The sequence below is a fragment of the Ascidiella aspersa genome, chromosome 3 (genome assembly GCF_963924565.1).
Source record: "Ascidiella aspersa chromosome 3, kaAscAspe10.2, whole genome shotgun sequence".
NCBI lineage: Eukaryota > Metazoa > Chordata > Ascidiacea > Phlebobranchia > Ascidiidae > Ascidiella > Ascidiella aspersa.
Genome location: NC_139449.1, coordinates 4,422,439 through 4,659,986, shown reverse-complemented (window position 1 = coordinate 4,659,986; position 237,548 = coordinate 4,422,439). Strand labels below are relative to the sequence as shown.

The 237,548-nt window shown below is 35.0% G+C and overlaps 7 protein-coding genes across 7 annotated transcripts; 1 reads left to right on the top strand and 6 right to left on the bottom strand.

The window, feature by feature from the left end:
* The first annotated feature begins 26,647 nt into the window (after positions 1-26,647).
* On the top strand, positions 26,648-44,019 carry LOC146158176 (periodic tryptophan protein 2 homolog). Its single transcript, XM_083385846.1, has 21 exons — positions 26,648-26,704; positions 26,957-27,069; positions 27,723-27,817; positions 28,284-28,365; positions 28,908-29,069; positions 30,582-30,688; positions 31,828-31,942; positions 33,053-33,178; positions 34,057-34,200; positions 35,231-35,438; positions 36,035-36,183; positions 36,630-36,787; positions 37,412-37,552; positions 38,420-38,534; positions 38,859-38,974; positions 39,412-39,509; positions 39,787-39,961; positions 40,741-40,865; positions 41,340-41,433; positions 42,438-42,663; positions 43,769-44,019. Exons 1-21 carry the CDS (start codon positions 26,687-26,689, stop codon positions 43,938-43,940), a joined length of 2,739 nt encoding a protein of 912 aa, XP_083241972.1. The 5' UTR covers positions 26,648-26,686; the 3' UTR covers positions 43,941-44,019.
* Positions 44,020-47,054: 3,035 nt separating this feature from the next.
* LOC146158175 (fibroleukin-like) lies at positions 47,055-50,726 on the bottom strand. The gene is made up of 8 exons (XM_083383852.1): positions 50,603-50,726; positions 50,028-50,117; positions 49,912-49,950; positions 49,137-49,231; positions 48,716-48,812; positions 48,260-48,356; positions 47,779-47,913; positions 47,055-47,232 (listed from the first exon to the last, which is right to left on the bottom strand). The coding sequence occupies exons 1-8, from the start codon at positions 50,721-50,723 to the stop codon at positions 47,055-47,057; spliced, it is 852 nt and encodes a 283-aa protein (XP_083239978.1). The 5' UTR covers positions 50,724-50,726.
* Positions 50,727-51,736: 1,010 nt separating this feature from the next.
* Positions 51,737-58,547, bottom strand: LOC146158174 (uncharacterized). The gene is made up of 9 exons (XM_083383851.1): positions 58,423-58,547; positions 57,776-57,916; positions 56,629-56,743; positions 56,042-56,146; positions 55,802-55,835; positions 54,789-54,885; positions 53,401-53,525; positions 52,630-52,727; positions 51,737-52,185 (listed from the first exon to the last, which is right to left on the bottom strand). Exons 1-9 carry the CDS (start codon positions 58,545-58,547, stop codon positions 52,078-52,080), a joined length of 948 nt encoding a protein of 315 aa, XP_083239977.1. The 3' UTR covers positions 51,737-52,077.
* A 25,155-nt stretch (positions 58,548-83,702) lies between these two features.
* On the bottom strand, positions 83,703-162,203 carry LOC146158173 (protocadherin Fat 4-like). Its single transcript, XM_083383846.1, has 62 exons — positions 162,005-162,203; positions 155,867-156,107; positions 153,911-154,078; positions 153,009-153,115; positions 152,724-152,814; positions 151,455-151,696; positions 149,743-149,941; positions 148,841-149,100; positions 144,030-147,490; positions 139,338-139,501; positions 138,365-138,571; positions 128,700-128,967; positions 127,819-128,037; positions 126,719-126,850; positions 125,970-126,131; positions 123,836-124,079; positions 122,749-122,819; positions 121,934-122,101; positions 120,946-121,176; positions 118,550-118,764; positions 117,452-117,656; positions 116,743-116,923; positions 115,836-115,975; positions 115,239-115,355; positions 114,477-114,643; positions 113,466-113,667; positions 111,409-111,569; positions 110,667-110,781; positions 109,725-109,851; positions 109,149-109,314; positions 107,730-107,872; positions 107,292-107,384; positions 106,457-106,562; positions 105,657-105,756; positions 104,958-105,145; positions 104,135-104,376; positions 103,715-103,829; positions 103,146-103,266; positions 102,348-102,495; positions 101,452-101,602; positions 100,792-100,924; positions 100,491-100,607; positions 99,598-99,813; positions 98,776-98,967; positions 98,108-98,257; positions 97,412-97,526; positions 96,447-96,687; positions 95,554-95,820; positions 94,874-95,009; positions 94,507-94,601; positions 93,798-94,010; positions 93,020-93,264; positions 92,121-92,293; positions 90,967-91,266; positions 90,325-90,533; positions 89,462-89,693; positions 88,790-89,006; positions 88,111-88,252; positions 87,015-87,288; positions 86,107-86,337; positions 85,262-85,403; positions 83,703-83,964 (listed from the first exon to the last, which is right to left on the bottom strand). Exons 1-62 carry the CDS (start codon positions 162,148-162,150, stop codon positions 83,703-83,705), a joined length of 14,286 nt encoding a protein of 4,761 aa, XP_083239972.1. The 5' UTR covers positions 162,151-162,203.
* Positions 162,204-191,544: 29,341 nt separating this feature from the next.
* On the bottom strand, positions 191,545-206,344 carry LOC146158172 (uncharacterized). Its single transcript, XM_083383845.1, has 17 exons — positions 206,227-206,344; positions 205,056-205,146; positions 204,739-204,804; positions 204,311-204,471; positions 203,510-203,651; positions 202,840-202,911; positions 202,270-202,444; positions 201,376-201,470; positions 200,350-200,650; positions 199,219-199,347; positions 198,321-198,512; positions 197,840-197,927; positions 197,147-197,338; positions 196,350-196,530; positions 194,235-194,459; positions 193,603-193,734; positions 191,545-193,144 (listed from the first exon to the last, which is right to left on the bottom strand). Exons 1-17 carry the CDS (start codon positions 206,265-206,267, stop codon positions 192,722-192,724), a joined length of 2,706 nt encoding a protein of 901 aa, XP_083239971.1. The 5' UTR covers positions 206,268-206,344; the 3' UTR covers positions 191,545-192,721.
* Positions 206,345-208,200: 1,856 nt separating this feature from the next.
* On the bottom strand, positions 208,201-208,897 carry LOC146158171 (uncharacterized). The gene has a single exon (XM_083384763.1). The coding sequence runs from the start codon at positions 208,790-208,792 to the stop codon at positions 208,337-208,339; it is 456 nt and encodes a 151-aa protein (XP_083240889.1). The 5' UTR covers positions 208,793-208,897; the 3' UTR covers positions 208,201-208,336.
* A 2,844-nt stretch (positions 208,898-211,741) lies between these two features.
* Positions 211,742-225,817, bottom strand: LOC146158170 (uncharacterized). Its single transcript, XM_083383844.1, has 11 exons — positions 225,080-225,817; positions 223,905-223,971; positions 223,129-223,314; positions 221,357-221,410; positions 221,229-221,282; positions 219,619-219,672; positions 215,498-215,551; positions 215,370-215,423; positions 212,611-212,664; positions 211,893-211,946; positions 211,742-211,818 (listed from the first exon to the last, which is right to left on the bottom strand). The coding sequence occupies exons 1-11, from the start codon at positions 225,815-225,817 to the stop codon at positions 211,742-211,744; spliced, it is 1,446 nt and encodes a 481-aa protein (XP_083239970.1).
* Positions 225,818-237,548: the final 11,731 nt, after the last annotated feature.

Genomic DNA, 237,548 nt, shown 5'->3' with positions numbered 1-237,548 from the left:
TCCTGCCGGCCCGCCAAATATATTACAATTTTATTTCTCAATTGCAAAATTCAAGATGTAGAAGGCTTATTTATAAAATTGAGAACTTCGCCAGCTCCGTAATTTGCAGCATTGTCACGTTGTGGGGCACGAGTTTAATAGTTGAACTCCTGACTCAATTTTAAGTTGACTTGAAGGTTGCGTGCGTATAACTCTATAGCCAACCACAATGCTTCTGGTGATTATTAATTGTATTATTTGGTAAGCGAACACACAGTTCAAACTATAGTCAGCGGACAAGTTAGCATATAGGAGATGCTACTTGCAAATGTCAAAGTTGCGAACAGCACAAGGCGTTAACAAAGAAGAAGTTAGTTTACAAGCGGAAAGCGGTCTTAAATACACAAAACCCTGTGCGGCTCGCGTGAGAAAATGCATGCCAGTAAGCACTTTACACTTTGGTGTGAGTAGACAATAAATCTGGGGCATAGGTCGATACAGGGTAAATTGCACCTTAAACACAAAAGCTCTTAGTCGGTAATTAGTCGTGCGCTCTTCAACGTACCATAGAGAGATAATGGTCTACTTTCGACTTAATTGTACGTCACAATGCTAAGTGTTTTGGTTAACTGTTTAAATGTAGGCTACATCTCGTTTAAGTGTTAAACTTTAAGACCAGTTGCATACTGTTGCGTTATTAAATTTTGGGTTTATTTTGATTTTTGAAGGTCCGCCGGTCCGCAAAACTTATTTTAAAATTTCGGTAAGCTAAAAAGGTTAAGAACCACTGCTATAAGGTAATGTTGTAAAAAAACCTCAAATCGTGTTCTAATTCGACGAATAAACAAAGAGTATACAACATTAGTAGAAGGGACAGCATTTGTTGCGAAATGTTTTGGATACTTACAACGTATGAGATTTGTACGTTCCATAGAATGTGGCCGTTTCGAGGTTGTGATTACCGCGTTTTTTAATTTGAAAACTAAAATAAATTTACATTTTGTTAATGTTTGTTTTGAAGTTTTAATTTAAAAAAACTAAAGTTTTAATTTAGTTTGTTTAATAAAAGGATCAAACTTATACATTTTATAAGTTTACTCATAATCTGACAGCAATGACGTAAAATAACAAAAGCAATGATGTAAAATAATCAAATCGTGTTTTAAATATTTGTATTCGACGATTAAATATAGCGTATGCAACATTAGTAGAACTTTCAAACGTTTTGTTAAATGTAGAGTGCAGTTGTACAAAGTAAGACGGCTAAATTGTGAAATTACTTTCCTAAATTACATGGTCATCAGTTCGCTTCGCTGATTAAATACGGTGTATATAGCGAAAGCGTGAGATAAATAGTTTACACGTTTTCTTTGGATTGTGTTGAATGTTTTTTCTTTGGACTGTGTTGAATTATTTTTTTTAGAAATTGTTATCAAAAGAAGTCATAGAGAGGTTTTATTATAGACGTTTTGCAAATTTAGGTTTTTACCTTCCCTGTTGGTTCAATTGCAATCTATGCGGAAAAGAATGTAAAGCGCTTTTTATTGAAAAAAGTCAGATGTAATTTACGTTTAAACGTATTCAAAAAGTATCGTAAAAGAAGATAAAAAACTTTTAAACTATTTTGAAGCGAAACAAATGAATTGTTTTACTATAATAACATTGGACAAACATATTTCGTATTTTAATCTTTTAAATCTAGGGTTGAAGTATGTTTTAAGTAACTATGCAAACAAACTACATTATATTAAAAAAATGCGGATCGTTTGGAAATTTTCGATTTGTTTGGCGCTAATTCTTTGCTATGAAACCTTCCTTATTGATGCTGGTAAGTTTAATTAATTTAGTGGTTCGTTCTTAACAACATAAACGTATACGTTTGTTCTTTATAGAGCATTGTTGTAAAGTCAATGACTTGACTTAAGCCTTTTTTACAAATGACTTGGGTTAAAATGAAGTGATTTCATAAGGAAAAAAATGGATTACTTATCTAAATTTTTGCACTTAAAACAATTTGCTTGCTGTAAGCATCGTCTTTGTTGTTTTTAAGTTAAGTTATTGCTCGTAATCCAACAAGTTTGCCAATTTTACTAGTTTAACCTTGATTTTTTATGAAAAAGACTCAGTTATTTTCCAAAAACCTTGACTGGGACTTAAGTCATTTCAAAACGACTTGTTTACAATACTGTATCATAGTGGCATGTGGTGGAGGGTTGTGCGATCATTACATCAATTGCTCAGCATCTTTGTACAATGAGACTAAAAGGGTGGAGTTTACGTCGATTGTGAATGAATTCCGCAACAACAGGACATGTCAATACAATCGTGAGTATATTCTTCAGACTTTCCTGTCTTATTTTAAACTAGAAAAGAGAAAATATCTATAAGGAAAAATATCTATATTTTTAAGAGAAATATATATAAGGCAACATTGATTGGAACGAAAAGTTGTGCGATGTTCACATATCATGAGGTGGCCAGCACACAATGTCAGCAATTAATATACCGTCAAAATAAAAATATTTACTGTGTTATAAATTTTACTAGGCCTATATTAAAATAAAAATAAAAAATTATGACAATCAATTACGTATACTTTCCACGGACCTGTAATGTAGCTTGGAAATGAATGTTGAAGCAAATAGATCTAGGAAACATAGCTGGTGATTTTCTAGTACATATCGCAAAACGTCTTACTTAGATCATGTCGATTTACTCGGTCGTTGGCCTTTACTTTCAAGCCCTGAAAATAATAATATTCACTATTAATATTTGCCATAAAAAGTGTGAAAAAATCCTTTATTCAACATATTAACTAACAAATGCGGATTGCGCAAGGATAGGAACCACCTCTCCAAATAATAAGTCAATAAAGTTCAAAAATAAAGTTATATTCAGCCGCCTTTGTCACTCCAAGTTATCCAGCCCTTCACAAGAACGTATGGCGACCCCTAAACTATTCGATCGAATGATATATCAATGTTGTGTTGCGCTGTACTTTTCATTAACTTTATTTACATTTCAATAGATTCTGAGTTAGAAAGCCAGATCGGGTTCGTTGGGGATTGTGTTGACCTTTTCTCTAATGATGAGCTTCGCAACAAATTATCAGAAAGTGGTGAACCATCGTTTTGTATTGTTAATATTCTAGTTAAACTTACCACAGAAGGATTAAATTAGTAAACAAACGTGTTAGGGAAAGTTTGCATTCCAATACTATTTTCAAACAGTGATTAGATGTATATACATTCGTATATCTAGATCACAGTTGTTGTATGTGTATAAATTTATTGACTTGAAAGTATACTGTAGATCTACGTCGATCTAAGTCATACGTAAGAACATAATACATCGGCCAAAAGGCAACGATGTTATAGTTTGTTTTAACTTTCAACCCCACAACCGGGTCACACAATGCGTTAAATTGTTCTTAACCTATGGGTTATGAACCAAAATTGGGTGTCCTATTAATTTTGTTAAAGAAATGGGTCGCCAAAGCTTTACTGTTAGTCTTATCTGCTTAATAGTTGAGTAGCCGCCAAAACGTTTGAGAAACACTGGGTTAAGTCTTCCGGAGGCTTTCGGTTATTCCAACTATCATAAGCTTGTTACCTGTTTTATGCAGCAATTAAGCGATTTTTTTTTGTTTTGACTTGTTCAAATTGAGTAAGCCTAACCTCAAAATCCATGTTTGGAAAGTTTAATTTGCGTTCTCACAAACAAATGGTCACAACGAGGGCGTTCAGAAGGTGTAATCGAAATTAATAGATCAATTAGGGATTTCGCGCAACAAAAGCCAGGTTGGAAAAACAACTAGTCTGTGGTAAGATTCGAACTCACGACCACCGGAAACTTCGCCCATACCTGGACATTCGCTTCGACGTGCAGGGAGCTTCGCTCTACCAACTGAGCTACACTGTCTCGGAGGGGAGGGAGGCAAGAAACAACCATGACACAATTGCCTGGTTAATTCTGTTCATGTGCACAACTCCATGTGTTAGGGGACCTACGGTACCATATCAAGTTACTGAAATATTCATATACAAAATTGAACAACTACCATCCAGCGCTCCAGAAGTTGATATGGCTTCTTATCATTTTATTTAAATCAAGCAAGTTTGCTTTGATTAGACAAAATTAAAATATTTATTCGTTGTTTAATTATTATGTTTCTCTTACTTTGCATTTAATCAAGTTTTAGCAAATGCTTGTCTAATTCCAGGTGTTCCGGTTCTTACAAGGAAACTTTACTGGATGGGAGTTAATAGCACGAAAAAGCAAACTGAGTCTGTAACTTACTGCAAGGGCTTCGGTCCAGAGTCGGAACCTTTAAAGATAGAAACAGAAGAAGAATTGAACTTGGTGGAGTGCTTAAAGGATGATCTGCTTTTATTGCTTGGTAAAAAACGTTTGATTGTTTAATAATTTATTCCAAAACAAAATGTTATATGACAAACCAGAGCAAGATTGAAATATCCATCGGCGCTTAAAGTAATTATTTAACTACAGGGATGTCTTATAATATCGGATTAGAGCCGATACCGATATCAAGTGGTAGTTTCGGTACTCATCCGATACTAGGACGGTATATTTGCGGATCTGACATCTAACACCAAATTAATATAGGAATTTTAGGGTGATTCTATCTTAATAGGCAAATATACCAAAAGTAGCGGATTAACAACTGGAGGTAAATGCACTTATTTACGCTAAAAAGAATTTGTGCCTGAAATTTTGGGAAAAACTACTTTAGAACTTTAAATTTATCGGGAAATCCAATCCAAGGATTATGAAAAAATTTAAATCTGAGACGTTACAACTTTCGCGATCATTTAAAATTGGGGAATCTCTGACACAGACCCTTTGTGTTTCTTTTCAGGCAAGATTTGCAAACCAATTCTTCTAAAAGAAGGTCGTAGTTATTTAAATATCAATTCTGAATATAAGGCAGTTAGTATGCTTATTTTCGAGCAAAAGAGGACCAATCTTGGAAAAAATTAGAAACAAGTGTTTCTCAATGGATTTGTATTAGTTCGGGTCTACATATCAACCAAAAAAAAGTTCCAGCTCATCCGGCCTGGGGAAAGTTCCCATTTTGGATTTTCAAAATGGCCGCCATAAAATACAGGTTTTTGCTCATATCTCAGTTTCTACATCATTTATAAAAGAGATTATGGTGTTAAAGTAAATGGTTTGAGGGTTAAGGAACCAAATAGAGCATTTTAAACCTTAGTTAGCCGTGAAGACTATAGACGGGGTGTGGGGGTGCGGGCAGTGTTTGTAATATTTGTATTTAAAACTAGCTATTTAGGCCAAATTTGTTTTCAATTTACTATTATCAGTACAAGTATGTATTTTTATGCACGTGTTGTTTCGCTTGACCTTTTTTATGCTTTAAATATGGCTGCGAAACATGACCTGCTTTCAGTTAGGAGGTATATTCCAATCAAACAACTTATAAATATGAAAACGGAGATTTCATTCAAAACAACAGATATTATATGGCTGAATGTGTATGATTACCTAATGCACTTGAGACCAACATAAGTCATCCTAACTGGTCTGGATTTATCAATGTGCCGGTTTGGTGGAGAAGTCGACGATCGAGTTTCTGCCGATCATTCTTAATGATCCAAATGATCCCCAAATGATGTCAACAGTTTTTATACTACACCCCAAAAATGTATATCTAGCTGTTCACATGATATTCCCGTAATAATAAACTTCGATCAGCCATTGTGGATTAAACCAATACAGATATTTAAAGAAAGGCAACTGCCAGTTGTCGTCAGACTCGGAGGATTTCATCTCCTGAAGAGCTTTTTGGGTTGTATTGGACATATAATGACTTGTTAGGCAATACCTAGCCGCAGGACGATTGACACCACCTTCAGGCAGTAGCATCTATGCTTTACATATTTGCAGCAGCCAGTGATGGCCATTATGTCAAAAGTGGAAGGCTATATCTACTAGAAATGTTTGACTAAAAGACAAATTTCCACATACATACGAGATGTTTCGGACGAATGGATTTCACACAACTCGTAACAGTGATGAACAGTTTTCCGACATGACAACAGAGAAGACTCTTATGCGGAAAACCAAATAAAAAGGTAGTCTCACAAGCGGCAGGCTTCGCCATACGAACTCAGCAAAAGTTTGCGTCTCTAGCTTATCACATTTAAAGCATCTTGAGAGGCTGATGGATGAAAGGGTCGATTTTAAAAGATACAATCAAAGTTACAAAGATTTGGCAAAAATACGTCTACAGAAAGACCATGAATGTTTCACTACCATGGTTGAATGGTTTACGTATCACAATTCTTTTATACCAGTAAGAGTAAGCGATCCTCTTGTGATAGCTTCACTCTCAACAGGACTGACTATAACCGACACAAATTCTGTTAATTGTGAACAAGCATGGCATATTGGTCAAATTATCCAAGAAATTGTGGACCATGCTACTCACCTCGAACCTATTAAAACTTCTATGAAAGTAAACCACCAAGTTCTCTTGAAAAACATATAAAAGTTGGACCTAAAAAGGTTTACGTTGAAAAAAAAAACAGTTCTCTTTAACCGACTTGTTGTTCTTGCTGAAAGAGATAGAGACATCGAAAGAGCATTTAAATATGAGATGACACCTGTTCCATTAGCTTTGTTTAGGATGGACAAGTTAATGAGAAAACCCGAAAAATCTAAATTTGGTCAAATGTTGACGTTATAGACCAGGGGTCGGCAACCTTTTCTAGTCGCGGGCCAGAACCAACCCCAGAAAGGTCTCTGCGGGCCGCACAAAAAATGGCGCAACGGTAAAGAAGCACTGATCTAGTTCAAAACTTCAAAAGACAGTATCAAAACGTAAACAAACCCGATGTAGAAGGTCTACTAGCGCGAAGCGCGAAAGTTTTTCGCACTTACGTAGTTAAAATAGTCAAAAAGTATTTTAAATGGACTCGTGCTTAGTTTGTCAAAGAGGCGACGGGCCGGATGAATTACATTGGCGGGCCGGCCCGCGGGCCGTAGGTTGCCGACCTCTGTTATAGACTTCACGTATCGTGGAACAACTAGAGGAATTCCTTCTCAATCGCAGTAACAAATCGTCGCATATAGATGCTACTGTCTGAAAGTGGTCTTAACCGTCCTGCGGCTAGGTATTGCCTAACAAATGATAACGTATCATGATATATAAATCCCAGAGCTTTGATGTTCTTGATACTTGCTTGATTTTCTCGATTGTCCTATTTACTGTATCGATACACTAAGACTAGCATTTTCGTCTCGTGTCATCATTGTACGATTAACAGCTGCATTTGCTAAACAAAATCGACTCGGAGAGATTTTGAATATGCAGCTCCCTTTAACATATGAGTGACAGTATGCGGGCCATATAAAAGGCCAAGTAGGCCACATCTTCCAAACCTTAACCCGCCATTATAAGTCCAATACAACCCAAAAAGCTCTTTAGGAGATGAAATCCTCCGAGTCTGACGACAACTGGCAGTTGCCTTTCTTTAAATATCTGGATTTGTCCTTTTTTCTCAAGAAAAGTAAATGGTCCTCCGAGGACGCTCAAAAATGCCAAACATGTTTCAAGTTAGTTGCTTATACTTTCAACAAGACTTTTAGGGGAGACTTGGTATTTATTTCCAAAAAAATACTGTAGCCACGAAACATGCTGAAATTGCCTCATAAGTTCTACCTTCTTCATTGTTGTTGCAAACATTGCGCCAGAAAAATTGCAACCGAACCTCACATGTAAAAAGGCCAATTATTAAAGCGTGTGTGACTATTCACTTTCAAACTTAGGATTTTAAATCGTCACTTATAACTCTCTTCGTAGCAAAATGTCCTCTTTTTGGGTGCTGAAAATATGGTAGCCCTATAAAAACCAATATGCTGTAAATGCAAAGCAGGATACCAATGCAGCCATAACAAATTTAATTGCAGAAACTTCTTTATACCATGCGTTACTGTATGTGGCTATTGCAGTGGTAACTGTTCCAACAGTAAAGAGACCTACGAGAGTGATGAGGATTGTTCAGTTGATCGGACTTAATATAATTGTAAAATTAACTGGCTTTAAGGCTTTGTTTATTAGTGAGTGTATTACCCTTTGGTGTTAGTTGACCGAAATTTAGAAATTACTCTAAATTGTCGATGCTGTACAATATTAATCCAGTGACTGCATGGCCGTTTGTGATAATATCTTTTTAGAAATGATGTATTTGTAATTCTTACACCCCTCAAAATAAATAGCAGAAATGTTCAAAAACGTGAAAAACACAATGGCGACCACTGAGTGTACTTCTTAATACTCTATTTCGGTTCCTTAACCCTTAAAACATAAACTTTAATACCATAATCTCTTTCATAGATGATGTAGAAGCTGATATATGAGCAAAAACCTGTATTTTATGGCGGCCATTTTGGAAATCCAAAATGGGGACTTTCCCCAGGCTGGATGAGCTGGAACTTTTTTTGGTTGATATGTAGACCCGAACTAATACAAATCCATTGAGAAACACTTGATTCTAATTTTTTCCAAGAGAAAATGAAAAATAGGGATACTAAGTGCCATAATTCCTAATGTAAGAGTTTTAACACGAAACGTGTAAAATAGCTTTGTGCCCACTGCGATTTATAAAAATATTTGTGTGCTTTATTAAAATGCAAAAATGACCATCTCCCACGGGCTATACTGTTTGTAAATTACCACGAGAGGAGTGAAAACTGATTTATTTTAATTAAGATGCTGATGTCGCTTTAAGGAGCTAAAAATATGTTGATCATATTACATCCAAAACAATGATTTTCATTTTACTAAGTTTTGTACTATAGTTTTATCTTTAAGTTCACATGTGTTGCTTTTTTAACAGGCCTTACTTACCGAGGAGACGTCAATCAGACGTACAACAGAAGCTTCTGGAAGTGGAATGACGACAGCGTGACGTCATACCGACCATGGAAGACGGGTGGAGAAATACCAACTAGCAATCCTGTGCCAACGACCTGCGCGCTTGTTGCTAATTCCAGATTCCGAAGTCGAACCTGTAATAGCTCGGCTGACCGGGGAATAGCGTGTTACATTGATTCCACTCTTTTGCGAAAAACCAACAATATTTCAGGTCTGTAACGGTAAACGTTAAGCATTGATACAATAACATGCATCTAGCCGGTGTTCTTTTGATGTAGTCAATGGGCCGCGTGCCACCCTAGATCCATATCTGTATGACCGTAACTAAAGTCATCGAAAAACTTAATCAACACTATTTTTTATATTTTTTATTTATTTTTTTATGATTTTTTCTCGTTTTAATTATATTTTTTATTAGTTTTTTTCTTCGTATGAATCTTCCCTTAGTGATGTTGGTAAGACACATATTCTTAGTAATCTTTGTATATGGCCGTATTTGTCCTAATTCTAAGTAGAGAAATCAGTGTCAACTGATTTCTCTATATTCTTAGTAGTTATACTGAATAGCAAAACCGTATACGTTTATTCTTTATAGTGGCATGTGTGATGCGATTGTTACATCAATTGCTCTGAGTCATTCTATAAAAATTGGATTACTTATCCTGATTTTTTTAGCTAATTATTTTTTACATTCATCAAATCCAGAACAGGTCATGACGTTTAAATTCTTTTAATTAGTTTCTTGGGTCTAACAACACTTTATTACAACGCTTTGTTTTATTCCTTTTATTTTTTCGTTTATTGTAAAATATCTAATTATGAATTATGGCTTCACAGATAACGTGTCATCTCTTCTTAGGAGTGATAGGTTTACGGTTTGACACTATTCCGCCGCACTTTCTACACGAATAAATGCGATTTTTAGAATCGTTATGATGTTTTTCTGTTTTGGATGTCACTGTTATTTTGTTCACTTTGATTTCAGATCAGATCATTGATTCTATTCAAGAAAGTATTCTGGAGGTTGTTGAACGTTTCACTAACTTCTCGGCCAACTTGAGCGACTTAGTGTCGTTAGAGAGAGATCTCGGTAAGGTAGCGGCCGAGGGTGGCAACAATTCCATTCACAAAACCATCGACAAAGTTGTGGTCTACATCAACTACTTGAATACAACTGAACGTCAAGCCAGCACTGGTTTAATCCAGCTCACCAACGCAACTTCCTTTAATTCAACATTTTGGGCTGAAAACGACACTAATGTTGTCGTGTTGGCGTTTGAGGTGAGTTTTCACAACACTTCAAGGTTTCAGCAAAATGCTTCCAGTCATATCATGGGCTCGACAACCTACTTGCTTCATCTTTTCCCGATGGTTTTCACCGGTGTCTCGGTCTACGACGTCACAACAAACTCCACACTGAATGGTTCCATCTCTCTGTCGAGGAGCGTCGCGCAAGACGAAGAGAGCGACAAGAGGGTGTGTGAAAAGTTTGCCAAAGAAACTTCCAACACTTCTTCGACAGGTCTCACGCTGGAAAAGGTTCAACTCACGTGTGTTTTCATCGACAAGTCATCTGGAGCCTACTCCACTGCTGGTTGTCACACTAGAGTGGACGAAAACGAGGTGTTGTGTGAATGTGACCACCACACCGTGTTTGGTGTACTTCTTTCAGTACAAATGGTACCAGTGACTCAGGATATTAAGGTATTTTAGTTATTTGTTACAAAGCTATTTCATTGTTGCATTGAATGTGTGATATATAAAATGACTTAACCCTTGCAAGAATGTCGACCTTAATTCCAGGTCAGTAATAACAGAATAGTCCAACAAGGCTAGTAATTCAGGTCAGACATTTTTTAGATGTTAAAAGATTAATATATATATTTCGCCAATGAAGGCATCGTCCGTATATCTGCAAAAACAGTGTAACAGTATAAGCATTAGGCAGAATATTTTACTTTTTATGTTTGATTTATTTCATTTTACTTTATTTTATGCTGGAGTTCGTCTGCCTAATGCTTATAGTGTTATACTGTATATCATTTCTGGTAAGTATACTGTTAAGAAGTATAGAAACTATTAAGAATTATACTGTTGAAAAGTGTCTGACCTGAAGTACTACCTTTGCTAGTCTATTCTGCCGAGAGTTATTTTAAGCTATACGAATATTTATATTGTGAATGCCGTGTAATAAAAAGTTTCATGTTGTAAGTTCATAAATATTTTTCCAGCTCTTTTCCTACGTTTGCGAATCCATTTCGATTGTGTTCCTCATCGCCACCGTCGTACTCCTGAGCATTCACAAACACGAGATCAAAAGCGACCGCACTCTCATCCAGCTTAACGTCGCCATCGCTCTAACTCTGTTGCATGTGGTCAATCTTGTTCATGATGCCGCTGTAAACGACGACACCATGTGCCTCATGCTAACGGCCGCCATTCAATACTTCCTTCTTTCCACAGGTAATGCTTAAAATAATAGCAATGTTTATATTGTTGGACCAAACAATATACGAAAACCAATGTATATATTAACACGAATGTAATTTGAAAAATAGAAATAGACCTGACTTACATGCCTTATAATTAGCTGTACGTAGAGACGTAGGTAGTATAGCATCAATGTTGAAAATGAACGAAGAATTATTCGAAACGTCAAAATGCTACCTACTTCTGTATGGACTTTGATATTCTTACTACGTCTTACTACAACCTCTGACCATTATGCATTATAATTGTTGTATTTAAAAAAACTTTTTGTTTGTGAACTATTTTTGTTTATAATAACAGAAAAATGTTTAAAAGCAAAACTTACCGAAAAAAAGTAAATATAATTTTTTAGGCTTCTGGTTCATGTTCGATGGTATACGGATGGCGATGGCCTTGGCGTTTCCAATTCGCTTTCACACCGAAGACCCCGAGAAGAGAAACAGAGCGTTCTTGGTGCTGGGATGGTTCGTTCCAGCCCTGATAGTTGGCTCGGCGCTCGCCGTCGGTCTGCTGTATTCGGGAAACTACATGAAGCCCAGTACTCACTACGAAAAATGTCACCAATTTCAACAGGTAAAGAACAAAATGTGTTTGTATTCTAAATCCTAATGTCAAAGAAGCAAAACAGCTACCAGGTTGGTTGTTATATGTGTTCAAGTTTGTTATATTTTTGCTTTAGCTGTTAGTATGTATAGTTGACAGCAGTGAAACAAGTGTGAATTCTTGTTGTTTAACTGTTGAAAGCAATAGATCAACTTGTTGTTTAACTGTTGAAATCAATTGATTAACTTGTTGTTTAACAGTTGAAAGCAATTGATCAACTTGTTGTTTAACTGTTGAAAGCAATAGATCAACTTGTTGTTTAACAGTTGAAAGCAATTGATTAACTTTTTATTTAACTGTTGAAAGCAATATATCAACATGTTGTTTAACAGTTGAAATCAATTGATCAACTTGATGTTTAACAGTTGAAATCAATTGATTAACTTGTTGTTTAACAGTTGAAAGCAATTCATCAACTTGTTGTTTAACTGTTGAAAGCAATAGATCAACTTGTTGTTTAACAGTTGAAAGCAATTGATTAACTTGCTGTTCAACTGTTGAAAGCAATAGATTAACTTGTTGTTTAACTGTTGAAAGCAATAGATCAACTTGCTGTGCGTGATTACCGGTACATTACGGCCGAATTTATTCCATGTTTTATGTTCAACAGGGCATTCGCAAATATGACAGATGCTGGTTGACTCCCGGTACATTGCTGTACATTCTCTCGGTGACTGCCCCGCTCGGGGTTGTTCTGCTGTTCAACTTCTTTGCATCTCTCATCGCCGCTTATGCAGCACTCCCATTCAGAGGAAGGGAGAAGCGGAGAGAAGGAGAAGAGATGGAAAATGCAAAGAAGTTTATTTCTTCTTTTTTCTTCGTCATGCTTGTTCTCGGAGCGAGCTGGGTTCTTGGATTCTTCACTGGTATGAAGTGAATTTGTACGCTTATATAGTGATATTAAGTAATAATGTTGATTTGGTTGAAGTTCAATAATGTTGATTTGGTTGAAGTTCATTTTGTTTTTACGGTATCACAACGTTTTTTGTACAAAATATTACAACGTTTTTTGAACAAAAGCACGTTTGTACAAAATAAAGTCGTAGGTTTGTATAAAACGACTTTGCTACTTATTTAAGAAATAAAAAAATCGGCCCAGTTTAGGAATGTAATTTCGTACGTTTGTTGAAAGTAAAATTGCACATTTATAGGAATTTGATAAAAACCCTATTAACTAATTTTGGTTTGCGCATTTTCACAAATTAATGTTATAAGTTTGTGTAATTTTGTAAACTCATGGAGTGTATTTGCCTAAAATTAATTGTTCGTATTAAATGGCCAATCATGACGATTCAATGCAGCGTTTAAAGAAAACGACATTATTTTTGCTGTGACAGGTCTCGGAAACGAAGTGACGTCACTTGTGATGACGTACATTCACACGTCGGTCAACGGTCTGCAAGGAGTGGTGGTGTTCATCTTCTATTGCCTCCAGAACGGGACCATCGCTACGAGTCTGGGATGCCCTCGAAAGCGACCAAAGCGAAATTCTTCCACCTCCAACCCTCGAAACTGGAATTCTACCGTGAGAACAAACACTTCTCACCAATAAAGAATTCCGTGTGATTTTTATAAATTAACTTACCTCAGATTTGCCGGCTAACTCCGCTTAAGAACATCAGGAACTAACGCATGTTCGTAAAAGCAGGCCATGTTCTGAAAAAAAGAGAACGGTTGTTTTAATCCTCTTTGCAATTACACATGAAAAGAAAACTCTAAAACCTTATTTATAGTGCACTTCACTCAGTGTCCTTTATTATGCCTTTATGTATTCTTATCTTATCGTTTCTTACTGTTCTGCTTTATCCTTGTTTGCAATACCTCAATAGTGTACAATACCCCAGACCAAGTCCAATCTCATCAAACAACCAATTTTACAAATATTTGTCGTTTTCAAGCGAACTCGTGCGCAAATTGCAAAAATAGCGAAAAAAACCTTTAATTGACTTAAATCGGCAATACTTTTAAATTAAAAGGTTGCGTGACGCATTACATTAAAAGGTTGCGTGACGTATTAAATTAAAAGGTTGCGTGACGTATTAAATAAAAAGGTTGCGTGACGTATTAAATTAAAAGGTTGCGTGAAGCACGTCACATAAAAGAGATTCGAAATAACAGCATTTATAATTTAATTTAACAAAATTTGGGCGTAACATGGTATATATTGGTTCTTTGTGCTGAAAAAATTGCCTTAAAATGCACAACAAAAAAAATGGATAGAAATTTCAAAACATTTTAGTATTTCTATTGTGGAACTTTGCAGTACAGTTTTGGTGGGCATTGCCTGATGGCCCCATCGTTGAATTCGCTCCTGACAGCCTCCAATATTACATGAAGCCAATGCAGGCGCAAACTAATGTAATCTTTCTGTCTTGTTTTCAATATACCTCATTTGAAAGTTTCCGCAGGCCAGCACTTTCTCTCACAAATGTAATAACACATGTGGTTGTAATAAACATGCAACCACTTCACGCACGAGCAAACTAAATGTAACCCTTACCTATGTGCGTTTGCTTTCTTATCAATATACCTCATTTGTTAGTTTCCGTGGGCCAACACTTCCTCTCACACATGTAAAAACTAGGGCGAATATTTTTTGACCTAAAAAAATAGGAAATTTTGATCTGAAAAATTAAAATTTTGACCGGAAGATAATTTATTTTGACCTGTTAGAAATACATTGATTTAAATTACCTAGGCGTCGTTAATCTTTTATACTGTATATTGCTCTAATGAAGATGTAATACGGTTAAAATGACTTTGAACATATATGAAAACTATTCTTTTTTTTAAATGAACGATAAATTTCAAAATAACTGAACGACCAATTTCAAAAAGCTGACTTTAGTTTTTTTTTTAATTTTGTAAGCGATTTATTTGCAATTTTATTGGATTTTAACTTACAAAAATATTGACAAATTTTGATCTAACGTGTAAATTTTGACAAAATTTTGACTTTTTTTGACAAGTCAAAAGATATTCGCCCTAGTGATAACACATGCAACCACTTTTTACCTATGTGCTTTTGCTTTCTTATCAATATGCCTCATTTGTTAGTTTCCTTAGGCCAACACTTCCTCTACAATGTTAAATTGATACTTTTTGTTCAAAGATATTTTATTTTCCGATTGAACTAACAATTTACCTTGAAAAATATTTAATTTTTGTGATTAAACTAAAAATTACTTTTTAGTCAATAAATGTTGTTGGTGTTGTAACTTACGCCTGATACATTATTGTTGAGATCGGTGAATCACATAAGTATACTTGTTTAAACATAATTAACAAATTAGAAAATTGTAGCTGCATTAAAAGGTTCCGTTCGCCGAATGAAGTGCAGGCTTATACAAAAAGGAAAAAATAAATAACAACAATTAGACTAAACCGGTTTACCGATATTATTTTGTGGTAGAGGTCACTGAGTCCGTCTATATATATATCCAAAATTATAGTTCACCTCACTAGTTAATAATAAAGAAACAATAAAGCATCAGAGATCATATGTTTAAATATTGGCAAACTAAACATTTGTGGCAATTTGACTTTGATAAAAAGATTCAAGAAAAAATACAAGATATATATTCAATGAATGTGTATTAACAACTGAGATCTAGCCCTTCTGAAGCTGCTTTTTTGCGGCTTACGCATCATTAGTAGATCGAAAGCCATTGCAGACTCACCGAATCTGTCGATCAATGATGCAAGCAGGGCAGACTTGAAAATGAACTAGCCTGCAGTGAGGTTCGAACTAACGACCTCCAGTCAAGCCAGGACCGTCGCTCTGCATGCAGGCTCACAGAGGAACGAGTCGGGAAACAACCATACCCCGATGCTTGCTCAATCTGTTAGTACAAGCAACTTCATAATGAAGGGGATCTACAGTGATATATCATTATTCAATGAAACATTCACACACGTAAGTGTGTTAACAACTGAAAGCGTTCCAAAGTAGTTTCCAAAGTAAGGTTTGACATGCTAGAAAAAAAAGTCTGACTCGCGCTAAGCGCTAAAATGTTTTGCATTTACGTAGTTACTAGTCAACATATCCAGTTTGGGGGAAGGGCATGACCACGTGCCCCCGTAGATTCGCCCCTGTCAGACGTATTGATTCAGTAATGAACAAGGAAATAGTAAACCCCACGCTTTACAGCAACCAGCATTTCTGCCTAAATCCGTCGACGGCTCGACTGTGACGTACCAAAAGCGGGCGCCAAAGGTGACACCGGTATGTTGGGCCCATTGCGACGCTTCGTTTAAGCTTTAATGTTACAAAAAAACTTTTCTGCCAACTCACTGTCCGCGATTGTCACCTGGCCCGAAAATAACCTATCAAACCATGTTTTAAATGTTTTGATTCAACGAATAAATATAGTGTACTATAAAACATTAGTGGAAGTGACAGCAATGTTGCGAAACAAACTCCACTTGTGTTTGCAATATTTGGATTCGCGCATTAAATATAGTGTTCAACTTTATTAGAACGTTTGGACATTTTTATAGAGTTTGGTCATTTAGGGTCTTTTATATTTTGGCAACGTTTCTTTTAAACTTAAACTTTAAAATACGTACGTTTTTTGTTTAGAATGATCAGATGTTTTATAAGGTAAAACATATTTCGACTGCAATGTTGTGAAAGAACTTTAATCGCGTTTGCAATATTGGGATTCGCACTGTGTCTAATTTTATTTTTATAGAAATTGTTATCAAATGAAGTCATAGAGCGGTTTTAATACGTTTGGCAAATTTTGTTTTTTACCTTTTTCTGTTTGTTCAAATGCGCAAAAAAATGCAAAGCGCTTTTCATTGATAAAAAGCCCTATACTTTACGTTTAAACGGATTCAAAAAGCAGTATCGTAAAAGACGAGAAAACACCTTTTTTAATTATTTTGAAGCTAACAGATTGATTGTTTACTTTAACAACATTGGATAAACGTATTTTGTATTGTAAATCTTTTATATCTACGGTTGAATTATTTCTTAATTACCTTGGCATACGAACAAAACTTTTATTAAAAAGATGCGGATGGTTTGGAAATTTTCGATTTGTTTGGCGCTAATTCTTTGCTGTAAAACCTTCCTTATTGATGCTGGTAAGTTTAATTAATTTAGTGGTTCATTCTGAACAACATAAACGTATACGTTTGTTCTGTATAGTGCATCGTTGTAATGACTGTCAGTGACTTGACTTAAGTGCACTTAAGTTACTCTTTTCAAATAACTCGACTTCACTTAGGTCTTTCGGACAAAATGCCTTGACTTAAGTCTTTTTTAGAAATGACTTTGGTTAAAATGAAGTTATGTCATTAAGAAAGCAAAACTGGGATAATAATCTAAGTTTCTGCACTTAGACAATTTGCTTGCTATATGCATCATCTTTGTTGCTTTAAGTTAAGATATTTCTCTTAATCGAACGAGTTTACCAATTGTAGTAGTTTTGTAGTTTATTTGTTGGGAAAAAGACTTGACTAGGACTTAAGTTATTTTAGAAATGACTTTAACAGGACTTGTCACTTCAAAATGACTTGTTCACTACACTGTATTATAGTGGCATGTGGAGGGGAGTTGTGCGATCGTTACATCAATTGTTCGGCTTCGTTGTATAAAGATGCGACCAAAAGGATTAAGTTTTCATCAATCTTCAACGAATTCCGCAACAACAGGACATGTCAATACAATCGTGAGTATATTATTTAGACTTTCCTGTCTTAATTAAAAATTTAAACATTTTAAAGAGAAATATATATAAAGCAACATTAGTGGCATGAGTAAATTTAGGGTAAACAGTGTTTTAAACAACATGTCATTTTGAAATGACAGTCCAAGTCAAGTCATTCGCAATTTAACTTAAGTCCAACTCAAGTATTTTTGCCCAGTCAAAGTCATAACAAGAACGAAGTAATTTCAAATCAAGTCTTTGTCATACAAAATCAAATGTTAAACTATTAAAATTGATCGTCCGACCATGAGTCATAACCGACCATGGGTAATAGCTTAACTAAAAACAACTACAACGCAATATTTAAATAAAAACATAAACAGGTATAATCTAAATTCTGATAGGATCGAAAGGTTAGGCGATATCCACATACCAAGATACCAACAGGTGGCCAGCACACAATGTCAGCAATTATTATACCGTCAAAATAAACATATTTAAGTTAAATATTTACTGTAAAATAAATCTTACTATAAATAAAATAATAAAATTAGGACAAATAAATGAAATTAGCTGACGATGATACAAGTGTGTGTAGAAACGAGTTTATTCAAGATGGCGATTTATTCCTATTGGCTTCGGCATTTATTTTAAAGCTTTAAAAATAATAATATCCACTTTATTTTCATTTTTATAGATTCTGAGTCAGAAAGCCAGAGCGGATTTGTTGAGGATTGTCTTGAGCTTTTCTCTAATCATGAGCTTCATAACAAATTGTTAGAGAGAGGTTAGTAGGCTTACTTAGGTCCGATTTTTAACGCTTTATTTGTTTTGTGCTAACATTATTATCTCATGAAGGTGAAGGCTTTTTTAAACTAAAGGCGTTGTTTTAAGCCAGGTGTGGGCAACCTTTTTTTAGTCGCTGACCAAAACTGAACTTAGAAAGGTCTCTTAGGGCAGTTAAATTTTAACTGTGTAGAATTTACGGCTATACCTATCTACAATTCTACAGGTTACACTCGATGCAGAAATAAAGTATGCTCGAAGCACAAATAAAATTTGCCTTTGAATGTCCTTGTGCCCTGTTTGTAAAATAGGCCGCGGGCCGGATAATTTGGGTTTACTGGCGGTAGGTAATGGCCAGACCCTGTTTTAAACCGTTGTTTGGGATTTTAAATTGTCATTTTAATTGTACTAAACTTCATGCTTCTTGAAAAAAAGTTTATTTTTAAGCTTGTCTAAAAGTAGGATTTAGCTAATTTGTTTCAATATTGCAGGTGTCCCAGCTCAAACCAGAAAGCTTTACTGGAAAGAATTAAACACGACGGAATTGCAATCTAAGGCTGCAATGTACTGCAAGGGCTTCGGACCACAATCTGAACCTTTAAAGATAGAAACAGCGGAAGAAATGAATTTAGTAGAGTGTTTGAGAGACAGCCATTTTCTATGGCTTGGTGAGTTAATTTAGTGGTAAGTATAAATTTAAAAGGGTGGAATCAGATGGCATCGGTGCCGATCCGATACCAAACTGTTATGAGCATTTTTGCCATTTTTTGTCCAGCGTATAGCGTTTTCTTTAATAGGTAAATTTCTCAGAAAATAACAACAACTCAACGCATCTGAATTTTTGCCAAGTTTTTCTCGCTTTTAATTGTAAAATTTATGTATATTCGACCACAGTAAAGACGTCGTTTGTTTTTCAATGACTGAACTTTATCTTAAGTTATTTACACACTGATTCTAAGCCTTACTTGAATACATTGCAGAAAATGTTAAACTCTCGACTTGCTATTTGTTTTTTGTGTTGTTTGCTATGCGAATATTTCCTGGAATAAAGTGTTTTTACCGATTTTATTAATTCAATAGTTACTTTTGGTGTCAATTACGTGACTTAGAAATTCGCTTGCTATTTACTTAAATTGGCTTGAGTTAGACTTAAGTAGTTTTCTAAATGATAGGCTTGTACTTTTATAATTTTCCCAACTAATGCTTAAATCGTTTTATGTCACATTTTGTGTTTACTTAAACAGGCATAACTTACCGAGGCGGCAACCAGACGTACAACAGAAGCTTCTGGAAGTGGAATGACGACACCGTGACGTCATACCAGCCGTGGGAACAGGGAAACGAGGAACCGACTGGTTCTTACCTAGAAAATTGCGCGTTGGTCGGCAATCTTAAGTTCCGTAAACGGCCCTGTATGAGTTTCAATAGATCCGCAGCTTGCTACGTTGATTCTGCACCAACAGGTAAACCATTAGCCGTCAAAAATTTTCATATCAAGGTCCTGTAATAAAGTAAAAGGGCGTAGTAAGCGTATTAAATTTTAAAAACAAAATAGCAAGCGTGGCAAGCCTGCTTTAATAGTTTTACGTTTTATTGTTATGATAAGATCTTGACTTAAAGTTGACATGCTCACATAATGACTTGACTGGGACTTGACTTGTGCAACTGATGCCTTTGAATGGCACATACACACTTGTATTATCATCTGTTATTGTGACTGAAATATATCTAAACCTCACTTGTAAAAGGTAGAACATATTTTTTTTACTTTCTTTATCAAGCTACATTACAGATCCGTGCATATTGTACCTAATGATTATTAGGACATTTATCAAATCCAGAACTGGCCGTGCAGTTTAACACCTTTTGATTGGTTCAACAACGCTGTATCACAACATACTATTATTTTCCTTTTATTTTTATATGTTGTAAAATTGCTAATTTTGAACTTCACGGTTTCACATATAACGTATCATTCCTTCTAAAGGAGTGATAGCTATACGGTTCCAGACGATTTCTCCACACCAATGCAAAGTAAATGCGATTTTTAGAATCGTTATGATGTTTTTCTGTTTTGGATGTCACTCTTATTTTGTTCACTTTGATTTCAGATCAGGTCGTTGATTCGATTCAAAAGAGTATTCTGGAGGCTGTTGAAAGTTTCACTAACTTCTCGGCCAACTTGAGCGACTTAGTGTCGTTAGAAAGTGATCTCGTAATGGTAGCGGCCGAGGGTGGCAACAATTCCATTCACAAAACCATCGACAAAGTTGTGATCTACATCAACAAACTAAATACAACTGAACGTCGAGCCAGCACTGGTTTAATCCAGCTCACCAACGCCACTTCCTTCAATTCAACATTTAGGGCTGGAAACGACTCTAATGTTTTCGTGTTGGCATTTGAGGTGAGTTTTCACAACACTTCAAGGTTTCAGCAATGTGCTTCCAGCCATATCATGGGCTCGGCAACCTACTTGCTTCATCTTTCCCCGATGATTTTCACCGGTGTCTCGGGCTACGACGTCACCACAAACTCCACACTAAACGGTTCCATCTCTTTGTCGAAGAGCGTCGCGCAAGACGAAGAGAGCAACAAGAGGGTTTGTGAGAAGCTTGCCAAAGAAACTTCCAACACTTCCTCGAAAGGTCTCACGCTAGAAGAGGTCCAACTCACATGTGTTTTCATCGTCCAGTCTTCTGGAGCCTACTCCACCGCCGGCTGTCGCACCAGAGTAGACGGGAGCCGGATCTTCTGCCAATGCGATCACCACACCGTGTTTTCTGTGCTTCTGTCCGTAAAGATGGTCGGTTTAACGCAGGAGGTTAAGGTAAACACCTGACAGTTATTTGTCGAAAAAATGAAGACGTTTTTTGTTAATTTTGATTTGTTTCTTAGATCTTATCTTACGTGTGCGAATCGATTTCGGTCGCGTTCCTCATGGCCACCATCGCACTCCTTGTTAAGCACAAACGCGAGATCAGCAGCGACCGTACTCTCATCCAGCTGAACATCGCCATCGCTCTAACTCTGTTGCATGTGGTCAATCTTGTTCATGATGCCGCTGTAAACGACGACACCATGTGCCTCATTCTAACGGCCGCCATTCAATACTTCCTTCTTGCCACAGGTAATGCTTAAAATAAAAGCAATCAATATACGAAAACCAATGTATATAGTAACACAATGTAATTTGGAAAATAGAAATAGACCTGACTTAAATGCATTTTAATTAGTTGTAGGTAGAGAAGTATACGTGGTATACCATCAATGTTGAAAATACAACATCAAAGGTATAACATCCATGTTACAAATAAAATAAAAAGTTATTCGAAACGTTTAAAATGCTACCTACTACCGTATGGACTTTGATATTCTTACTACGTCTTACTACAGCCTCCGAACATTATGCTCTATAGTTAGTTGTATTTAAAAATACCTTTTACTTATGAACTATTTTTGTTTGTATTCATCGCGAAAAGTTAACAACTAAAACTTACCGAAAAAAAAGGCATCTGGTTTATGTTCGATGGTATACGTATGGCGATGGCCTTGGCGTTTCCAATTCGCTTTCACACCGAAGACCCCGAGAAGAGAAACAGAGCGTTTTTGGTGATGGGATGGTTCGTTCCAGCCCTGATAGTTGGCTCAGCGCTCGCCGTCGGTCTGCTGTATTCGGGAAACTACATGAAGCCCAGTACTCACTACGAAAAATGTCACCAATTTCAACAGGTAGCCACTCATTGAAACAAGTGTTAATTTTTGAACAGCTTCAAATATCAAAACAGCATTCTATATGGTTGATATATCTTTAAATCAATGTTGCTGCATCCATTGGTTTATATAACTTAGTTGCTTTTTTGCTTAATAGAATATCCGCAAGTACGACATATGCTGGTTGGCTCCCGGTACATTGGTGTACATTCTCTCGGTGACTGTCCCGCTCGGGATTGTTCTGGTGTTCAACTTCTTTGCATCTCTCATCGCCGCTTATGCAGCACTCCCATTCAGGGGAAGGGAGAAGCGGAGACAAGGAGAAGAGATGGAAAACGCAAAGAAGTTTATTTCTTCTTTTGTCTTCGTTTTGCTTGTTCTCGGAGCGAGCTGGGTTCTTGGATTTTTAACAGGTATAAGATGAATCTGCAGATTTTAATAGTGATATAAAGGAATAATTTCCATTTTGGCAATTTTTTTTTTCACGGTAGTGTTAAGGTTATTTTGCACGTTTGAATAAAGTGATGTCGTAGGTTTTGCATAAAAAGACTTTTTTTGCTACTTTGTATAAAGAAGTGAATATTAAATGCTTGTTTTTAATTGAATTTGTATGTTTTTAACGTAATATAAGATGATATTGTTCATTTTTATAAAGCATTAAGCCTCTCTACATGAGCGTGTTAGCTGACCCGTGTCAGAAAGCGCGCGAATGTCTACAAAAGCGCGGGAAAACGAATTGATCTACATGAACACATTATGCGCGTCAACTTCAAAATGGCGGAAACCCAACGAAGTTTAATCCATGTTAATCTTCAACTTCCAGGCTCCAATTATCAGATTTTGTTGATATTCATCATTAATTAGTAGCGATATGTCTATTTTTGTAATTACGTAATTACATCTCTAAGGATACTCAGTATGCAGTACTATTTTCAATAAACCTAATTCAAATGGTTAAATTGTGTGGAAACGATAACTGTTAATTCTTTCTGCAAATAATATTTACAATACCCATTACCTAATGTGTTCAATGTCCATATACCTATTATAGCCCAATATGTACATATATATATATTAAAATATTGGTGAAAATATATTTAATAGATAACTGTATATAAGTAGGATGAAATGAATTATAATTTTAACAACAAATCGCAAAGTAAACGCCAACCCAAGAGATAGAAATTTGCTTAACACCCTTATTAAGCGACTAACCTACCTCTTACGAGCGTGCTAGACCAGCGCGACAAAAAACCAGTCAAGCGAGGCGACGTCGCCGTGCGTCATTTTAAGTGTGTCAGACAAGCGCGCTAGCTCACTTATTTTGCTCATTTAGAGAGCCTATTGTTAAAGTTATATGAAGTGTTAACAAGATTTGTATAAATAAAAACTATACTTCTATATGTATTATGTGAATTTGCTCGTTTCAACAAACTATGGTTGAATGTTTATGTATTTTTTTACAAGGTTAATGTAAAGTCACTCTGTGTAAAGCATAAAACTGATTACTCATATTAAATCACTGATCATTAAAATTCAAAACAACGTTTACTAAACAGACATTATTTTTGCTGTGACAGGTCTCGGAAACGAAGTGACGTCACTTGTGATGACGTACATCCACACGACAGTCAACGGTCTGCAAGGAGTGGTGGTGTTTATCTTCTATTGCCTCCAGAACGGGACAATCGCAAAGAAATTGGGATGCCCTCGAAAGCTTTCAAAACCAACTTCGTCCAACTTCAATCTTCAAAACAGGGATTCCACCGTGAGAACAAATACTTCTCACTTTTAAAGCTTTCGGCTTGAACCAACAGGAAGTGAAGCATGTTCCTTTTGTGTAAACAAATAATGTTTGGGTTAAAAGAGAAGAGTTTTGCTAACCTCTTTGGTAACCTCTTACGCGTAATGTTTGGAAATGTAACCAAAAAAACGCTAAAAACTTTCTATAGTAAACTTCACTAAGTGTACTTCATTATATGCATTCTCTTAAAAATCCTATTATTTTATAATTAAAATCCTTGTTTTGTAAAGAGCTAAATTATACCATTCTTTAAAAAAGTCTTCAAAATATGACTCAACTTGAAAAAATTATATTTGAGCTTTAAACAAATCTAGGGTATGTTATATTTTTCACCTGAAACTAACAAAAAAACGGTGTTTATAATTTTTGTTATAGGAGAAGAAATTAAACTATCCGGTAATGCCACTGCCACAAATGTTTTTTGGGTAATTTAATCAAATCCACGCTCGTAAATATTTCGAGTTGAAACGTCTAATTGAATCATACTGGGGATGTCCGTCATCTTTAATTGCGATACCGATGCCCTATATTTTCTACAAACAGTATACCGCATATTTGTTTGTAATAATTTTCAATTATGGCTTCACAAAGTTACGCCATGGCGTCATAAAATAATTGATTTTAAAAACACTTGCTGTTCTCGAGCAAACTCGTGCGCAAATTGCAGTTGCGAATCCAGTTTAATCACACAAAAGCAAAGAATTGATTTAATTCGTTTAATCGGCAAGACTTTCAAATAAAAAGTGTACGTAAGGCACTACTCACACAGAAGAGATTCTCATAAGCCTAATGCTCGAAATAGCACCAGTTGTATTTTAAATTGACACAAATTGCACTTTATAAATGATTTGATAGTATACATGGTATCTTTGGGCAGAAAACATTGCCTTTAAACCAGGGGTTCTTGAACTTTATTACTGCGGCCTCTAAAATTTTTTTTGCCTTGCTTGGACCACGGTTGGCACAAAAATTCAAAAATGACGTTACAAATGTACGTCACAATACGAATAGACTTTATGAGTCTGTTGATTTCGGTCAAAAATGTGAAACTGAAATGGAGTCTTAATGCATTCAGTGCCAAACAGTTTTATTTTTCATTAAACTGTTTTCGTTGAAAAATTGATTACTTCTTAAATATACACTAATATTTAAATTACTCCTTCATGGACCTCCTAAAACTAGGTCATGGACCCATACATAGTAGACAAAAAATATATTTTTTGCCAAGGCCTGATGGCCCCATCCCTGGGTCGTACCCTGATAGGCTGCAATAAGACATGCAACCAATTCACACAAACTAAATGCAATCTTTACCTGTGTGTTTTCGCCTTGTTTTCAATATACCTAATTTGTTATTTTGCGCAGGCACACACATCAACACCCATGTTGAATTGAAATTTTTTGTTCAAAGATATCACGTTTTTTTGGTTAACTAACAATTAACCTTTTACATTATTATGTTTTTCGGTAAACTATTACTTTGTACAATCTTCACATTCTATGTACTACTTAAAATTTCTTTAAACTGCAAGTTACAAAACATTTTGACAATCAACATAACTGAGATTATACAGCTGCAGTGAAAAAGCACTTTATCATTTTATTCGCATTCTTACCGACTTCAAGCAGCGGACCAATTGAGTACTATAATATCCTTTTTGCGTTCTTCTTTACTGTTGAAAGCTATGTTGGAATATTGTAAAGAATTCTTGAATGTACAAGAAACTTATTTACTTTTTTATAGTTTATTGTTAAGGCTAGTGCAGAGCAGGGGTGAAAGTAAAATAATTTCTTACAGGAACGATGAAAATGTTCTTACCGGAACGCATTGAATTTTCAGATATGACATAACAAAGTTAAGTATTGATAGAAGGCCATATTGATAGGGGCCATAATTTGTCTAAAATCCTGTTATTACGAGGAACACACAATAAGACCTACAAAGCATCAATGCCGTAAGCAGTAAATCAATATTATCATAGTATTAAGACCAACGACATAATAAAGACATAAACGCAGTAATATCCACGACAGAATAAGATCTAAATCAATTTATTCAGTACACAAGTTTATTTGTAGCTTGTTAATTGTTGCATAAACTGATTAACTATAAAGTAAAGTATAACATCAATGAAGGTGTAAAAGGAGCAAGTGGCACATCGACTCAAGGAAAAGTAATGATTTAAAACTTCACGAGACGCTTGTCTTATAAACATTTCTGACACCTAATATTTACTACAGAAATGTTAACTAACAGCACTCAGTGTGGCCGATTACGGCACCACAAGTAATGTAAAATATGAAATTATGAAGAAAAAAACCTAATCATATCGTTAAACCAATGATACTAATAAACATATAACATAGCTACAAAAAAAAATAAACAGCTGTAGTTAATGTGCTTACATGGGGGTTTCCCAATTTCTAAAAAAAGTTGTTGCTCCTGACCACTACAATATTTAAAGTAACACGTTTTGGCACTTTTTAAGCATAAATTAACAATATCAAAATTCTATCAAGTAACTAGCGTTTAAGTTTTGCCTAATATGTAATTACATTTAAATTAACGCCAATTTAAATTTTTTTTAGAAAAAGGATTTGCAAGTCCGTTCAGGATATTTTGCTTTGCACGTCGCACGTGTGTAAAAGCATACAAACTTGTTTATTGTTTACTGTTAGCAATAAAAGTGATTATGGGCCTTATTGAATGAATGACTTTTTAGAACTAAGTGAAAAATGAAGTACTCCTACCAGGTTAGTACATGTTTAGACTAATATTACTTTCGTCCGACTGTTTCATACTTAAACCCTTTTAATGGTTTTTGAACCTTGTCTTAAAAATGTTATTTTTGAAATAGCAGTAAGACATGGAAATACAACTTTTTGTGCAAGTCGATTTTTAAGAGAAGCACTATAGTTTTAAATAGTTTAGTAAATGAAGTATGTTTATACAATGCAACATTAAAATGCAAAAGTAATATAATTGTTTATAATTCTGTGTTACAGTTCTCCAATCTTCTTGGTACAGTTTATCGGAAAGGAAATGTAACGTTTCTGAGTGATGGAAACACGCTTTTGAGTCCAGTAGGAAACCGCATTTCAAAGTTTGATTTAAAAAGGTAAACAAATAGTTAAAAATGTAAACATACATGTAAAAATTTGTAAAGTTTATAATATTAGTTTAAGTTAATTTCACAAATCTTTGCCAGTCTGCATTTTTGGTGATGTAAGATTTGAAATAACATGCGTTGATATATTAATTGTTTGATTGTTTGGTAGGATTGTAGACCATCGCCAATCTTTTCTGCTCTGTTATTATAAAACACGTCTGGACCACCCTATAGAACACCCAATGCCTAAAGACATAAAATGAAATACAGATTGGATTCTTTCTTTGGTTCATTCTACTCTACTACCAGATTTGGATTTTGAAAATTGTTTCTGGCAGGATTTGCACAGCTGTAAACGTTATTTGTAAAATTTGCAAAGCTGGACAAGAAACACTATCCTGAAAACTGTTAGCCCTTTTGCACGTTTATGCGATTTTCATAACTGACCACATTAATGTTGCTTTTACGCAAGATGCACAGATATAATCGTGACGGAGGGGGCAATTTTATTCCCCAGAGCAGGCCTTACTTTCCAACCTGGCCCTACTAATCTAACTTAACCACCTTATTTTTTTCTCAGTATGACATATCACTTGTAAATTGGTTTATGTCGTTAAAAGTAGCTTTCTGCAAATGTTTACATAAACTGTTTTATTTTTCAGCAACAAATCAGAAACTTTAAGAGTGACAACAAAATACAACATCATAAATATTGCCGTCGCTCCAAATAACTGCACAGCTATACTAGTTGACGAAGGTAAAAATTAGAAATGGACAGAGTGTATATCGGTTTACCGATAAAATCGACCGATATTAATAGTATTATGCTATCAATATTTATGTATCTGTAAATCTGTTTTATTTTATTATGAAAATACGATTAAAGCTTTTTCTCAAAACAACCAGTTTTCTATTTTTTGCCAAAATATTGTTTCTTTAAGCATCATACAAAGTTACTATGCAATATAAAAGGTAAATAAGTAAACTGAACTGTTATGTGGATTTTATTTTCTGTCAATTTGAATTACTTCATTATTCCGGGTATATAAAACACTGGATGTTGGGTATTGGTTGGCAAAATCATAAAAAATCCAGTATCAATTTGAAAAAGTAATATAAGTCGATCGTTAGCACAAATTGTTGATTTTAACTGGCTTGTGTATGTTTAACTAGCATGTGGATAAAAGTAATATTTTTAATAAATGTTTCTTTTGTTTTCTAAGATGGTGAAGCAACCCTGATAAGTCTTGTAGGAAACTCAGTCTTACATCGACATCATTTCAGGAAACCGATCAGCTGCATCAAGTTTGTTACAAAAATAATTAAAGGACTTTGACAACAATTTACACGACTGGTTGCACTGTATGGCCTGTCAAATTTAACCTAATTCACAAATATTACAATAGCTTCGTAAATTGAAAATTTTGTAATTTCAAAGTCTTAAAATCAATATCAACTTTATTTATAATGAGAATATATTTTGGGAAGGGGCCAAACTGGGACTTAGGGGTCGCAGCTTTAACCAGTTTTTGTGTCTCTTATTTTTACTTGTCAAAAACAAAAGTCGGCGTCTATGTGTGCATATTGTAGAATTGAAAATATATTATATATACATTTGTACTTGCATACACAAGATAGCACTAGTTAAATTCGTAACTTTAATTACAGCTGGCTAACTATTTGACTTGCAATGCTACTACACAGCAAAACCTGTCCTGAAGTATATATGCAAATTTTCATAACAAACTTTTAAGACCTTTTTTTGTATAAATTAGCTTTATATGCAAGTTACAAATATTGAAATAATTGTTGTTCATTAACCTGTTAATTTACCTACACTTTTTCAGGTTCAGTCCAGATGGCTCGAAATTTGCTGTAGCAAAGGACAACATTGTTCTTGTTTATTACGCCCCTGCTAAAGATATCTCGCTAAACCCTTTCACACTACACCGCACATACTACGGAGCCTACAATGAAATTACTTGCATAGACTGGACGGATGACAGCAGGTGTGGTTAATTTTTTTTTACCTAAGTTAACTATCTTTAAAAGTTCTTGAATTTCTTTGGATTTATTTACATACTGAATTTATTTTATGTCCAGCTTGTTCCAATAAAAATGTTTAATTGTATTGAGCATGACATTATACTGTTCTGTTTTTGACCTATTTTCTAAAAATCGGCTTTAAATAATTTTTTTTATAAAACTGGGGTATTCCATGTCAAATCATCAAGCCCTTGTAACCACCCGTCTTAGATTTTCATGATATTTACTTTCCATTTTTGGGGTGTCCGAAAACCCCCTCTAGTAGCCAAATTTCAAAATGTCATAACTTCCTAACGGATTGGAATGTTTTCGAAATATTTTTGGCAAACTTTTTTTTTTAGCTATATTTTGCACAACGAAAATATCAAAAAAATCTGAGACGGGTGGTTACAAAATTTAAATTTTTGTGATGATTTGATATGGAATACCCCAACTGTGAGGCAACTAGAAACCCCATAACAAGCAAGTTACAGTGTATATATTTTTTTAACCGCCATTACATTTACTCAAGTTTAGAGAAAATGTTTGCGCTTGTTAAATTTACTGTTTATGCTGAGTCAAATTATGCTTTTGCAACAACAAATCAAGCTTTTGCAACAGGTTTCACCTGGTCAATGTAGAAAATCTGTGAGTTGGCCCAGGGGTTCTTAAACATTTTTTACCGCTGGCCCGTAAAATTTTTTTTGCTTTGCATGGACCCCCGGTAGAAGAAATGCTCCAAAATGATGTCATAAATTGACGTCACAATACAAATAGACTTCATGACTCTGTTAATTCAGTCCGAAAAATGTGAAAGTTAAATGGAGTCTAACTATACATTCATTCCAAAACCGTTTAGTTTTAAATTAAAGTGTTTTCTTTTAAAAATTAATTGCTTTAAGTATACACTAGTTTTTTAACTAGGCCTTCATGGACCCCCTAAAACTATTTCACGGACCCCCAGGGGGTCCATGGACCCCAGTTTAAGAACCCCTGGCCTAACCGGATGAAGCACGGTTGTGTGTAAGCTTGTCAAGATTTTGATGTGATTTGTCGTTAAATACACCTGATTTTCAGATTTAGAAATATAACAATATGGCTACCAACAAATGTATTTGTTATAATTAACATAGTATTTCTGTTTTTTACATTGTCCTTAAAATTGCCAACTAACTTTAGCCAGTGTATTCAGTTAAGAAATCCTTGGTTTTACGCACACAAATGAATTCCTTTTTACTATACTATACAATGGTTAAGTGGCCTACTAATTTTTTTTTAATTTTAGGCACCTTTGTGAAAAAACTGACTTTTTGTTATTATATTTTGTATATATATTGCAATATTTTGCTTTTTGGCAAAAAATATCTTTTGAAATTCCACTGCAAGCTTTATTCGCAACTCAACTTTATTTTATCATTCATTTTCATCATCAACAGTATCCCAATATAAGTTGCGATTAATTTATCAATGATCTAAATGGCATAATCTTATCTCAGGGCTTTTGCTATTGGAGGCAAGGACATGAACACTCGGGTGTACGCCGCAGTGAAACTGGAAAACCTTGTCATATATTCACTTGGAGGACACAAAGATGAAATTATGGGTGAGCTTAGATTCGGAGTGAAAACTAATGGCTCCGATCCGGTACTGGAGTCTTTAGCGGTGTACAGGAGTCAATCAATAACACTAAGACCAAAACAATTGGATTCATGTCTTAATTCGATAGAAAACAAAACACTGTTAAGAAAACAGAAACTGCACTAGTGTGGGTTAAACATCATCGCCAAACACTTAAAGGAACAAGGCGAGCTTCTACCGCGACAAGGTAGTAACCCTAACTGCTGTAAGGACAACTACAATGTCAAGGCACCATGTGCTCAGTGACCTTTGACTTTTTGACCACAAATAATAGAATGCTTACACAGTTATAAAGCACTTACATAAAAATGCGCAAAGTTAACAGTGTAGTCCAGTGTTTGTTGAACTTTTTCAGTTTCGTTTTTTACTGACATGGAATTCTACACTCCATTCATCCTTTATTAAAACAGACTACATATGAGAAGGGCATATGAGAATTTTTGCATTAATGTAGGTAAAATGGAAAAAATATATAGTATTTATATATAGTATTTATTTTACTTGAAAATGATCCTGATGTGTTATGATTTTTGTGTATTTTACAAAATATACTTAAGCTATATATTGTTATAAGCACTTTCTCCATACCCACAAACGTAATCACCCATTTTATTTCAATAACAACAAGATTCCATCAGAAATGTAGAATCAAAATCACAAGCTTGGCAGAGAAACAAGCAACATATCACAAAATATCACTTTAGATCTTTGTATACCGTATTTTACGGACCATAAGCGCTATTTAAATCTTTTTTTTTCTCATAAATTGATCATGTGCCTTATAAGCCGGTGCGCCTAATGTATGGATCAAGTACAATAGTGCTTGATTGCCTACACTTAAAACCAGTACCGATAGACGAAAAAGAGGAGCACGGAGAAAAAGTGGGAAGAGTAGGAGAAAGAGCGGAGCGGTTTACCACGCGGCTGAAGTCTCGGCTGTTTTGTGGAGGCCTCAGCGTGTTGCGGACGCCTGGGCGATTTAGATAAATTGATCGTGCGCCTTATGTATGAACAAAAATCTAATCACAGCAATTTATTGACAGTTCGCCTTATAATCGGGTGCGCCTTATGGTCCGTAAAATACGGCAATGCTTTATATTTCAGGTTGCTTTTTTGAGCAGAATTCGCTCGATCTATATTCAGTAAGCAGAGACGGGGCGCTTAATGTGTGGGATTGCGACACAGATCTGGAAGACCTTGTTCCAACACCAGAGCTAGAGTAAGTATGTTGGTGATTCGTGACGGTTTTGGCTGACCTCTATTAGACTGACATTAATGCACTGTTGCCACAAAGTCTCTAAATCTTTAAAAATCTCTGAATGTCTTATAAGTGATTTACATATTGAAAAAAGTCTTAAAATGTCTGCTAATTTATTTTATGTCCAGCTTAGGTAATGTGTTTAGAAAATGCACTTTTTTCAAGTGTGTTAACCATGACATTTAAACTGATTTTGTGTTCAAATTATAATAAAAAAAGTCTAGCGATCTAAATTTCAATCATCTAAAGGCTGTAAATTTTCCTCAAAGGTCTTGAAAAATGAAAATTGTGTGGCTTACATGTCCTATGTTTTATTGTTTTTCGTGACTGTTGGAAGTGTTCATATTTTTACCAAATTATTAGCATTTTATGCCTGTGAACCAAATTTTACCCTTATTGGTCGTTTAGCATTTTAACATGTTTATGAAATCATAAAATGAAACAAATTTGAAACTTGCAAAAACAGATAGCAAATTCTAAATCACTGTTAAAACAGCCTATCAAAAATTGCGAACATTTAAACAATTACTTTTACCACCAACAATCGCTGGCGGATATTAAATTGTGTACTAGACCAGTGTTTCTTAAACTGGTGAATGGTTCACCCCAGGGTGAATAAAATTTTTGCAGGGGTGAACCAACCAAAAGGGGTGAACAGTCAGAATTGGATTGTAGCTTACGAGCAGGGCGGATATTCCGGGTGTGCTGTTATATATAGACGAGATAGTTTTATCAAGTCATGAGACAAGGGTGAATGAAATCTGAAGTTAGATGCTAGGGGTGAACAAAACTAAAAAAATTTTAAGAAGCACTGTACTAGGCTATAATAAATTGATTATCTCACAAAAATAGAATTAAAATATGAAACCGAAAAATTATAAAAAGAATATATAATATTCTACCCACAGACCTTAATTTGGGGACCCCTGTTTTAACTTATTGTCGTCCCAAAAAGTTTTGTTTAAAAATAACAGGCATAGAGAAAATCTAAAATTGCCTAGTAATATAGCTTTCCCCCAATGGCCTTCAACAAACTTATTTCTAATCTTTAAACTGTTACCTTTGTTTCAGGGTAATACCCTACTCGGAGGAACAAGACCCTAATGTTGAGGTCGAAGGTGAAAGGTCAGACAACAAAACTTTGTCGGAAGATGCCGGAAATACAAATGCAAAAATTTTCTACAAGAGATCTGCGAAGTGAGTGAAAAAGGATTATCGATTAATTAGCATTGTAAATTAGAAAAATTAAAGCAAGATAGGAAAACATTAAGGCAAGTAGTTTTGCTTTGGTATAAACAGATAAAAATACCAAAGAACTCAAAATTGTGCCCTTTGACCAAATTACAAAGAACTTTTCAATTTTTTTTAATTATATTGCACTATCCCTGAAAGTTTGTAAACAAGAAATATGATATGCATAATAGCACACAACAATTCCCCAAAAGTCAAAGTACACACTGACATCTGTAAAAGTACATTTTGAGTTAGGAAAAATTAAATAAACAAGCACAGTTCATGAAATAATAATGTATTTTTATATATTTTTTTTTTCATTTTGCCATTTAGTTTGCAATTTTTTAACAACAGTAAATTCGCATGATTTAGTTTTGGAACTCTTAAAATGACTAACTTACTCTACAAAACCCTGTGTTGCTGAATTGTTATTATCACGTCGTTTATCTTATTATGTATTCACATTTTTATGTGCTCTATTTATTTATTTGTTAAAAAGTTTTGCCTTATTTCAAGGTAATTTAATTTTACCTTTACCGTGGAGCTGACTGGAAGGTCCATCGGACCCATCGCTGCTCCGACCGTATCGCGCATCAATTTGTTTCTTGTCATAGTTTACTTTGTGTTTTTTAATTTCAGCGCCAATAGAAAAATAAACATTACTTACTTACTTACAAGTGTGCCAAAGGCAAACAAAATAAGTCATCTTTACCACTATTTATACGTTTCCTTTGCATTTAAACAGCAAACTTTATAAAAAGGGTTCTTCCATACGCTTCTTAAATTTCTGTAAGAAGCAAACAAGTTCTTACGTTTTCACCGGAAGTTAATTTTTGCTTCAGGTACTTTTTCAACAAGGAGGGCGACTTCAACAATGTTACTTGCGTAAACTTCCATCCCCCAACTCACGTTATGGTAACAGGATTTGCTTCAGGATCTTTCCATATCCACGAACTCCCAGACTTTAACCACATTCAATCGCTCAGGTGAGTTTAAATAATAAAAAAGAAAAAAAAATCAACCACTTTTACTGAAGAAAATTATTTAAAAAATTAACACCAGATTAAAATTTTAGACCTGTGCGGATTTTTTGACATGCAATTCTGAAATATTTGGTGTGATCAACTTTGACTTTTTCTTTCGTAAAAATCATTTTAACATACCAAGATAATAAATCAACTAAAAAAATTTCAACACGATCAAAATTTAGGCGCTGATTTTTTTTTATATGAAATTAACTTCTTTGCTGTGAATAATACCATTTTAGGACTTTTTTCTTTCGAAAAAGGCATGTTGTGAACATTTAAAAACAATAAGCGGTACGACACTTTTTGTATTTAGGCATCTGTTAAAACCTAAGTCAAAGCAAATTGACTTTCAGATGGACTTGAATTAAGTAAAGTGATTTTGCCAAAAGACTTAAGTCAAGTCAGGTCAAGTCATTTTGAAACAGTGACTTAAATATTCATTGAAGTCATAAAAACACCACAAAAAGTTAACAAAAGCCAAGTATAACTAATTTCAACTTGACTGACGCTTGCCTCTGCCAACATTTCGAACAACCTTTAAAATTATGGCTTGAAGTTGAACGATACGTAGGATGAATATCAAAGATTCCAGCTACTTAAACTTATATTTTTTTTAAAGATTCTATCTACTTGAATTTTCTTGTCCAGGCAATAAGTGTAGGTTGCTAAACAAAAATAAAATAGGAGGATTACTTCATAAATGACTTTACCTCGAGTCCTGTCTTTTATCCAATTGACTTAAGTCAATTTATTTTGCCAAATAGACATAAGTTTAGAGTGCACCTAAGTCAAGTAATTGATTTCCAAATAGTCATGAGTTAAGTAAAGTTATTCAGCCGCAAAGACTTAAGTCAAGTCAAACATTTATCTAATTGACTTTAGTCAAGTAATTTGAAAACTGAGATCTTATTGCACTTAAATCAAGTAACAAGTCAGAAAACACCACAAAAAACTTCAAAAATGCCCTCAACTGAATGTTTTTCCGCAGTATATCCGAGCACCAGATAACAGCGGCTAATTTCAACTCGACTGGCGATTGGATAGCGCTCGCCTCGGCCAACCTCGGTCAGTTGCTTGTGTGGGAATGGAGGAGCGAGTCGTACATCATGAAGCAGCAGGGACACTTCAACGACATGACCTGCCTCGATTATTCGCCGGATGGAAGGTTTATTGTGACCGGAGCTCAAGACGGAAAGGTGCCACCTGAAATTTTGACAAAAAAAAAACACTTTCTGTCATAAAAATACCTTTTTTCCATTATATCGAAATATGTTTTTTTTTATACCTGGATTTTTAACCGAAAAAACAACACTTTTCTTCGATTAAAAATAGTTTTTCTTCTATGTAGAAATTTTTTCTTTTGCCACTTAAAATTTTAATTAAAAAATTACCTTTTTTTATATTTTTTCGAATAACAAATACAAGCTTTTTAATATTGAAACATTATTTCCTATTTTTGATGAATTCATCGCCATTGAACAGAAAATGATATTTTTGTTTAACACCCAATGTTTGTGTTTTTTCTGGTAATTTTGTTGCCATCAGCTCAGTACGTATAGCCTATTTTTTTTATTTTAAAAAGGTTTCACTACAGGAAAATTTGGTCGTGAGTATTTGGGCCCACAACCTAAATATTTTAGCTTTTTATTGGCCCAAACTTATTTTTTTACAGACTTGTAAAAAATTAAAATAACCAGCTTTTCTCAAACTTCACTATTGCGTCAAAATAAAGCCATTAAACATTTTTTTTTTTTACCGTATTACATTGCAACAACACTCTAATATATTCCAGGTAAAAGTCTGGAACACAACCAGTGGTTTTTGCTTCGTCACATTCTCCGAACACGCGGCCGGCATCACAGGGGTCCAGTTCACCTCCAACGGACAGGTTGTGACGTCATCGTCACTGGATGGCACCGTGAGGGCCTTCGACATGAACAGGTGACGTCATAATGGAGTACAAACCAGCTTTGGAATGAAGATGTTTGTTGTGATGTTAAAACTTGAAGAAGTGGTTTTTGAATTTTCCCGGCACAAAAATCTTTGTTTTAAAGAACAACGATACAGTAACTTTACAATTGCCCTTAACACACGACAAAGAATAGGTAAATGTTTTAATAATATAAATTCTGTTAGGTTTTGGTTGGACGTAGAATGAATATCAAGCCTATAGAGAAATGGGCAGCATTTTGTAAACGTTTTAAAGAAAAAGAAAAACAAAAAAACAACAACAATGGCTGGAGGCTGTGTTTTGAACTTTAGTCTAACAATGAATGCCAAATCTCATACAGGCGTAAAGGAAGCATTTTGTAAACGGTTAAAAATATATTCTAATATAATGGCTGGAGTCCTTTCCATCATTATAACACATTTCATTAACCTGTTAGATACCGCAACTTCCGTACCTTCACCTCACCCCGTCCCACCCAGTTCTCGTGCCTTGCAAGTGACGTCAGCGGTGAGCTGGTGGCGGCAGGATCAAAGGACAACTTCGAGGTGTACGTTTGGTCGATGCGGACCGGGAGGCTACTCGACACTCTGGCAGGTGAGAGCAAAACAATATATATAGAGAGATAAAGCCTATGGGAAAGGATAAATATTATCCAACCTACACCGGTTAGTTGCTCTGGGAGAAAAAATATGTTTTAAAATAACATAATTTTGTCGTTTTTGACTAACTTTTGTTTAGCGCCTGGGCTTATGAAAAAGTTTTGATCGTTTCGTTCTTGACTGACTTTTGACATTGAACAGGTCATGGGGACCCACTGGGTCCGCCCCAGTTTTAGGTCTTTGGCGAAAAACATTTGTACAATACTAAAATTTGACCTTGATCGTTCTTGGGCAACTTTTGACCTAGTATTTGACCTTAAACTAGTCACAAGGTCCCAGTGTGTGTCGCCGGGAGTAAATATGTTAACTAAATTCGTCGTTTTTGGCCTAATTCAGACCGTTGTTCCTCGGCCAAGTTGTAACCTTGGTCGTCCTTGATTTATTTTTGACCTTGTGCTTGACCTTGAACAGGCTCAAGGCACCGGTGTGTATCACTGGGAGAAAAATATGTTAACAAAATCCCGTTGTTCTTGGCGGAATTAAGATCTTTAGTCCTTGGCCAAGTTTTAACCTTGTTCGTTCATGACTAACTTTTGACCTTTTGCTTGACCTTGAACAGGCCACGAGGCACCGGTGTGTAGCATTTGCTTTTCTCCGTGCGAGAGTTTGTTGGCGAGCGGATCGTGGGACCATACCGCCATCTTGTGGAAAATCGGAGACGAAAAAGGAGCGAGGGAAACACTTCAGCTGGGACACGACGGTAAGTGGACTTCCATTGTGCTTGAGGAACATGACCACAGTTGAAGTTGATTGGGAATGTGTAAAGTTAATTGAAATAAGAGCTTTGCAAATTTTTACAATTTACATTTACTTGAATTTAGCATTTTTTTAGTTTTGATACTGATTACGGAGAACATTTATTGTTTTTATTCTGCACGTTTTTAAAATAATAATTGTCAGTAACCTTGTGTTCTGTTTGTTTAATATATTCTTGTTTAATATTCGCTTTGTCGGTTGGTTTTTAGTTTTATTATACTTTTTGGCAGAACAATTTTTTTTGCTGTAGTCAGAAATATATAATTTGGACCAGATTTTTACTTGAATGAAAGGAACCAGCCATTATGCTGTTCGAATACAAAGTAAACCTTGTTCAAAATAACGTATTGTATAATCGACAAAATAAAAATAATTTCTTGCTCGTATTCAACTGGATTCTAAAACTGATGTGTTTAAATTTTTTGAAAAAAATACACGTATTTCGTAAACCGTTACGTTCCCCTTATATTAACCATTGTAAAAACGATAACATTAAGTTTGCAGCTATTTTATAAACTAGTGACTAAAATAAAAGATTTTCTTTTAAGACCAAAAATAAAAGAATAAAGTTAAATTCCATATCTACCGGTTGAATCTGTCTGTGGTGAGGTACGAACTCACTACCTTAGTCATACCTGGACCGTCGCTAACCGACTGAACAACACAGTGACAAACATCGTAAAACAACCATAGCACCTTTGCCTGCTGCATCCTATACGTACACATGAAGAAAAATCTCATTCGGACAATTATTACCAACATCTGCCACTATACGGATTACTTTGTCCTACTTTATCCGTTATTTTTACAGTAACTGCTGTTACGTTTCGTCCTGACGGCAAAGAACTCGCAGTTTCGACTCTCAACGCTGAGATCAGCTTCTGGGACGTTCAGACCGCTTCGCAGAACGCTAGTGTCGAGTGCAGGTGAGTAGCGACAAGTTCGACTCATTCGAGTAACGAGTTTTGCAAAATTACGCGAGTAGTTTCAAAACTTTCATGCAGACATCTAGTGGGTTGGTTTATCTCCGTCAAACAACGAAGATTTGGTAAAATTGTTCTTACGGTCGAGTAACGTTAAATTACATGAGTTTTCGGTTATATTGTTATAAATGGGATTTTTATATTTTAAAAGCTGTCACAAGTCTATTTATAATTGATTGGTTTTCAAAGATTTACCAAAATGAAAGGTATCAAATGTTAAGCATTTGTCTAGATTTTTTGAAATAATTCTAATATTTGTGTTTTCAGATACGACATTGGTAGCGGGAGGGGCGAAACTGATCGTGTTTCTGCCAAAACCTCTTCATACGGGAAAGCGTTCGACACTCTTTGCTACACAGCTGACGGAGAAGCCATTATTGCAGGTGATGACCATAATGTCCTGCAGTGTGGTTTTAAGTCTGGAATTGTTACTGAGGGATTTTAAAGGCGTAACATTTAAAACAACGGGGTAGAGGATTTTTAAGCTTAATAGGGCGGTGTATGTGCTTAAAATAGTCACTTAACGAATAAATTTAATTAAAAACACGAATTTGTACTAATTTAAAAGCATATTGTGAACGGCCGGTGGCCATACTTTAGGTCTTTGAAACCTATAGTTTTGTTTAAATATCTTTTTTGTAAACGGAAGTGTGTTTTGGGAAATACTCTCATTGTAATTTCGATAAACTAAAACCATTTTTATTTCATTTGTATGTGAGTTAGGAAATTCAAATTTGCCTGAACATATTCTGAGTTAAATTATTTATCTATTTTTTGCAGTATGGCAATTTTAAGTTTTCTTACTTTTTCTTAATTTAAGGCGGACAGACAAAGAACGTTTGTATTTACCACACCAAAGAAACTCTGCTCGTCAAAAAATTCGAAATCACTGAAAATCTTTCCTTCGATGCAGTTGAGGTAAAAAGGCTGATAAATAAATCATTGGTTCTGTATAACTGCAAAATGCCACAACCAAACTACGGAATACGAATAATAATCATTTATTAATTTCACGTTTGCCTGTTTTGATATTTAGCATAACTCCACCTTTTGAATTAATTAATCAACCAATACTATCTTTACCGTAGAAAAAAGAAAAAAAATTAGACAACTTTTCCTGCCATTTGTGTGTTTTAGCACTGTACATATTTTTAACTCAGTTCAAAACCAAGCTCACTAACGATATTTTACGCAGGAATTCCTCGACAAGCGAAAGATGACCGAGTTCGGCCCGGGTGCATTGATCGACATGGGTCAGGGTCAGGGTGAAGGGGGTAAACTCCCCCTACCTGGTGTCAGAACCGGGGACCTCAGTTCTCGATCCTTCAAACCAGAAGTCAGAGTCGCCGCCGTTCGCTTTTCACCCACAGGTCAGTAAGCTTTATGACGTCAACAAAGAGTTTACGTGTCATCTTGTTGGCCAGTAATTTTTATGACGTCAAAAAAATAGTTTATCCGTCTTCATCTTCTTTGAACTGGCCAGTAGCTTAGCTTTTATCACGTCATGAAAAGTTTAACTGATGTCATCTTTTTTTACATGGTTAGTAAATTTTATGACGTCAAAAAATGTGATGTGTGATGTCATGTTGTTTTAACTAGCCAGTAGCTTTTATGACGGCAAAAAATAGTTTACCTGATGTCATCTTGTCTTAACTTGCCAGTAGTTTTTTTCACGCCATGAAAAATTATGTTTCGAGTTACGTCATGCTGTTTTTCTATCCGGATTTTGTATGACGTTAGGATGTGTTTAGTTTTGTCTTTGCCGTTTGTTTGGAATTGTTTGTGACGTCATAAGGTTTGTTGGACTTTTTTATGTTACGTCATCGTGATTCAGAACTATATGTGACGTCGTTATGGTTCGTGTTTGACTTCATGAAGTTCCAAGTCACTTGATTCGTTATTGTTTTGGCATTGGATTGTGTGTGACGTAATTTTTGTTATGTGACCTCATTATGCGTGACGTCATCGTTATTGAATTATGTGTGCGACGTCCTTATTAACAGATACGTTGCCAGATTATTATGTCGTGAATGAATTCTACACTTTGGGAAGAAAAATTACTTGTCCAAAGACGGTCTTTTTATTGTTTGGTGAAACACGCTATTTGGTCTCTTTATCCACCTTGTGGTTGACATTTGTTTTTCTGTAGGCCGCGAGTGGGCGTGCGTGAGTACCGAGGGTCTGATGATCTACAGCTTGGATGCCAACCTGATATTTGACCCCTTTGACCTTGACATGGACGTCACGCCTGCAAATGTTCGCAAGCTGCTTCAAGTGGGTGAAATTTATTGTTGCTATTTTGTTGTTTTAAAGCATATTCTAACGAATTTGATGTTACCAACCGCTTAATAGTCAGATACTTGTGTTTTATTCCGATTACGATTTGAAACAAAAGTTAATTGCGATAAAATATTGTTTTAGACAATTTGCTCAAAATTCTATTGGAAATTTGACTTAAATTCCATTCTATCTTGTGCTGTTGATTTATTAAGTTGTTATACGTGGACATTGAACAATGAACCACTAATCCAAATGACAGTTTACAAAACTGTACGTTTAAAAAAGCAGCGTAACGCTGTGAAAAAGTAATAATTATGTTTCATACATATCAAACTTTTTTAGGCAATATGGTTTGTAGCATTAAAACACTCATTCCAAATCTGTTTTCTTTCGCAAATTAGTTGCTACACCATTTATGAAGCATTTTTTTACTGAACAACAAAAAAAACATTTATCTTTTTTTGACAGGCGGAAGACTTCAGCAAAGCCCTCATAATGAGCTTTCGCTTAAACGACAAACGTTTAATCGAAGAAGTTGTGGAAAGGATTCCGCACAAAAACAGTAAGTTTGAAACGCACTTTGGAATTATTTTTTGGAAATAGTTAATGGAATGAAACATGTAAATTTATTCGGCTGCGAGGTCGGAATCGATTTGGGGTTCGACGGAGTCGTTCAATTTTGCTGGAGTCGGGGCTCGATTAAGGCTATGTAATACTACCCTAGTCCAACGTGCTCAAACTGCTCATGCAAGGCTGGAAACTGTAAATTGTAAAGGTGGAATTTTTTTTTAATTGTAATGTGAGGGGATGAGTTATATGACAACCCTATAAGTGAATTGCTGTATATCCAACTCATTTTAATATTAATGGGTAAAATACAGCCTGTTGAGCGGAGCCGGTCTCGGGACTCGATATTTTTGGGAGGATTTGGGTATTTTAAACCGACTCCATAGCCCTGGTTTAAACGACTACCTATTGAAAAGCGGGCATTAAACTTTAAAAGGATTGTGGATGTTTCTTATGTGTAGTATTTAGACCAGGGGTGTCCAACTCGAACATGCCGGCGTGACAATTTGTACATGCCGGCGTGACAATTTTGTAACTTCTTCCCGTGCCAAAGTTTAGTAATAAAATTCTTTCTAATAATAAAAGTGTCCTTTTACAAATAATAAAAACGTGTAGTTAGCACCGCGGATTACTGCATCTAAATGTCCGCCGATGAGCTGACTTTTGCTTTTTGTTTCTTTACATCAAACTTTATAGTTATGTGAATGCTGGCCTCCACTACAATATAATGTTATAGTATTATAAGTAATTGTTAGTTGTGTGATTGCAGCGATTGTTTTATATTGTGAATAAACAATGGCAATTTACTGTATAAAAAATTAAGATTTTTTTGACAATTGGCTGAAAAACAAATTAAGTATTTTAGGGGGGTCTGCGTGCCGCTTGTTGGACACCCCTGATTTTGACTGACGAGTATTATAACTTTAGATCATCAGAAAGTGCAGATGTATACATTTTTAGAATAAAGACGGGTAAAACAAATCGTTTTTATTTTTTCAGTTGACGTTATTTGCAAGAATCTGCCTCAAATATACGTCGAAAAATGTCTCGAGTTTGTGGCGCGTCAGCTTGAGTCCTCTCGCTGCCTTGAGTTGTACTTACTCTGGAGCAATCATCTGCTTCTCAACCACGGTCCAATGCTAAAGAAGCGATCCAACATCGTCATGTCTTCCATGAGACAACTGCAGAAATCAATCACCGAAAAAATGGAAAGCGTCGGGAAAATGTGAGTTGAACTGTACTTATGAATTCAATTATTTTTTTTCGATACCTGAAAGCTGAAAAGTATCGCTATCCGATACCAAATGACGTCATTACCATAACCTAATAAATAAACTGATCGGATTGCAATGGCAATGTTTTTAGGTTAGACGACAAAATTTACTTTCAAGTAAGAAAACATGTCTATCTTTAATTTTAATATAATATTATCTCATAAATTTACCAAGGTTGATTTTGCTGCGTTAATCGCATGTCATGGCTAAAATACCTAAATACGATACCAACGTTTTTCTCGACAACCGATACTACCACTTGACATCGTGTATCGGCCACGATTCGATATTATCGGACATCCCTATACCCTTACCCAGTGTTGTTAAGGATTAAGTCAATCTTATTAGTCAGCTTGACCGGAGTAATTAGACAAATACTTAGGTTATGCCATTTTAACAACTATGAATTCCAAAAATGTCTGGTAAACGTTCGCTATTAAACTGCACTTAAGTTATTTTATTGAACGAATTAATTTGACTTAGGGCTTAGCGGCAAAATGGCTTAACTTAAGTTATGCATTTTGTGTGCAGATATGCGTCCAACTCCTAATATGAAACTCTACTTTGCCTAGTCAGTGTTGAATGGCTAAAGTTAAGCTCATCCAACATAATAACCACATAATTAATGCAATGGCAATGGTTTTTAGAGTATACACCCTTTTGCTTTTGCGTTAGAAAATAAACTTATATTACTTATTTCCAAATTTTATGTACTATTTTCTCATAAATTTATTAATGACAAAATGAGTTAATTTAAGTTATGCAATTTTAACAGCTAAGATTGCTAACACGAGTTACAGTCTTAATGTAAAAAAGTACTTTGCTTACCCAGTGTTGTATGACTAAACTCAAGCTTAATAAACGTCTTGACATGACTTAATTTTTTGTGGAAATATTACTCTAACTTGAGTTTAACCATTTGTATAACTGCATTGACTTGGACCTAAGCGTCCGAACGATTGCTTTTCAAAAATAAACGATTTCGTTTCAATTTTCAAAGTTTTTTCTTTTTCAAACGATATTTTTTTTTGATTTAAAAAAATATTTTTTCTTTAGCTGTGATTCAAACGTCTACCGAATGCGTTACATAACTTCAATTTCGAAACAACAAAAGCCAAAAATTCAACCCAAACCGGATGACCGCGCCTTAGTTTCACTGAATGAGGCCAACAGCGACAGCAGCGATGACGACCTAATGCAAATGATGACGTCACTCGACTCCACGTGACGTCGGATTTCAATCTTTTTATGATGTCATCACGAGAGACTTCTTGGCTTTTGTTTGATTCCAAGCGCGAATAACATTTCAAGGGCCGAAATAAAAAGTGTAACGAAAATGCGAATAGTGTAACCTTGTGGTCCTGAAAACTACAGATAGAAATCGAATTCAGTCCAGTTACACTTGTTTAGGGTGAGCAGATACAACAACTATAGAGCAGTGTTTCGTAATCGTGTTTACCTTATGGCGCACCTATAGACCTCATTAAAGCGTGCTTTCGCACTTGGCGAGCAAGCGAGCTCCGAATTTTGGGGGTTACAGTGACTTCTTGAGTTTCTTAAAGTTACAGGTCTCAGTTGCATGCTCTTATAGGATGCTGTATGCTCAATGCTCAAGTCCAGTGATTCTCAACCGCGGCTCTCAGAGCCGCATGCGGCTCTCAGCTGTACATTTTGCGGCTCTCTAACCGAGTGAAAAATTAGTTAGAAGTAGCAGAATTGCAACAAAGTAAGTAAGAGAAATCAAGAGTTAATGAATTGTATCAGCAAGGATTCCTAGTACGAAGTACTGATGTTATCGGGTACTTCCATCCGGCTCTTAATTTGTGGGTTTGTTACGTCACAATATATTTAGTCCTGATCGACAAGCTATGGCAAACAGTGTTAATTAGTTAGCCTAGGCTAGCGTAATGTATATTTGTTGTTTTCTTGTTGCTTTCTTAATGTTTTTTGATTATATGCCTACTGTTGTTTTTTATGCGGCTCCTTGCAAACATTAGGTTTGAAATGCGGCTCTTGCTCTAAAAAAGGTTGAGAATCACTGCTCTAGTCCAAGGGTTTCAAACACGCGGCCCGCGAGAACGTTTTGTGCAGCCCGTGTCGGAATTTTGGATTTTCAAGTATTTGACAATATTTAAGTGCCACATATCTTTTTTTATCAGATTTAAAAAACTATACTCATCAAACTTCACTGTCATATCACTTTCAAACGCTACCACATATAAAAGATCTACTATTACGTCACATTGCCTATTCAAATCTGTACAGTTGTCACAATAACGCTGGAAAGTGCGTCAGTCAGGTGTTAGTGTAATTGGGTCATCTCATAATGTATAAATTGATTATCGAGTTGTAGGCTAGCCTAGTATTGAATAAATTTCTATAGCTTAAAAATCTAAATTACACTTGTCTTTTGCTTCAAAAATAAGAAAAATCACAGACGAAAAAAAAAGTTTTTCAAGATAAGTGGGAGGAGTTATATTGTGTCACCGCGGTCAGAGGTACTAGTTATTGCCTTATTTGCCGGCAGAAGATCGCTGTTATGAAGAAGTATAGCAAGGAGTTACCCTTCGAAACAATGCACCGCGATAAATAAGATGCTTACCAGGGCAAAGTAAAAAAATAAAAAGTTAAACAACTGAAACCAGCATTTTGCAAAAAAATAAGTTTCTTTGCCAATATTAGGCAGTCCACATCTGCAAGCAACTCTAAGATTTGTTTCTGCTGACAATTTAAAGCCCAATATCGAGATCCTTGTCCTTGAAAAACGCTGCCAGTAAAGTAGCCAGAAAAAATAACTATAGCCTAAAATCAGCCTACATGTGTTTATATTTTATTGTGTTCTTATTATGGGTTCTTAATGGTTGAAATTTTATTGTGAATTGCGGCCCTTGGGCATTTTTCGCGTACTCATTTGGCCCTCAGAGCAATTTGAGTTTGAGACCCTTGCTCTAGTCTAAACGGAATGAAAAAGAACAAAATTATATAAAAAAGGATTTCAATAGTTCTGCTACTTGCCCGCGGCGCACGCGCACCTGTAACTTTGCGTTGGGAACCGGTTTAGAAGCGCTGCTGTAAGGTAAGATCGCTTTGTATAGAAGCGGTCTACTTATAAACAACAATCGCGTTCGCGAGGGCAATGTAACTTGAACCAACTAAAAACGAGTCTGCGATAACTCTACTCTGACACAAATTCAAAATGTTGGTGATTAAGTAACTTTTGGTAAAGTCGCCGAGGAAAGAATCGTCAGTTGTAATAATATTTTCTTAAAATCTTTTGTATTGAAAGTTCTAAACAGTTAAATAGGACACTATCGCCGGCAGGGCTCCGGATATCCAGCTTTGACGTTTTTTCTACTAATCAGAACGGAATTCCCACACAACATAAATACTGACGTAGGCCTAATGGTCGGTAACGGAACTTGCATTGGTTTCATATAGGGAGACGGGGATGCGAACATGTTTAAAATGCCTTCAAAATGTGCGCACATTTTAAGTTAGAGTTTGAGTAAGAGTTTTTAGAGTTAGGGTTAGAGTTGAGTTAGGGTTTTAAGTTAGAGTTTAGATTTGAGTTAGAGTTGTGCCTACATTACCTATCTCACTTCTGAAAAACTTGTTCCGATACCACGTATTATGTTGCGATTTCGCTCCCCGATATTTGGGCAGCGGGTATCACGATACGATACCGAATGACCTTCATTCTGTGGCCAAACAAGAAATAAAATGAAGTATGTTTTCACAGAAATTAGGCTAAAAATTGCTTTGGTTTTAAGCACAGTCACCTTCTATTGTCACTTAAATTAGAACTGAAATTCCAACTTTAATTTGCGATATTAAGTCTTTATGGCCTTTTACAGCAGAACGACAGTTTAAAGCAGTGATTCATGACTAGGGTCATTTTTATTTTAACCTAAAAAAAAAAGAATTAACTTTATTTTTATCAATTTTTTTTTTTTTTTGTAAAATAATCAAATTGCTTTGCAGTGCCCGACTGCCAGGTTCATTGCTGAACCAGCAAATTATTGCCACACTTCCTGGTGGAAATGTTTTTTTTTTTCTGTGTTGAAGTTAGTCGATGGGTTTTGCATTATTCGTCGCAAACAAAGTTGCTTTGCCTGCTGATAGTAAAACATTGGTCTAGAGCAGGAAATTCTTTAAACTTTTTTAACGCGTAGGCCTACCCCTAAAAAAAATTGTTTTGCGTGGATCATAGGCATGACATTACTAGGATAGACGTAATTAATTGACATCATAAAAGTTAGCCTAAGAAACCTGCTTGTTTCATGTCGAAAAATGTAAAGCTAAATGAAGTCTAAATATAAATAAGGAAAAGGCTTTTTTTTATCTAGCACTTTATTAACATCTGTGTGGTTTTGATTCCTCCCACTCTATTCTTCCACGACCACCATGACGCAGCTTTTCCGTCCGTTGTGTCAGTTGTTGTGTTTCCATTCAAACGCCCAGTAGCACAATCCCCGTACCACCATCCGCTTTCTAGTTGATTTGCGCAGTTTGTCCATGAACTGCAATCAATATTCACATCCAAACAACCTATGACTGGTAAAGCTTTGATTTTATTCAAGGCGCATAATAGTTCGTTGTATGTACTGAAAGTTTAATTCTTTCCATCTAAAAAAAAACTCAGTTGTTGAACCCATTAACAAAAATGTAGACTGAAATTATTCATTTTATATGATTCGTTCCGTTCTATACAACATTCAACTAAATTATAGATATTTAGGTTCCTATTTTAAACTAACACTAAGTTATATGAAGTTTACGCAGTCGGAAGATCAAGGCCTACAAATTGTTTTTGGAAATAGAGCAGCTTAAACAAGAACAAATAAAATGGTTCTTAAACTTACACGTACCCCTATAAAGTATCAATTTTATTCGCAGATCCATTTTTTAATATTACACTTAAAGACTTTAACTTGGCCCATAAGAGGTCAACAGTCCCAGTTTAAGAACCCTGATGAAGGGTGTATTATTAGTTTAAGTGGACCTTTCTCTCACGAGAAACTTTTAAAATAATTACGTTTCAAGACGTCCAGAAACAGAACACATACTCATCGTAGTTGTATTTGTTGTGTGCAGAAAAGACCCGGTTATTTGAGTTGTGTGTTAAGCTATCTCCAGCAGTTCCATGGTATCCACTAACGTGAAGTCGATAGCTGTCCGACTCCGACCCGATCCACAAATGACTGAAAAATAGGCGGGAACTTATTTGGGAAGCATGGAACACCGCAACAACTAAATAGCAATTTTAATATCTACTTGTTATTCTTGATGCCCGGCAAAAAAAATAAAATAAAAATTAAAAAGCGGACAGGAATAATTAAAATTACGAATCAAAGCAAGAAAAAAACTTGAAATATAAAATGGATACTATAGTTAAAAAAATTCGTTTTTCTTGATTTACATGCCTGCACACACCAAGCAGCTTTTCGTTTTTGTTTGTTTGTTTTTCACACTCCATGACAAATTATAGGTACAAGGTAAAATTTTGCTTTAAGAAAAGTAAGAACATTCTAACAAAACTATTGTGACCTGTATTCGGCATATGCGGAGTCACCATTAAAGTCCCACAAGTCGATTCGCATTTGGCATCTTTTGCTTTTGGTAAGTACGTGAGCCGCTTCCAAGCCTTCACAAAAACGATTACGGCTTACGTATAATTAGTACACCGAAAGCCATCGCAGACTCACCGAATCTGTTGATCCATGATGCAAGCAGGGCAGGCTAAAAAAAACAACTAGCTTGCAGTGAGGTTCGAACTCACGACCTCCGGCCATACCAACTGAGCTACAAAGGCTCATGGAGGAGCGAGTCGAGAAACAACCATAAACCTTACTACATTCATGAATTCGAACCTCACTGCAGCCTAGTTGTTTTTCTAGCCTGTCCTGCTTGCATCAATGATCGACAGATTCGGTGAGTCTGCGATGGTTTTCAGTGTACTAAACAGAATAGACGAATATACTTTCAGATAATCAAGATACAAACCGAGCCAAAATCCTTTTCGTAAAGCATTGATGCCGTTCTTGTACTCTTTCCAGGATCCTTTTGCTAAGTAGTCCGAATTATTATTTATTTGTAAAATCTACAACAAATTACAAAAATTACAGGTGAACGTTATTTATAAGGCATATATATATATAGTATCAATAAACTATGCAGCAAAACGTAAGGAAAAACCTACTTGAGCGGCATTTCAATTCAGGCCCTTTATAATAAGTTATTACCATAATTATATTTTCGTAAACTGTTGTTACCAACAATAAACTAAGTTGCTGTCTAAACTTGTTTATTGGTTATTCTAGTCCGATTTATTTTTTATCTTTTTTCAAAAACGGCTTTTCCCCCATTTCAATTTGAATTTAATGCGAATAATTAATAAGAGTTAAAGTTATCACATTCAACTTACCGTCCATCCATCTTTGCAGTAAGCAATCTTTCCAGATTTTAGGACAAATTTGTTGTATTCAACAGGTTCGGTGCAAGACGAAACAGCATTTAGGGCTGAACAACGAGTTACCGGTTTTTAGGGAAACGCAAAAATTTAGTATTGTCAATATCCCAAGGGTGATGCATGCTTTTATTATTTAAGGCAATTGGGTTATTGACGGACTCCACCCAAACGACCAGTGCGGTTCGTTTCGACTAAATGATATTATTATTGAGATGGTTTGTTTTGACTACGATATTAAAATTAACGTTGAAAACAGTGTCGTTTTTTGGTTAAATTTGAATATGATTAGATAAGAAATAGCGCACACATTTTTTTAAAACGATAACTTTGTTAAGAAGTAGTAGTTCTTTTGCAAAAGGGAAGAGACGACGCGTTTTAAAAGTAAATAAGGCCTACGTTAATGAATTAAGACTTCTAGCATTTCAACTATCAATACGAGTCCATAGCTTGTAACGTGTGACTAATCCATTATGTTTAGTGCTTATAGTTAGTTCAAAGAGACCGTCCCAGCAATAATTCTGCAAACGACAGCTAAATGTTATTGTTTAAAATAATTCTATTTTAATGGTTTGAAAGGATTACACCTATGGGATTTGATTAAAGAGTCGCACTAAACATAAACTACCACGAAATCAAGGAAAAACGTGTGTAAAGTAGGCTGTTGCAAAAACAACTTCCATATGTCCAACGCTGTTTTATCGAAGAATGAAAAACAAACGTATTTTGTTACCTTCTATGAAAAGCTGTTTATATTCAGACTGCTCGCGATCTATAATAATAAAAAGGTTACTAATTTTAGCATAAAATATCTTATTATTTTACAATGTTGGTGTTAAGTTATCTCACCCACGCTTTCCACAACCAGTTTAACACCGCATCCAACTAAGACAGCCCCAACCACAACAGTGACTGAAAGCAGCAGAATATTCTTGCGACCTAAATAAAATCAAATCAATCTCATCAATTTAAAGAGCAACTTGTACAAGCATTTAACTCTCTAATAAATGTTTTATTACAGAAATTATACCAATAGACGTAACAAATCAACATTTGGGTTAATTGTGAGCTACAGAGAAACTATTAAATATCTCCAAAAAAATATTGGCAATTTTTAATCTGATGTATGATATTTCCTAATGTGATACACAATTAAAAGTATTTTAGTTTTAATTGAAATTGGCTTATAACATTAAATTTTTTCGGGCATTAGAAGTTTAATTTTGGACATTATTATTATTCCACAACTTTGGGTCAAATTTACTTGGAGATTGAAACCGTGTTAAATATACTAAAATACATTAAATCATGTACTTGTATAATTGGGTAATTTTGTGCTATTCTTTCGATTCACCTATTTCAAAATGTTTACAATTGGACGAAGATGATTTATACAATACAGGAGGATTGCAAAGGATACTTACTCCAGCCAACTCCATCAATGGGACGCATTGGGGGCCCAAAGTTGTCATCCTCTCTCACGGGCCCGCGGCGTCGCACGTTCGCTATTCTATTGTTTGCCCCTTCGTCTCTATCGTGTTCCATTAGTTCTTCCTGACCGTGACAAAATCAACATTTATCAAACGGTGAAATATACGTCATCGCGCCGCACGGATTCTCATTGGTAAGAAAGCGGATGTGCCTTAAGTCCTAGTCATTCTTAGCTTTCCGTTGATTGTAACTGTCATGAGGTTCGACCATTGTAGTAATTCGTACCCTGTGTTTGGTTGTCGCACTCTATGAGTATATTGCCCAGCAGCATGCACGCCTTTTACACGCGTTGGTATTTCGCTAGCGTTCCTAAGGCGCGGTAATTATTAGTTTATATTAGAATGGTGATTGTATTCTGCGCGCTACATAACCGTGCGTGTCTTTCCTACTTATGTCCAACTTTACTTCGACGCTCATGAGTAGTAAGCCTTCTTAGAATACAAAAGTGACCTCTTCTAGGGATTGCGGCGACATGAGCCCAAACCAAAGGGGAGTAGCAAATTGCTGACCCCACTACCCCTGAGGTAGCTGAGCCCTCACGGAGAAAAAAAGTTAGAAAAAAGGTAAAGTCTAAATATAACATAGAAGCCAAAAACAAAACATAAGAAATTAGCATTAACCCGTAAGAATCGAATTAACATTGGCCATGTGTTTGTATCCACAATATTCTCAAATTAGGAAAAATCATTCTCAGAACCCGTCTTAATTAATCTAGACATATAAAACCACTGCAGTAGGTAACTCAATCAAATCAAACGGTGCGACCGAAGGGGGTTAAGAAACACTGCTATGAGGGGTATCGCTGCCGATCCGATGCCAAATTAATACAGGAATTTCAGCTAATAACTATGGTCAAATGCAGTGTTCTTTATCTTAAAAAAATAATTTCACAAAAATATATATCAATTCAAACTAAACCATGAGTTATTGCTAAATCAAATTTTCGACCTAAAACCTGGATAACATATATTAGGCTTACAGTACCACATTACAATATCAACAATTTTTGTTTATCCTACCCAGTACCTAACCGCTGAACATTTTGCTTAAAATGTTGGGTCGGAATAAACTACGAAAAAGGAACATACCTCCACCCCTTTCGTACACTCTCGAAAAACAAACCTTAACTTTGTTGCGGGCAGCTTAACTGTGTCAAAAAGACCACTTACAGACTGGTTGTAGGGCCATACGTTATTTTTTAAGTTTTGTCCCTATGAATATTGCGCTTTTGCATAAGAATTTCTCTTTTATGAAAAATGTTAACTAACCATTAACCGCATATGAAGCTATTATAGTAAAGTCAAATAAAAAAATGGACATTGTAAATCACTATTAATGCAGCGTTGGTGCTGTAACTTCCACTATATCTTATGCAGGAACAAATAATTCAATGTGCAAGAGTATGAAATCATTCAGTGTTAAGGTAAAACGTCCAACAGCTTACTTGAGGAATAGGTTGGGCTTTAGTTGAAACTTCTGGGAATTCCTCTACTGATCCTGCAACCTCTCTTACTTCCTGTTAGAAACAATTTGTGAACATTGTATAATAAACATCTTGGAAAAGTCAATATTTTGAGTAGGGATGTCCGAAAATATCGAAACGGTCGACGACATCAAGATACCTAGTCAAAGTATCGATAAACCTGTTATCGATGGTATCTGGGACGATACGGTATTTAGTTGGTATTACCACTTTAGCTGTGGTTGGCGATACAATGCAAGTAATTGAGATAAAGTCAGAAAATAGTTAATTAGCAACTTGGGTATAGGAAGCTAATTCTTTTAACTCTAAACCAAATGTGACTTAATTATGGAAGTTTTTTTGTACCTTTCAAATTAAAAAACAAAGGCGGACTTTTGCCTTAACATATCAGGATTCGGAATCCAAGTATTGCATATTCCTAATATTAAAATGATTGCAATAGAATCCAACCATATGTTTTAAAATAAAAGTTTTTACTTGTGATGCTGCAACTTTGCACATCGCCAGAACAGACGTTCGGTCGCTGTCAAGCGTCGTCATTTCCAAGCGATGCTGAGAAAGTTGAATTTTGAGTTCTGTGCAATAAAAAATATAAATCCAATGCGCAGAGTGAAAACCACTTGATTTGATTTTGGTTTTATACTATTATTCATCTAAAAATCTTCTATGGCTGGAGTCGTAAAAATTGACAAATTTAAAATATAACTCAAAATTACCAATTTTTTTTAAGTTGTTTATAAGTTTTATGTTGACCGTTGGAGTTACTATTGCAATTCGCGGAAACGCTATGATAAAAACTTGTCTTTTCGAAGCAGAAAGTAGATGCTGAATAAAACTAAAAATACTTTTTATGCATTTCTTGGCCACCTGAATAGATCGCCTAAATACAGCAAGAAGATGTTGAAATAAACATTAAATTAAGAAAAAAATAGTTTCAATATTCATATATTTGTATTTGATGTATCAAATGGATTATTAGTGTTTTGTTGAAATAAACATTGAACAAAATACAAAATAAATCTTTTTCATGAATTGGTATTTGATATTACAAATGAATTATTAGTGTTTTGCTGAACTAACAATTGAAAACAAATAAGAAATTAATAATAATTATAAATTGGTCTTTGATCTATTAAATAGGATTATTAGTGTTTTGTGGATAAAGAAATGCGCAGCCCATTTCCAATCGGGTACAAATTACTGCCCAACGCATATCTAGACGACTATAGCGAAATTAGACGTTAGGACCGTCGAAAGTAGGGCGTTCCTGCGGATCGAGGGACAGAACATCGGTCATAACTCGTCTCGTATCAGAGTCCATCTTTTCTTTGTTGCCATTGGTTACGAACATCCATTCCAAGAATTTTCCAAAGCTTTAAATTGGGAAAAAACAGAAAATATGAAGTATGCTTTGTAAAAGCTGGATTATTACCACCAGTGTTGTAATGACTTAAGTCAATGACTTGACTTAAGTGCACTTAAGTCACTGTTTTCAAATGACTTGGCTTGACTTAAGTCTTTCGGGCAAATGACTTGACTTGCCTTAAGTCTTTTGGGCAAATTACTTAGGTTGAATTGAAGTGCTTTCTGTAAGTCTTTTTTTAATAAAATTGAGCTATTTATCCAAATGTTTGCACATAAAACAATTTGCTTGCTATAAGTTGCGTTTTTTCTCATTTTTTAGTTCAGTTATTGCTCATAATCGTACGAGTTTAAAAATTCCAATAGTTCAACGTTTTATTTTTACCACAAGAACGTGACTTGAAGTTGACTTGCTCTAATTATGACTTGACTGGGACTTGACTTGCGCAACTGATGACTTGGACTGGGACTTGACTTGTTATTTATTCAAATAGACTTGACTTGGACTTAAGTTATTTTACAAATTACTTGACTGGGACTTAAGTCATTTCAAAATGACTTGTTTACAACACTGATTACCACAGTATAACTTCTGTAAGTCTAACTTTAACGAGTTTCGAGACTAATGAAATATATGTATTTGTAGACAAAATTGGCAGAAAAGTTGTTATAGTTTAGGTGCTGTGTTGTAAACAAGTCATTTTAAAATTATTAGGTCCCAGCCAAAACATTTCTAAAATAACTTAAGTTGAAGTCAAGACTTTTTGAATAAATAACAAGTCAAGTCATAATTAAAGCAAGTCAATTTCAAGTTCTTGTCATAAAAACTGAACGTTAAACTACTAAAATTGGTAAACTAGTTCGATTATGATTAATAACATAACTAAGTAATAACAAAAAAACGCAACATATTGCAAGCAATTTGTTTTATGTGCAACACATAAATAACCAAATTTCTTAATGAAAACACTTTATTTCAACCCAATTAATTTTTCCGAAACACTTAAGTCAAGACAAGTTATTTTGTCCAAAAGATGTAGGTCAAGTCAATTTAGAATCAGTGACTTAAGTGCACATTACAACACTGTTTAGGTATACATGACTATGTATACTTCATAGTAATAAGTCATTGAATTAAAAATAATATATTTTATAATTCAGCAAAGCACAATATTTCTTAGTTTCGTCATTTATTATTAACGAGTTTATAAACTCAGTTCTTTGCTATATGTTAAACGAAATTTTGGGGGGTTAGGTGTATGAACCATTCACACCTGTATTCGTCCCACTTTTTCCCCACAACTTTTGGTTTTTCTTCTGATTTGGCTTCAGGTGGAAGGTGATCGGTGTTTGGTGGAATGTTTGGAACACCTTTGAATAGTAGATACAAAATTCAATCACACACTGATGATGGTCATAACTTTTTGCGGAAACATTGAAAAATAAAACCATTCAGTAATTTTATGGCTGTTCCAGTGTTCTATTCTTGGTTTTGTATTTTTAGCCACCGCGTTTTATGGTTTTGTATTACATTCCTTAAACCAGTGGTTCTCAACCTTTTTTATCTTACGGACCGGTAAAAATTTTAAAACAAATTTTGCGGACCGGTGGACCTTCAAAAATCAAAATCAACCCAAAATGCAAATATGAAAAAAGTATAACTTAAAAGCAAACAATGGAAACTTAAATTCAATGAGCAATTTGCTGCTGTCTCTTTTATATCATCCGTGTTATACGTGGTTCTATTAGAGTTTTTCACATACAACTGGTCCTAAAATTTAAGACTTAAACGATCTGTAGCCTACTTTTAAACAGTTGGGCACAACACTTGTATTGTGTAGTACGATAAAATCCAAAGTAGACCATTAAATCTTTGTTACGTCACGATGTCACTGTTGCAAATTACGAAGCTGGCGAAGTTCTAAATTTGTTGGACAAGCCTTCAACATCTTGCATTTTGTAGTTGAGATTTAAGATTGTAATATATTTGGCGGACCGGCAGGAAAGTTGACGCGAACCCGCACCGGTCCGCGGACCTGCGGTTGAGAACCACTGCCTTAAACAGAACACAAAAACACTGGATTTAGGCCGTTTCTTGTAAACGCAAGCTTTTCTGTAGACTGAACTCACAGTCTAAATTGTTTTTATTAAACTGTTGCGCTTTCGTATTAGGTGACGAACACATCGTTATTTATTTACAAAGGCTTTGTGTTTTTTGATAAATTTATAGTTTTTCAGTGTTCATATAAGAAGATAATAGGAGTAAAACAAAATGCAACTTTCTTACCGTTATCCAAGACGGCGTACTCAAACGACGCCACCTATAAAATATTATAGTTATTCGTGTAGCATAACTTATTTAAATACGCATTCAACAAGGCCAAAAATGTATTACAATGAATTGCTTTCGTTGACCAAAGGTCGTAGGGAATGCAAGTTAAATTTTTTTAACATTTTTTATAGTTTTGAAATAATATAAAAATCCCACACTGAAGTGTATAAATGAGATATATTTGAGCAGTGTCACCTTTGCCACAAGATCCAGAGCAGTGATGGAGATAGTTTTGCTGGTCAGGTTGAGGTTACAAACTCCCGGTTGGAGACTATGAAGAAATTGCATTGCGTCCAGGATCTATAATGGAGCAATTGTGTTGTAAAACCATAAGTTATAAAGTTGGTTTATTAAATTTATTACTTTTATTTTGTTCGAACGAATAAGGATTTGATTTCAAACCTTTTCATTCACTAATTCCGGATTACTGTAAGCATGTGTCGTCATACAGTATATTATATCGTATTTTATATTTATAGCCAATTAATCATGTCTAAAGAACCGTAAAGCGTATAAGATTATAAAATATTTTCCATTGAACGAGAGTAAAAAGATTTGATGTCGTAATTTGGTATGAAGAATATATTCTTATATTCATTCCACACCAACAATATGGTAAATTAAGTGAAAAGAAAAATTTAAGTAGAGTTGTAACGCTTGATTTTGTTTTTGGTGTTGATTACATATTTTGATTTCAAGCAGCCTACATGAACCCAGTTTTTGTTTCGCTGCTTTCAAGGTTTAATACATTTTAGAAAGGCTACTTGCAACTTTATACTTACACCATGCACTACACTGCTCTTAAACTGGTCAAGTATCTGTACGGGGAGATTACTATGGGACAGTTGCACAATGTGTTCTTCGCAGTTGTACATAGTTCCACCCTCTAGGTACACCCTATGAAAAAGGAACAAAATAATGCTTTTGATTTGCATTCATGATACTAGGGCAATTATTTTTTGACGTTTTTTTTTTTAAATTTTGTCGAAATTTATACGTTAGGTCAAAATGTGTCAAAATTATTTAAGCCCAAATCGTTTACAAAATGCACGAAATCTGTAATGAGTTTCTAGAAATAGTAGTTCAGTTTGAAATTTTATTAAATTTAGTTTTGATATACAGATAAAAACATTGCAACTCGATATATGTTGGTCAGAGCAATATACCATTACGTAAACAGAATTAAGCACACAGGCCTGGTTTAAAGCATTTGGTTAAGCTTGAACTTGCTCAGAGAATTGTGCATCTCTGATTTGGACAAATGTATCAAAAAGTAATTAGTGTTTTTTTTGCAGTGGTAGTTTACAATTATCCCATTTATTATTTCTATAATATGCTAGGTCGTTGTATTTCAATATGGCGGCCATTTGACTTGTTGTTGGGATATGCTCAAAATATCAAATAAGAATTTTAAAAAATTTGCATAAACCCGAAAAAATAGCTGATTTTGGTTGTCAGTAAAACATTAAAAACAAGTAACGGGTGACGCCAAGACGCTACAGAGATACTGTATACAACAATGCGTCGTTTAAATCAATGTATTACAAATAGGTCAAAATTTGTTAAAATAAATTTAGTTAGGTCAACATTTGTCAAAATTTCTCATTTTTCAGGTGTTGTAATAAGTAGAAAATGACTATCTCAAATTTTTCACGTTAAACGGTTCGGCACATAGGAGTGGTTTGGCTCATACGCCGACTAGGTTACCAATTTTAATCGTTTAACGTTTTATTTTTGTGCCAATTAACTTGACTTGTTACTTGAAGTTGACTTGCTCTAATAATAACTTGAATGGGACTTGACTAGGGCAATTTTTCAAATGACTTGACTAGTACAAAGTAGAAAATGACTCTATTAATCCAAATTCAAACGCTATTAAAATTTTGCCGGACAACTTATACGCAACTTACCTGTTGTTTATTTTCTTACCTGAAAAGTTTAGCTCGACTGGCATAACCGTAAAACTTTATAATGTTGTAGAAAAATTCCGACCGCTCACCCTCAATGTAGGAAAGTATCTTTGCTTCATTTTTAATCAGCTTCAACCGTTGTGATCTGTATAAAAATACGCTTTGAAGCAATTAAGAGCGACGACAATCTTTATTTTCTTATCTATGTTTTTTAAAACTTTTTCTTTTTTGTGACTTACAAGACCTTATACGCACACCTACATTTCAGTTGTTTTCAAAAAATACTCTATTAATCGCAGTGTTGTAATGACTTTTTTGTTTTTAATTGACTTGACTTGACTTAAGTCTTTTGGGCAAAATTACTTGACTTGACTTAGGTAAAAAAGATATAAGTCACCCTGAAATAAAGTGTTTTCTTTAAGCTTTTTTATAAAATTGACTTATTTGTTTTAATTTTTGCACATTCAACAATTTGCTTGGTAACATATGTGTTGCGGTTATGTTATATTTTAAAGTTTGACTTGCTCGAAAAGACATGACGTGGACTCAAGTCATTTCAAAATGACTTGTTTGCAACACTGTTAAATCGCATTTTGTAAATTTAATAAATTTGTAAAAGTTAATAAATCTATCTCTGTCACGTAGGCATGACTCTATGGCACCTACTTTTTTGAAAAGTCTCCCTTGATACACTTCATAACCGCTTTTCTCACGCTGAGGTCTTCTAAGGTAATTTCGCATTGTAGCTGGTATTCTTCAGTCATCACCGAAGGGTTTTTCCAAGGGCCCATCCTATTTCGTTTTTATTCATATAAACAGTTAAATCAGTGCTTGTCAACCTTTTTGGAACAGTACACACTTTTATGTTTACTGAAGCACCTGTACACCCCGGTCCACACAATTCACTAAACTAATAGCATACACTCTGTTTTGCTGCAAAGAGAACTATTAACCGTTACAAAGAGCTAGTAGGTACCCCACACTAACGATTATCAAGATAAATATTTGGTTATGATGTCGCAAATATAATATAGTATCTTACAAGCCAATTACGCTTAAATACTTGTTGTGCGAACTGCCATAAATTGTACACCCAGGCCAGTCTGCTAATAATTAAACCTGTTTATTTATTATGATATCTAATCATATGCTTATTGTCATGCGGTATCTTATACACCCTAGTACACCCCATCAATGCGGTACACCATTTAACAATTCTGGTACACCCTGGGGCATACACCCGGTGAAAAAGCACTGATTTAAATAACAAGTCTTATTTATGTGCTTCCTCGTGCATACATTTTAGTTTCAAAATTTCTAGTTTGACTTTGGCGACATTGACGCGTTTAATATTTCGGAGTATAATATCTCAGGAAGTATTCCGCTAATGTGCTGATTTTTTACACAAACCTTGTTTTTGCTTCAACTATCTAACACGCAACATTTTAGCGAACATAAATTTCAATATTCAGCCATATTAACCTCTAACTAACTAGCCAACAAGTAAATATTTTTGATTTAAAGCTACATAAAACAATCTTCAAAATAGTTTCTTTGTTTCCTAGTTACAATATGCAAAAAACAGAGCCAAAACTTAAGCAACCGATCCGTCCACACGATAAATGTCTCCTTGTTCATAAAATAAATGTTTCGTCTCGCCAGAATTTTCTCGATACAGAAAAGGCAACATAAAGCTAGAGTTGTTACTGACACACAGCTTCGGACTTTTTGTAGACTCACTTTTTTCTGGGGCGCACAGCACAGTATAGGCGCTGGCTTTCAAAGTAACACCTTTATCACTAAACCGTACACATGAGGCGTAGTAGTATCTCTGACTGTCAATTGTGTTTAAAAAAAGTGGTGAAAAACGTTCGATGCACAAACGCAACACACAGAATTTATACTGAAAATCCTGCTTGTGGCCCAAAACTCGCAGGCTGTCCAGAAATCCAGCTGTGACTCCGCTGGTCTATGCAAAATACGAGTGGCGAGTCCGAGTAACTGGCTTACTTTTATTCATATTGTAATTGTGACAAATATTTGTTCAATTTAAAGTGATTTTATGTCAGGCCTAGGGGACATGTGTTCCATTGTTTTTAAACTATTTATTCACAAGTCTAACGACGTTTCAGTGATAAAAACGCGTAAACTGTGGAGTTAAACAATGGTAGTACTGAACATTCAACGTTGTGTAAAAAAACACTAATTTACTCTATTATTGTACATTTTAAAACGCTTTTTTTAAGAAAATTAGACCGATTACCACAGTAAAACAAGAAGGTATTCTAGGATTGAAACTAAGTTTTATTCTCTAACGACATTAATAATTATTGTGACGTAATGATAACTATACAGCGCCCACGCATAAACTGTCAGTTCAATCAAGTCCTTTTCAGCTTTTAAAATGTTTTAACTCATATTTTTTTCGTAACAATAACCCGTGTAAGTATGAAATGCGCGAATCGCAAACGCTGCGCTGGTGAAGCTCCAATGAGAAGCTAAACAAACGCTATACCAAGTCGACGGTTGACTGACCTTCCTCGTGAACTAGTACTTTCTTAACCTTTCGTGCTTCGCTGGCCAACTTTGATTTATTGAAGTTCCCTGGTAAAGCAAAATAAACAACAAGATATGTTCCTAAAATAAATTTTACCCCATATGATAAAGCCCATGCAATTCAATCCGAACTTAAACTAGCGGACTGTTAACACTAACAATGCCGAGTAAGTAAAGAAAAAACTGATTCAGTCCGATCTATATAAACAATTTAAATAGTATGTTCGGACAAAATGCTTCTAATTAACCAAATGATAAACATGGCTCAGTAAACAAAAAAACTACACGGTCGACCAGCAAGAACTTTACGACAAACCCTGTTCAGTAGTGCACAACTCGCGCCCACCGTATCAAGTTACTGTGAATTCGCTAAACAATTCAACAAAGCGAACGCCCACGTACCCGCTGTTTTTTTTTGTGTCTTTGTACTGTAATTCAGCCCCTTGCAGTGCGACCCTGATATGGCTTTTGGAAAAACATCTATAGGCTTGGATTTAAATCGTGTGACCATTGTCATAAAACAGAACGACAATTTAACATAAATTTAGAAATTTAAACGTACGACATTCTTGCAATGGAGGTTAGATAATTTCGTTTTTCTCAGTTATTATATCTTCTCATGTTAGATAATTTCGTTGTTTCTCAGTTAGCATTTGCAAGTAAAAAAAGCAAATTGTGTAACGTCTTGCAAAGTACTGTAGTAAGCTTACTCAAACATCAAAAGAATTTTTCCTTTTTATGCATCCCATGTAAAACTAAATCATAACACGAACAACACACGCCAATATTTAAAATGATAAATTGCTAATGACAAATATGCCTTCAACCTGCACGATCGTTGGCCACAATATTACTGTAAAAGAAGTGGACCTAGTCTTTCCCACAATATCTTATCTCTTGGTTACATACAACTTAATCTAACCTTTCTCTTAATTTGTGTATACCATTTTCACTTTAATATCCTGGTAAAAGGTATTCGGTAAACCCTTTATTTGGCAAAATTATTAATTATTTTATTCACTCATCACGGTAAAAAGCATTGTTACACGTTAAAGGAAAAAAAACTAAAGGTAAAAGAGGATTTAAAATACTACAAAACCATCCTTTTTGACGTGCGACTTCTTACTTTTATGCTAAATGTCAGACTTTGTTAATAGTTCTTACTTTTATGCTAAATATCAGACCTTTGTTAATACTATTAAAACGTGTGACTGTTTCACAGTTATAAACGGCTTGATTTAATTGTGCAGTATCTTTTAAACTTCTTTTTCATCCTCACCAGAACGACCATCACTTCTGTTAGTTGTTTGGCTAAAAAAACGTGGAACAGTTCACCCAACCGGAGTAAACTTTCAGAACCAAATCCGAATAAAAGTATCAACTTCGGCTTTGTCGCTGGCCAAGCTACATTTCTAAAGAAAGCACCATCTAGTAAACAACCACGCTATCTTATGTGTAACCTTTAGTTGTAAGCGCTGCGCAATAAACTGTACAATAAAAGGGCTTCGTGAACTGTATCTCGACATATTACAGTTGCACCATTTATAAGTCAAGCTCATGATTTAAGGTCTAATAATTTTAAATATTCTATTTAACCTTGTTGTTATTAAAAAGAATGGATGGTTAAAAAAATATATTAAATAAATAAATTTCTCTAAACAATAGTCGTTATAAAAAATTTTAATTAAACCCAAAACTCCTACAACAAAACATCGGTTAATCCATTTCATTTTAATGAAAAAGCTATAAGTAATTAGGTTTTATTCCAACCCACATATAGCTAGTTTATGACTAGCTAGCTATATGTGGGTTGGAATAAAACCTAATTACTTATGAAAGTTTACTCCGGTTGGGTGAACTGTTCCACGTTTTTTTAGCCAAACAACTAACAGAAGTGATGGTCGTTCTGGTGAGGATGAAAAAGAAGTTTAAAAGATACTGCACAATTAAATCAAGCCGCTTATAACTGTGAAACAGTCACACGTTTTAATAGTATTAACAAAGGTCTGATATTTAGCATAAAAGTAAGAACTATTAACAAAGTCTGACATTTAGCAAAACGCGTCCCCTTGAAACGCGTACCCTGTTTGATAAAAAAGTACCCAATGATTTTGGGTGTTGAATACCCAATTTTGCTAACAGGGTAAATGTTACCAACATTTTAAACATATTTACACTGAGGCGTTACTGTTTCTTTAATATTAACTATAGTTTGGATAAAGGTTACACATAAGGTAGCGTACGTGGTTGGCTTTCCTAGAAATGTTGCTTAGCTAGTAACAAAGCCGAAGTTGAGACTGTTTGGACTTTCTTTTGAAAGTTACTCGTCGTGTCTGAACTGTTCCACGTTTTAAGCTTTATCAAGCAACTAATCCGACACAGGTTTTTTGTTTTAGAAGTACACAAATCTGAATAGGAATAGCACGCCGTATTGTGACGTCATAATCGCGTCTGTCGAGTGCATTCAAGAAATTGTTTAGGCACTGTTCTTTTTGTCAGAAGTCAAACTGTAGGTCAGTGGTTCTCAACCTTTTCATGCTTCGTGTCCCTCATGGTCCCCCTGCTTATAAAATGCTTAGGATTGTATTTTAGTGTTAATTCACGTAAATAACAAATACAGCCTTCAATCAACGATTAAAAACACTTCATTTCTAAAAAAACTAATAAATAAGTAATTTTAATTGAAATTAACATAGTTAGTTATTACAAAGCTTATTCTTGGACTCCGCCAAGGTATTTATAACATTCGGCTCTGTTTTCTAGTGAGCCAAGCGATGTCACTACATTTGTCGAGATGATTACTCAATTGTCGTTTTTGTTGCGTTACTATTAGCATACTTGACAAATAAGCGGTGTATAAACTCGCTAAATATTGGCCTCAAATTGACCATGAGCAACCCTGCAGTGCAATTCATGCGTTTTACGAGGGAATGTTTCATTTGCATCTAAACGCCCTTTTGCAAAATCGTTGCACACGCCAGTTGCTCGCCCAACAGCATTTACCAGACACTTAATGATTCGGCGAAGGGTATTGGAAAGTATTAGGTCGCCCGGAAAAACGCCGACGCCGCATTTCATGGCTACGTATGAAGCAGCACAATTGTTCCCCACAGCGCCAGGCCTTTAACCAAACTTGCCCCTAGCGTACGTTCAATTAGGCGGCGTAACTTTTCGCGATAAAACGAATAAAAAAGATCCCATAATCTACTTTTAACATACAAACTGATGAGTTAAAGCAGGTGTCAGAAAAATGTGTACAAAACTTTACAAGAAAGGTTTATAGTCATAATAAAAAACACAAATTTAATTTAACTGGAAAGTTTCAAAAATGGTTACACTTTGGTTGTGCAATAGTTAGCTCAGTGGTTCTTAAGCTTTTTTCAAAAGATTACGAAACGGGCCCCTAGCATTTTTTTCAGTTTAAGAACCACTGATCTAGCTAGAGAGTTATGTCGATGGCCCACGGTGGATACTGTAGATTATATGCTTGAAGGTTGATACTGTGGATTATATTCTGCTGTAGGTTATATGCTTGAAGTTATGAACAAGAAAATTAAATTGTTGAAAGACTTGCCAAAATCTGTCGGGTAGCGGTATCGTAACAAAATATCCGCTTTTCTGCGGAGTCAAATTACAATCAAACATGCGCCGTCGCGATTTAGAACTACTACGTTTTGTGTAGTCCAAAACTTGGTTCATTGAAGTTGCGCTGAAAACCACGCAACTAATAGGTTGTTTAAAAGTCTGTTATTGCAGTGAAACAGTCAGACGTTTTCATAAAGTTAATCAAACGTATGGAAAAACGTCACATGTTAAACAGGCTGTTAGTGTAGTAATTTAACTTTAGAAACAACAAAAATTGGTGTTAAATTGAGGGAAAGCTGTTTACAGGTTATTTACTTCCATGCAATTATTTGAAGCATTGAAAGTATTTAGACATGTGGTTTAAACATTTGTATTTTAAAAATCCATAATCTTGTTTTTATTAATAAACGTTTACAAAAAAAAATAAAATTCACGATTTCATTCATTTACCCTCGTTGGGCCATCACAGAAGTATATAACATTGATAAATGTTTAAATTTTTTGGTTTTTTTTTTGTGTACAACAATTCACTAAAGTTATGGTTGTATATTCAGTGTGAGGTGGTTCTCGCAGATTGCAGATAAGTAATAATATCCCAACAAAATATGGAGAAACATCTTAATATTTGAATAAAGTAAGCCTTGCCAAATTTTAAATTTCATTCAAAAACTTTAGTGCTCCAAATTGAAACGAATTTTCGCGTGAAGCAGTTTGGTGTGGTTTTTATTGGTTACAGAAGAACAATATGTTATATTATTATTTATCGAAAAGATAGAAATACTGTTTTTTTTTAATTGTCGAATTTTTAAATTTTGTGCTTCTCATTACTAAATATATTTTTCAAATGTTTTGCTGAGAAACCGTAAAACAAAACTTTAAGAGTTAAGCAGCAAAAACACAAGCAGCTCTTTCACATGATTTTGGGGTATGCGAGAAAGATTTCGCACCACTTTCTAAATCCAAGCAAATGAATAATTTTTTTCTAAAACTAAAAGCTTAGACTGGCCAGGGAACTCACTTGACCTGATCTCAATCGATTAATCTTTGTTTAATTGTTAAATCCAGTATGGAAAAATGCGATTTGTCTTCAAAATTCAAACTTAACAAAGCCATGAAGTTTGATATAAAGCCCCTGTAGTTCAAGAAACCCAAAACATATTTCTTTGATCAAAACAAAAAAGTTTGAAACAGGTGTTTCACCTCTTGTTTTAAAACTGGTTTTAAAACATTTTGTGGAAAAAATTTCAACAAAAAATAAAATTTTGTGTTTTTGATACTTAAGTGGAGTCTTTGGGACTTGACTGTAGGTTTTGTATTTGATTGGGGTGTCGCGAAACCGTTTCTCAGCTGTTTACCATTCGCTTTGTTCTTCTTAGGATAAAAGCAACTCAATACTCGCTGGCATGAATGAACGTTTAGTTCGGTTGTTAGAAAAACAACGCACCTCTAATAAAACGCTTGATCAGCGTTGTTGGGCATGCCTAAGGTGGATAAAGGTGGAAACTAGGATCTGAAATGGAATAGAAAAAATATATTATAACGACACAATTCAGAGTAAATGCCACAAGCCATAACGCTATGAGACCTTTCCTAATTTTAAATTTCGGGCGTCACTACAAGGAACATTAGTGTAGTTGGATTGATAAAAACATGAAACACCATTGAACCTATGTCCTTGGTCAGAATAAACTGATTACATTTTTTCAGAATAAAAAATAAGATAGAATGAGAAGTCTTATGAAAGACATTCCTATTATAACACAAGATCAACTGTCTGTTGATGATTATCAAGTACACTGTGATATTACATTACAGAACCTCGGTGTGAGAAAAGCTGTCTTAAAGGGCATTGAAGGAAACTTTGCTCAAAAGTAAGTGAAATAAACTCTTTGTTGAACTATTGATTTATGCTGTCCATCAGATGTGTCATCTCTTTATAAAAATAAATGAAGTAATTTGTTTCGCGACTATTTACTTTGAATCAATCATAATATGTTATTATTTCATCATCTTAAATTGTTTAAAAAATGCCCTAATGACTGACAAACTTTACATATCTATATAGTGTAGAAAAAATAGAAAATAAGTCAATGTTTTTTTTAACCTTTTATCGGTTGTAGCCCCCTTGAAATAAGTTTTATGACATGGCCTGGTGCCCACTTGTTTGGCCCTTTTAGAAAACCTTATATTATGGCGAGAAGCATGCATCGCAAAACACACCAGACCTCATAAGTTTGGATTGTAATGTGATGCATTTTGTTGTTTAACGCAACCAAATACCATGTCTCTTTATTACCACTATACACAGGCATGAAAGATGGAGGCAACTTGAAAACGAAGCCAACATTCTTTCTTACATTCAAAGTGGAAGATATGAATTTCAACATAATATCGTGAAGTTTTATGGCATATTTCAGTCAAGGGAGATATTCAGGTAACACAGTTGGACCACAACAGTTTTTAACACGTAGGAGTAAATGTGGGTCTAATCGCATTAGACAACCTATAGCCACGCCATGCAATTAATTAACAGCAGCAGTTAAAATATATATCAGACAGTAGCAAATAATAGGGGAGGTTGCTATGGGGGACATGGCCAACCCCCCACCCCATACTGTAAAGTGCAAATGTATATGTATATATATAATAAAAGTGATGCTTTTTTATTATGCTTGTTTACGTCACGTTAAGATGGACATTTGTCACGTCATAATTTGACATAACTTTGTGACGCATTCCTAAAAAGATATTTCGTGTTAACTAAAATGCTGGATCAGCGTCTAAAGAGGCTAAGGCAACTGGAGTGCTGATTATATCACGTAAAAATATTAAAAAAGGAGTATTAGTAAAAATATATCATGCACACAGAACACCGTACTATTTTTAAAATGACCAAACGCATTGTTAAAAAGTTGCAACTTCAAATTTTAAAGGGTGTTTCTTGAGCGTGAAGACATGTACAACTGTGAAGAACTTATGACTCGTCTATCAAAATGTGTTATTTCGCCGCAGACGATTGACATTTTTAAGAGCAGTGTGGTGCACGGTGTAAGTAAATGTTGTTCTTCTTTGTGCATGCAACCCCATACATATCAATTGATGTGGGTATTTATTATAAATAAGCTAAGCTTAACGTCTAAAGCAGGGGTTCTTCAACTTTTTTTAATAAGGATCCTAAAAATATTTTGGTTAGCGTACACACCCTGAAATTTTGCAGAGATGGCGTCATCAATTAGCGTCATGAAATAAGCTAGCCTAAAAAACCTGCGAATTTAGGTCGTGCAAATATAAAACTTTTTTCAAACCGTATACTAAGATTTTCATGAGTCCATGGACCTTAATGCTGAGCCGCCTACTTCTAAGGCACCCATGGAGCAGTAATAATTCAGGCAAAAGGAGGAAATGTTTCGCACTCAACTGAAGTCATTTCTCAAAACTGCCGGTATAGGCATTCAACAAGTATTTGACAGTTCGTTTATTCTTGTTTAGGTGCTAGACGCAATGCAGTTTCTACATACTCGCACTCCGAAAGTTTACCATCTTAACCTGACCCGAAAAACAGTTTCTATCACTGCTATGGACCTTGTGACAAAGGTAATATGCTTACGGGACAACTAGACTGTAAAGTATGCTAAACTGATTTATACGTTATCGGCAAAATGCAAATGTCTTTTAGGAAAATAGCATCTCCAACAGCGATGGATTAAGGGTGTGTAAGGGTGGACAATAGCGCCACAAAGTTACGTCAAACAACAATTATCCCTTTTATTCTCGATCCCGTGTGCAATTATACAACTAAGACTTAATCTAACTGCGCGAACGGCTAACAAATTGAGTTTATATGGTTTAAATTCGAAAAACTAGATTTAGATTAATACAATACGTGACACATTAAGCACATAAAAGAAATTCGCATATTCCTCGAAGGAATGGCATTTACAGTCTAATTTAACTTAAATTGCACTTTATAGAGTTTATGTGTCACACAGCGCAACACGCCATAGTTGCAAACGCTTTTTGACTAAATAGCTTTTCTTAAAACTGCAAAAACTATAAAAATAACGGTTATAACAATGAACATAATTGCCGTTAGGTCTATTGCTATATAGTAAAAGTCAACAAAATTATCCTTCTTTGACGCGTCTTTGTTTGCCAGACTTCGTCTAATTTTTGGAATTATCTAATTAATTAATACTTAAATTTACTCGTATGTATATGGATTATTTTTACAGGTCACTTCATTTGAGTATGCAATCTTTTCTAAAGGTAAAATCTATTTGTTTAATATATGAACATACAAATGTTTTGTAGCGAACCTACCGATGTGCATCCACGTTCATCGAAGCGTGCAGATCGCCTTTTTCCTATTTCGCAATTGTACATTTATAAACGCGTGTATGTGCTGTACTACCCTCTTTACCTTAACTTACCCATGTCGCAGCTACGCAACAAAGCAACCAACCGCTTAGGTATCAACATTTAAATAGCACCTTTATTTGAACAATCATTTCACTTAGCTTTTAGTTTCACGTATTAAAATCCAGCTTGATTTGCAAACGTCAAACAGTAATAAATGATTTGCGACTTGTGCTCAATCTCAAATTATTTTTTATTATCTGTTTAACAAACTTTAACCGCACCACGACCGATAGTCCTCAAACGGTTCTTTGCCATAAAATATTAACCTAATAAAGTTGCAAACGCGTTCGATTTCGAAAAATGTTCTTAAAAAGCAAAACCTTAAAACGAAACATTAGCAAGCAAACTGTTTAGCCTGCACAGCGTTGAGAAATAGGCAACTATTTTAACCAAAATGTAATAAAATCAGAAAGACGTCCGACTTAACAGTTTGCTTCACCTAAAAGAAATTGACCTAAGTGTTATTGGATGCAACATTGGTTTTCTTCGCAGAAGCAAAAGGGAAACCACTTCTTCCGCCAGATACCGAGCACCTTCCAATTGAAGCAAGCACTTGGAAGAAGCGAAAGACCTTCGGCAATGGTTGGGACGAGTACAGGTTGGAAAATGTTTTGAAGCTACACGTTTAGCACCATTGTATCTGTTAAAGCAGTGGTTCTCAACCTGTGGTACGCGTACCACTACGCGTGGTACGTGAAGTCATTTTGGGTGGTACGCAGTCAGTATGTTTTTAAATGAAATAATAGTTTTACAAAACATTTTTTTTTTCTATTGTAATAAACTATACATTTTGATAGGAATTATTATCTTTCCGGAACACCTATGCAAATTTATTTTACGACATCATAGAAAAACAACAAAGAATCATAAAACTTGACTACCGGTGTCTCTTGTAAAGTTAGAAAAAGGGACACTTTTTCGAGAGTTGGCCGAATTTGTTTCGCAATTTTCGAGCTTGTTGGTACGCAATAAGATTATAGAACCTCAAGGTGGTACGCGGTGACAAAAAGGTTGAGAATCACTGTGTTAAAGTGAAGCTACACGTTTTTTTTTTTTTTTTTTTAAACAAAAAGTGCGCTACAAAAAGCACATACTGCCAAAATATGTTTCAAATCCTTCGCTTAACAAATTATAACGTTTTTTTCTGACGCAGATTCCAAAACTAAATTTCCTGACATGTCTCAACCTATAGCAACCCTAAGCTGATGTCCCATATAGCTCACTTTATGATCACATGATATGCATTCGGCTGACCATACAGTGTTGTGCCGCAATACTATCCAAATTAGCCCTGATTTGTGGACGCCTAAATTGCATAATACGGTTTAAAATTTGGTCTTTGTATTAGCGGTATTAAATTTTAAACATGCTTAAAATAACTTGTTCGTTGGTTACTTATCTAGTATACGCTTTTTAAATATTTTAATACAGTTATCGACCGTAACGTGATCTGAAGTTATTCAGACGTCATTTGTGGTTTGAAATTATATATCAAGCTTAGACTATTTACTATTACTTTTGTTCTTTAAAGCTTTGGAAAATTATTGGAATGGATGTTTGTAACCAGTGGTAACAAGGAAGAGATGGATTCCGACTTAAGTCAAGCTATAAAAGATCTAATGTCTTCAGATCAACAAAAACGTCCTACCTTCGACGGTTTGTAGCTATTGCTTACTAATAGAAATCACTATGTTAAAAATAAGATCAAGCTTTGGCATCGCTTGAAATTGGAAACGCCCTAGTACCACAGTACAAAGGACCTGGGCGTGTGTATCATGTTACGATGTTTTTGCACATAACAAAATTCCACTAGGGGTAACCTTTAAAAGAGGAAAGATTTCTATTTTTTCTGAAACTTTCAAACCTAATACGCAGTTTCATACAAGAATTTCAATAAAAACCTAAACACCGCAACATATAATTATTACTCCTGACAGCAGGAGCTACACGTTTGAAATAAGGGAAAATAATATAACGACCTCCGGTCAAACCGGGCCCGTCGTTCTACCAAATGAGCTACAAAGGTTAAAGAAAGGCTAGGTTACAGTTGTTCAACACATATGTGTGCGTATCTTTCATTAAATGAATACTGTACTTCAGATCCACTTCAATGTCCGGTTGCTTGTACTAACAGACTGTAGCAAGCATTGGCCTTTGATTGATTCTTAACTCGCTCCTCTGAGCCTGTGTGGTTCATTAGGTAGAACGAAGGTCCCAGTATGGCCGGAGGTCGTGAGTTCGAACCTCACCGTAGGCTAGTTGTTTTTCTAGCTTGCCCTGCTTTCATCAATGATCGACAGATTCGATAAGTCTGTGATGCCAGTGTGCTAGTAATACGTAAGCCATATTCGTTGCTCGAGAAGCAGCTCCAGAAGAGCTAGACCACAGTTGTTGAACACATATGTCAGTGTATTTTTCAATAACACATATATCTTGATGTTTAATTCTTGAAAAGTATTGATTTTGTTTACCTTTAAATTATGTGCTACAAACATGTTTATAGTTGGCAAATAAAATTTATTTTTTAATATGAAGAACTGCAAATTCGACTTTCTCAGCAACGTGTGTCCATGGCGATGTTGGATGTAGACAAAGAATCTATTTTGGAGGCTTGCAAGTCAAGTTCTATACAGGCAAGAGTTTTAATGTCTGCACAACGCGTCGATGTTTTTTGATGTGTCTGAGCAGTGGTTTTAACCCCATTTAACAATAGTCCGTGTCATCATTACTTGATTGTAAATCACCACTGAATAATGTCTAAATGGAGTAATAGGAAGAAATATTTTGTGTCCTTCACGAGGGTCAACACACTAAAAGGTTAAGGACATCCGGCATATATACGGTGCTGTATTTCATACGCAGTCTAAAACGCAAACCTAAATAAGTTATCAAAGGTATACAAAACTGAAACGGGTTTGGCTAACTAAACACGTTATTCGCCCTTTCTTTCAGCCAATATTTTAGGCTAATTTTTGTTTGTAAAAAGGTTCAGTAATGAAAAGTCAGTTTGTTGATGGAATTTCTTAAAATCTTTAAATACGCCGCTGGTTAGCAGAAAAAGTACTTTCAGCTTGTGGCTGACTATAGTCTAAAAAATTAACAGAGCGAATTTTTTGCTGGTTGTTTTGTTAGCCTGCCCTGCTTGCATCATTGATCGACAGATTCAGTTAGTCTGTGATGGCTTCCGGTGTAGTAATCAGTTAATAACAACCTACGACCACCAACACTTTAATGCCTCAAGCGCTACCTCAATTGTCAGAGAAATGACCACTATTGACTTGATCAGAAATTGCCGACTATTTTTATGGATAATAGAAGAACTTTTGGTCCATAGAAGAACTAGTCACACCCTTCGTCTGTACTTTAAACATAGCAAAAAAAGATATATTAAAATAGGAAAAATGATGGGTTTTATGTAAAGCAATACTTAAATAAAAAACTTTTTAGTTATTTTAATAATAGGGTTTAATTTTGTTTGAGAATCCAATGCCTTGGTGTAGACTTGAACTTTTCCTTTTTATAAGTGAAAAAAAAACATAAAATGTCAAAGTATTAAATCTGCTGAAAGAGTAGATGCAATTATAAAGAAAATCTAATTGCAATTGTTTCACATAGGAAGTAAAGGAAGATGTTGGTGTGGTAGAAGAATTACCAGCAGATTCGAGCCATGCGGTACCATATCCTGCGGTAAGAATTCTAAATTTGGTTTACGTATGTTTACTTTTAGGCAATATCGAATTGAGTAGTTTGCTTTTATGCTGTCTGTTTAAAACGAAATACGGCAATTCATCATCGATGTAACGCGGCCTGTTTTGGAAGTGGCTAGGTTCCTAGCTACGTCACACGCTGCCTCTGCTTTCAAGGTTTAATACCAATCGTGATCGAAGTTTCCACGGAAAACGTAAAACCTCAAACGAATTACTTTATTTTCAGTGAAGTAACCACCAACAGTTTAAAAACCGTGACGTATAGCCCACAGTGGCAGCGCAGCAAGCTGTGAAAACATAATTATCATTAGCACAACGCAACGCTATGACGTCACAATATACAAAGCAACTCGCCAAAAACGTGGAAGGAAAACAACGAAAAGTACCAAGAGTTTGGTCAACAATACATTAAAGTTCAAACTGGAAATAAATAACGTATTCAGTTAAACTAAGTCACTTATGGGTAACCAAGAGTTAGCAAAAATGCAAAGTATCTCACCGAGTTATCGACAGTTTTTTGGCATAACAGACAACAGTTGCATTTACAGCCACAATTTGCTTATTGTACATCTGCAGTATACAGATACAGTTACTTTAAAAAACTTATCTTGATGGTTTACTTTTACTTAAACACCTTTAAGTATACATTTACCAGTCAAGCAAAATAACTTACGGTACAACAAATTCAACTGAAACAGCTTACAAAAATGGCGAACAAAATGATAAAGTATCACAATGCGCAACCATGCATCACATGTAATATTTTAACAGTAGCGGAGCGCGGAGGAATTATTACAATCGTTTTAGCTCATCTTAAAAATGTTGTAGCAGTTGGCGGCATTTAAATCTCCAACTTTTATAAATTATTATTAATGAATTCCAACGTTTTTATTCGTACCTCTTAAAAAATTTTTGCAGACTACCACGGATCCCATTGTACAGTTTGTAAACCACTGTAATAAGTTGTAGCTAGAACCTGACTTTTGAAATACCCGTACAACAGGTTTAGACTGGTTTAAATTAGTAAAAAAGGTATTTAAACTTTAGTTAATTTTTATATTTTTTCTTATTACGTATATTTTTTTCTTATACGTAGCCAGGGGGGCCTGAGAGGTCATGCTCCCCCCCCCCCCAAAAAAAAAAATTATAAATATTTTACTCTTAATCATTTGTTTTGTAGCATTTATGAGCAGTACAACAACAGTCGATCACAGGCATGTAACACCTTCAATTGCCATGCACTGTTACGTCACAAACGTTGCAGTTAATATTAGGTTTGCCAAACATTGACGTAGTTTTACTACTTTTAGTCAGTTTTTTGCTCTTTGAATGTTTTTTGAGTTTTGCGTTAACACTCAGTCAGTTGCTGCTAGAAGCGTTTTACTAGCATTGCTCTTTGTGTTCGTTACAGAAGTTAATACAGTGACAAAAGCTAAACAAAAAAGTTTTTTGTCCCCCCCCCCAAACATTTTCGCCTGGCTACGCCACTGCTATGAAGCGCTAGGGACTTTCTTAGTTGCCTAGTGGCTAATCAATCTCTAGTTAGACCAGTACTTGTCAACCGTTTTTGGAACAGTACACACTTTTACGTTTACTGAAGACCTTGTACACCCCAGTCCATGCAATGCATTAAACTTATAAAAGCATACACCCGGTTGAGATACAAAAAAAATTATTAACCCTTATGAAGAATCAAGAGAAATATTTAGTTATGATGTAACAAACGGAATATAGTATCTTGCAAGCTACGTATACGCGTAAATACATGTTGTGCCATGTGTTGTACACTTCATTCAGTCCGGTAATGACACCTGGTCAAAGTTTATTGTAATAAGGTATCTTGTACACCCTATCAATGTGATACACTCTTTAACACTTCTGGTACACCCTGAGGTGTACAATACATCCGGCTGAAAAGCACTGACTTATACTACAGGTGTGGGCCACACCTGGCCGCAAATGTTTGTAAGTTTTGTAAACTTTAGTAGAAAATACACAATATTTACCTCGCTTTTCGTGAATGCTTCACATGTGTTTCGTTCAGCCGTAGAACGGTATCAGCAATATATTTCCAAAAATCACAAGTAAATCTAATCTACGTAAATTTTTGAACTGGTTACGTGAAGCGTTTTTATTCACATTTTCAAATCATTCAAACGCATAAAGCTGTTTTAAATTATTTATTTTTGATGTAGTTCTATTAATTATATAAATCAATCCATAAGCCCCTTCTGCGCAGACTCTTTGTTTTTTATCGCGAAAGCGAACAAGCGTATTTTTACTGTACATAGACTGGACCAAGCAATAGGAGGAACAATGGAAATGTTGGAGTACCACCAGTAGCTTTGACTGGTAACTACTTTATATCGTAATTGACATGTATCACAACATTTTTTTAACAGGATTTGGCTGCGTTTTTTTAGGACGAAGATTCGTGCCGTCGGTTAACTACCAGTATTATATTGACTCAAGTTATTGACTTGACTTATGTGCGCAAAAACTTGACTCAGGTCACTGTTATCAAATGACTTGACTAGAATTCGGGCAATATACCTTGGGCTGTAAGACTTTGCTTGCCTCGCGGCCTTTCGATGAACGACTTGCTTGCACTTAAGTCATTGAGTCAAATAACTTACTATACTCTTAACGGTTTAAATCAGAGGTTCCCAACGTTGTGGGCGTTGGCGAGTTACAAGGGGGCGTTTTGGGTCTGTTTCTAAATTGGAGGGCGCTGAATGCACATAAGTGGGCGTTACATAAAAGTACTTATAGGCTAAATTTTATAAAAAGTTCACATAAAAATAGTAACAAACAGGACTGTAGGTAACTTTTAACCTTAAATAGCAACTTTTGTACTGCGAACTTGTAGTAGTTTTCCGACCATTGTTAAGTAATAATTGACTTATGTTAAGTTGTTGGTTGTTGATGCGTTTCACAGTTTTATACGCGGCAAAATGTTTGTATATTTAAAGCAGGGGTCGCCAACTTACGGCCCGCCACCTCTTTGACAACTTGACACGAGTCCATTTTAAATACTTTTTGACGATTTTAACTTAGTACGGGCAAAACATTTTCGCGCTTCGCGCCAATGATCTTTCTACGTTCAGTTTGTTTACGTTTTAATGCTGTCTTTGGAATAAATTAGCGCTTTTTTACGGTTGCGAACAAAGGGAAAACGTATTCAAAAGTATTAGACATATATCTATAAACGCTAAGGTTATCGCGTTTCCTCAAACTAGCGTTATTACACTTTTCATTAGTAGTATGGATGAAAAAAATCCGAGGTCCGCCTGATTCACAGTTGTTCTAACATTCCAATAACACAATTCTTAGTTAACATTTTGTGCGGCCCACAGAGACCTTTCTGAGTTTGATTGGTGCCCGTGACAAGAAAAGGTTGCCGACCCCTGATAGTATTGGTGCAGAAAGTTGAATATTTCCTCGTAATGACATAACCTGGTGAATTAATGTATCCATAAATTCCTATAGTTAATGTATGTTAGACAACCTAAAATATTACGGACAGCTTATCGAAACAAAAGTGCAGACAATATGATGTTAGACAACGATTAATATGATACTTTACTGTAAAGCAAGATGAGGGGGGCGATATGAAATAATATTTAGCCCAAGGGGGCACTAGTGTCAAAAAGGTTGGGAAACACTGGTTTAAATTAAAATAATTTACGAAAAAAATTGTTTACCTTAGTTTTGCACGTAAAACATTTGCCCTTTATTTATTTAACAAAATGTTGCTTGAAATTGAATAAACTTACTAATTTTATCAAGTTAACACTTACATTTTTATTACCATTTAGTTGATTTGGCTTGCTGTTGATTAAAACTGGCATGACTTGGTCCAAATTTCCTTCACTATAACTTAACAGCGATTTAAGTATTATTAAAGTAGTATTGTAGCCTAAAAGTAGTAAACAGATTTTTAAACAAATTCTAAATTACAAAGGCTCATGTTTGTGTTTGAACAGCACACAAAAGTCCATGGTACTTTGGCGATGATCGATTGAACCTCATACGTCCTTTATTAATAAATTCAAAAAAGTACAACGAACAACATATTAAAACTATGTTTGCCTTGCAAAAATGTGTGTTTACAGATATATTTTTGGGAAAAGCATTCCGATACCTTGTTAAGCCTAAACTGCATAAAATGCGTTAGATATGAAACGTGCTTTTTTACTTTCACTTCACTAGGATCTAATCAATACCGAGTATGTTTCATCTGGGGAAGCATACTTTTGATCCTGTCGGTTCATCTTGCACTTGTAGCAGTGGGTAAGATTTTGCGTATACTAATAGGTTTTAAAACATTATGTTATATATTGATCTAAGTTGCATGTTAATTATACATATAGGCTACAAAAATTAAAAAAGATAAAATATTGTCACAGGTGATCAATTGCAAAAGTTACAAATGAATCATAATCATTATTTTTTTATTAAAAAAAGAAAATTTAAAGAACCGTAAACTACATGTTTTAACTTGCACAATATAAAGTTCAAATCGATGCAACAAACCATTGCTGTTAATTTATTTTAAAACAATTAAATATGTTATTTCTATTGGATGCATCACAACGTTTGTTTCATTTTGTCAACGTTACTAAATTTAAGACATTAATGTAAACAAGCAGAATCACTATTCATGGAAAGACGATATTTATAAAGAGTCTGATAATATTTGATGTTTTAGGTTATACAAGCATCGAAAACGAAATCACAGTTTTAAGAAAGGATATGATAGCAGGTAAGTAGGGGAAGCTTTAATAAATACAAAGCATAAATTTAATTTGTTTTTTAGTTATTTTGTTCAAGTATTGACTTCTATTAACTTTTGGAAACGATAACACGTATTTCAGTATTTTGTCTGTAGACAGGGTCATTAGTTAGTACAATTTTGTGAATGTCATCACCATACTTTTTCCATCACTGTCACTACAGGAGAACCCGCACTGCAAAATTGTTTTACTACCGGTATATGTTTTTTTTTGTTTTTTTTTCAATTTTTTTCTGTGTGCTGTCTAAACGCCTAGCCATTGATCCATAATGAAAGCACTTATTGGTTTAAACTCTAGTCTAAATTCCAAGCAGTTAAAATCCGAATTAATGCAATATATGTCGAGCCGTTCGTCACAACAACGACATAGCCAGTCTGAAGCCAATCGGCCAGTCTATAGACAAACGTAGCCAGTCTGACACCAAAAATGGTCAGTCTGAAATCAACAGTAGTTACTCTGTACTAAGTCTTGAAGAACACTTAAGTTTAATAGCACATTTTAACAATGCAGCTGCAATACAATTTTCTTAATCACTAATTTAATTTTGAAACTCAACTGTAATCCCCTCCACTAATGCCCAAAAACAACTACTTAGGTGGACCCAGAGTGCCTTCAAAAAATTTCCTTCGTAATCATGTAAAAGACTTAAGTCTATGAATTTACCTAACTGCTTAAGTCGCTTTTTAAGTCACTTTTTCATATAACTTAAATAATGTTTTTCATACAACTTGACTTAACTTACGTATTTTGGGTTATACGTTGACTATACAATACATTGACTTAAGTCAGTCAAATTAAAACATGTAGGAAAACGTCATCTGGTATAATGGTCTCTTATCGTACACAAATAGTTGTATTAAGTAGCTTAAAAAAAATCTCAAATAGCTATCGGCACTCTTTAGCATTAGAAATGGCACACCAGGGCACCGCGACACCCCGGTTGAGAACCACAGACCTAAGTCATTACATCACTGTTTAAAATGACGTAACTGGAACTTGACTTGTTCAAAAGATGTTACTGTTATAGAGTTAAAGCCGAGTTATCCAGAGCGAAGGACTAGCAAGTTTAAAATGCCTAAACCGTTCTAGAAAACAATTTTCTTGAAAAGCAATTGAAAAAGCAATTGTTGTACCAATATCGTCACAACGCAAAAATATCGCGAACAACAGTTTGAATTCTCTGACTACGGTAATGCATATATTTACTTTTGGTTGTTGAAGGTGATAACGAGTTGAAGGAAATGATCGCCGTTTTGAGAGAGAATATGACGAAAGGTAAAAAGGGTTTTGTTTTGAGTAGAACCTTATATCGAAACATAATTTTGTATTTTTTTTGGTTAGTTTTGTTTTTTTTTAGTTTAATTAAAAAATGCATAGCTTTCCATATGCGAATATCAATTAAAGTAGAAAATATATATGTACAGTATTTCCATAATTTACCTATGTCCTATACTTTACTTGTTAGTAGCCTATGTTCTACTATTTTTTCTAATTTACACAACAAACACAAAAAGCTCTGTATTTTAAATATATATAAATCTGTATGTATATATATATATATAAGTATCTCGACTGTTCAAGGTGCTGCTGAGTTGCAACAAACAACCTCCATAAGACAGCATATGACAAAAGGTAAGTTGGTGGTGTTCATTTTAACTTTATTGGTTTAAGAAGATAAAAAGTGCATAGCTTTTGAACGTGTGAAACTTATTTACGTTGTTATAAGTATTTATTTTACATGATTGCAACTCACTTTTGAAATATTACGACAATAGGGATGTTGAAAGTGTAATACCAGGGCATTTCCCCCAAACTGCCTTTTTCGTCAATTTTTACTATGTAATTTAGTTTTTATTTGCTCTTTGCAAAACATTTATCTATCGTTATTATGTTTTAGTTGGTTTTAAATAAATCCGTTCATATCAAATTCGCTGTGCACAGAACTTTGCAACAGCATGTTGCGCCGCGTGACTAAGAAATTCTACAAAGTGTATTTTTTTGTAAATATGAATATAAATGACAGAATTTTAACAATATTCGATTATTTATATATGTCCAATGTGCAATTGGTTTAAATTCAACGTTTTGTCAATTCAAACCAACTAAACGCTATTTTGTCGTTTCGCGCGATTAAAATGGATTTTCATTGCATATTTGCGCACGAGTTTATTATAGAACAACGTGTAATTAAAATAGCCCCTGGTAATTATATTCCTGTTTTTTTTTTAGAAAAATTGTTTCATGGCGTCACGGTATGACGTAACTTTTTGACGTCATCTTTTAAAAAAATTAAATGTGCACCCCTGCTCTATATAGTGACAAAGCAATCAATCGCATAGCGCTTTGCTGACATACGTATATTGTAAAATATTAAACTATCAAAATTAAATAGCTGCAAGTTGAAGCATTTGTGTGAAATGTGATGCATAACTATATGAAAATTTAAGACAAAACATAAAACACAATACAGGCTCTGCCGCTGGCACAACATGTTAGTCGCTTGACCAACAACACTTCATTGACACACAATGATTGACGGGTTATGCAAAGTAACTGATTGCCCGACAAAAGCTGACGCCGACCTACACTGCTACATTTAAAGCAAGCACTATACATCTGTCGCCACAGCTACAGGACTTTATCCAAACTTGCCACACACGTTTGTAGAATTAAGGGCAACCTCCCGGTTTCAACCACTCGATATGATCGGCAGAAATTCAATGAGTTTCAGAAAAAATATTTACCAGAGTCAAAACCAAGTCAACATCCAAAAAAAAATATATATAGTTATTCCGAAGATTAGTTTTCATTTTTTTATTGAAATAACCCAAGGCTAATGATTGAGCGAATGTAGTTTTAGTTTAAAAATTCTAAAATGTTTTTTCTAATTTTTGTTTGCCAGAAAAAAGTTTGATACTGGACAAAAAGAAGGGTAATCATGAGCAAAACAGACTTTAAACTTCCTACTTATTGCAATATTGCGTACGATATAAACAAACAAATTATACGGCGTCAATACGTTTAAACAATAAGTTTCTTAATGAATATTTCAGCCCTGATCGCCAACATTTAACTGGGCAACAAATAATCGCTTATCTCTCTATTACGAAAAGTATGGTGTTTGCAAATATGCTGTTGCTTTTTAGGTGACACGGTTAGATCATGTCATCCTCTGTTTGAAGCTGAAGGTAAGATTTACTATACTTATTTGTGCTGTTATCATTGGCCATATTATAGTAAATTAATACCATACTTGAAATCCTTGTTTAAAATAAAGTTGAGCGTTGGATCAATACCTCCAGAAACTATGCAGTTAAATAAACACGATACTTTTTTTAGAAAGTCTTATTTTACCCTTTTTGTTACCGATTTTAGGAACCCTAATCAATGGGTTATATTACCTGGTGAATTGACACGAAACGACCCTAGCCACTATTTAAAAATCCATAATAGCGTGCTCTCTTAAGGCCCGTTTACACTACAGGCTGCGCTGAGCTGAGCAAAGCGTAATTTGCATTTAAATTCTATTGTGGCGAGCGTTTCACGCTTTGCTAAACTCAAGCCCCGTGCTGCAGCTGCAGCTAGCTTAAAGTTACGCTTTGCTAAACTCACGCTCCGTGCAGCTGAAAAAAAATACGCTTTGGAGAGATTTTCACGCTTTGCTAAACTCAAGCCCAGTGCATCTATAGAAAAACGTTACGTTTTGTCGCGATTTTTACGCCCAGCGCAGCTCACTGCAGCTGTAGTGAAAATAATTTCACGCCCAGTGCAGCTCAGCTCCGCTCAGTGCAGCTGTAGTGTAAACGGGCCTTTAATCTAACCAGCAATTCTAGATATAAACACCCTTTTAAAACTATTACGAAATTTGAACACCAGTAAACATTTTTAAACAAATACAGCACCAATTGTAAAATATTATAGGCACCATAAACATATGTTCCAAACAAGTAATTTGCAGCAATTTCGAAATATAGGTTATCACTGCCATACCCTGATTTCTAACAGTTATACATTGGTTAACAGTATATTGACTATCCTGGGCGCAAACTATTTTGTAAATACGATGTTGTTGTCCTAGATATTTTCTTGAAAACAACAAGAATTTCCTATCCTTCGAAAAGAGGTAAAATATTGTTAACTATACGTTGTCGTGCTAAAAGCCAAACCAGATTTTTATAACGCTCTTAAACGATACTCTAGTGATAGTCTAAAGTTTTTAATAAATTACTGAAGACTCTCGGTTTCTCTACATGTTTGTGCTGCTATCATTAGTCATGTTTCAGTGATTTAACATAGTGCTAAAAATCCTCTTTAACATAAAGTTGTACGGAAGACCAAATGCAGCACGCAACATTGCAAGAGAAACATAAAATCAAGATCTGCTGCAGTCAACCCTTATGCTGAAAATGTTAGTGGACTTGTCGTAACATATGTTGTTTTTTTCGGATTGCTTATTGCTATATTACTTTGTCTCTGTCGTCGTAAATCATAGAATTTTGGACATAGTTTCTTTACGTTTTTAACATGCAATGATTTTCGGCTTTTATAGTGTTGTAAATTTCAGAACCAAAATGGAAATTCATTTTTGCGTCATGTTAATGTGGAATGTTATACGTGTTTTACCTTTTACACATGCGGAAAATAATTTGGGTTAATTTAAAAAAATGGTTGTTTAGTGCTAAATGAACCTACATATTTATCAATCACATTTTATCTTGTATGGCAAACAATACATATGTTCTGCTAATGTAAACTAAGTGAGAATCAAGTAAATCTAGTTTCCCACCATAATCAGCATAGGGCAATCGTAATTAAATTGTGTTAAATACCGTCCTATTCGTATTTGCAGCTCCTTTTATTGATTCTTAATTTCACGCACAAAGTTGTTACTTTGACATGTATAGTGAATGATACCAATAAAGTATTTACGAAAACACATGTTTGACTTCTGTAAACTAAACGTATTGTTAAAGTTGTTAAAACTATTTTCACCAGTTTGGTATACGGAATGTGGTTAAAAAATTGTGGTATTAAATCTAACTAATGGCACAATTTTGGAACTACTAATACAGAACATATGTCAAATTTGCGTTCGTTATATATAAACTATATTCTTGCCAATGCTTTAATTTGTGGTTGATTCCCGTCAGGATAATCTTATTTATATTTAAATAAGTGACCAGTACAACAAACAATTTACTGGATTAAACTTTATTTTTAATGCCCAAATTGTTATTAAAATTTAGTAAAGACCTTTCTCTGGCATTTTTCAGACAACAATCTTTAACTTTTTGCAACTGCAGTAACACCCTTTCTGCATTTTCTAGTTTCTTGATGTTTTTGGACGGTCACAGATTTAGTACGGCAATAAACAAATTTTGCCATCGTTTTAGATGTAGTGCTTTTTATTTTCGTTTGGAACAAATTGCAAACACTTTTTATTATATAACCAAACCTTGAATTCTCAGTGTTGTATTAAAACCAATGTATGGTATGGCATCACACGGGCTGAAATTAAATAATAATGTTAACCAGTATTATGTTTATATATATTTTATGTTTTACGACAACAGGCCATGGTTTAGCCCAGAAAACGAAGTTAGGACGATTTTAACTTACTGCAATGAGTTTTCGCGCTTCGTGCAAAACTTATTTATTTTTTTGCTATGTTTTAGGTTTTTGAAGGATCTGTTCAGCCTAATACCTTTGGCATAACGTGCTACATTTTATTGCGCTTCGCACCAGTTTATATATTGATTGTTTTATTTCTTTTTAACATGAACAACCGCGTGGCAACTTCGAAGTGTTTGTGGAGCCCCTAAATGTGGTGAGATTTATCAAAAAATTATGAAACTGATTTTTAGGGGACACATAGTGTAAAATCGAGCAGAAACCATATATTTTCAACCGAAAATAATTTTGAAATCCCCAGTGTATAGGTATCCGAGTAGCCTGGCAAACATTTCCAGCCTTAACTTATGGCTTAGATGCGAAAGGGATAGTTGCCAAGGGATTCATTTATTTTAATAAACTAAACATGTACATGCTAAATTGTCACCTAGACTTGGAAAAAGTTAGTAGGTTATAATACTAAACGAGATATTTAAGCCGAGATAAAAACGATAAAAAAATCAAAATTGGTCAAAATCACCGCACCGGTAATTCTAGTATTACGAACCCTAGTCTTGCTTTTATTTTCGTTTCAGGCAAACATTAAAACAACAACACCAAAAATGAGTATAAAATATTTATTGGCAATCGACCGGGGAAGAAAAATCGAGAAAAAAACACGGGTGGTGTGAAATTCAACGAAAGTAAAAAAAACAATTAAAAACGCAAAATAAAACAAGAGACGGAACAGGTAAAACGCGAAAAATAACAAAGAAATTCGATTGCACAAAACATAAATGATCAAAACACAATTCCTAACACGCCGCTGAAATTTGAACGAAAACGACTTTTTAGGAGTTAAGTTTCAAGTAAAAGACAGGGAATTCAGAACAGGGAAATTTAGGCAACTGTATAACTTTGGAGAAATATCAAGTAATAAAATTCGAGTAAAACACTGGCAATTTAAACAATTCTTTAACTTGAGGAGGAAAAAACGTAAACATAGTTAAAACGAAATTTAATGCGACTCTTAATTTAACCTTTTTTAAGCGAAAGAAATTCAAAAAACAAACAATTTTTAGTGATTTCAATTAAAACAAAAAAAAAAACAGTTTTCAACGAAATTTCAAACGTAACACGATTCAAAAAAACAATTTTCAAGTATTGGAATTTCAACGAAATAAAAATTTTAGTGATTAAAATTAAAACGAAAGTAAAAACATTTTTTCGTGGTTAAAATTAAAACACACAAAAAACGTTTTTTAATCAAGTTTCAAACGTAATGTTCCTGCCGAGTTCGCTTGCTGTTCACCGACCGCGGTCTCTTGGTGATGACGTCAACCGGTGACGTCATGCGAGGCAGTGCTGACGTCGAATGACCCCGGGTGCGTGGGGCGACCTTGTAGCCCCTCGAGTTGGAGCGCTTACGCTCGCTGTGTGATGTCATAGAGGCGGGATTGTTTGAGTTGCGACTGCTGGTTCGTGCGGTCACGTGACTCGATCCCGATGACGATTGCGTCGAGTCGGTGTTGTACCTGTTGTGACGTAATAAAGAACAATTCGTTAAACTATGACGTGGTTTTCATTCGTGTTGCGAAATTAATTGTGTTTAATTTGGCAATGCCTGTTTCGAATAACATTTATTTTTTATAGTAAAACACCTAAGAATTTTTATGAATTAAATGGATACAATAAAGCAAACAAAAGTAGGTGCTATTTCACAAAAAAAAAAAAAAAAATTTCACAAAAAATGTAATGCCCTGGTTGAATTGAAACTAAATTTTAGTAGATTACTACAAGTTTATCATTACGTTGCTCAGTTAAACCTCTTGAAACCGACTTGACACGTAATAGATGAGCTCATGCGATTTTATACGTCATAAATCAGGGGCGTTTAAACAAGGGAAGAAGAAGCAATACAAAAACCTCTTTTTATTTTAAAGCGCCTCTTAAAATATATTTGCGCTGTTTATATTAATTTGAAAGTCTGTTTTTTATGAAAAGCCTTCTACAATAAAATTAACAGTGAAAGGACACTATGTTACATATTATTCTGAAAAGCTGAGAAACTTTCGGAATTAGGGAATTTCCAGCAGACAATAAAATGTTAAAGAAAGATTCTTGTTTTCGTATCAGATGACGTTAGGATTCTTTATAAAAAATACTTTAAAAATGATTTGAAAATATTTTTACGCTTTATACCTTTTCATAAACAGTCTTAACATCATTATTCCGGGGACAAAAAAAAAGTTTCGTTAAATGTTGTCAAAGGGGGCGCGGTTCAGATGTTGAAAACAAAACTGCCCTAATTTATGAACTGTTAAATTCGCGGACATCATTTTTTGGTAGTGACTACATTCCTAACTGAACCTTTTTATGGAAAGTATTATAAGACGGTCGGACAAAATTATGTTCCGTTTGCGCGCCTTCAGCTATTTTAAAATACTGAAACTAAAACCAGCACTTCAGTCTATCGAAGAAAAGATAATACTGCACTTTTTCTTGGTTTCCCTATTTGTGTAATTGTCTTCATAAAAATATTGTCAATTTGTTTGGAATCTGTATTTAAACATAAAACGTGGCAATATACACAATCGTGTTACGCATTTCTTGAACGCCAAATCCAAAATATTTTCCACCAAAGTTAGAATCCTTAATAACATACAAATTCATGAAGAAATCATTCTTACAGTAGACGAAAGTGGCTAATCGACATATTCCCACATTAAGAATATTCGATATATCCCCGCAATTTTTTTTTTACATTTATTAAAAATTATCCTCCTTTACAGTTTTTCGTCACTACTGTATATAAATAAAAAATTTACTTACTCAGAAACGTTTTCGTCTTCGATTGACGGCAGAGCGGCAAGATCTTGGAAAACTCCGGCCAGGGCTTCGTAATTTCGTCCAAAAGTGTTGAGGAATTCGAGATTGAGGCCATGCACTGAGCTGCCCGGTTCTGGCATTTCCTCTGCAAATTTAGAAAAGTAAAAATATTTAAACACAAAAAAACAAGCCTTAGTGATTTTGCACTTTAAAAAATACAGATTTAGTTCCAAAGTTAACAAAAAAAAAATTTCCAGTTTTTGTTAAATAAATAGAAAATTTACGTTAAAATTCGGCTCCGAAAGAACATGATGCTCAGGGTATTTTTTTTTTTTAGATTAAATGGATTCTTTTATAGAATGTCTTATTATGAATTTAGATCCATAATGACATCATTATGAATTACACATATTGGCTTAAATATGATTTTTTGAACACAACTCTCAATAATGGTATAAATACTACATCGAAATAAGTTTTTTTTTAAATACACTAAACATAATAATCCACAAACTTATAATAAATAAATTAGCGGTTTCTTACACTGTAAATTCAGAAGATCGTTAAGGTAACAAAACCTACGTTTTGCCTTAGGAAAAATGAACCTTAAAAAACTAGAAAAGCCTAAAACCAAGATTTCGGCATTTTTAATTTTTCCATTTGTTCCTAAGTTGAGAAAGCGTTCTAGTAACTTTTTAAAAATTAAACCATCAACCAGACTTGGACCACTAGATTTATTTTAGCTTTTCAAAATTAATTTTGAACTAAAATTAGAGCATTTCATTTTTTCTAAATTAGATTAGAATTAGAATTGCCGAATTCTTGAAGACCAAAAATTTTACTCTTACCCATGATAGGAGGTTCCACAGGATCCGGAATAAACATGGAAGATCTTCTCCTCTGCCTCGAAGAAGAAGAAGAGGATCGATCCGGGTTGAAGATGTCGCTCTCTTCATCCGAGCTCGTGTCAGGAGGAGGCTGGAGGTGCTCTGATGGACGCAGGTCGGCGGGGATCTCCCTTAAATCACCACCACGCGGTGCGACACCTGGTGGAACATGAAATATTTGTCTTAGCGTTTCTGACGTCACGAATACTTCAGACAACCTTCTTTTTTTGCGCAAAAAAATGCAAAATTCTATATATTTTATCTATTAAATGGACGATCATTAGGACTTTCCGATACTTTGTATTTTATTTTTTTTTTTTTTTCGGACAAAATTTAAGTCGGTCCCCTGCGGTGCGACACTTGGTGACATGAAACATCTGATTTATTTTGTATGTTTATGACGTAAGAATGTAGCTGTTTTCCCTGCTAGTTCGCAAAATGTTGCCAGCGAAAGCACATGGCGAAAGTTAACTTTCAGTTTCTAACTGTAAATTGCGTGTTTCTGTGCTAGATATTTGTGTTGATTAGCCGGATTAAGTTTAGAATTTGGGAGATTATTAATATTACGGTTGTTATTTTCTGAGTCATTTATCAGAAACACTTTAAGCTAAAACTGAAATTTAGCTGTGCATGAATATTTCCAAGTTAATCCTAGATCCCTAGCAAGTTGGTAGGTACATTTCTTTGGCTATATTCCCTTATCGCTAAACGGCAAAATGTCATTTAATTAGGATTATTTATTATTATTTGTTTGTGCTAAATTGTAAATGTCTGTATTTTTGCATGTAAGTGTAATATTATACATTCTCGTCTGCCATTGCCGCGTATGACGTCATAAGTGGATTGTAGAAAACACAAAATCTAATCACCTGGTGAGAGCTTGTAACCTCCAAAGTTCATCATCATCGGGGTTTTGCTCCTTGACGCCAGCGCCACCCGGTGGATCTTCCGGCCGGGGAGCGAAGAAGGGCGCTCGGCCGGGATGTAAGGGTTCCGGGCTATCGGGAGAATCCCCTGATCATCAGGGGGGTGACTGGGGGCCGAGGTGCTTTCCCCTGAGCTGGAGTAGCTCCTTGATGATCGACTGCTTCCGTTGAGGAGCTCAATTTCTTCGCTCGTGAGTCCGACAAGACCGTTCAGTTGCTGGAAAAGGAATAATGGGATCATATTGGTGTTTCAAGAGGAATAAGTCTTATCAGAAGCACTAATCCTGTAAGCTTGTTAAGCCTTGTAATTTTGTTGTTACTGTGAGTCCGACAAGACCGTTCAGTTTCTGGAGAAAGATAGGATAAATTGGGTTTAAAACAATAAAGTATTATTTTAGGCCTAAAGCGCATTTGTAACTAGGTAGTAGAACTGGTGTGTTAGAATTTTTTTTTGTTCCAACTCTAATAAATGCACTTGTGTAGATTTGCTTTTTTTCTCACGATTACAAATTAAAAACTTTTTTTAGTAATTAATTCATTTGAGGTGAGCTCGATTTATTGGCTCGTGAGACAAGGCCGTTCAGTTGCTGGAAGAAGAACAATAAAATCAATTGGTTTTCAGGAGAAATAAGTTATTAGTTTAGTGCACTTAAGTCAAGTCAAATGACTCAAGTGATTACAACACTTGCAGAAACGTCTGGAAAATTTAAAATCCACAAACCACCGTTCAAATATATTAACATAGTTAAAACAAGTAAATTAGTTAAAAATTCCACAATTAACGTGGCATAAGTTAACGTATTTAAATCTAAACTACAAAGTGCCTATTAAATTAAGATTTTACCCCTTGTGTGAAGTCCGTATTATGCTTAAGCATTGTTTTACCATTATTTGAGTTGTTTCGCAAAACCACTTTTAAAACAGAAACATAGAAAACAAACAAACAAATACATTCCTAATATAATTACGCATTTCAGCATTACTAAATAAGTAAATTATGCCAAAAAGGCCAGAATTGGCTTTTCATTAATGCACTTACCTGGACCATGTCCTCTATGGTTGGCAACTTGGTCGGCGATGACGTGGCCTGACTCAGCTCGTTTGAGAGCGATGACGTAGTGGAAGATGACGCAGCAGATCCGGAGACCCTACGAGGGTGGAGGGGGATTTCCCGATTGGAACTGCGAGATAAACAAATAAGGAATTATGATTCGTTTGTTTTTAACTAAAAAAAAGTTTTTGAAAGTAACGCAACTTTGTTTTAAAGGATCGTTTTTAAAAAAAGTACTATTACGTCAGACTCTAGGTTTCATCTTGAATAAAGTTAAGTTCATAAATAAAATCCGTCAGCGGTTTTAAATAAATTAACCTGGAGGCTTTCAGGATTGCTGTAAATTAAAAAGTGCTTTCTCAAATAAATTTTGGAAAAAATAATTGTATCAACATATTCAAAATATTTTCCTTATTTTAAAATGTCATCACTTAAGTGAAAACATAAGAAAATAACCTATAAAAAGATATATAAAAACTAAAAAACATATAAAAACTTAAAGACAAAAGATTCAATAATGCGGTCAACAAAAAACAAGATTAAAATCAAAACGAACGAAAAGCATAAAAATTGGAAAAATTAAAAACATAAAAAAGTAAAAATAATTAGTTAAAAAATTAAAAGTTTGTAAATAACACGACAATAAAAAAATTAAAATAACAGTCACCTTAAGTTCGGATAGTGTGACGTCATTCTAGCCATAGGTAGCAACGTCATCGCTTTCATGGGGGAGGTTCGACCACCGTAGGGAGACTTGTTGGCCGTCCTGGCCGCCAGGGGGAATTCCCGGGCTTTTAGGGACGCCCTGGAACCGGGACGGCCCCGTTCGCAGCTCTCATAGGATTTGGTGTCCGACGAGTGGCCGGAAGAGGGCGCCGGTGAGTCTGGAAAGTTGATTTTGAAAAATTTTAGCTTTGTAGAAGATTTAAACTAAAATTAAGTATTATAATTATTTTGAATTATTATATTTTTATTCTTATTAATTTTTTTGTATACTTTAGTTAACAGCTTTTATTAAAATTGATTTATTTTTATTTATTTGTTTTTTTGAACAATTTTTTCCAAACACTTATTATTTTTATACTTCACTCAAAAACTTTTAATAATGTTAATTTTTATTGATTTATTTTTAAATTGAAAGATTTACCAAACAACCTATTAGTTGTATGCCTAAGAAAATTATTTTAATATTTTTATTAGTTTTGTACACTCGAAAACTATTATAATTTTTTAACCAAGTTTCTATTGCCAAACCACTTCTTATTTTTATACCTCATTAAAAAAATTTACTAACAATATTTTTCTGCCAAATAAATTATTATTTTTATACTTCACTCACTTTGCAAGCTTGTGTTCGCAATAAACCTTCCAACATCCAGGGGATTCCCTTCCGAGGCAACCTCCCTATCGCCTCCATAATTCGGGGGAGTCCCCCGACCCTTGTCGATCGAAGCGTAACGCTGCCGCATAATGACGTCATAATCGGGTAGGGGTGAGTTAGACTTAGGGGTGGGGGCCATGTTTGCGTCGTTCAAAAGTGGGGTCAGGGATCGGTTGCTCATCACATTTTGCTAGAAGAAAAAATTAAGGAATTAAAAATGAGTAACATTTATATTAAATTTATTACTATTTGCTATTTCAAATTTGTCGACACAAAAAAAAAACAATCTTTTCTCATCGATTAAGTTTTTTTTTTTTAATATAAACAATTAAAAAAATTAGTTTTAAACATTGTTAAATTTGTTTAGTAATTGTTTATATATCAAGATATTGAAACAATAAAGTTTTACTGTTTTTAATAATTTTTTATATTATGAGGAGAAAACTTACTAGTTTATTTCAATAATCTCATTAATGAGCATTTTTACTTAAAAAAAATAAAGTAGTTACACTTTTTTGAATATTTTTTAAAATTCTAGTTTTATTGGAGAAAAAAGAACTATATAACTTTATGCTTTGGTAACATCCTTTATCATTTTTTTTTAATTTTAAGAAATAAAAATACACTCTTGTAACAATGTAAGTTAATTATGCTTACCCGGTATTATTATTCTTATTGCATTTTTGATAAGAAAACAAAAATAAGCAAACACATTACTTAAACAAAAGTTAATTGCAAAATTTATTTTACTAAAAAAATATTATTTTTATTTTTATTCTTTTTTAATAATAAAAAATATCAATATATTTTTCTTTTCTTACGTTTGCTAATGATGAAGTAGGCGACGATATAGGGGATTCCCCGTCGCGCACAGACTGCACCCCCGGGCTCATGGTCCCCTCATCCGTTATATCTACGTCATCAGGCAAAAGGTCAGGCCTCGCTAGCGACAGCGAGCGGATAACGCCGTTGGTTTTCGTTTTCGAATCAGTCTGAAAACCGTTGTTGTTTCGTCCTGCAATTCCGTTTCCTGTAGGTTTGAATTAAAATAATATTTGAATTAGGGAAATAAAATACAATTAGGTTTGTAAACAATATGTTTGAAATGATTCTGACTTGAGCACAATTTAGGCAACAAGTCAAGTCATTATTAGAGCAATGCAACCTAAAGTGACGTCATCAGTTCGAAATAAAACGTCAAACTATTAAAATTGGCAAACTAGACGTTTTCGCACAAACTAAACGATCGTTAACAAACTTTAAAGACTTTACCTTTAAATTGTTCCTTTTACCAAAAAATAAATTATAAAAATAAAAATTATTTTGAAATAAAATTTTCGTTTTGGTTGCAAAGCAGAATTTTTAAGGTTTTGTTGTAATCTCCATAGTCGAAGTTACACTTTGGACTGGTCTTTTAATTCCATAAAACACAAATAACACTTTATTGAGAAGAGACAACTCACCGTTGCTGGCCGGATGTTGTTCCTTGTCTTCTTCATGGCAACAAGAGGACATCTGTGAGCAAGGATAAGGAGTGGCGGTGTCCTTCTTCGTCCTCCAGATCCTCACAACACAGATGAAGACAATAAAGAGAGCGACTCCTATTATTCCGACGATGAGGAAAATCCACCACTCCACCTCCGCGCCTCCTCCGGTTGCTATGGCGACGCATCTCCCGTCCGAGTCCTCCACGTACTCCGGGATGCAGACGCAAGAGGTGGAGCCCTGGGTAGAGGTGTTGGCGACGCAGCGAAGGTTTTCTCCTGAGAATGTTTGAAACAATTTTTTTCTTCTGAAAATGTTTGAGAAATATTTTTCTACCAAAAATTTGAAAAAACAATTCCGCCTGAGAATGTTTGAAAAAAAAATTCTCTTCTAAAAATGTTTAAAAAATAAGTTTTTCTCCTTAATATGTTTGAAAATTTTTTTTTTTCCTAAAAATCTTTGAAAAAAAAATTTTTTAGATGTTGGCGACGCAGCGGTTTTCTCCTGAGAATGTTTGAAAAGCTTGATGTGAATGTTTTTGTTGTATTTAAAGGCATAATTGAACCGTGATGTTAACAAGTCATTTTGAAATTACTAAAGTCCCAGTCAAGCCTTTTTAAACAAATAACTCAGGTCCAAGGTATCAGTTGCCCAAGTCAAACCATAATTAAAGCAACTCAACTTTAACTCAAGTCCTTGTCATAATAATAAAACGTTAAACTAGTTATTACAATTGGTAAACTCGTCCGATTTATGAGCAATAAATCAACGGAAAATAACGAAAACGCAATATAAATTGTTTTATGTGCAAAAATGAACACAAATATAACCTAATTTTGTTCGAAAAATTGATCAAGGAAAACGCCTTATTTTGTCATTTGTCCGAAAGACAAATGAGTCAAGATAAAAATGGAAACGTTAATTGAGCAAGAAATCAATGCAAAATACAATGAAGCGGTGAGGCACAATCTCTCGTAACCAAATTGACTTTAATGAGGATTCAGTTTTACTTCAATGAAGAATTCACTTCAGCGATAAGGACAATCTCTCGTGGCTATTTCTTAATAAGAGCATAACCCTACCAATATAAAATGATTCTGTGGTAACAGACCCTCTTTAAGCATGGTCTTACCTTGTAAATCGCAGTTAACGCCGGCACAAGGGATGTACACTTCACAGTCGGTTCCGTTATAGTTTGAAGGACAGGAGCAAGTGTAACCAGCAGTAGATGACGGCTCACAAGTTCCACCAGAGTGGCAAGGTGAAGAAACGCAATCGCCCAATGGAACGCACTGGTACGCCTCCCTGAATTACACGTTGTTTGTTGAAAAAAAACGCGTTAAAACAACCCTTAAAGAAATCAACGCGCAAACGTGTTTTGGTAAATTTTCTGAAAGTTTAAACCATGACAGCGGTTTCGGTTAAAAAGAACCCTTAGTCCGACTCCATCCAAAAAAAATTTAGAGTCCGGCTACGCAGCTCTGGTTTAATAACTATTTTTTTTTAATTATTAATAACCTAGAAAGAGTTTTTTAAAACAGTTCACAACGTTTTGAAAAATTATATTTGTGTTGGGTTCTATAATGAGGTTTTAAGATGGTTGAATGAGGTATACTGATAGAAATTTCTGCATCGCTAGAAGGGACAGAAATGAAGCCAAAAGTCACAACCATGTTAAAAAACAGCGTGTTTATAGATGTTTAAAGTCTTGACGCAATAATTTTCGAAGAAGGCATAAACATGAAACAAACCAAATAAAAAGTAAATAAAAAAAAATACAATAGGTGTCGCAAAAGAAAAACACAAATTACCCCCAATAATAATATAACCACGTTAACACTGACCTTTGACCTTGCGTCATGGTATATTAATGTAGTTAGAGAAGCAAAAAAAAAAAATACAAAAAGGGTTTAGCAGGAGAAAATAATACCCCCAATGGTAATAAAATAGTCACGTCCTCATTGACCTTTGACCTTGCGTCATGGATTGTCAAATGTATTTCTTTTGAATAAAAAAATCAACTTCACTTACCACACATCTTTGCAGAAAGCGTCACTCGGACAGGGTCGGGGGGCACATACGTCACTTCCCGCGCACCCCATTGTGACGTCAGAACCGGAAGCGGGACCGGCCTGTTGCACCCGCAGGAAGGGACTTCCCCCGCCGTCGGCCAGGGGCTGGGAATCCCCGTTTACGAGAAAGCTGAAGACGCATCCGTCCAGGGTTGTCGGCAAGCTTGAGTGAGGGTTGGTTGGAGCACCTCCGAGATAAATTGACTGAAAAAATATAAAAAAAAAATATATAAAGTCCATACAGTATAATAAATATTTTTTAGTAATATTTTTATATATCGTTTTTTTTTTCTTTTTTGTTTATAATCACCTCCTTACCTTTTATTTTTGAACTTCGAGGTAAATTGACGGAAAAATAAAACAAAATAATCGTTAGGAGTCGATAAAGCAATTTTTCCAGGAATTTAAAGTAATAAAATTTGTTAATTTTTTATCCTATTTTCTTTCTTTTCTGTTTAAATTTATTTTTTAACTTTATTATTACTATTTTTTTAATTTAAAAAAATAATAATTTAACATTAAAAAAAAAAAGAGTCCATACAGTATAATAAATAATTTTTGAAAATTTTTTTATATATATTTTTTTTATTTTTTTGATTAGAATGGCCTTCTAAACTTTTATTTTTATCTCCGAGCTAAATGGTCTAAAAAAACATCATTTCAAAAAAACAATTATTATTTAAAAAATAATGTCGTCATTTTAAACTAGTTTCTCGCAAGTTTAAAATCCCACTTACAGAAATCTGGGTCGGATCGCTGAAATTTCTCACACCGCCCCAAGCCCCGTCCGTGTACACCTCCTCCCCGTCCACAGCAAGCGTGATGACGTCACTACTGGTCGATGACGTCACTAGCAGCCTGACGGTGTGCCACTGTCCGTCATTGAGAGTTCGATCAGTAGCTTCGGAGCCGGAGCTGGCTTGGAAGAAGGTTAGTTTTCCCGTTTGTAACTACAAAAAGTAAAGATTGTGTTAAAATTTTGCTTTAGTGTTTTAAAAAGAACGTTTTTGGTTGTTGAACATTTGAGGCCGTCTTTAAATTGCCTTGATGTATATTTATAAGAAAAACTTTTTTTTAATAGAAAATCATTTATAGAAAATAGAAAATCTAGAAATCGTTGCTTCACTCAATTCCCTTTATAAAAAAAAACCGTTAGCAAGGCTATTTCGCTATATATAACCAAACGAAAACGTGGACATTTTTAGGACAGGGCTCTTTTGATGAAAAAAATCTTGCTAGCAGATCATTCTAAGCTTTTATAAAACTGCACGCGGCCATGAACCGTTCCAAACTAAAAAGGTTTCCGACCCCTGTTTTAGGGAATAACTTTGAAAATGACACAAAACTTTGAAAATGATAAAAGTATAAAAAACAATAATTCGTGTATAGCGTGACGAAGTTATTTTTATCTCAAAGCAACCAAATGAATCTTGTGAAGCAACTTACATATAAAGCAAGGTTGTTGCTTGCATCTTGGGCAACCGCCATTACGATCATACTGTCACTTTGGCGAGTGCGAAAGCGAACTTCGATCGAAGAATCTAAAAACAATCAAATAGAAACATAATTAGCTTGTAGAGGTTCATCTTTAGATGATCTCAGTAACAACGTTATCCATTTTCTTAAAGTTTTGACAAAAGTTTTGCATGAGAAGGCACTTTAGGGTTGTGAAAAGTGAGAATATGCTAAAAACATTTTTCTTATAAAAAATTCAGCAGAAATTGGAGCAATACCTACGGAATTTAAGGCATTGTTTAAAATTAAAAAAGGGGTAATGCGCAATTTTATGTTTCAGCTGTACCAATCATCATACCAGTCAGTGAGGCCTGTCGCCTTTTCCTCGAAGGTGCTTTAAACAAGGAACCGGAGCGTTGGATCTCGTCAGTTTGAAGATAATCCGGTAAAAACGAGTAAGTCAAAAAATTGGATTTCGGAAACCTTGAGCCGACCTAGAAAATAGGGTTTATTACAAAAAATTTGTGTTAAGTTTAACGCAAGGAATGGGTATAGGTTTAATTGAATATTTTACCTCGGTTTTATATATTTCAATAGCTATAATGATACAAGACATTCATCAAAAATTTACCGCATTTTAAGGTTATACTTCAAACAAAAAACGAATTCTCGTAAAATATATAAGGAAATCAGGAGTTGATCAAAAATAAATTATTATGTTGCAGTTTGAAAGTCCTGGAAAAAAATAAACTTAATCCTGGTGTTATACGTTTTAACCAGTCATAGGCCAAATGTTAATATATAGAGACAACTATTTAAAAAATCCTTATTTTAGATGTATATTTCCTTAGTTTGGATATAGAAATCACAACCCTTTTGCCAAAATAGCCGAATTTTGAATCTGTGTTATGCAAAATCTCCTTAGCTTGGATTTTTATTAAATCATAACGTTTATGCAAAAATAACCAATTTTTATGCAAAAATAACCAAAAGCAAAAATAACCAATTTTAACAAAAGTAAAACACCACGACACTTACCCTTGTATTCTGACAGGTCTTTCCCGATTTATCACTGGGACAACTGCAAAGAACTTCCGACCATTTATCATTACAACTGGAACCGGTTCCACAGACCATTTGGCCATCCTGGCCCACACAGGCGTCGCCCGTGGCCGCCTGGCCGCTGCGGACACACCCATCGACCACGCCCCCGTTCCGCACCACACCCGATGACGTCACGCTCGTGATTGTGACGTCATTTACGGTCAGGTGACGCAGGCAGCCGACGAAGTCGAAAGAGGAAACCTGATGGAAAAATGGATTTCGATTTGAAAGTTAGTATTTGGATTGGATTTAGAAAAAGTTCTTTTAAATAGAAATTGTAAAACGACAAAATTTTAAACTAAATCAAAATTTAGCATTAGCTTTGAGATCTTGATTAAGAATTGTGTTACGTTAAGCACGGGTTCATTTGTTATTCAATTTAATACCTAACTTTAAGGCTAAATTTAGTTAAAGATTTTTGAAATGATGTTAGACCATGTTAAATTAATACTTTTGTTTTTATAATGTGGATTTTGCGCGGTACATAAGTATTTAGAGAAGTAATAAAGTTGTTTTCAACGTTGGCCTAAAGTCCTAACGCAAGACTAAGGAAAAGGTAACGCAAAACACATCAAATCGAAATAAATAAATAAAAAGGATTTAAAAGTTAATCTGATTTACTAACGGTGGTATTTTAGCAAAATATAAATATTTCTAACAAATCCCAATTGGACTATAAACGAATCACGCTTAGCTAAAAAGACTTCAACCAGTTTAAGCCAATGTTTTAAAAGTTGTTTAAATATATAATTTACAAAGCACATAGTTCCAGTTACACGTTCCTGTTCAGCCAAAACTTTATGACGTAAACCTGCGTCACAATTCACCTGCAGCGGGTGGTTTATGACGTCGCTCAGGTTGGCCACTCCTCCGACCAAAAGTTCCTCTGATCCGAGAAGAGCCAAAGGAGCCTCCGGGAGTCCGGAGTGGGATTTGGATGCAGAGCAAGATGAAGAAGAGGTTTGGCATCCGTCCAACGCGACGCCCATTGATGACGCGTCGGTTGTCATGACGACTGTATGCCATTGGCCGTCGGCCAAGTTGCTACCGGCGCTGATGCGGTGAGTGCTGGGGATTAAAATATGTTAGATTTTTATGTTTTTACTTTGCTGATATTTTTTTGTATAAATTTTTCTATTCCTTTTCTTTTTTGCATAACAATTTCTTTGTTTCTGGTCTGGTTAACTATTCTTAGTATAAACAAGCCATATGTGGAAATTGAAAGTGTTAGGCACAGAATAACGTCCGGCATTTACTGCACAACTATCTATAACTATTGCAAATACAGTTGTAATCAACAAAATGCTAACCAAAAATTTGGTTTGGCCTGGTCGTGTCTGGTATGTTTCAAACCGTTTTTTGTCCAGAGATATATAGAAAAAAGTATAAATCATTGAAACTTCAAATTTTTAGACATAACGTGGGGTGGTATATAAATGGTGTTTAGTTTTTAGTAGAATTGCGTTATTTATCTTAATTTATGCACGTAAAACAATTTGCTCGCTAACATGTTTGGTTTTTGTTGTTTTTTAGTTGAGTTATTGCCCATACTCGGACGAGTTTACCAATTTTAATAGCTTGACGTGTAATTTTGTTGCCAATTACTTGATTTGAAGTTGACTTGCTCTAATAATGACTTGACGGAACCTTGACTTGGGTAATTAATAACTTAAAAAGAAACATGTTTTTTTAAAAGACTTAACCTTGACTTAGGTCATTTAAAAATTACATATTTGCAACACTGGAAGTTAGGAAATATTCGTTTACAGACACAAGTTATTAACAAACTGACCTCCCACTGCCGAAATTGTACGAGAGCCTCATCCTTCCCTCGACCAACTCAAGCGCGACGAAAGCTGATGACGTCATTGGTCCGTGGTTGTATAAGAGCAAGCTGTTGGCCGACACTGGAAGAAAAAAAGAAAATATTAACATTGAAGTTTTGCTTCCTATTTGCGCAAAATGCCGACCAGAAATGAAATATGGAATTGTTTTTCTGTATTTGACCAAGCATAAAGATTAAAAAGTAAAACAAGTCTGAAAACTAAATAAGCTGTTGTTTTTAAATAGAAAGCAGTAATATATAAACAAAACGAAAAATGTATAGGTAATAGTAAAAACAAAAACAGAAAAATAACCAAGAAAAACGATTAAACACAAACCATTGCGCTTGCACAACTGAATACGAAATAAAATTAAAGAACATTTTTTAGCTTCTCAGAGCTCACAAAGAAGCGAAGCCATATAGCAGGGAACCTGGCATTTCAGTTTTTATTTAAAGAAAAGGTAAAATTCTCCAAAAAAATACCCAGATTACTAACTACTATACGTGGTAGGAACTGACGACGCTAGTATGGCGAAAATATGTATTCCTTTAAAAAATGTCTGATCTTATTTTTACTCGGGTTTTTAAACTTGGTTTTATTGTTTCTATAGAAGCTAACATGTTTCAACGCAAATATCTAACCAATATTTAACAAATCCTCACCTGTTGCAAAATTGAAGGAAACGCGGTTTTCCGTGTGATCCAGATGGGGAAGTCCCAGGTAGGAAAGTGGGGAAAACCCTAGACTGGTCAACTCACAATTGAGTCCAAACGTGCCGAATGGACACTGACAGATGTAGGTGGTCAAACCGTCTGCAAAATGAATGCCAAATTAAACTCATGAACAAGTTCGGTTTTAGGTTCTAAATGGAACGTTTGAAAAAGTACAATGTCTATGTCGTTTTAAATTGCGAATGTAAGTATGCCGTTATAAACTAGTTTTTCAACAGAACATATTACAAAGTATATCTAAAGGTTCTCAAGCGATGAACTTAAATATATAACCAATGCATAGAACTATATGTAATGTTATTCTTTCATAAACTTTTGGTTTTTAAAATAGAAAGATTAATACAATAGAGAGCGCGCGCACCTTAATTTACTCACACAAGCACGTTCATGCACACGCACAAACTCGCACAAAAACAAACACGCATGCAGGCAATCACGTACCACAAAAAACACACACATAAATAAAAACACGCGTACGTACACATACACAAACAGAAACTTAAACACACACACGCACAAACACGCACGCACACGCACACACATACTTAGACAAAGTAATGTGCATAGAAAAAGACACATACACACAGATGTAGACTCACCAACACATGTCCCTCCATTCTTGCAAGGTTGTGTTTCACAATGGTCGATATCCCGATCGCAAGTCTTTCCACTGTAACCAGTCGCACATCGGCAAGTGAAGTCAGCCACGAGATCCACACAAGTTCCTCCGTTTAAGCAAGGCTGGGGAAAGCAGTCGTCTATCTCACGCTCACACAAGGAGCCTGTGTAACCTGGAAGAAAAAAATTGTATAGGTTTAGTGCCATTGCTTTTACACCTGGTGCTGTTAACCGGTTATCTTAAAACGACATTAAACGAATCTAAGCCGATTTAAAATCAAATCGAAGATGCAAAAATACTAAGTATAACAAATCGCTTTTGAAATATCCCGGTTCAACTAAAGATATTTGCAAAATACATTAATTCAAGACAAGGTAATTTGGAATTATCTAAAATATTGGTCGACTTCAATAAACAACAGATTCCGTTTTAAGTAAAGTCTGTTGCGAAATCGCTTAAGGCCAGGTCATTTAAGTTCACTATGGTTCTTTCAAAATAGCATAAGTATTTTTTGTAACAAATTGCAAGTTCTACAATAAATGTAGTAATTTAATAAAGGATCGCTACAAAAGAAAATTATAAACTTTTCAAATCTTTGTGTGGTGGCGGTATTTTGTCTAATCTTAATGACAAATTGCATTAAAATCTTAACAAGTTTTCCTACAACTGTGCTTTACCAGGCCAAGTGGAAAATGAACTGTTCAAGATTTTAATACAATTTGTCGTTAAAGGTATTCAAGCAGTCCCTACGTTCTCCTAATGCAAGTTATATTAAAAAACTGAAAGTCTAACGTAGTTATACCTGCAGCACATGCACATGTGAAGCTATCAGCTCTATCCTGGCATGTTCCGCCATGTTGGCACGGCTTTCGCGAGCATTCGTCAGTGACAACTGTCACCACGATGTGGACCTGAGTGACAAGTGACGGTGTCACCTTGCCAGGGTTCTTGACCAACGCTGTCAGGTTGAACTTGTCACCGACTGCTAAGCTGGCACCTTCGGCAACTGTCAGGTCGCCTGGTCAAAAAAGAGTGACAACAGGTAAGACTAGTGGTTCTCAACGTTTTTTTACGAATTCCTACCTTACCAGCCCAAATACTATTAACTTCTCCCTAGAAAAAAAACACAGGGTATTCTGCCTTTTTTATTTATTACTCTGATGTAATTTGGACGCGCTAATTGTCTAAAGTTCAGTTTGTTTGAACCTATAAGGTAGGTATTAATTTTATACTTATGTAAATTGCCTACATTGGTGTTTATTTCTTTAATAGCTGTAACTGTGAACAAATAATAGACTTAGATTATGGGCTTACCTAATAAACTTTTTACAACACCAACAATTACAGTTAAATAAGCTTTTCATTACGTTTAACCGATTAAATAACTTCTTTTTTATCCATTTTTCCTCCACAATTCCTAGTTGGAACAAACTTCCTCCCCCAATTTAAAAATTATCCCCTAGGGTAGCCAAGTGGCTCACTTTGACAACCACTTAGACTTTAAACTATTGTAAGGTTTGAGGACGCCCGATAGTTTTCATGGCTACGCCCCTTGGATTCGGCGGCAATGTATAGAATCGTAACACAATATCACTGTAGCCATTAAATCGGTTTGTCTGAAATAGTGGTTTTGCTATTATCAACCCTATATTGCATAGCGCAGAGTGAGGACCAGTTAATCATTTCATCCCTTACCGTTCGTAGAGTTGAGGTTGAACCCTTCACCTTCGCTCCAACCGCACAAAGCGTAAGTCACTAGTCCATCTGAACCGGCGTCTTGGTCGCTCGCGTTGAGCGACATAAGGATTTTGCCTGGTTGAAAATAAACCAAGGTAAAACACACTCTCAAAGATACATGAAAAAAAAGGAGAAAAAGAAAACATAAGAGAAAAAATAAGAGAGAGAAAGAAAATAAGAAAAAGTGGAGAAGAAGAAAAAATAAGAGAGAGAGAGAGAGAACAGAGGGAAATAAAGATACCTAGTCGGATTTAGTTACCTGGTCGTGAGTTGACGGATGTTACGACGTCATAGTTAAGTGACGTCAGTTGAGGGGGGTACTCGTTGACCCCCAGCACCTGGACAGTTAGTTGGGCGGTCGACATCACAACCCCGCCGTTTGAAGCCCCAACCTTAAAACGAATAAGTTGAAAAGTTAGTATCGTGATGCAAATAGTACTAATGTTGATACAAGGCCGTTAAATTTAGTATTCTTAATTACAGGCGTGAATAAAAGTACATTTAGTAAAAAAATTAAAAGAAAAACACAGTCAAACGTATTTAGTGATCAATAATTATTTAAACCAAAAAAGTAGTCTTCTGAAATCGTAAATCAGGGTAAATTAGTTTTTGACCGAATTTGAATAAGTATTCTTAAACTTAGTATTCTGAATCACATGCGTGAACATAAATACTTTTAGAAAGTAAAAGATAGCAAATAATACTTAATAATAAATAATTATTATTAAAAAACAAAAAATAATATTCTGAAATCGTAAATGGGGTAAAATAGTTTTTTCACTCAATTTCAACAAAAAACTTAATAAGTACTAACAATATATAGAACCTGTTTTACAAACCAGTAATAAAGAAATCAGTCGTAAAACTTTAACGAATGTTTTACAAAAAAACGGTTTTACGTCATTTCCCAGTGATGTACCTGAGTTGAGTACGAGGTGACCTTCTCGTAATCCAAGGTCATGCCCGAAGCGAGGTACACGTCACCAGTTAACGCCCTTACCACCAGCTGGCGCTGTGGATTGGCGCTGTATTGAATTATGGAGTTGGAATCCAAATCTGTGGCAACCATTCTAAAAAAAAAACAGTTTTAAAAATAAAAAAATGCAATGGCTTCGTGAACTTTTTAAATTGGTGTCGCTTTTTTACTTATATATATATTTTTTTTTTACTTATATAATATATTTGTTAGAATACGTAAAGTCAGAAAATACATGTTTTTTTAGCTGTGATGTAGGCCTACTCTTGACCATAAAAACTACATGTATTTTAAACACGTTATTATTTGAAAATAGAATGCATTTTAAACTTAACATTTTTCGCACAATTAATGTATTTTAAACATTATAGTTTTTGGAAAAGGAATATATTTTAAACATAATATTTTTCGCAAAGGAGTGTTTTTCAAAGATTATGTTATTCGTAAAATAAACGTAATTTCGCGATATTCCGAAATGCCAATCTTGATCTTAAATCGGCGTGTTAAAGAAATAAAAACAAATAGTTTTTATGGTAAATTCTGTCAATAACAAAATATTACACAAATGGCTAAAGTCAGGTAAAGTAACTTTGCCCTAAAGACTCAAAATACCAAGCAAAATTTCCTTTAAAAAAACAATAGTTATTGGACAGTAAGAGCAATTTGAAGGGGGTAAGGTGAAAATTACAGTAGGGACTAAAAATTCAACTTAAAAATATTTAAACTTTCTTCCGTCCCGAAAATTTACTTTCGTTTTCGTAGATACTTTAAAATCACATAAAAAAAACAAATAAAACATCGATTTTTGGAAATTTCAAAACGATCGCCTTAACAACAACCTTGTGATGACTTTAGACGGGGAAGCCCCCTCCGATACGTAGGCGGTGAACGAGCTCGCGTTAAAACGAGGGGGGTTGTCGTTGACGTCACTAATTTGGACCAAGACGGAAGCGTATGCACTCCGAGGCGACACCGCGCGGTCAGTGGCTGAAATACAAATATAAATCACCTTTAGTAAATATTCTATGGCATAGTAGCAAAACGCCGTACACGTTATTGTATTACAGTGTATGCCTTTAGTTGGTTACTGTATTTATTGTCATAGGTCAATTGGTATCTTAGAAAAGGCAAATTCAAAACTGTCGGTTTATCCATAAATATAGCATTTTCGCCGTTCTTCAGGGCAAGTTAGGAATAGTGGTTTAACAAGCAACTGGCGTATTCCTAATAATTACAACAAAAGCATGTATAACACGACGTATATGTGACTGTTGCGCTATAGTAATATTATATAGTAAATATATACTTATATAGGAAAATATATATTTTTTATAAACCTAAAATTGGACCACTCTTTTATGTTATGGCCACCACAATGACAAATCATTAAATAAATGTTGTACTTCGGCAATTTCCAAATTTAAATAAAGGCTGCTTATAAAGTACATTCATAGACTATTCAAAGATTAATTTTTTTTTAAGACTTTTAGTTACATAAATTACCTACTAGTAAATACGGTAAAGACTTAAAAACAACTTACGGAATTTTATGGTAAAATGATTATTACTTTTACACATAAATAGTACGCAATGAAATTTAAGCTAATTAGATTCGTATGGATGGTTAACGGGACTACCTATGACGTTTATGGTGTATGACGTCACACTTTCGTAATCGATGACGTCAGAAGTTCGGATTTCACCAGATTCTTGGTCGATGGTGAAAGGCAAGTGAGGATCGGCAAGCTTATAAGTTACCTGGAGCAACAATGCAGTTAAGTTTTTGTATAAACAAAATATAAAATAAAACTAACTTAAAAAAATTGAAAGGTTAAAGTCACATACATGGTTCCGTTAAATATTCATGTTATAGGTAAGTTAGCAGCCAGCACACCATAAATTTACGGAATTAATTTTAAGAAACCAGGAAAAAAAGTAAATATAATTAACCAGTAACCAAAATATTTGGAACCAGAATAATCATTTATTTTAAGTACATGGAACCACTTTAACCAGTTAGTTATTAGAACCAGTTAAACAACTTTGTTAAAGCAATCAGTATAACAATTTATCTACAACTGCCTAATTTCAACCGGCATCAAAATAATTCACCCACACGCTCGCATAAACCTAACCTATATTAACCAGCAACCACAAAAACTGGGTTACAGTACGAGCCTAACCATTCAAATAACCAGCAACTCACCATTCCATTAATACCATCATCTGGGTCGTTTGCAGTGAGAGAGAACACACGGGCGCCCACTAGTGAGTCTTCTGGCAATGCTGGGGCCGTGTAAGATTTCGGATTGAACGAAGGTCTTCGTAAAAAATGGTTGCATTATGTTTTGTTAAAAAAACTGTAACCAAACAACGTAAGGAATTTTTTTTGATGATGTACACTGCAATATGTAATTTCCTTGGGTAAAAATCGAAATAAAATTTAATCAAAACAGGAAGTTACAATTTTTTAGGAAATAACCCTAATGCTATGACAATTTCATTCATTAAATAAAGATAATTCAAGCTCGTATTAAAACGTCTTAATCAAGATGATGTCGATTTACTCGACCCTTTAGGCATTGCAATTCAGTAAAGGCAAAAAACGGTTTCTTTTCCAACTTACGCATTAGCATTAGGGCCTGAAACTTCAAACACCAGTTGTTTGTCGGTGAAATCACTCGGGGCACCATTATCCGTGGCCCTGACCTCTACCGTGACCTTGGCACCACGTGCGGGCAGAGGACGTGTCAAGGTCAAAACCCCGGTGGCGGAGTTAATTGCGAAATAACTGGAGTTTCTCGGATCAAGTAAACTGAATGTGATTGTTGAGTTTATGTCGTCATCTGTTGCCGTGATGGTGAAAACCTGAGAAGTACAAATAAATCAGACAAAATAGTTTAAAATCAACTTTTAAAAATCATAAAATTCTTAGTGACAAAACATAATCGCTAACATCTATAAAGAAATACATAAGTATTTTTCTCTTTTATAAGATGCCATTCCAACATCCAACCCTAAGAAGGGCGGGTATATTATTTTTTTGTTTCTAAGAAATTTGAGATCAATAAATTAAATAAATACAAAAACATGAAATGATTTTTTTAACTGTTGTGACTCTTTGAAGTAACATTATTTTAGCGATTTTCATAAAAAAATCGATTACGTGCCGTTTAATAGAAAGGCTATAGAACACTTCAATTACTTTAAAACAACATTCGGATCTTTAAAACTGTGTCATTTTAAACAAGCAAACTAAAATTGAAAGCGTAATTTGCATTTAAATTCTATTGTTTCGAGCTTTTCACGCTTTGCTAAACTCAAGCCTAGTGCAGCTATAGAAAAACGTTACGTTATGGAGCGATTTTTACACCCAGCTCAGCTCAGCTGTAATTTAAACGGGCCTTAATACACTTTAGCAAAACGGGTTTACCCAACTGGGGAATTACCTCATCGCCAGGAATTGATGAATGGAGCACAGCGATTGGTAGAAGCAGCTTTCCGAACTTTGGCGGGTGCTGATTGGCCCGCTTCACTGTAACGTAGGCGAGTGACGTGGACGTAAGCTGGCGGGGATTCCCACAATCGGTGGCGGTCAAAGTCAGAATGAAGGTCAGAGGACAAGAGTTGAGAAAACCTAGATTGAAAATTAACAATTTCAAAACATAAAAATCTTGTGATAAATATTAAAAAACAAAAAGTAAAATAAAATTAAATATATATCCGAACAAAAAAAAGTTAAAAAAAAACATTTTGAACAACATTTATTAAAAAATCGAAAATGTTCAGACTGCTACCGACTTCCATGGACCTCGATATTCTTACTACGTCTAAAAATTAGAAAAAAATACAAACCAAACATTAATCTAACTAATCAACTCAAAAAAATAAAAGTTTTCAAAAACAGTTTGGACCATTTAAAAACAAAAACTACACATTTTTAAGCTTGTTAACAGGAAAAAATTCTTAAAACTTTTTAAACAAAAGCGTTAGAATATAATAAGCTAAAATCAAAATTGAAGAAAACAAGAGATTTCAAGGGAGTATTTTTTTAAAAATGGCACATTTTTAAAGACATTCAGAGCCAGATGTGGCCTACCACATGCCGCTTGGAAATGACTAATGTTTCAAAACGCAGCAAAACTTACCGGGTATGGTGTTGCAGGTTAGGGTCCTTGTGGAAAATATTTCACCGCTGGTGTGGTTGATCGCAAACATGTCGCTGGTATTACGTATCGTGTAGATCACCTGCAACAAAACATAAAGGGTTGGCATAAAAACGAAACTCTAGCACTCTGACTTATAAGTCAAAATCAAATAGGTAAGAAATAAGCATGTTTTTGGATCATTATCTGTATCTCAAATTATCAATTTGAAATTCTTTCCTCGTTTCAAGACATGCAATTAAATGTCGATTACAAACTGCAAAGGGCGAAAGGTTAAGTCGTTCCATTTAGAAGCGTCACGTTTTCCAGATCGAAAAACTTACCCAAATAGCGCAAACGAAACAAATGTCGGCGTCGACGCAACACAACAATTACAAACTACAAAGCGGAACGTTTTGGTAAAACGGTTCCAGTCATATTCAGACACGACAAATGTTCTTCGCAAAACATCGCGCCACCAGAATTATCAGGAATAGCCCTCATTGGACATTAGAAGAGGCTGGGATTAGTTTTTTGAAGTGTATTATCAGTTGTGTAGTTTAAATTTTACTTGTTTTAAATGTTAAACTTTAGTTTCTCTAAACTATTGTCTGAAAAACAAATGTTGGTTCGTCGACTGAGCTTCTTATTGCAGCGTATGTAACCTTCCTTATGGCTATAGGGCGATTGTTGTTTGGTCCAAAATAGAATTATATTGTTTGGAGTATTGAAAACACCAGAATTCGGTTTCAACTTGCATTTACGTGCAAACTAAAACTGCAATAACAACTAATCCGTGTCACCTGGGCGTATTCTCCTTCGTCCGCGTCCGTAGCGCTAGCGTTGAGGATTAAGCTGCCCTCTCTCGTCCCGCTTGGAACAGAGGCTTTGTAGATTTTCTCGAGGAACCTAAGCAAAGGTGAAAGTTGAAAGGTCGAAGGTTGAAGGTAGCGATAGTTTTGGTCGACCTCTTGAATTGAAACTCGGTAGTGGACTTTACATTCTGGCAACCTTAAGCGCTAATTTTCTATGAAGCTAATTCCATTGTGGGACATTAACTCTCAGCAAAAACTTCATTAGGTAATTTGGACAAGTGAAAATTAAATTGAGATATTGTGAGGAGATTTAAACGATTTTTTTTTTCACTAAGTATTAAGTTCGTTTTGAGGGGATTAAAAGCCTTGTGGACAAAGTTGAAAATTCATTTAGGAATAAAATTAGTTAAAATTTTGGTTTATGGGCTATACCTGCCTAAATACAATGTAAGTTATGGAAAAACCAGGTGGTAATGTCAACGTTTTCGATTTACAACACTGATGTTAATGGACAAAACGTAAGTTATGAGAAAAAAACTAAAAAAAAACAGTTAATAGAAAAACCTAAATTCTTATTAAATAGGATGATTTCAGTTATACACAATATACTTGTTATTGCCAAACGCGCTTGTTTCATTTAAAAAATGTATCAATAATAATAAATTAAACGTCTATTTTGCTGTTTTATAGCAGAGTATATTCCCAACGTTTGGAGCTAATTCAAATCTTGTGGTACATAGATAAAAAAATTAAAAGTTAGAACGGCTCTTACATAAATCATTGAATATTCAGCAAACAGAACGTAAGCCCAATCAACACTTACCGCGGCGCTTGGTCGTTTGCGTCTGTGACCCGAACCGTGACGGAGAGGTCAATCGACCATGATGAATCCGTGACGTCAACACGAAGGTTGTGACTGAAAAGAATCGAATCCATGCAAAACATCACGAGAAAAACACTTTTTTTTTAAAGCAAGACAAACGAACTGGCCCTTATTTATATTTCTTTTGTCTAGGGCAAAATTTAATAATTATGGCCTACACAAAAATAAATGCACAAAACAAAACAGCAAAGCACGTCAAAAACAATTCATGACAAAAATGAAATTACTCGAAATTAGAAAGATTATGGGATTTATTTGCCCACTGTTACACAGCTTCAAAATTAAGTCTAATGATTTAAACGATTTTATACTAGGTTATCTAAAAGTTCTTAAAATTGAAAAATACACCATTTTTCAATCTAGATTAATAAAACTTACACAGTTTTGTTTTCGCGATCCAATGGTTTGTTAAGCGTAATAAGACCAGTAATGGCGTCGATTTTGAAAGTGTCGTCTGAACTGTCGCTGAGACTGTAGCGGGCTTGCGAGTTCACTTCACTGTCGTCATCAGTTGACATTGGCTGAAACAGAACAAGAGAAACGGTGAATTATTGCTTATAATAAAATAAAAATAGTTCAAAATTGACTTGACGGTTCATTAAACACATGTCTGTGCACATTTGTCTTAATGCTAAAAAAGTTCTAAATTTAGGGCCGTTAACCCCCTTTAACTCATCTGTGTGGTTAATTCAATGACTTGACTCAAGTGCACTTACGCCTTAAAAGGAATGTTTTTGCTTTTAATAAAATTAAACATGGTTCAAAATAGACTTGACTGTTTATTATACACATGTACATTTGTTCGAATGATGAAACTTTTGAACTCCGGCGACGTTAATCCCCTTAAATTTAGTTGTCACTGTTTTGACTTGACTCAACTTCAGTCGTTTCGGTAAAATGTCTTGACTTAAGTCAAGTCTTTTGGACAAAATGACTGGACCCAAATCTTTGAGTAAAATGGCTTTGGGTAAAAGTGTTTTCATTTCACACTTTATAATAAAATTGAGTATTTATATCAATCTTTGCACGTCAAACGATTAGTTTGCCACATGTTGTTTTTCGTCGTTATTTTTTCGTTGAATTACTACTCATCCTATAATCGGACGAGTTTACCAATATTAAAGGTTTATCTTTATTTTTTATATCTATATATTTTTTTATATGATTTGACTTGTTGTTGACTTGCTAAGGTATTTACCAAATGACTTCACTGGTCATTTCAAAATGACTTGTTACAATCCTGCAGAATGGTAAGCCACGAATAACGGGACTTGAGCAATTGATGACGTGAAATGGGGCTTGGCTTGTTGTTTTTTAAAAAGATTTTTCAACGGCATACTGCAGTGTTGTAATGACTTAAGTCATAACTTGACTTAAGTGAACTTAGGTCACTGTTTCCAAATGACTTGAAATGAAGTTGACTTAAGTGTTTTTGGCAAAATCACCTGACTTGACAAGTTTTTAGAACAATGACTTGAAATGAAGCGTTTTCATTAGACGTTTTTTATATAATTGGTTTGTTTATCTCAAGTTTTTCCAAAAAAATATTTTGCGTTTTTGTTGTTTTGTAGTTGAGTTATTGCACAGAATTAAACGAGTTTACCATTTTAACTAGTTTTCTTTTCGTTTGCCTTGACTTGAAATTGATTTGTTCTAATAATGACTGGGTCTTGACTTGTTATTTATTTCAAAAGACTTGATTTGGACTTCAGTCATTCCAAAATGACCTATTTACTTGTTTACAACACTGCCTGATACCAAGCTAATTGGCATAACATAATGACGTCACCACGTTACCTGTATGACGTAATCACCGACCGACGCGTCTTCACTGACGTCAGTGCTGTAAAGTCGGTCAAAGATCGGCGGGCTGTCGTTGACGTCGCCAACGTAGACTTGAATCGTTGTGCGCGTCGTGAGGTGTCGTGCAAGCTGGTCGGACGCTTCGACCACCAATACGTACCTTGGACATAAAAGAAGGATAAGATTGTTTCTTCAAGTGTTTAAACAACTGTGTAATGTCTTTTTTATATAAAAGTATATTTTCTGTAGGTTAATTAAAAACAACAACTCATGTAAAAAGTAAAAAGGGATAAGAAAACGTATTATTTTAAAAGCTGTTTAAAATCAGTTTAACTTATAGTCTTGAAGTGTAATAAACTGTGAAATAAGAGTATATTATTACACAGCTTCACAAGTTGTGATAAGATTTGCAAAAAAAAAAAAATAACAAAAAAAATACAAAAATTGAATTTTCACAATGTATAGACGAGAAGACCTCAATTTCCATTCAAAACCATTTACAGATCTTGAACTGCAAAAATTTAAAGATTGCATCATAAAACAACTTCTGTCATAGGCTAATATTCTTACGTCTCTTGGATTTCCCGATCCAGCTTGATTCTATTCCTCAGGTTTCCACTGGTTGGATCCAACCTGAACTTTTCAGGACTTTCGCTTAAATCTTCCACCAGACTGTAAACCACGTTATCACTGTTACCTGAAGAAAAATATGCAAAATGTTAAAGATACAGAAGCTAGGCAACTCCCGCCTCACAACAGTTGTACTGTTGGTATTTAACAGATTTATTCACAAATCAGGTGTTTTCAGGAAGGTGTAACATGACAAATTGGCAAGGTAAAACTTTAAAGGAAAATTAAACAAGCTGTGGTGTTTTATTTTATTAAAATTTAAACAAACAAGGTATCACTAATTTTCAAATATTTACAAAATTTAAAACAGTGTTACTCAACCCATGGGACGCGATCCAAAATTGGGTCGCCATTTTACCTAGTTGGGTTGAAGTAGTTTCATATGGTTAAATATATTGAGATTTGTTCTCAGCGAGATTTTTCTAAAATTTTCGAAAATTGCCGAAGCCTTGCGAAGACAAGACCAATATTTAATAAATTTTATTTTATTGATGCTATTATCTTATTTCTTCTTGTTCACTTTAAGCTTGAAAAAATTCAAAGTTTAGTGAAGATAATTGGGTCGCTAAAAACTTTGCTATTTATTTTCGCTCTAGCGCTCAGTAATTGGTTTGTCGCGAATAAAGGAAGAAACACTGATTGAAACTATATTGAAGTAAATAGGATTAAAATAAATTGCCACAACCCTATACCAAAGGATTACAAACACTTGAAAATTAAAACAAATTTGACCAAATCACATTAAAGTAACGTATTTATGAACGACCAATATCTAATTAAAGAAAGTTTTGTTTAACATATTTTTGAACAGGAAATAAACAGAAAACTTTGAATAGGAAATATTAATGCGTAACCAGTACTTTAAGCACTATAAACGCTCACCTGTGTCAGGATCAACGGCTGATACGGTTACAATGTTGGTGATCCTATCTTCATCAACCTCGGCAACGTAAAAGTCTTCGGTGAACACCGGGGCTTCATCATTAACGCCAGATACCTTTGGAAAGGGAAATGATCAACAAATAAATCAAAGATAAGTTTGTTGACGAAACACTATAAAGAAGTATGCTGAGATGTTTTCAAGGTAAGATATTCGGTGTTTTTTTTTATTGCCCATGGCTTATTTTCAGTTCATTTGATCACAAGAGATTACTGACTTAAGTTTTTTAATTTTTTTAGCGGTTTGATTTTTAGTAACATTATTCTTTTTTTTTTTTGATTAATGACGTTTCAATTTAGAAAAAAATTCCAAACAAAAAATATATTTTCCGAGAAAGGCAATTTCTAAGGCCTTTGGCTGACCGCAGTTTAACGGTAACAAGCCTGTTTGTATGGCGTTTTCTAGTAAACATTAAAACAAATTTAATATGCTATTACGTTTTCAGTAATCTTCATATATTCATTGTTAACGGTATAACTTTTGAGTTTCATTAAATAAATACGGGAAGTAAATGAAGCACCCATAAACCCAGTACAGTAAAAACCCTACTTAATGAACAAAATGTCGCTCATTTAATTCTACCAAATACGTACCACATATCCTATTGACAAAGCCAACAAAGTCTTTAACACAAGAACGAAGCGAAAGCTACCCGAACATAAAGCTTTTACATAAACAACTTACAGAGATTTGTAACTTTGTGAATGAGGACAAATTTGGTGACCCAGAGTCCCTTGCTTCAACGAACAAGTTAAAAGTATCGAATTCTTCGCGATCTAAGGCTGATGCTTGTCGAACTTCGCCGCTACTTGAGTTAATGGTGAATCTGTTGTTAATGTTTCCACCTGGAAAATAGAAAAACTCCAGGTAAATTTAAAGTATTATATTTTTTGCTGGAAACAGACGATGTTGAAGAATTGGAGTGAAGAATTTGGAGTTAAAATAATAGCTTACTACGATCGAGTCGTGCGAAAACCCAACTAATAAAAAAAACACAGAGTGGAGTTTTTCTTGGATACCGCGATCCCTTAATAGCAATCACTCAATATAATCGATAATAAGTTTTTTAAGCGGTGGGTATATTTAAAGCGTAAACACAATTATGTCCAACGTTGTCTACTAGACTTTAAAATCGCTTAAAGACCTTTTGATTGGAAGCATAATGATTTAACATTGGAGTAAGACGAACGATGAACAACATTAGTCTATACACGTGCAAAATGCTACCTAGCCTACTTCTGTATAGGCTTTGACATTCTTACTGCCTTATTGTTGTTTCTGCCAAATAATACAGGCCAATAGTTAAAAACTAAAAAAACTTAGTTCAGCTCTAGAAAAGATAAACGCTTCATGTAAACCTTTATCTTAATGTTCTCCCGCTAGAAAGTGAAACCACGTAATAAAGTTGGAATCTTTTAATTAACAATTTTACAAATCGCCCTTAGATTCTTTTGTGTGCGAATACGGGTGTCACAAACTCGTGAAAATTGTTTCTAAATCAAATAGGCTCACAGTTGTTTCAAGAGAAGTAACCTTATCGTATTTAATTGGTCTCTTACCACCTTGAAACTACAAAAACTTAAGGTAAATTTAGAGTATACTAATGTTTGGAAAAAAACGTTGAAGTCGCTATAAAGAGGTTATATCTGGCAACATTTCTAGGACAATACGGTGATTTCCACAACAGGAAACCGCAAACCCTAATAGAATAAAAACAATCTTATGACTTTTATTAACCTTGATATGTTGCACTTTGCTGCGTCCTAAAAATTTCATAATAATTTTTTACATAATTTTTGTTTTTTTTAGGTAAAATTAGAAAAACAGTGTGAAGACACTTCTTAAAATTCTTTCCGTCCAATAACACAAACTATTCTTTCAAGAAGAGTAACCTTACATGTCATTACGCACAATTGGAACGTATTTAATTGGTCTCGAAAAATTCGTTAAGTATTTTGTCCACGCCGGTAATTAAAATCGAAATTTGCGGTGGTTCTTGACGAATATACAACAAGTTTTTCCAAGAAGTGCTTCACAAAAACGCACAATCATTCTGAGCATCAATCTCTTGATGTAATAGCTTAATTGACTTACTCTACGGAAGTGTTCATTAAGTACTTGAGTGCCACACACGATGAACAGCAAATATGGAGACGATGTTTTTTCAATAAGCTTTCAAAACCGCGGCTTAGGCTTTGATGAAAACGGTTTTCGGAACGTTTGTAATTACCGGATTGCATTGGACAGGTTTAAAGAGGGAATTTTACAGCACAACATGTTGTTTTTTGAGGTTTAGTCATATGTTGACAGTTTTCAGGTTGTGAGATTTCTTTTTTATTCAAACACAATAAAGTTTCTTTAATACTTAATGTACTGCATAAGTTAAGGTGGCAAAATATAACAACACTCTAGGAAAGTTTGCTTAATTTGTCCTTAATTTTGGGGGCTTTTTGATATTTTTCTTCAATCATGTTCTTTTAAAATGATGGAGTTTTGTTAAAATAAGGAATAACCCCATGATTCTTATGTCAAAATAAATAATTTATCTGTTGAACAACACCAAAAAAATATATTAAAAACCACTTTGAAGTGCAATTAGCAAGTAGCAGAAATTGCAATTTCTATAACAAAACGAATTAAAAAACAGGAAAAAAACAAATTTAATTTAAAAAAAAATATTTCATATCCACAATGAAGTACCGCATATTAATTACAAACAAAATAATGTAAATGTCTCTTACCGACAATGTAGTATCTCATCTGCCCAGCGTTGATTCGGCTTGTTTTAGCGCTGAACAGAACAGCCGTGTTGGGAAGGAGGTTTTCTTGAAACTGGACGGTTCTTGGGTTGCTCACGAACGAGGGGTAAGGACCCACGTTCACCTCAACGTTCACCCTTGCTTCTCGGGACTTTGGGGGATTACCTTGGTCTTGGGCGACCACCTGGGATTAATTGATTAAATCGAGATTGAGTTTTGATTTTTAATTCAACTAGAGTCAATCGGCCCCTTAGGGTAGCTGGACTAGTTTTAGTATTTCATGAATTAAGACTTAATAATTATATAATTTAAAAAATGAAATTAATTAAAAAAGGGGTTTTATTAAAATAACGATATGGCGTCTTCTTCTTAAATGTATTTAGACACTAGAGTTTCACATTTGTTGGGCTGAAAATTGTCTGAATTTATTTTATATTACCTGAAATCAATTGTTTTTAAAATTTATTTTAGATTTTTAGTGTCCAGGGTTTTTCGCTATGGCCATGAAAATTTTTAATTTTTTGAATCAAATAAAGGTTGATGCCGGTTAAAGTTTCGCATTCTGAGTAAAACATATATTAACAATATGTTCTATATTTTATTCTACATTATTTAATATTTCAAGTACTCAGGTCAGCTTGTATAGAGGCTAAAACACAACTGGTACGTTTTTTTTTTAATTATGCCTAATTTTTAACATATTTTATTTCAATAATACCTAACATTTTTTCTAAACAGAGGGTTGAGGATTTTAAAATGTATATTTTTATATCATATTAATTTTTTCGATTTTCAAGTCTTGAAACTAAATTTTTAAATGTAATACAAAAAGTTAAAAATTATAAAAGTATATAGCCTGGATCGCAAATATGAATCATATTAAATCTGTTTTAACAAATATGATATAATTTCTAAAAAATGGCCAATTTTTCTTCCGCAAATCAACAAGTGTTTGTCCTGAAAATGACTGGTCATTTATCACGCTAAGCCTACCGTAAAATTGTAAAAGCTTTTGGTGAGTGTTCCAGTAGCTGTGATGGATCCAAGATTGACATCCACGTTAAATGGAAGGTCCTGGAAACTTGGGTGCATTGGATACGTCACCAAACCGTTGTCTCCTTGATCAGCATCCGAAGCGTACACAACACCAACCAGGTTGGCTAAAAACGAATGAAACAAGCGTTTTAAACGAGTAAAGGTTGTTTCATTAAGTATCGTCTAAACACGACTGGCGTTTATGTATTTTACTATGGAGTTTTACTGCTAAACAACGAAAAATACAGAATATTAATGTGGTAAATGTTTCGTTAAGCACCTATTAAAACGGTTGACTGTCGACTGGCATTGGTGTTCATAACTATTTAATTTCATTGCCAAATACAAAGCGAATTACCGGTTTTGAGCACTATTCCACAAATGCGTCACTCGGATGTTAAGCGAATTTTGTTTGCAAAATCACAAAATGCAAGTATTACCAACATCTAAAATGTTGACAAGGAACAACGAAAATGGCAGTATTAAACAAGTAATAATGGTGGGATATTGTTTGTGTACATAGTTGCGGAATATCATCGCAAAAAAACAACGCATATCACAGGTTTAAACGTGTAAGTGTGTTTTACTAAGAACTTTTTAATCATATTACCACAAATTTATAAATTGATTTGGAACGAGACAAATGCAGCTACGACTTGATTTATATGGTAATAAGTAACAAGGATAAAGATAAAATGTCAAGTTTGGTTAGAAGCTTACTTGTATCAGATCGAGTGAACATCGAGTAAACGTTGGAACTAAACTCGGGAAAGTTGTCGTTTGCGTCCTTAATCCGGACCTCCACAGTTGTGGTAGTGAAAAGAGAATTCTCTTTGCCTGATTAAAAATAAACCGAGTCTTAAAAGAGACCTGTACCTGTAGTTGGCCGGATCATTTAATTTGTTGCAAAGTGTTTTGGGATTTGTAGTAAAACTAAAAATACGCATGATTAGTTTTCAAGTTAGTTCCTCGAATATATAAAAGCAAAACAATTATTCGTCACAATCAGCAGTAAAATGATGAAAAATTGAAGCCGAATGCCCGATTTTGTTCTTTCATGGGGATATGCAAATTATTTTAACAATTATAAAGATTTTTTTCTAAGAAATATGGAATAGCAAAACGACAGTTTGGCACATTTAATCAAAATCATTGGTTAACCGATTAAAACAAAATGGAATTTTTTTAATTTTGAAAAAAATATATTATCAACAACAGTTGTGTCAGAAAGCTAAAAGAAATAGCTTTAATATTTTTTATACACTTTCTTGTGATGAAAAAACCTATTCAACAAGTTAAAAAATCCCCACAACTCACCAAATCCGTCCTGGGCCCGAACTGTGAAGTTGTATGACGTCACTTTTTCACGGTCGAGTGGCTGTGACGTAGTTATGACGCCGGTTGTCATGTCAACCGTGAAAGGAAGCAAAACGTCATCGGCATAATGGATGGAATATCTGAAAAAATAGAGTAGTTTAAATAGTTAGGCCATTAAAATGTTTATCGCAGTGGTCAGCAAACTGTTGGCCGCAGCCAAGATTCTGGCGTTTGTAGCAATTTTTAGTGGGCTGCAAGCTATTTGCTGTAATTTCAATTTTATTATGCAGTTCTTGGCAGCGTGAAAGCAGTACACTCATTGTGCTGTGTTTAAAAACTTAAAAACTTGGTGTGTCTAGGAGTTTTAATTTGGCTCATTGTTCCATCGAAGGGCAACCGACCAAAAATTTTACGAATAACGGTTTCCATAGGTTATTCATATGTTTTGTTAAAACTAACTGATAATAGTGTCTAATAATGACTGACTTATGTTTAACAAAAAATATTTTACAATTAAGTAGTCAACTCATGCCAGGTATCGCCTAATTATGTTTTCAAATGAAGTAGTTTGCGGTAAAAACACGCCTTACTGAAGTTTCAAAAATGCTGTTCTACGAGTACAAAAATAAATCTCGGCCAAACCTGAAGAAATGAGACTAAAGGTGTTAATTTACTATAATTACGACAACCAAGAGCGAAATTATTATAATTAAAGAGAAATATTGTAATATTTACAGGAACCTGACAGAAAATTTAAAATAATCTCAGTAAAAAGCTAAAAATAGTGTCAGCGTATTTGATAATCGAGGAATGCAGAAATAACGGCGCTTACCACAAAATTCCTCGCCAAGCCTTAACCACGAAATCTCCACAAGTAACAATCGCCAAACCACAACGTCACAATTACCTGACAATGCCAAACTCGCCGGCGTCATCGTCTTGTGACGTCACAGTGACAACGGGAGTTCCAACGGGGGCGTCTTCTGCCACTGAGGCGCGGTAGAGAGCAGGTCGAAAAACGGGAACGAATTCGTTGGTGTCTTCCACTATTACAAGGACCGTGGTGGAACCGGTAAGTGCTGGAGAGCCTGGGAAAAAATTACCAATTAAAAAAAAATAAAACTTAAAAAAAATGATTTTTAGGGTAAAAATGGATTGAGTTGTAGTTTTACGTAGTTTAAATAGGCAAAAAATTCAAGTTAAATAAACCTTAACCAAATACTTTAATTTTTACTTTCTTTTGGTTAGTAAAACAATAAAAAATAAAAAATAAACTTCACCCCTTAAGTTGAGTTTTTACTTTCTGTAAGTTAGTAAAAAAATCTAAAAATCCTAAAAAAACCTTGACCCCTTACTACACTTTTTATTTTTATTAATTAGGGAAAAATAGAAATATAAAAAATTAAAACACCCTAACCCCTTAATTTCCTTTTTTCCCTTTTAGTTAGTAAAATAGAAATATAAAAATAAAAAAAAAACTTTACCCCTTAAAAATTTATTAAAGAATAAATATAAAAATTAAAAAAAAACTTAACTCCTTAGTTAAATTTTTACTTTCTTTTATTTAGTAAAAAAAACAAAATAAAAAATTTAGTATTATTGGGTAAAATCCTCACCTCTATCCACAGCTGTGATAAGTACGTCATACTGTCTCGTCTCCTCCCGATCGACACTAGGGGCGATCGTGAGCCACCCGTCGGCCGACATCGTTATGACGTCATACACCTGTTCCCGCTGACCCGTGACCTTGACCTCGGTGACCCCGGGCGTACGGAAGTCGACCACGCCACCACTTCCGGTATCAAGGTCACTGACCTTTAACTGCAAGGAATGTTTTTGCTGTTTGTTTAAAGGCATAAACTAAAATTGGGGTTTTTACGTTGAATAGTTTTTTTTTTTTTTATTTAAAGAGAATATTTTTTAATTTCAATGGATGCGAAAATATAAGATTACTGAAAAATAGAGGATATTTTACAGGCTTAATATAAATAAAAATTGCTTGTTTGGCATTGTACTTCTGAACAAATGTTTGAACATTCTATTAATGTTACCTTCGCCAGAATTAAAGAAAGTTGAAACATGTATTGTAGTACAATGAAACTATGAAAAAAAAAAATTTTAAGTTGAACTTCGTTAGTTGTGAAACAATTACTTGATTTTGTAATTTCTTATTCTTAATCAAATATATTTTTACACAAACTTCAAAATTTTAAGTGTGTAAGACTAGAGCTTTTGTATTACTTTTGCAAACCTTTAAATTTTAACCAAAGGAATATTTTAATTTTATTGACATTCTTGGTTATAGCTAAATTCATTTCTACGTTATCTTCGATATTTTACGATAATTTTTTTTCATTAAATATAATTAAAATATTTTTTTTTGGTTTTAAACATTTGGACGATGGCCCAAAAAATTTCCACTTAACTTCTATTATTTAATGACATTGACGTGAACCAGAATCTAGGAAAATAATTGGGATCCGTTAAATTTAAACACTTTGTGGATAGTTACATCATATAAAAGCCTAATTTCGTCATATTAGTTAGACTCAAACCTTGATAAGCCGCCATAACAAAACATGATAATTAATTAAAAGTACAAAAAAAAAACATTTGCAATTTTATATGTTACTTGGCGGAATATTCATGACACTCATACTTAACGATTTCAAACTAGTTCGGTTAATCTTATCCATATCAGTTAGAAACCCAACCTTAGCCAACTTCTGCGGGGTTGTAATGCTCTCGTTCACAGTAAGCACAAGGCCACGTGGCTCGATCACCGGACTACAATCGTTGACGTCATCAATCGTGACGTGTATAGTGACGTTGCTGCTGTGTCGTGGCACTCCCATGTCGCTCGCTTCCACCAGGAGTGTTAGCTCCGAGAGCTTTTCGCGATCGAGTTTTCGGGCAAGGTAGATGACGCCTAAAAAGGAATTCGTCAAGTTTTGTAATGACTTAAGTGAATGACTGGACTTAAGTGCACTTAAGTCGCTGTTTTTAAATGACTTGACTTGAAAACGCTTCATTTTACGAAAACACTTCATTAGCCCAATTTATTTGTCTCCTGTACAGTAGATGCCTGCTCTCGGCACACAGCAGTGTTGCAGTGACTTACTTAAGTCACTGTTTTTTTAATTTTGTTTTCAAGTGACTTGACTTAAAAACATTTTATTTTTACGAAAACACGTTTCAACCCAAGTCATTGGTCCCTGTACAGTACATGCCTACTCTTAGCACAGAGCAGTGTTGTGATGACTTAAGTCAGTGACTTGACACACTTAAGCCAATGTTTTTAAATGACTTGACTTAAGTGCACTTAAGTCACTGTTTTCAAATGACTTGACTTGACTTAAGTCCTTTGACCAAAATGACTTGACTTGACTTAAGTCTTTTGGACAAATGACTTGACTTGGACTTCAGTCATTTTGTCAAATAACTTGGGAGTAAATTAAGGATTTTTCATTTAAATTTATCTCAAGTTTTGCACATTAAACACTCTTATTGCTGTATATTGCGTTTGTGTTAGTGTTTTAGTTAAATTGTTGCATCGGACAATTTTACCAATTTCAATAGTTTAACAATTTACTTTAAGTCAATGACATGACTTGAAATTGACTTGCTCTCATAATGACTTGACTGGGACTTGACTTGGGCAACCGATGATTCGGACTGGGACTTGACTTGTTATTTTCGCAAAAGACTTGACTTGGACTTAAGTTATTTTTCAAATGACTTGACTGGGACTTAAGTTATTTTAAAATGACTTGTTTACAACACTGCTTGAAAGCATTTCATTATACGAAAACACTACGTTTTAACCCAAGTCATTTGTCCACTGCACAGCACATGCCTATATTCTCAGCACACAGCAAGGTTGTAATGACTTAAGTCAGTGACTTGACGCACTTAAGTCATTGTTATCAAATGACATTACTTTACTTATGTCTCTAGGACAAATGACATGACTTTGCTTAAGTCTCTAGGACAAATGACATTACTTTACTCAAGTCTCTAGGACAAATGACATTACTTTACTTAAGTCTCTAGGACAAATGACATTACTTTACTTAAGTCTCTAGGACAAATGACATTACTTTACTTAAGTCTCTAGGACAAATGGCATGACTTTACTTATGTCTCTAGGACAAATGACATTACTTTACTTAAGTCTCTAGGACAAATGACATTACTTTACTTAAGTCTCTTGGACAAATGACATTACTTTACTTAAGTCTCTAGGACAAATGACATTACTTTACTTAAGTCTCTAGGACAAATGGCATGACTTTACTCAAGTCTCTAGGACAAATGACATTACTTTACTTAAGTCTCTAGGACAAATGACATTACTTTACTTAAGTCTCTAGGACAAATGGCATGACTTTACTTATGTCTCTAGGACAAATGACATTACTTTACTTAAGTCTCTAGGACAAATGACATTACTTTACTTAAGTCTCTAGGACAAATGACATTACTTTACTCAAGTCTCTAGGACAAATGACATTACTTTACTTAAGTCTCTACGACAAATGGCATGACTTTACTTATGTCTCTAGGACAAATGACATTACTTTACTTAAGTCTCTAGGACAAATGACATTACTTTACTTAAGTCTCTAGGACAAATGACATTACTTTACTTATGTCTCTAGGACAAATGACATGACTTTGCTTAAGTCTCTAGGACAAATGACATGACTTTACTTAAGTCTCTAGGACAAATGACATTACTTTACTCAAGTCTCTAGGACAAATGGCATGACTTTAATAAAGTGTTTTCGACAATTGACTTGGGTCGAAATAAAGTGTTTTCGTTAAGCAAGTAGTTTAAAAATTGGGTTATTTGTCTTAATTTTTGCACGTAAAACAACTCTTTTTCTAAATGTTGCGTTTATGTTATTTTTTGTTGAGGTATTGCTCATAGTTTACAAGTTTTAATAGTTGTATACACAGTAACACACAGAAACTGGATTTAACATAAAATAAAATACTTAAATTTACAAAATATTTCAATCTTAATTCAATCAAAACAACTCAACTGCTTTTTAGGAACAAAAATCTAATTTAAATTTTACAAAAATATAGCACCAATCAAACTAACCAGTTCCAGCGTCCATCTTGAAAAACTTGGGAACGGGCGGCAGCAACTTAAATGACATCATGCCGTTCCAACCTGTGTCGTCATCGGTTGCCTTGACGACCAACAGCAGGTCTCCGATCTTGGCGTCTTCCCGTATGCTTACCGCAGTCTCATTGGATAAGCGGATGACCGGTGCGTGGTCGTTCTGGTCGCTCACCAGAATGGTGATGGTTCGTTGGCTGGTTTCACCATCTTTATGGCAATTTGGGGGATTGTTTTACTTTTGAAGTATTTAAATTTTTACTTTTAAAGAATTTATTCTTTTACTTTTGAAGTATTTATTTTGTGCTTTTGGAGTATTTATGAAAAAAACTTATAAACTCAATAGGGAGTTCTGGTCGTTCACCAGAATGGTGATGTTTCTTTGTGGTAATTTTAGGCTTTTTTACTTTTGATGAGTTTATAAGAAAAAAACAAAGCATATAAACGCTATAGGGAGGTCTATTCGTTCACCAGAATGGATGGTCCGTTGGCGGGTTTTACCATCTTTATGGCAATTTTCATTGATTTTATTTATTCCTCACGGTATTTTCTAAAGTATTTTAACTAAACAAACGAAGCATATAAACGCAACAAAAAATTCTGGTCGATCACCAGAATGGTCATGTTTCGTTGACTGGTTTCACTCTCTGTATGGCAATTTGAAGATTTTTTTTTACTTTTGATGTGATTATCATAAACAAACAAAGCATATAAACCCAATAGGAATTTTTGGTCGCTTACCAAAATTGTGATGGTTCGTTGGCTGGTTTCACCATCTTTTGGGCAATATTAGGAATTAATAATATTTTTTTTCAACATCGCGATAACCGTCATTTCATGGCTACATAAGGTATATTCAAATTTAACGCTAAACTAACTGTAGCCAATAGCAATGTATTTGTGCCACCTCATTCATCAGTAATAACATCAACAACAACAACTATAATATTTACTACTTTTAACTCACTTGAACATTTAACGGCGACCGAGGCGTTAAACCTCGGCACCAGATCACGTGACGCCAACTGCCGGGCAACATACATCAGTCCGGTGGTGGCGTTAATGGCCAAGTACGCGTCGCCGGGAACTTGATATGGCATCGAATAGCTGGAGTTGCAGCTGGTAGGTTGAGAACCTGGTGGAATATAATTGTTGTTGTTTTCTTGTCAGAAAGTTGCAGTTAAGGTGATAATTGGTTAATTAGGTGGGGATTGAAATTCTCTGCAAATTTATGAATAAATTAGGAACCTTGTCTAAAATTAAAGCTCATTTTGGTTCTTCATTTAAAAAAGCAATAAAATCGTTCTACTTGTCTAAATTGTAGTCGATATTTTGGAATAATTAGTCTTTGGAATTAAATTATCACGTTTTTGTTCTATCATTAAAGCATAGCAATTCGTTAAAATTGAATCTGTTCAACAAACAAAACATAAAAGGACTGAAAAGTAAAAAAAAAAAATTATAAAAAAAAGATATACAAATATTAAAAAAAAAATCAAGTAAAACCTTTTTATTTCAAAAGCAACTACATAAAGGCAAAAACATGACTTTAACTTAATTCATTATTTGAGTGAATGGGTTCTAGTTGTCTCAATGTTTTTCGACAATTTGAAATAGTTGACACTTGGAATTAAATTATTATTATATTTTTGCAGCATCATTAAACCATCCCAATTTGTTAACGTTAAAATCTGTTAAACCGAAAAAAACGAAATAAGTAGCAAAACTGTCTAGGTCAAAAGAAGTATTGAAAGGCAAAAACATAACTTTAACTCAATTTACCATTAGTGTCACCCTCAAAGGAACCGACTCGAAGCAACGGCGTCCCTTTTTCTGCGTATTCTGATACGTACCTGCGAAATAAACGTCGTTGTTACACACTTGTAGACATTACAGTTTACTTGTTTGTTGCACAACAGTGACAACATGTGTGACGTCACAATGCGCTTACTGTGCTCGACAAGATCGTCTGGTTCTGTTTCCGGCTTAAAACGCCAGCGGTAAGTTGTAAACCAGGGTCTTGCAGAGTAATCTTGCAGTTGTATTGCATTTGAATACATATAAAGTAATTGCAGTATTGTTTAATGCAGGGGTTCTTAAATTGGGGTGAATGGGTCCTTTAGGGGTTCGTGAACTATTTTTATGGGATCCAATAATGCCAATTTTGATTCTTGAGTGCAATTTAAAATTAGAATAATTTTTCCTCAGAAAAAAGTTTACTTAAAAAAACAAGTGGCGCATTTTCCTTAAATGTATTTAGACTCAGTTTCACAATTGTGTGACCGGAAACAGCATGTTTTTTTAGTTTTATGACGTCATTATGAAAAAATCTTGCCGACCATGGTCCACAAGAACCATTTAAAAAAAAAGTGTAAGAACCACTGTTTTGAGACCTCTCCAAAAATTGTAGACGTTGGGAAAAGGTATATATGTAAATAAATTTTTAAATGAGGGTAAAACAAAACAAAGTTACGAACAAAAAATTCTCAATTTTAGAATAAAAAAAAATTTTATCTTAAAAACATATTTGATGTAAAACTATGATGATTTTCTATGCTTTATACCCAGCAAAGTCATAACAGTCAGTGCTTAAGTCTTTTATTACCGTTTAAATGCAAGCTGTAACATTTCTCAATCACATTTTAGTGCCATTATTTTTGACGTACTGTACTGTTAAAAGAACGATGCTTTAAAAGATAAAAACGACAAAAACAGAGGATCTTATGAATTTAAAGCATATTCTTAAAGCTTTTCTGTAAAATGCAGTGTTTTATTTTTAAACAAAAAGTAAAAGTAAAGGTTTTAACAAACTAATAAATCAGATCAACCTTTTTTAACTGAAAAATTCAAAATAAACTTATTCTCTCACCATTGAACTGGCAAAACTAGCTGAGGTCGTTCCGCAGCCTTTCCAAGGACAAATATCGTGACCTTGATCAGCACGTGTTTCCTGGAGGTCACCGGGCCAAGGTCACGGGCGGCGATGACCACGTGGTAGACGGAGTCACGCTCCAGTGGTTTTGCGACGGTCAGTCGCCCGGTTGTCATAGAAACGACAAACAGACGCTTGGGGTCGCCAGAAATTATTGTGTATTCGATGATTCCATTGAAACCTAGAAAAAACGTTAGTAATTTAATATCTTAAATAAATTAACACCATTCTTCATTTTTATATTAAAAAAAAGAATTTACTGTTAATATTTCATAAAAATTAAAATTATTATGGAAATTTCTAGCTTGATACGAGTATACCTTCCTGGTCAAAAATTGATTTTCTCTGAGGAATCTAATTTAATGCGAAATCCAAATTATTTTATTTTATGCTGTTAAACTTGTTTCTGGAAAACTATAACCCTGCCCAAATTAGGCAATTTTGGGGGGGCAGATGAAAAAAAAAATTAAATCTATTAATTTTTCATTATTATCACACGTAAATTGGACACGTATTTCAGTTTTTATATCTCTTGTTTAGGGGTTCTTAAACTGGGTCCATGTACCCCTTGGGGGTCTGTGAATTAGTTTTAGGGGGTCCATGAAGGCCTAATTGAAATATTAGTGTATATTTGAAAACGAATCATTTTTTCAAAGAAAGCAGTTTCAATTAAAACAGAGCGGTTTTGCACTGACGTATTTAGACTCCCTTTCACTTTCACATTTTTAGACCGAAGTTAACAGATTTATAAATTCTATTTGTATTGTGACGTCAATTTATGACGTCATTTTTTTGCCTTTCGTGGTCCACACGAAGCCAAAAAAAATTTTAGGGGTCCGCGGTAAAAAAAGTTTAAGAACCCCTGGTTTAGGACAACTAGAACGTAAGATGGTAAAATCAGATATCCAAACAAATTTAGACTATAAGTAATGTTGGAAAACATAATATATGAATGATCAACCACATTTTTCAAATTAAGAGAGGTTTTCCAAAGGCAGAACAAAAGAACGCATCATTGATTTTTTAACAAAAGGATAATTTTCTTCAATAGAATCCAATGACGGGTTCTTAAAAAGTGGCGTGTTATCGTCTTTTAAAATGCTAATCATAATAACACCCACAATTAATTAACTATGGATTAATAACCGTTCCAACACGATTGCAGTTATATCCGACAAGGTCACACAAGGTCGGGAGATCTCGTGTCATAATATCGGATGATGGCAACGAAATAATCCTCAAAATCGGATGAGCACGGCTTACAAGTGCACGAAGCGAAATGCGGAAGAGGCCAGATTGCGGATAAACATCGAATAAATGCGGATTTAACACGGAGCTTAATGCACCAGGGGTAACGTGTTAATATCGCTTTGAAAGAATTGATTATGTCGATATAGCAATACTGCACTTGATATGCCCCTGTGCATTTTAAAAGAGATTTAGGCCCACTTAAGAATAAAATGGCGTGGTTTTAATTGCGATAAAGCTACAGTTCTTTATCTTGTTCGAGTTTTAGTACCTAGGTTCCCCAATTTGCAAGCTTTTAAAATTTATTATTACGAATACTTGTTTAAACATAAGCATATTTATATCATGCAAACTGTCTAAATATTTCGTAATACCAATTCATCCAATCGTACATTTGTCGGACAAATTAAGACTGGTCAGTATTAATAATGGAATCAAAGCTGTAGTCAAATTTATATCATCCAAAACTGTCTTAATATTTGGTCAAACCAATTTATCATTCATAACAATAGTTCTCGAATGAAATAAGACCGTTTAATTTTATTAGTTAGAGCAAAGTTAGACGAAATGTATGTTATATTGTAAAAACACTCCATTTAATATGAATTTTAAAAACAAGGCACTCTGTCTAAAACAAGCAAAGTTTAATTTGCACGTTCAAGAATATAGTCTCACTTAAATGGCTAACCTATACTTCTGTATTGGATTTTGTTTTAAATAGGGATTTACCGCAAGATTTTTGACATCTTGCAAGATTTTCTAACACAGGAAATATTTTGTAAAATCAGGCGCATTTTTAACCACTAGAAGTTAGTCGACTTACCTATGTCACGGTCTGTTGCCTCCACTTCGGCCACCAGATGTCCCACTTCCGCGTTGGCGGGAACCTCCACAGCGAGGGGAACTCCCCCGTTCGATATTTGTACCGGCGCGTTGTCGTTTAAATCAATGACGTTGATAAGAACACGAACCTCAGACCAACGACCTTAAAAGGTAAAAGCATAAAGTTAGCACTTTATTTTTAATACCGCCTACATTGGGGGTTAAGGACAGTGTTTCTTAATCTATGGATCAGTCAATGACTTCACTTAAGTGCACTTAAGTCACTGTTTTTAAATTACTTAACTTGGCTTAAATTTTTAGGACAAATGACTTGGGTTGAAATAAAGTGTTTCACTACAATTTTTTTTATAAAATTGGGCTTTTATCTTAATATTTGCACATAAAACAATTTCCTTGTCATATGTTGCGTTTATGTTAGTTTTAAAATGAGTTATTTCTCATAATCGGACTAGTTTACAAGTTTTAATAGCTCAACGTTTTATTTTTATGACAAGGACGTGACTTGAAATTGACTTGCTTTAATTTTGACTTGACTGGGACTTGACTTGGGCAACCGATGACTTGGACTGAGACATGAGTTGTTATTTCCTCAAAAAGACTTGATTTGGATTATTTTACGAATGACTTGGCTGGGACTCAAATCATTTTAAAATGACTTGTTGACAACACTGCCACAATCCCTTTGTTTCGTTCACAACTCTCCCTCTGTTACGTCACACAGGGCCTCACCTCCGGCGTCAGTGGCGCGAACTTTCACGACGAAGAGGTCACGTGACTCCCGATCGAAGTTGTCGGAGCGTGACGGATTTAAATTGATTTCGCCGCTCTTTGGGTCGATCAGGAAGTGACCCTGGTCGGAATCTAGGAACAAAAGGTGTTTTTTGGATTAAATTAGAAAAAATAAACGTTATATCGTAGTCAAAAAACAAACATAACCTATTTGTTAAAAAAAAATTGAAAAAATTCTTTGAAGGTTTGAACAATTTCTTTGTTTGGTTATTATCAAATATGATGACGGGTTAATTTCGATTTTTTTTCCCAAGTATTAATTACACGATACTTAAAAAAAGAACCCCGACTGTAATGTTATAGGACAACATCACAAAATATTTCGAAGAAAGTTAAGTCTCAGAGAGTTGCTGATCAAATAAAATTAAACATGTGTTTTTTTAGAAAAATATTTTTTGCACAAGAAACATTGGCGAAAATGGTCGTATGAAGTACAACCGTTTTAAATAATTGCATCAAGAGCATAGGCCATGACAAAACACCAACAAAAAGTGACCGATTTTTAAAAACAATTAGAACTTTTTACTTTAAACGAAAATGTTTTATTATTTTTAACAATTTCCCTTTTTCCATATTCCTTTAGTTAATTGATTGAAAATGGAACGCCCGACTTGTGTTCATCACGTTTCTTTTCAAAATCGGCAAACTTTTACCCCGATTTTCACGTAAGAAGAAGCATTATGTGCGTTCGCAGCCCTTTCAGCGAAGAAAAACCTTGACCCAGCATACCATTGGATCAATATATTGCGGGCGTCAATTTATTGACTCTTCAGTCAAAGCAGCTGAAAGTTTCTCCAAATCACCGTCAACAAAGCTGTAAGTTATCTCCACAGTCAAACCAAGCACTAAACCTTGAAACTCTTTTGCCCAATTTTTACAAATTGCTCATCAAAATATCACCAATTAAAAAAATATACCTTTCATTTCATGAATTAAAAAAAATAAATTCATTTTTATGAATTGAAAAAAAAAATTCATTTTATGAGATTCATTTTATGAAAACTTTTATATTATGTTTTTACAATTTTATTCCAACTCACTGTCGACGAAGCTGTAAGTAATCTCGGCGTTCTCTCCAACGTCACGGTCTGTTGCGCTCACGTGACCTACGTATACTCCGCTGGAGGGCGGTGTGGAGGTTCCTTCGACGAACTCGAAAATGTACTCGCTACTCGTAAAGGTCGGGTCGTTGTCGTTCGAGTCAAGTAATCGTACGGCGAGTTGTGAGCTGGATTGGTGGACTCCGTCGCTGGCGATAACTAAAAAATCAACAATTGTTTCAAGAAGTTCAGTTTTCCAGGATTTAAAATGTGTGAACATGATTTTTTAAGTTTTTACAAATGTATTTTTTGTGTTACATTTTTCGGCACTCTGGTTAAATGTCTCAAAAAAGTGATATTTGCCAAAAATGAGATTGCTGAAGGTTTTTAAATTGAGAGTAGTTGGTTTGTTAAACTTTTTTGGTTCCCTTTATTGTTCTGCGTTTCTGTTGTGTACAAAAACGAAAAAGTGTTTTTCGTCACCTACGAATTAACCCAAAAGGTTGTTTGTCACTTTAAAAGTTTTTGTTTAGCTTGTTGCAAAACAACCTTCTGTAAACACTGCCATTTTTTTTTTTTAGAAATATACCAAAACCATTTTACAATGCTATCACTTTTTTGAATTTAAGCAAAAAATAACATGGGGTTGAGAGATGGTAGCGTTTTTAATGGATTTTTTTCAATTTGCATAAATGTTAAGAAAAAACGCCTTAAACACTACTATTTCTGGATTCCATGCAAATTGAAAAAATCCATTAAAAACGCTACCATCTCTCAAATACATGTAAATTTACGAAAAATCCACCTTAAACGCTACCATTTCTAAACTTCATATATATTAAAAAACGCCTAGAACACTGTCATTTCACGACTCCGCGTACCTGTCAGCAAATATTCTTCCGTTCTTTCTCGATCAAGTCCGCGAGCTCCAATAGTAATCCTCCCACTCCCGGGATCGATCTCAAAGTCCTCGGAACTCGCGCCCGGCCTCAGCGAATAAACGATCGCGCCTCCTGATTGGTCGTCGTCGTCAGCCGTCAGGGATGACACCAAGTAACCCGGTGACTCCGATTCCGACACTATGACGTCACTGACGACGGAACGAAACAGCGGAGCGTTGTCATTTTCGTCCAGGATGCTGATTTCGACCTGGAGATGAAAGTTGGGGGTAAATCATTTTTAATCTGGAGCGCTTTTAAAAATAAATGTTACGTGAAACATGTTGGAAAAAGTTAAAAAAAGCATAAGCATAATTTTATCTTGTTGGTGTTTTCAAGTTTTATTTAGATTTTTCTATATTTAATTTTATGGAAGTTGCTAATGTTATTTTGGAAAAGATAGATTTGTTTCTTTATGTATTTTAAAATTGCGAAAAATGTCTGATTTAAAAGCGCTTTTCAAGTGTTTAGTCCTGAGCGAAATAATTTAAAATAGCAAGTTTTAAAGTGAGAAAAATCTAGGGGTTAAATTCATAGTATAACACCTTTGACGTGGTTTGGCTAAGAGAGTAAAAAAATTGTTTTCAACCCAACGTCAAGCTGATTTTCGTATGTAAGGCTCTGCGCTTGCATATAAGTATGTCTGTGTGAATGTGTGTGCTTGCGTACGTACGTGCGTGTGCTTGCGTACGTACGTGCGTGTGCGTGCGTAAGACACTCAGCCAATATAGCTATAGCGTGAGAACAATGTACAGTAGGTTTATGGATAAACAAGCATCAGCGCACAAACGCACACAAACTACTTTCGCTTCTAAATTAAGAGAAAAAGTTAATTGCTCTGAAATGAAGCAACCACTTAAATATCGGCAAGTTGTGGAGCATCAAATGCAGACTGTTTTTGGAATTTCCCGGTTTAGTAAAAGTGCTTGATTTATTTTCTATATATATTCACCCATAACACACTTGGCTAATTACAAATTTGGGCCTTGATCAGTATACGATATTTTTTAGTTAATATCTTGAATTTTCAGATTATAAAGCAATTTCAAAATTAAGTTAAACAAAAGCTTATGCGTTTATATGTTAACAGAGTCGTTTACAATTCTTAGATTTGTGGCTATTTTAAAGATGAATGAAAAAATCAAACAGATTCTAATTTTAAACACATTTTTAATATATGCCTATTTTTAGAAAGAGTCGTTAAATAAGAAAAAATAGTATTGTTCTTATTCCACAGCTGTGATTTTACTAATATAGTGTTTTAGATATATTATGTAACGGTCTGCCTTCAACATAATAAAGCCACGGACTGTAAATAGAACTACAAAGAGTTCAAAGTGTGACCAAAACCACTATAATCAATCATATAAAGCTTACTTTTCGTGTTTAGCGAGTCATAGAAAGTTCAAAAGGAGCACGCGTCTGTCAATAATGATGTCACAATGGAAATGTCAAGGCTGTTGTGCGCTCACAATACAGAGAAACGAAAAAGGTCAAAATAAGGTTGATTCGAGTTCGTATCTAAGTTATTATTGGGATTAACAGTTAAATTAATACAGTCAATCTGATGGACGGACTTTAAAAGTCAAGCCTAACAAAACGTAATGTCCTCTGGGCCTATGTACCTGCGTGGTCATTTTATAAAATCAGTAAATCTTGTTTTATTTAAAACCACGAAGAATAATGCTTAAGAATCTCGAAATACAACATTTTTGTTTGTTGTTGTGATTTTTCAAAATATAACAATCACGCTGTTCCTTAATATGATAAGCATTTAACACGACACCATATTCCATTGTTAAAGATTTATTTGTTATTTTAAAAAAATGTTTGTTGCCTAAGAGTGTGTTTTTGAGATTAAAAACTAAATTTGTTAAGGTTGTAGAATAGTTCACAAAATTTGAATACTTGAATTATGTACAGTTTTGGTGAATCTGTTTTTTATTTTGCAAGCCGACAGTGTAAGTCTTAAACACTTAACAAAAAAATCTTGTTACTTAGTTGTTAAATGAGTCGTATATAGAGGGTTTAATTGAACCTTGTGCATTTTAACAGACAGCAAATATGGCAAAAATATGTTTTTTTTTCAAATATGAAAAGAAAAATTGTAAGTAACATATCTCATTAAAAAGTAAAAAAATTAAAAAAAGTGAAAGTCATTTTTTTTTAAATTGAAAAATGGGGAAGCAATAAAGTCTAAAAAATTTTACACAGGCCCTTTTGATTTCCAAGAAAAAAGTCACAACAACAGAAAAAAATAAAGTTAAAGTTTTTTTAGAAGGCCCAAGGCTGCTTCGGACGGCGACGGACACTAGCCTGGCCAAACCCGGCTTAGTTTGACTCAGGTTAAACAAAACAACAAACACCTGGAGAACAGGCCTACTGCTTATGATAATGCTTAGTCCTGTGACTGAGTAAGGTAAAGGTGCGGTGGTCAAATCGTAGCTTGTTTTTGAACGACTTGAAATGCCTTCAGCGTATTTTCGGGGAACTATTGGGATACGCTTAAGGCGCCTTTTTACATGCGCGCTTAACGCGCTGTGCCTGTTTTTGCTGTTGGTATGTGTGCGAATGTGAATTTAAAGACGATAGTGTTACGCCATTTTTTGTTTTCTGCCTAACAATCGTCGATTACCAGATGCCGCATTCAAGTTTAATATTAATCTTTAATAACATAACAGGGTAGCCGCGTGGCACGAACGCCAACGCTAAGCTCAATCTTTAGTAAAGCGGCTAGTGCGTAAAACCAACTGTATCACACCACGCCAAACACAAGACTTACAGGCTTCTTTTGATTTAAAAGATGTGAAAACAGATTAATTTCCTTTTGGCAGTAAAACAAAAGCGTAAAACATTAGTGATCAAGTGGGAAATGTGGTAAGGTAACAGAAAGAATACAGTTAGGGGTGAGGTGAATGTAAACAAACCAAAATATAGGCCCAATCTCGAATTAGATGAAAAAAATTACAAAATAGTATTTACTTAGGTAATTCTTTCACTGGAAAAAACGCTCAGTGGCATTACAAGACACGTTTTGAAATCTTTTAAAATCTTTTACAATATATCGGCACCGATACCACCCTAGCATCGGACTAATTTTCGATACTATCACTTGGAAACCGGTATCGATTCGGATCCGATATTATCGGACATCCTGTATGGAACTTAGGCGGCTCTTTTTCCATCGTATCGCGACAATTAAAAGCGAAATCGCAATTGTTTTGATCCAAACTGGTCACCACGCCGGGGGCTATCACGACTTGACTCGCCCATGACCTTGAAAGTCTCGCGTAGAGGTCATTAAAGAGAGAAAAAAGGAGGAAAAAGGCGAGCCGCTAATTTAAGTCACGAGGCGCCAAAACTTCAGGAGAATTAAAGCGATTTAAAAGCTAAAACTTGGATTTCGGTCAAATTTGGTAAACAAACCGACAAGTTTCTGTAGAGGCCGCTGCATTGACTTTTAACCGTTATTTTTTCCTCGCGGCCCACTTTTGTTGAATTGGTTTACGACGCCTTGTTAACAACCGTTTTACAAATCTGCTGCCAACTATTATAATCTTTTTGGGCTTGGAGCCTACTTATACCGAGCATCTTTGACCCAGCTATATTATGGTTTACAAAAAATAGATAAGTTAAATTCAATTGCCGAAACAAAAGCCTGACAAACCAAATTTACAAAAGCTAACCAAACACAACTTAAAACTAACCCTACATTTACAATGCTTCTGGTATACAGGATTGGCCAAACAAAATCAGACTGAAAATCAAATAAACAAGTTAAGTAGTTGTTTACAGCTGTAGTTTTTAAGCAAATTAATAATTACCTTAGTCAAAGTTTCTATTCATTTATATATTTACCTGTCCGATACTTTCATTACTATGCTCAAACAAGCAAAATAGATTAAATTAAATATTCGAACCACTTTTTTCCAAGGTTATAAGGTAAAAAATGCTTTAGTCTTCAGTTTAGTTACCTCCAGTTGTTATCCGAATCTTTTTCTATAAAATTAATTTTTGAGATAAAAATCAACATCATTGCCGAAATTCGTATTACAGTTTTATATCGTATCGGCACCGATACCACCCTAGTATCGGTCGAGTACCGATACCATCATTGGCATCAGTTATCGGCTCCGATCCGATATTATCGGACATCCATATTACCTATAGAACCGTGCGTAGGGTGTTTTCACAAAATGCAAAAAACGAATGCAGTTTACTGCTAAACGTAAACATATAGTCAAAACAGCAAATTATAGGGAAAATATTCAGGCGAGACACAGTCGCCAAATAACCTCAGGTCACAGACATTGGCCAAGGCTGATAACCGTCGAAAATTGCGGCGAATTGGCTGAAAAGAGGAGCCATTAAAAGGTGCGATAAGTCAAATTGTCGCTTGTAGCAAACGCACATCGTGGGACGATCGCCCTCCCTAATAAGGCAAGCGGTAAGCTGATATCGGTGTGACGCAAATAGCACAGCTGATTGCGATTTAAAGCGAATTTGGGGCCGAGGCTGCGAATGTTAAAGCGGCCGAACCACTTGTTTTGTTATCGTTAGCGGGTGATTGCTTTATGTTGCTCCGGGCCTGTCTTTTAGGTTTTTATCTTAAAATCGTTGCACTTACGGAAAAACTTTAAATTTGTGGAAATGTTTTTTCACAAAAACTCTCTAAACAGAAAAAAAAACTTTTCATAATACTTAGAAATATATATACAGCAAGGAACTATCAAGCCTATATGAAAATTAGGTGTATTGTAGGCTTAATAAAGTTATGATGGTAGTGATGCTAAAACTGTATTTAAAAAAATACCATTTTTTATACTTTTAAGAGTATATATATATTTTTAAGTGAATTCCCAACACGGAAAGAACTTCTGTATTTTGAGAACGTTGTGCTAGTGCCTAAACACGATCAAATCGGGAACCAGTCAAAGCCATTAAGACGACATTTGGATAATTTCCGCCTTGGGTGCATTTAAGATTGTATTAAAGCAAGCGGTTTCTTAAATACAACAAGCAAAGACCAATTTAAAGCCAATTAAGCAGTTAGATCTCTGAATGGTTTCGGTGACCTTACAGAATCACAAGTGTGTTCAAATAATCAAATTTCATTAAACCAATGAGTTTCGATAATCACGAAAACAAGTCAATTTTAGCAACCCGTTTTACAGACGATTCAAATTAAAGCCCTAAACGTTTTAGTATGTATCAGTCAGCAATCTTCCTGGACCACAGCTTAGTAAAACAAATAACCAATTATTTAAAAATTGGCCAAATTCAAGTTGCGTTCAATCATATATATCTACTTGTACCAACCACAAAAATTGTTGGCATAATTTGGCAGCGTTAACTTATCGTATCGTATCGTATTGACACGGTTTGCCAATTAGGAACAAGGCAAAGTAGAAGATTGGTTAATTTACCAAGCTTTCGTAATTGATCATTGTAATCAAAAATGACGTAATATACATCACGAAATGTAATCATCATGTCTATAGCAAATTATTAGATTAAATAGCAATTTAAAAGCGTTTCGACGTGATTATTCAATTTGGTTTCAAGACGACTTTAATCACCAAACTAAAACAATAAATAAATAAAAACGCAATACGTAATCTTATTTCAGCCGTTTACCCGCAGGCCAACCATATTCTTAGGTTTTTCTCATTATCTTTTTTTCGTTCCTTTAGCGAATTTGCCTTTTTGTTTTGGAGGTAGATTCAGTCAAATAACGAATCTGTTTTTTTTTTGTGCAAATTACAATCGTTTTTTCAATTCATAACATTCAAGCATAATGGTTGGAGTATTTAGTTAGACGAAATAGGGATATTTCAGCGCATGTAGAACTATATAGTTAACCCATATTTTATAATGTTATCACAAAGAAAAATAGACAACAATTTTGTGGAAGTTAATTTCAAATTTGACAAGAATTTTGTGAAACTCTCCAAATACAACACCGCGATTCCACAACAATTGCCGAATAAAATTATAGTTAAAAAAACTCGAAACTATAAAAGTTGGATATAATAGTTTAACCAACACAGCGCCAGAGGCCCGCAAGAAACCGGTTTAATGTCGTTCTTGTGTCGAAGGAAACGGATTTTGAGATCTTATCGACATCTCGGCTCCAATTGTGCTTCAATATGCAACTTAGTGTTAAGAGTTCTAACAACGGCGCGTCGCAAAAACTGAAATTGGGCAATTATTCTTGGCGAAAATTACAGTAAAACGCAGATAGTTCGCTCGGTTGGCGACGCTTTCAATTGTAAAAACCGTGGCAATTTAAAATGTGAATATTCCACGACATCAGGGGTTAGCAAAACAAGCTTAAACATTTTGACTCTCTAGGCAGTATTGCGCTTTTCTTTAAAGCGGAATTTATTATAAAAATCTATTTTCAGACAAATGATTCCATAGCTTGAAAATCTCAGGTCTAGCGCAAAGTTCTTGTCATCTTGTTACAAAATATAATAAATAACCGCGCATGTAAATTTAGCAAACTTATATAGGGATTTTTTTTCAAGTATACATTAAATGGTTTTAAGAATAATTAAACTTATGAACAGATCCGTATATAGTATTCCAAGGTTTTAAAAATGTTTAAAAAAGAAAAAAGTTAAATAAAAAAAATAATTATCAACGCGGCCTTGAATATTTCTACATTTATTATTATGTTGATTTTTATTATTTTAAAACCACGTAAAACACACAACAAAAAATGTTAGCGAAAGGTAGAATTATGGACTCGAATTATAGCTACTTTTAAAATAAAGCAGACTGACAGTTTTGTTTGTGAACATTCGTGTTTGATTTTAATCGTTTGTTTAAAATATGTTTGTGTTGTATGACGAAATCAGACTGATGACATAATTAAAGCTTGGATACGCTAATTGACGTGTTATTTTGTTGTGATTATAGTGGGTTAAACCCTTAAAAATAATTAGGCCTCATGAAAACCCATATGACTTAACTTGGGTGCTAAAAATATAAGCGAGAGCACGCGTTATGCTAAAAACGGGGGACATTTAGGTTTTTCAGTGTCCTCAGAAGACTATTGATTTTTATTAGTAAAAGGGAAAAAAATATACGTTTAATATATTTGTATAGTAAAAACCAAATATAAAAGTGTTTACTAACAATTTACTTAAAGTGCTATCATCAGAGACAACCCACCAAACTGTTGGTGTTGGGCAATCCATTACAGCGTAAGCAACGTTTAACCTCCCACAAATTACACATAATTTTAACGTCCAATTTGCCAGCTCAGAACGGCAATTTAGCCTTCGAGAAATTTAAGTTCCTCGATAGCAAAATAACTGATTTCAGCTTGACCAAGTGCTCGTTAGTAAGAGAGCCGTGACTTATCCACTTAACAGAACTGCCTGGTCAGAAAATGACGAGCTTATTGCAAAATCAACCAATTTTTTTTCTCAAATATTATATGTGATTTTGTTGCCCTTGGTCCGTTATAGCAATCGCCTTAAAAATACACTCATAAATCTTATTTGACATTTAGTAGCAGTTTGCGACTTTAGTTCGAACTTTTTTGTTATCACAAAATCATACTTAAAAACGTATCTAAATTATTAAAAACAGTTTACTCCTAATTTAACAAGGCTAGAGTGTAGGTGCGTAAACCAATAAATAAATTAGCCTAAAAATCCAGCTATTTCTTATGAATCCATTATGTAACCAAGAAACAGGCCTCGAATAGTGTTCCGGCTAATTTCTAAGTGGCCTTAAAAAAAACCAGCCAAACACGACGATATATCAACAATTAGAAAGCGTTTTTTTAACTTAAGAAGGGTTAGAGTGTGGGTGTGTAACGCAATAACAAAAAATTAGCCTTATAATCCAGCCAGTTCCTTACAAATCCACAATGTAACTTAAACAAATGGTAAGTCAAAAAAAGGGCCCCAAATAGATTTCCGGCTAATTTCTAAGTGGCCTTAAAAACGTCCAAACACTACGATCTATTAACAATTAGAAAGCTCTTATTTTTACTTAAGAAGGGTTACAGTGTGGGTGTGTAAAGCAATAAAAAAAAATTAGCCCTAAAATCCAGCCAGTTCCTTACAAATCCACCATGTAACTTAAACAAAGGGTGAGTCAAGAAAGGGGCCCCAAATAGGGTTCCGGCTAATTTCCAAGTGGCCTTAAAAAACGGCCATACGTTGTGGTCCATTACCGAGCTACTTTCAGCAAAGCTTAACGACTGACTACTACTTCAGTTGTTCTGCGGGAACATTAGCGAAGTGTCGTGGAGTGGAATTAATCGATTCTTTGGACAAGAATGGCGACTTGTGGATTCCCACCTAATTTACTCGGCACCGTCCAATGCTTAGGAGTGATAAATGTCACTCGATATAGGGCAAAAACCGCATTGCATTAGCAATGAATGTTTTGGAAATTACCATTCTAAAAATTGTAGGTTTTTTTTTCAAGTATTTTTTCGAAATTTTTATTCAAGTGCGACAAATGCAGGTTTTTGGTAAAATTTGGAGTGTCGAAAGAAACTACTCAAAAAACGATAAACCTCCCAATTGAGACAATAATTTTTTTTTATGTTAAATCCTTGTTATTGAAAGATTTACGTTTTCATATGTCCAAAAGAGTACATATTGAAACATATTTCTTCTTATAAGAAACCAACCGTCCTTAAATAATGTAAAAATACCAAACGGGGCTTTCAATTTGTCGTTCAGCCTCTAAAATAACTAATTGGATAAATAATGAGCAGGGCGCACAACACAGGTTACGGTGGCTACACCTATAAAAGCATTAGGAGACGCTTCGTTGACCCGAAGGTCGCGGGTTCGATTCCCACCGCACACCGCATTCTGTAAAACCTTTCAGCAAGCCGAGATAGGTATGGTTGAGATCGAAAAACTGTGGGGATTTCGGCTTTTACGCAACCCCTCCCCTGTTTTAAGGGGCGTGTTTGGGGGTTGGGGTTAGACTAATGCACCAGTTCGATTGACAGATAACTCTTATCGCTTTAACGGAAAACGAACAAAAAAAATGTGAAAATCTTTCGTCAATGTTGACGAAAAACAGCTTTGATCGAAGCAAAGGTCAGAAAATGATGTCAACAAAAATCTACTTTTATACGAACAACAAATTTGCCAGAGGAAAAAAAGGAAAACTATTTTCAGACCAGATATGTCAGAGATTGTTATTTAACAAATTGAAGGGGAAAATTTTGTAAACAACAGGTTCAGTCATTTAAAGCTTTAATATTAGCGACATTGTCCGAAGATAGTTATATCTTTAGTCCCATTGCCGCTACATCAATAAACAACAAAATCCAATTTCGTTTTTCATTAAATAATTAAACAGTTTTTGTCAAACTCAATCAGTTTTCAAAAAAACACATATTCCAACATAGGCAATTTTTCAGTCCTCATTGCTGTTAAATCGATAAACCAAAAAAATCCCACTATACGTCTTAGACGCTCTTTTCAATATAATTAAACAGCTTTAAGTAGAATAAAAATAAAAGTTTGTCAAAAAAACAAAAAACATAATGATATGAACCTACAAAATAAACCTAAGAAACGTCCTATATTTAAAAGCGTTCATTTTTATAACAATTTCCTTACCTCGGTGGAGCTAACTCTAGGCTCCGATCTCGATGACGTCATATCCACGGCAGCCACGCGCAATTTGTATGACGTCACGCCCTGCTCCCGGTCGAAGCGGCGCAGTGACGTAATCTCGCCCGACGAGGGGTGAATGGCGAAGGGCCGGGGTTGTGGGGAATTCCCGAGGTCGGGAATCGGGGTTATCTCATAAATGTAGAAGGAAATCTGTTTTTGGGAATAAAAATGTCAACTTTTAATGTTTTGCTTTTATCACTTTTTTAAAATTGGTTTTGCCAAGTATGCGACATTTTAGTAACAGCTTAATTATAAAAACAATATATATATATAAGTAGATAATTTAAGTATTTTGTACATTTTTTGTACAAAACAGGATATTCGCTGTCCTTTAATATCGGGATTTAGGTGACACTTTATTAACAGCGCTTATTGTTAAATATTTAAATATAAATAAGCTTCCATAATTTTGTTTATTGTTTAGTATTAGTTTTGTCATGTATCTGGAGTTTGGAAACAGCATTGAGCAAAAACAACAAATGATTTTTAATTTTTTGCTTTTAATTTTTAAACAAAAAAAAAATAGGATGATTGTTTGGTATTAGTTTTACAATTTTCATTGGTAAAAAATGGTAAAATATTTAAAGTATTACAATCGTGCTGATTGGTTTCGGTATACTTAATATTTAAAAAATACCCTTCCATACAATGTTGTTAAATTTTAAATTGACTAAAAGTGCAAAATATGCATCATTTTGGCAAAAAATTAGGTGTTGTAAGATACTACTTTAAAAAACAACATACTGGGTCGTTAAGACGGCAAAAGATTTACTTTTTGTGTGCTTTTATTGTTTTATAAAAAAAATCAGGATGATTGTTTTCTCTCAGTTTTTCAAGTTTACTTATTAAAACAACGTTAAACATTTTCAATAAAACGCAGCAATGTGATTAACGAGTAGTTCTCCACATAACAAACCTGCTGATTGGCTTCAGTAGCCACACTTAGCACAAATATCCCCGGTTCCAGGTTCTCTCTGATGCTCCCGGAGTAAGAAGAACTCTCGAACCTGGGTCCACTCTGCCGCTCCGGATCACCAGGAATCACGTTCAAGGTCATCGTGCTGAATAGCGGGGGAGTACCTAAGGTAGGAACACAATTTTGAAAGTGACCTACCAAACTTGTTTTTTTATCGCAAAGAAAAGTGAATTACAAAAGGAACAATTGTATGGGTAAAATAAATAAATATTTCGTATAGATTTTAACGAAAAGTGCTATCAAACCCAAATGATATTTTTCACAAAACCTAACTTCCTTTTTTTCATACTGTTTTTTTCACGTACTTTGTTGTTATCGCAAATGAAAGTGAATTACCAGAAGAACAATATTTCTTGCCCGGTAGTGTTTTTTTAACTGAACAATTATATTGAAGTTGAATTCGCGGAACTACATACGTTTAGCTTATTGTACTAATTTGTATCTATTTCTGTGTTTGGGGGTTGAGAGTAACACAAATAAAAACAATCTTGGATAGGCGAGAATAGGCTACAGTTTTACCGTTCAAAAAAAAGAGCGTTTTTGTTGTGGTAGATTTGGTTGGAAATTGTTGTGGTAGATATTGGTTCCCAATATTTGGCTAACTGGACACTTCATTTCAATATTGACGTGTTAACAACGATCGCTTTTCACACGATTTTAGTCAGTATTCTGCGTTTAAACATTAAAAGTTTCAAGGGAAAAACTGGCACAAACTAAAAAATAAATCTCGGTTCAGGTCATATAATAAAAATAAAAAATAGAAAAAAAATAAAAAATAATAAAACATGTTTGGTTCCCGAAGTGGTATCACAATCAGACAGGAAAAATACTTTACAAAAAACTTTAAAAACTAGTTGTAACGTAAAATCGCCTTATTACAGCTAAAAAACTTGGTTGATGGACCGTACTAAAGCCACATGACTGCCTGAACACCGCACCTTGTCTAAGCATGTAATAAGTCAGCGAAGCCGATTTAAGTTAATCCGGTACACTGAAAGTTGGACAAGTGTCGAGCGGTTTGCCGTCGTTTTGGTATATGTAATGCTTGACTGAGCGCGGTTGCTGCTAATAACCAGTGAAATTTAGATCAAAAATCGTGATAACTTGGTGCAACAGCTTAATGCTGCATCTGCATGTTTTAAGGTTATCAAAAAACAGACAAAAAGAAACCAGATAATTATATTTATTCCTAATAATATTTTTTTTTAGTTTTTTTAATCATTTGATTTAAAAATTCTAATTTTGTTTTGGAATTTTTTTAACATTTATGTCAATTTTTTTAATTTTTTTATTCATTTAAAAAAAGTTACAATATTTTACTTTTTTATAGTTTTGTGAACATTTATTTAAGAAATATATACATATATTGTAAATTTTGTAAAACAAATGACTTTGTTGTAGATATTAAACATGTGCTAGAGGAGAAATGAAGCTTCCTATAAAAAGCTGCAGTGAGCAGAAATTAGATTATTTTTATTAAATCTAAAACAACTAATTGTGCACGCTTATGTTTTGTTGCTACAATTATTGCGTATACAATACATGAACAAGACATTTATTTTTGTTCATTCTTGGTGATTCGCAAACACTATAACAGTATCGAATTGGCGTTGCGTAAATTGATATTGTGGCGACGGTTCTACCATCTACGTACACTCCTATGCAGTTAAACGGGCAATAAAACTTAATCCCATAATGGCAAATCATTATTCCACCGATGCGTACCAACCCCTGGAGCAATTGGTTCTGCTAAGTTAAAGCAATTTGCATTCCGTAGCATTTGCTATGATTCCCGTACGCCCATTCAATTACTATTAAGGTGTATTACAAATTTTGTCGGAATTTATAAATAAACATATTTTTGCCAAACCGGTTTTCAAATTGCAAGCCCATTGCTATACGATTTCCGTGAGTCTATTCAATTATTTCTAAGGCGTATTACAAATTTGGTTGGAATTTATAAATAAATTTGCCTCTGAATATTTTTCCAAACCGGTTTTGGAATTGTCGGCCGAACCCTACATTTATGGAAGCGTTTTATTACCAGCTATTTCGTAAATAAATTGAAGCCACTTAATATAAGTTTTCAGCCATATTCGGTAGCAAAAGTGAAGACTCTTTTCAAAATAACGCCCTCATCAAGTGTTTGCGTCGTGCTAAATTTCGATCGCCGAAATGGTTTCGTAAGCGTGTGCTTAAAACAATTTTGTCGATTTTAAAAATTTTACAATTTTGCCGATTTTTAAATGATTTAGCTCCTAAAAGATTGGTCATGAGCGCTAAACTGTAAGGTGCAAAAAAGGTTGAAAGACCGTACAAAAAAACGACCGTTGGGGAAAGGTAAAGAAGTAAAAAATCACGTCGTAAAACGCAACTGGATTAAAAACCTTTATATACCAGCACCTGGCAATAAAATTATTAACATTTTATAAGGGTTTGTCAATTTCATTTAACTGGCAAACATCGTAAAATACTAATATTGTTTTAAACTATGGTCTGACGAAACCAGTTACTTCGGTAATAGATTTAGGAAGCTAAAAAGTATTTCTAATAGGGGAAGAAATGTGGCAAAGCGGCAATAAACTGGCAAATTACTACACGCGAACAGAACTCAGCGCGTTTTAAAATATTTACAAATAAATAGCGGTCGGGGGTACGCCCTAATCTGCCACCGTAGAGGGGAGCACTTAATTCGCGGGTCGGTGTCAATTTAGAAACCAGGGGGGGGGGGTGACCCGGAAATACTTGCAAGTGCCTCGCTTGACCTACAACCTTCGATCGGAGGGATTAGCTTGGAACCAAACTAGGAAGACTTGGTTTATTTTAGCTTTTTCAAATTAGATTAAAATTGTGTTCTTTGGACATTCCTGTCTTGGTCAAAGTCAGTCATTTTTTTATTTTGTAAATTATTGACTTCACCCAAGACTGGAAAGTCTGTTTGCTGTCATTTTAAGTCATTGTCGTCATTTACGTGTAAGGGCGAGGAGATACTTTCAAATTTTACGCATTCAGTATGCCATAGATTCAAACTAGAAGTAGATAATTTTAGTTTTTTTTTCAATCTAGATTAAAATTAGAATCAGAGCGTTTTAGTTTCGAAATACATTCGATTTGAAATTGCCAATTTTTTTAAAAACTAACACATTAACCAAAATTTGAACTAAAATTAGTTTTAATTAATACACTGTAAATCGTACGACCATAGAATATTCGTTCAAATTCTGTTTCGACTGAGAGACTAAAATATACCGTCGGGCAAACTGGCATTTTTAGTAAAAGCTAAATTAGATTAGAACTAGAAATAAAGCTTTTTTACTTGAGAAAACTTTACAGAAGTGACTTCAGTCGTTAATTTTTTCGCAAATATTATATTATTATAATGACTAACACCATTGTGGTTTTGTTGGGATTGACGAACTTTTGTTTATTCTTTTCCCACGTTTTTAGTCTTTGTACCGAAATTACTTTTTATTTAAGTTGGTAAGTCTGGCAATCTATGCTAAAGTGGAAAAATAGTTCATATTAAAATAAAATAAAAAACATGCTACAAAGGGCACCAGCTGTCAAAAGCGAATTGCCTACATTCTTTACAGAGCAACGTTTTCCAAAGACCACGCTTGTAAAAAAGCGAGACAAGAAATTAGGCGTATAGCTAAAAATAGGCTCCCTAACCCGATTGCAAGTAATTAAAGCGTTCAGCCTTGATGTTTGTTGCATCACAACAAACACAGTAATCTGTGATCAAAAATGGCCGCCAATATTTGACGGTTTATTGGTAGCACGCCCTGATATGAAAGGACCGGAAAAGATTAGACCACCCAAATGACCTGAATACAGCATTTCCTGTTACACGGTACGTTCACTAAAATCGTGCTTCGTTTATTTAAACTATTTTTTTTTTACTGAAAGACGTTTTCTTCTTTATTTATGATTGGCTTCGAATTTTGATCAAATCAGCGATTTTTTCATTATAACTTGAAAAGTTGGGCTAAGGACCACCCAGAGCATAAAACTTTGCCTTTTCGTTCGTAGCGATTTTAGTTTTTTGGCAAGCTTTTCTAGGTGATTAAAATAATGTTTCAACCAACGCCACCCAGACAGGTATGATTCAACACAGGCCAAAATAGCTCGTTATTTCTGTTCGTCAGATGTCAAAATCAATAGTTTTAATTCCACTAAATGCCCTTAAATCATGATTAAATCTGTTTCGTTTTCAAAACGTTAACCAAAGTTTAGCGTTTTTAAATTGAAAAGAACGTCGTAAATGCGTAAAACAAACAGAAAAAAAAAGAAATTAAAAAAAAAAAAGAGCCTTAAAAAGTAAAATCGTGGCTAAAAAAAGTCTTCAGAAAAAGGCGAAAAATCATTTATTGTTTTCATTTATTTTCCAAAAAAAGTTTTTTTTATAAAAAGTAAGTTTAAAAAAACTATAGTGCCAAATATCGAGAAACAACTTTAAATACACAAGAGACCCCCCCCCCCCCTCCTCCCCAACCCCAAACAAGTTGTGGCGAAAGTCTTAGGCTACTTTAATGCTTTCCAGAAACCTCTCAGCTTCACAATTTTTCAAAGGAAATCAATCTTTAACAAAACAAGACCAAGTAAAACAAAAAATTGATACAAAAGCCTCACCTTCGTCTCTCGCCGTCACCTCTACAGAGGTAACGAGCGGCGCCGATGCTTCCCTGGCCTCAAACACCTCAAGGACCCCGGAACCGGCCTGGAGGAAAAACGGGGCTGCCCCGGCGCCCTGGAACCCCCCGAGTGCGAAGCTGACCGATCCGTTGGCCCCCGAATCGCGGTCGATAGCCGATATCGTCGCGATATCGTACCCAACAGTGGACGCTTTATCGGCGGGCACGAAAACTGTGTCCGGTGACGTAAAAGCCGGTACACTGTCGTTGACGTCATCAACTATGACGTAGACGGTTGAGGTGCTCGAGCGACGGTTTTGGCCGTCAGGGTTGTCGGTTAATCGAACCAGAACTCGCAGCATTCCGCCTGGAAGGATTGCTTCACGATCTACAGAACCGCTCACGAATAGTTCGCCACTTTGGCGGGAAACTAAGACCCGAATCCCCGCGGGCGAAACTTCCAGCACTTTAAACTCCACCCGGGCGTTCTCCCCTTGGTCCGAGTCACTTGCCTTCAGGAAGCCTATCGACCTGGGAAGCGACGCAAACTCGCCCTCGGTCACGTGATACTGCGAAGGCGGGAGAAGTTCCGGCGCGTTGTCGTTCATGTCCTCTAGCGTGACCTTGACCGTCACGTGGCTCGACCTCTGCGGGCTGCCATGGTCTTTCGCTATAACTTCTATATTAAACGAACTTTGGGCCTCGCGGTCGAGTTGTGACGTCACTATGACGCGGCCCGACGCCGGCTCGACGCGGAACGACGCTCGCGTGACGTCATCGTTGGAAGACGTCATCTCGAAGCTCACAAGGCTGTTTTGGGTGTCGGGTTGGTCTGCGTCGAACGCCTCAAGGCGACCGATTTCCGTATTGAGGGGAAGGTTTTCTGGAACTTTCCAAATTAGGGGGGTGTTTTTAAACAGGGGAGACTTGTTGTTGACGTCAGTAATTGTGATTTCCACGCTCGCACTGTCGGTTTTTCCGCCTCTGTCGGACGCCTCAACTTTTAAAACGTAAAATTCCTCCAATTCTCGATCTAAGGTCATATTTTCACCAACTGTAAGTTCCCCACTCAACGAATCCAGCAAAAACGGCGTCCCGCTGGTCAGGAGCGTGTATGTGACGTCATAAACGGCGTCGGCGTCGTTCGCTGCCACCGTGACGACTGGATCGCCGGCCGAGGCGTCTTCGCGCACTTTCGCGAGGTAGGTTCGCGATCCGAACCCGGGCGCGAACTCGTTTGCGTCGCGAAGCGCTATTTCTACGGCGCCGGACGATTTGAGACCGGCTGATGCGCCCTGGCAATCTTGGGCAGTGATTTGGAATCGGAAACTGCTGGAATTGGGTGAAACGTACTCTGGCCATATCATGTGGATTCTTTCGGCGTCCAAAACGGCCGTTGTTGATATTTCTCCGCTGTATGGGTCGATTGCGAAAGGCAGGGGTACTTTTGAGCTGTTGTTGTAGTCGATTTGGTAAAGTAAACTTGAAAAAATGCCGGAATCCAAGTCGTTTGCCTGAACAAATCCGACCCAAGTTCCGACCGCCTCGTTTTCTGAGACTTCAAACTTTTGAAGCTGTTCCGGAAATTCTGGAGCGTTGTCGTTCGCGTCAGTCAAGGTCACCACCAAGGGCACGACCTTGGAAAACGTCACGTCCCGTCTGCGCAAGGTCACGTTCACCTCAAGGTCACCTTCGCGCTCGAAACGGCGCCCAAGGTCGTTTTCGGCGCGCAGGAACACCAGACCGTCCGGACAGACGCCAAAGAGTCGACGATCGCCAGAAATGACGTCATAGTTGACGGCGGTCGCGACGCCGTCGCTCTGTGACGCAACAATGGGCCGCGCGAACTCGGGCGCCAAGAGTTGCGATGCAATGTCGGAGATCGGGAAATTGGCCGGCGCGTCTGCGGGGATTGAAGCTGCCAAAGCCGGCGGAGCTATAAAGCTGCCAAGCCAAGCAAAAACCTCGATTTTAAGGCTCATTTCGGAGCATAGAGTAGGGGCTCCGTTGTCGCAGCAAATTATTACGACTATATCGCTGAATCGGCGAGATTCGAATGGTTTTTTGACAGTTACAACGCCGCTTTCGTCGATTCCAAAGTTTCCGAGGGCGTCGTATAATTTATAAGACAGCCTCGAGTTTAAACCTGTGTCTGAGTCTTTTGCTGCTGCGTTGTACACGAAAGCGCCGTGCTTGCTTCTAGGGTTGGACATTTGGAATTCAACGCTGTCCGAAAAACGCAGCAAGCCTTCTTCGCCGGATAAAACGTCCTGAATCGCGTTTCCTGAAAATCTGGGAAAATTGTCGTTTTCATCTTCGACAAAAACCCTCACAGTTACTTTCGCGAACCTCAAAACCACACCGGCTTGTGACCGAGTGAAGGCGGTCACAGTCAGGTTGTACTTGGCTGCTATTTCACGATCCAAATTTGCTCCGGAGTTTATAAACAGTTCCCCGCTTGTCGAGTCGACTCGGAAAATGCTACTCGGGTCTCCTGAGGTCAGCGAGTAGCTCAACTCGTTTTCTCCGAGTTGCGAATCGTTTGCTGCGACTCGTCCCAACGCTACTCGCGAGTTTCGGCTTTCTGAGGCTGCAAACTCGTACGAAACTCGGTCAAACGACACAGTGGAGGGATCAGATGCAATGACCAAGTGAATGAACGCGGTAGAATCGGCCACGTGGCCTTGAGAATCGATGGCAGTGACCGTGAATGACCTTGAATCGGCGCTGGAATAAGTCCCAGAAGCGGACACGACCCCCGAAAGGGTGTTAATGCTTAGAACCCCGGAACTGGGGCTGATTCTGTAGGCAACTCTGTCGTCATAAAGACCGCCTACTTTGGCGGCGACTGTGACCAAGTTAAGGCTGCCCGCTGAACCGTGTGCGAGCGAGAGAAAGTAAATTTCCGGGTAAAACTCGGGCTTTGGAGTGGTCAAGTTTTTCCACTGGACTCTGACCACACAAGTGCTGGACAGCGGGTGGTCAGCGCCGTCGCTCGCTCTGATTATGACGTCATAGGGAGCTTTGTAGGATTCGATCAGCAGGCTTGTGACGTCGATAATGCCATTGTCAGCGTCCACCATTGCAAGACCGCGCGCGTTTAAAAACCCGGGTCCATCGGCGGTGGTCAAGTGGTCAATCGAGTAAGTGACCGTTCCGTTAACACCAGAATCCAGGTCAGTTGCCTTGACCACTTCGATCTTAGTGAGTGGCGAACTTTCGTTGAGGGTCACTTCGTACACTGACCGCTCGAATTTCGGCCATTGGTCATTCTCGTCCGCTATGGTCACTCGAAGCTGGACAGTGGCCGATTTTGGAGTGGCGGTCTCATCTTCTGCTGCGATGAGGAGCGATATTAATCCGTTGTTTGTTTGTAGGTAGTTGAGGCGTTTTTGTGTTGTAACCAGGCCAGTTTGTTGGTCGATTGCGAACCAGTTGAGTTCGTTTCCGCTTCTGATGCTGTAAATAGAAAGGTTAGCGTTAAAATTGTGCTTAAATGCGAGCAAGCCTTTCCCATAAGAACACTACACTTTTATCAGGTCTTATATTATATCAGCTTATACACCGAAACACCGAATCCGAAAGGTAACATTTCCTATTGCCAAGTTAAATTATAACTTTAGAGTGTTATAATTCTTTTTTTTTTTTTTAGTTTCAAATTTTAGTTTTTTCGCGTTGGTTAATAATTAAGATAACACGTTAGCAGTTCGTTAATAGCCGCTTTGTGAGAATAAAATAATGGATAATTTTTCACTCCATAAGTCGTTTTTATAAACAATGACGTCGAATAGTTAACATGAATCTGCAATTGTTAGTAAGAATTTTCAAATGATCACGATAGGGGTGCGTACAGAAGTTCTCACATAATGTGTAAATGCTTAACCACTTTGACTTTGCTGTCCATAATTTATTACTTAATAAGTTATTAGGACTGGGAATTTTTCTTTAAGTACATTTATGTTTAAGTTGATGTACGTAACCACAGCACACGATATAAACAAGTGTATTATCTCGGTTGCTACGTACAGCGGTTAACGCTACATTCCAACTACCGAGAAACGTGAACCATCTTGTAAAAAACCTAACCATACAAGTTGTGTGGATTGAGTTCACATAAAGAACTTTAAAGTAACTATAGGCAGTTTATGTTGTCCGTGTGTTGGTGACCCATACTACATTGCATAGAACAACTTGTGCTGTTGTAAAACTTCGAACATATTCTTGTAACATTCTAAAACAGTTATAGGTCGATATAAATATTGTTTCGTGGAACTGATAACTCGTGTTTCATGGTAAAGTCGGCCTGAGTACATTACCAAACACATTGTACACATTTAGATCCACAAGTGAGCCATTCCTCCCAAAACAATTTTTTGTTGACTTACAACTACAGATACAAAAATCAAGGTCATATTTGTAACAAAACCATGAAGTAGAATTCTAAATCACCTAGCATTCACTTTACATTTTCCTAAACTATAGTTTAGCAAATACATTATTTATATTAAAAATGTTTTTCAAGCTGGAATTTTTGTACCATACTTTAAACGTTAATATATATTATTTTTAGATAGCTAACTACAGTCGTTACCAGAAAGTTAGGTCATTTTTCGAACTTCGAAGCATAAAGTATTTAAAAATTTATAAATGTTTAAATCTGCTTTTTGGATTGAAATATACATTGAGCATGAATCTTAATTTCTCAATAAAATTTTCACTTTTTTAAACATTGTTTTATAACCAACGTTTTGACTTTTTTACACAAACTCTTCCACGAGAGGTCAGTGTCATAAAAAAAAGAGGACCGACCTGTAACGGAGTCTCGCGGGGAGTCCGACGTCCAGATCGCTCGCCGCAACATCCAGGACACAAGTTCCAGGAGGAGCAAGCTCCGAGACTACGACCGAGTAAAGTTTCCGCTCGAAACTCGGAAAATGGTCGTTGGGCGAGTTGACTACGATTTCTATGTCGCGCTCTGTGGAGCGCACTTCTTCGGGGAATTCCCCGTCCTGTACGCGAACCGTGAGGCGGTAAGAAGGGATTTCCCGACGGTCGATTTTTCCGGCCACCTGACGTCATAAAAACGAAATAATTAAAAGGGTGTGAGGCTAAGCTGAAACAGGTTGGAAATTTAAAAAATGGTTAAAAAGATTTTTTCAAAATAAATTCTAAAAACAACTTTTTGTGAAATTCAAAAAGAATTACCGAAAAGTAGGAAATAGTAGGTGGTTCGTGTCTTTCTTTATATTTTTTTACAAAAGACGTTATTTTGGGGGTTGAAGAAATATTACTAGTTTGTCTTTAAATACTTCATACTGACGTTGACTAAAATATTTCCCAAATTTAAACAATAAACAGTAAGGGATGAGGGCAGCAAGAACGCTTTGAAACACTTCACACCTACCACAGCTTTACTTCGGTTTACAATTTTAGCATAGTTATTTTTAAATCTCTAAATCCACGACATATACGAAACAGGCAGCTTTACTGGTCAGCTATTTTACTAGATTTTTGCAATAACAGAACTGACCAAGTTCCTATAACATTAACACGCTGCTTGCATTTTTAAAATTAAACATGCTCCTAAGGCCCTAACAAACCCATTTTAACGTAAAATCTAATAAAAGAAAATATTTTAAGTCTGGTAATTATTCTTGTGATTGAACTATTTCCTACTTTGATTATCACAATAAAATAAAACTTGAAAAAACCTGAAGTAATCCAGTTTTCGAGTTGGGGATAGTCGAAAGCCGGAAATCCCCCGCTTCGTTGCCGCTCACGATGTGAAGAGAGATCTTTCCGTCACTTGGTCGTAAGTGGTCCTTGTCTGACACAGTGATGAGCGCCACTGTACTTCCGATAGCGGCGTCGTCGCCAACTGATGCTATCGTGGCGCTGGCTGGGAAAAATCTGAAAGAGCAAAGTGGAATAATTTAGGGATACCGGTTTAATGAATCTCAAAATCTTGGCGAGACTGGTTGACTAAATTTGTTGATTCTGATTTATGATTGTCATAAAAAAATTGTCATGGTAAAATATATTTTTATCATAGTAAAAATGACTCTATTTTTTTCATCTTGGGTAAATACATAAAGGTGTGGTTAATTTTTATGTAGTTCCATTTAAGTGAATAAATTTACTCATTTTTTTCCTATTTTAATATAAAAAATTGACACAACATTTTATCTTTATTAGCAAGTTGTTTCATTATCGGATTTATTGGTTAAAATACGAAATGAAAAAGCAAAATCTTTTTCATATATTAAAACACAAAATCAAGTTTTTTTGCTTTAAATCAGGTAAACAAGTTGCCTAAAAACGTGACCGGCTTAGCCTTTGATAAAATAAACAATATAAAAATTAACCTATAATTCAAATTTGAAATTAATGGTTTGTTGATAGAGCAAGGTTCATTAGATGATTTATTCTTTTCCAAGAGCAGACGATAGTTATCTACATTACACAAGAACCAATCTCCTATTGTTATGATGGTAGCGATAAATGGAAAAAACCCTTACGAACGTTTCCTTAATCGTTTTTTCCTGTTTTCTCGACTATTTTTATGCGATTTGGGGGTTTCCATACAGACGAAATCACAGTCTTGGAGTCTGAACGCGAAAGGATGCTTATTTTCTTTCCAAAATTTCGGCCCAATTAAGTCTGACGGAATGAATTATGTTTGACAGAATATGCCGATATTTTTCCGTGTTTTGACACAGATCAGACTTTTTCTTGTTTACTTAAGTTTGGGAATTTTCCTATTTACCACTGGTAAGTTCGTTTCGAAAAAAAATGTAATTATTTTAAAACGTTTAGGTAGTGTTTCAAAAAGTGAGACATAAAGTAATTTATCGCAAATAAAAGTTAACACTATATACGTATCTGTTCATAAGTTTAATGGTGAAAATAACGGCCAAAATAGTCGTTAAAAGCGACATGACATAACTGATGATGGCATTAGAATTTGCCGAAACGTTTGAAAATAAAGCATGTCGCTTTTAACGTCTATTTGGGCCGTTATTTTCACCATTAAAAGTTAACATTTTTCGAAATATTAACCCAAATTTAGGCATGTTATCCGCCAAAAAGGTGTTAACATCCTTAGTTTTAAGTTATAGTTTGTTATACTACTGCTAATTACTCGTTATTCCCCGAAATTTGTCATTCGAAATTTCGACGCAGGTTTCACAGCTAGGGATAAATTTCAACTTGATCTAATTTTTAAAAAGTTATAAAAAAAAGAATATTTAAAAAAAAATCACAAATCTAGAAAAATAAATTAAAAAAATCAATTTTTTTATCAATCAACACAAAACAATTAAAAACACACAAAAAATAAAAAAACACAAAGAATCCAAAAAAAATTCAAAAACACAAAAAACACAAAAATGAAAAACACTAAAAATAAAACACAAAAATTTACCTCAAGTTTGTGATTTCGGGGTCATTGTCGTTCACATTCAGCACAGAAACAGTGAGCAGTGCTTGTGCGAACTGACCAGACTGCCCAGCGTCGAAGGCCTCCATGGTCAGATGGTGGATCGACTGGTCCTCAAAGTCCAGCGCCCTGGTCAGACTGACCACCCCACTGACCGGGTCCACTCGGAAATGGTCAGTTGAGCCGGAGCTGGAATCAATGCGGTAACGAACAAGGCCGTTTTTGCCCTGCGATTAAATTTGAGTTGTAAAGATTAGGGATGTCCGTTTGTCCGATAATTTCGTATCGGGTGCCGATACCTGATGTAAAGTTGTAGTATCGGTAGTCGTCCGATACTAGGGTAGTATCGGTGCCGATACGATACCAAATTGATTTAGGAATTTTAGCCATGGTTTACGATCTAATGATACGTAACAACTAGATAGGGCTGTTTGATACTTGACTCTATTCCAATACCGATAACCGATATTTTAGACTAAAGTATCGCGATCTGATCCGATATCAAGTGACGTCATTGCTATGCCAAGATTAAGTTAAATTGTATAGAGATTCGTAACAACTATAGTGATGTACGATATACTTGACATTCTTTTTCGATACGGAGACCCGATATTTTGAGAAAAAAAATATTACGATCCACTCCGATATAAAATAATGCCACGTCATGCGATGGTTGAGTTGGAACTTTTATCTCCTATAATATCGGTTGGGAACCGATACCCGATGCAAAATAGAAGTATCGGTACTCGTCCGATACAACGGAGGTATCGATGCCGATCCGATAGCAAATGTATAGGAATTTTTAGCTATGCTTTGCGATTCAATGCAGTCATTTCTACTTAAAAATTTATCCCAAAACAGTAGGTTAACAACTTAAGGCAATTGAAGCAAATTTTGACCTATGAACCCCTAAAAAAATGTTGAACATTTCAATTTCATGTATTCCGCTTGTTTGAGAATTGTATATTTTAGACAAACAAGTGTCGCGTTCCTATAAGATACCAAATGACGTTATTGCTGTGGTACAAGCAAAACAGGTGAAGGTCACATGTTCAAACGTATCTTTTTCCAGGTTATTAAGCCAACGTCTTGCTCTAGCGTTAAAATTTTGGGCTACTTCGGGTTGTTTTATATCAACGTAGAATCACTGCGCAAAAATAAATCACGGCTGAAATTTCGTCAGTTATTTTCTATCGGATCAGCACAGATATACCTTATACGTTTTATAATTAATGTATCGACAACCAAAGCTACCTGATCCGGGTCTGTAGCGTGCACGACCGCCACTTCGTCCCCAGCGGTAGCGTTCTCGTACAAACTGGCGGTGTACGCGCTGAAATCGAACCTGAAATAAAGGTAAAATTCAATTCACTGATCGAGCATAATGGTTGTAGGTTGGAATAAGAGGTAGAATAAATATCAAAAGCCGGTACAGAATACATGTATACATATCATTTTGAATTCGAAAAACGTTCAAAATGATAGTACGTTATTCTGTATGCGTTCGACCAACAAAATACCTATAATGACGTAACAAACCTCGGTGTGTTGTCATTGTTGTCCAGTATTGTGACGTTTACAGTGAGATAACCGACCCTGGGCTGAGAACTGTCATCAGTGGCAGAAATATTAACGAGGTAGTTGTCCTGAAAAGTAGGTAAGTTTTAAAATCCAAAGGTCGTGTGTTCGAAACTCAACCGAAACCAATTTGAAACCATTATATATTGTAGCAAAAATGACAACACAGTAGTTATTGCTGAAAGTTATAGCTGAATCAACAAAATAATAAGTTTTTTATCTAAAAAATGTCTTTGAAACAAGCTGATTCGAACAATTAAATTAAAAGCAAACTGAAATCGATTTGAAACCATCGAATAGGGTTGTAAACATATCAACGCAGTATAGTTAAGTCTGACTTTGTAAATTACCGTAATTGTCAAATTTTAAATAAAGTAATCAGGTGACACTATAAGGCAAATACGATTTGTCTTGATATAGTGCAACCTGACTACCCTAGAAATGCCTGGTGAGTTTATAAACATTTTTTTCAACTTATGAAAACGTTTTTTTTGTCGTTGTTGTTGCTTTTTCATTTTTCTATGGTCTTTGGAAAGAGTTCATTTTTTTTCAATTTCAGACAAATCAAAGCAAAATCAAAATACTGTTTAACTGTTTTAAATTATTTTTAGTGATATCGCTTAGTTATTTTTAATATCGAAACAAAAAAGAAATAAAAACGAGATGCCAAAACTTTTTTTCAGTTTAAATTATTTTAGTTTACTTTAATACTGATTTGGCATTTTCAACCATAAATTAAATTAAGTTTTACCTAAAGATCTTTTAACTCAAATTAAAATTATATTTTAAACTCCAGGACGCTATACCCAAAAAAACGCTAAAAAAAACGCTATAAACAATACACAGAAGACAACAATTCTTACTCTCTCCTCCCTGTTAAACTTGGTCATAGTGCGGAGGTAGAGAAGGGTCTCTTGACCAAGTGACGAGTCAATGAAGAGTTCGAAGTATTCCGAGTCACCGACAATGGCGTACTTGTCACTGACAGAGTTGCCAGGCCCGTCTCTGTCAGTGGCAGTTGACAGGAAGTACTGAAGAAAAACAAAGCATTTTTAATTTTATTGGTTTGAAGTAAATTGACAGATATTAATTTTTCGTACCTTTACACGATTTTTTATGTTTTTGACAGCTGATACCCCATACCTATGTTTTTTTAAATACCTGAAAATATAGTCAAAATTTAAATACATTGAAAATAAAATCCAATTAACATCTTTATAAATTCAACTCTTAATTTGCATGTTAAATTGACATAATGAAAAAAAAAATTTTGGCCAAAAAAATAGAAGATTTGTTTGTTTTTCAGGAATAGCTATATTACATTTTTTCCCATATAGAAGTATAGGTAATGATATTCCAACCGATTAAAATGTTACCCTAGATCTTTATGGGCTTTAATATTTTTACTGAGTTGTAAATCTCAAATTATTATGCTCCAAATTCGATTTATAAGTATTGTTTTTTTTTTTTATAAATTTATTGATTACAACTCAGGCCAACATGTCTTAACATGGACAAAAGTGGAATTTTAAGTTTAAAAGACGATAAGATACAATTTGGTAAATGAAACTCTTAACGTTCTTTTTCTCATTTTTTCGCCTCTGGATACAAACCAAAAAAGGTTATTGGTGTTTATAGTTTTAAAGTTCTCGACTAAAGATACGGCGATAATATCAAGCAACGAAACGTGTGAAAGGCTGTTAGGCATTTATGCATGAATTATATATAGAAAGTCGGTGGCACAAGTATGAGCGTGAATTGGATCGAATTTTGTATGGCACGTTTAACACCGAAGATCAATGTGGATAAGTTCTAATACCTCTCATAAATATTTGAGAAGATATTTTAGCAGTTTTTATTACGTACTTGTTATTAGATGACAACAAATATAAATTACACATCGGTTTCGGGTGTAAGGACCAAAATAAACCAGGAAATTTTAAGTTCCATATAAAAAAACGCCTGATAAAATTTTCCAATTTGATATAAGATCCGTTTAATCCTGAGGCCACATTAAAAAAGTAACTGCATAATAAAAAAACATTCACTTGCTATACGTATACCCCCACATTCTTACAAACTAAAATTTTAAACAGTATTATGATCTAGCTTTTTCTTTCTTTTCAAGCTGTTTCTACTTAATACGACGTTGCTAAATGTTACGCTAAATATGATTGCTTTTGTTCGGCGTAAGTCGAGATTCGAACACGCAACCTTAGGATTGTGCTCAATTTAAACATTTGTCAGGAAGAATTGCGACATTTTAGCTCACGCTTTGTTTTTATGGTAAATTCAATCACAAATGCTACGTTATTTCTGTTTGTTTTTTGTCGGAATTCAAACCGCAAATTAAAAGGCTGCACATCAACAAAACATATTTTTTCTTCTGCGTGTTTTTCCTAATTTTTTTCCTCAACCTTTCGCTGTAAACTTACAGTCACGGTTCAGTTTGATTCGAGCCAGAAAATGTTGCTGTACACTGTATACGACTGTTAGGGTATAATCAAAATTTAAACTCGCAACTTTTCGACTGTGTTTCAGTTAAACACCATCAGTAAGTAGCCAATTTTTTTAATAATAACTAAACTGGACTATATAAACTGTTGCTGCCAGGCATGGTAATATAAATCAAAAACAGCTCCTCTGGTAATTGTAATTGTTACAAAATTACAATTACCAGAGGAGCTGTTTTTGACTTATAAACTGGACTATGTTTTACTTTTTAAACACTTACAAACTCGACTGTGTTGGCGCCAGTCGAGGTTCGAACTCGCGACCTTCGGAATCTGCGACCGTTAAAACGAACACATTCCCCTCACCTGTTTTCCTTTATCAGTGCTCTCCGGAATTTCCAGACGAACGATACCGGGCGAAAATATCGGATCGTTATCGTTCACGTCCAGCACCGTGACCTCGATGTTGATCGGCGCCACTGAGCCCGATGACGTAGCAAACAACCGGATGACGTCATTTTCCATGACGTCACGGTCAACCGAGCGGTTGGCCCACAGCTCGCCCGTGACGTCATTGAGCCAGAAAATATCGCTGGGAGGGGTTAATCTGAAAATAAGAAAAAAAGTTGCTTTATGAAATGTGTTAATCTGAATTATCGGGTAAATTTTTTATATGAGTAATAACACAGCAAAGGGGTTATTTTGACACTTTTAGGGGTAGCTTGATGTCCCAGCGCAAATTTGACTTGGGAAATAACTATCTTTGTTAGTTGAATACTTAAAAAGTGCAGTGGTTAATTAAATAAAAAAAACTTATCTAAAATTCTCTAAAGTGGTTGTTAAAATATAAGTTATAAAACAAAAATAGGATTTTGAGACATTTTTAGGGAAAAATTTTAACAATCATGTAATGTTGACATCTTTAAGTCAATGGCAATAACTTGGAAATAAGCTATTTAATTGCTTTAATTTAATTTAATTTTAAATGTAAAGGGAGTAATGTTGTTACTTTTGAACCGATAGTGATTTAAATTGGTTTTACTAGCTTTCTGTTATCAACTGTTTTTGCGGGGTTGCTAACCAAAATTTTAAATAGGAAAATTTTTAGCAATGTTAATATTGGCCAGCTAGTAAACCCATACACCATCATTGGTCATAGTCAAGTTTATTTAGTTTGTAATAGGAAAAAATGCATTGTGCGATAACTCGTGGCAAACCAAATATTTTCAGTCCTTAAAACGAAAACCATGACTCATTTTAAGTAGAACAGTAAGTAACTCGTTTCTTGGACATTTAAACACAAACAGCAATGACAATGCGTTTGTCAACAAGCATTGCGACGTCACAAAGGCTTGGTGTTTTTTGTTTTGATTTAAAAATGCGCAACGTGGGCCTAATTGAGGATAGTAATTATCGCTAAAGGCCTTTCGTTAACCAAAATACTCTTCGTTTAGGAAGAAAATTGAACGAGATAATCGTTCTTCTAAAAGTCACTTTTTCAGCTGAATGTTTCTTGGAAGTAATTCGCAAATTGTCACGTTCTTCTAGATTTGTCCGTGTAATTGTTACGTCACAAGGTGTAACAATGACCAGTCAGAAATCGTGAGTGGGAAAATTTCAGAGTTCAGGGTTCTTAATCTTACATAAATTTAGAACAATACAAAAAATCATCGCATTAAACAATGTTAAAATCTATTCGATTAAACTGAACATTTTTTATTTGAAATTTTGTAAAAAACTTTAATAAATTTAAAAAAATATCATACAGAGAAAAACTACAGAATATTTATATTATCCCAACTAAAGTAGCCTATATGTTCTTTACCTTACGGAACTTTACAGTACACCAAACAATTACACAAAATTACTTTCTAGATTCTGCTGTTCGCCAATGTAGGAAATTATTTAGAAAACCAGGCTTTTTGTTTAGTTTTAATTAAATTAAGAAACGCATTCAGCAACATTTAGCAAATAATATAACAATTATTGGAATAATACCTAAAAACACCTTAAATACAATACATAATTTGGTCATATTTACAGCAAATTTTTTCTTTTTTATTAAATAAATTACCAAAAAAAATTTAACTGTTACTAAAATAAGTATTTTTTTGCCCGGATAGATCGAGATACGACAGTTACATACACACCCATTAGTGATTGTACATTGGTTTGGGAATTTTCGCTCAGCGTCCATCTTAAAACACTAAATTATTTTTAAGTAAGGATTTGGAGTTAACGTTTGTGTTCAGGCTTATTATTAAATTTAATTATCGTCAGATTATTTGATTTTTTATCCCTTAATCTATTTAAATTAGTTAGTTAGCCCGGCACGCATTCAGCCAATAGTGATTGTGCATTGATTTAAATTACTTAGCTACACGGGTGAATTCCTTATTAAAACATCAAAAGATATAATCTGACAACAGAAATTTAATTTTCCAAAATATTCAGCCATCGGTGATTGTGCATTGATTTAAATTACTCAGCTACACCGGGTAAATTCCTTATTAAAACATCAAAAGATACAATCTGACAACAGAAATTTAATTTTCAAAAATATTCAGCGCCAAAATCGCTAGCAAATCCGACGGTTTTAATTTCAGAAATACCAAACGGCACAAAAAGCAATTACATAATTGCGTGGATTAATCAAGGCTCGTTGGGATGTGAGTTATCTCCCACTTTGATTTTACGAGGCACCTTGCTTCGATTTAATCCCAAACAACATGGCGTCCTTTCAATTATCGAACCACTCAAAACTGGCCGCATTGTGTGGCCAGTTCGAAATGAACCAGGCTCTCTTTTTATTGGCCGAGATTTTTAGGCCGTTTTCTTTATCAGTTTAAAATGCAAATTTTACAAAAGTATTTCGCGGCCAATATTTTCGTTTTATTACCAATTCTTTGTTAGAAATGACAACTTTGAAAATAAGAATTCTATAGAGTTTATAGAATAACTTAGGGGCTATTTTAATGCTCACCTCTGTTCATTGTTTTGCCGTTTGAGGTTTTGATAAACAACTTTTTGTGACTTTAAATGGATATTGGTCGTTTTTTGTGAATCTTTTTACACAGATGAGGTATATAACCACATTTTCTCAATTTCTGTAAATGTTTGCTCCCCCGTAAGCTAACATAAAAAAGGGTACCGCTTTTCAAAAAATTGTGCAAAATGCAAAAAAAAATAACGAGACAAAAGAGGCACGGTTTTTAATTCACCCGTACTAGCAATTCAGGAGGCAAAAAAATAGTAAATAAAATGGCTAAAGGCTTCTCAAACAACCTTAACAAGGAACAGTTTTTAGGAGTAAAAAAATCAGATTGGTTTTAATTCAATTATGCAAGCCAACCAAGTTCACAAAGTAATCTTGATTAAACATTCTGAAAGCGGCTACATAAGTCGACATAATGTATTATATAAAAGCTGTGAAAATAACAATAAAACAATATACAAACTGCAAAGTATCCTTAAAAACGGCCGTAAAAAGGGCAGATGTTAATTACGAATCGATCTTATTCGAGGTGAAAGTTTAAGGCAAACGCGGCGGCATATGGCTCCAAGCAAAGTCAGATACGGCAGCTACAGCGCTAGTGCGCTACAGTAGGTCACTGTGTTGTTGTGCTATCAATTTTCCACACGTCAAACTGATAACGCCCAACATATGCCCGGGCCATTCGGTCAGACGGGTTTGATTTAAGAGTTTGACTTTACTGGGAGTTCAAAGGCAGACTTGCAACGTGCGGCCGTGTAACAAGTAAAAATTGTTATAAAAATGGGCAAGTTTTCAATGACATTATTGAAAGAGGGAACGCAACGGTAAATTGATCAGATCCACACATAAAAACATGTCCATCATAAAAAAAAATATGTCAAAACAACATAAAGGTGCAAAAAGTAGGCTACTTTTATTATCAGGCAACTTTCATTATAATGCGTATTTCCTACTACGCAATGCCAAAGTTTAAAGGTTTTTCACATTTAACTTTTCAGATCTCAAGTTATCAGATTTTTCCGATAGTCATAGCACATTATCTTGTCTGAATTTTGACCCGCAACCTATACACATAAAAATCTTGACCGAAAAAAACGCACAAAACCTAGTAGCGTCAAAGATGTTGTTGTTTCTGTGCATTTGCTGCTTTCAGCAGGCCAAAGCCACGATAGAGTTCTCGGAAAGCAAATTTTGCCAGTTCGGTCGATTGTAGCCTACGCCGCACAAAGGCGAATTTAAACAACACAAAAAATCACAAAATTAAGACTGTATCGACTTTACAACCAGAGTTGGTATGGTTGAATTTTACTAGTGACATTAATTGTTAGTTGAGGGGGCGCGTTGAGATTGAACAGCAAAAAGTATAGTATACGCCATTAAAAAAATCGCAAAAAACGATAAAATCACCTAATTTTAACGTTCTCAAATTTTAAGGCTAGAGCGAAAACTACAGAAAAATGTAAAAGCTATAGTTCCTGCGCGTAAAACCTACACAAGAAATATGAACTAGTGGAAAATGTAGCAAAAATATAGAAAACGATAAATCGACTAATTACAATGTTCTGAAGTATAATGGTTGGAGGTTGTAGTAAGACGTAATAAAACATCGTTGAAAATGTTGAAAAATGAATAAAAAGTTATTCGAAACGTCCAAAATGATACCTACTTCTGTATGGGCTTTGATATTCTTATTACGTACAACGTTCTGAAATTTAGAACGTTAAGGCCAAAATTACAGAAAAAAATATAAAAGGTAATTCTTAACGAGTAAAACCTGTATAACAAATATATACTATTCGAAAAAAAAAAACGATAAAATAACCTAATGGCAAGGTTCTTACATTGAGAACCCCAGAACACAAAGGGATAAAATGCATGCGGACAATAGTTAAGCGAAAGAGTTTCGTTCAGTGCAACAGAGTCGATCGATGTTTCACGCCTTCGCCTTGTCAATATGATAAGAGCGCGCAAGTCGCAACAGCGGAAAACTACTCGCTACGCTGGCCAATATCACTTCTCCGCAGAGAGATGCTAACCATGGTGGTATTAGAGCGTCCCCGCAGGGGGTTTAAACAATTGAATTTATGTGAATTTCACTTTTGGTAAAGCTTGCTGAAAATGCTGACCCTGAAACCTATGACCAACCAATTTTACCACGATAAGTTTTTTAAAAGCTACGACTGTTCAAATTGTGACGTCACAAGGTCACGTGTGACTTTTTAGATTTTTGTGTTTACTGTTTAATGTAGCAATATTATTATTATTATTGAAAAAAAAAAAGAGTAATTTCTTGATTGAATCAGCCCACTAAATGGATGCGTAACCATTAGAGCTCAGAACTCATTCGTTTTGGAGATACTTTCAGCAAATCGTAAATTATATGTGCAAATATATGACTGTATATTGCTGGTTTTATGCCGTATTTACGGTGGTGAACAAAGCTGCACTGTTTAGTTTAGGTATGTTTTTTAAAGTTTAGTTCACGAATAACAGGGGTTATTAAAATTTGTTTTAACGCGTACCCCTTAAAAATTTATCCAAAGACTAAATACATATAAGAAGGCAGCAAACCGTTATTCGACATAAACCCTTTTTTTTTAATTTTAAAATTTATATTAATATTCTCCTAAAACTATTCCACGTGCCCCCAAGGGGTTCACGGACCCCAGTTTAAGAACCCCTAAGGCCTAAGGTATAGGAAAGAAAAGAAAACATAATAAGCCAGCTTGCAGTTTCAATTGACTTGTTACTTTTGGCGATTTGTCAGAGTCGATTGTCGTCATTGCTGCCAGCGCCGCATTAAACATTAATGAAGCAACTTGTTGTTATGAGCGTGCGGCGAATTTACGGCCGGCCACGCAAAACTTAAAGTTGTGCGTAGTTTGCACTTATAGCGAATACACAATGGACATTTAGGTTCGTAAAAAGAGTGGATAGCTATAACAAAAGAAACGGATTTGAAAGACACAAAAAATAGAGCTAATAATGTGAATAATTTCCAACTAGCATATAGTGTTTATAAGTTATAGTGTTTTCACGTTGCAAAGGTTTTGTAAACCAGCCAAATTTATTTTGATTGTGAACAAAAAGTGGCACCATTGACAAATTGCATAACACACTTGACGAGCTTTTGCACAACCGTGATGCTTCAACAGGTAAGAGTTAAAAACACCTTGAACTCGTCAGAAGTGCCACTTCTTTTTCGTTTGTTTAAACGACAAATATGGCCGAGAATAATTATGATAAACGTTTAGCCTAACGAGTAAACGACGTTTTTTTTTTTTTTTTTTTTTCAAAATTCATTTTATTGAAAAAATGAAAGCTAGAATCTGAAATAAATCGACATATTCCCCTATCAATAAATGTTATATTCTGGCTCGTATATTTTTAGCAAAATTCTACGAAAGCATGTGTATTGAGTTTTAAAAAACAACTTTCCTATCGCGACTATTAAAGCTACCTTATTTGGGAAATAGGTCACTTTATTATAATTATAATCCACAACCCACCTGTAAGAATTTGTTAATTGCGTCGAAATCCTTCCTAATAATTGCGGAGTTTTCCGTTCTTCCGTCAAAGTGAAACTTACTCCGTAGCATCCGCAAAGTAGCCGCAGCCCAATTGTCAGCAGCGCCACGAAATGTAATTTTGCCATTCTTTTTACAGGTTAAGGGATAAATCCTTAGTGTTTGTGCTTTAAATCTTGCTGTTTTATCTTCTGCTTTGTGTCCAGCATTTCCAAAGCAACGATTTGCGCTACAAAATAGCTCCAAGGCAAGCGCTGAACATGTTTTACGCAAATTAAGGCTAAAAACTGTAGTTTACAGTCTTGACTATTTTTCTGAGGGAATATAAATTTCAGTGTTATACATCAGGTCAAAAAATACCAACATTTGTAGATGCTAACCATTATGTAAACGTTACAACAGCGAATCCTTAAACTGCACAAGCATACATTTTACAAAAAGGGTAAATATATTACAAAATGTGTTTGTCCCATTTCGGTTTGACAGTAAAATTCATTTCGACATCCAACTTATTACGTAAACATTTAACGTAGCCTACATCTAGTAATACAGTTACAGCAAAAACAACATACTAAATATAAAGGTACTTATAAATGTGTGAATTTGGTAAATTGTACACAATAAATTTTCTGTTAAGCCCAATGCTCACACAGAAGAAAAATAGCTTTTCAATCGAAATACGATTCACTCCTTAACTTTGACGTACCAGATACGATCACTTGTTTCAAAAAAGTTATCGGCTGACAAGGCGTAAAATCAAGGTCAAACTGTCTTTGTTGTGCATCACCCAATAAAGTTGCGTTATTTAGCGAGTATTAAATTACAACCACTTTGGTATGAAATCCAACAACATGCTTATCGAAACAAAAACAAAGCAGTTTTATTTCAGATAATGGACGGGTTAGTTCATCCAGTATTATATTTTTTTTTTATTGTTTAGCTATTAGGGTAAGCCAATTATGTATATTCCCGTTTTTTCAACTGTATTTTTGTTAAACTAAGCAGTAGATCTTCCTTTGAGTAATTATTAAAAGTATGCAATCCAGAAAGCTTTCTCAATATGCCATAGTAATATTGATACTCAAAATTACAACTAATATTTTCTTTTATCCGAGTTAGTTAAAAAAACACATTTTAAATTTGTAAAGGAAATGTATTTAGTATAATGCACACAGTACTCTACGGACAAAATCAATATTCGGTCCTTGTATAATTTTTTTGGTTTAACCTGAACATTATATTTTATAAATAAGCATTTCCTCGAGTATCAGAAAACACATTTTGAGGAGAAATGCCCTAACTTCGTGCATTAAGAACTATATTCGATCTAGCCATTGGCACTCGCTGCAAATTAAATGCATCGATTTCTGCTCTAAAATTTCAAAAAAAAATAAGGGGTAACAAAATACAGCATGTAAACTTCTTTATTTTAAAGCAAATTTTGGCCCAATAATCTGTAAAAATACATTTGAAGTGTTGAATTTTATCTATTTGCCTGTTTGCGCATAGTTATGACGTCATTTGGTATAGGATCGCGGTACTTTATGTCCAAAATATCGGAATAAAATGGTCAAGTGTCGGACATCCTTACTCAAAACGCTTGGCGCACCGGAAAAACTCCGAAATCGTGATTTTTTTTCGTTGTAACAATGTCGTAACTCATTCAGCGCACTCGAAAACCAAGCCCAATGAGAGGCGCTAATTACGTCGAGCGACGTGCTGGCGTGCTAAGCACCAAGCAGTACCAAGAGACCCACACCGCTCATTAAAACTGGCCGACGCCGAATCGGTCAAGTTCCGTATAAGGACAACGCGATTAAATTATTATCTAGCTGGTGTCTCTGCCTTGGCGCGTTATTTATTGCTTGAAGAGGCTGACAATTAACTGGGAAGAAAATTTGGCGTTTTTTTTGGCTAATTTTGAGGGTTTGTAAAAGCGGTTAAAAGCCGATAGCTGCAGGTCAGGGGTTCTTAAACTTTTTTGGCTAATTCAGTTAAAGTCACGTTGTGTGTTTCTCCCGATTTATATCGTCTTTGCAATATGGCCGTTGTACCGCAAGTAACACTTTGGTAAGTTAAGCTTTAAAAAGAAGAAAAAAAATTGTGCACTATTCGAAATTTGCTATAACGTTAAGAATTGAATTGTCATTAGCTGTGCTGTGCCTATACTATAACCTATACTATTTTTGTCATGAATTCACCGAATAAGGTAAAAAAAGCTTTAATGCATGACAAACAATCGCACAAAATTTTGCTATCGGATTTGCACCGATCCTATAGTATCGGACGAGTGCCGATACTAGCACTCGGCATCGGGTATCGGCTCCGATAAGATAGAAAGTTGATCGGATATCAATAATTCTAAATTAATCTGTCATAATCAAACGTTACAAACCACAAAAACGTTATAAATCCCATAGAACCGTTCTAAAACTTTTCAAAACGCTACGAAAGTTACAAAACTTACAAAAGCATTTAAAAACCTACAAAAAAGTTACAAAACTTACAAAAACGTTTCAAAACTTGCAAAAACTTTTAAAAACTTGCAAAACGTTTTCGCTCTGCTAGCGGGACGGTTGTGTTTATTTTGTTACACCCCACTAACATGCGTGAAAATGAACTCGTGTCAACCTCAGTAGGACAACGCACTAGAACAAAGCTCAGCTAAGCCGGGGTTAAGCTGTACTGCTATAAGCGATGACATAAAGACATAAAATTCGCGAAATTCACTTGTTGGTTTAAAACTTTAAATAAAGCAAACTTGACAAACATAGGCCACTTCAATTGTGAGAAAAATCAATTATTAAAGGTGTCAGTAATATCCTACACACATAGATAGCTTTGTCTCTAAAAGTAGTGCTTTACACCTAAAACGATTATTATCAAATGAAATCTAAATCAGCTGAACATGTTTTTCTAGCGCATAAGACAAGACAATTAATGTTATTTATTAAAGGATCGCGCACCCAAAAAACTCACTGGCGAAACACTGTGAAAGTATAGAAGTAAAATTTTCTGTCACATGTAAGGCAAAATACCTTGGCGTAATTTCAGATTCTCACACGCAATTAGCTAAACGTTGAAAACATTGGCGCAAAAAGGCTTAAACTTCTTCGTCGCATTTCAACCTTCTCACAGGCAATTAGTCCAAAAAAGAAAAGAAAATATTTGCACAAATTTCGAAAATCCTCGGGCGAATTTCGAAAGTCTCACGCTCACGAAAGAGGCGTCGAAATTTACCCGCAAGCTTTCAGAAAAACGGAGCACTTCAAACAGACTGGAATTCGCAATTAGCCTAATTGCTTTTTCGCCAGAAGGCCGGGAAACTGTACGAGGCCATTTTCTTGTGTCTTTTTTGTCGCCAGAAAACATGTGATGACCGCTTTGCCTTAATCGAGTCGATAAATGTCTGGGAAGCAATCGACCTAACAACAATGCAAAGATGAAACGGCCAATTCTGCCAGATGACATGAGATTTTTAAAATATTTGGACTGTATTGTCTTTAGCCACTAACAACGTAACACACGGTTACGATCGTATTATACAGGGACACCACCAGTGTTTTTTTAAGGTGTTTTGGGGGACAGAAACGGTCCCCCAAATTTCTCCAGCGGTTTCCCAAATTTTGGACTTGCAACTTTTTGGTATTTAAATGAAACACTTGCGGTATCTTAAAACTACTTAGCGGTCACCCAAACCAAATCTTAAAAAAAAACCTGCATATACTGTGTCAGCACATGGGCAGAACTACGATTATTAACATACAAATAGTTATGTCCGATAATACGGGATCAGAACCGATACCAGGACGCAGTATCGGACAAGTAAACCACAGTATTTGCAATTAGGAAGGTCCGAAAGTGTCGGATCGCAGTCGACACTCGATACAAAGTGGTCAAATCGGTACGCATTCGATATAGCAGTGGTTCTCAAAGTATGGGTCGCCACCCAAACATGGGTCGCACAGGGTCAAAAAATGGGTCGCCTTATGGAGATTCAATCCTGCGCAAACGAACTTTTTTCATTTCATTTTTACAATATTTTCAATTCAATTATGAATTTATGACTGAATTATTGCATGATAAGCTTTTCACGTGGCTTCAAATCTGTAACCTGGATTATTGCGTCATAAGTGGTTTTATGAACGTTTTGATGGCAGCCAGCTCCAGTAGCTACTAAGACTGGTGTAAGCTCAAACAAGCCACACTGATATTATAAATGAAAAAATTCAGTTTCACCAATCACACTAAAATCAATCAATCATCTGTTTGTAATCAATCATTGTTTCACGGTTGTCTGTGTCTTTTTTCTACTTCATGCATATCAGAAAAAAGCTTGGGTCGTGAGATGCTCATAAAACTCAGATTTGGGTCGCGATCACAAAAGTTTGAGAACCACTGCGATATAGGGTAATATCTGTACCGACCGAGTTGTATGGGAATTTAGCCATTCTAAGTGATTGACCGCAACATTTTCACCTTAAAAGGTTAATTTCCAAGAATAAAAATAAATTTGAAAAAAACCTTTCTTTTCCCTAAAAATTATGAGCTAAATTTGGTCTTTATTCTGGCTTAATCATAATTAAAAAATGTTTTTTACCGTTTTTGTTTGTATTTGGTCTCATTTGACCATAGTAATGACGTAACTTGTTATCGGGCAGAATCGGCCAGACTTTTGCTAAAAATGTTGGTTATAACCAACACAATAAAATGCCAAGTAACGGACATACCTAAATATGATACTCAATCTGTAAATTTCGGCGATGCTTTGTGTTATACAAGCAGCATTTTTCACTCTTGACTGTGACTTAAAAAAAAATAATTATTAAAAATGCGGTTGTAACCTAAATAACCTATAGTTTTATATGTCGTTACCTTAATAACATTTCCCGTTCGTTATTGATTTTGGTAAAGACGTATAATAAATTACACAAATCATTGCCAACATTCGTCTTTTGTGCAGATTGACAGGTTCATTGGTAATCATACTAAGTATATCCGGTATTCAGGCTTACAATCATACACTTAGTCTGTATGGCGGACATTAATTTAATAACCTTTCGTTGAAATAATTTACAACAGCAAATAGCCACAATTACAAGAAAATCATTACAAAGATAAACGAAACACAAAACATCTAAACGAGTAGTTTTTAAAATTTATTCTTTTATAAAGTAACAATCTTACTTGAAAAGTAATTTCCTTTGACAGATTTATTAATATTTGCTTCCTAAGACGTTTTTCGTATTTGCGGGATAACATCTACTCGAGTTTTGACAGAAATCAAATATAACGTAATAACAAACGACTGGTTTGAATTGAGTTGAGCCAGAGAGTTGACACAATAATCTAATATCAATCGACGAAAGTTCCTTTTTGACAGAAATGGATCAAAACACTAATTCAGCTGCCTTAAAAAGTACATAAAACTTTCCACAGCCTAACTAAGGACGCATGCATTTTGTTTAGTCTGCAATAAGGTTTATTCTAACCGAATCTTAAACTCTATTAACAGAAGGTTTTTTTCAACTGGCAATGCTATGCGAACTAATAAACAAGTCAATAAATCGAAAATTTAGAAAAAATAACTCTGGTTCTATTACAGAAATTGACAAGAAAAACTTAATACAAACATATGCACTAATTGACAACAGAAACCCGCTGGTAATAGTTTTATACTCCACTAAGATATACACTATTGTAGCGTTAACTCGGTGGTCCCCAACCTTTTATGATTTTCCGGCACCCCCAGAAATAATAAATAGATTGTTAATCACAAAGTTTAACGTATCGAAAATTACAAATAAAGTAATGGCGTTTCGTTGACGAAATATCCTATGGCAGTGGTTCTCAACCGCCGGTCCGCGTCAACTTTCCTGCCGGTCCGCCAAATGTATTAAAATTTGATATCTCAAGTGCAAAATTCAAGATGTTGAAGGCCTATCCATCAAATTTAGAACTTCGCCAGCTCCGTAATTTGCAGCATTGTGACGTAAATAGAGTTAATGATATTCTTTGGACTTATTTGTACGTCACAATGTTGCAACTGTTGAAAAATAGGCTTCAACTCGTTTAAGTCTTAAACTTTAAAACCAGTTGCATGTGAAAGCTAAAAAGTATTTTAGTTGTATACTATTGCGTAATTAAATTTTGGGTTGATTTTGATTCTTGAAAGTCCACCGGTCCGCAAAATTTGTTTTGAAATTTGACCGGTCCGTTTGCTGAAAAGGTTGAGAAGCACTGTCCTATGGAAAGTTTTTTTGTTTTAAACTGTTTTCGATCATTGCATACATCAAGCTTGGTTCGTTGTGTTGACGGCAAAAAGGAACCCTGAAACGCCGCAGAACAATCTTGCATATCGCCAAAGGCGATTTTAACCTAACCGTTCAGTAGAAAAGTGGCACAGAACGCAAAGCTATCTTACGGTATAATTGAATCCGGTTGAAAATCCAGCACAGGGATGGCAAATAATTAAAAGATTGGGATGAAATTTTACGAAAATTTGACTTCGGCCCGCAACTATATAAACCTGCCCTAAAGAGTTCAACTATATCTTGCAACAAAAATTTACAAAATCCATTCTGTTTATTGCGTACAATTTTTGACCAGCGCATTTTTAGTTTTCAAGCGCCTAATTTAATTTTTTGCCAACATTGATGTGTTAACGTCGCCAAAACTCTCATATAAAACGTTACGTCTCAACAATTCGGAATGTTTATAAAAGCAGACTTTTTTTCCGATTCAAAAACATCTCGTCATATACAATTGGCAAATGACTAAACACATCCCAAATCTCTAATCTACGACTATGACAGAAACATTTCCATCAAGACGGACGATTGCTTTGTTATCAGGGCTTCTTTATGCCGGGAAGTTTTAGAGATAAGCCGTTACTTATAATGACGTAGAAATCTGCGGCAGATAATAAAGCCTAGGCTTTTCACTGGCGCAGTGTTATCATTGCTATACTGTTCAACGGAGACTGCTGTAGCTTTAATACGATCTACAGTGCTAAACTTACAAAAGTCGCCTGGCAAATGTAAACTTAAAATTCGCTTTTCTGTTTATCGAAGGGTTATATTCCGCGCTTGAAAACTTGAAAACACTTTAACAGTTTTTAATAGCTTGCCTATTATAAACTTTTAGAAGTTTGATCGTCGACATAATTTGTTCTGTTAGTGGGCAAAATTCTGTTATTGAAACGTTTAGCCTGCTAAGCACTAACAGTTTTTCTTTTATTTCATTCCAGTTAATCTCTGTGACTAACACGAACAAAAAAAACATGCGAACATTAAAAAAAGACCGAATGCTTTTCGAAACTTACTAAAACCGCCAGGCAAATTTAAACTTCTAAATATTTTATTAATTTACATTTTCTGTTTATCATAGGAGTATACGATATTGTGTATTTTGTTTACGATATCTTGGTGAAATCTGTTACTTCTACAGGTTTTAATTTCAACTAGTTTCTTAAATAAAAGGCATAGTTAAATTTAACATCAGTTGTAAGGCCGTAATTTTCGTCCAATGTCAGATATCGAAAGTGGTAAAATACTTCTCAAACCACTTAAATACACTTTACAATTTTTGAAACCACTTATAGTTTGACAACACCTTAAATTTTGTTCTGTTGTATCCTTTTGAAAGTTATGTGCTGCCCAGAAGCACGTTTATTTATTTAGCGGAACCATTGCTATAAACAAACCGCGCTTTGAAATAACGTTCTAAATGTCCAATGGGCGCGTGCTTCGCAATGCTTGTATTTACCTGCAGCGAAAACTTGGCTACTAAAAATCTGATACAAACCAAAGGTAAAATACAAGAACACATAACGCAGTAGAATGCCAAAGCCCATATAGAAGTAGGTAACATTTTAAAGGTTTGATTTTCAACATCAAAAATGAATAAAGAGTTATTCAAAAGTTCAAAACGTATAACAATATTACTAATACTTGTATATAGGCTTTGATATTCATTCTATGTCTTAATACAGCCTCCGATCATTATGTTGCAAACTTAAACGCCTTTAAATCAAACCTACAGCAGCCTTTTACTTTGGCTTTGTGACGTAACTAACACAACTCCTTTATATTATATAACAATGAGCTCCCGGTTTAATGAATAGGTAAGATTACCTACGTTTGTTGGGCTATTTACAGTCCGACTCAGAGCAGATATACAACCCCATCTCGTTTGAAAACGATACTATCTAACACAACAGAACAAGTGCAGGCAACAACTACAACCTTAACTCTCCATACTCCATATAAGCTGCAAAGCTACGGCAAAACGTAGTACAGAGAGCTCACCAACTATATAATTAACATTGATTAATAAAGGCGTGAGACGTAATGGTTAATTAGACTTATTATTTCCACACATTCTATTGCTATTTTATTTCTTTTATTCCTACTACGATCTAATTAAAGAACGATTGTGCGAAATCATGTCGATGTTGAAGTACAATTTGTCTATAAACTGTGCCACGCGATTTAAACCTTAGATAAAAACTGTCGTTTTTGAAGCACGGTTATGCGAAAGCATGTCAATATTAATTACGATTTGCCTGCCAAGAGTGTCAACTAATTAGGAGCTTTAAAATAAGACAAAATAGGGCAACAACTTAGATTCATATTGTAAGTTACAGTAAGTAGCTTTGTAGGCTACATGAAATTCAATAATTTCAAAACTATTTCTCGCCGTAAACTTACCTTTGAAACAAAATTGAAAACAAAACAAGTGCTACAACAAATTCACTTGAAGTCATTTCGAACTCTCTATTTAACACTGCGAATAATAGCGACTTAACATTACACTTATTACTGAAGGTCATCGCATATAAGACTAGCACCTGCAAATGTAATTCGTGCCTTAGCTCAAAATCAAGCTTTCTTTCGAATAAAACCCTGCCAATTTAAACATTGAAAAATAATCTTTGGATACGAATCAAACGATAAAGACAAAATCTACAAAACTTAGAAACCAGAAATTTGTTCATATACACAACATAAAGATATTTTAATCCCTGGAAAACATCATTTTCTGCAGACAGAACAAAATATAAAGCAAGAAGGAAATAAAACCTTAAACTACTGCTCTAAAAAAGCACTGCCTAAAGGACACACTTGCTACAAGTGGTCATCTCTAATTGGTTTATCTAATTAACGTTCTTTATTCCAAAGTTTATACTGAGTTTACACTTGCCTTTTCCACACACGTACATTGTGTATGAACACTGTACACATAAACACAGCAAACTTTCGGAAAAGCAATCGGCAATGTATCCACCCTAGAGCTACCTCGCGACAATATGTCCCGCCTGAAAACGTGTAGGATTTCGCGGCGCCGCTAAAGGCACCATTCTGTCGTAACAATGCCCCGCGACAGACTCAAACCGTTCGCAGAGAAGCCGTACTGTACAACTACTGACTACTTGATACGGAGAAACGCGAGCGGTCGCCCTTTTTTCTCGCGTTTCGCGTTCGACGTCAGTAAGATTCGTTAGCGACTTGGTAAGGCCAGTTTTGAGGCCGTTTTCAAATTGGCCGGATCTCTTTTTTCTTTCCGTTTTTCTCTGTGGCTAATATGCAGTGTTGTGATTGACTAAAGTCTCTGTTTTTAAAAGACTTGACTTTGTCTTTCGGGCAAAATGACTTGACTTGAGTCTTTCAGGTAAAATTACATGACTTGACTCAAGTTTTTTGGGCAAAATGACTTGACTTAAGTCTATTGTGTGAGATTACTTGATTGACTTAAGGCGTTTGGGTAAAATTCCATGTCTTGACTTTAGTCTATCAAGTAAATCATTTGGGTTGAAAAAATGTGTTTCATTGAGCATTTTTGTTACAAAATTGGGCTATTTATTTTAAGTTTTCCACATAAACGAATTTACCTGCTATGTTGTGTTATTGTTATTTTTTAGTTGAGCTATTGCTCATAATCGGACGAGTTTACTAATTTAAATAAATTATGTTATTTTTTTATTACAAGGACTCAACTTTGAGTTGACTTTCTCTAATTATGACTTGACTTAGACTTGACCTGACATACGTTGTGTTTCGAACTTCAACTTCCAAAAATCTCAGCAACCAGTTGCTATAGGCCAGTGATTCTCAGCCTTTTATTGCTAGGATCACCCCTCAGAAATATTAAATCGATTGCGGCACCCCTACAAGATTTTACCGCGGGTAATTCACTAGAATGTCACAATATCGGAACTGGAACAACACACATCAACTCTACACAACAACGTAGGGAGTTATAATTGGATTTTTCCACTCTAATCGTACACAAAAAGTTGCAATAGTTGAGCAAAAATCAGATTCTTAAAGATTCCCAAATATCTCCCGGCACCCTTGAGCATTAGAAATAGAACCCATGGGTGCCGCGGCACCCCGGTTGAGAACCACTGCTATAGGCAGTCACGAGCAAAATACCACCGTTTTAAAGAGCTGCTGGACATCGGCATGTCCACTCAGTTGTCCACTCGGCCTTGTACGGTGTGAAAAGACCTTAATCCTGCCCTTTGGTCACCGACAATCGCCACTCACTCGCATTTACACGATGCTGAGTCGAGCCGGGACCTAATCTCGATCGCAAATCTCTTGCCGTGCTATAATCAACTGAACGGTCGCCTTTCGTGTTACAACCGTCGGTGGTTGGGCGATATTTGTAAGGCAAACGAAACATTTGTTTCAATCACTAATTAAAAAATGGGGATTTTTTTTTGGATCAAGAGAAAAACCTATCTAGCAATACTGGAAACAATGCATCTCAAAATTGGGCCAATTTTGAGGCCTAAAACAAAACATTTTTTATAATTTCTGAAAGTGAAAAGATAAGTTTTTTGTCCAATTCAGGGTCAAGATTGGATCAATTTTTAAGGTAAACAAAACATTTGTTTCAATCATTGATTGAAAAGTGCGGAAATGAGCTTTTTGTTCAAATCGAAATAAAAAACTACTCTGTTGATTGTTATTAAAAAAAAAGTTCTGAATATATTGGGCATTTAAACAAAAAATGTAACCAATACAAAAAAAACGATTGGGTAAGTTTAGAGGCCAAAAACAAAACATTAATTTTAACTACTGTTGAAAGTGAGAAAATAAGGATTTTTGTTTCCGATCAGACCTACTTTTGTCATTAATATTTAATTTTAAAAAATGATTTTCTGAGTATATTGGGCATTTGAACACTAAATTCAATGCAAAAAACGGTGACATAACCAACAAATTTGGAGGTCAAAACAAAAACTTAGATTCAAAATGTAGGAGAGAACGTTTTAGTTTTACAGCCAAGAAAACAAGGCTGTTGACATTTTCGTTTAAAAATATGATTTTAAAACAGTTTTTAACATGTTTGAAGGCCGTATTTGTATACCGTGCCAATCTTAGGAAAATAACACATTTCATTTTTTTGTTGAAAAAAATAATAAAGCCGAGCTTCTGGTACAAACATTGTAAGAAAATCACTTTGTAAAACTGACACTATCAGACTAAATCTTGAAACAGTTAGCAGTGTTTAACGACAAATTGTATTAACAACTTATCTCACAACCGTGCTTCATCAGGTCAACTTCGATTTTAATACAATTTGTTTAGAATCAGACAAAAACGGCTACTAGCGAAGATTGTTATCAGAATAATTGAATCGTATTAACCACAAAATGACGAAGTAACAGTTTTACATTTAAAAACACATCCTTCAATTTAAATTTACACTACTGGCAAAAGATTGCTTTTAAAAACCGTTTTAATTTTCAAACATGAAATTGAAAAAAAATTTTCAAATCGGAGATTGAAACATATTGGTTGGAGGTTGCAGTAAGACATAATGAGAATATCAAAGCCCATACAGGAGTAGATATCATTTTGAACGTTTCGAATAACTCGTTATTCATTTTCAACATAGAGAGAAGGCACTGATTGAAAATGAATAAAGGATTATTCGAAACGTTCAAAATGATACCTACTTCTGCTAAGCCTTCGATATTCTTATTAAATCGAACATTCATCCTTTTAATTACCCTAACCCAATTAGAATCGCCTTTCAGTCGCAGGATAGCGCTATAGTCAAAAAAGGCGGGGCACTCAAAAGAGATTAATAGCGGCCGAAAATTAATCCATCATCTCCCAGAGTGAAAATATTTACGCCAGCCAAAATGAACCTAGCAGTCGCCTGCTGAGCTAAAAGGTCAGTGAAGTTGGAAAAGATCTCTCATGGCTGTTTCTGGTTAAGAAAAAAATATGTTAGACAAAAAGTATCGCGTTCATTATATTTTTATCAACAATTTTAAAACAAGTTAACAATTTTAAAACAAGTTAGGCAAAAAATATGCCCAAATAATATGGATATATCACATTAGGAATTAAGAAATGTGCATTTTTTTATTCAATGCATTGCGTCTCCTTCTAAATTAACATTTTGCCTTTTTAACGAAAAGGCACTCTTTACGCTCTTTCTGCGATCGCTTTGTGAAATGGAGGGATAGGCCATTAATTTCGTTCCATGCGTGTAAGGTGTGGGTCTTTGCGGTTAACCAAGTAATAAATGAACACAGCGTAAATAAATAAATAAATAAATTAAAAAATGAAAAATATGCTTTAAGAATTATTTAAATGATTGGGAAATTATTTATTGTTTTAAAGATTCAATAAACAATATTCAGTGGCTTCTCACTTTCCACTTCTGATTGGCCACCTAATAATTAAACAACAAATTTTTCACTGTAACCATGACTGTCGCAGAAAACCAAACAAATTTCCTTATAATCGCAAATATTGATTTTCTTTATTTTGCAAAGCTGCCGAACCGGGCAAGGCACGATGTCATTTCACGAAGCTTCTAAATTTAAGCCAGTGGTCCCTATAGTAGATCAATTAGAAATGTTCTTGTCTTTATTATGTCTAGTTTAATTGCCCTTGTTTTGATCTGAGAGTTCCCAATTCACAAACATGCAAAATAGATGAAATCAAAACGCTCAAAGGTTTTTTTTTTCAGGTCATAAGACCAAAATTTACTATAGGATTAAAAACTTTAAACTTCACTTGTTAACCCATACCGTACTTTTAGATAAATTTATCTTTCAAGTTACAGAAATAATCGAAAATTTGTAGAGTAATTTTGTATCGAATCGGTACCGATATCGCCCTAGTATCGGAAACTATCGATACACAAACTTGGTATCGGGTGTCCCCGATCCGATATTATCGGACATCCCTCAAACTTTTACCACAACTCTCAACTGCCAAGGTTTCACAAGATAAAGGCGCCCTGCGTACAGGTAGCCGAAATTAAAAAAAAAATAATAAACAATTGCCGGAAGAGATTCGCTTTAGTATACTATGCCTGGTAGCAAACATATCATCACAAAACAGGTAAAAAACTCATTAAAAAGACGGCAAAGCTTGTCCACTTTCAAGTGGCGATCGGCCTATCCCTCATTCCAACGGCCTGCCCTCGCCCGGGGCCTTTTAAGCTTTTCGGCGCGCGAGGTACAACTGCTGTCCGAGCTGCAGAGTCGACAACAAACCTTCGGCTTTCAACATTGGCGATTTGTCGACGAGTTTATGCATACAAATATATAGGCTAGGTCGGTTGTGGCGTTTCACAGGCATTTTCCAAGGCGTTTTCGGGAAAATCCGATTTGACATTTTGTTGTTGAGAAAAGTATGTGACCGAACGTTCGGACAAACAACGAACTTAGAAGCAAGCAACTTTACTTGGTAGTTGCACGTTTTACAAGTTGTGTATTCACTCCTACTCTTGTTGTTTTTATTGAACTCCAAGGACGCATTAAAAAAGCAAAATGAATAACTATGGGTCCCGAAATTGGGCATTATTCTGAAAAGTAGGTTTTTCACACTATTTTAACCAAGCAAGTAATTAAAGACTTGAAAACAACAGTTTTTGATTCTAAATAAAACCACTCCAATGCCCAGATCACATTATAACTCTTACGTACTCCGCGGTTCAGTGTTGAAACGCTTGCTAATTAGGACACAACTAGAGAGCCGAAAACAAACCTTATGCTTTCAACATTGGCGATTTGTCGTCGAGTTTATGCAAACAAATATAGGCTGGGTCGGCTCTGGCGTTTCCCGGCATTTTTTTCGGCGTTTTCGCGAAAATCCGATTTGGCATTTTGTTGTTGAGAAAGTTATGCTTCATCGTACGTTCTCACTATACGATTTACAAAACAACATGATGCATTTTGTTCCTATACATAGATATATCTTTGTTTTTCATTGTTTCAAATGCTTTTGGACAAAATCATCACAACAACCAATTTGGTAAAAAGTTCTTCAAATATAGTTCGTTAAATTTAGTTGTGAAATGCAGGAACGAGTTATTGTTTTTGTACAGTTATGCGGCATTAACATACACGCAACAACCATAATAGTGTAATAACTAATACACTCCTTAAGACATGGGTTACATAAATTTTGCTGTATAATTCTAATTCGTTTTGGTAACGTGCAAGTTATAAGGTTATATTTATATAGTTTCAAAATATTTTTGTTAGCCCTTTTCCAAACAAAATAGAGTAAAACTGCAAATATTGAACCTGAAAATATCTGTTCAATGGCGTATTCACGCTAATTTGGTGCAAAATAGCCCTAAAATTTGTTTTTAAAAAATATGTTTTGTCAAGCATTCTTAGTTACGATTTCGGAAATCAATTTTGGTACATCAGGGCCCCATGCAGTTTAAAATTCTCAAAAGACAATCACTCCAAAGCGGTTATTTACTAATTAAATTTACTAACTCTTCAAATGCGTTTTTACACTAGTTTTGCACAAACTGATTCGAAAATGTTTTTTCGTAATTAAAATTAAAAAAATACTCAAAATGCATCTTTTACCAAAAGCAAGTCCGAAATTAAAATTCGCAGATCGAAAAGTTTAGTCTAAACGCGAAAACGGCACAAAACACGTATTCTGTCGTAAAATTGCTACGATCGAGCGTTACTATGGGCGGGTATACCGCAACATCAGATGCAGGCCGCTATCTCTGACTTGCATCTGCTATGCTGACGCACGAAATCGAGGTTTTGTGGCGTGTATCATCAAACTGCCGCCTTAACAGGTTTGTTTACACCGGATACAAAATACGTTGCCCGCGAAAACGAACTCAGGCGATCTTGCATTTTATCTGCTATATTTTTGCGATTTTTTCGTTCTTTACGAAAAATAATATTTTTCTTAAATTAGTTGCTGCAAATTACATAATTTCATCTTTTATATATTTATTTAAGCACCACGCGTTGCAAATTACAGACGGTTGTTTTAAATTTAAAAAGTAGGTTTTTGAAAATATTTACTACGCAAGAGCTTGAAGACTTAAAAACGATAGTTTTTTGTAAATATAAAAAAACTCAAAATGCCAAGATTACTGTATAAACTCATATCTATTCCACGATTCAGATATATGTTGAAACGCTTGCTAATTAGGACATTTTTTGCTTGTCATCAGTTCAATTTAGATATTGATCAGCATTTCACTTATTTTAGTATTTCGAATGACTCTAGCAAATACTATTTGACCTTATACCAGTGAATTCCCACCATTCTACATTTTCCCGCCAATACAAAGGGTTATTGTTACGTCATATACCTCAAGCGAAGCGCGACGGAATGCGAGGTGTAATTTACCGCAGATATTCCAAAGGTTAAAGGTTTAAATCCCGACGAGAATCGGGTTTCACTCTGCTTTGAAAAGTGCAACAAAAAGGTCAAAGTTGAATCAGAATCGTAAAAATGAGAGTATCACCTGCAACATTATATACTCGAGACTTTATCTATTTTTAACAATAGAGAATTGTAATATATTATGATGCAAAATGTTAAATTTTTAACAGCAATAAAAATGTGATAAATTTGTCTTAATTTAGTTAATTAATAGAAATTTAATAGAAGGTTAACCTTAATTGTGTTCTTATATCCAAATACTAAGTCAAAGTTGTAAAAAAGTCAGAAAAGCAAATTAGAGTATCGCAAGAACTATAAGTCTTTTACGCTAAAACGAACAGTTTGGGTTGAAAAAAAGGAATTAATGCAAGTTTCAAAAAAATATACCCCGCATTTTTTACACTAGAGCAGGATTTCTTTTATTAAACAAAAATGTTCGCTCTACATTGATAGCAATTATAATGGCGATGGGTTACGACTTTCAAAGATGAGCATGCAAGCATCGGCAATATCTTATGTCGCTTTAAAGCAGTGTTTTTAAACTCTTTTTATTGGCGGGCCAAATACTAAGCGTAAGTTTAACAGCCAAGCTTTGGCAACCCAATTTTTGTTACTGAACTAATTTTATGCTACAAGCAAACAAAGCCCAAATAAGAGGGAGTAGCAATTAAATTATTATTTTGGTGAAATCCTGCTCAGAAGTATAATCTCAATAAATTCAACCATGTAAAACTACTGCGGAGTGCAGTCGACGACCAAACCGCATCAATGGGCGAAACAATTTTGAGTCGCGACCCATAGGTTGAGAAGCACTGATTTTAGCGCAGGGGTTCTTAAACCGGGGTCCATGGACCCCTTGGGGTGCGTGAACTAATTTTAGGGGGTCCGTGAACTAGTTTTAGGGGGACCGTTAAGGCCTAATTAAAATATTAGTGTATATTTGAGAAATATCAATTTTTTAAAGAAAACAGTTTAATTAATAATAAAACGGTTTTGCACCCACTGTATTTAGACTCTATTTCACTTTCACATTTTTTGAACCGGAATCAACAGATTTATGAAGTCTATTTGTATTGTGACGTCAATTTTTGACGTCATCTCTGAAATACTTGCCTACCGTGGTCCACGCCAAGCAAACAAAAGTTTAGAGGTGCGCGGTAAAAAAAGTTCACCCCTGTTTTAGCGGTATAAGATACAGCAAATCTTTATACCAACAGCCAAGTATAACAACGACATCGGCCAGCCCTTCTACTGCAGCCCATGGTCACGAATAATGTTTATACTCGGCTCTTTGTTTCCACTCTCTCGTGTTTGCCTTGCCACAAAAGCGGCCGACCGCGCTCCAAAAACCCGATTAGAAGCACAAAAGCGCCAGAATAAGCGAGGCCCGACTACTGGGCCTTTTTAAATGGCCGGCACCCTTTTTCAGCAGTGATTTTAGGCCGATTTTAAACTGAAAAACACCACTTTTAAATAAAATTATTTGCATGTATGCCTGCCTTTTTAAGAAGTCATTGTAAACTGGACAAAAGTGCTGCAACAAATCAAAACAACGCGACTAGAAAGGGAGTCTGGCCCACTTTTAATGGCCCCGATAACGAGCGCATTGTGAATTTAGGTCTTCCGCTTTCATGAGCACATTATGCGCTTGTATACTTAAACCCACTTTTAATCTCTAGTTGTCCAATCGGTTCGATTATAACAGTGCGGTTCTAAGACTTAGTTCAGCGATTTCTATGGCTGCGTGAAGCATTTTTGTGGGGTCCGTGCAAAAACTTAACAATATTGAATATTAATTAATTTTTACTATTCTTCTCATTGAGTTAAAACGAATGGGACCGTATTATTTTTTGTCTTATCGGGTATCGGTGTAGGAAAAAATGTAAACAATCGGACATCCCCTACAGGCAAATAAATTAATAACTGTGCAATCTCTATTGTTCTAATAGCGCTATCAGAAAATAATATTCCAACTCAAAATCAACATCGATATGGTGTCGGCTGAATAAACTACCCTAATGTACAAAAAGCTAGATTCGGCAGAATGCCTTTCTGAGTAAAATCACTTATAACTTTGAAAAGCTTTAGATGTGCTGCACTAACAAATCAACAGTGTTAACAGCCACAGTTTCTGAAGTATAAACAGGGGGGAAAATTGCTTTAAAACTGAACATAAATCCTCATCTAAAAGTTCATCTAAATTCTAAAAGTTTTTTAAGCCGTTTCGGGTGAGCGTCAAATTGCCTCTTAAATGGCATAAAACACAGATTTTTTTAAAGACACGGCTATAGGCACGTGTTTCAACACCTCAATAGGGACTCCTGCTGACAGAAGTTTTAGCTGATCATGTCGCATTTGCACAAAGCAATCCACAGTCAACAAAAAGACAATAACCTGCCACTTGGCCCGTGTTTGCTTACGACTATAGGTAGGCAACGCAAACAGCTATCTCGACAAAGGCACTTCAACATTGAATTCTGTTGTCGAGAAGACATCTATTAAACACAAAAACAAAAGATGAAAAGAGCGTTGTGCATTTGAAATGAACTTTTTGGAAAGTGCTTTAAAAAATATAAAGGCGTTTTTTATCGCTTTGCGCGAATCGATAACAAAAACATCGCAAGTCAATAACGTTCGTCACGTTTAGATCAAACTATGTGACGTCACGTTATGACGTAAATTCGTGACGTCATCCTTGTTCTTTCATAACCTCCCCAAACAAAAATCCTTGATCCGCGCATGTTAACAAGTGCCATTCACAACAAATAACATCTCAGAAAAAGATACAGCTAATATATTTTTCCCTTTTTAAGCAGTCTCGAAACTGTATATCTCATCTATACGCTTCAAATGCACCAAATCCACAAGAGAAGGTTTAAAATACATACAAATTAAACACTGTTTTCATTGTCTTGGCAATTAGCCTTAAACAGTGTTCATGTTTTTCTTATTAAACTAACGTTGCGAAACACGAAATTATGGTTTACAAAAATGTAATACATCAAAAACAAACAGCACAGTTACAATTAATTCGCTTTCAGCTTCTTCTCAGTCGATTTTCGGGCCTGTTTGGAGAATCACAAAAATTGATATATTTGGACTGTATTGTCTTTAGCCACTAACAACGTAACACACAGTTACAATCATAATATACACGGACACCACTATATTGTTCTGCGAAACACCGGGTAAAAATCACAGGCTTAAACACATTTTAGTATTCCTATCATCTCTTTACTATTCACCCACGAGCTGACTGCCACAGCAATACGCCGCATTGCTTTCATTTGAGTATAACTTGACAAATAACTCAACCTGAAAGACTTATAGTTTCCTTGATTCCAGATTAACAACAACATAAAAACAGGAAAGCAAAGAGCCAACTTTTTTTCCATTTTTAATCGACTCGAACCAGTTTAAATGATATCTACTTCGTAAACACGAGCAAGTAACTTTACAATTAAGTTATTTACTTTCTTTAATTCCCGATTAACAAAAACAGAAAAACACGAAAGCCATCAACTTTCCGGCCATTTCTACCAGTTTATGTGACACCTGCCTTACACCAGCGTTCAATAACTAAGCGACTGCTGGCCCACAACTTCATTAGCACAAGCTAAAAGCTGTCGCGAAAATACGAACCGCCAAATGTGCCAAGTAAGGCGACACAACTTGAGATTAACTCTGCATTTCTTCTATTTAATAACTTAGTGAATACCCTCAAAACAAAATCTTCTTCAGGAATTGCGACCGACATTTAAACATATTCGTCAACGGGCTAACTATATAACAAAGGAATATACCGAATTTGCTTGAATTTAGTATCCTTGCGAGTAATTTAAAACAAAGTATTTACTTTTATTAATTTCCGATCAACATAACACAGAAAAAACGGTCATTTTTAAAAACCGCTAAACGTGCTAAAAGTAAGACAACACATCTAAAGACCAACTCGTGATTTCTGCCTTTTGTAGCTTAGCTAATAACCCCAGCAAAACGTTGTTTACAATTGCCGAGCCACATTTAGAAGTAAACTAACACAACTAACTTTAAACACACGAAAGCACAGCGTTCAATAACCAAGCGACTGACGCACAACCTTTAAAGCACAAACCAAAAGCCATAAAAGTACGAACATTTAGTAGCTTTGTAAAAATCACAGCAAAACGTTCTGTAAAATTGCTAAGCCACATTTACAACAAATCTAACAATGCAATACACAGAAATTTCCTCAAGGTAATCGCTTGACAAGTAACTTTAGAACTAAGGGATTTTTTTTCTTTAAAATGAGCAAAACATGAAAGCAACCAACTTTTCGACCATTTCTACCAGCCTATATGACATTTGCTTTACGCCAGCGTTCAATAACGAAGCGACTGACCTACAAGAAAAAAGCTGTCGCGAAAATACGAGCCCACAAATGTGCCAAGTAAGGAGACACAACTTGAATCGAAGTCGCCTCACGCCTATAATTGGCCTTCTGGGAACCTTGCAGGGGGGGTGGCAATTAACTCCGGGGCGGTTGGGAACCCTGGCCGGAATTCGGGCCGATCGACATGTGGCCGCTTGAATCGCGATTCCACGCGATTACGGCGATTGTGACGTAATGAGAGGAGGTTTAAACGATGCAGATGCGATTGTTTTAAAAAGGTAGGTTGGTAAAGGTTGATAAAGCAGTTCTAAATCCTTCTTAATAAAAAATATATGTTTTTAACTTTGTTATAATGTATTTATAAAACATTATTTAATTATTTTTTCCATTTATTTTAGCGATATATTTCTTATTTTATTTAAAAAAAATAATTTCACTTTTTATTAACTTTCTTTGTTTAACTTTAAAAACACGGCCTTTTATTTATGTTAAAGATATAATTTTGATTTTACTTTAAAAATACGATTTTTATTTTTAATTAAGTTTTTTTTTACAAATAACTTTTTGTAATTTTATTTAATAGAATTTTCGTTTTGTTATTTCACTACGAACGTATTGGTCTTAAATTCACACAAAATTTTACCCGATTTTTTTTTTTTTTAGGGGGGGTGGCTCTTCAAGCACGTTTTGACAGATTTTACGACAGATTAAAACAAACGGTATTGAACCACTAACTCCAACCACCACCACATTTCGTTGGCAGTCTGATCACAATAAGCTTCAAGTGCTGATTGGGGCATGTTTAATACGCACTTGACATGCGGCAAATATGGAGGCCTTAAAACTGCCCTTTAAAAAAGAATTCAGTCAATTGCGCGAAAATAATCTTAAAAGCTGCTCCTAGGTTAATTTGCTAAGTACTTGGATCGTCAAAAAAGTAATTGCCAGAAATAAAATCAAATTAAACAATCCACCATTTTTTTATTGGCGTTTGAACAGTTTGAAAATGCCCAAAAGAAAGATAAAAAATATCTTCAATTGGTACATAAAACATTTCTAGATTTTTTAGCGGTTAATTAGAAACTATAATTCAGTCTGTTATAAGTTCCGAAGGAAATATATTTCGCCACAAAATAAGGCATCATCAGCCTGTAAAAAAACAGCAATACAATACAAACACAAAAAATGGTGTTATTAGGGACTTATGGTGCCTTATTTCGTGGCAAATATATTTCTTTTAAGAACTTTTAAATGACTGACTTTCATTAGGACAGGGAAGTCAAAATATTTGTTCCCCATTTGAAGTCATTGTGTTTTGTCAAATATAGTACTTGGATTGCATGCGCATAGGAAAAAATAATGCCTCAAGAAAAATCGACTGTAGGTAACGATACATGTAATTTAATAGAGAGGCATATTTTTCTAACTCTTTTAATAAGATAAACTCGTGTATTTCACAGGAAGATGGGAGCAACGAATTCAACACAGCAGTGTTGCAATGACCTAAGTCAATGACTGGCTTAGGTCATTTAAGCCATATTTTCAAATGACTTCACGTAAGTTTGTTGGTCAAAATGACTTGACTTGACTTAAGTATTTTTACACTTGGGTTAATCTTTTAATGCGTAAGTAAGTTTTTAATGTGTAACTTAATATTTTCACATAAAACAATTTGATTGCAATATGCTGCCGTTAAGATATATTTTACCAGAGTTATTGTTTATCGGACAAGTTTATCAGATAACGTTTTAAGTTGCTCTTATTATTACTTGGCTTGGGCGACCGGTGACTAGGACTTGACTTGTTATTTATGCGAAAAGCCCTGACTTTGATTTAAGTTATTTTACGAATGACATGACTGCGAATTAAGTCATTTCAAAACGACTTATTTACAACACTGCAACACAGTATTATAGAGTGAAATTTTGTTTTTCAGTCACGATTAACTCCCTAAACGCCGCACCTCACTATTGTCAAAAATAACTCGAATAGGCCATCAGTGTCTAAGCAATCAATAGCATACTTTCAATGGTTAAAAAAGCACCGCAAAACCGTGTACCCAAACTTAACTAAACACCTATTCATAGTGTCAAAAATGGGGCGCATTTTACAGCGCTAAATCACCTTTACAACTGCAGATACGCCGGACACCTTTGAAAGGCATCTGAAACAACAAGTTTTCCAAACTCTGTCCATTACGAGTATTGACAATGGCCGAAACGATAGCTTACCGAATTCCAGGATTATAGGCGATCTTTTGTGAGTCGATCGGCGCGAATTTAAATAAGTCGTTTAACAGGCCGTTTTACATGGCCATTTGAAACGTAGCCGCTCTTTGTTAGTAAGTTGATGTGTTCGTTTTAACTTTTTGTTTTATCAGGAGGCATGTTTAACAAACTTTTGTGCATGATTATTGGTGTTTTACAATTATTCGGATATTCTTTTTAAACATTTTTGTGTGTTTTCTATTTAGGAACACTATTTTGATGGCTGTCAACTCAACAGCTGTTGTTTTATCTCGCTCTATCAAAGCGCTTCAAAATATATCCTAAGTTTTTTAAACGTTTAAGGCAGTTGATTCCTTATTTAACACTGGTTTAAGCTTGTTTAATTAGTTTTATTGATACTCAACGCTTTAGAAAACGTTTTCATACCTTTTCTTCGCAAAAATCTAAATTTCTGTGTATTTACGTTTTTACGTTTTCTAATGCTTAAAACTTTCTCTTGAAACGGAACAAAAATAGACCAAATAAGGGAGCCGGCCCATTTTATAACCGGCCTTGAATTTTTAGTTAGGTGCGAATCGGTTTTGATAATTTGCCATTCACGTGAAACGTTGCGACGTGATTTCGCGTCGCGCCTTTTGCGTCACAATGCCCGTATCGCGGCGGAAACGACGAAACAAAGAAGCCGGGGCGCAGAAACAACTGAAAGGATTAAAACGCGAGCGTTCTTTGTCGACGTCATATAGGACTTTCTTTTCGGTTAGATTGCTGCGAATGGAACCAAAACGGCTAAAACCTTAGGTTAGGCTACCAAGTATAAAAAATCCTAATAACAGATATATACTAGATTTTTGTTGACAACCTTATACAAAACTTTAGTCTACGAAAAGGATGTAAATAACATCCAGATCCAACACAATTTCGAATGAATAAAACAGTTTATTGACTAGACTGAATTAGACAAAATGGTTGTTAAGGTTTTAATATAATTTGTCGTTGAAGAGTACCAACCAATTTCCAAATTTAAAATTGGACAAATACGGCTAGGAATCTAGGATACCAACAAATATAAAACTATTTCACAAACTGTGAGTCGGAAATATCTTGAGCCTTACTCGGTCTTTAATTTCAAAGTTTTTCCTTTTACATATCGCATAAGTTAAAAAACACAAGAAAAAATCACATTTATTTAACACAGAAACAAAAACACAACGCAGGGCGTTATACACAAGTGTATTATATGTTTCGTGATACGACATAAATTTATTAGCACAACACTAGACCCGTATGGCCACGCATATTAACGAAATCAAAACAATCCGGTGCATGACCCGGGCATTTCTTTATAAAGTTTCTCTTTTTTTACACTTACCATAAGTTAAACAAAAACAAGAAAATACACATGGTCGAATGTTTTAAGCTTACAAAATAACATAGAGTCACGAATTAAAAACAGATCGCTTTCAACAAAACAAGCCATTCAGTCCAAGCAGGGCGGCGTATTATTTAGTGTTGTAATGACTTAATTCAATAACCCGTTTTGACTTTGGGTAAAATTCAATGTTTTATATATTTTTTTCAATAAAAATGGGTTATTTTATTTTCAATTCATTTTTGCACTTAAAACAATTTGCTTTCTATAGCGTTTATGTTGCGATTTGGGTAATTTTGAGTTACGATAATGCTCATAATAGGGCGAGCTTAGCAATTTCACTTTGAATAGTTCAACGTTTCATTTTTAGATCAACGACTTAAAATTGACTTGCTTTAATAATTGCTTGGGCCTTAAATTGCAACGAATAACTTCGACTGGAATTTGATTTTGATTTATCAGCAAAAACTTAGTTATTTCGCAAAATATTTGACTAGCACTTCATATCAAAAAGGTTCAAAACACTGGTATTATCAGCGAAAAAAGGCAGCAGCAGCACAAAAGTCGCGACCCCCCGATTGTCACCCGCGTTTTAAACCGCAATTACCGACGCTGAAAACAAATTGCTACACGCAGCTTGACAATTGAGACAGCGCCGTTTCGCGCAAGAGCTATCATCAAAATCATAATCCAAGATTTACAGCAAGGCCTGATTTCCAAAGCTGCCGACAAAGAACGCTTTCCGCTCGGCTTGAGAATAATTTCGGACTTCGTTGTTGTGCCCAATCCCCGGGTTATTTTAACGAGGCGAAAATTAGCGACTGGGGTGCGTTTTTTCGGAGTTTTATTTTGACGTGCTTTTGTAGGGAAATGATAGAGTCGATGGCAATAGGTGTACAACTGTACATTTTTTTTATTCAAACTGGGATGTGAATGTAAAAGGGGAAATATGTGCTTTTAATATTTGTCAAATTTGAAATCACGTTGTGTTGTTATGGCTGATTGCATTTAATAATCCTTACAATTTTCTTTCGTTTGCAATAAAATACCTAAAATTGAATTTAACTGTTGTTTAGGGATAACAAAAAAGTTACGCGTCTCAACATTCTATTCTTTTAGGCATGTAACTTAGTAACAAACTGATTAGGCTATCAAATTCGGCGCTGGTCTGAAACCCTACCACATTTTTCGACAGTAACGAAACGAGTTGTCAAAATTTAAATTGCCAGTAAGAAATAAATTTGGGATAATGAATCTACAAACCCTAACCCAGAAACTAACTCGCAACCTAACCCAAAAAATTTGCGTTAGACAAATAGTTGTGTGGTAGGATTCTAGACTAGCGACCAAAATTCAAATAACTTTCGTAATTATACTGCAACTCATTTCTGTAAAACAGTTGTGATTCTATAATCAAATTGACCGCTGTGTGGCTATGAGGTTTGTTATACAAAACAACTTCAGTGACAAATAACTCGCTAAGCCTGTCTCTAACTGAAATTTCACAGTAATTTTCCTGGTGTCAACATTAAAAAAAACATTTTTTACAATAACATCTAACGTCTAAATTAAAAAAACATAATTCTTGTAAAAAAACCTGCGCGCAATTAACGATTGTTTACCAATTGTTATGCCAAAAGACAGAAAATGGCGCATCCAACATTAACTAGAAACAAAAGCGAAGTCTTTAAAATAGAGCAGTAATTAACGGAGTTGGCACGCGGCTTACAAGACACTCTAACCTTACAACCAGCACTCTCGACCTGCCAATTTAGAAGACATTTTTGTTTCTTCCCTGCTTTAGCTCAAGCCAGCAAAGAGCTACCAGTCGCTAACTACTGTAATGGCCTTGATAAAGTAAAATTTAAAAATCAACAAAGGCACTCGTTTTGGCAAAAAAGCAGGGTACTTGGCTAAGTATTTCGAGAACCCTTATGCCAAGAGCCTTTTATTTTGCCTTTGAGGCAGCCTAACTAGCTGACTGAGTGAGAGGTGGCACTTCAATGGCAAAAAAACTTCGCCACGCCAGGAGTAAATATATTGAAAGGGCGCGCAGGGCGATTTAATCAATCGCTACTATTGTGACGTAACAGTAACGCGCGTGAAAGCGCAACGAGCCTTTTTACAAAGAGTAACATTCCCGCCTCTTTTGTTTTTAGCTATTTGTAAGGCGAATACCAGCTTCTGAGTCACACGAATTCCCAGCTACCAACAAAAGCGAAAATGAAAGATAAGATTAACTGTTTTGGTCAGCAGTTAGTGCGATTTCTTTGCACTGCATAACGCAGGAAGACGGTTATAAATATTTTACAAGATCAAACCGAATTAAAATCGAATTTCGGCGCCTTTGAAATGCTGATTCCGGAAAGACCCTTTGGCCCTGGGGATTCAAATTGGTTGAGTCAGAAAGATCCGAAATAAATCCTTGATTGTAAAAAGGGATTTTAGCTCACACAGCAGTTAAGGGATTTACCGCTATAAAACTTAATGCATACGATTAGGAAGGCTTTTTCACTATTACAGCTTACTTGTTAATGCATACGTTAAATCGTAAACGAAAAAACATTCTAGGCCTAGTTATAATATAATTTATCAAAGTTTCGTTCACCTATACAAAACATAGATTTCGGATAAATTAACCTCTATAGACAATTCCAAATCTACTTGTCCAAAATTAGGGTAATTAATCGTTACATATGTGATATCAAACCAGTTTGTGTATTTGACCATAGTTTGCAATCTAAAGCAGTGGTCATCTATCGGGTACGTTGTACAACCTAAGCGAACTAAGAGCGCCGAAATTTTTATGAACAATATCTCCGAAAGTTGTGGCGCTGATAAGCTGAATTTTTTATACAAACCTTGTTTTGGCTCCAGCAATCCATCAAACACCTTTTTCATATTTGGTAGCCATTTTGAACGCTTAATGGTGCCGAGGGATATTTTTTAAATTTTACGACTCTATAATTTTTGCGTTATTGGCAAGTTTATTGTTGCGTACAATTGTTTATATAAGATAATAGCGCAATAAATAAAAACTATTTTTCTATACATATATACTGTATTGCTTTTAATTTTTTTTACTGTATTGATTTTCATCATTTATTAAGACAATACATTAAACCACTTCGTGAAAATGCTAGCAGGGGTGTTGAAAATCTAGTTTATCTTTTGTGTAGTGTGCCGTTAGCCGAAAAAGTTGGGAACCACGAATATTAGTGACATTATTGTGGAATGATAACAACTGAAGGGAACTAAACATATTTACACTAAAGCAAATGATTGGTTAAATAAATGGTTGACTTGACACTTGCCAGTTTCAACTTCAACAATTTAATTTTTTTCAACTAAACAATAACGTGATAGTTATCGAATCTGACAGTAATCATCTTTTTACCAAAAAAATATCGGGTTTTCAAATCGGAATAAAAAAACGGCAGTTTCGTTCATACAAAACACATCACACAAACCGACAGACGCAATTAGGCTGATATAAACCCAACTATATAATATGACTTACAAAAAAAATCCAGCAGACAAAAAGTTTACTTGTTATACTCACAGGAAATTACAAAGCCTAACGTAACAGATTCCACATTTCACTCAACACTCTCAATATTTCCACCCACATCTAGCGAGACAATCGCGAATAAAACCCGATCCGGGTTTATTTCGTAACAATTGGAAACGCGAGACGCGCTTAGACGACAAACAATTGGCCGGGAATCGCTGGCACTAAGCCAACAAACCGAAGAAAATGGCTCGCTTGAAGTGGCTACAAGTCGAGAAGGTAATCGTTATTATCAAACACTATTTCCTGTTTATTTGCGAACAGAGGTACTTAAACCGGTGCCCGTGTACTTTTTAGGGGTACGTGGACTGGTTTTAGGGGTGGTATGAAGGCCGAATTGAAACCTAAGTGTATATTAGAAATGGAACTAATTTTCTACAAGAAATAGTTTAATTTGAAAACAAACAGTTTGGCGACTGTTTTAATGTAAAAGACTTTATCACAGTTTCATGTTTGTTGGACAACAAACATCAGATTTCCAAACCATTTTTATTCAATGACGTCAGCTCTAAAAAGTAACTCCCACCCTTGTCCATGGGAACGAAAATTTAAATTAAGGGGTCCGCGTTGAAAAAAAAAATAGATTACCCTGTTTTGAAATAATCTTGTTACCGTTTTGATAAAAATCGTTTTTATAGGTAGATTTGATCAAACAATTTCCTTTGCTAGGTAAACCAACTTTTTTGTGGTATAATTACTAAGGTATGACTTTTTCGGATGCCGTTATTTTTCAATAATTTAACATCTTTCCAGATCCGATTTTTATTACCTGTTTCTCGCTGGTGTATATGTTCTTTTTATACTTGATTTAGAGCTGGAATATTTTGTAGTTTTAAAAGGGGAAGTTCACGAAACATCTTTTAAACGTATATTTCAGACGGAAGCACATCTTTCTTAATTAAGTGTTGTGTGAACAAATCATTTTAAGCAAAAGTCCTAGCCAGGTCAATTGAACTTACAAATCATTATTTATTTTAGAGCAATTGAACTTCAATTTGAGCTGGACACGTGTCATGCATGATAAGTTTTATTCATTGAAATACATTTGACAGATCGTGCATAAGTTCATATAACAACTGATATGGAGGTAATGTGCTCTAAATTATTTTGAGTGTCTTTTTTTAATTTTTTTCGTTCTAAAATTCGTATATGCTTAAATATTCCATTCAGTCAAAATTGGTCCGTCAGGTAACAACGTTTGAAAACCACCGGTTTCAAAAGTCTGCGGTTTAATAAAATAAACAAAAAATCAGTAAATGAATCGGAACATTGTATTGGTAATGAGTATAAACGGTCGTCGAAACAAGTACAGAAGTTATTGTAGCGTGATTCGCGAAAGCAACACAATATAAATGCGAGTCTACAAAATATCAGCACCACTTGACAAAAATAACTGACTATTTCGATAAAAGTCGAAATTGCAACGGTAATTTAGAAAAGGAATGTTGTGTAATATTTTCAGCTCGCAAAAGCAAAAATATTAAGGTCTAAAGACAAAGGGTTTATATACAAACTAGTTTTGTTTGGAAAGTTTTTGTACGACAAAAAGTAGCCCAATTTTAATTGTTTTTTATCACTTTGCAAAAGCAGCAATATTTATGTCCTAATCAAAATCAAAAGTGTCTCTATTGATAAACTAGTTTATTTAGGAAAGTTTTTGCACGACAAAAGAACGCAATTTGAAATTGTGTTTTGTCAGCTCGCAGGAGCAGAAATATTAGGTCCTAATGAACAGCGTTTTGAACAAAAAGACAGTTTCTTTTGGAAAATTTTTGTACGGCAAAATAAACGCAAATTGTCAGTTTTCTATAATATTATAAACATTGTGTGAAGAGATCTAAATAAAAACGTTTAATTTTAAATTAGAAACGTTTTTTTTTATTTGCGTACTAATCACGATCAAAGCGTTAATAAACTTCCTCCATAGTTTAAATACATTTTATCAATAATGCCCAATCACAGTTAAAAAGCGACGAATCAAGAAAAAGTACAGTGAATTAAATGAAACTTTTCGAATCAAACGGAGCAGAGAACAACAAAATACGAGCAGCAACAGCAAGAGGCCAACAAGGAAAGATAGGAAAACGAAATTAACCCACAGAACAACTCGCACAGTTCTGTTTAAACTTATATATTTTGTCTAGATACGTCTCGCACTTCAGCGCTTAAAAAGAGTTTGATTCAATCGCACTGTAATAAGTGTATTCGAGCTATGTTTTATTAATAACATCTGGTCGATATATATTTTATGTTTAATGTAAACAAACTAAAAAAAAAAAAAAAAAATTCTTTATTTAAGTTTTTAAAAGATTCAAAAAAATATTTTTTTTAAGTTAAACATTTTAAAATTATATATTACAGAACTTTACGAAAATCTATTATAGTAAATTTTTCCAATTTAATAATGGTTTGAAGAAAAAAACTTTGACCGTATATATACCATTGTATTTTTTTAAAGCCTGACATTATAACAACCAAACGGGTAGGGTACTCTGCGTAATTGAGTAATACCCGGTACTCGTTCGAGTATTTGTGAAAAGCAACAATCAAAACTGCTATTATCACCCATCGGGTAAAATACAAAGTTGTTTTTTGATGTTTATCTATCGCATCTATTTATTGCGTTGCAATATAATTGGTGTTATATTGGTAAAAACGTTTTTTTTTTTATTCAATGTATTTTTTTACCAAACGAAACGCTCTTATCAGAGATATCAGTGTAACTTTGTTGGACTTTCTAGATATTTTGGGGTTAATTTGAAGTTCAACACGGAGTTTGATTCAAAAGAAAGATACAGAAATGGTGGAACGTGAAGCTAAACAACTAAAAAAATGGTTATTCAACAAAGAACACCTAAGGTTATCCGTGATCACCGACAACTACCCTTTAGCTCCCACCGGCGGACAAATTTAATAATTTTAAAATCCACTGAAAGGAGGATTTACGAATATTGTCATAAACCACAAGTGTAAAAAAAGTATCCACGAATGTAACAGGATTAACGAATTGAAATTAGCGGCACCTGAGTTCAAACACTACAATTATTACAACAGGGGTGGGAAATTTTTTCACACGAAAGCAGAATTTTAAATTGGGTAATTCAATCGCTATGTAGGTTCGCTAGCCGCAGTTTGCTCACATGTACTAACCCTGGTATACGTAATGACATTACAGTTTAAACCTAATAACTTTAGGAGACCATGTGTTGTCTTCTCTTGCAATAAACAAAACAAGTATTCTCTCTATCCTATACCATACTTTTAAGTATATTCGAAACCAATGGCGAAAGTAAGCCGGACTGGCATTTGGGTGAGAACGGAGTCGCAAAAAATATCCGAACTTGTCCCAGTGTATTGTTCTAAGTTTCCGGGTGTCTTATATTCCTTTTTCTTATTACGCTGACATCACGAATCGAAAAATCGCAATCCGATAAGTTTTTCTTTTATGTCCAATGGCAAAAGGCAATTTCTCACGATTCTTTCCTTCGAACTGGCGGCTGGTAAAGCGCTAAGGATGGCCTCGGTGGTGCGCGTCTGGGGTTTTGCTGGTTGTTTTGATTGTAATGTTGGTTAGTTTGATGGTTGCTGGTTCGCTGGTCGACCTGGTAACCCTGATGGATGTTTTGGCTGCTATAATGGTTCCTCTGGTAATTCTGAGGATTGGTTGGGTTGCTCTGATGGTTGAAAGAATGGTTCATCTGGTTGTTAGGATGGTTGCTTTGGTTGTTAGGATGGTTGCTTTGGTTGTTTTGCTGGTTCCTCTGGTTGTTTTGCTGGTTGCTCTGGTTGTTTTGCTGGTTCCTCTGGTTGTTTTGATGGTTGTTGGTTCGCTTGCCCCGGAATTCCTGGCTTCTTATGCGGTCTGTAGGGTTGTAGTCGGCGTCAGAAGAAACCTGCATTTTCGGGGTAATAATATGGTCGTTTTTTGTACTTTTAAAAAAATTGATACGATTAGCTCTATTTCGAAACTGAACCCTTGTCGCTACTAGGAAATTATTAGAAACAAGACAAGTTAGTCAAGTGGTTTCACATCTAATTTGGTTGTTCCAAGACTCGCTCCCCTCTGAGCCTGTGTAGCTCAGTTAGTACAGCGACGGCCTCGGTATGACAGAGGTCGTAAGTTCGAACCTCACGTCAGGCTAGTTGTTTTTCTAGCTTGCCTTGCCTGCATCATTGATCGACAGATTCGGCGAGTCTGCGACGGCTTTCAGTTTTCTAATTCAAATTATGACGAACTCAAAAAATAAAATATTCCTATGAACATAATCAATCTAAAGAAAAGTTTTTTTCAGTATTATTCAGATTTTTATTAAAATTTAAGTCTTAAACAACGATAAAAGCGAACACTTACAATTTTAACGTCTGGTGTTGGGTTTGGCCTGATATCAGCGAAGGCCACTTCTTCGCAATTTCCAAAGTCTAGAAACTGAACGACGGCGAAAGGCAAGTGAAGATGGACGTCCACAACCACAGAGTTGTAGAACTGAGAAAAATACAAACTTTAAGACTAAACTAGAACGCCACTCTTCTTAGACATAAGCAGAAAAAGCTTAACTAGCTTTTAATAATATTGTTTCAAATATTAGCTTAACCGAGCAGGTAAGAAAACTGACACATATAGCTACTTTTGAATATATACATCTTCTGAAATAAATTACGGCATCCTTTGGTTTCGACTTGGATATTTTCAAAATCCTAACCAACACCAATCTAACCATTCGCAACTAAAAAACACAACATCTTTGAAATGTATTGACTGATAATTTCTTTAACCAGGGCAAAACTTTCTCATATAGTTTGTTCGCTTTTGTCCTATAATTATAGTTTCTGTAAAAACTTATATATATTTTTACGCGGACCCCTACAAAAAAACTTCCCTGCACTAGAAAAATTGAGAACCACCGGTCCAGATTTTTTGCAGAAATGTCAACCCAAGAAATCAGCTCAACATCAACAACAAAAATAGCAAAAAAAGCAACACACCTGCCCGTCCTCCCAGTATTTCGCCTGACACGCGGCTCCCTTTTGCCACGTCACAATGCCCCCATTGTGGGGGGTTTGGGCGTCTGGGGGTGCCTTGGTTTCGGGCTTGAGGTTCTTTGCAGTGTCGGCCAACGTCAACTTTCGGCCAGTGCTGGGGTTGGCGTTCTGATGACGTGGCGCGTTCTGATTGGTCGTCGGCCGGGAATCGTTCCGGCTGTCTTGATGCTGTTTGACGTTTTGGTTGTTAATAAGCTTGTGAATAAAGACTAGAGAGCGACCGATATCACTTTTTTAGACCGATTCCGATGCCCGATTTTTTTTATAAAACTCGGAAATGTTCAAAACTTGAATTAATTGAACCTAAAATCTAAATAACAATTAAGTACGTACCTTTATTAATTAATTCCAAACTATTATTTTGCATATAACTTGGCGTGATGCAAAAACTCAAATTTTTTACATCAAAAAATGGGTAAGTTGTTTGTTGTACAGGAAAAATTATATCATATTTTCGTACCAAAATATCGGCCAAACCATTGGTCTACATTTAACGATACCGATATATCGGTAGAAGCCAAATATCGGCCGATATTATCGGAAAACCGATATATCGGTCTATCTCTAATAAAGGCTGTACTTTTTTGAAGTAAAATGATTTTTAAGTTGGTTGCAAGTTTACCGTGTGCTTAAAAGTTTCCAGTTTATCAACATCTAATTTACCAGCGCAGTTGTCTACGGTATGTAAAAGTATTTTTTTCACTAAATCGGGAAAAAACATCGTTCAGTTTTTTAAATATTGATTTTTAAACAATTCGAAGCAAAACTTCTTTAAGGTAAAGCAAAGGTGACTAGAAAAGTTTAAAACAAACTTCTTGTTTATTCAGTTTAATTTTTTTAACCTAGATGGAAAACATTTTTTTAACCTGGATTTTAAAAACACAAGCCAATTTATAACTTTGGCCTATTAGCTATTGCACTGCTTCTCAGACCTATTTAGGGCACTATGTAATTAGGGGTTTCCCAAACTTTTTACACCTTGGCCCCCCAAATTTTGAGAAATCAAATGGCCCCCTTATTTTTTTTTATTTGAAAAATTTAAGAAATCTTATTTTGATTAAAAAAAAATGGTTTATATAGTAACCGGTAGTTAGAATCATAAAAACTTGATAAATAAAAAAATTGTTATTTTCTATTTTTTTTCGTGGCCCCCTTGAGAAGGGGTCATTGCCACCAGGTTGGGAACCCCTGCTGTAAATTATCGTTGTTTTTTTTATTAAAAATGAATTGTGTTTGTTCTTTGGTTGCTGTCACACCTTATTAGGGTCCTGGCATATACATTCTCAGTAGAAGTGAGTCACAAGGTCAAAAACGTTGGAAGAAGTAATCGAAGCAGAAAAAAGGAAATTATAACAGAAATATACCGATCGCCGTATAAAGAAACGTAAGCTAATCCGACGTACATATATATTGTGTTTTAATAATAGAAAAAAATACAAAATTCGTCTAACATATTTTAAGAAATTATTATTTTTCCTTTTATTTGTTTTTGTTAAACAGTCATTCTATTGCTATTTTTTTTAAACCGAATAAAACACTAATTTGAATTCAAACTGTTGTAGATCTACATTCAGGTATAAGTATTGAAATATAGTCGACTCAATGGTAATAACTATACCAGAAAGTACAATACATACAATTCATTACAAACAGTGCTTTTCAATCTTGAAAAGAACCATTCGCACTTTTTTATTTCGGATAATGTTCATCCGTACCAAACAAGCACAGTAAGTTTGTAACCTTAAGTTTTTCCTATTTGTGAAATAACAATTAAAGGATTTGAGTATCAAAACCCTGAGCCATAACCGATATGAAATAGATAGTTTAAGCTGCAATAAAACACTGAGAGACTATATTACTGTTCCTGTAACACATAAGTCGGTGCACTAGCTTATTTGATTGTTATATTACCTACAATGAAAAATAACAATGTGCCATTTTCATCCGCACAACGTTTGTCATCCGCACTGCAATTTTTTCATCCGTACAAGTGCGTACCATCCCACGGGTTGAAAGCACCGCATTACAAACATGCTAAGTCAACTTTCACCAACTCACTTTATTGGGTTGATTTTTGCGAAAGCGCGGCGGCACGTCATTTTGATGACGTTCCTGCTGCCTCGGACCTGTTGTGACGTCACCAGTATGACGCGACGGGTTGTCGTGTCGTAATCGTTCGTCACCGCTACCCCTGTTCGGGTCTTGTGGGTTAAAATGGTCACCCCTGAACTGAGGTTGACTGTGAAAAATTTAGATTTTTTTAATTTTTAAGTAGCATATCAATTCGTGTCTGGAACTGGAAGGTATTTTTTTAAACAAATATTAATTGTTTTAAACAGGCTATTTATCTTATAGATACTAGAAATTCAAAGTAAGCAAAATAGCTTAACTTTTTTAATGTCTTTCAAAAAGAAGTTTTGCTAAAATATATAAAAAACACCATGAAAGTAAAATGGGTTGTAGTAGGTTTCCTCGAGTTGGAACTTGACTTGTTATTTTACATTAAAAAAGACTTGACTTGGACTTGTGTTATTTTACGAGTGACTTGACCGGGACTTTAGTCATTGTTTACAACACTACCTTGAATTGCTATAATAAAGGATTTTTGTGGGATTAAGCCTAAAAAGCCACAATTATTCTAAAAACTATACATTATTTAGGTGTTTTTCATTACAAACGGACGTATAAAAAATGAACAAAGACCCGACAATGTATTTGGATGGTAAAAAAGGTATGTTAAGCCTTTTACAATTTTACTAAAATATGTTTGATCAATTAAAATACCCATATTTGTATTAACGGGAAAATAAACATTTAAATATAAGCCTAATATCTTCTCTTTTATTTCCACCCACCCATATCCGCGAGTATCTTTGTAAGATTTTCCTCGTTTTTCCGAGTTGAAGGAGTCGCGTAGATCCGGGTCGCCACGGTCTCGTCTCTCTCCCGTCTGCCTCTGTTGTCCGTTGACCCTGCGGTCGCGGTTTTCTTCCGAACGGTTGGTGGAATTAAAGTTTGGTCTCGAACTTTGAGACGAGTTTTGAGCTCTGCGATGGAAAGAGGTTTACAAAGAAAACTATTTTACGAAAAAACTTTAAAGACTTGAAAGTTTGAAAGGCCTAAAAATGGTTTCTTTGGGAAATTTAACATTTTTGCCACGTTTTTAAAAACAAACTGCCGGTAAAATATTTACCCCAACGACCATGGTAAAACAGCTCTTACAGGGTTGACACACAATTAGAAAAAATTAAAGAAAATTTGTAGTATTTTGAGGACCTAAAACTGGTTCGCTCGACGTTTTTTTACATTAACGCAATTTTATTCCATATTTTTTTCCCGGTTAAAGAGCTCTTTTGAATAATTGTTTTATGACTTTATGTAATGACGCAACTGTGTGACATCATCTCGGAAAATTTTCATGCCGTCATCGTTTAGATTTTGTTCAAAGGGTCATTATAACTTTGATTTATTCGCACATTTAAAAGATAAAATTGGGGATATACATTCCAAAATTGCGATACGCGTAATTTTATTCCACTAAGGTATACCTTCTGTCGTTGGGCGTTTTGTTATAATCTTGGTTAGCACTTCGGGAGTTTCGGGGATTTCCCTCCTTTCGACTGGTAGATGACTCGGCTACAAAGTAAGAAAAATGAAAACTACATAAAACAAAAACTTACTCAATCAAATCCAACTTTTGTAGATATTTTTTTAGTCATTTCCGGTAAAAAAATACTGATTTGTAGGGATAAATAGATAATTCAGTAGTTTTAATATGGAAAATAAAATTCTAAATTTTGAAAAAAAAATTAAAACAAAAAAATGTTAAAAAAGTTTTGTACAATCGTTCACGTAAAACAGAGAAGGTTTTATAAGCAACTAAAAAAATTTATAAAAAATCGTTACTAAAAATATCAAATGCAATTAAGAAAAAAAATGGCAACCAAAAAAAGAGAAAAAATAAAATTAAAAGTAATTTAAGAAATAATTACGAAAAAAGTTATTATAGTCAACTAAGAAAAACTTTACACTGGAAGCGATGATCTCCCTCGGTTGTGTCCTCGAATCCTCCTCCTTTAGTTTCGACCAGACTCAGTTCCCTCACATATTGCATCAAGGACTCATCTTCATCATACGCATCCTGGTAGTTGCTGTGAGAAGGACCTGCTTGTGAGGATGCGTGAGGAGCAGAAGATGGAGTGGGAGCAGTGGAGGACTTTCCTCCTCCTAAAGAAGAGATGCAAAATGGTTGAAGTCTGGAGCAAAAGTATAAACTAGAGATGAGCAGATATTATATTGGTTTACTGATGATATCGACCAACATTATCGGGAAGATATAATATACTTTTTGTTGGAAAAATTAACTTGACATTATTCTATAGTGTTTTTTAAAAACAATGTAATTTCCTAATTTTAGAACTTTCACACTTGTCATTTCCTTCGAAATTTTAATTTTTCTGTATTGGTCTAAAAAGTGTTTTGTCTTTAGTTTGCGGATAATTAAATTTTGCTCTTTCAGCCATAGTTCTAGGCACAGTGAAAAACAGTTTAATATTTAAACTCGCAGCTTTAAAATAATTTTATATTAAATTGTAATAATGAGTTTGTACCAACACTTAGAAGTATGACATACCAATTGTAATTGTGTAGAAATTTTAGCTTGATAGAACAATAAACCAAATGTGGCAATTTATAACCTGTAATAACCAAGCTAAATGGAGAATTACAAACAAAAAACTTATATCTAAAATAGGTTGGTTTTGTTTATCTGCATATTTACGATACTCGCCACATTTATCTATTATTATCAACTCAATAAAATAAGCATTACACCAATACCATAAGTCCGTAAGTATAGTGTCAAGATTATTACAGCAATAAAATAAAAACATCCAGGTTTAGAAAAATAAAATGAAGGTTTACAAACTTTTTGATGGTTTTGAGATCTTGCTTTCGAGGAAGTCGAACAGGGTCGAGCTGGACGCGCTTCGCTGGTCATCCTCGTCCTCTTCGTGGTTCCGTCGACCTCCCCTACCCCGACCACCCCCTCGCCCCCCTGGATAGTAGACAAAAGTTGACGGCATTTGTAATCAGATAATGTATTGTATCCATAACATACAGATAATTTGAAATGTATAGTTCAGTGACATTTTTGACCGATTAAAAACAAGAAATTCACTTTTTTTCCTTTTTTTCTGTCAGAAATTTCAAAGCCACTTGTTGGCTAAACTGTTAACAACCACTGAAAACACCATACTAAAAGAACAATAATCGCACAACAAATTACCCGTTCTAAAAGAAAACATTCAGCATAACAAAAAATCAACAAGATAAAATCAAAATAGGAAAAAAAATAGCAATAATTTATATGTTTTACTGTTAAAATTGAAATAGGAACCCACAGCCTGGGCTGTGGAGTTGGTTAAAAAAAACGAGTCTGATTCTAGTCAAAAAATAAATCCTAAACCGACTGAAGATTGCCAAGTCTGGCCCTCAAACTCTAAAGCCTTTATTTCATCCATTTACGTAACTGAAATAGGGTAAATATACAGCAATCCACTTATTGGGGTGTCGTACAACTTATCCAGTATCATTATTGTAAAATACTCTATCTAATGCTATTCCGCCTTTACAATTAACAGTTGGCGGCAATATCAGTTTTAAAATTGGTACTGCGCAATGCGCATGGCAGTCATTCTTGGGACTTGGGTAGTTTTATGTGGTCTTACAAAAGTCCGGAGTCGGACTCTATAAATAAAACGACTCTGTCGACCCCATAGAAGGTTAATTGTTGTGTCACTTTGAAACTCATTGTTTTTTTTTCAAACTTTGCACACACTTATGTTTTCAAATTCAATAATTGTGATCTTGCCCTTCTTAAGCTGCTGTTGAACACATATGTTTGTGTATCTTTACAAACCTTTCTTTATAAATAAACGACCGCTAGGTAGCGTTAAAGATTAAATAAATTAAATTTTTTTAACAGGGTTAGGTATACTAAATCAGGCATACTAAATCTTAATAAGAGCCCAAACAGCCAATAAAAACAACACCTCACCTCTTCTTTCCCGATCACCCCTCCCACGATCTCGACCCCTTCCATCGCCAGATCTTTGATCGTACGACCTTGGCTGCTGTTCGTATGACCTTGGGTGGTCAAACGACCTTGGCTGTTGGTTGAACGACCTTGAAGTTGGCCCACTTGACCCTGGAGGTTGATTTAAGTTGTTTGGTGAAATGAGTGACTCCAGGGCTGCTTCTAGATTGTTCTGTGTCCTTATTAGAGCAGAGCTTGCATCTTGTCGAGCAAATCCCATTTGAATGAGTTGGTTGCACATTGAATCGTCGACTGTGACTGACTGAAAACACAACAAAAAAAACACATATTTTACACTTTAATGGATAATAATTAAATTAAACTTCTTAAAGAATTGTACAACCGGCCAATTCCATGTGACTGTATTAAATATAGCTACACTGATATAACAAATTTCTTCTAATATCGATATTATGGTCCTATGAGTATCGTTAAATTTGGGCACACATTTTGTTATGCAAATATGGTACAGCATTTCCTCAAAAACAAACACCTATTTTTGCCCAGCATCATAGGTAATTGGAAAATTGGGTTGTATCAATATAAGTAGATAAACTGGTTAGTAAAATAAAAAAGGGTATCAATCTAAAAAGATGAGGTCAGTCAGTTCCGCTATTAAATTACCAGATATTAAATAGACTATAAATATATATATATATATATATATCTTGAAGCAATTTTTTGGGGGTTGACAGTAATAAAATCACAAAAAATTTTTCTGAAATTAAAAAATATATTAGTTTTTATTTTATGCCAGAACAGTACAAAGAGATTTTGCAGAAAACATTTAACAAAACTACTTCAACACTTGTTGTTAAAAACCCAACATTTTTTGACCCGGATTGGGGCTGCCTAGTAGGCCAAAAATTGGCCTAAAAGTTGACTGGCACCGAAATGAATCATTGATTAACACACAATTCACAACAGCTGATGCGATGTGTGGGTGCAGTTAGCTTGTGTTATGCAAGAGTAAGAAAGCACTCTGACCTTTGTATTAGCACTAGTATCTCGATACACCTCTGAAGATTTAGTAGAGGATTGGAACTGAGAAGATTTCGGTTGATCAAAGTTCCGTTGATTAGCTGCAAAGTAACGTCAACAATATAATTAACACAACTACAGGTATCGGTCTAATCAGTAATTAAAGTTAGGGATATTTTATTTTATATATTATTTTCCCTTTAACATCACTTTTACCGAATGTTATTTTGTAATTTAGCGTATTCTTTTTGTTATTGGGTTGCGTAAACAGATAGGAAGGCCAAAAATGCAATTTATCAAGTTAAAAAATGCTTCAGTGCTTTTGCCCAGGTTTAAGTGTTACACTGCAGCAATAAGTTTAAATAAATTTGTTCTTCAGTAAAAACAAAAAAAACTTTTTGCTTTGACAAAATGGCACCCTTTTAACACGTGGGATAATGAAATTATTAAAAACTTGAATGAAAATGTATGTAAAATTAAGTTTAAGGCATTATTGCATCACCTGGCAGGTTTGTGTTAACATAAGACTTTTTTCTTATAGTTGTTTGACACAGCTCATCATATTGTTATTTTTAATAAGCTGTAAAACAGTACATCCGTATGGAATGGAAAACCATTGGCAGCAGGTTTCTGTTTGTGGATCACTGTTCTGTTACCCGTACAAATAAACAATAAAACTCAAAGTTTAAAAAAAAAACCCAAATAAAATCAGAATTAGACATTTTTTTGAAAGAATATATAATACTCCGTTACAGGTTAAAATACATACACAAAGCAAATGAATAATAAAATTAATAATCCTGGTTTTATTCGGGTTTTTAAACTTTGAGTTTATTGTTTGTTTCAATAAGCTGGATTCTACTTTATTATAAAGTAAAAAATAAAATATTGTTTTCTTACATATGTTTGGTTTATTGGTTCCAGGGGCAAATGTCTTTGTGTTCGAGTCGAATTTATCTTTTTGCACTTGAGCGATGGCCGCTTGGCGTTGTTCTTTGAATTCTGTCGGTTCACCATCATCTTCGTTGCGACTTTTCGGTAGAGAGCTCGTACTTTTGTACTTGTACGCTATTTTCTACATAATTACATAAAATGATCATCAATTCACATGAAATCGAAGCATGGTTTAAAAATATGTTTTAGAATAGAATAGGCATAGAAAACAACATAATATCTTTTTATAAACAAATAAGACATTTTTCACTATTTTACGTGCTGTAGCAATCTACCAAGCTATAAAAAAATAGATTATATATATATATATATATATATTATATACATAATTATGTAATATATTTACATGATATGAAGAAAAATAAATTCACAAGCATTTCTTGTGACATAGAAGACATAAAATTATACTATTTCAATTGTTTTCTTATTTTTCTGGTTATTTTTATAGAAATAAAATAATGGGGATATATCAAAGCGCCGGTGTATTTGAACAGCACTGGTTGTTGAATTACAAACCTTTCCAAAGTCCACAAAAGGTGGAGGTGGTTCATCTGTGTCGGCGATCATCCTTGAAAAGCCACTTGCCTCCTGTGAAGAGCAAAAGTATTCTGTGATTACATTAGTTATTTATCAGGTCAGAGCCTAATTTATACAGTAAATTTTTTTGGCTCAAAAAATTGACCAGAAACATTTGGCATTGTAGTACTTTTTTTCAGGGCAAAACCTAGTATATATTATATATACAGTGGTAAATTTTAACCTAAAAAACGGCCATAGAGATCTACTTAATTAGCATAATTACAGGTTAAATATAATATATCAATACAACTTTAACCTAACAAAAAGTCTACTTTTTAGGTTAAAACCTAATATATCCAGTGGTAATTACCTAAAATGATCATAAACATTTAATAAATTAGCATACTTACAAGTAAAAACCTAAGTAATATATACAGTAGAAGTTTTCCTATCTTAAAAAAAAAACAATTGGCTGAATATTCCAGAGTTTTAACCAATATAAACAGTAACAAATACCCTTGTAAACCCTAAAAATAAATACTCATAGCAAAATGTTTTTTTTTTCTTAAATGCATTTTACGCCCAGCAAAATATAACTGACCAAACAAAGCATTATAAGATTTGTGGTTCTGTTTCATTTTCCTTAGCTTTATCAATAGGCAGTAACCTTTGCTGCAAGCCACTTTTTGCGTAGGTTTTCCACAACTCCTCCAAGCAAAGTTACATTTGATCCTCTCAAAAGGATAATTCCATTACGAATTTCCATATTTCCAGTCAGGCATATCTTAGATCCTGGCGCTGTGTCCAAACTAAAAAAACAAAAAATAGGTTGTTATGTTTCGTTTGTTTGATGGCCCCAAACTTTGCCTAATGTTCCAAGAATTGTGCTTTGTTAAACCGGTAAAAAACAATATAAATATATAAAAGTATGTTAGTAACATATGCTTCAACAACATGGTTGCCACACAGTTTTATAAAAAAAAAACTCAAAGCCAAAAAAATACTTTTTAAAGAAAATTTAGAGCCTTCCAAAGACCAAAAATTAGGTTGCTTTGTGTTTTTTAAATAATTTAAAAATAAAACAGTATAAATGCCATTGTCAATAGAATAAAAAATAGTTAAAAAACACTGATTTTACTTGACACATAACCTAAAGCTGCATATTAAATAAATTCAAAGACTATTCAAAGACTTTAAGAAATACATAGTTTTTTTAAAGACTTTCAACACACAAATCAAATCAAAGACTTTTAACGACCTTAGCAAAAAAAACTCAAAGCAACCCTTATTTACCAAAACATGATGTACCACATGATTGTTGCGATTACGAAGCCAACTTTTTTAAAGCAATAATCCAAAAAAAGTTATTTCTCTTCAGCATATTTTATCAATAAAAATTAAAAAAAATATATAACAAAAACTAAAAAATAGGTAAAAAACCCAAAATCAATTGAATGTAAGAACAAACCTTATTTTAGCTATCTTTTCCATTTCAATGGCAACACAGGTCCTATGTCCATCGGTGAGAACGACCTGCAACATTCTCGGAGCAAGGTTCGAAGTCTCGTTCACTTTTGGAGCAGAAATATTCCGTGTTTTGACCACTTGGAGCACACAAGGTCCTTTCAACTGTAAAGAAAATAATCAAAACAGCTTTTTAATCTAAAACATAAATACTTTTTTATAAATCTCATTTTAGGATTTTATTTTAAATAGATACACAAACAATTATAATTATCAGCCAGCAAGGTGTTAAAAACATTTTTTTAAGTACGCTTGTCAAGCTTGTTAGAAATTGTAGAACTTTTATCGTCGGCATAAATGTGTTCTGTTGCTGCAACAGATTCAGTTGTGAAAAACATATCTTGTTTACATTAACCATTATAAATAATAAACCTCTTTTAATTTCCCCTTTGAAATTTCTTCAGGAATGTATTTTTCACCGATGTCGGCAAGGTCATTCTATTAAAACAACAAATATTATAACCAAACTTAAATAAAATTAAACCATTAAAAATTTTAGGGAAACGAGATTAAGAAATATTTATTACCACTATAAGAAACATCTTTTCATAGATATATGTATAATATTTAATCAATGTATATGTTTAATATCTTACAATCTAAATAAAAGGAATATATATATGGATAAACTTAGTCTTACATAATTTAAAAGAATTGTTTTACAGATTTCAGTCATGATTTAAACTTACATCCAAAGCAACTTTAATGATTTTGTCAGAGGATTTATTTTCTGTTCCCAATTCTTCTTTGCAAATTTCAATTCCATCTTCACTTAAATGCCTGAGCACAAATATATAGAGACGATTGTTTGATGATAGTAAATAAATTTTAGATTCCTCTCTGTACACGTACAAACACATAGATAGGGTAGAAATGTTAGGGAACTGGGCTACAATGATACCACTTTTTACGGTAATGAAACGAGTTGTCAAACTTTAAAATGCATGGAAGAAATAAATATGGGAGAACAAACATAATAATACTTGACCCACCAAAATAATGTTAACAATATAACCCCTTAGCATAATGTGGTAGGATTCTAGACCAGTGCTAATAAAATCCATATTATTATTTTTTCAACTTTGGACTAAATATGACATAAAAAGTTTAAACACAGCTAATAAAAAATTAAAAATTTAAAACTTCTGTAAAATCCTGTCACCATTTTTTACAGTATCCGTACAGGTTGTTAAATTTAAAATGTGAGGGAAAAATTAATATGGGAGAATAAACATAACATAATATTAGTAATACTTGACCCACCCGGACCCAAATTCTAACTCAAGGCGAAACCCAAATAATTTTCAGTGAACAAAATCTTGTATGGTATGATTATGGTATGACCAGCACCAAAACTTGATCCAGGGTAAGGACTAGGGTTCCTCTTTTTCCCGGAAAACGGGATTCAAAAATGAAAATTCCCGAGAATCGCAACTAAAAAATTATACCTAAAATTTCGTCATTATGACGTTTAAAATTATTTTATATTAAATCCAAAGATTTAATTAAGCTCATTAATGTTCTATAGTCATGCTTCTGCAATCTTACAAGACCTTCTCGTATTAAAGTCAGAACCATTATTTGTTTTCATTTTAAAAAAGAGCCCATTTTTTTGATAGAATACATTTAATCAAGTTTTTCATGCTGGTAAGCACAAATAAAGCAAGGAAACAACTTTAACCGGGTTGGTGATATTTTTTTTATAAGAGTCAAAAACAACAATTTGTTTTAAGTTTTGCTGTATGGCCGAATACCCAGGATTAAAAAAAAAACTTCCCGGGATTTGGGATGGTTAATTCGAAACATTCCTGGAGAGGAACCCTAGTAAAGACATATGCCTTTTGCTAAAGAGATACTTACCATCCTTTTTGCTCCATTTGTCTTTTTAGTTCGGCTGTCATCTTAGATTCAAGCAGTAAACATTTACAAACACTGCAAACTCATTCTCCAAATACAAAATATATTTATTGCAGAACAAAATTAAACAGAGAAATACAGGACAGCATCCAATAACAGTTTAGATTTTTAATGCATAACCACTATGAAAAGTGCACCCAGAATTTTTTTAACAGACTCAACCTGCACCAATGAATATGCACCTGATTTTCCCAAAACAATATAGTAGCTTGGAGCACCTAAGACCTTAGTTGCACTCGGTCACCCCATTTTTTTCTGCTGTGCACCAGCGAGATCTCGTTAAAAATCTGCCATACTCTCCGCATAGGTTATAGAACCCATGTTGGTGCTGGTCTAGAATCCTACCACAACGAAACACCATTTGGGTTAGGGTACGGGTTAGCGTTTGGGTTAAGGTGGGTCAAGTATTATTATTAAATAAAGAATATAATAATACTTGACCCACCCACACCCAAACGCTAACCCGCATCCTAACTCAAATTTTGTGCATTGATTTAAGAACTGTGGTAGGATTCTAGACCAGCGCCCCCCTGTTAAATGTTATCATTTAAGTTGGTTTGGGAATAGACAAAGTTAATTTCGAAATTGTATTCTTTTGATGTTTTAACGCCCGTTGTATAAATCACTAATGCATAACAAAAATGTTGAAAAAGTATTAAACTATTTTACCAGGCAAAATTGATAAAAATTATGAGAAAAACATTGCAAAATTATGGCTCAAAATAAATATAATGGTTTGCTGCAACTCAAAATCAGACACAGCTTTTGTACATTGGCGGTGACCAGACAAGCCAAAAATATATATTATTGCCAAAACTAGTAAACAATTTGAATAAAAAGTGAGTTTAAAAACGTGTTTCCAACAATTTTGGTTCCGTAAATTTCAATGAACAAACTTTGTTGTTAGTGTTCGCTGTAGCGAAATGTTTACATTTTACGGTTTAGTGATTCTACGACAAGCTTTGTATTTTTCAAGGTTATTTTTGGTAAACTACGGACTAGGGATTCGCGCAAACGCAAAAAGTTGCCAAACTTTTATTTTTGATGGTGCGATGGGACGCACTACGCTTTTGGGCTAAAATAATTTATTAAAATGGGCTAAGACATTCTATAACCATTAATTTTGTTTATATTTACTTAGTTTGAATTGTCAAAAATATACAGTTTGGGGGGAGACACGGTTAAATGCCCCCTGGATCTGCCCCTGGTCCCGAGCCCTGAGTTGGAATCCGCAGCCTGGTTTATACAGGTTAAGCTCATATAATTGTGGTTTTATATGTTACCCGAAATTGCGTAAACGATAGTGAGAAACAGGGGCGCCCGCAGAAAATTTTCCAGGGGGGGCAATCAGGGGAAAATCAAAAAGGGGGGTCCTGAATTTTCAACTTAGGGAATTCCCCTATTTTTCGTCTGACTTAATGAATAATGACGTCATAAAACAGTGACAGTATGACGTCATAGAATGGTGATTGCAAGACGTGATAAAAAAACTAATCAGAAACAGCCAAATACGTCCAGCAAAAGCGACCACGTGCGTCGTCAACAATCCTGTCAGGCGCCAGCTGCAAAACACGATAACTTCAGGCAAAAAAAAAACAAATTGTAGAATACACACTTGCTAATCAGTCAACCTAAACAAATAACGAAAAAGAACAACTTGCAGCGTTTACGGTCGACCAAGCAAAAGACGAAAAACGGCGTTTTGCACTCGATTTTGGTTTCGCATTAGATTAAGACACGTGACCCAATTACTTTAAAAGCACGCCGCTTCGAACAGTTTTTTAAAACATGACAAAAACGAACAAAAAACGATAATATCACTTACTAAAAGAGGGTAAGAACTCCCGCCCCTTGGATACGCCCCTGGGGGCAATGGATAAAGTATAATATTTTGAACCTTCATAAACATATTACACTTATAAATAATACTAATAATCGCATTTTGAAATTCCAGGGGGGGCAAGTGCCCCCCTTGCCCCCCCGTGCGGGCGCCCATGGTGAGAAATAGAAAGTACGCTAACTTAAAAAGACAGACAATTCCACCAAAAAAGGTTTAAGATGTTGCACAAATATCAGCCATGCATTTTCTTAACTTCGCCTGAGTATTTTTGCTGCATTGTTCCCTCTGTTTTTCGTTTATATCAATTGCTTTGGCGTAAGCTTCCAGAGCGAACGAATAGTATTTCATAGCTTCTTGGATGCGAAAGTCGTATGAGCAAATGTGGCCGAGATTGACCAAGCATCGCGCGTGAACTTCAAACTTGACGGCGTCATCGTCGAAGACGCGCTTCGTCAACCGAACCGCTTCTTTTAGAGTTTTCTCTTCGCTTTCAAAATCACCAATCAGACTTTCGATGTAGCCAATGGAAGCCGAGCACCTAGCCAAGTTGTAGGCCTTAAGCGCCCCGGAAGCGTTTTTTATATTTCGAATCTGGCGCCGCATGTCACGCATCATTGGGAGCGCGTGTTCGCGCACAAAGCGCTCCATTGTGACGTCACTTTCAAGCATCGTTTCGGTTGTGAGCCGAATTTCGCTGACACACTTTCGAATGCCTTTCACAGCTAAGTTCGTATCCTGATCGGTTGTAGATAGACTAGCCGCTATGCGCAGGAATAAAATCGACCTTGAAAACTTTTTCTTGCCTCTGAGTTTTCTTGCAAGCCTTCTCCATTGCTTTGCCTTGGTTTGAACTTTGCTTTCAATGACATAATGGAATTCTTCCGCCGCCAAATTAGCTTCCTCCACTTTGCTTTTCCGTACCAGCACATCGTATCGGCGGATGAGCGAAAGAGCAGTGTCGGTTGCACCTTAAAAAGGATATTTTGGAAAAAAATAAGGAAAAAAATGCTTCACTTTTTTATATCTGTCTACGATTTGGTATGTCCTATATAATCGGATGATTGACCTCAGTATTGCGCCAATATTAATATGCACCTGTTAGCCACACCACTAACGAACCTTATTTTTTTCCACCTTTAAAGGTAACCTTCTCTGAAAATAGTAAATTACCGATTCAAGGTCGCCAAAATTTCGCTAAACTTTAGGGTTAGATTCAGAAAATAACATTTCCTTTGCACTTTCATTTGTTTCCAATTTTGCTTATTTGTCATGATAATGACGTCAAATGATATTGGATAAAGGCCGTACGTTTTTTTGCCCGAAAATGTCGGATATCAATTATTATATAAATGAAATAGGAAGAATCGGACATCCCTATGCCTACGCCAGCCAATATATTAGGGTATTGAACATGACTTGCATATAAAAACAATAAACCAAGAAACTAATCGTCTGTTTCCTGAAGAGTCAGACTCGGGACTCGACGGAGTCGGTTTGAGTTGCTGGACTCGGGACTCGAGTAAGATAACGTAAAACTACCTGAGACTCGAGTCCGACGGGCACATGCCCATTGCCAAATTTGTAAAGTACTGTAAAATAGCATATTGTGGAGTATTTTTTAAACGTGTATTGTGGGTGGATAAATGATATAAAATCTCTATGAGTTGTATGCTGAATATCCACCTTATTTTAGTTTGGTAAATGGGTAAAATTTAAGCTGAGGAGTCGTCGCCGGGACTCGACGAAATCGCACATTTGGCCAGAGTCGGACTCGGGAGTAGGGGGTCTTATTCTGGTGTGGTTTTTGGCCGGAGTCGGATTCAAGTTATTTTTAACCGGCCCCAGAGTCCTGGCTAAAAGAACGGCAAAAATGCACAGATTTGTACTGTGTGGACTTTTTGCTTTATATGCAAGGATTAATACAGAAGAAATAGCAACAAAAATTCTTGCAATATGTGCTTACTAACGCATTTGCCAGGCCTTACAGAATAATAAAGCCTATAGTATTCAATAAAGGCGTCATATTTTACTGTTTTCAAACGTTTGGACAATAGTTTATTCTAACATCAGTGTAAAAGTATGTTTACTATATTTTTAAACTGATGACGGCATGCTTTATTGTCAAAACGTTGGATAGATTTGCAAAACTAAGTGCCGATGAATATCACATTCGTTTCTCGAGAGCTGCATAAATGGGGTTTGGACCAAGAGTATAATACTCGTGCAAACCCATTGCTTAAAATATTATAGTACTAAAATAGCAACAGCTTACCGGCAGTTGAATGGAAGAGTTGGACACTGGATCGTGTTGTTGAATCGAAAGACCCTGTTGGCAGAATATTGCAAAAACAAAACAATTTCAACTTTTTTTTTTATTTTCAACAAACTTAGTTACGTTGTTTGTTAGTATTGTCTGGGATCTAAACTAATACCCCCATCGGACAAATACGGATGCCGTGCCAATTCGTATTAGGTGTCGGCTCCGAATAGATATTATCAGACACCGCTAAAAAATATCAATATTCTATTTTTTTTTAAATGTACAGCAGGAGCTTAAGTAACATAGAGGTGATCGACTTTGTCTCTCATGGACCATTATTTTAATTTGAAGGAGAGAAAGGGTGAAAAAATTTGTGTTGAAACAAACAGAAGTGGTGCAATGACTTAAGGCAGTGATCGGTAAACTTTTTTTTGTCGCGGCCCAAAGTAGGCCTTTCAGAGCTATTGAAGGCCCACTACGTAAAGCCACAACAAAACCAGTCAAAATATTTGATTTTAAGGTGAAATATTACACGGCGCTTCAATGCCCAAAAACTGATATACCATAATGTAATTGTAAAACATATTATTAAACGAATCATATACGCGCGAAGCGGGAAAAATATTTCAATTACATATAGTTAAAGTTGGCAAAAATTATAGTTCGACAGGCTGTCAGGACCACATTTGTCACGCGGGCCTTTCCAAGCTGAGCCAATATAAAAACTCTATGCATCGGCCCACTAAAAATGGTTCTTGGGCCCACATTTGGGCCGCGGCCCACAGTTTGCCGACCACTGACTTAAGGCAACAACTTGACTTAAGTTCATTCAAGTCACTGTTTCAAAGGGACTTAAGTTTTTTGGGGGGAAAAATGGATTGCCTTGACTTAAGTCTTTTAAACAAACGACTTGACTTAATGCTTGGTGAAATAAAATGTTACACAAAAAATTAAGTGTGTTCATTACGCTATTTTTATAAAGTTGGGTTATTATCTTAGTTTTTGCACATAAATCTAATCTGCTTGCTATATGTTGCGTTTAGGTTATTTTTTATTTGAGTTATTGTTCATAATTGGACGAGTTTACCAGTTTTTTTAATTTTTATAGTTTAATGTTTTATTTTTATGATAAAAACGTGACGTGGAGTTGGCATCGTCTAATTTATGATTTCACTTGGGCGAATTGATAACGTGGACGTGGACTGGGACTAGACTTGTTATTTATTCGAAAAGACGTGACTTTGACTTGAGTTATTTTACGAATGACTTGAACGGGACTAAAGTTATTGCCAAATGACTTTTGAATAACACTGACAGTGAACATAAAAAACAAAGGGTTGCCCAACCACGTATTACAACTACTGGAAGAGCCATGGCTTACCATCTGCTGAATAATACTCCTGATTCGCATTTTTTTCTGAGGAATCTCTGGGTTCTAAAAACATAACATTCAAAATAGAAAACATTCACGGCCGATTAATACATAGAACGACTGATTATATAACCTACCAGCCGTTGAAGTAAATAGTTCACTTGTGGTCTGTTCAGTACGTTTGGAAGGCCCTGTTGAATGAGTATATAAACCATCAATTGCAACATAATAGAATTAGAACCTATAGTGAACGTACTTTTACACTGATGTTAGAATAAACTATTGTCCAAACGTTTGAAAACAGTAAAATATGACGCCTTTATTGAATACTATAGGCTTTATTATTCTGTAAGGCTGGCCTTGACTTAATTCTTTTAAACAAACGACTTGACTTAATGCTTGGTAAAATAAAATGTTAAACAAAAAATTAAGTGTGTTCATTACGCTATTTTTATAAAGTTGGGTTATTATCTTAGTTTTTGCACATAAATCAAATCTGCTTGCTATATGTTGCGTTTAGGTTATTTTTTATTTGAGTTTTTGTTCATAATTGTACGAGTTTACCATGTTTAATTTTTATAGTTTAATGTTTTATTTTTATGATAAAAACGTGACGTGGAGTTGGCATCGTCTAATTTATGATTTCACTTGGGCAAATTGATAACGTGGACGTGGACTGGGACTAGACTTGTTATTTATTCGAAAAGACGTGACTTTGACTTGAGTTATTTTACGAATGACTTGAACGGGACTAAAGTTATTTCCAAATGACTTTTGAAAAATACTGACAGTGAACATAAAAAACAAAGGGTTGCCCAACCACGTATTACAACTACTGGAAGAGCCATGGCTTACCATCTGCTGAATAATACTCCTGATTCGCAGTTTTTTCTGAGGAATCGCTGGGTTCTAAAAACAGAACATTCAAAATAAAAAACATTCACGGCCGATTAATACATAGAACGACTGATTATATAACCTACCAGCCGTTGAAGTAAAGAGTTCATCTGTGGTCTGTTCAGTACGATTGGAAGGCCCTGTTGAATGAGTACATAAATCATCAATTGCAACATATTAGAATTGGAACCGAATTAGAATTCACTTTAAATAGTTGCGAACAATCAATTTAAATAAATAACCGTTATTCAGTCAAAATAAATGTTAAGAGCAAAAGTGAAATAACAAAAAAATTCATTTGTTACCAATTTTGCTTATTTGTCATGATAATGACGTCAAATGATATTGAATCAAAGGCCGTACGTTTTTTTGCCCGAAAATGTCGGATATCAATTATTATATAAATAAAATAGGAAGAATCGGACATCCCTATGCCTACGCCAGCCAATATATTAGGGTATTGAACATGACTTGCATATAAAAACAATAAACCAAGAAACTAATCGTCTGTTTCCTGGTATAGCTAAAATCAGGACTGAAGAGTCAGACTCGGGACTCGACGGAGTCGGTTTGATTTGCTGGACTCGGGACTCGAGTAAGATAGCGTAAAACTACCTGAAACTCGAGTCCGACGGGCACACGCCCATTGCCAAATTTGTAAAGTACTGTAAAATAGCATATTGTGGAGTATTTTTTAAACGTGTATTGTGGGTGGATAAATGATATAAAATCTCTATGAGTTGTATACTGAATATCCACCTTATTTTAGTTTGGTAAATGGGTAAAATTTAAGCTGAGGAGTCGTAGCCGGGACTCGACGAAATCGCACATTTGGCCAGAGTCGGACTCGGGAGTCGGGGGTCTTATTCTGGTGTATTTTTTGGCCGGAGTCGGATTCAAGTTATTTTTAACCGGCCCCACAGTCCTGGCTAAAAAAACGGCAAAAATGCACAGATTTGTACTGTGTGGACTTTTTGCTTTATGTGCAAGGATTAATACAGAAGAAATAGCAACAAAAATTCTTGCAATATGTGCTTACTAACGCATTTTCCAGGCCTTACAGAATAATAAAGCCTATAGTATTCAATAAAGGCGTCATATTTTACTGTTTTCAAACGTTTGGACAATAGTTTATTCTAACATCAGTGTAAAAGTATGTTCACTATATTTTTAAACTGATGACGGCATGCTTTATTGTCAAAACGTTGGATAGATTTGCAAAACTAAGTGCCGATGAATATCACATTCGTTTCTCGAGAGCTGCATAAATGGGGTTTGGACCAAGAGTATAATACTCGTGCAAACCCATTGCTTAAAATATTATAGTACTAAAATAGCAACAGCTTACCGGCAGTTGAATGGAAGAGTTGGACACTGGATCGTGTTGTTGAATCGAAAGACCCTGTTGGCAGAATATTGCAAAAACAAAACAATTTCAACTTTTTTTTTTATTTTCAACAAACTTAGTTACGTTGTTTGTTAGTATTGTCTGGGATCTAAACTAATACCCCCATCGGACAAATACGGATGCCGTGCCAATTCGTATTAGGTGTCGGCTCCAATTCGATATTATCAGACACCGCTAAAAAATATCAATATTCTATTTTTTTTTAAATGTACAGCAGGAGCTTAAGTAACATAGAGGTGATCGACTTTGTCTCTCATGGACCATTATTTTAATTTGAAGGAGAGAAAGGGTGAAAAAATTTGTGTTGAAACAAACAGAAGTGGTGCAATGACTTAAGGCAGTGATCGGTAAACTTTTTTTTGTCGCGGCCCAAAGTAGGCCTTTCAGAGCTATTGAAGGCCCACTACGTAAAGCCACAACAAAACCAGTCAAAATATTTGATTTTAAGGTGAAATATTACACGGCGCTTCAATGCCCAAAAACTGATATACCATAATGTAATTGTAAAACATATTATTAAACGAATCATATACGCGCGAAGCGGGAAAAATATTTCAATTACATATAGTTAAAGTTGGCAAAAATTATAGTTCGACAGGCTGTCAGGACCACATTTGTCACGCGGGCCTTTCCAAGCTGAGCCAATATAAAAACTCTATGCATCGGCCCACTAAAAATGGTTCTTGGGCCCACATTTGGGCCGCGGCCCACAGTTTGCCGACCACTGACTTAAGGCAACAACTTGACTTAAGTTCATTCAAGTCACTGTTTCAAAGGGACTTAAGTTTTTTTGGGGGAAAAATGGATTGCCTTGACTTAAGTCTTTTAAACAAACGACTTGACTTAATGCTTGGTGAAATAAAATGTTACACAAAAAATTAAGTGTGTTCATTACGCTATTTTTATAAAGTTGGGTTATTATCTTAGTTTTTGCACATAAATCTAATCTGCTTGCTATATGTTGCGTTTAGGTTATTTTTTATTTGAGTTATTGTTCATAATTGGACGAGTTTACCAGTTTTTTTAATTTTTATAGTTTAATGTTTTATTTTTATGATAAAAACGTGACGTAGAGTTGGCATCGTCTAATTTATGATTTCACTTGGGCGAATTGATAACGTGGACGTGGACTGGGACTAGACTTGTTATTTATTCGAAAAGACGTGACTTTGACTTGAGTTATTTTACGAATGACTTGAACGGGACTAAAGTTATTTCCAAATGACTTTTGAAAAATACTGACAGTGAACATAAAAAACAAAGGGTTGCCCAACCACGTATAACAACTACTGGAAGAGCCATGGCTTACCATCTGCTGAATAATACTCCTGATTCGCAGTTTTTTCTGAGGAATCGCTGGGTTCTAAAAACAGAACATTCAAAATAAAAAACATTCACGGCCGATTGATACATAGAACGACTGATTATATAACCTACCAGCCGTTGAAGTAAAGAGTTCATTTGTGGTCTGTTCAGTACGATTGGAAGGCCCTGTTGAATGAGTACATAAATCATCAATTGCAACATATTAGAATTAGAACCGAATTAGAATTCACTTTAAATAGTTGCAAACAATCAATTTAAATAAATAACCGTTATTCAGTCAAAATAAATGTTAAGAGCAAAAGTGAAATAACAAAAAAAATCATTTGTTACCAATTTTGCTTATTTGTCATGATAATGACGTCAAATGATATTGGATCAAAGGCCGTACGTTTTACCCGAAAATGTCGGATATTAATTAATATATAAATAATATAGGAAGAATCGGACATCCCTATGCCTACGCCAGCCAATATATTAGGGTATTGAACATGACTTGCATATAAAAACAAGAAACCAAGAAACTCATCGTCTGTTTCCTGGTATAGCTAAAATCAGGACTGAAGAGTCAGACTCGGGACTCGACGGAGTCGGTTTGAGTTGCTGGACTCGGGACTCGAGTAAGATAGCGTAAAACTACCTGAGACTCGAGTCCGACGGGCACACGCCCATTGCCAAATTACTGTAAAATAGCATATTGTGGAGTATTTTTTAAACGTGTATTGTGGGTGGATAAATGATATAAAATCTCTATGAGTTGTATGCTGAATATCCACCTTATTTTAGTTTGGTAAATGGGTAAAATTTAAGCTGAGGAGTCGTCGCCGGGACTCGACGAAATCGCACATTTGGCCATAGTCGGATTCGGGAGTCGGGGGTCTTATTCTGGTGTATTTTTTGGCCGGAGTCGGATTCAAGTTATTTTTAACCGGCCCCAGAGTCCTGGCTAAAAGAACGGCAAAAATGCACAGATTTGTACTGTGTGGACTTTTTGCTTTATATGCAAGGTTTAGTACAGAAGAAATAGCAACAAAAATTCTTGCAATATGTGCTTACTAACGCATTTTCCAGGCCTTACAGAATAATAAAGCCTATAGTATTCAATAAAGGCGTCATATTTTACTGTTTTCAAACGTTTGGACAATAGTTTATTCTAACATCAGTGTAAAAGTACGTTTACTATATTTTTAAACTGATGACGGCATGCTTTATTGTCGAAACGTTGGATAGATTTGCAAAACTGAGTGCCGATGAACATCACCCTACCACATTCTTTTCTCGAGAGCTGCATAAATGGGGTTTGGACCAAGAGTATAATACTCGTGCAAACCCATTGCTTAAAATATTATAGTATTGAAAATAATATTAACTTACTGGCAGTTGAATGGAAGAGTTGGACCCTGGATCCTTCTGTTGAATCGAAAGACCCTGTTAGCAGAATATTGCAAAAACAAAACAATTTCAACTTTGGTTTAACATTAAAGACAGGTTTAGTCAACTTATGGCGCATAACACGATTACCTGTGGCGTGCTAACGAAAAGCATGCTTACTAAAAGGGATGTCCGATGCTTGACAATTTAACCCAAAGCCGATACCTAATATTTTAGACCAAAAGTATCGCGAACCACTTCGATAGTAAATTGCGTCATTGTTATGGCCAAATTAGCAAAAGTGGTGAAATTTAATGCTTTGAGGGTTGTTAAGCAAAAAAAGTGTTGGGCGATGGAAAACTTAGTTACGTTGTTTGTTAGTATTGTCTGGGATCTAAACTAATACCCCCATCGGACAAATACGGATGCCATGCCAATTCGTATTAGGTGTCGGCTCCGATCCGATATTATCAGACATCGCTATATTATCAGACACCGTTAAAAAATATCAATTTCTATTTAAAAAAAAAATGTACAGCAGGAGCTTAAGTAAAATAGAGGTGATCGACTTTGTCTCTCATGGACCATTATTTTAATTTGAAGGAGAGAAAGGGTGAACAAATTTGTGTTGAAACAAACAGAAGTGTTGCAATGACTTAAGGCAGTGATCGGTAAACTTTTTTTTGTCGCGGCCCAAAGTAGGCTTTTCAGAGCTATTGAAGGCCCACTACGTAAAGCCACAACAAAACCAGTCAAAATATTTTATTTTAAGGTGAAATATTACACGGCGCCTCAATGCCCAAAAACTGATATACCATAATGTAATTGTAAAACATAGTATTAAACGAAGAATATACGCGCGAAGCGGAAAAAAAAATATTTCAATTATATGTAGTTAAAGTTGGCAAAAATTATAGTTCGACAGGCTGTGAGGACCAAATTTGTCACGCGGGCCTTTCCAAGCTGAGCCAATATAAAAATTCTATGCATCGGCCCACTAAAAATGGTTCTTGGGCCCACATTTGGGCCGCGGCCCACAGTTTGCCGACCACTGACTTAAGGCAATAACTTGACTTAAGTTCATTCAAGTCACTGTTTCAAAGGGACTTAAGTTTTTTGGGGGGAAAAATGGATTGCCTTGACTTAAGTCTTTTAAACAAACGACTTGACTTAATGCTTGGTAAAATAAAATGTTAAACAAAAAATTAAGTGGGTTCATTACGCTATTTTTATAAAGTTGGGTTATTATCTTAGTTTTTGCACATAAATCAAATCTGCTTGCTATATGTTGCGTTTAGGTTATTTTTTATTTGAGTTATTGTTCATAATTGGACGAGTTTACCAGTTTTTTTAATTTTTATAGTTTAATGTTTTATTTTTATGATAAAAACGTGACGTGGAGTTGGCATCGTCTAATTTATGATTTCACTTGGGCAAATTGATAACGTGGACGTGGACTGGGACTAGACTTGTTATTTATTCGAAAAGACGTGACTTTGACTTGAGTTATTTTACGAATGACTTGAACGGGACTAAAGTTATTTCCAAATGACTTTTGAAAAACACTGACAGTGAACATAAAAAACAAAGGGTTGCCCAACCACGTATTACAACTACTGGAAGATCCATGGCTTACCGTCTGCTGAATAATACTCCTGATTCGCAGTTTTTTCTGAGGAATCGCTGGGTTCTAAAAACAGAACATTCAAAATATAATTCACTTTTATAGTTGCGAACAATCAATTTAAATAAATAACCGTTATTCAGTCAAAATAAATGTTAAGAGCAAAAGTGAAATAACAAAAAAAATCATTTGTTACCAATTTTGCTTATTTGTCATGATAATGACGTCAAATGATATTGGATCAAAGGCCGTACGTTTTACCCGAAAATGTCGGATATTAATTAATATATAAATAAAATAGGAAGAATCGGACATCCCTATGACTACGCATGTAGCCAATATATTAGGGTATTGAACATGACTTACATATAAAAACAAGAAACCAAGAAACTCATCGTCTGTTTCCTGGTATAGCTAAAATCAGGACTGAAGAGTCAGACTCGGGACTCGACGGAGTCGGTTTGAGTTGCTGGACTCGGGACTCGAGTAAGATAGCGTAAAACTACCTGAGACTCGAGTCCGACGGGCACACGCCCATTGCCAAATTACTGTAAAATAGCATATTGTGGAGTATTTTTTAAACGTGTATTGTGGGTGGATAAATGATATAAAATCTCTATGAGTTGTATGCTGAATATCCACCTTATTTTAGTTTGGTAAATGGGTAAAATTTAAGCTGAGGAGTCGTAGCCGGGACTCGACGAAATCGCACATTTAGCCAGAGTCGGATTCGGGAGTCGGGGGTCTTATTCTGGTGTATTTTTTGGCCGGAGTCGGATTCAAGTTATTTTTAACCGGCCCCAGAGTCCTGGCTAAAAGAACGGCAAAAATGCACAGATTTGTACTGTGTGGACTTTTTGCTTTATATGCAAGGTTTAGTACAGAAGAAATAGCAACAAAAATTCTTGCAATATGTGCTTACTAACGCATTTTCCAGGCCTTACAGAATAATAAAGCCTATAGTATTCAATAAAGGCGTCATATTTTACTGTTTTCAAACGTTTGGACAATAGTTTATTCTAACATCAGTGTAAAAGTACGTTTACTATATTTTTAAACTGATGACGGCATGCTTTATTGTCGAAACGTTGGATAGATTTGCAAAACTAAGTGCCGATGAACATCACCCTACCACATTCTTTTCTCGAGAGCTGCATAAATGGGGTTTGGACCAAGAGTATAATACTCGTGCAAACCCATTGCTTAAAATATTATAGTATTGAAAATAATATTAACTTACTGGGAGTGGAATGGAAGAGTTGGACCCTGGATCCTTCTGTTGAATCGGAAGACCCTGTTAGCAGAATATTGCAAAAACAAAACAATTTCAACTTTGGTTTAACATTAAAGACAGGTTTAGTCAACTTATGGCGCATAATACGATTACCTGTGGCGTGCTAACGAAAAGCATGCTTACTAAAAGGGATGTCCGATGCTTGACAATTTAACCCAAAGCCGATACCTAATATTTTAGACCAAAAGTATCGCGATCCACTCCGATAGTAAATTGCGTCATTGTTATGGCCAAATCAGCAAAAGTGGTGAAATTTAATGCTTTTAGGGTTGTTAAGCAAAAAAGTGTTGGGCGATGGAAAACTTAGTTACGTTGTTTGTTAGTATTGTCTTGGATCTAAACTAATACCCCCATCGGACAAATACGGATGCCATGCCAATTCGTATTAGGTATCGGCTCCGATCCGATATTATCAGACACCGCTAAAAAATATCAATATTCTATTTAAAAAAAATGTACAGCAGGAGCTTAAGTAAAATAGAGGTGATCGACTTTGTCTCTCATGGACCATTATTTTAATTTGAAGGAGAGAAAGGGTGAAAAAAATTGTGTTGAAACAAACAGAAGTGGTGCGATGACTTAAGGCAGTGATCGGTAAACTTTTTTTTTGTCGCGGCCCAAAGTAGGCTTTTGAGAGCTATTGAAGGCCAACTACGTAAAGCCACAACAAAACCAGTCAAAATATTTGATTTTAAGGTGAAATATTACACGGCGCCTCAATGCACAAAAACTGATATACCATAATGTAATTGTAAAACATAGTATTAAACGATGAATATACGCGCGAAGCGGGAAAAATATTTCAATTACATATAGTTAAAGTTGGCAAAAATTATAGTTCGACAGGCTGTCAGGACCACATTTGTCACGCGGGCCTTTCCAAGCTGAGCCAATATAAAAATGCTATGCATCGGCCCACTAAAAATGGTTCTTGGGCCCACATTTGGGCCGCGGCCCACAGTTTGCCGACCACTGACTTAAGGCAATAACTTGACTTAAGTTCATTCAAGTCACTGTTTCAGAGGGACTTAAGTTTTTTGGGGGGAAAAATGGATTGCCTTGACTTAAGTCTTTTAAACAAATGACTTGACTTAATGCTTGGTAAAATAAAATGTTAAACAAAAAATTAAGTGTGTTCATTACGCTATTTTTATAAAGTTGGGTTATTATCTTAGTTTTTGCACATAAATCTAATCTGCTTGCTATATGTTGCGTTTAGGTTATTTTTTATTTGAGTTATTGTTCATAATTGGACGAGTTTACCAGTTTTTTAATTTTTATAGTTTAATGTTTTATTTTTATGATAAAAACGTGACGTGGAGTTGGCATCGTCTAATTTATGATTTCACTTGGGCAAATTGATAACGTGGACGTGGACTGGGACTAGACTTGTTATTTATTCGAAAAGACGTGACTTTGACTTGAGTTATTTTACGAATGACTTGAACGGGACTAAAGTTATTTCCAAATGACTTTTGAAAAACACTGACAGTGAACATAAAAAACAAAGGGTTGCCCAACCACGTATTACAACTACTGGAAGAGCCATGGCTTACCGTCTGCTGAATAATACTCCTGATTCGCAGTTTTTTCTGAGGAATCGCTGGGTTCTAAAAACAGAACATTCAAAATAGAAAACATTCACGGCCGATTAATACATAGAACGACTGATTATATAACCTACCAGCCGTTGAAGTAAAGAGTTCACTTGTGGTCTGTTCAGTACGATTGGAAGGCCCTGTTGAATGAGTATATAAATCATCAATTGCAACATAATAGAATTAGAACCGAATTAGAATTCACTTTAAAAAGTTGCGAACAATCAATTTAAATAAATAACCGTTATTCAGTCAAAATAAATGTTAAGAGCAAAAGTGAAATAACAACTGTAATCAGGAAAAAAGACACAATTTTGATTAAAACATTTTTGAAAATTGCTTTTATATTACAAAGCGGACGAGTAAATTTAAACAAAATACATATAGTTTTGGAGCATACTGTTTAGAGGTTATAGTTAGACGTAGTAAGAATACCAAAGATCATTCAGAAGTAGGTATCATTTTTAACATTTGTAATACACGGTTACTGTTTATTGACATGATGAGAAGTCACTGATACTCTAACTATGTTGAAAATAAGTAATTCGAAACGTTTAAAATGATACCTACTTCTATATGAGCTTTGGTATTCTTGTTGAATATATATATATTGATATATATAACATAAAAAAAAACATATGAATATCCAAACCTTTTTGTCTGTCATCCGGACGATAAGTATCACTTCTGGTTGAAGGCTTAGCGGCATTCAAGTTGATTATCATGTCTATAGATGTTCGTACAAGATGTTTTAACTCTTACGTTGACAAAAAACTTATATTATAGATGTGTCTTAAATGAAAATCATTGACTAAAAAGGGCAAGGGGTGGGGGTGGGGGGTATTTTGAGCGAAAATTGAGTAAAAAGAAAGAAACCTACCACCGTGTATTATGATGCCTCCGTATTGGTCTGTTAAAAAATAATATAATATATTAAAAAGGGTAAAAAACAATAATTTTAATTACTAATTATTGTATAATTAGAATTTTCTTTCGAATAACAGAATCCGTATTGTGAAAAACAAACGATTCTGGTTGCACATCAGTGATAAAGATTAAACTAATTAAAGAAAAAGCAGTTTTTCTGGATGTTACGTTATAAATCCATTTTTTGTTAAATTGCTATGTTACTTCTGTGAGTATTTACACATTTAGCAGTTGTCCAACAAATTAAAATTATGTTGATTTAGTAATTCACAAACACCAAAACCAGAGGTTTGTTGTTAATCTGCTTCAACAGAAACGTTTGAAATATAAATTAAAATACAGTAGCAAAAATAGAAAATACCCTACCCCCATGGCATGCTCGCCTTTTAGCACCTCTATGTTGATCTGAAACAAATACATCAATCTGACAATGCACTTTGAAATCAATAAGACAAATTAATTAGGTTTTTTAGTTTAGTCGATTTAGTGTGGAGTTAGATAATAAGGTGATCAATGCCCCCTGTTGACATATTAAACGAAAACAAGTAAGAAGATTAATATGCAGAATATGAGCATTTTGTTCTGAGGCCCCCAAACATGAAATACGATACTTGAAAGAAATGAGTTGACTCAATTTAGAATGTCCGATATTAGTACTTTATTCCGAAAACGGTATCCTAAATTTTATGTCGTTGGCATTTAATTCAATACCAACTGCGAGCTGTTTAATTTTCGTTTATTTTAGCATCACATTAAACCGATTAACGGAAATGTTAGTAAGGATGCATAATGCAATAATCTTTTCTGTGAGGTACCACTATTGCAATCGGAATCGAGTGTTATAAATTTCGGTTTTGATGTCCAAAGATTAATTGTATTCAATTCCGCTATGTTCACATGTAATATGCAATAAACTTTGTCCTATTCAAACCTTGTATTCCCCACTTGACTGGTTTGTTTTCTTCCCTGGCATCAAAAGTTATGTTCCGACCCATTTCAGGAGCACCAGTCGGGCTAAACATTTCATCAGGCACAGAAGGAACTGAATGACGTAATGAAGCACCAGCACCAAAGCCATTGACGCCAACGAAACGGTCACCCTCTTCGATATCATCATCTGTGAAATATCCTTTTTTTAATAATTCCGCTTAACGATAGAAACGTATTATTTGATAATTGTAGCAAAATAGATTTAAACCGAGAAACAGAGCTGCAGGGTCGAAGTCGGACTCGGGACTTGTTCTTCCAAAATATCTTAAGTCAAGTCAGGTCATTTTCACTGAAAAATAAAGCCCCAGTCCAAGTCATTGACAATGACAAGTCAAATCCAGTTATAACGTTAACATAAAAATAAAATTTTAAATGTTTAAAAGTGGTAGACTCGCCCTTTTCTGTTTAGAAATAAATTAATAAAATCTGGTCTTGAACGCTTTTCATGATCCCATCGAGTTTCACCTAAGTAAAAAAGGATATGTTCTGTGTTAAATTTTTAGATGAGTTAAATGGCTATTATGATATTTTTAGCATGGAGGTAGTCATTGATGCTAGTGAAGTAGTGAGTTGCATGCTCAATTTGCTTTTTTGGTTATTTGCAAAAAAACTGGTATTCACGATTGACATTTGTTAAATATTCCATTATGGTGAGTGCAAGTATTTGATGTGCTGTTGGCGTTTTATACCGACATACATCAAATGAAAAGTTCTTACCCTTTCGTGACCTCAAGCGAGATAGGCATTGTTTGATGATCTTCTTCCCTTTAACCACACCAGCTTTCTAAGGAAAAAATAAACTAGAACATGCTGGTAAAAGGCAAAGCAAGCGTCTTTAGCTACCCGATCAACAACAACAGAAAAGTATGCAGTATTTAATTATCAGCGAGCAAATGCATCTGAACTCAAAACACAGTATTATTTTAATATAACATATATTACTAGATAGAACGTAACAACTAACTTTTAATTAAGCGTAGGCTATATAAATATAGGCCCGCGATTCTCAACTATTTACGAGTGATGCCCCTACCATGCATGGGTTCGCAAAAGGGTTGATATTAGAAAATGCAATGTCCGAAAGACATCAGAAGAAGTTTATGAAAATCACAACACAGTTGACTATAATATATAATAGGCATTATTCCGATATATTTAGGCTTTATTTCGGCAGGTTTGTGTCTTTCCCAGTCGATTTTAACTTTATTCTGTCGTGGATGTTCCCGCAAATTAGACTTTATTAGGTCGTTGATCTTAATACTATATGGTACTATATATTTTTTTGGCTTTGGGTTTTGTTGCTTTGTACAGGATTTGTAGTTAACGCTGTTATTAACCACTAGGCATTAATCTGGACACAACTCCTTAAGTTGGTTATCATCGCAGTCCAGGTTTTTATTTCTAGTTCGCCTTGTCTTGGAAATGCAAGACTGAATTCTCAGATTACAAAACCGTCCAGAAAACCCTAACACGATTATCAGTTACCCACATCTCAGTTACACTGGCTCTAATTGTTACAGTGGCTCTAAAACTGTTACGTATATGAGTGTTGTAAACAAGTCATTTCAAGCAAGTCAAGTCATTTGCGAAATAACTCAAGCAAATACCAGTCAAGTGAGCGTCATAGCATTTTAAGTATATTTGCCTTAAAATAATTGTAACTGAAAGTTATAACAAAAGCGTAGCAAGTAACGAGCATACCGTTTTTCAAGTGAATTCGGGGTAAATTAAAGAATAATTCACTAACAAATTTGTATGAAAACACTTAAGTCTAAGTCAAGATATTTATCTGAAAAACTTAAGTAAAGTCATTTAAAACCAAAAGGAGTAAAAAGGTATTAAGTTAGGTTAAAACTGGAAATATACAACAACTTGTTTTATAGCTAGAATACCTGAAATCCTACTTTCCTGATTTCATCCAGATTACTTTCGATAACTTCGTTAACTTTACCCAACTCGTGAGGCGTAACCATAAACTGCTCGCAGTACACCTTTCTCAGTTCTTTGTACATCAGTTGTTCTTTCTCGCCCTTTACACCGCATTCAGCCAAAGCCTGGTTAAAGCTTTCAAGGAGATCTCCTTTGGAGTAGGCATCGTTAACATTCTTGGCTCCTTCCTTCGTTGTCGTCAGCACATCTATCGTCAAAGGATCCTTTGCGATATGTATAACTTTTGCATTTGGGTTTAACTTTGCGATAGTCGCTGTTAAGGATGTAAGCAGCGCGTCGCTATTTTTGTACACACTGTGATTAGAGTCGTCTATCGGGGGCTCGTCCTTTGACGTATCATCACCAACCATCTTTGACAGATTTTGTGCACCATCGGCAGCCTTTTTCGATGACCCCGCGGCTTCACTTAATTTAGTTGTAGCTTCTGCGACCATTTTTGTTCCGGAACCAAACGTCTTTGCCAGCGCCGCGAATCCGCTAACACCGGCGCCCACAGATGCTAAATTACCTACTGTCGGAATTGCCGAACCTACTATAGTTGCAGCACCTCCTAAGGCTGAAGCAACATCTGCTACGTTGGAAACAACACCACCAGCTTCAGCGAGACCTTTGCTAGTACTTTCCGCCTTTCCAGCGAATTTAGAAGATGCCTCTCCAACAGTTTTCGCCTTTTTTCCCATCCAACTCGTGTTGGCTGCTACAGGCACCGTAAGTTCCAAAGAAAAACAAGAAATCGAAACTGTCATTTTATTTTAAGTTGATATACTAGAAGGTAATAAAGAAGAAACAGGACATCTTTGATAATTTTTTAATTTTTGTACACATCTTTCACTACCTGTATGTCAACCGTTGTAGCAAAAAACACTCAATTGTGTAAATCTGTTGAGAGAAAGTTTTATTGAGTTTCGACAAACGGGTCCTTGATGGTCGAACGGCCACGGTTACTATCTATATTAGACAAGGCCATTACACTATGAAGTTATGCTTCAACTATTGATTAAAAACAAGAATAAGAGTGCCGTCTTCAACAAGAGTGGCTCACCGATGCAAACTTTTCTAACTGCAAAATATGTACGAGTTTAACTTGTGATTTAAATATTCTATCTTTGGACTAAAATTGTGTTCTTCTTTAAAACTTAGAATTTAAACTACAGTAATGCTTATTTGCTGAACATATTTAAAGTTTTTGCTTTTCGTTCCGATCGCATATGTATTATTTAGTAAATATAATGTTATAAGTAACGTGTCGCAAATTAAAAAAGAGTTACATTGAAAAAATAATCTTTCTTATGGCTGTACTTGTCTAATAATAAATAGGGTAATCAAGTGTCACTACAAAACGACAAATTGTATTGTATTCTCGACAAGATTTCGCACAACCGTGCTTCATACGGTCGTGCTTCATAAAGTAGATATTAAAGCAATTAAAAAGCACGAACTAAATTGTTTTCATTTCTACTTTGACCTGATGAAGGGCGGTTGTGCGAAAGATTGTCGAGAATACAACACAATTGGTCTTTTTATAGTGACACTTGATTACCCTATTAAAAAAACAGAATTTGAAAATCGTATAAACCTTGCAAAGTTTCAAATAGCCTCAAATAGCAATATTGAAAAAAAATACTAAAATTCGCCCAGTGAGAAGCTTTCCGAACATACGTCCAAGTTCTCAAAAAACGACTGACAATGTTCAGCACAAGTGTATTCCCTTCCATTCATCGCACTTTTACCATTTCGCCAGGAAAACAACATGACAAAGCGATCATGTGTGTAATATCGAGTTTTGTTTCTTTTGTTATTTCTGTGGTATAATGTTGCCAACACAAGAAAACGGAACTTCGACTAGCACCCACCCGTATCACGTGATTAGAGACAGCCAATCAAATTGTGCGCACCGAAGCGTTACCCACAGTCTACTGTACAACACAAATATGATGTGTGCTCGGATTAAGGTAAGGACTGGATGAGGGCGTGGGCTGATGGGGCTGCAGCCTTTGTTCTACACATAAAATATGTGAAAGTTTGAAAAAAGTGTAAAATGTAAGATATCTTGAACTACTATAGTGCTTATTTAAAAAAATAATTTTTTTGATTTTATTTTTTTTAGTCAGTGCGTGTTTATCGCTTCACAGCTCAAAGGTGCAAAGCAAATAAAATTCCCAAACACACTACGGCGAAACCAACTTATGTTACGTTCACTGATCACCTTTTGGACCGACCATTGCGGCCGGATTTTACTGTAAGGATTGACTTCGTTATGCGAATGAAATACAAACAATTGTTTAACAATAAATGTAGTGAGCTTTTTAATTAGTGTGCCGCAATTAAAATTTTATCAAACATTTTACCTTGCATTTCAGTTGAATTGTTTACACAACAATGTCCTGATTTATTTATTCCTTGCGTTTCTTATAAAGCAGCTTTGCAATGGCCGTTTGTCTTTTTGTTATGTCAAACTTAGCAACTCAGCTTTTTTAGAGTTTTGTATATCCTCGAAAAATCAGCTGATTTCAAGTCAATTGTGCTTTAGACACTGTTGCCTTGATGTCTTATTGTGTGCTCCCGTCAAAACACCAAAACAGCTCTTAGCAAGCGACTGATGCAAGACAGATTAATGTAGTCCATCTTACACCATTTGTTGTTTACTTCAATGTATTCCTAATATGTCAACGTCGTCAAACAAAAGTATTTTTACGTAAAAATTTGCCCATTTTTTGTTTTTTGGGTCAAAATTTCTTATATTTTAGTTAAAGAAATAACTAATGGCTTTAGGGATGATGCATATAATAGCTTATACCTATTTGCCTGAAATTAAAAAAAAACACTTTAACTTAAGTCATTTTTGATTGCAAAAAAAAATCGGGTCCGTCCTTGATAATAAAATTGATTACAGTCCGTCTAACCTTTTGAAGTTTGGTTTTGTTTGCCGCCCAGAAAAGCCTAGCGCTTACTCAAAACTCACTAGAAAAGCAAGTTTTGCCAAATTATATGTAAATGCTGTTTGTGCAAATTTGCCACTGTATCGTGAGTAACAAAAAAATTGAGACTAATGAAGATGCAATTTCGACAGTTAAAATTCACGAAAAGGCAGAGTATTCTAAATCCGAAGAAGTATGAAACTTTTACAGCTGCTTAAATTTTGTAACTTCTTAACTTAATTTAAACGCGTATGAGTGACAAAACACGTCCTGTACTATCAATGCATTTAATTGCTATGTCGCAGTTTGTTTAAAAATTCCGATACCAAGCATTAAGTGGAATGTAACGAACTTTTTTGCCAAACTCGCTTTCTTTTAAGATTTTTTTTCCAGAGGTTAAATTAACAATTTTTTTACCTAAAGGACGAAAAATAATTTTCTACATAACGTCACTGATTTACGTTATAACAGGACGTCTACAGCTTCCAGGATACTTGGAATTATCTTTTAAAGCAACGGTTCCCAAACTGGGGTCCGCGGACCAATTGGGGTCCGTGCAGCTGTTTCAGAGGGTCCGCAATAAGAAGTGTACTACAAGAAACATGGCTCAACTGACCCTGGATATTTACAGGGCCGCGAAATATCAATATAATCGCAAAGCGTCCACCAGGCATCTTTTTAGAAAGTTTGGGAACCGCTGCTTTAAAGTAATGCATAAAAACGAATTAAATCTTAATTGAAATACATTCAAGGAAGTGGCTGGCCTGTTGAAAGGATGGCCTGTTGAAAATAACAATTTTTTTTTCACCGGAACACCGTGTTAGACCGTTCAGGCTGAAGTGAAAAACTGGTTTTGTCGATACAACTGGATAGCAAGGCAAGAGTGTAAATATTCTCTGCGCTAAGGTGTATTCGAGGTTTCTGTTTGCCAAGCACTTGATCCAGTCGTGTTTAAAGACAAATCCCGCATACAACAGCTGGCTGATAAAAATGACCTGCTGCACACTACGTGGGTTTATTTAGCCAGGGATTCGCAAATTGGACGTACATTTATCTCTAATTTGCTACGCACGCGAAATTATACTGCACGGGATGCAATTTCTTATGGTAATACTCCAACAATATTCTACAATAATCTACTTTAGAAGACTTCTTAGACGAGAAAAGTATTTTGGAGTAATATAGTCGTTTATGTGCTTTATCTGTAAAAAGTTTATTAAAACTGAGTTCTATCCGTATTATAGACAGTCAAATAGTAAAATAGCTAGCAAACCAGGCTAATCAATTAGATTTACCAATATATTTAATTAAAAGGTCGGTCTGTTGAGTAACCGTGGTATGGTTTAGTTAAAGTTTAACTCTGAAATGGTATTGAATATCACAGACTGATTATTTGCGCCAAATTTCAACTTTGATATGAGGAAAATTTGCAAAACAAATGTTTTGTTTTGTAAGTCCAAGGAAATCTGCTTAAATATATAACAAGTCAAGTCTATTTCCAAGTCATCATTTGCCCAAGTCAAATCCCTGGCAACTTAGCCTTGAAGCAAGTCAATTCCAAGACAGTTCTTTGCAAGACAGTTCTTGTAATAAAAATAGAACAGTAAACTATATAAATATCGGCAAACTTGTCCAATTATGAGCAATAACTCAAATAAAAAAATGACAAACACGCAACTTATAGGAAATTGTTTTACCTGTAATTATTAAGAAAAATAGTTGCCTAATGAGACAGTTTGTTTCAAACCACGTAATTTGTCCAAAAGACTAGTCAAGTCAGTCATTTCAACAATTTTTAAGTGTACTTAAATAAAGTCACTGACTTTAATGTCATTAAATCGTTGATACCTGAAGATGTAGTTAAACATTTGGGCAAGAGAAGCATAATGCAAACATACAAAGAACGACTTTTTTTGTTTACTTGTTTGTTCTGGCTTATTTGAAGTTCTTTGTTAACATAGGTACCTTGCGTCCACAGAGTAGGTTGAACACTTCAACACTGCATTGTAGTGACTGTAGCATACATGTTTTTATAAATTTAAGTGCATTGTTTTTCAATGACTAGACTTGACTTGAGTCTTTTGGATAATTTACTTGGGTGAACTACGGTGTTTTCATTTTGCATTTCGTTCATAAAATTGGGTTATTCATCTTAATTTTTGCCCATAAACCAATTTTCTTGCTATAAGTTGCGCTTTTTTATCTTTTAGTTGAGTCATTTTCCTTAATCGGACAGTTTACCAATTCGATTAGTTGAACTAGTTATTTTTATGACCAGGGCTCGACATGAAGTTGACTTTCTCTAATTACAACTTTGACTTTGTTATAATTTGACTTGATTTGGACTTCAAAATGACTTGTTAACAACACTGGTGGCATGTATTTTTATGTATTATACACTTTCTAAGGGCCTTTGTTTTGTTTCATTTCAGTGAAAAAGCATGGCTTTCGTTTTGCCTTATTAATCTCTGACTTTTTAACCGCCAGTATTCGTAGAATACGTATTTTATCCGAATGTAAGGTGAATCATGGAACAACAGTATGCGGAAACTCCATTTGAAGAAGAAGTCCTAGTGAAAGAAAGCGTGCAAAATAAGCGAACTGTGAATTCAGAAGCTGATAACACTTCGGTGGTTTCACAGATTAATTTGGACATCCCTTTTGAGCCAACTAAAGCTGAAATAGTTGATGAAAATAAAGAAGAAGATAGCCTTAGCAATGATCAACCCGGTTGCTGTACTTCGGTAAGATCACAGGAACTAATACCGATGAAAGGATTTACTACTCAATTGTTACGTTATCCTTTAGTGTCTGTTTCGTCATAAAAACCGTACAGATAGCTTAAAATAAAAGAAATTTTTTTAGTTTTATTTGTTCGAATTGGCTAAACTGCAACCGAAGAGGCGTTTCGCATTGGGCACACAACAAATTGCGCGAGCTCGACACATTGATTTTATCGAGCTGATTTTGACGAACGTGTTGCGAGGGCATTTACTCCACAGTTGTAAGAGTTGTATGATGTCGAGCGCAAAAAATGTCAAGCGCAAATATTAAACATTCCGTTATCGTGTTTCAAAAGATGTAACGACACACAATGCAACGGCAATATTGCAAAAACAATATAGTTTCGCGCAAAAAAAGTTCGACTCCCCCTGTTGTTATAGCCTGTTATCATATATAAAATATGGATGAAAAATAGTCCGAAAGGGCGATAGCTATCTTCGTTTATCTATAAGTTAATTTAATAGGGCGGTGATACCGTGGATTTCCTAAAAAGAAATAGAAGATTCGCGCGTAACGCGAAAAATTTTTGCAGTTTTAATGTCAAAGTTGGCAAAAAGCAGAGTTTGTATGTAGGAATTATGCCTAACCCAAACGAAACCATTAAAATCACTGCAAAAAAGTTAAAATCGCGCCCCCCTGAGAATTGCTTGCCCCCCCCGGTTAAGAACCGCTGTACTAGAGCATGTTTTAGTAATTTTACTCAAAAGAGTAAGCAAACACAGTTAGGCTACACACAAAGGTATAATTTGATTTTTAAGCGATACTTGTTTAAAGTAGGCTACTGTAATGTGGGACTGTAGCAAAATTAGTAGTATCGGTCTATCATGCAGTTTTACCTTTAAACAAAACTTATTGCATCATTCTTGTGTGTTTTTGATGCCAATTTTCAAAACCGCCCAGTAAAATTACATTGGATGCCATTAGCCTACTAAGAAGTTTATAAACCATAAATTTATACAATGTAAACAAAAACTGTACTACAATTTTATAATGATTTATTCAATATTCTTTCAGGAGTGGATTGAGCAAACATTTTTCGATAGAAAGAAATTACAGTTTTCGGGCTTCAGTTTATTTATGGCTTTTGGTAAGTTTGCATTGCAATCCTGTGTTGATGTTAACGTCAGTGTTGTAAACAAGTCATTTAAAATAATATAAGTTCCAGTTAAGTCATTTGTGAAATAACTTAAGTCCAAGTCAAGTCTTTTAAAAAAAATAGCCAGTCAAGTCCCAGGAAAGACATTTTTGGAACCAGTAAATTCCAAGTCAACATCTTAAAAGTCCAAGTCAAGTCATAAGAAGCAAAAGTTAAACAACTAAATTTAGTAAACCAGTTCGATTACGAGCACTCAACTAAAAAATAACAAAAGCGCAACATATAGCAAAACGTTTATGTAGACAAATTGAGATTCTAACCAATTTTGTAAAAAATCCTTAATGAAAACACCTCATTTAAACCCAAGTTATTGTGTGTAAGACTTAAGTCAAGTCAAATAATTTGCCCAAAATACATAAATCAAGTTAAGTCACTTTTCACAAATGACTTAAGTCAAGTCATTTAAAATCATTGACTTAAGTGCCCTTATGTCAAGTCATTACAACACTAGTTAACTTTGTACTTGATCATTAAACCAGTGATTTTGAACTATTTGCCGGTTCGCTGGGATGCGTAGATGAGAAATTCCTAATTGCGCCGCGCAAAATTTTATAACTTAAAAAAAAAAAAAAAAATTTAATTTTGTAAAAAGTGTAGGCTTCAGTTGTTTTAGTGTGAAGCCAGCGGAAAAAGTTTGAAAACCACTGATCTATTTAATGCAAGCCGTTTAGTGCTTGTAGTCGACAAAGTGTATGTCGAGTAACAGCCGTCGGAATGTTCGATACTTGCCATTGTATTCCGATATCCGATATTTTGGACAAAAAGTATCGCGATCCAATACCAAAAGACATCATTACTGTGCTAAAACGAGCATAGGTGAAATTTACGTTAAAAGCTATTTTTAAGGTTCGTACGTCAAAATTTGTTCAGCGTTCAAAAAGTTAATTTAAATCCAGATGTTGACCACCTATATTTGGATAAATTTACCTTTCAAGATTAAATCGCCGCGTTGAAAAATTCGTATGTTAATTTCGCTATCGGATCAGCACCGTTACCAGCCTAGTATCGGACGAGTACCGACACTAACATTTGGCATCGAATATCGGCTCAAATCCGATATTATTGACATTCCCTAAACCAGTGGTTTTCAACCGGGGTGCCGCGGTACCCTAGGGTGCCATTTTTAATGCTCAAGGGTGCCGAGAGATATTTAAAATTCTTTAGGAAAATTTTTACTCTATAGGTAACCTTTTTGATACAATTGTTTGACAATTGTTAAAAGATTTTTAACCTTGTTGCTCAGTTAATGTGCTGTTTGAATCTCGTTTATTGTAACGGTACAATTATCCATTTAGGAAAAATACGAGAAAGGGTGCCGCGAACTATTTATAATTCCTTATAAAGGTTCCACTAGCCAATAAACGTTGAGAACCACTGCCCTAAACAGTTGTACTTAAGTATTGCTTTGTAATGCACCCCAAGCTGAAAACGTTAAAGTCCCACTGCATTAAATACTTATAAAAACTAAACATAATATACCTCTGATTTTAGCAGTTGTGCAACAACACATTGCCTTTTTCTCAGTTTCGATGGGAACTTATGCATTCGATGTTGTCAGTGACCTTCTCAATGCTTACTCCTATTACCTTAACCGCAACAAGATTGAAAACCACATGATCTATTTTTACCTGACGCTTCTTTGTACAGTGGTGCCTTCTCTTCTGATGCAAGTAAGCTAAGCACCGTATAATTACTAGGGTTGACTTTCATCCGCACAAAGGTTTGTCAATTTCACAAATTTTGGATCAAATTGAACGTAAAGCAGTGGCTGGAAAGTTTTTCAAAGGAACATTTAAAAAAATAAATATAAATTAATGGCTTTAACATTATTACTATAGGACTCGTACAAACTCTATTTTTTAATAAATCGAATAATGTGGTTACGACTATTTTTAAATGACTACCTGTAGGCCTCTTTATTCCTACTCTTTTTTTAAAGTAAACATCATGCGTTTGTCGCACACGTTCATTTTGAAACAAGTGTTTTAAAGATTTTTTATGACATCGCGTTTATTTTATGACGTCGAGTAATGACGTCATTTCTAAAACAACTAATGCCCCCCCCTAAATTAATGAAAGGTATAGTAGAGGTGCCGCGACTCCGGCCAAAATAACAAACCCGAGTCCCAAGTCCGGCTCTGACTCTCCAGCCGGTATAACGCCAATTTACGTAACTAAATACGGTGGATATTTAGAAATCCACTTATAAGAGGGTCAAAAATAATACATCCGCATTTACAGTTGGCAGCCATATCAGTTTCAAAATTTAGTACTGCGCATGCGCACGTCGGACTCGGGACTCCGGTAGTTTATAATAGTCTTACTCGAGTCCCGAGTCCGATTTCAGCACAACAAACTGACTCCGTCGAGTCCTGAGTCCGACTCCGACTCCATAGGTCTGGTCAGAATAACGCTTTACGATTGATATTTTTTATTTCTATATAGAGTATTTCACTTTCGGCTGAAATGAAATCACTGCTAAAGCACAGACGGGAATGCACTTTAAAGAACCAAGTGTATTTACTTGCGGTGATAGTTGCCCATCTTGCACAACTTGGAGTATTTTACAGGTGCTTCGTCACACAACGTTTTGATTATTACGTCATACATGTTTTTACTATGACGTCACGCACGTATTTTGTATAGCGACAGAGCGCGTTCATGAGAATAAGTGTACATTTTTCCCAGTTGTTTTTTTGTCACTTTTCGCAAAATATTTTATAAAATTTAATTTAATTTTTTATAAAATTTAAAACCTTTTAACCATAAATAGCATCAAGGCTGTCCGATAATTTCGGATCGGAGCCGATACCGGACTTCGAGTTATAGTTTTGGTGTTCTTTCAATATTTTGGTGGATTTGGTGCCGATCCGATAACAAAAAGGTTGTGGCATTTCAGCCATGATTTGAAATCCAATGCAGAATTTCTATGTTAAAAGGCAAATTTTTCAAAAAAAAATAGTAAATGAACAATATAAAGGAAATTGATCTACCACGTTGTCTTGTTTTATTTTTGCAGAACTGTTCGAATGATATATTTCGGGATTAAAGGACGAAAGGGAGATAGAGTTGAATATTACCACAAAAAGGTATCTTCTTGTCAATACTACTTTGGAGTTAAGAGGATTTTGTAAGGATGACGTCAAAAAGTGACGTTATAACGTGACGCCATAACCTTAAGGACTGCAAAACGCAAGTCGCGCTGAAAATTTAGTCTAATCGCCACAAGCGGGAAAAACATTGCGTTTATTACATTCAAATTGGCTGAACTTGAATTTTAAATAGACACGTGATACATTAATTACATAATGATATTGGCATATTGCTTGTAATAACAGGATTGATAATTATAATCTAATATAACCGAAATTGCACATTGTAAAGAGCTTCTGAGTCGCAACATGCCAAGAATGCACAGTGCCTTTGGGTAAACAGGTTTTTTAAAACGACCGAAAAATTGTTACATAGCAAAAATGGAAAAAATATATAGTTTTAAGGGCTTTACCGACGGTTGTCCTAATTAGTATTGTATTGTAAGTAAGGTAAAATTATCTTGCCTGCGGTGAGATTCGAACTCGGAACTGTGCCATGAGTGTTTGTCAACCAGCTTAACCACTGTGTAGCTCAGTCGTATAACGACAGACGACGGTCATTCCATTAAGGCCATGTTGCTCAGTTTTTCAAATCAATTGTGGTTAGTGGGTTTGTCCATTAAAATCGGGTCCATACACAATGCCAGGTTGAAGTATAGGAACTTGTTTAAAATCATGTCGATTCAATTCCAAATGGATACAGGAATCTACAACCATTAAACATCGTCTCAAAAGGTGGATTGTTATCAGAAATTAGTAAATTTTTTAAAATTTCATATCAAACAACCAAACAAATAAGCAATTTTGCCTTATAAGGTGGGAAGCGTTTAGCTTCGCACGTTTCAGTTTTACTTAGTTGACAACAGTAATGACGTCATTTCGTATCAGATCAAAGCGCGTAAATTTGAATTGCGGTATTTAAAATAAGGATCTCGATCGGATAGCTTGAGTGGTTTTATTACAATTTTATGACAAAAATATACTTCAATGTGCAAAAGTTGCCTTAAAGGTTTTTTTTTTCTTAGTTTTGCTGACGGCTTACAAAGTTAGGAGGAGAGCGCAATTCCAGTATGTAAAAGCAGACATAGTTGCAGTTAATGGCGTCGTCTGTATTTCGAGAGATTGTGTAGGTGAAATTGAAAACACCCCTTTGGTATTTTAACTAAGGAAACACTATAGCGCCACATATCGCTTTTATGACTAAACAACTACAATTTGATAGTGCTGGAAACAATCTTAACAACTTGTAGGGTTTTCCGATACTTGGCAGTTCACTCCGATAAAGATAGCCGATATTTTGAACGAAAAGTATCGCGATCCGTTACTAAATTACGTCATTACTGACCAACATTTGCTTGAAGGTTGTTGAGTCGAGTTACCTCCAGTTGTTGGTACTTTTTAAAATAAATATACCTTTTAAAGCAGCCAAGTGCGTTTAACGAATAATAAATCATTACCGAAAATTCCCGTGTTAATTTGGTATTAGATAGACACCCATACCTCCATAGTATCGGACGAATGCCGATACTAAAACTTGGTATCGGTTAAAGGTTGCGATCCCATACATAAATATCGTACAAATTTATTCATCTTTTTCAGTGGTTTGTGGAATATTGTGCCTTGATTGTGATGCGTATGTTAGAAACATACCTGGAAGCCATTCCCCAACTTATGCTACAGATCCACATTATGCTTACTACACAGCAAGCCCCTCTAATAACCAGTAAGCTACAACAAATTTAATTTTAATTGGTTGAATCATGGTTGATAGTGGGAATGACCAAGAATATCGGTTGGTTCATAGTAGGAATGACTGATAACATCAGATCGGCTGATTGTAAGTATGGCCGATAATTTTGGATCGGTGGATAGTAGGATGACCGATAATATCGGACGATACCCGGTGTTAAATTGCTGTAACGATACTCGTCCGATACTAGGGTTTTTATACAGAAATTTGAACCATGATTTGTGTTATAAAACGAATACATTTCGATAGAAATCGGAGTGGAAAACGTATAGCCAGCAATTAGGGATGTCCGATAGTGTCGGATCGGGGCCGATACCCGATGCCAAGTGGTAGTATCGGAACTCGTCCGATACCCCGGTGTTTTCGATGCAGATCCGATGCCAAATTGTGCTATTCTCAATGTTGTAAACAATTCGGTTTGAAATGACGTCCCAGTCATGTTTGTCGAAAAACAACTTAAGTCTAAGTCAAGTATTTTTAATGAATAACAAATCTAAATCAAGTGTTTTTAAATGAATAATAAGTCAAGTCAAGTTTTCTTCCAAGATATCGGTGGCCCAAGTCATAATTAGAGCAATTAAACTCCAAATCCTGTTCAGAAAAAACTCCAATATTGAAATTTGATAAACTCGTCTGATTATGACCAGTAAGTCGATAAATAGGCTACCCAATTCAAGAGCGATTTCTGCCTAAAACCCTAAAAATTATTAT

Excerpts from the sequence above, each read along its gene's own strand:
- LOC146158176 (XM_083385846.1), top strand. Across the intron at positions 39,962-40,740 it reads CGTTCGCTTTTCACCCACAG|GCCGCGAGTGGGCGTGCGTG; the intron begins GTCAGTAAGCTT and ends GTTTTTCTGTAG. Across the intron at positions 40,866-41,339 it reads ATGTTCGCAAGCTGCTTCAA|GCGGAAGACTTCAGCAAAGC; the intron begins GTGGGTGAAATT and ends TTTTTTTGACAG.
- LOC146158175 (XM_083383852.1), bottom strand. The coding sequence starts at position 50,723 with ATGGAACACGATAGAGACGAAGGGGCAAACAATAGAATAGCGAACGTG. Across the intron at positions 48,813-49,136 it reads ACTGCAAAGATGGATGGACG|ATTTTACAAATAAATAATAA; the intron begins GTAAGTTGAATG and ends AATTTGTTGTAG. Across the intron at positions 47,914-48,259 it reads TCCGCATATGCCGAATACAG|TCATTTGTGGATCGGGTCGG; the intron begins GTCACAATAGTT and ends CCTATTTTTCAG.
- LOC146158174 (XM_083383851.1), bottom strand. The coding sequence starts at position 58,547 with ATGGGCCCTTGGAAAAACCCTTCGGTGATGACTGAAGAATACCAGCTA. Across the intron at positions 56,147-56,628 it reads AGAGCAGTGTAGTGCATGGT|ATCCTGGACGCAATGCAATT; the intron begins GTAAGTATAAAG and ends GCTCCATTATAG. Across the intron at positions 53,526-54,788 it reads AAAAAGTGGGACGAATACAG|CTTTGGAAAATTCTTGGAAT; the intron begins GTGTGAATGGTT and ends CCCAATTTAAAG.
- LOC146158173 (XM_083383846.1), bottom strand. The coding sequence starts at position 162,150 with ATGGCAAAATTACATTTCGTGGCGCTGCTGACAATTGGGCTGCGGCTA. Across the intron at positions 105,146-105,656 it reads AACCTGCAACACCATACCCG|GTTTTCTCAACTCTTGTCCT; the intron begins GTAAGTTTTGCT and ends TTTTCAATCTAG. Across the intron at positions 94,602-94,873 it reads GCGACAGGCCTCACTGACTG|ATTCTTCGATCGAAGTTCGC; the intron begins GTATGATGATTG and ends GATTGTTTTTAG.
- LOC146158172 (XM_083383845.1), bottom strand. The coding sequence starts at position 206,267 with ATGACAGCCGAACTAAAAAGACAAATGGAGCAAAAAGGATG. Across the intron at positions 200,651-201,375 it reads ATACTAGTGCTAATACAAAG|TCAGTCACAGTCGACGATTC; the intron begins GTCAGAGTGCTT and ends TTGTGTTTTCAG. Across the intron at positions 196,531-197,146 it reads AAAGATACTCGCGGATATGG|TCAACCTCAGTTCAGGGGTG; the intron begins GTGGGTGGAAAT and ends AATTTTTCACAG.
- LOC146158171 (XM_083384763.1), bottom strand. The coding sequence starts at position 208,792 with ATGCTTGAAAGTGACGTCACAATGGAGCGCTTTGTGCGCGAACACGCG.
- LOC146158170 (XM_083383844.1), bottom strand. The coding sequence starts at position 225,817 with ATGGGAAAAAAGGCGAAAACTGTTGGAGAGGCATCTTCTAAATTCGCT. Across the intron at positions 223,972-225,079 it reads TCAGGAAAGTAGGATTTCAG|AAAGCTGGTGTGGTTAAAGG; the intron begins GTATTCTAGCTA and ends TTTTTTCCTTAG. Across the intron at positions 221,283-221,356 it reads ACTCTTTACTTCAACGGCTG|AACCCAGCGATTCCTCAGAA; the intron begins GTAGGTTATATA and ends TTCTGTTTTTAG.